Source organism: Pongo abelii, chromosome 1 (assembly GCF_028885655.2).
Source record: "Pongo abelii isolate AG06213 chromosome 1, NHGRI_mPonAbe1-v2.0_pri, whole genome shotgun sequence".
NCBI lineage: Eukaryota > Metazoa > Chordata > Mammalia > Primates > Hominidae > Pongo > Pongo abelii.
In genome coordinates this window covers 99,537,587-99,785,633 of record NC_071985.2, presented here as the reverse complement: position 1 = coordinate 99,785,633, position 248,047 = coordinate 99,537,587, and the positions used below count along the sequence as shown (strand labels likewise).

Genomic DNA, 248,047 nt, shown 5'->3' with positions numbered 1-248,047 from the left:
CTGGCCAGTGAAGAGTTTTTAATAGGGAATCAATAAGATGATGGCTGTGCAGATTTGTTTTCTTTTTTCTTTTTTCTTTATTTTTTTCTGAGACGGAGTCTTGCTCCATCGCTCAGGCTGGCGTGCAGTGGTGCGATCTTGGCTCACTGCAACCTCTACCTCCCGGGTTCAAGCAGTTATCCTGCCTCAGCCTCCTGAGTAGCTGGGATTACAGGCGCGCACCACCACGCCCGGCTAATTTTTGTTTCCTGATAATAGGAAGCATTGAGCTATTAGAGGTAGGCACTGTCCAAAATGCTTTATATGTATTTACTGATTTAATCCTCACAACAATGATGAGGTAGGTTCTACTACTATTTCCATTTTGCAATTAAGGAAACAGAAACAAAGAGGGTAAGAAGGGACATCCAGCAGGTAAGTAATGTGGGAGGCAAACTAAAGGAGTCTGACACTGGAAACCTGTTCCACCCATCCCCCTATTTTAGCACTACAACTTTAGCACTACAAAGTACTTCCTTTTCATGTATCGCTCACAAAATGTTTAATACAAATTTAATTAAAATTTTAACAAAAATCCCATTATGCTATTGAACATCTTTGCATTCTTAGAAGTTGTATATGTACTGCGCAGATTACATTGATCCACTTATTTAGTTCACTGCAAAGGTATTTTAACATAATTTACATATTATTGTTTACGTCTGTTAAAATTTCATTTTTCTTTCATTTTGTTGTTATATTTATAATTCACCAAAAAGAAAAAAATCATCCACCCAAAAGAAATACATTGGCTGGGCTGGGCGGGGTGGCTGTAATCCCAGCACTTTGGGAGGCGGAGGCGGGCAGATCACGAAGTCAGGTGTTCGAGACCAGCCTGGCCAACATGGTGAAACCCCATGTTTACTAAAAATACAAAAATTAGCCGGACATGGTGCCGCGTGCCTGTAATCCCAGCTAGTCCGGTGGCTGAGGCAGGAGAATTGCTTGAACCTGGGAGGCAGAGGTTGCAGCGAACCGAGGTGCCCCTGCACTCCAGCCTGGGCGACAGAGCGAGACTCCATCTCAAAAAAAAAAAACAAAAAAAAACGCTGTAACTTCTTTACCAAGTAAAATGGATTTTTCCAGAATAAATGCAAAATGTTTTCCTGTATGATGTGGATAAATTTTGTGGTTAAAAGTGATCAAGTTACATTTCTATAGAAAAAAATTGGTAGAAATCATTTTGTTATAGAGATGCTTACACAACTAGCTACAAAGTTAATAACATATTCTGTTTGGAGAAAGTGCAACAAAGCTGGCCGGGTGCAGTGGCTCATGCCTGTAATTCCAGCACTTTGGGAGGTCAAGGCAGGAGGATCATCTGAGATCAGAAGTGCAAGACCAGCCCGGCCAATATGGTGAAACCCCGTCTCTACTAAAAATACAAAAATGAGCTGGGCGTGTTGGCACACGCCTGTAGTCCCAGCTACTCAGGAGGCTGAGGCAGGAGAGTCGCTTGAACCTGGAAGGTGGAGGTTGCAGTGAGCTGGGATCGATTGGGCCACTGCACTCCAGCCTGGGTGACAGAGTGAGACTCCATCTCAAAAAAAAAAAAAAAAAAAAGAAAGAAAAAAAGTGTTAACAAAGCTATTGGCAAAATTCTTTGTGAAATATCACATGGAGTCATGATACACAACATGAAATGGCAATGTCTGCCCTGTACCTGCTACCAGATGTTTGTTTTAAGAGTAGAAACCACTGATATACACAATATGAATCCGCTTACAGTATATAGGCAATACATAAGGAGAAATGCCCAGAAACTTCCTGTTTGGTTTATCATTAAAAATTCAAGATACAAAAGAAAACATTTTTCATTTAGATAAGAATTATTTTGTTAGGTATGAGTCACTCTGAAAAAGATATCCTGGGATCAATACTGATGGAGTTACAGGCCAGGCATGGTGGCTCACGGCTGTAATCCCAGCACTTTGGGAGGCCAAGACAGGCGGATCACTTGGGCCCAGGAGTTTGAGACCAGCCTGGTCAATGTGGCGAAACCCCATCTCTACTAAAAATACAAAAATTAGTCCGGCATGTTGACACATGCCTGTAATCCCAGCTACTCAGGAGGCTGAAGCACGAGAATCACTTGAACCCGGGAGGTTGCAGTGAGCCAAGATCATGCCACTGCACTCCAGCCTTGGCGACAGAGCAAGACTCTGTCGCAAAAAAAAAAAAAAAAAAAAAAAAAAAAAAACAAAAACACTGATGGAGTTATAACTTTGGATGCAGAAAGAACACTGTTCCTACAAAAAAGATGTCAGTCCACTTTCCTTTTTATTTCGTTTTTTTTTGGACAGAATCTCTGTTACCCAGGCTGAGTGCAGTGGCATGAGGGCTCACTGCAACCTCTGCCTCCCAAGTTCAAGCTATTCTCCTGCCTCTGCCTCCTCAGTAGCTGGAATTACAGGCACCCACCACCACTGCCCGGCTAATTTTTTTGTGCTTTTATTAGAGACGAGGTTTCACCATGTTGCCCAGGCTGGTCTCCAACTTCTGAGCTCAGACAATCCACCCACCTCGGTCTTCCAAAGTGCTGGGATTACAGGCATGAGCCACCATGCCCAGCCCACTTTCCATTTTATTCAGAAAACAGTTTATAGCCAAAATATATTTCTCCCAGCCAGGCTCAATGGTGCATGCCTGTAGTCCTAGCTAATCTAGAGGCTGAGGAGGGACGATCACTTGAGCCCAGGAGTTTGAGGCCAACCTAGGAAATATAGCAAGGCCTCATTTCTAAAAAATAAAATTTCTCCTGATTTTGATTCGACGTTGAACAAATTAGCACAAACCATAAATGTAGTAAAATATCATCCAGTGAGCACAATCTTTGAGAAGAAACAGATAAATTGGTGCTTTCTCCACAGTTAAGTATGGAGGCCAGTAACGGGGGGAAATGCTGTCAGTTTTTAATAAGGATTGAAGTAAAAATCTCTTCTTTATGATATAGATAATAATAACATAAACCATTTTTATTATTTTAAGTAGGATTTAAGTAGGTTGCTCAAATGGTTCATCTGAGCAATATTTTCATTAACATGAACATATTACTTTAACTTCTAAATGTCATGGTTTGGAGTTTTGTTTTTGTTTTAGAGATAGAGTCTCACTCTTTCACCCAGGCTAGAGTGCAGTGGCACCATCGTTGCTCACTGGAACCTCGAACTCCTGGCCTTACGCCATTCTCCCACCTCAGCCTCCCAAAGCACAGGGATTATAGCCATGAGCCACCACACTCAGCCTGTTTTTGCCTTTTAGTTCATGCCTTTTATTAACCCATCTTGTCTTCTGGTTTGTTGAAACAATAAGTCAGACAAGATTTGCCACAATAATGTCTTTCAAAGTGGCTGGCCATAAAAACTCCAGCACCACACTCACCTGAAGGGCACTCACAACAAAGGCTACTAGTTTTGCCATTCTTGTCCACCTTGTAATATTTTAGGACAGTTAGCTTAACCTTCTTTCTCTTATGCGTATTCTTCTTGGGAGTGGTGTAATACTTCTTCCTTGGCACCACCACAAAGTCTCAGCACAATAAGAAGAGTGGACTCCTTTTGAATGCTGTCATCAAAGTACATCCATCTTCCAATTGCTTACCAGCAAAGATCACTCTGCTGATGAGTAGGAATTCCTTTCTTATCCTGCCAGGGCTTTACATTTTGTATTGTATTAGAGAGTTCAACCAATGAACCCCAACAAATAAGAGAGTGATGTCTTCCCCATTACAAAAATCTGCATCTTGGTAGCAGTTCTGCTGCAGATGGTGGATCACAAAGCAAACATTTTAAATGTTAAGAACAAAGTATCAGGATTTTGTAAGAAAAGCAGACTATGATGCAAATGCCTTGACTGCCAAGAGTATTTTATTTCCCAACACATGATAATTTTCTTTCTTCATCAGAGGAAAAAAATGAATGACACATTATTGAACATATTCTAAACCACATCCAAATGTTGCAACCAAATGGGGGTAAATGCTTCCCAGAGCTGAATGCAGCCAATGCAACTGAATACAACTCCTGCTCTCTCTCAAGTTGAAGCATTTGACTTTGGAGGTTAATCTTTGCTTGTCTGCTTAGAATCTGACAAACCACTGAATGCTTTCACTAGAAATTCTCCAACAGATCCTTGTAAGCTCCAACTATTCAGAATTATCTGGTAGCCATCAAACACTTCTTGCCATATCTGACAAACTCACTGTAAATACAGATTTTCTAATTTTAGTAGAAATAAAAATTAACAGATCAGATCAGGATGCCAGTTAGCAAATTTTAAAAAATTAAGAAATCAGTTGACTGTGAAGCCTGACCTACATGTTTTTATACACATTTTCAGCTTACCAATATTTAACCATTACTAATACTATTACTTTTTTTTATATTAATTTGTAAATTAATAGAAAATTACAGTTTTTTTCTGTTAACTCTTACGGTAAACTGGTTTTTTAATTATTTAGAATGGTAGTTTTAAAATTGTTTTTTGTTTTTGTTTGTTTGTTTTTAAGACCAGTCAAGTGAAGGAACAAAGAAATCTGTAACTGATTAGGATCAATTAGTTGTAAACACCAAGGCACTCAGACCAGCCTCCAAAGTTTTATTAAGTGTCTCTGGGTATGGTTGCCAGATTTAGCAAATAAAAATAAAGGTAAGCCAGCTTGATCTGAATGCTGGATAAACAACAAATAATTTTTTTTTTTTGAAATGGAGTTTTGCTTTTTTTGCCCAGACTGGAGTGCAATGGCATGATCTTGGCTCACTGCAATCTCCGCCTCCCTGGTTCAAGCGATTCTCCTGCCTCAGGCACCCGAGTAGCTGGGATTACAGGCACCCGCCACCACGCCCAACTAATTATTGTATTTTTAGTAGAGACGGGGTTTCACAGAGGCTGGTCTCGAACTCCTGACCTCAGGTGATCCACCTACCTCGGCCTCCCAAAGTGCTGGGATTACAAGTGTGAGCCACGACGCCCAGCCTATGAGCACATCTAAGGAATGGAAACCAGATTGCAAGTGGGTGGGAAGTGAGTAGAAACTAAGTAGACACAGTTAGCACAGATTACTTTTTCGAGAAACATGACAAAGAAGAGAAAAATAATCAAATGGTAGCTGCGGTAGAGGTTAGGCTGGGGTGGAAATAGTAAAATATTTCTATAGACTGAGCTTGTGGAAAGGAGCAAACTAAAAATGCAAGAAACATCCAGGCGTGGTGGCTCACGCCTATAATCCCAGCACTTTGGGAGGCCAAGGTGGGTGAATCACCTGAGGTCAGGAGTTCGAGACTAGCCTGGCCAACATGGCGAAACCTCGTCTCTACTAAAAATACAAAAACTAGCTAGGCGTGGTGTTACACGCCTGTAATCCCGCCTACTCGGGAAGCTGAGGCATGAGAATCACTTGAGCCTGGGAGCTGGAAGTTGCAGTGAGCCCAGATTGCGCAAGTGCACTCCAGCCTGAGTGACAGAGCAAGACTGTCTCAAAAAATAAAAAAATAAAAAAATGTAAGAAATATATATGCCTGAGAAAACAAGACTGGTACTAGGGGAGAGAAGGAGACAGGGTTAGGGCAGCATGTGAAAGTGTTCTCAGAAAACCAAGATACCCTTTTTCTAAAAATGTGTAGACATTTTGAAGTGGAGGAAAGGGAACTCGTGTGTGATGACTTTGAGTCTCAAAGAAAAGTAACAGGTGAAACTTCTGCTGGGAATAAGAGGTAGAAATGAGGTTGGGTGTAGCTGCACAGCTATAAGCAATTGGTTGGGAAGTCAACTAGGTATGAACAAAACGACTGTGAATAATCTGCCACAGGAGTAGAAAAAGGAAATAAAAAAAGATCACCAAATGCTCTGGGGACCTAGACAAAGTTAGAAAGCATAAATTTTCATGAAACTATGGAGCATTGTAATTTCTGTCAATACTCAGAAACCTGAGGAAAGAAAGTGAACAGTTTACCCACAATTGGAGAGATGATGAACTAATCAGTATCTTGAAGATGGAAGATTCTAGAATTGCAGAAGACCCTAGTTTAAAAATCTCTGAAAGGGGATGAGACTGGTCTGGGAAACAAATGAAGCCAGAAGTTATTGGACTGAGAAGAGAGGTTTAATTCTGGAAGTTGATGTTGATAGCAAATTCAAAAGTGAGAGAGTTGGAGTCACAGAGGATAGGCACTGGGAACCACATATATCACAAAAAGTTATTAATAAGTAAAAAATGTGTAAAAATGTATCTGTGTGTACTTATGTTTGTAGATAGATATACATCTTCAAATCAATAAGTAAAAGATTAATAGCTCAGTCAAAAGGGAAAAGGATAGGTAAGGTGAAGATAGGTTTGTATATATCTGCAAAATATGTAAATCAATAGAGATTCAAATACTATAGTAATTAAAGAAATGCAATTTTTAAAAAACTGAGATATTGGGCCAGGTGCAGTGGCTCACACCTGTAATCTCAGCACTTTGGGAGGCCGAGGCAGGCAGATCATGAGGTCAGGAGTTCGAGAAAAGCCTGACCAACATGGTGAAACCTCGTCTCTACTAAAAATACAAAAATTAGCCGGGCATGGTGGCATGCGCCTGTAATCCCAGCTACTCAGGAGGCTGAGGCAGGAGAATCACTTGAACCCCGGAGGCGGAGGTTGCAGTGAGCCGAGATCACACCACTGCACTCCAGCCTGGGCGACAGAGCAAGACTCTGTCTCAAAAAATCAAAACCAAAACAAACCAAAACCAAAACAAAACAAAAAAGATATTGTAGGGTTTTTTTGTTTTTGTTTTTCTTGAGATGGAGTCTCAATTTCTTGTTCTGTTGCCCAGGCTGGAGTGCAGTGGCTTGATCTCAGCTCACCGCAACCTCACCCTCCCAGGTTCAAGCAATTCTCCTGCCTCAGCCACCCAAGTAGCTGGTATTACAGGCGCACGCCACCATGTCCGGCTAATTTTTTGTATTTTTAGTAGAGACAGGGTTTCACCATGTTGGTCAGGTTGGTCTCGAACTCCTGACCTCAAGTAATCCACCCGCCTCGGCCTCCCAAAGTGCTAGGATTACAGGCGTTAGCCACTGTTCCCGGCCTAAAAACTGAGATATTGTTTTTAGCCAATTAGCTCAACAAATATTTCAGAGACTCTGAGTAACTTACATTGGTGAAGCTATGAAAAAAAAGAAAAGGCACTTTCATGCCTATTTGATTGGAGTGTAAGTTACTATAACCTTTTAGTGTGTAATTTGATAATATCTATTAAAATTCCAAATGTGCATATCCTACAACCTAGCATTTACATTTTTAATATTTGGAGGAATTTATTCCACAAAAACATTTCCACAAGTGCCCAGGGAAGTATATATACAAGGCTGTCACTCCAGCCTGGGTGACAGAGTGAGACTCTATCTCAAAAAAAAAAAATATATATATATATATATATGTGTATACACAGACACACACACAAGGATATTTATTGCAATGTTGCTATAATAAGAAATTTGAAACAATACAAAAGCCCACCAATAGAGAAAATGGACTACTTGAGTACTCAGCAGCCATTAAAAAGAATAAAGCAGATTTTTTTTTGTTTTTGAGATGGAGTCTGGCTCTGTCGCCCAGGCTGGAGTGCAGTGGCACGATCTCGGCTCACTGCAACCTCTGCCTCCCGAGTAGCTGGGACCACAGGCGCACACCACCATACTCGGCCAACTTTTGTATTTTTAGTAGAGACGGGGTTTTGCCATGTTGGCCAGGCTGGTCTCTAACTCCCGACCTCAAGTGATCCACCTGCCTCAGCCTCCGAAAGTGCTGGGATTACTGGCGTGAGCCACCATGCCTGGCCCGGTTTTGACTTTTTGTGTGTGTGTGTGTGTGAGACGGAGTCTGGCTCTGTCGCCCAGGCGGGAGTGCAGTGGCGCGATCTCGGCTCACTGCAAGCTCCGCCTCCCGGGTTCACGCCGTTTTGCTGCCTCAGCCTCCCGAGTAGCTGGGACTACAGGCGCCTGCCACCACGCCCAGCTAATTTTTTGTATTTTTAGTAGAGACGGGTTCTCACTGTGTTAGTCAGGATGGTCTCGATCTCCTGACCTCGTGATCCGCCTGCTGTGGCCTCCCAAAGTGCTGGGATTACAAGCGTGAGCCACCGCGCCCGGCCTGACTTTTTAAATCAAATGTGTCAAGTAAATTCTTCTGAGGAAAGAGGGAAAACATTTTAAAGCATCACTAATCCTGTTGACAGGTAGTTCCCAAACTTAAGCATACATCACAATCACCTAGAGAAGCTGGTTAAAACACAAATGCCACAGGAAGTGGTGGTGCATGCCTGTAGTCCCGGCTACTGGGGAGGCTGAGGCAGGAGGATCACTTGAGCCCAGGAGTTTGAGGCTGTAGTGCACTGTGATTCACCTATGAATAGTCACTGCACTCCAGCCTGGGCAACATAGACCCCATCTCTTAAATACACACACACACACACACACACACACACACAGGCCAACACCCCCAAAATTTCTTATTCATTAGGACCAAGATAAGGGTCCAAGAATTTGCATTTCTAGCAAGTCCCTGGGAGATGCTGCTAATTCAGAGACCTGTTGCATAGACTAAAAAGTTGGCTACCAATCCATCCTCTACCACTCATGTGATCCTACTTAGTTTTTACCTGAGGCGGGGCATAGTGGCTCACGCCTGTAATCCCAGCACTTTGGGAGGCCGAGAGGCACGGAACACAAGGTCAGGAGTTTGAGACCAGCCTGGCCAATATGGTGAAACCCCATCTCTACAAAAATTAGCTGGGCATGGTGGCATGCACCTGTAGTCCCAGCTACTTGGGAGGCTGAGGCACAAGATCTCTTGAACCCGGGAGGCAGAGGTTGCAGTGAGCCAAGATTGCACCACTGCACTCCAGCCTGGGCAACAGAGCGAGACACCGTCTCAAAAAAAAAAAAAGAAAAGAAAGAAATTTTTACCTGAGCTTTTAATGGTGGCTGTCCTAGCCCTGGCAGAGTTGTGGAAATATTCCTCCACTGATCTAGGCTCCAATTTAATCTAGTGGGATCATTTTCTCAGTATGGGAGTGTCTGAAACTTGATTCTGTTTCAATTGAACTATTCATGAAGCTTCTGAGTTCAGCGTGGGAGTGGGGAAGGGAGAGAGCTACCAACCACTCTCCTTTTGTGGGAAGAGGTTGATAAAAACAGAGGCTGCCAAGAGATGTACTTGAGTAGGAGGAGACTGCCCTGGCAACAGGTGAATGTAGCCTTGGATATCCGCTCTCAGAAGGTAAGTAACTACCCACATTGCCTTCCTGGTGGAGTTTTCACTGGGAGAAATTCCAAGAATTCTTCTGAGTTTAATAGCACCTTGCTATGAACTTGGGAAATCATGGGGAAATGACTGAAGGAAGTAAAGAGCATTATTATTATTATTATTATTATTATTATTATTATTATTATTAGAGGCAGGATCTTGCTATGTTGCCCAGACTGAACTCATACTCCTGGTCTCAAGCAACCTGTCTGTCTCAGCCCACAACCTTTTTCGTTAAAGCTTTTTATGAAAAGTTAAACTTTCATCTGAGAAGGGATGTCTTGAGCATAGTCTCTTTTTGAGAAAAGTTGGAGGGACCTCTGATTAGTCCTATTAGCCAAAAAGTGTCTTTGATTTTAAAGATTATAGTAAAAAAAAGCTGCATTATTGTGTTTCTTCACCATCATCTCTCTCTTTGCACTAAACTTATGGCCAGGAGAGAAAAACTGGGTCTTTTTAGTATTTTGGTCTTCTTCAAGAATGGCAGGGCATTGCAGGTGGGAAGAATGAAGTGATCTGGAAAAGGAACAAAGAGAAAGAAAAAGGTAATGGATCTTTCTGGAACTGAAAGTGGAATTGATGTTGCCAAGGATTCGTAAATGCCATTATTCTGATTCTTACTTTAGTAGGTCCAAATTTGACATAAACCAATAGCTTCACACCACACCTCCTTTCTCCTACTGTAATCCCAGGAAGTGCTGCTACTCATCTCAAACAAAACAAAAACCTTAAAAGCCACTTAAAAAAAAAATTCTAGGACAGGTATTCTCTTTGGAAAACAGATTTTAGCTCTACCATTTTTGAAAGTGTATTTCTCAGGAAAAGCTATTTTGCCTAAGAAGTAAATTTGTTGTGACTTTTCCACCCATTTTGAAAACATTTTACCAAATTTTTTTTTGGTAAAAAAAATTTTTTTTTTTTTTTTCCCAGCGCCTAGGCTGGAGTGCAGTGGCGCGATCTTGGCTCAATACAACCTCTGCCTCCCAGGTTCAAGCAATTCTCCTGCCTCAGCCTCCCGAGTAGCTGGGACTACAGGCGTGCACCACCATGCCTGGCTAATTTTTTGTACTTTTTAGTAGAGACAGGGTTTCACCATGTTGGCCAGGCTGGTCTCAAACTCCTGACCGAAGGTGATCTCCCCCTACCTCGGCCTCTCAAAGTGTTGGGATTACAGGGGTGAGCGACTGCAACTGGCCCTAATTTTGTATTTTAAATCTTTTATTCTTTCCTTAAAGAGAGACCCCCATGTTGTATAAACTTTGGGCCATACAAAATCTGAATCACTGCATATGAAAATGAGTAAAAAATATGCATGGCATACTTAGAAACAAAACAGCATTTTTCTTTCTAATAAGAATGTATTTTATTATTTATTTATTTATTTATTGAGACAGGGGCTTGCTTTGTCACCCAGGCTGGAGTGCAGTGGTGTGATCATGGCTCACTGCATCCTTGACCTTCTGGGCTCAATCGATCCTCTCACATCAGCCTCCTGAGTAGCTGGGTGGGACTACAGGTGTGTGCCACCACGCCAGGCTAATTTGTTTTTGTTTTTGTGTAGAGATGGGGTCTTGCTATGTTGCCCAGACTGGTCTCAAATTCCTGGGCTCAAGCAATCCACCCACCTCAGCCTCTCAAAGGGCTGGGATTATAGGAATGAGTCACCGTGCCTAGCCAATCTCACTCTACTTCTGAATTCCAGTCCCACATTTTAGCCTCCTGAGCATATCGTATCAGTGCATTTAAATTCAGCCTACCCCAGACTGATTTCATCCTAGTACCTTAAAATATCTGCCACTCCTCTAAGCTCAGTGGCTCACGCCTGTAATCCCAGCACTCTGGGAGGCCGAGGCAGGCAGATCATGAGGTCAGGAGATCGAGACCATCCTGGCTAACTCGATGAGACCCCGTCTCTACTAAAAAATACAAAAACTTAGCCAGGCGTGGCAGCAGGCACCTGTAGTCCCAGCTACTCAGGAGGCTGAGGCAGGAGAATGGTGTGAATCCAGGAGACAGAGCTTGCAGTGAGCCGAGATCACACCACTGCATTCCAGCCTGGGCGACACAGCGAGACTCTGTCTCAAAAAAAAAAAAAAAAATGCAACTCCTAAAATAAATAATTCTATGAATGGCATCATTTTTCTTTCAGCTTTCCAAATTCAAGCTCAAGAGTTTTCTTTATCACTTCCTTCTTCTTCCCACTACATGTCCATTTAATTTCTAGGTCGTCACAAATTCTCTTTCACAATCTCACATCCATTCTTTCCTTTCTGTTACTCACTGTGTTATCCTAGCCCTTGTTTCCCCTTGTTGAGACTGCTAAAACTCCTCTTGTTGTTTTCACCCTATAGTGTGTGTTAGCTCCAATACATTTTACGCACTCTTGCCAGTTATCTTCCTGAAGTATGGCTTTGATCATTTAGCTGCCTGAATTCAACAAGTATGAACTGTTGTACACGCTATGTGCCAGACACCAATAGAGATTCATATTAATTCATTCATGTAGGTGTATTAAATACATAAAATATGCCAGCCCTCCCCAGGCACTGAAGCCGTGCTATGAATGGGACAGACACCTAGAGCTTACATTCTAGTTAGAATCAATGGGATACACAGTAAGATATGGCCCCTGCTCCCAAAATGTTTATCTGCTCAAAACCTTCCATTGCCTCCCGATACCTGAAAGAACAAAATTCAAAGTCCTTGCCCTGACTTTCAAGGTTCAGTATGGTCCTATCTTAAGCAACAGAAGTATAGTATCTAGATGAATAATCTTGAGTTTGCATGCATCTTGTATTCTGTATCGGGCACCACATTTTAAAAGGAATATAGACACACTAGAAAATCTTCAGTAGAAAAAGGGTAGAGTGGTAGACCACATCCTCTGAGAAACCAATCAAACGTACTTAATAGCTATTTTTAAATTACTGAAACTCTTGTGTATGGAAAAGATAGGTGTTGCCTTATACAGTCCTAAGTTAAAAGTGAAGTTGTACTAAGAAGACAGATTTGGCTCAAGGTAAAAAATTACTGCCTTCCAGAACCTTCTGAAATAGACAGCCAGGAGATAGTCAGTGCCCAGCCCCTGTCACACAAGGAGCTCAATCAGGGGCTTTACAGGAATGATTAGAAGGTGGTACAAAATCACCTTTAAAGTTTCTTTCCAATGTGAGATTTTATTTATTTATTTATTTATTGAGATGGAATTTTGCTCTTGTTGCACAGGCTGGAGTGCAATGGCACATTCTTGGCTCACTGCAACCTCCGCCTCCCAGGTTCAAGCGATTATCCTGCCTCAGCCTCCCAAGTGGCTGACATTACAGGCATGTGCCACCACGCCTGGCTAATTTTGTATTTTTAGTAGAGACGGGGTTTCTCCATGTTGATTAGACTGGTCTTGAACTCCCAACCTCAGGTGATCCACCCGCCTCGGCACCCCAAAGTGCTGGGATTACAGACGAGAGCCACCGCGCCTGGCCCAATGTGAAATTTTATACCCTTCACTTTCATGCATTGTGAGTTCTGCCATATTAAATTAAGCATCATTTTCCAAAAAGCTTCAGTGCTTCCTGTCTCCATCACTATTCCTTTATTTGGAGCGCTCTTTTCTTGTTCCAAATAGAGCTCAGCCATCACCTCTACAAAGACTTCTACAACTAATACCACTCCCAGCTGAGTTTATTAATCGATGAAGGCTGTACTGTTCATACCCTACGCCCAAGAGAAGCAGCATGTTCCTTCTGACATTGGAGTTTCCACACTGACAAACATTTCCCACAGGAAATGGATGTTTGCCCTGTAGAAACTCATATTGATAGAAGAATATCAGGTTAATTGTTACCTCATGTATGCTACACATTCCTGCCTATCTGATATTTCTTTTCTTTCTTTTCTTTTTTTTCTTTTTTTGTGAGATGGAGTCTCGCTCTGTCGCCCAGGCTGGAGTGCAGTGGCAGATCTCAGCTCACTACAACCTCCGCCTCTCGGGTTCACACTATTCTCCTGCCTTAGCCTCCCGAGTAGCTAGGACTACAGGCACCCGCCACCATGCCCGGCTAATTTTTCATATTTTTAGTAGAGACAGGGTTTCACTGTGTTAGCCAGGATGGTCTCCATCTCCTGACCTCGTGATCTGCCCACCTTGGCCTCCCAAAGTGCTGGGATTACAGGCGTGAGCCACTGCGCCCGGCCTTATCTGATATTTCTAACACAAACATCTAATGATGTAATTTTCATGTTTACAAAGCTTTCCAATGGCTCCCCACTGATTACAAAGCTGAGTCCTGAGTGTTTAATATGCAACACAAGGTCCCTTGTGAGTTGCCTTTGCTACCAATCCTATCTGTTCAGTAAAATATATCTCAAAGGCTTACTGAACAATTGCTGTTTCTCAAACATACTATATTGTCCTCCCTTAAACCTTCATATCTTTACTTGGAATATCTTCTTTCCTTCTCCCCTTTCCCACTTTTAGCTGCCAGATAAACTCATTCTTAGCCCTCAATTCAATTCATGTGCTGGCCTCTTCAGTAAAACCTCCCTTGATTCTTCCCTTTGGGCTTCTTTCCCACTTTACCCAGCAAATTGCTTTGGAATTATTTGCTTTCAGGAAGTACATATTTTTTTATTTTTCTCTTTAACTTTATAAGATTCAGACAGTTTACTTAGTATAAAATTATACTAGAAATTTGTGATAAGGAGAATAAATGAAAGGAAATCAAAGAAAGATGAAGTCTCTTGAAATGCACTAATTGAGAGAAGGTGGAAAATTAATAAAATATTCAGGCTGAAGAAGTCTAGTGAGATCTGCAAGTGCCAGGGTAAAACAAGATGTCCTTTTTGAGGAATATAATGATGAATAATGAGAAAATATGTGCCTGAAGTCATAAAGATATGTCATATTTTCTTCTAAAGGTTTTTAAGTTTTCCTTTTACATATAACTAAACGCAATTTTTAAAATAAATATCCTATTTTCCAGTATCTTATTGAATAGTTCATGCTTTTCCTGTGACCAACAATACCCACTGTGTTATAATTCAAGTTTCTGTAAATGTGTGATTTGCCTCTGGGCTCTCTAGGGGTATCTATGCCCGCCTACCTACCCCGTTGTCATAAACCCTATAGCTTTATAATAAACCTTGATTGCTGATAAGGAATATCTCTCTACCCTATTCTTTTTCTTCAGAATGTCTTCTTCTTCTTTTTCTTTTTTTTTTTTTTTTTAATTGAGACAGGGTCTTGCTTTATCATCCAGCCTGGATTGCAGTGGTATGAAATGAACTCGGCTCACTGCAGCCTGAACCTCCCTGGCTTAAGAGATCCTCCCACCGCAGCCTCCCAAGTAGCTGGGACTACAGGTGCCCACCACCAGGCCCAGCTAATTTTTGTAGTTTTTGTAGAGATGGGGTTTTACCATGTTGCTCAGGCTGGTCTTGAACTCCTGACCTCAGGAGATCTGTCAGCCTCAACCTCCCAAAGTGCTAGGACTACAGGTGTGAGCCACCATGCCTGGCTTCTATCTTCTCTATCCTTGAGCCTTTGAGTTCCTACATATGTTTAAGAAAATTGATTTGTCAGTTCTGTCAAAAAATCCTGATGGGATTTTGGTGGAGTTGCATTGTATCCATAGATCAATTTGGGGAGAACTAACTACTATGCTGAATCCACAAACATAGTATATCCCTTCATTTACTTAAGCGTTCTTTAATGACTATCAGTAAAGTTTGGTAATTGTTTCCAAACTGGTCTTATTCAACTTTTATTAAACTTATTTTTAAATATCTTACGTATTTTAAATGCCATTGTAAATGATGCTTTTTTAAAAATTACATTTTCTTGTGTGTTGCTGGTATTTAGAAATATAATTGACTTATGTGTCTTATCCAGCCACCTTGCTAAGCTCTAATTGTCTCATATTTTTCTTTAGACTCATCTGCGGGCAATGACGTCTGTGAATAGTAAACTTTTGTTTTCTTCTTTTTCAATCCTTTTTTTTTCATCTTATCTTACTGCACTGGCTAGGACTTCCAGAATTATGTTACATAAAAGTTAATATAGTGAACATTTTTGTCTGGTTCCTGATTTTAAAAGGAAAATCTTTCAACTGTTGCCCATTAGGTAGTAGGGTTGCTATAGTTTTTTTTGTTGTTGTTTGGACAGGCTGTCACTCTGTCACCCAGGCGGGAAGACAGTGATGCTATCATGGTTCACTACAGCCTTGACCTCCGGGCTTCAAGTGATCATCCCACTTCAGCCTCCTGAGTAGCTGGAAGTACAGACATGCACCATCTTGCCTGGCTAATTTTTAAATTTTTTTAGAGAGACAGGTCTCACTATGTTGCCCCAGCTGGACTCAAACTCCTAGCCTCAAGCAATCCTGCTGCCTCAGCCTCCCAAAATGCTGGGATTACAGGTATGAGCCACCATACCCAGCCTATACATTTTTTATGGATACCTCCACTTATGCCTAGTGTTCCATTATTGGAACCCTAAGCATGTGGGAGTTATTTATGTCCTACTGCTCAAGGTCATCACCAAGGTCTGATTGCAAAAATTCAAAAAATTGCACCCTCGGGCATAAATGGGTTAAAGGAGCTCCTTTCTATCCCTATTTTGCTAAGAATATTAACATAGGTGTTTTATATTAGTATCATTTTTTTTCTTTTTTTTAACCAGAGATGGGGGTCTCACTATGTTGCTCAGGCTGGTCTCGAACTCCTGGACTCAGGCAATCCTCCTGTCTTGGCTAGTATTAAGTTTTATCAAATGCTTTTTCTGTAATCATTGAGGAAATTTTTTCATTTAATCTATATATTAAGTGTCACTTACAGGTTTTCTCATGTAAACTACCCCTGCATTTCTGGGAAAAACTCAGCTTGGTATTTGTGTCAATCAGGATTTATTTGCAGGGAACAGAAACTTTCTAGTTATTTAAAACAGAAGTAGGATTCTTAGTTACACATGACCGAAAAGCCCAACTCAAATGGGATTAAAGACTACAATGGAAAAATATGAATTTGCTGATTATAGGGCACAAGATTTTATAGATGTTCAATAAATCAAGCTTGTTAATTGTATTATACAAATATTCTATATCTTCACTGATTTTTGCCTCGTCAACCTATTAATACTTGAGAAGAATGTGTGTTCTATCCACCATAATGGTGGTTTATATCTATTTCTCTCTAGAGTTCTATTGCTTTCTTATTTATCTTAAGACTGTTTTATTAGATGCATATAATGTATTTATTTATTTATTTTATTTAGCGGGTACAAGTGCAGATTTCTCACATGCATATATCAATGTGGTAAAGTCTGGACTTTCAGTGTACCCATGTAGGTACATATAATTTAGAACTGTTATATCTTCCTACTGAATTGAACCCTTGATCGTTATTTATTAATCCTCTCTATCCTTAATAATGCTTTTTGTGGCCGGGCACAGTGGTTCACGCCTGTAATCCCAGCATTTTGGGAGGCTGAGGCGGGTGGATCACCTGAGGTCAGGAGTTTGAGACCAGCCAGGCCAACATGGTGAAACCCCACCTCTACTAAAAATAAAAAATTAGCCGGATGCGGTGGCACGTGCCTGTAGTCTTAGCTACTCAGGAGGCTGATGCAGGAGAATCACTTGAACCAGGAGGAAGAGGTTGTAGTGAGCCGAGATCGCGCCACTGCACCCCAGCCTGGGTGACACAGTGAGACTCCATCCCCCCAAAAAAAACATATATATAAATATATATGTACACACACACACACACACACATATATATAATGCTTTTTGTATTTAGTTCTATTTTGTCAGATATTAATATAGCTCCTCAATTTTATTTTGGCTAGTCTTTACCAAATATGCCTTTTTCTATCCCTTTTATTTTCAACCTTTCCATGTCTTTAAATTTTAGGTGAATTTTTAAAAAATAGACTATAGCTAGATTGGGGCCAAGACCAAAGAATGGATGTTTGTTATTTTTTGTCTGCCCAATATCCAACTACCCTTCCTGTTTGGGGAAATCTTTTTTCTTTTTTTTTCTTTCTTTTCTCTTTTTTTTCTTTTGTGTGATGAAGTCTCTTTCTGTTGCCCAGACTGGAGTGCAGAGACGTGATCTCAGCTCACTGCAACCTCCACCTCTCAGGTTCAAGTGCTTTTCCTACCTCAGCATCCCAAGTATCTGGGATTATAGGTGCGCACCACTACGCCCAGCTAATTTTTGTATTTTTAGTAGAGATGGGCTTTCACTATGTTGACTAGGCTGGTCTTAAACTCCTGACCTCAAGTGATCCACCTGCCTCGACCTCCCAAAGTATTGGGATTACAGGCGTGAGCCACTGCACCTGGCCATGAAGAAATCTTTCTTTACGTGAATCTGTCAGAAACAATTCCCACTGCGGAGGCCTAGAGAAATCAAATATTCCCTCTTCCACCCTCTGGCAGCCAAGGTGTTAGTGCATGACTCAGCCTTGACCAGTCAGATGCTCTAGCCAGAGACTAGAATATTGAGTGACACAAAGATGACACAATTTATAATTCAGCCATGCCAGAGGCAGCAGTATCCAATGACAGTAGCAGCAGTGCTCGGCAACAGCAGTGTCCGGTGGTGGCAATGTCTAATGCCAGCATTGCCCTAACCACACTTTTCCTGTGCTCTCCCTGGATATGGTTCCTGATGGCTGGCTTCTCTTGATTTCTGTCTGTTTATAAGACTAGTTCTCTTTCTGAGAGCTATCTGACCTCTTTATAATAAATATATTTTCTGTTTAACGGAGAATCCATTCCTGTTGCTTGCAAACAAGAATCCTCAACTGATACAAAAGTGTTCTTTTTTCCTCTGAAAAGGAGCAGCAGAGATGATAGGTAGGGGGAATATGTGAGGTTTGAATTTGCTGGAGCCATTCTTGATACCGTAAAGGAAGCCAAACTGGGGATTAAATCAACATAGAAGAAAGGCAGGGTTAAGAAAAGCCATAGACACATAAAGGCAGAACCCTGATACTTTGAATCACTGGATTCAGCCATAGCTAAAGGTAGTCTCACTCTGGACTTTTTGGCCATATGAGTCAATAAATTCCATTTTATTTTCAAGTCTCATGTGAGTGGGCTTTTCTGTCACTTGCAATCAAAAGCATCCTACCTGATACCTTTCTGTTCTGCCTGTGAAAAGGAATCCCTCACTTAATTCTGCAAATAGGCTTTCAGCCGCTATTCTACTTCTCTTCTTTCTTTCCTAGTTGAACTTCTCATAAATGATTTAAAATCTTAGTGTCTTTATTTCCTCACTGCCCTTTGCTGCTTTATCCACTAAAATCTGGATTCCTTCTTTACTACTCTAACACTATTTCCTTTTAGATCACCAGTAGTCTCCTCCTGTCTTAATTCAGTGCCAACACCATATCTCAAAGTCATTCATTCATTCAACAAAGTTTGACATACCCACTTTAGAAATATATAGGGCTACATTCATTCATTGAACAAATATTTATTGAACATCTAATATAGCCCAGACTTTTAGGATAAACAAATTCTGTATGATCCCTACTCTCATAAAGGATTACAATTTTATCAGCCAGTACAGACTAAAGTAATATAATAAATTATAGTGAATATTACTGAAAGATCTCCCTAGAAAATTAATATTTAAGCAAAGCCTAGAAGTTGAATATAGAGGGAAGAGAATAACACAAACAGAAGGTTAAAGGAAAAGGCTTGAAGGCAAAGGGGAAGAGAGGGGCATGCAAAATTCATGGAACTGTGAGAAGCCCACCATTGCCAAGTCAGAAAGTACAAGGGACAGAGAGGTAAGAAATAAGGTTAGAATAAATTGTCAAGAGCCTTGGAGCCCCATTAAGACAGTGGGAAGCTGAAAATGGATTTTGATCAGATGACTGATCAATTTGCATTTATTAAAGATCACTTTGTGGTTTGGAGGGGAATAAGAGTGTTTTCAGGAAATCAGAGTGTATTTACAGGAGTCTGGCATTTGATGGCCTGGAGTACAGAGGTGGCTGGAAAGAAACAGAGAAGAAAATTTGTGTGAGAAATATTTTGGAAATAGGCCCAAAAGAATTTTTTTTTTTTTTTTTTTGGAACAGGGTCTCACTGTCGCCCAGGCTGGAGTGCAGTGGCACAATATTGGCTCACTGCAATCTCTACTTCCCAGGCTCAAGTGATTCTCCAGCCTCAGCCTCCCAAGTAGCTGGGTCTTTAGGCATAAGCTATCACACTGGCTAACTTTTGTATGGTTTGTAGAAATGGGGTTTCTCCATGTTGCCTAGGCTGGTCTTGAACTCCTAAGCTCAAGCTATCCACCTGCCTCAGCCTCCCAAGTGCTGGGATTACAGGCATGAGCCACCACAGGCCAGCCTCCAAAAGGATATTAATAGATACAAGGAATGAGAAATAGCTGCAATTTTGAATGCAAAAATGCATATGACCTTGTTCTGAAAGAGCACTGTAGAAAGGACAAGATACGTAAACAACGTGATATATCTGTAAATAATATATATATACACCCAAAGGGTGGTACAAATATTTACCAATATTTCCATACTTTTTAGCCATTGGGAGGAACTCTGGACCACTTTTCTCTCATCCTAGGTCTTAGGACAACTTCCTTGCAATTCTCTGGCAAGGTACAACTCTGTACCATAATGACCACAACTCATGATATTGTTTCACAGAGCAGTTTAGCTCTGCATCATCCCAATTAACTCTTTACCAAACAAGATTTTAGCTTTGCTTGTGTGTAACCAAAACGCCCATTAAACCACTTTTCAAAACAAATCTATTGGCTTTTTTCTATTTAAGAGATGTGGTCTTGCTTTGTTGCCCAGGCTAGTCTCAAACTCCTAGGCTCAAGCAATCCTCCCAAGAAACTAGCACTATAGATGTAGGGGTTTTTTTTTTGTCTTTCTAGAATGATGTTCATTCAGGGCACTTTACCTCATGATGTGCTTTTTATAGGTTTCTCAGAAATTCCCCCATTGTGGTTATTTATCTGCAGATACCTCAGAGTCAATCTCCTTCTTCCGATTGGTCTTTACAATGCTGAGTCTAATATGTTTACCTCTAGCCACATTCTGTTAAAGTAACTTCATCCTAAGTTGAATTCCACCTAAGAGGAAGCCCTCTTTGGTGGAATCTTCTTTTATATGACCTCAGACTGGACCCTATCTGTGGAGTCCATATCTGGCCCTCAAGATTTAAAAAATCTCCCTTACTGGCCGGGCGTGGTGGCTCACGCTTGTAATCCCAGCACGTTGGGAGGTCAAGGTGGGCAGATCACGAGGTCAAGAGATCGAGACCATCCTGGCCAAGATGGCAAAACCCCGTCCCTACTAAAAATACAAAAATTAGCTGGGTGTGGTGGTGCCCACGTGTAGTCCCAGCTACTCAGGAGACTGAGGCAGAAGAATTGCTCAAACCCGGGAGGCAGAGGTTGCAGTGAGCCGAGATTGTGCCACTGCACTTCAGCCTGGCCACAGAGCAAGACTCTGTCTCAAAAAAAAAAAAAAAAAAGAAAAAGGAAGAAAGGCAGGGCGGGGGGGCCCGGGCATGGTGGCTCACGCCTGTAATCCCAACACTTTGGGAAGCCCAGGTGGGCAGATCACGAGGTCAGGAGACCAAGACCATCCTGGCTAACACAGTGAAACCCTGTCTCTACTAAAAATACAAAAAAAAAAAAAAAAAAAAAATTAGCTGGGCATGGTGGCAGGCGCCTGTTGTCCCAGCTACTTGGGGGGCTGAGGCAGGAGAATGGCATGAACCCGGGAGGCGGAGCTTGCAGTGAGCTGAGATCACACCACTGCACTCCAGCCTGGGCGACAGAGCAAGACTTCATCTCAAAAAAAAAAATAATAAATAAATAAATAATTAATAAACTCCAAAAAGTCCAAGCATGGTGGCTCACGCCTGTAATCCCAGTGCCTTGGAGGGCTGGGTGAGAGGATCACTTGAGGCCAGAACTTCAGCCTGGGTAACATAGCAAGACCCCCATCTCTACAAATTTTTTTTAAAAATTTTAGCCAGGCATATTGGCATGTGCCTATAGTCCTAGCTACTTGGGAAGCTGAAGCAAGAGGATCACTTGTGCCCAGGAGTTCAAGGCTGCAATGAGGCATAATTGCACCACTACACTCCAGCCTGGGTAACACAGTGAGACTCTATCTCTATTTTTAAAAATTTAAAAATTTAAAAATTCCAAATAGATCAGGGATCTAAATGGAAAAGAATGAAACCATACAAATAGTAAAAAAAGAACATGGGTGCATTCTATAGACTGAATGTGGAGAAAATTTTTCTAATAATGACTCAAAATTCAGAGGTAATAAAAAAAAATTTCATTATGTTAAATAAAATTGTTTTTGCATGGCAAAAATATGCACCACAAACAAAAACAAAACATGGCCTGATGCAGTGGCTCATGCCTGTAATCCCAACGCTTTGGGAGGCCAAGGTGGGCAGATTACTTGAGGTCAGGAGTTTGAGAACAGCCTGACCAACATGGTAAAACCTGTCTCTACGAAAAATACAAAACACCAGCCAGGTGTGATGGTGAGACGTGAAGCTATCTGGACTTCCTGGGTGGAGTGGGGACTTGGAGAACTTCTCTGTCTAGCTAAAGGATTGTAAACACACCAATCAGCGCTCTCTGTCTAGCTAAAGATCTGTAAACGCACCAATCAGCACTCTGTAAAAACGGACCAATCAGCACTGTGTAAAATGGATCAATCAGTGCTCTGTAAAATGGACCAATCAGCAGGATATGGGCAGGGCCAAATAAGGGAATAAAAGCTGGCCACCCGAGCCAGCAGCGGCAACCTGCTGGGGTCCCCTTCCACACTCTGGAGGCTCCGTTCTTTTGCTCTTCTCAATAAATCTTGCTGCTGCTCAGTCTTTGGGTCTGCACTACCTTTATGAGCTGTAACACTCACCGTGAAGGTCTGCAGCTTCACTCCTGAAGTCACTGAGACCACGAACCCATGGATAGGAAGGAACAACTCCGGACTGCCACCTTTAAGAGCTGTAACACTCACTGCGAAGGTCTGCGGCTTCACTCTTGACGTCAAGCAAGACCACCAACCCACTGGAAGGAAGAAACTCCAGACACATCTGAACATTGGAAGGAACAAACTCTGGACACACCATCTTTAAGAACTGTTACACTCACCGTGAGGGTCTGCAGCTTCAGTCTTGAAGTCAGTGAGACCAAGAACTCACTGGAAGGAACCAATTCCAGACACAATGGTAGGCATCTGTAATCCCAGCTACTTGGGAAGCTGAGGCTGGAGAATCACTTGAACCCAGGAGGTGGAGGTTACAGTGAGCTGAGATGGCTCCACTGCATTCCAGCCTGGGCCACAGAGCAAGACTTTCTCAAAAAAAAAAACAAAAAACAAAAAACCCTGACGAATAGTGAGAAAATATTTGCAATATATATTATATATGAAGGGGTAATATCCCTAGTGTATAAACAATATTTAAAAATCGTGGAGAGAAGCAGACCACACATTCAATAGAAAGAGACAAAATACATGAACAGACCATTTACATAAAATATATAACTGTTAAGAAAACAATTCCAGGTTGGGCATGGTGGCTCACGCCTGTAATCCAAAGTGGGAGGATCACTTAAGTCCAGGAGTTTGAGACCAGCTTGGGCAAAATGGTGAGATCTTGTCTCCAGATAAAAATAAATTAGCTGGACATGGTGGCATGCACCTGTAGTCTCAGCTCTTTGGGAGGCTGAGGCAGGAGGATCCCTTGAGCCCAGGAGGTTGAGGCTGCAGTGAGCCATGATCATGCCACTGCACTCCAGCCTGGGTGACAGAGTGAGACCCTGTCTCAGAAAAACACAAAAAGAATGAAAACAATCCCACTTAAGATAACAAAAGAATAAAATGGGAATACATTTAACAAAAGCAATGCAAAATGTATTCTTTGAAAGCTACAAAACATTGTTGAAAGAAATTGAGAAGACCTAAGCAAATAGAAAGATACCCCATGTTCACGGATCAGAAGACTTAATATTGTTAAGATGCAATACTCTCCAAATTGCTCTACAGATTTAAGACACACAATCTGTATCAGAATCCCATCTGATTTGTTTGTAAAAACTGACAAGCCAATTCTGAAATTCATACAGAAACTCAGGGACCCTGAATAACCAAACACTCTTGAAAATGAAGAAAGGTGGGGTGCTCACATGTTGTGATTTCAAAACACTACAAAGCTACAGAAATCAAGGCAGTATGATATTGGTGTAAGGTTAGATATACAGATAAACAGAATAGAATTGAAAGTCTAGAAATGTTATCTATGACCAAGCAATTTTCAATCAGGGTGTCAGGAACATTCAATGGGGCTGGGAGCAGTGACTCACACCTGTAATCCCCAGCACTTTGGGAGGCCGAGGTGGGCAGATCATGAGGTCAGGAGATCAAGACCATCCTGGCTAACACAGTGAAACCGTGTCTCTACTTAAAATACAAAAAAAAATTAGCTGGGCATGGTGGCGGGCACCTGTAGTTCCAGCTACTTGGGAGGCTGAGGCAGGAGAATGGCGTGAACCTGGGAGGTGGAGCTTGCAGTGAGCCAAGATTGCGCCACCACACTCCAGCCTGGGCGACAGAGTGAGATTCCATCAAAAAAAAAAAAAAATTCAATGGGGAAATAATAGTCTTTTTAATAAATAATGCTAGAGGTTGAGCACGGTGGCTCACTCCTGTAATCCCAGCACTTTGGGAGGCTGAGGTGGGCAGATTACCTGAGATCGGGAGTTCAAGATTAGCCTGGCCAACATGGTGAAACCCCGTCTCTACTAAAAATACAAAAATTTGGCTGGGTGCGGTGGCTCACGCCTGTAATCCCAGCACTTTGGGAGGCAGAGGCGGGCGGATCACAAGGTCAGGATATTGAGACCATCCTGGATAACACAGTGAAACCCTGTCTCTACTAAAAATATTTTTAAAAAACATTAGCCAGGCGTGGTGGTGGGTGCCTGTAGTCCCAGCTACTCGGGAGGCTGAGGCAGGAGAACGGCATGAACCTGGGAGGCGGAGCTTGCAGTGAGCTGAGATGGGGCCACTGCACTCAAACCTGGGCAACAGAGAGAGACTCTGCCTCAAAAAAGAAAAAAAAATTTGCTGGGCATGGTGGCACACGCCTGTAATCCCAGCTACTCGGGAGGCTAAGGCAGGAGAATTGCTTGAGCCCAGGAGACAGAGGTTGCAGTAAGCCAAGATCGTGCCACTGCATTCCAGCCTGGCCGATGGAAATGAATGAGATTCATCACCTGTAGGAGGTAAGTAGGAAAAGGGTGGAAAGGATGAGATGTGGGTGAAATGGAATGGAAAGAATGGTTGGGGAGGGGTGATACTTCTTTGAATGTAATTTTTGTATAGTTCTGGTAACTATGTTAATATATCACATACTCAAAAAAATAAAATAAATGCAATAATAGTAGGGGCAAAAACTCTAAAAATGGAATATAAACAAGACAAAATGACAAAAAAGCAGACCACTCTGTCCCATAAACTGCAGGGAACATATATCAAGCTTGAAGGGAAAGCAGTCAGCTTTGGTATTTTCCCTCTGTACACCTTTCTCCTACAGAGTACAGAGGGAAAATACCAACATTCCAGCAACTTTCCGCAAGAAAACCTATTGCCTCTTTACTCTCAACCCTTTTTATCCCCTCAAGGTGAATACTGAACTAAATATTTCAAAAATTGTCTAGCTACTTGCTCTGCAATGCCTGGTTATCAGATTCCTCTTTGGAACACAGGGCTCCTGGTATCTATTGTTTTATTTTGGCCTAAATTTATAGCACAGCTGTAATTGAAACAGAAATATTCTCCTTTTAATAACCTGATGCGTCTATTCTGCCAGTCTCTATGTTTTGTTTTGAAAATCTGATCATTCTGTAACAACAACATATTTTATTAAAAATCACCCTTCTGTTAAGTGATGGGGCTTTTTCTTTTCTTTTTATTGTGGTGTGGGGGTTGCGTATATAATTTTATAAGTACTTTTGTGCATGATCTGTCCCCCCTCTTCCCACCCCTGCAGTCCTCTTAAGAGAGGCCAACAGCCTTTCCCTGCCTTGGATTCTGAAGTGTTCCTGTTTGTCTTAACCTAACCCTGGCCAGACGTTCTCCTTGATTATTAACTTTTTTTTAATTAAAAGATACCAGTATGAGATGAAAAAATAAAATAAAATAAAAATAAAAATAAAAATCACCCTTCTGGCCAGAAGTGGTGGCTCACGCCTGTAATCCCAGCACTTTGGGAGGCTGAGGCAGGTGGATCACGAGGTCAGGAGTTCAAGACCAGCCTGGCCAACATAGTGACACCTCGTCTCTACTAAAAATACAAAAAATTTGCTGGGATGGTGGTGGGCGCCTGTAATCCCAGCTACTCGGGAGGCTGAGGCAGGAGAATTGCTTGAACCTGGGAGGCAGAGGTTGCAGTGAGCAGAGATTGTGCCATTGCACTCCAGCCTGAGCGACAGTGTGAAACTCCATCTCAAAAAAAAAAAAAAAAAAATTGCCTTTATGGAGAGAGTGGGATGTCCAGCTTCAGAGTGGTAACCTACGTTGCACCAGTGATGAAAAAGAGAATTAAATATGGGTGATGTTGAGAAAGGCAAGAAGATTTTTGTTCAGAAGTGTGCCCAGTGTCACACCGTGGAAAAGGGAGGCAAGCACAAGACTGGGCCTAATCTCCATGGTCTCTTCAGGCAGAAGACAGGTCAGGCTGTTGGATTCTCTTACACAGATGCCAATAAGAACAAAGGCATCATCTGGGGAGAGGATACACTGATGGAGTATTTGGAAAATCCCAAGAAGTACATCCCTGGAACAAAAATGATCTTTGCCGGCATTAAAAAGAAGGCAGAAAAGGCCGACTTGACAGCTTATTTCAAAAAAGGTACTAATGAGTAATAATTGGCCACTGCCTTATTTATTACAAAACAAATGTCTCATGAATTTTTTATGTGTACCATACTTTAATAGAGCTTATACACCAGAATTCAGATCATGAATGACTGACAGAATATTTTGTCAGACAGTCCTGATTTAAAACTAAGACTGGCTTGTGGTTAAATGAATATGTTCAGTTTTTGAATTTTAATAGTAATTCCAATTCAGTAAATGCTATCGCTGTTTACCCCTTCTAAAGATATGATTAGACTTTGTTAGTAATGTTAAACTTTTCACAAAGATGGTGAGTACCATCTTCAAACTTACTGGAGATTGGTTTTATATTTAGATTTATATAACTGGTTATGTGAATATATTTAAATACTGGAGAAATTCCTTCACTGTCTCAGAACCAAGCAAGATTCACCTGTGTTTTGTGTCCATAAAGGCAAGGGTTGAAGATAAATAAGGTAGTAATGTCTACTTTATATTTTTGGCCTTAACTATGCCAATCTAATTTAATTCCCTGTATTTAAAATGGTTCCTTTTACTTATTGAAAGGCATTTTAGTGTGCTTTGTGTGTAATATCAAAGATCATTTAACATTTCTCACATTTTATAGATGATCTATAAGGTCACATGCTTTTAAAATAGTAGCAAGTTAAACTTCACTCTTGAATGTTTGTCAAACTAAGTTATAATTTAGGATTGTCTTTAAACAGCCATTCAGAAACATAAAACTGTAGAACTGCTATGTATTTTTGATTGGGAATGATGCTTTTGCCAACTTAAAAGGATTAAAGTAGAGGAGATATACAGAAATTTTAAAATTATGTGTGATCATAAGACTTAAGATAATTAGAAAGAAAACCACACACACACACACACACACACACACACACACACACACACACATCACCCTTCATAAGGAACTTGCAAAATCTGCCCATTCTTTTTTTTTTTTTTTAGGCTGAGTCTCATTCTGTTACCCAGGCTGGAGTGCAATGGTGCAATTTTGGCTCACTGCAACTTCTACCTCCTGGATTCAAGTCATTCTTCTGCATCAGCCTCCCAAGTAGCTGGGACTACAGGCACACGCCACCCTGCCCAGCTAGTTTTTGTATTTTTAGTAGAGACGGGGTTTCCCCATGTTGGCCAGGCTGGTCTCGAACTCCTGACCTCAGGTGATCCCCCCAACCTCGGTCTCCCAAAGTGCTGGGATTATAGGCGTGAGCCATGGCACTCGGCCTTATCTGCCCATTCCATCTGCACATCTGGGAGGAGTCCAGGGGGTGGCATAAAAACCCAGTGTAAAAGACATGAGTGCAACTTACCCTGTTGCCCCAGAATTGTGGTCAAGTCTTATTGAAGGCACAATACTACTTATAATCTAAAGAAAGCTGCAACAATTGGAGCCAGAACCTCTTCCAAATCTCATGAGAAGATGGTGTAGTCAATCGTATCTCCACCAACTCCCACCCCTTGTCCCACCACAGTATATATAAAGAATGAGGCCAGGTGCAGTGGCTCACGCCTATAATTCCAGCACTTTGGGAGGCCGAGACGGGCAGATCACGAGGTCAGGAGATCAAGACCATCCTGGCTAACACAGTGAAACTCCGTCTTTACTAAAAATACAAAAAATTAGCTTGGTGTGGTGGCAGGCACCTGTAGTCCCAGCTGCTCGGGAGGCTGAGGCAGGATAATGGCGTGAACCCAGGAGGCGGAGCTTGCAGTGAGCTGAGATTGCACCACTGCACTCCAACCTGGGCGACAGAACGAGACTCCATCTCAAAAAAAAAAAAAAAAAAGATGAACTGGGGCCGGGTGTAGTGGCTCATGCCTGTAATCCCAGCACTTTGGGAAGCTGAGGTGGGCAGAGGGTTGCTTGAGCCCAGGAGTTTGAAACCAGCCTGGGCATCATAGTAAGGCCTCGTCTCTACAAAAAATTTAAAAATTAGCCAAGCATGGTGGTGGGCACCTGTAGTCACAGCTATCCAGGAGGCTGAGGCAGGAGGATCACTTGAGCCCAGGAGGTTGAGGCTGCATTGAGCTATGACCATGCCACTGCACTCCAGCCTGGGTGACAGAGTGAGACCCTGTCTCAAAAACAACAACAACAACAAAAAGAATGAACTGGGAGGGCAACTGGGAATTCTCATTATTGGCATTATGGTATGTATAAAATTTGTGATGAGAAGCAAAGATAAAAGTACTTCCCCTTTCTCCCAAAGCCAAAGATGAGGGCATGCCAAGAGAGACATTGGTACAGTTGGTGACACCAGCAAGGAGAGACTAACAACATTTAATTCCCTAGATGGATGCTTTAAACTGTAGAGCCTGCCAACCCACTCTGTTCAGGTTGGAGTAAAGCATGATGTGAGTTTTTAACCTGTGCAAACATAAAAAATCATGTCAATTTCTTGGCTAGAGAGTTCTGAAAGTGGAAGGCCCACTGGAATAATCTTTGCTGGCAGGGTTTATAGGTACCTTGGTGGAGTATGCCTAGGAAGAAAATGTGGCCAATCCCCCCAACCCATCACAGTCTGGCAACTCCCCTTGAAGGACTTCAGGTGTCTCCGAAGGAGCAGTGGGAGATGCCAGGAGACCACTGTACCAAGCCATGGGATATCCAACCTGAGTTTAGGTTGGGAGAATAGAGGATAAGCAGCACCATTTGAAGGGGTCTTCAATGACAGAAAAGTCCAGAATGAAGATAAATGCTACTCAGAAAACTATAAACATTCTTCACTCTGAAACCACCAGATCTAGTAGGACCAGGTCACCTACTCACAGTTGGCTACAGCTGATTCATTAAATAGAGAAACACTTCACATTTTCCCCTTCCTTTCTTCCTGATCCAGTACAATGCAGAAGAAGAAGAAGCCTGAAAAGGGAGAAGAGCTATAGAACTCTGAATCATCTATAAGTTTAGGAATTTAAAACTGAACTAAGGTTTTACAAAAACCAGCTGTATTAAGACATAATTCACATATAATTCAACCATTTCAAATGTACAATTGAATGGTTTTTAGCACATTCACAGAAATGTTTAACCATTACCACAATTGTAGAACATTTTTATCACCTCCAAAAGAAAACCTGTATCATTTAACTTTCACCCCTCATCCCCCACCTCCAGCTCTAAGCAACCACTAATCTGTCTCTATAGATTTCTCTATTCTAGTCTTACATGTGAATGGAATTATATAATATGCTGGGGGCGTTTGTGACTTGTTTCTTTCACTCAGCTTAATGCTTTAAGGTTCATCCAAGTAGTATGTACTTCCTTTTTACGGCCAATAATAGTCTATTGTGTAGACATACCACACTTTGCTTATCCATTTATAAGTTGATGGACGTTTGGGTTGTTTCTACTTTTTGGCTATGATGAATAATGCTGCTACAAACATTCTTGTATAAGTTTTTGTGTGGTCACATGTTTTCATTTCTCCTGGGGACAGCCATAGGAGTGGAATTGCTGGGTCATATGGTGGCTTTTTTTGTTTTTTGTTTTTTGTTTTTTTTTTTGAGACGGAGTCTTGCACTCTTGCCCAGGCTGGAGTGCAGTGGTGTAATCTTGGCTCACCGCAAGCTCCACCTCCCGGGTTCACACCATTCTCCTGCCTCAGCCTCCCGAGTAGCTGGGACTACAGGCACCTGCCACCATGCCCGGCTAATTTTTTGTATTTTTAGTAGAGATGGGGTTTCACCGTGTTAGCCAGGATGGTCTTGATCTCCTGACCTTGTGATCCACCCGCCTTGGCCTCCCAAAGTGCTGGGATTACAGGCGTGAGCCACCGCGCCCGGCCGGCTTTTTTTTTTTAGACAGTGTCTCACTCTGTCACTCAGGCTGGAGTGTAGTGGCGTGATCAAAGCTCACTGCAGCCTCCCAGGCTCAGGTGATCCTCCCCACTCTGCCCCCCAAGTAGCTGGGATTACAGGTGTGCGCCATCACATCCAGCTAATTTTTGTATTTTCTGTAGAGAGGAAGGTTTGCCATGTTGCCCAGGCTGGTCTTGAACTCCTGGGCTGAAGTGATCCTCCACCCACCTTGGCTGCCCAAGGTTCTGGGATTATAGGCGTGAGCCACCATACCTGGTCGGTAACTCTTATGTTTAATAATTTTAGGAACTTCCAGACTATTTTCCAAAGTAACTTCGCCACTTTACATTCCCACCAACAGTCAATGAGGGTTTCAATTACTTTATACCCTTGTCAACACTTAATCTGACTTGATTCTAGTCATCCTAGTGGGTGTGAAGTGGTATCTCAAAGTTTTGATTTCCATTTCCCTGGTGACTAATTATGTTGACCATTTAAAAAATGTGTTTATTGGCCATTTGCATATCTTCCTTATGCAGAAAAAGAAATTTCTATTCAGATCCTTTGCCTAATTTTTAATTGAGTTGTTTGTCTTTTCATTGTTTCGTTGTAACTTTGGTTACCAGGTCTCTCTCTGTCACCCAGGCTGGAGTACAGTGGTGTGATCATAGCTCACTATAACCCTGAACTCCTGGGCTCAAAGGATCCTTCTGCCTCAGCCTCTCCAGTAGCTAGGACCACACACACATGCCACACACCTAGCTAATTAAAAAAGAAAAAATTAAGAAACAAGGTATCTCGTTACTACCCAGGCTGGTCTCAAACTCCTGACCTCAAGTGATCCTCCCACCTCATCCTCCCAAAGTGCTGGTCAGGCATAAGCCACTGTGCCCAGCCCATTTTCTTGATAATAATCTTCTTAAAGTACAAAAGTTGGCTGGGCACAGTGGGTCACGCCTGTAATCCCAGCACTTTGGGAGGCCGAGGTGGGCAGATCACCTGAGGTCAGGAGTTCGAGACCAGCCTGGCCAACATGGTGAAACCCGATTCTACTAAAAATACAAAAATTAGCTGGGCATGGCGGGGGTGCCTGTAATCCCAGCTACTTGGGAGGCTGAGGCAGGAGAATCGCTTGAACCTGGGAGGCGGAGGTTGCAGTGAGCCGAGATCACACCATTGCATTCCAGCCTGGGCAACAGAGCAAGACTCCTTCCCAAAAAAAAAAAAAAAAAAAAAAAAAGTACAAAAGTGTTGACCAGGCACAGTAGCTCATGTCTACAATCCTAACACTTTGGGAGGCTAAGGACGGCAGATCTCTTGAGTCCAGGAGTTTGAGACCAGCCTGGGCAACATGGTGAAACTCCATCTCTACCAAAACAAACAAACAAAAAACAATTAGCCAGGCATGACGACGTGCACCTGTAGTCCCAGCTACTTGGAAGGTTGAGATGGGAGGATCAATTTAGCTTGGGAGGTCGAGGCTGCAGTGACCCCAGACGGCACCATAGCACTCCAGCCTGGGTGACAAAGTGAGACCCTGTCTCAAAGAAAAAAGTTTTAAATTTTGATGAAGTCCAGTTTCTCTCTTTTTTGTTGCTCGTGATTTTGCTGTCATATCTAAGAATCCTTATATTTAGGTATTTGATCCATTTTAATTTTATCTTTGTATGTGGTGTGAAATTGTTACCAAAACACCAGGAGTTCGGTCTAGGTCCTGCTGCTCACCACACAGAAAGATGAGCAATACCTGCCACTGAGATGACAGGTATTGCCAGAGAAGAAGGCTTTACTCAGGTGCTGCAGCAGAGGAGACCGGAACTCAGTCACAAATCCATCTCCCTGACCAACTAAAATTAGAGGTTTATATAGCAAGGAAGAAATGTAACAATGTGTAGGAAAACAGGAACGCAGGAGGCCAAGAAAGCACTTGTGACCAATGAGGGGTCTTGCACTTCATTGTCAGGATGGGATGATCTGGTTGAGTTTCAGTTCCTTGATACTTTTTTTGAGAGGCCTGGTGGTCCTTTCCTGAAGAAGGAACTCAACATAAAACAAATGTAAGTTTTAAGCTTTAAGACCAGAAGGTCAATTTCTTTTTCTTTTTTCTGTTTTTTTCTTTCTTTCTTTCTTTTTTTTTTTTGAGATGGGGTCTCCATCTGTCGCCCAGGCTGGAGTGCAGTGGCGTGATCTCAGCTCACTGCAACCTCTGCCTCCCAGGTTCAAGAAATTTTCCTGCCTCAGCCTCCTGAGTAGCTGGGATTACAGGTGTGTGCTACCACACCCAGCTAATTTTTATATTTTTAGTAGACATGGGGTTTCGCCATGTTGGCCAGGCTGGTCTCAAACTCCTGACCTCAGGTGATCCGCCCTCCTCGGCCTCCCAAAATGCTGGTATTATAGGCGTGAGCCACCATGCCCAGCAAGAAGGGTCAATTTCTGTTGAAGCAAAAAAAACTATGGGACTATTGGGTCCATTTCAAAATAAGGGTCTAACTTAATTCTTTTGCATGTGGCTATCCAGTTGTCCCAGCACCATTTGTTTTCTTTCCTCACTGAATGTTCTTGGTACCCTAGTTAAAAATTACTTGGTCATAGATACATGGGTTTATTTCTGGACTCTCAATTTTTTTTTCTTTTTGAGACGGAGTCTCGCTCTGTCGCCCACGCTGGAGTGCAGTGGCATGATCTCGGCGCACTGCAAGCTCCGCCACCTGGGTTCACACCATTCTCCTGCCTCAGCCTCCAGAGTAGCTGGTACTACAGGTGCCCACCACCACGCCCGGCTAATTTTTTGTATTTTAGTACAGACGGGGTTTTACCGTGTTAGCCAGGATGGTCTCTATCTCCTGAACTCGTAATCCGCCTGCCTCGGCCTCCCAAAGTGCTGGGCTTACAGGCGTGAGCCATCGTGCCTGGCCATAATTTTTGTATTTTTTTTTTTTTAGTAGAGACAGGGTTTCATTATGTTGGCCAGGCTGGTGTTGAACTCCTGACCTAAAGTGATCCGCCTGCCTCGGCCTCCCAAAGCGCTGGGATTACAGGTGTGAGCCACCGTGCCTGGCCCTGGACTCTCAATTCTATTCCATTGATTTGTATGTCTATCTTTGTACCAGTACCATAGTTTTGATTACTGTAGCTTTGTAGCGAGTTTTTGAAATTGGGAAGTATGAGTCCTCTTACTTTGTTTTTCTTTTTCAGAATTTTCTTGGTGGAGTAAGGTTTTGGGTTTGTTTTTTTTTTCCTATTTTCCTTATGTAATTTTTTTTTTTTTTTTTTTTTTTGAGGTGGGGTCTCGTTCTATTGCGCAGGCTGGAGTGCAATGACTCGGTCTCGGCTTACTGCAACCTCCGCTTCCTGAGTTCAAGCAATTCTGCCTCAACCTCCCGAGTAGCTGGGATTACAGGTGCCCGCCACTACACCAGGCTAATTTTTGTATTTTTAGTAGAGACGGGGTTTCACCATGTTTTCCAGGCTGTTCTCGAACTCCTGACCTCTAGTGATCTACCTGCCTTGTCTTCACAAAGTGCTGGGATTACAGGTGTGAGCCACCGTGTCCGGCCTGTAAGTTTTAATAATTGAAATTGATCACTTCTGGGATATACCTGATTTTTCATGAAGATATGAGAATGACAGCACAATTAAATGTAGTGATCAGAAAAAATAAAACAATTTCATATTCATAGCCAGTGAGTTATACAACAACTAGGTACAATAAGTACTCTTGGAATTTGAAGTAATCTTAGAGGAGGATTTTGACTTAACACAGAATTCAGATGTTTAAGACAGTTTTACCTGGATCTTAGGGGACAAGGCAGGCCCACCTGATTTCTAGGTTATATACATTTGCTCACGTTCTGCCTTGGAGTAATTCTTCGGATATTTTATACTTGTGTGTATGGTGTATCTTGTCAGTCATCTATATTAATTGTATCAGTTTTGTAACTGCTTCTTAAGTAAATCTTGCTGATATTTTTTCAACCCTTGGTCCCTTTTTGGTTTTTCACAGTGTTATTAAGAAAACACATACACAAACAAACCAATAAGCCTGTTTTATCCTCCTTTGTCTAGGAATATGACAAATCTGAAGCTATACCTGAGGAAGTAGCTGGAGCTGGACAACAGTAACAAGGTGCAAGTCCCCATGGAAGATTCAAGCCTGTCCAGCAGTGTTGATGTGGACAAAGGCTTTGCCATTGCCTTTGTTGTTCTTCTGTTTCTGTTCCTAATAGTGATGATTTTTCGGTGTGCCAAGCTGGTGAAGAATCCCTACAAGGCCAGCTCCACAACCACAGAACCATCTCTGAGCTGAAGTATAATAAAACCTGGTAGACTCCCCCAAGCAAGAGATTTGAAATCTGTTATACACACTTTATATTATTTCACCTCCCTGTTTCTCAGCCTTCTCACTCTTGCATTCCACAACGAGATGAAACACAAGCCAGTTTGTATTGTTCCTGTTCAGGGAAATGGCTACTAAAGTGAGATAAGGTTGAATTTATTGGCTAGAATAAAGCCATGGATTTTAATTCTTCAGTGCCTAAGGTCCTTAGGATGGGACAGTGGGCCATAATTTTATGATGTAATGTAACATAATGTCATCATGCTTGGTAAGGTCCACCTGAAACTAGAAGGTCACCTAGACGTGGCAGACTTGAATGATCCCTTTAGTTATGCAAATGTAGGCTCAGCAGAAACCAAATGTCCTATAAGAAGAGTATAACCAGATTGTTTTAGTGTGTGAAGTTTTATAAAATCTGCTGTTCTTAAGTGGGCAGAACTCTCTGGTAGAAGGGGACTAATTTGCTGTGGGTGAATTCCTTAATCTCTCTCATCCTAAATTTCCTCATCTATAAAATAATATGTAGAGGTTTGAATGAGGGCCCCAGAAAAGATATATCCGTGTCCTAACCCCTGGAATGTGACCTTATTTGGAAAAATGGTCTTTGCAAATATAATTAAGAATCTTAAGATAAATTCATCCTGAATTATCTAGGTGAGTCTTAAATCCAATGACTCCCCTAGAGATTCTGGTACCAGTATGGTCTTACTAACACCTTGATTTTGGACTTCTGGCCTTCAGAACTGTGAGAAAATAAATTTCTGTTGTTTTAAGGCATGCGGTGTGGTAACTTGTTATGGCAGTCATAGGAAATTAATACATAATATATGATGATGCAGATGATGGTCATGATTCTGATTATCATCCCAGCGATCTTTTTTTCTTTTTGAGACGGAGTTTTACTCTGTCGCCCAGGCTGGAGGGCAGTGGTGTGATTCCAGCTCACTGCAACCTCTGCCTCCTAGGTTCAAGCAATTCTCCTGCCTCAGCCTCCAGAGTAGCTGGAATTACAGGCACCCGCCACCGTGCCTGGCAAATTTTTGTATTTTTAGTAGAGACAGGGTTTCACCATGTTGGCCAAGCTGGTGTCAAACTCCTGACCTCAAGTGATCCACCCACCTTAGCCTCCCAAGGTGCTGGGATTATAGGCGTGAGCCACTGCGCCCAGCCCCCAGGAATCTTTTAAGAGCAAAGGGAAGAAAATCATAGTCCTTACTCTCCAAAGTCTGAAGTTAGGGGACTTTGATAGAGTGGTGTGGTGTATGAGCCAACTGGCAGGGAAGCTTTTAAGAGAATTCACTAGAAAGAAAGGGAGCACCTAAATTGCTGAACAAGACTCAATGTGGGTTTGGCTGAAGAGGATTGGTTTTAGTATAGCAGTTGATGGTGAATCAAAGCCCTCACATCCAGCCACGATGGCCTAATATTCTAGTCAACAGTAACCTAGCATATGAGTATGAACTGAGAGCCATAACCTTGGAATCTAACTGGGAGGGTATCACTCGGGCTTATGCAGTGACTTGGACCAGCAAGCAGCCACTTCAGTGGAGACATGTATCCATGGGACCAAGCTGGACTGGGTTTTAACAGCAATACCACATAGTATAGAGACACAACTCTAGCCATGCACTGTTAGCACAGACCTGATCATTGGTCTCTGTTTCTGACTCCTAGATGTGGCACTGCCCCTTCCTTAGCTTGAGTAAGCCTCCAGGGAAAAAGGAGGCAGGGGAATCAAAGCGGAAGATACTAGACTTTGCCTGCACCAGAACAAGGTACTGTATTGCATTGGTTAAGCTGGCAGGGAGGTAAAGGGAGGATGTGGGGAGGGGGACAAGAGAGATATATGATTTGATTTGATGAAAAGAAACTCAGGGCAAGGTGCAGATCAGGTGAAAGCAGATTAGGATTGACGTCAGCTATGTCGGTGTTGTGTGGAAAAGTAAAATAAAAATAAAGGCTGGGTGCAGTGGCTCACACCTGTAATCCCAGCACTTTGGGAGGCCGAGTTGGGTGGATCACCTGAGGTCACGAGTTCAAGACCAGCCTGGCCCAACATGGTGAAACCCCGTCTCTACTAAAAATAAAAAAATTAGCTGGGCATGGTGGCACGTGGCTGTAATCCCAGCTACTTGGGAGGCTGAGGCAGGAGAATCGCTTGAATGCGGGGGCGGAGGTTGCAGTGATCCAAGATCATGACACTGCACTCTAGCCTGGGCAACAGAGCAAGACTCCATCTCAAGTAAATAAATAAATAAATAAATAAATAAATAAATAAATAAATAAAGGGTTGATGTCAGCACTTGAGGACTGCAGTGTGTTCCCTCCAGGAACTCAGAGATTAACCTCTCCACCACTTCTTAACATAAACTGCATGACTAACACATGATTAATGAGAGCATCAATATGCAGTCACCAGAGAATCACAGGTTTGACAACTATCTGACTTTCTCCAGTAACCTATCTAAGAAAAGATGCATCAGTTGGAAGAAGTGGATCATCTGTGGCAGCAGAAAAAGATGAACAATCTAAAGCAAATCCACATGGAGCCAGTACAAATACTGTTCAAGAGAAAGGGGAGGCTGGGTGTGGTGGTCCACGCCTGTAATCTCAGGAGTTTGGGAGGCTGAGGTGGGAGGATCACTTGAGCTCAGGAATTTGAGACCAGCCTGGGCAATATAGTGAGATCTCATCTCTACTAAAAAATAAAAAATTAACTGGGCATGGTGACACGTGCCTGTAATCCTAGCTGCTTGGGAGACTGAGGTGGGAGGATTGCTTAGGGCTGGAAGATGGAGGTTGCAGTGAGCTGTGCTCATGCAACTGCGTTCCATCCAGCCTGGGTGGCCAGATAGTCCTTGGTACGGAGATTTAGGGAGTTGCAGCCCATGGACCTGCAGTTTGTTTTGTCTTATTGATCACATGATCTCTGTTAACCTGATGTTCTTAATCACCCCTTCCACCCACCTCAAACTGACAATTTACAGGTCCAATTGGTCTGCAGAGAAGTTACATTGGGCCAGGACCCTCCCACTACTAATGTGGGTGTGTCTGGTGGGGGTTGGGGTTCTACATTTGTGTTTTGAATCAACATTTTAAAAATTATTATTATAAAGGTAATACATGTATATTGTAAAACAATTTTTTCAAACATTACCTAAGGATAAAAAGGCAAAAAGTAGGTCTGGGCATGGTGGTTCACGCCCGTAATCCCAGCATTTTGGGAGGTTGAGGCGGGTGGATCACAAGGTCAGGAGATCAAGACCATACTGGCTAATATGACGAAACCTCATCTCTACTAAAAATACAAAAATTAGCCGGGTGTGGTGGCACGCACCTATAGTCCCACCTACTTGGGAGGCTGAGGCAGGAGAATCGCTTGAACCTGGAAAGTGGAGGTTGCAGTGAGCTGAGAGATCACGCCAGGGCATTCCAGCCTGGCGACAGAGCCAGACTGTCTCAAAAAAAAAAAAAGTCCGGCCACGGTGGCTCATGCCTGTAATCCCAGCACTTTGGGAGGCTGAGGCGGGCAGATCATGAGGTCAGGAGATTGAGACCATCCTGGCTAACATGGTGAAACCCCATCTCTACTAAAAATACAAAAAAATTAGCTGGGCGTGGTGGCGGGTGCCTGTAGTCCCAGCTACTCGGGAGGGTGAGGCAGGAGAATGGCATGAACCCAGAGGTGGAGCTTGCAGTGAGCCGAGATCACCCCACTGGTGAGAGTGAGGCTCCATCTCAAAAAAAAAAAAAAAAGGCAAAAAGTTATTCGATTACTGCCTTGTTTCCCATTCCTTCTTTCCAAAGGTAATCGCTATAAAGCCCATTTGTGCATATATATATACATATATACATATATATTTCCAAATATTTTCCTTTCCTTTTTATTTTTAATCTAACCTTTTTGAATAGGCTATCCATTTTCATGTTTCAAATTTCTTTTTTTTTGTTTCTTTTTTTTTTTTGAGTTGGAGTCTTGCTCTGTCGCCCAAGCTGGAGTATAATGGCGCAACCTCGGCTCACTGCAACCACTCCCTCCCAGGTTCAAGTGATTCTCCTGCCTCAGCCTCCTAGCAGCTGGGATTACAGGCACCTGCCACCATGCCTGGCTCATTTTTTGTATTTTTAGTAGAAATGGGGTTTTACCATGTTGGCCACGCTGGTCTGGAACTCCTGTCCTCAGGTGATCCACCTGCCTCGGCCTCCCAAAGTGCTGGGTCAAATTTCAAAAGGTACAAAATGGTGTGCTGTGAAAATTCTTACTCCTCTTCAACCTTCTGTTCTCTCTTCACAAACAACCAAAGTTAATGATTTCTTTTTTTTTTTTTTTTGAGACGGAGTCTCACTCTGTCACCCAGGCTGGAGTGCAGTGGTGCAATCTCAGCTCACTGCAACCTCAGCCTCCAAGGTTCAAGCAATTTTCCTGTCTCAGTCTCCTGAGTAGCTGGGACTACAAGCACCCACCACCACGCCCAGCTAATTTTTGTATTTTTAGTAGAGATGGGGTTTCACCATGTTGGCCAGGCTAGTCTCGAACTCCTGACCTCAAATAACCCACCCACCTCAGCCTCTCAAAGTTCTGGGACTACAGGTGTGAACTACTGCCCCTGGCCCAACGTTAAAAATTTCTTGTGTATCCTTCCAGGGATATTTTATGTATATGTGAGAAAAAAACATATATTATTACCATTAGTTACACAAATGATGCTGCACTATGTACCATGTTCTGCACCAATTTTTATTTAATATTGTATCTTGAAGATCATTCCACATCAATACACACACAGCCTCCTTAGCTGCTTTTTTTTTTTGAGACTGAGTCTCGCTCTGTCGCCCAGGCTGGTGTGCAGTGGCGCGATCTCAGCTCACTGCAAGCTCTGCCTCTCGGATTCAAGCAATTCTCCTGCCTCAGCCTCCCGAGTAGCTTGTACTATAGACACCCGCCACCACACCCAGCTAATTTTTTTGTATTTTTAGTAGAGACGGAGTTTCACCGTGTTAGCCAGGATGGTCTCGATCTCCTGACCTTGTGATCTGCCCTCTTTGGCCTCCTGAAGTGCTGGGATTACAGGCGTGAGCCCGGCCTAGCTTTTTTTTTTTAAACACAGTTAAAGAGTATTCTATTGTTTGAGTGTGCCATAATTTAACCAATGCCTGCCAATAGAAATGTACATTATTTTCAAATCTTTTGCTATTTCAAATAATTATGCTGAAGAAAATAATTTAGCACTTAAATCATTTCAAAAGTATGCAAATTCAAAAGTATGTAAAAGCCAGGCACAGTGGCTCCACTGCACTCCACTCGCACCACTGCACTCCAGCCTGGGCAAGAGAGTGAGACTCCCTCTCAAAACAAACAAACAAACAAAGTATGTCACTTAAAGTCCTAGAAGTTGGATTGTTGATTTAAAGAATATCGCAGGGCTGGCCGAGTGCCATGGCTCACACCTGTAAAATATATATATTGCAGGGCTGAGCAGCGGTGGCTCACGCCTGTAATCCCAGCGCTTTGGGAAGCCAAGGTGGGCGGATCCCCGAAGTTAGGAGTTTGAGACCAGCATGGCCAACATGGTGAAACCCCATCTCTACTAAAAATACAAAAATTAGCCAGGCGTGATGGCAGGCGCCTGTAATCCCAGCTACTCGGGAGTCTGAGGCAGGAGAATCACTTGAACCTGGGAGGTGGAGTTTGCAGTGAGCCAAGATCGTGCCACTGCGACAGAGCAAGACTCCATCTCAAAAAATACTAATAATATTGCAGGCTTGGCATGGTGGCTCACGGCTGTAATCCCAGCACTTTATGAGGCTGAGGAGGGAGAATCACTTGAGGCTAAGAGTTTGAGATCAGCCTGGGCAATATAGCAAGACCCTAAGACCCCAGGACCCCATCTCTAGTGGCATGTGCCTTTCAGGAGGCTTAGGCAGGAGGATCCCTTGAGCCCAGGAATTCAAGGTTATAATGAGCTAGGATTATGCCACTACACTGTAGCCTGGGAGCCTGGGTGACAGAGCAAGACACTGTCTCTAAAAAAACAGAAAGAGTATTGCTGAATTTACAAAATTTTTGAATGAGTTGCCAACATTTAAAACACACTTTCATACAAAATATAGATTTTTAAGTTCACTTGAAAAATGGGAATATCTAATAATACTGTATCACACATGACAAAAATTAGCTGAAGCTAAGTAACAACTGCTCCCTGTAGGTGAGATATGCACTACCCAAGTGGCCACAGTCCTCACCTGCCCCACTTAGCTCCTTTACATTACTTTCCTGGTGTCTGCAACCTTTGAGCTTTTAATCCCTGAAAAGTTCCTTAGTTTTGATTCTGAGATCACTCAACAACCTTCAGATTATGATCTAATTTCCTTTGAGTCTGTGTGCAAAGAAAGGATTGGCCGGGCGTGGTGGCTCACGCCTGTAATCCCAGCACTTTGGGAGGCCGAGGCAGGCGGATCACGAGGTCAGGAGATCGAGACCATCCTGGCTAACACGGTGAAACCCCGTCTCTACTAAAAATACAAAAAATTAGCTGGGCATGGTGGCGGGCGCCTGTAGTCCTAGCTACTCGGGAGGCTGAGGCAGGAGAATGGCGTGAACCTGGGAGGCGGAGCTTGCAGTGAGCCAAGATAGCGCCACTGCACTCCAGCCTGGGCAACAGAGCAAGACTCCATCTCAAAAAAAAAAAAAAAAAAAAGAAAGGATCATTTGGCATTCCAAGGTATTGACCCCTATGCTGATTTCTCAGTCAAGTATTAAGAACTGTGTGGTTGTGAGCCAGGTGGGGTAGCTCACATCTGTAATCCCAGCACTTTTGGAGGCTGAGGCGGGCAGATCACTTGAGGTCGGGAGTTCAAGACCAGCCTGGCCAACATGGTGACACCCCGTCTCTTCTAAAAATATAAAAAAGTTAGCCAGGTGTGGTGGTGCATGCCTGTAATCCCAGCTACTAGGAAGGCTGACACAGGAGCAGGAGAATCGCTGGAACCCAGGAGGCAGAGGTTACAGTGAGCTAAGATCATGCCACTGCACACCAGCCTGGGCAACAGAGCAAGTTTATTATTTTATAGTAATAATGGCAACAAATTGTGCATTACAATAATTTGTAAATTTCAATAATATAAGTCACTTATGCAGGGTCTAATCACTTCTGACTAGAGTTACTCTTCAGAGCTGGGTGTGGTGGAATGCACCTACAGTCCTAGCTACTTGGGAGGCTGAGGCAGGAGGATCTCTTGAGCCCAGGAGTTTCAGACCAGCCTGGGCAACATAGCCAGACCTTGTCTCAAAAAGAAAAAAAAAAAAATTCTGATTCAGTGTATCTTGAGTGGGACCAGAAATTTAAAATTTCTAACAAGCTCCCTGATTGCACACTGAGTAGCAAGACCTTAGAAGACACCTCCTGAGTTCCCTCTGCTGATATCTACAGGACCGACCACTTCAGCCTTCTCAGGGCAATGAAGAAATCAGACTAGAATAGAAATCAGACTAGAATATGATGAGCCAAAATAGCATTATTTCTCATCAACGTTCCCCATTCCTCATTCTCCACCCCACCTGCTCCTAATAATGGAAAGTTGAAAGAATGTAACTAGTAGAAATATAATTCAATCAGAGCAAAGATAAAGGGAATTTTTTTATTCATTCTATATCAAGCACCACCAGATGTGCAGGGGCAATATATCAGGCGCTAGGGAAAACAAAAATGATTAAGACAGGATCTTAGCCTTGAGCTGTTCACAAACTAGTAAAGGAGACAGGCATACAGTGATAACTCACAAGTGGCATGAACTACAATAATGGAAGTACAGAGGCAGAAGTTAATTCTTTAGAGGATGAGCGACGGTCTAGGACACTGATTGTTAAATTCTGGTCTCAGGATCGGTAGCATGGGCATCAATCACCTGGGAAAATGTTAGACATGCAGATTCTCAGACTGCATCCAGACCCGCTCCAGCACTGGGTGTGGGGCAGCAATCTGGTTTAACAAGCTGGCCGGGCACTGTGGCTCAGGCCTATAATCCCAGCACTTTGGGAGGCCGAGTCAGGCGGATCGTGAGGTCAGGAGTTTGAGACCAGCCTGGCCAATATGGTGAAAGTCCATCTCTACTAAAAATACAAAAAGTAGCTGGGCATGGTGGTGCGTGCCTGTAGTCCCAGCTACCCAGGAGGCTGAGGCAGAAGAACAGCTTGAACCTGGGAGGCGGAGATTACAGTGAGCCGAGATGGTGCCACTGCACTCAGCCTGGATGACAGAGCAAGACTCCACTCAAAAAACAAAAAAGAAAGAAAACAAAAAACAAAACAAAACCAGCCCTCCAGGTGATTCTGATACATGCTAATGCTTTTCAACTCCCAGTCTAGGAAAACTACTCAGAGAAGACATTATTTAAACTTTAGACAATTAAAATTAATATTTTACTAGACAGAAAAAGGGAGGGGAAATTATAGGAGGTGGACCATGATAAATAAAGATGTGGAGATACAAAAGTGAAATATATAAATTTGTTAGGGAAACAGCACATAATCAGAAGTGTGAAGAGAGGGGTGGGAAATATGGCCAAAGAGGTAAATTGGGGCCAAATTATGAAGAGCCTCAAATTTTATACTGTGGAGATAAACTTTATTTTGTAGACATAAAGAAAGAAGTTTTAAAGCAGGGTATATGACATGATCAGAACTGTATTTTAGAGCTACATATAGGAAGGATCTACAATAAGGCCTACCAATCAGGAGGTTACTTTATCCTGGCAAGTAACCTGGCAAGTAAGAGCTAAGGCCGGGCGCCATGGCTCACACCTGTAATCCCAGCACTTTGGGCGGCTGAGGTGGGCGGATCACCTGAGGTCAAGAGTTCGAGACCAGCCTGACCAACCTGGAAAACCCCATCTCTACTAAAAATACAAAATTAGCCGGGCGTGGTGGCGCATGCCTGTAATCCTAGCTACTCCGGAGGCTGAGGCAGAATTGCTTGAACCCGGGAGGCGGAGGTTGCGGTGAGCCGAGATCGCGCCATTGCACTTCCAGCCTGGGCAACAAGAACACAAAAACTCCGTCTCAAAAAAAAAAAGAAAGAAAGGAAGAAAGAAAGAGAAAGGCCAGGCGTGGTGATTTACGCCTGTAATCCCAGCACTTTGGGAGGCCGAGGCAGGCGGATCACGAGGTCAGGAGATCGAGACCATCCTGGCTAACACGGTGAAACCCCATCTCTGCTAAAAATACAAAAAAATTACCCAGGCGTGGTGGTCGGCGCCTGTAGTCCCAGCTACTTGGGAGGCTGAGGTAGGAGAATGGAGTGAAACCAGGAGGTGGAGCTTGCAGTGAGCCGAGATCATGCCACTGCACTCCAGCCTGGGCGACAGAGCGAGACTCCATCTCAAAAAAAAAAAAAAAGAAAGGAAAAGAAATAAGAGCTAAACAAAGCCAATAAAATAGGAAAAGAGGCCGGTGCAGTGGCTCACCGCTATAAAACCAGCACTTTGGGAGTCCAGGGCAGGTTGATCACCTGAGGTGGTGGTGGGTGGATCACCTGAGGTCAGGAATTCGAGACCAGCCTGGCCAACATGATGAAACCCCGTCTCTACTAAAAATATAAAAATTAGCTGGGCGTGGTGGTGGGCACCTATAGTCCCAGCTACTTGGGAGGCTATTGCAGGAGAATCACTTGAACCTGGGAGGCTGAGGTTGCAGTGAGCCGAGATGGCACCACTGCACTCCAGCACTCCAGTCTGGAATGACAAAGTGAGACTTCATCTCAAAAAAAAAAAAAAAAGAATAGGAAAAGAAAGAAGAGGAAACAAGCTACACTGAATAATGGTTCAAGACCACCAAGTGTATGGCCAAACTGCCTGGGTCTGTCACTTTTTAGCTGTGTGGCTTTGGGAAATTTATTTCTGTGCCTCTGTTTTCTCATCTATAAAAAAGGGACAATAATATTAGTTCTTACCCCATAGGATAATTATGAAGTTTAAATGAATTAATAACTGGCAAGTGCTTAGAACAGTTCCTGGTATGTAGCAAGTATTCAATAAATATTGTGTGTGTGTGTGTGTGTGTGTGTGTGTTTAGGGAGTAGTATGTCTAAAATTTCTAGCTCAGGTTAGGTGATACCATAATGAAATGAGTTTAGAACATGATGAATTTCAATTATCTGGAGGAACCCTTCACTTCTCCACACCTCAATTTCTGCTGTCTTAATTGGAAATAGGCACTTAGGGTGGTCCCAGGAAACTGTTGAGCAGGTGAAATGAACACAGGTGAAAATGTGGTCAACAAGAGAGAATTTCAAGGACTTGGCAGTTCTGGCGCTTGGGCTCTGTTTCCAGCCTCACACACAAGGTTCTGGTTTGTACTTTTTAAATGAAATGTAGATTCAATAACTAGTACAGTTAGTGTAAAGACAAATGAACAAATTAAAGCAATGATAAGACACTGTGGTAGTCAATAAAGCTGGTTCATCAGACACACCAGGTTCTCCCTCCTCCCAGAGGTAAGATAACTGCTCTTCCTGGTCCCCTGGTGGTTGTGTAGGATTTTGGGATTCATTCAGGCCAATGAGTTGTAAAAATCAGTGTCTTGAGTCATTTTGTTAATGTGAGTCCCTCTAGCATTCTTTCCCTCTGGTATTACTACTCATCAGTGTGGGTTTCCCAGTAGCTATCATTAGCAAAGCCCCACCATACCTTCCAGAGATGATTATGTAGTGTGAGCAAGAAACACACCTTTTTTTAATTTTGTTTTAAGCTACTCAGATTTTGGAGTTGTTTCCACAACATAACCTAGTCTATCCTGATACCGATACTATTTTAATACATATCAAGTTCTTAAAAATTAAGTAGTTAACACCCAGTACTAATAGGGGTGTGGGGAAACACTTTCAGATTTGCTAGTGAGAGTAATAATTGTTACAACCTTTTAGAAAGGTAATTTGACCGCAGATTCTACTAAAATGGAAAAAAAGGGGCTGGATGCAGTGGCTCACACCAGTAATCCCAGCACTTTGGGAGGCCGAAGCGGGCGGATCACCTGAGGTCTAGTGTTTGAGACCAGCCTGTCCAACATGGAGAAACCCCGTCTCTACTAAAAATACAAATTTAGCCTGGCGTGGTGGTGCATGCCTGTAATCCCAGCCTCTCGGGAGGCTGAGGCAGGAGAATCGCTTGAACCCCAGAGGCGTAGGTTGTGGTGAGCCGAGATCCTGCCATTGCACTCCAGCCTGGGCAACAAGAATGAAACTCCGTCTCAAAACAAAAAACAAAAAACAAAAAAGGCCGGGCGCGGTGGCTCACGCCTGTAATCCCAGCACTTTGGGAGGCCGAGGCGGGCGGATCACCTGAGTTCAGGAGATCGAGACCATCTCGGCTAACACGGTGAAACCCCGTCTCTACTAAAAATACAAAAAATTAGCCAGGCGTGGTGGCGGGCGCCTGTAGTCCCAGCTACTCGGGAGGCTGAGGCAGGAGAATGGCCGGGTGCAGTGGCTCACTGCTATAAAACCAGCACTTTGGGAGTCCACGGCAGGTTGATCACCTGAGGTGGTGGGTGGATCACCTGAGGTCAGGAGTTCGAGACCAGCCTGGCCAACATGATGAAACCCCGTCTCTACTAAAAATATAAAAATTAGCTGGGCATGGTGGTGGGCACCTATAGTCCCAGCTAGTCGGGAGGCTGTTGCAGGAGAACCCAGAGGTGTAGGCTGTGGTGAGCCGAGATCCTGCCACTGCACTCCAGCCTGGGCAACAAGAATGAAACTCCGTCTCAAAAAAAAAAAAAAAAAAAGGCCGGGCGCGGTGGTGGCTCACGCCTGTAATCCCAGCACTTTGGGAGGCCGAGGAGGCGGACCCCGGGAGGCGGAGCTTGTCTGAGCCGAGATCGCGCCACTGCAGTCCAGCCTGGGCGACAGAGCGAGACTCTGTCTCAAAAAAAGAAAAGAAAAAAGAAAAAAAAGGCCTGGCGAGTTGGCTCACGCCTGTAATCCCAACACTTCGGGAGGCCAAGGAGAGCAGACCACGAGGTCAGGAAATTGAGACCATCCTGGCTAACACAGTGCAACCCCGTCTCTACTAAAAATACAAAAAATTAGCCAGGCGTGGTGGCACGCACTGTAGTCCCAACTACTCAGGAAGCTGAGGCAGGAAAATAGCTTGAACCCGGGAGGTGGAGGTTGCAGTGAGCCGAGATCGTGCCACTGCAGTCCAGCCTGGGCGACAGAGCAAGACTCTGTCTCAGAAAAAAAGAAAAGAAAAAGAAAGAAAGGGCCGGGCGCAGTGCCTCACGCCTGTAAGTAATCCTAGCACTTTGGGAGGCGAGGCGGGTGGATCACTTGAGGTCAGGAGTTTGAGACCAGCCTGGCCAACATGGCGAAACCCCGTCTCTACTAAAAATACAAAAACTAGCCGGGTGTGGTGGCAGGGGCCTGTAATCCCAGCTACTTGGGAGGCTGAGGCAGGAGAACTGCTTGAACCCGAGAGGTGGGGGTTGCAGTGAGCCGAGATCGCACCATTGCACTCCAGCTTGGGTGACAAGAGCGAAACTCAGTCTCAAAAACAAAAAAAAACAAAAAAAAACAAAAAAAAAAGGAAGGCTCGGCGCAGTGGCTCACACCTGTAATCCCAGCACTTTGGGAGGCCGAGGTGTGACGAGGCCAGCCTGGCTAACACGGTGAAACCCCGTCTCTACTAAAAATACAAAAAATTAGGCGAGCATGGTGGCACGCGACTGTAGTCCCAGCTACTCGGGAGGCTGAGCCAGGACAATCGCTTGAACCCGGGAGGTGGAGGTTGCAGTGAGCCAAGATCGCGCCATTGCACTCCAGCCTGGGCGATAGAACGAGACGCCATCTCAAAAAAAAAAAAGTAAAAAAGCACATATTATTTTACTCAAATTCTATTTTGGGAAATCTTTTCTTTTTGTTTTTTGTTTTGTTTTTGAGACGGAGTCTCGCTCGGTCACTTAAGCTGGAGTGCAGTGGCGCGATCTCCTCTCACTGAAGCCTCTGCCACCGGGGCTCAAGCGATCCTCCCCCCGCTTCAGCTGCGGAGTTGCTGGGAACACAGGCGCGAACTACCACGCCTGGCTTTTTTTTTTTTTATCTTGTATTTTTAGTCGAGATGGCGTTTCGCCGTGTTGCCCAGGCTGGTCTGGAACTCCTGGGCTCTAGCAATCCTCCCGCCTCGGACACAAAGCGCCCGGCCTGGGGAATCTTTTCTACAGAAATAAAAGTACTACTTCAAAAGATTGTTTATTTTTATTGTTGGGCTATTTGTCGGGGCTGAGAACGGAAAACAATCTAAACAATCTAAACTATTCAGGTGTCAAAAATACAAGTTATTGGTTTTGTTTTTTTGTTTGTTTGTTTGAGACGGAGTCTCGCTCTGTCGCCCAGGCTGCAGTGCAGTGGCGCGATCTCCGCTCACCGCAAGCTCCGCCTCCTGGGTTCAAGCCATTCTCCTGCCTCAGCCTCCCGAGTAGCTGGGACTACAGGCGCCCGCCACCACGCCTGGCTAAAATTTTTAGTAGAGACGGGGTTTCACTGTGTTAGCCAGGATGATCTCCATCTCCTGACCTCGTGATCCGCCCGCCTCTGCCTCCCAAAGTGCCGGGATTACAGGCGTGAGCCACCTCGCCCGGCCAAAAATACAAGTTTTACCTTTTTTATTGGCTTCAGGTAATGTCTACATGTTAAATGAAAACAACAAAAATCCAAATACAGAAACTTGTACATACAAGACTGGAAAATTAAGCTGTATTACCTGAAAGGAGCAGAGTGGTGATGGGGCAAGAGAGAATATTATCACGTTTTTCTTATTACATCTTGATAGCCTTTACAATTTGTATCACTTATGTAACAAAACAAACTCAAGTAAAACTGAGAGAATAAAGCTCTGAACCTATGAGTGTTTCCCTAAGTCTTTACACAATGAATATAGTAATGTGGCCACTAGTCGAGGCGGGTAGGAGAGGCGGAGACTCGGTAACATACTGGCCACGCCCACTCTGCCCTGCCCGTCGCTTCTCACGTGTGCCCCTGGAAGGCTCTGCCTTAACGCATGCGTAGTTACCTTAGTTTTCGTCGCCTCTGAGGGGCGCCCCGCGGCTTTGGATTTGACCCCGTCAGGCTACCGTCGCGGTGACCGGAACGGCACTAAAGGTTTGCTTCCGGGCGTTCCTTTTGCTTCCCCTTCCCTCCTTCATGCTTCCTCCCCTCCCCCTCCTCCCTTATCCCTTCGCTTTCGCTCTTTTCAGTCGAGGCCGACCCCTGAGTTGTGAGTCTGGGGTCTGGTTGGTGAAAAAGAGCCCTTAAAGCTGAAAGACGGGAGGTGCGGGGAATACTGTTGAGTTATTTGGTGACCAAAGGCTTATCTGGGATGTTTTGTTTGTGGGAGGGGGTCGGGCGAGGGTGGGAAGGAAGTCTTCCCCAGAGGCGAACGGGGGCGGAGCTGAACTGGGTTTGCGAATGGGTAGGACGCACCCCTAGAATGGGTAGCACGGGGTGGGCTGGTGTGTGGGGCAAAGGAAAATGGAGGCGCTGAAAATCAGATTTGCTTTAACCATTTGATTAAAAAAGCAGTTCACACGAATGTGTGAAGTATTTGGATTGTGGATATTAGGTACCCACGTTTTATTCCCAGGTTGCTTTACTTCTCTGTACTTTGGGGGAAACCTTTTTGCTGCAAGCTTTTGTGTGCTTGAATATCATAGACTTTTTAAAAAGTAAAATTCCACATGGAAGCAAAGTAATGTAAGGGGAACAAGTAATGAAAGAGAAAACACTGAATTAGTGAGTTACAAATCAACTCCATCCCCAGACAGGGGTTTTGTTCAAATTAGGCATAGCATACAAAGATTTATCACATTAGTTAAGGAACACATACAGACCACAAAAATATCTTCTTCTAGATTGGTTCTCTTCAATATCCCAAAGCATTATTTTTAAAGTTTGGATTGTTTTGAGACAGGGTCTCACTTTGTCACCCAACTGGAATGCATGGCGCGAACATAGCTCACTACAGCAGCTACTCCTGGGCTCAAGCGATCCTCCCACCTCAGCCTCCTGAGTAGCTGGAACTAAAGGCATGCACCACCACACCTGGCTAATTTTTGTATTTTTTTGTAAAGACAAGTCTTGCCATGTTGCCCAGGCTGGTCTTGAACTCCTGCCCTCAAGTGACCCTCCTGCCTCGGCCTCTAAAAGTGCTGAGATTACAGGTGTAAAGCCACTGTGCAAACATTATTTTCAGTAGCTCTCTACTGCTTAATGAATGTTCTCCATGCCCTCTCAAACTTTTAAATCTTTTTCAGGCGTGTTAGTGTACAGCAGAAGATAAGAACTCTTAAAAATCTCAGCATCAGATTCTGGAGAATGGCGAGGGAGAACATGGAATATTTGAATAGAATAACAGGCAGAGTAGGAATTAGTTTTATTAGGGAACTGAAATTCTCTATTGATTGTAGTTAAAAGGACTCCAATTTAATTTGTTTTCTGTTCCATGCAGAGGACAAAAGCATGTCTTCCCTTCCTGGGTGCATTGGTTTGGATGCAGCAACAGCTACAGTGGAGTCTGAAGAGATTGCAGAGCTGCAACAGGCAGTGGTTGAGGAACTGGGTATCTCTATGGAGGAACTTCGGCATTTCATTGATGAGGAACTGGAGAAGATGGATTGTGTACAGCAACGCAAGAAGCAGCTAGCAGAGTTAGAGACATGGGTAATACAGAAAGAATCTGAGGTGGCTCAAGTTGACCAACTCTTTGATGATGCATCAAGGTGAGAACTCCATGGAAAATAGAAGGAAATCTCTCCACTGGGAGATATTTTTAGAGAATAATTGTTCATGACATTGAACCAAGCATTTTATTTTATGTTTTGAGACGGAGTCTCGCTCTGTCACCCAGGCTGGAGTGCAGTGGAGTGATCCTGGCTCACTGCAACCTCCGCCTCTTGGGTTCAAGTGATTCTCCCACCTCAGCATCCCGAGTAGCTGGGATTACAGGCATCCGCCACCACACCCAGCTAATTTTTTATATTTTTAGTAGAGACAGGGTTTCACCATGATGGCCAGGCTGTGTACCACGAATTTTATACTTTATGAAGTACAGATGTTTAGAACCTTACTCTTCCTCAAAGTTTATGGTCAAAAATCTGACCTTACAGTCAGCCGTAAATATAATTTTCATATGTCAGCAGCTAATACATGATCAGCAGTAAGGGAGTCCAAGTCTTAAGTCCTTTCCCCTTCTTTCTCCTGTGCTCTATCTTAGAACAATTGCTTCATTTCCCTAGTAAGATCATCCAGGGAGTGAGGATTGTAAATAATTTCTGTCTTATGTAACTCTGAAGCATTAGTAAGTTCCCATACCCCTAAAAGATTTGTTTCTGGTGCTCTAGTTGTCACTTAGAATACATTTTTTTAAATTTATTATACTTTAAGTTCTAGGGTACATGTGCACAACGTGCAGGTTTATTACATATGTATACGTGTGCCATGTTGGTGTCACTTACATTAGCTATATCTCCTAATGCTATCCCTCCCCCTTCCCTCCACCCCACGACAGGCCCCAGTATGTGACGTTCCCCATCCTGTGTCCAGGTGTTCTCATTGTTCAATTCCCACCTATGAGTGAGAACATGTGGTGTTTGGTTTTCTGTCCTTGCGATAGTTTGCTCAGAATGATGGTTTCCAGCTTCATCCATGTCCCTACAAAGGACATGAACTCATCCTTTTTTATGGCTGCATAGTATTCCATGGTGTATATGTGCCACATTTTCTTAATCCAGTCTATCATTGATGGACATTTGGGTTGGTTCCAAGTCTTTGCTATTGTGGATAGTGCCACAATAAACATACGTGTGCATGTGTCTTTATAGCAGCATGATTTATAATCCTTTGGGTATATACCCAGTAATGGGATCGCTGGGTCAAATGGTATTTCTAGTTCTAGATCCTTGAGGAATCGCCACACTGTCTTCCACAATGGTTGAACTAGTTTACGGTCCCACCAACAGTGTAAAAGTGTTCCTATTTCTCTACATCCTCTCCAGCACCTGTTGTTTCCTGACTTTTTAATGATCACCATTCTAACTGGTGTGAGATGGTATCTCATTGTGGTTTTGATTTGCATTTCTCTGATGGCCACTGATAATGAGCATTTTTTCATGTTTTTTAATTTATTTTATTTTATTTATTTATTTTTTAGACAGAGACTTGCTCTGTCTCACCCAGGCTGGAGTACAGTGGCGTGATCTCAGCTCACTGCAGCCTCTGCCTCCCAAGTTCAAGCAGCTCTTCTGTCTCAGCCTCCGGAGTAGCTGGGACTACAGGCGTGTGCCACCACACCCGGCTAATTTTTGTATTTTCAGTAGAGATGGGGTTTTACCATGTTGGCCAGGCTGGGGAGGTCAAATTCCAGACCTCAAGTGATCCACCTGCCTCAGCCTCCCAAATTGCTAGGATTGCAGGTGTGAGCCACCACTCCCAGCCAGGATACTTTTCAGATAACAGCAAGGTAAATAATGAGGTAAGGTTGAAAGTACTGTACTTTGGGCTTACTTTGGATTTTTGAGGAACTAGTCTGGAAACTAAACCACTATTTAAAACATTTTTCTATAGAAAAAGCATTCTAAATTCTAAACAGAGATACTTTGGAATGTGGCCCATTTAAATTGAGGACTGTCTATATACTTAAATATATATACATTGTAATGGATTCTATATCTCTTAATTCTTCTGTTGGCTTTGACCTTTTCTGCATGTGTTCCAATATTAGGGCAGTGACTAATTGTGAGTCTTTGGTGAAGGACTTCTACTCCAAGCTGGGACTACAATACCGGGACAGTAGCTCTGAGGACGAATCTTCCCGGCCTACAGAAATAATTGAGATTCCTGATGAAGATGATGATGTCCTCAGTATTGATTCAGGTAAGGGATGAGCTTTGGATAGGAGAGTCTCAGGACTGAAGTTGAAACACTGGAAGATGAGCAAATAGAAGATAATAGAAGAGAGGAGAAACCATTGTCACTAACTCCATATTTCAAACTGCCTGAGTTGGCTATTAAAGAAAAAAATGCAACATTGTTAGTATCATAGATGTTCCCTATGTGCTACACCCTGATTGCATTACTTTGCTTTCCTCATTCTGTGTAACCCATATTTTGGGGTATTCCATCAAAGAGTGGAATTGCCAGGACTTATAGTAAGTGTATGTTCTGTTGTTAGGATATAAAAAATACAGTTGGTTTTTGTGTATTGATCTTGTAGCCCGCAACCTCATTAAACTCACATAGTTCTAGAAGCTTTTTGTTGTTTCCTTAGGATTTTCTTTTTTTTTTTTTTTTTTTTCCGAGACGGAGTCTCGCTCTGTCGCCCAGGCTGGAGTGCAGTGGCGCAATCTCAGCTCACTGCAACCTCCGCCTCCCGGGTTCAAGCAATTCTCTGCCTCGACCTCCCAACTAGCTGGGATTACAGGCAACCCCCCTGCCTCACCACCACACCCAGCTAATTTTTGTATTTTTAGTAGAGACAGGGTTTCATCTTCTTGGCCAGGCTGGTCTTGAACTCCTGACCTTGTGATCCACCTGCCTTGGCCTCCCAAAGTGCTGGGATTACAGGCATGAGCCGCTGGCACCCAGCCAATTCCTTAGGCTTTTCTAAAACTAATTCATGCAAATAAAGTCTGTTTTACTTCTTCCTTTCTACCCTGGATATCTTTTTCTTTTCTTACTGTACTCACTAAAACCTTCAGTACAGTGTTGAATAAGTTTTAAGAGCAGGCCAGGCACAGTGGCTCATACCTGTAATCCCAGCACTTTGGGAGGCCGAGGCGGGTGGATCATGAGGTCAGGAGATCCAGACCATCCTGGCTAACACAATGAAACCCCGTCTCTACTAAAAATACAAAAAATTAGCTGGGCGTGGTGGCAGGCACCTGTAGTCCCAGCTACTTAAGAGGCTGAGGCAGGAGAATGGCATGAACCTGGGAGGTGGAGCTTGCACTGAGCAGAAACCGCACTACTGCACTCCAGCCTGGGCGACACAGCGAGACGCCGTCTCACCAAAAAAAAAAAAAACAGACATCCTTTTCTTCTTCCTGATGTTGATATGAAAGCATTTGGTGTTTAACCATTAATTATGTTAGCAGTAGGTTTTCTGTAAGTGTCATTTATTAAATTAAAGGAATCCCCTTCTAATCCTAGTTTGAGAGATTTTATCATAGCCTAATTGGATTTTGGATTTTGTCAGCTTTTTCTGTATCATTCTCCTATGTTCCTTTTGTCTTTTAGCATATTAAGAATGTATTACAGTAGTTGTTTTTTTAGATGTTAAACCAACCTTGCATTCCTGGAGTAAACCAGCTTTGGTCTTGATGTATAATTCTTTTTATGTGTTGCTGGATTGGATTTACTGATTTAAAAAAAAAAGATCTTGGCCAGATGCTGTGACTCATGCCTGAAATCCCAGCACCTTGGGAGGCCGAGTTGGGCAGATTGCTTGAGCCCAGGAGTTCAAGACTAGCCTGGGCAACATGGTGAAACCCCTTCTCTAATTAAAAAAAAAAAAAAAAAAGAAAAAAATTTTTTACATGTATTTCATGAGGGCTGTTGGTTTATAGTTCTCTTGTGGTATCCTTGTTTGGCTTTGGTAGCAGGGTAACATAGGCCTTATAAATGAGTTGAGAAGTGTTCCCTCCTCTGAGTTTTGTATGGAATGATATTTCTTCCTAAAAAGCTTGATAAATTCAGTGCTGAGGCCATTTTGGCTTGGACTTTTCTTTGTGTATTTTTAAAATCTTTTATTTTGGAATAATTTTAGATTTATAGAAAAATTGAAAAAATAATAAGAGTTCCTATATGTCCCTCATCTAGTACATATGTCAAAACTAAGAAGCAAACACTGGTATATTACTTTTATATAAACTTCAGGCTTTATTCAGCTTCTGGACTTTTTCTGTTCTATGATCTAATCCAGGATATCACATTAAATATATTTCCAGTGTGATGTTTATTTTCTTCCTTTTACTTACTGGATTTGATTTGTTCTTTTTCTAGCCTTTCAAAGTGGAAGCTTACATGATTGATTTTAGACCTTTCTTCCTTTCTAATATAAGCTCTAAAGCTATTTATTTCCCCGTAAGCATTGCTTTGCTGCATCTCATAAATTTTTTTCCATACAGTGTCACTCTCAGGATATCATACATTTTTTTATGTTGTGTTTTCAGCTTCATTAAACTTGGCATCATTTTTAATTTTCCTCGTGGTGGTTTGATTTCTAAATATTTGGAGGTTTTTTTATTTCTTTCTGTTGTTAATTTTTAATTAATTTTATTGTGTTCAGAGAATATACTTTGTATAATTTTAGTCTTTTTGAATGAATGAATGAATGAATGAATTGATTGATTGACAAGGTCTCACTCTGTTCCCCAGGCTGCAGTGTGATGGCATGATCATAGTTCACTGCAGCCTCAACCTCCTGGGCTCAAGTGATCCTCCCATGTCAGCCCCCTGAGTAGCTGGAACTGAAAGTGCATGCCACCACGCCCAGCTAACTTTTTTTCTGTAGTAGAGATAAGGTCTCACTAGTTGCCCAGGCTGGTCTCGAACTCCTGAGCTCAGGCAATCCTCCTACCTTGGCCTCCCAAGGTGCTGGGATTATAGGCCTTAGCTACCATGCCTGGCCTGTTTTGTCTTTTTTTTTTTTTTTTTTTTTTTTGAGACAGTCTTGCTCCATTGCCCTGGCTGAAGTGCAGTGGCATGATTTCACTGCAACTTCTGCTCACTGCAACCTTTGCCTCCTGGGTTCAAGCGATTCTCCTGTCTCAGCTTCCCGAGTAGCTGGGACCACAGGCACGCGCCATCACGTCCAGCTAATTTTTGTACTTTTAGTAGAGACAGGGTTTCTCTATGTTGGCCAGTCTTGTCTCAAACTTCTGACCTTAGGTGATCTGTCCACCTAAGCCTCCCAAAGTGCTGGAATTACAGGTGCAAGTCACTGTGCCTAGCCCTGTTTCTTCTTTATTGCCTTCTTTAAGTCAAACAAACATTTCAGAAAACCACTGTCATTCTTCTGATTTTTCTTTTTCTTTTTCTTTTTTTTTTTTTTGAGATGGAGTTTTCGCTCTTCTTGTCTAGGCTGGAGTGCAATGGCAGGATCTCTGCTCACTGCAACCTCCGCCTCCCAGGTTCAAGCGATTCTCCTGCCTCAGCCTCCCAAGTAGCTGGGATTACAGGCATGCACCACCATGCCTGGCTAATTTTGTATTTTTAGTAGACACAGGGTTTCTCCATGTTGGTCAGATTGGTCTCAAGCTCCCAACCTCAGGTGATCCACCTGCTTCGGCTTCCCAAAGTGCTGAGATTACAGGAGTGAGCCACCGCACCCGGCCCCTGATTTTTCTTTTTTTTAGCTTTCATAAAAGGGGTTGCATCTGTACCTAATCATAATCTATTACAAATTAATACTGACTTATTTCTGGTAAAAATACAGCCACTTTGGCTGGGCGCAGTGGCTGACGCCTGTAATCCTGGCACTTTGGGAAGCCGAGATGGGCGGATCACGAGGTCAGGAGATCGAGACCATCCTGGCTAACACGGTGAAACCCCGTCTCTACTAAAAATACAAAAAAATTAGCCGGGCGTAGTGGCGGGTGCCTGTAGTCCCAGCTACTTGGGAGGCTGAGGCAGGAGAATGGCGTGAACCTGGGAGGCGGAGCTTGCAGTGAGCCAAGGTCGCACCACTGCACTCCAGCCTGGGCAACAGAGCAAGACTCCATCTCAAAAAAAAAAAAAAAAAAAAAAAAAAAAAATATATATATATATATATATATATATATATATATATATATATATATATACAGGCACTTTGCACCAGCGTACTTCTACTTTCACTCTCTTCCTATGTGATACTGTTGTCAAATATATTATAGCTACACATTTAAAGCCAATAATTTAGTGTTATAATTACTGCTTTAAGCAGTCTCATGTTTAAAGAAGGTAAGGGAAGAAAAGAAAAATGTGTATTTACCCAGATGTTTATCACTTCTGTTGCTCTTCATTCCTTCCTGTGGATCTGAGTTATCATCCAGTGTCATGTTTTTCCAGCCAGACGGTTTCCTTTAATATTTCTTGCAGTACAGTTCTGCTGACAGTGGATTCTCTCAATCTTCGTTTACCTGGGATATAGAATTTTTTTTTTTTTTTTTGAGATGGAGCTTTACTCTTGTTGCCGAGGCTGAGTGCAGTGGTGAGATCTCAGCTCACTGCATCCTCCGCCTTCCAGGTTCAAGCAATTCTCCTGCCTCAGCCTCCCAAGTAGTTGGAACTACAGGCGTGCACCACCACGCCCAGCTAATTTTGTATTTTTAGTAGAGACAGGGTTTCATCATGTGGTTCAGGCTGGTCTCAAACTCCTGGCCTCAGGTGATCCACACGTCTTGGCCTCCCAAAGTACTGGGATTACAGGTGTGAGCCACTGTGCCCGGCCTTACCTGGAATATAGAATTCTTGATTGACGGAGTTTTCTTTCAGTACTTCAAATACGCCATCCCTGTGCTCTCTGGCCTCTATTATTTTTGATGGAAAATCAGATGAAATTATTTTTGTACCATGTATATGAGTCAGTTTTGTCTTGCTGCTTTTAAGGTTTTCTTTTTGTCTTCTGATGTTAGTTTGACTGGGATGTATCCAAGTTCTTTCTTAATCCTACTTGAGGTTCATTTAACTTCTTGGGTATGTAGATTCAAGTTTTTCACCAAATTTGGAAGTATTTCATCTATTATTTCTTCATATTTTTTTTTTCTGTTCCCTTTTGTCTCTCCCTGCTTTCTGGGATTTCCATTACATATGTGGTGGAATGCCTGACATTCATCGTTTCACAAGTCTCTGAAGCTTTGTTCATTTTTCTTCAATTTCCTCTCTGTGCTTTGGATTGGATAATTTCTCATATATGGGTATCTATATATTCTAGTTCATTGACTCCTGTTGTGAATCTGCCACTTAGCCCCTCTAGTGTGTATTTCATTTCAGTTTTTGCATTTTCAACTCTGAAATTTCTATTTGGTTCCTTATTTCATAGTTTCAGTTTCTCTTGAGATTCTCTTATTGATTAAGTATTAGTATATTTTCATTTAACCTTTTAACTTAATTTCCTATCGTTCTTTGAGCATATTTGTAAATCCAGTATCTGGGATCACTCAGAGTCAGTTTTATTGACAGGGTTTTTTGTCTTGAGTGTAGGTCACACTTTCATGTTTCTTTGCATGTCTCTTATCTTTTTGTTGAATATTGACTATTTTAGATAATCTAGCAACTCTGAGTTTTAATTTATTTTCCTGAGAGTTCCATATCCTAGTTATTCTTTTCTTTTCTTTTCTTTTTTTTTTTAAAGACGGAGCCTCCCTCTGTCGCCCAGGCTGGAGCGCAGTGGCGCAATCTCGGCTCACTGCAAGCTCCACTTCCCGGGTTCACACCATTCTCCTGCCTCAGCCCCCCGAGTAGGTGGAACTACAGGTGCCCGCCACCACGCCCGGCTAATTTTTTTCTATTTTTTAGTAGAGACGGGGTTTCACCGTGTTAGCCAGGATGGTCTGGATCTCCTGACCTGCCTGTCTCGGCCTCCCAACGTGCTGGGATTATAGGCGTGAGCCACCCTGCCTGGCCCTCTGTTCAGTTTTTTTATTTTAACTTCTAATTTTTTAGCTTGGCTTCTAAGTATTGATTTTTTTATTTCTATTTTTTGGAATAGTTTAGCTAGTGAGGTGAATGCATTCAGAGTTACATTTAGTTCTGACGTCTCCCTTGGCTTTGACTTCAACATTGTGTTGATGCATGATGATTAGCTTATTTGCTTTTTGCAGCATGGTATTCCATTGTATGACTATGCCACAGTCTATCAGTTTTCCTGATTGTGGACATTGATTTACATTTTTTGAGATTACAGATAACACTACTGCAAATATTCTTGTACATGTCTCTTGATGCAATGTGCAGGAGTCTTTTTAGTGTATATACTGTAAGAGAGTCACTAGTTCTTAGGATATAGAAACCTCAACTTTTTTTGATATATTTTTTTAGACAGTATCTCACTCTGTAACCCAGGCTGGAGCACAGTAATGCTATCATAGCTCACTGCGACTTCAGCCTCCCAAGTAGCTGAGACTACAGGCATGTGCCACCATGCCTGCCTGATTTTTAAAAAAAAATTTGTAGGTTGCTCACAGTGGCTCACACCTATAATCTCAGCACTTTGGGAGGCCGAGGCGGATGGATCGCCTGAGATCAGGAGTTTGAGACCAGCCTGGCCAGTATGGCGAAATCCCATCTGTACTAAAAATACAAAAATTAGCTGGGTTATGGTGGTGGGTGCCTGTAATCCCAGCTACTGGGGAGGCAGTGGCACGAGAATTGCTTGAACCCGGGAGGTGGAGGTTGCCATGAGCTAAGATTGGGCCACTGCACTCCAGTGCAGTGTATATATATGTGTGTGTGTATATATACACATATATATATATGTATACGTGTGTATATATATACGTGTGTGTATATATATGTATATGTGTATATATATAGTATTACCACCCGAGGGATTATTATGCAGTCACTAAAAAAAAAAAGAAAAAAAAAAAAAGACAAACATAGGTGAACGTTGAGGACATTATGCTAAGTGAAATAAGCCAGTCACAAAAAGACAAATGATTTCACTTAGATGAGATATCTAGCATTCAATGGTGGCCGCCAGGGGCTGGAGGGAGGGGAAAATGGGGAGTGTTTAATAGGTACAGAGTTTCAGTTTTGCAAGATGAAAAGAGTTCTGGAAATGGATGGTGGTTATGGTTGCACAACAATATAAATATACTTAATAACACTGAATTGTACACTTAAAAATGATTAGAGTCAGGTGTTGGCTTTTGCTTACGGTCCTGGCTACTCAGGAGGTTGAGGCAGGTGGATCATTTAAACCCAGGAGTTCAAGACCAGCCTGGGCAACATAACGAGAACCTGTCTCTTTAAAAAGACAATAACAAATGTTGACAAGGATATGGAGCAATTGAAAACCTCATAAATTGCTTATGGAAATATAAAATGCTGTAGCCACTTTGGAAAATAGTCTTTTGGTTCCTCCAAAGGTTAAACATAGAATTACCATAACCCACCCACTCTTGGCCATATACCCAAGAGAAATGAGAACATTTGTTGATGTAAAAACTGATAAATGAATGTTCATATCAGCATTATTCATAATAGGCAAAAGTAGAAACAGCCCAAATGTTCATCAACTGATGAATGGATAAACCAAATGTGGTATACACATACACCCATGTATTGACTGCTATAAAATATTATTCAGCCATAAAAAGGAATGAAGGGGCCAGGCATGGTGGCTCATGCCTGTAATCCTAGCACTTTGGGAGGCCGAGGTGGGTGGATCACGAAGTCAGGAGTTGGAGACCAGCCTGGCCAATATGGCCGTCTCTACTAAAAATACAAAATTTAGCTGGGCATGGTGGCGCGCACCTATAATCCCAGCTACTCATAAGACTGAGCCAGAAGAATCACTTGAACCCAGGAGGTGGAGGTTGCAGTGAGCTGAGATCACACTACTGCACTCCAGCCTGGCGACAGAGCAAGATTCCATCTCAAAAAAAAAAAAAAAAAGGAATGAAGTACTGATACATGGTACAACATAGATGAACCTTGTTTGAGGAACTGCATATTACATGATTCTCTTTATATGGGATGTTCAGAATAGGCAAATCCATAGAGACAGAAAGTAAATTTGTGATTGCCAAAGTTGGGGGAGGGAGGAATGAGAAATGACTGCTACAAGTATGAGGAAATTTTTGGAGTGATGAAATTTTTCATTACTCCAGAATTCGATAGTGATGATAGTTTAATTACCAAAAACCACTGAATTACACTTATTTTTTCTTGTTTTTTGAGACAGAGTCTCGCTCTGTAGCCCAGGCTGGAGTGCAGTGGCACAATCTCAGCTCACTGCAACCTCCGCCTCCCGGGTCCCGGTTCAAGTGATTCTCCTGCCTCAGCCTCCCGAGTAGCTGGGATAACAGGCACACGCCACCATGCCTAGCTAATTTTTGTATTTTTAGTAGAGATGGGGTTTCACCATGTTGGCCAGGCTGGTCTGGAACTCCTGGCCTCAGGTGATCTGCCCACCTCGGCCTCCCAAAGTGCTGAGCCACCACCATCGGCCTACACGTTTTATTTTTATCCTACTCTTTTTTTTTTTTTTTTTTTTTTTGAGACGGGGTCTTACTCTGTCACCTGTAGTCCCAGCTGCTTTGGAGGTTGAGGCAGGTGAATCGCTTGAACCCGAGAGGCAGAGGTTGCGGTGAGCCTAGATCACGCCACTGCACTCCACTGGTTTTACACTGCACCAGGCTGGAGTGCAATGGTGCAGTCTTGGCTCACTGCAACCTCCGCCTCCTTGGTTCAAGCAATTTTCTTGCCTCAGCTTCTCATGAAGCCATGTAGCTGGGATTACAGGTGCCTGCTACCACGCCTGGCTAATTTTTGTGTTTTTAATAGAGAAGGGGTTTGGTTTCACCATGTTGGCCAGGCTGGTCTGGAACTCCTAACATTAGGTGATCCGCCCACCTCGGCCTCCCAAAGCGCTAGGAGTACAGGTATGAGCCACTGCACCCAGCATTTTTTTTTTTTTTCCGGTAAAGACAGGGTTTTGCTGTGTTGCTCAGGCTTGAACTATACATTTTTATTTTTTATTATTATTGTTTTTTGAGCTAGAGTCTCGTTCTGTCAACCAGGCTGGAGTGCGGTGGCACAGTCTCAGCTCATTGCAGCCTCTGCCTCCCGGATTCCAGCAATTCTGCCTCAGCTTCCGGAGTAGCTGGGATTACAGGCATGCGCCACCATGCCCGTCTAATTTTTGTATTTTTAGTAGAAATGGGGTTTCACCATGTTGACCACACCAGGCTGATCTCAAACTCCTGACCTCAGGTGATCCGCCCACCTTAGCCTTCCAAAGTGCTGGGATTACAGGCATGAGCCACCGCACCCAGCCTAATTTTTTTTTAAGAGACAGGCTCTTGTTATGTTGCCCAGGTTAGTCTTAAACTGGCCTCAGTCGGTCCTCCCACCTAAGCCTTCCAAGTAGCAGGGATTACAGGTGTGAGCCACCACACCTGGCCATTTACTTTGTGTCTTTCCAGACCCTTTTGAGTACTTTATATTTGTGTGTATACCTATATCAAGATTATTTACAGTTATTATCGATAATGCTCCCATAATAATGCTTTTGAGTAAGTTCTTAATTTCCCAGAAGTTCCTCTGTGTAAGTCTCTTACACTCATTAGAGTTCTTCTCGTCCATAGGTGATGCTGGGAGCAGAACTCCAAAAGACCAGAAGGTAAGTTAGGATGGTAAGGGAAGGGTGAGAGATAAGAATATGAAAATAGGAGAATTTTTTTGGCCTAATCATTTAATCAGTTTAGCTGTCAGTATCTAATCATTCACCCTGTGATCAGCCCTTTGCGTTGCAGTCCTCTGATTGATGTTGTAAGAATTCAAAAAGAGGTTAGCAAGAAATGCTTTCACTAGAAAGGAGTGTTGTATGAAAGTAGAATTTAGCAGTGTTTGCTAGGTAAATTAATCAAGAAAAGCTTCCTAACATTGAAATGTTGATTTTTGAACTAGGTTTCTAAGCAAGGGCAGCTTTGGGCTGGGCACATTGGTTCACGACTGTAATCCCAGCACTTTGGGAGCTCCAGGTGGGTGGATCACCTGAGGTCAGGAGTTCGAGACCAGCCTGGCCAAAATGGCAAAACCCCGTCTCTACTAAAAAAAATACAAAAATTAGCTGGGCATGGTGGTGCATGCCTGTAATCCCAGCTACTTGGGAGGCTGAGACAGGAGAATCAGTGGAACCCAGGAGGCAGAGGTTGCAATGTGCTGAGATTGCACCGCCGCACTCTAGCCTGGGGGACAGAGCAAGACTGTTTCAGGGAAAAAAAAAAAAAAAAAAAAGGCTAGGCGTGGTGGCTCACGCCTGTAATCCCAGCACTTTGGGAGGCTGAGGCAGGTGGATCACCTTAGGTCGGCAGTTCGAGAGCAGCCTAACCATGGCAAAACCCCGTCTCTACTAAAAATACAAAATTAGGCTGGGCACGGTGGCTCACGCGTGCAATCCCAGGACTTCGGGAAGCTGAGGCGGGTGGAACACGAGGTCAGGAGTTCGAGACCAGCCTGGCCAACATAGTGAAACCCTGTCTCTACTAAAAATATAAAAATTAGCTGGGCATGGTGGCACGTGCCTGTAGTCCCAGCTGCTTTGGAGGTTGAGGCAGGTGAATCGCTTGAACCCGAGAGGCAGAGGTTGCAGTGAGCCTAGATCACGCCACTGCACTCCAGGCTGGGCAACAGAGCCAGACTCCATCTCAAAAAAAAAAAAAAAAAAATTTAGCCGGGCATGGTGGCACATGCTTGTAATTGCGGCTACTCGGGAGGCTGAGGCAGGAGAATCACTTGAACCCGGGAAGTGGAGGTTATGGTGAGCCGAGATCATGCCATTGCACTCCAGCCTGGGCAACAATAGCTAAACTCCATATCAAAAAAAAAAAAAAAATAAGGGCAGCTTTACCGGATAAAGTAACCATAAGCTTCCAAACATAACTCACTCCATTTTGTTTTGTGAAATATGAGTTGTTTCTTATTCTGAAGTTATTTGTAACCCATGCTACTGTTTCAAAACTTGTTTTCCTCATCCCCTTTTCTACAGCTCCGTGAAGCTATGGCTGCCTTAAGAAAGTCAGCTCAAGATGTTCAGAAGTTCATGGATGCTGTCAACAAGAAGAGCAGTTCCCAGGATCTGCATAAAGGTTAGGGTCAAGAAATACCTGGGTACAGATGGGAGGTGAATTCTTACAGAGATTTCGTCTTAAGTCTCATGTCTGCTAATTGTTTGTGACATGCCATACTCATTATCCTTAGTAGTTATGAAATCCCAATTACATTGATGGTGATTTTTCTAGTCTGTGATGGTTTTATCTCAATACCTCTTTAGCTTCCTACCTTTAGTCTGTTTCCATCCTCATGACTACTTCCAGGTGGAGATTAGGGAGAAGAGAATCACTCAGACTTGTTACAAAAAGGTTTGAGGCCAGGTGTGGTGGCTCACATCTGTAATTCCAGCAGCTTTGGGAGGCTGAGGCAGGAGGATCACTTGAGGCCCAGCATTAAAGACCAGCCTTGGCAACATAGTGAAACCCCATCTCTACAAAAAAAAATGTTTAAAAATTCACCAGATGGGCCAGGCACAGTGGCTCACCCCTGTAATCCCACCACTTCGGGAGGCCGAGGTGGGCGGATCACAAGGTCAGGAGTTCGACACCAGCTGGAACGTGGTGAAACTCTGTCTCTATTAAAAATACAAAAATTAGCCAGGCATGGTGGCTCACGCCTGTAATCTCAGCTACTCAGGAGCCTGAGGCAGGAGAATCGCTTGAACCCGGAAGGTGAAGGCTGCAGTGAGCCGAGATCATGCCGCTGCACTCCAGCCTGGGCAACAGAACGAGACTCCATCTCAAAAAAAAAAAAAAAAAAACTGGCCGGGCACAGTGGCTCATGCCTATAATCCCAGCACTTTGGAGACCGAGGCAGGCAGATCATGAGGTCAAAAGATAGAGACCATCCTGGCTAACATGGTGAAACCCCGTCTCTACTAAAAATATAAAAATTAGCTGGGTGTAGTGCTGCACGCCTTGCGCACCTGTAGTCCCAGCTACTCGGGAGGCTGAGGCAGGAGAATTGCTGGAACCCAGGGAGGCGGAGGTTCCAGTGAGCCAAGATCGCACCACTGCACTCTAGCCTGGTGACAGAGTGAGACTCCATCTCAAAAAAAAAAAAAAAAAAATTACCCCACTTTCCCTAATTACCATACTACCCTCTTTACCTTCCCGTTCTCTACCGAATCTATGTCATAACTCTTTAGAATAACTTTGCTTCTTTTATAGGAACCTTGAGTCAGATGTCTGGAGAACTAAGCAAAGATGGTGACCTGATAGTCAGCATGCGAATTCTGGGCAAGAAGAGAACTAAGACTTGGCATAAAGGCACCCTTATTGCCATCCAGACAGTTGGTATGTGCAAACTTGGAGGAACCACTCCTGAAAGGCAACCTGCACCCTCCACTGCTGATTGTTTCTTTTCCCCATAACCTTCCCATTTGTCTCTCACGTAGCAGCCTGGATTTATACAGAAACTGGAAGTTTTAAAAAAGATTTATCTTTCCCTTTTACTCAGGGCCAGGGAAGAAATACAAGGTGAAATTTGACAACAAAGGAAAGAGTCTACTGTCGGGGAACCATATTGCCTATGATTACCACCCTCCTGCTGACAAGCTGTATGTGGGCAGTCGGGTGGTCGCCAAATACAAAGATGGGAATCAGGTCTGGCTCTATGCTGGCATTGTAGCTGAGACACCAAACGTCAAAAACAAGCTCAGGTACCTGGACAGAGGACTGTAAAGGGGTAGAGGCTGGGAGCACAGCACCTGCCCTGTTCGTGCCATAGACCAGATACCACAATTAGCTTTTGTCTTCTTAGTCCCTAGTGGACTGAAACCCTTACTCTTTCTTTACCACAGGAGTCATGTGGATGATTGTTTCTTCCTCTTTCTCTCCTGTTTTTTTTCCTTTTCTTTCTTCAAAGAGAAAACTAGGAAGAGAATAATGAGGATTGATTAATGGTCAGGGGACCATTAATCAATGGTCACACAGAAGAAAGAAATGGAGACTAAATGGTTATTAGCAGCATAGGAATCTGATAGAGGAAAAAGAATATATGTTTTTTGGCTGGGCCCAGTGTCTCATGCCTGTAATCTTGGCACTTTGGGAGGCCAAGGCAAGTGGATAACTTGAGGTCAGGAGTTCGAGACCAGCTTGGCCAACTGGTGAAACCCTGTCTCTACTAAAAATACAAAAATTAGCTGGGTGTGGTGGCACATGCCTGTAATCCCAGCTACTTGGGAGGCTGAGGCGGGAGAATTGCTTGAACCTGGGAGACAGTGGTTGCCATGAGCTGAGATTGCACCACTGCACCTCAGCCTGGGTGACAGAAGGAGACTCCGTCTCAAAAATATTTATATGTGTATGTGTTTTTTTTTAAAGTAGGGAGGTATTGGTTAAATTAAGGGAGAACTCCTAACTCTCAAGTTGAGAAGAAAGAAAAACAGGAAGAAAGTAGTGGACTGGACTGTCTTGCCTGGAGTGCATCGTGTTGTGATCCAGAGAAGTAGAAGCTATGATAAAATAATTTCTGTGGATCATGTTAAATATCATAACCCCCAGATCTTTCTACTGTCACTCTTCTTTTATAGGTTTCTCATTTTCTTTGATGATGGCTATGCTTCCTATGTCACACAGTCGGAACTGTATCCCATTTGCCGGCCACGTGAGTGTTTCTTCCTTATTCCTTAGCTCAGTTTTCTCCTCCTCTACCTTATATTTCTTCTTAGGACATCCAGTTGAAAAGCCCTAGTGTTTCTTGTGTTTCCGTCTCAAAGAGCATAAGTTTGGTTGATGTCTTTTGCTCCCAAAGGTCAGTTTGCTCCCAAAAGAGATACAGTTTTATTGTTCATCTCTAGGACTGGGTCTTTGTAGACAAAGAGTGAGACACTAGAAGATCATGAATGGCCTTGAGTAGACTGCTCACGTTATAGATGTGCTTCAATTTCATTTCTAAGTGAGTTAGGTTGGAAAAGGTGTTACTTCTTTCCTAGTGTCATACTGCACCTAACATTTGTATAAATGTGTAGTCTGCATAATGCTTTCCACAGAAGCTGTGTTAGATGGAACATGATAGTGTCCTCTATATTTGTTACCCTGGCTTGGGAGCAGACTTCTATGGAAACAATCATTTTTAACTGCAAAAGAATCAACTAACACTTCTGTTTACACATAACATGACAGTAAACACATTCTGAGTCTCTTAAAAACCTGATAGAGAATGAGAAGGAAGGACTAATTTTTTTCATTTCATGATGCCACCTGATCTTTTTAAATTTACCACTAGACTGATCAACAAGTGAGCAAGAATTTCCACTTGAATTTTCCAGAGGAGAAACATCCGTTTGTATAAAATAAGTGAATCACCTATATTGTACATTTCTTATTTAGTATTTACTTGATTTGTAAGTATGTGCAGTTTGTACATTAGGTTTATTACTTAGGTGGTCTTAGCTTTGCTTCCCTTGAGGTTCTGATTTTACTTTTTCTCTCCTTTTCAACTTAAAAAGTATCAAATGTCTCCTGGCCAAGCCTTTTCCTGTCAAGACATGCCCTACCTGCCCTCTCAGTTCTACTTCTTCCTTGAAACAGTGAAAAAGACTTGGGAGGACATAGAAGACATCTCCTGCCGTGACTTCATAGAGGAGTATGTCACTGCCTACCCCAACCGCCCCATGGTACTGCTCAAGAGTGGCCAGCTTATCAAGACTGAGTGGGAAGGCACGTGGTGGAAGTCCCGAGTTGAGGAGGTGGATGGCAGCCTAGTCAGGATCCTCTTCCTGGTACTGTTCTTTCCTAGAATTTTGGAGGCAGAGGTTGGTGGGGGGGAACTTAAGAAGCAGTAATGAGGATGGTTTTATAGCTATTCCATAGCCTTCCTCTTTCTTATCCTTGTATGTGTTCTCACTGTTTTTGGTCAAATTTTACTTTGCCCTTTTTGTTGTTCCTCTGCAGGTCATTGTTGAAAATAAATTATCTGAATTATGATACTAATCTGCATGGTTTTGATTTATTTATTTTTTTTCTTTAGGAGTATTCACATTGTGTGTAGGTACAGAAAGGGCAGCCAATTCCATTTTTCCAGGGTTAAGGTTTTAGTAGGATAGTGGGACGAAGAAGAGGGATCAAGGAGTCCTGATTATCTTTCAAGGCTCAGTTTAACTCTTAGACATTTTGTACTTATCCTTTTCTCCCTTCTCTCTCCCTTCTTAGAATCATATTTCTTATTTTTAAAAGTTTTGTAAAAGCATTTTTTAATACTGCTGCTTGCAGAACAAGGCTACCTGATAGGCAGTGTGCCCAGAGTAGCCAGAAGAAATTAGAAATTATATTTCTTCTTGGTGTTACCTCAGCCCGTTACTTCTAAGGCCTTATGATCCTTATCATGCTTTTTGTTTGGTGTTTTGTTTTTTTTTTTTTCAGACGGAGTTTCATTCTTGTTGCCCAGGCTGGAGTGCAATGGCACAATCTCGGCTCACTGCATCTTCCGCCTCCTGGGTTCAAGTGATTCTCCTGCCTCAGCCTCTCGAGTAGCTGGGATTGGCTAATTTTTTGTATTTTTAGTAGAGACAGGTTTTCACCATGTTGGCAGGCTGGTCCCAAACTCCTGACCTCAAGTGATCCACCTGCCTTGTCCTCCCAAAGTGCCGGGATTACAGGCATGAGCCACCACGCCTGGCCTGTTTTGTTTTGTTTTGTTTTTTGAGACAGTCTTACTCTGCCACCCAGGCTGGAGTGCAGTGGTGCAATCACGGCTCACTGCAGCCTCAACCTCCAGGGTTCAAGTGGTCCCCCCACATCAGCCTCCCAAGTAGCTGTGACTACAAGTGCATGCCACCACACCTGGCTGATTTTTGTATTTTTAGTAGAGACAGGTTTCGCCATGTTGCCCAGGCTGGTCTCGAACTCCTGAGCTCAAGCAGTCTGTCTGCCTCATCCTCTCAACATACCAGGATTATAGGTGTGAGCTATTGTGCCCAGCTGTCATACCTCTTATACTCAGTATAGATATCTGTTGCTCCTGTAATTCCTTAAACAAGGAGTATATATTTTTCATTGTTGTGTTCCTGATACCCATCATGGAGCCTGGCACATACTTTATTAAGTAGATAAGGAATTTTTTTTTTTTTTTTGGGATAGAGTTTCGCTCTTGTCGCCCAGGCTGGAGTACAATGGCACAATCTCGGCTCACCACAACCTCTGCCTCCCTGGTTCAAGCAATTCTCCTGCCTCAGCCTCCTGAGTAGCTGGGATTACAGGCATGCGCCACTACACCCGGCTAATTTTGTATTTTTAGTAGACACGGGGTTTCTCCATGTTGGTCAGGCTGGTCTTGAACTCCCGACCTCAGGTGATCCACCTGCCTCAGCCTCCCAAAGTGCTGGGATTACAAGCTACAGGCGTGAGCCACTGTGCTTAGCTTAGATAAGGAATTTAAGGCTCATCAGGGAGGTTTCCCAGAGGTGACACATGGTATATATCCTCTACACAGGACAGGATAGATTCTAGCCTTTAAGCTATTTCCCTTCATTCTTTTCTCTCAATTCCCCAGGATGACAAAAGATGTGAGTGGATCTATCGAGGCTCTACACGGCTGGAGCCCATGTTCAGCATGAAAACATCCTCAGCCTCTGCACTGGAGAAGAAGCAAGGACAGCTCAGGACACGTCCAAATATGGGTATGTCCTGAAAGATACCTGGAGGAAGGAAGAAACAGGCCAGCCAGCAAAGGAGATTATATACAATGGCTATCCTTTGATTAGCACGGTTACACTGTATACTCATTGGAAACAGGATATGTGCCCTGAGTTGTTTCCAATCACGGAGATCAATTTGTGCTGCTGCTTCCACATGCTGTGGCTCTAATTTGTTCTAAACAACCACATAAAAATCTGAAACAGTTGGCTTTAGGTTAGGGTGATAGTAGTTACCCTCTGTTATCCACATGAGAATTGTCAGTTTTGTGTGTTATCTATGGTTAGTTTTCTTTTTCTTTTCTTTTTTTTTTTTTTTTTAAATAGATCCAGGGGCTTGATATGTTACCCAGGCTCGTCTTGAACTCCTGGGCTCAAACTGTCTACCTGCCTCGGCTGCCCAAAGTGCTAGGATTACAAGCATGAGCTACCACATCCAGCGTATAGTCAGTTTTCTTTAAAACCCAGACCTGGCCAGGCACAGTGGCTCACACCTATAATCCCAACACTTTAGGAGGCTGAGACAGGTAGGTGGTTTGCTTGAGCTCAGGAATTCAAGACCAGCCTGGGCAACATGGTGAAACCCTGTTTCTACAAAAAACACAAAAATTAGCTGGGTACAGTGGCATTAAGCTGTAGTCCCAAGCTTCCCAAGAAGTTGAGGTGGGAGGATCAGTTGAAGCCAGGAGGTCGAGGTTGCAGTGAGCTAGATCGTGCCACTGCTCTCCAGCCTGGGTGACAGAATGAGACCCTGTCTCATAAACAAACAAAAAACAGATTTGGTTTTCTTTTTTAATATTACTGTCATACTTTCTGGTTGATTTTTCCTGCCAAAATTAATTTCTTAAAGAATACATTTCTGAAAATATTTCCCCAAAGTATAACATAATTAGGTAAATCGTCTGAGATAGGAAGATAGGAAGATATAATATAAAGTCTTATCTAAGGCCCAGCATGATGGCTCATGTCTGTAGTCTCAGCACTTTGGGAGGCTGAGGTGGGAGTATCACTTGAGGCCAGGAGTTGGAGATCAGTCTGGGCAACATAGAAAGACTCTATCTCTTAAAAAAAAAAAAAAAAAAAAAGCTGAGTGTGGTGGTGTGCACCTGTAGCCTCAGCTGCTCTGGAGGCTGAGGCAGGAGGATTGCTTGAAGCCCAGGATTTCAAGGTTACAATGAGCTAAGGTCACACCGCTGCACTTCAGCCTGAGTAACAAAGTGGAACACTATCTATAAAAAGAAAAAAAAAGAGGCTACTCTGCCGACAGAGTAGCAATTTTTTTTTTTTTTTTTTTTTTTTTTTTGAGATGGAGTCTGGTTCTTTTGCCCAGGCTGGAGTGCAGTGGCACCATCTCAGCTCACTGCAACCTCCGCCTCCCGGGTTCCAGCAGTTCTCCTGCCTCAGCCTCCTGAGTAACTGGGGTTACAGGCGCCTGCTACCACGCCAGGCTAATTTTTGTATTGTTAGTAGAGACGGGATTTCTCCATGTTGGCCAGGCTGGTCTTGAACTCCTGACCTCAGGTGATCTGCCCACCTCAGCCTCCCAAAGTGCTGGGATTAAAGGCATGAGCCACCGCGCCTGGCCGTTATTCTTTTATTCCTTTACTTTCTTAATAAACTTGCTTTCACTTTAATAAAAGAAAAAGTATTATCTAAGTCAAAAAACAATGTATGCCAGCATCCATGCCAGTCAATAATGGGCACTGAGAGTCTAAGCACTTACTCAAAATGTGTCCATTGCTGCTTTTTTTTTTTTTTGAGATGAAGTCTTGTTCTGTTGCCCAGGCTGGAGTACAGTGATGTGATCTCGGCTCACTGCAACCTCTACCTCCTGGTTTCAAGTGATTGTCCTGCTCCTTCCGAGCAGCTGGAATTACAGATGTGCACCACCATGCCCATCTAATTTTTGTATTTTTAGTAGAGACGGGGTTTCACCATGTTAGCCAGGCTGGTCTCAAACTCATGACCTCAAGCAACCTGCCCACTTCAGCCTCCCAAACTGCTGGGATTACAGGCAAGAGCCACCGCACCCAGCCATTGCTGCCTTTTTATATTGTATAAGTTAAGGATCAGATGTGTGACTGAATACAAGCATCATAGCTGTCATCTTCTCAGTGCTCAATTTCCTTTTTCCTATAGGTGCTGTGAGGAGCAAAGGCCCTGTTGTCCAATACACACAGGATCTGACCGGTACTGGAACCCAGTTCAAGCCAGTGGAACCCCCACAGCCTACAGCTCCACCTGCCCCACCTTTCCTACCTGCTCCACCTCTGTCCCCCCAAGCAGGTGACAGTGAGTGAGTGTTATTCTTTCTTTTTTCTTCGGTTTCTTTCATATTATATTTTCCACATCCCTTACTATATGCCCTCTTCTCTAATCTTCTAGAAGCTTGGAAAGCCAGCTTGCCCAGTCACGGAAGCAGGTAGCCAAAAAGAGCACGTCCTTTCGACCAGGATCTGTGGGCTCTGGTCATTCCTCCCCTACATCTCCTGCACTCAGTGAAAATGTCTCTGGTGGGAAACCTGGGATCAACCAGACATATAGGTGAGAAAATCTGAGGCTCTCTGTAGGCAGGATAGCAATGAGTGGTCACTGTGTAGGGGAAAGTTCCTTGGCTCTGAAGGGCTTAGTTTAAGGTTCCGATGGTGAGGAGTTTGGACTTGAAAAGGAAGCTTTACCCATAGAAGTTTCTAAGAAATAGAAAGTAAGAATAAGAATAATTGAATTGGAAGCTGGGTGCTTGGAAATATGGTATAATCAGAAAGCCATTTGTTAAAACTTCTTGTTGAACGTGGTGCCATCATTGCTAAAACAGAAAGGAAACACCACAGCCTCTTTCTTTGAATCCTGGGAGTTAGTAAAGACATTTCTGGAACACACAGCAGACAAAAAAACATTGGTAGAAGACTGGACTCTGCTTCCATAATTCACAGGCAAATACATTTTAGGAAAAGGTATACTGTTGAATTAGAGATGTTAGGCCGGGCGTGGTGGCTCACGCCTGTAATCCCAGCACTTTGGGAGGCCGAGGCGGGTAGATCACCTGAGGTCGGGAGTTCGAGACCAGCCTGGCCAACATGGAGAAACCCTGTCTCTACTAAAAAATACAGAATTAGCCAGGTGTGGTGGCGCATGCCTGTAATCCCAGCTCCTCAGCAGGCCGAGGCAGGAGAATCGCTTGAACCCAGGAGGCGGAGGTTGTGGTGAGCCGAGATCGTGCCATTGTACTCCAGCCTGGGCAAAAAGAGCGAAACTGTCTCAAAAAAAAAAAGAGAGAAATAGAGATGTTATCAGTCAGTGAAGAGTAACCAGGGAGTTTCATTGTCCAGGTTTGGTAGGGCAAGGGAAGATCTTTCTTGAATCATCTTTAGTTTCAGGAGCACAGCTGTTTGAAAAGATGAGAGAAATGGCTTAGCTACCTGGAGGGTTAATTATACAACAGAGGTCCTGTTGCCTTCTGATCTGATTGCTTGCATCTCATTTGCAGATCACCTTTAGGCTCCACAGCCTCTGCCCCAGCACCCTCAGCACTCCCAGCCCCTCCAGCACCCCCAGCCTTCCATGGCATGCTGGAGCGGGCCCCAGCAGAGCCCTCCTACCGTGCTCCCATGGAGAAGCTTTTCTACTTACCTCATGTCTGCAGCTATACCTGTCTGTCTCGAGTCAGACCTATGAGGAATGAGCAGTACCGGGGCAAGAACCCTCTGCTGGTCCCATTACTATATGACTTCCGGCGGATGACAGCCCGGCGTCGAGTTAACCGCAAGATGGGCTTTCATGTTATCTATAAGACACCTTGTGGTCTCTGCCTTCGGACAATGCAGGAAATAGAACGCTACCTTTTCGAGACTGGTTGTGACTTCCTCTTCCTGGAGATGTTCTGTTTGGATCCATATGTTCTTGTGGACCGAAAGTTTCAGCCCTATAAGCCTTTTTACTATATTTTGGACATCACTTATGGGAAGGAAGATGTTCCCCTATCCTGTGTCAATGAGATTGACACAACCCCTCCACCCCAGGTGGCCTACAGCAAGGAACGTATCCCGGGCAAGGGTGTTTTCATTAACACAGGCCCTGAATTTCTGGTTGGCTGTGACTGCAAGGATGGGTGTCGGGACAAGTGAGTTGGTGGGGGGAATTACTGCCCCTGCTTCCAACTTTGTTATGGTGTCCTTTTCACCTCTTCCTTTGCCTTGTATCTGTACTGCTTTCCCCATCTTCCTTTACCTCCTCCCTCACCTGGAACTCCTGCTATAAGGCCTCCATGAAAGCTATGAGGTAGGGAGGCTGGAGTCTGACATGGCCACACTGAGCAACCTTGGGTACATGTGTATTGTGTTATTTTTGTTCTCTGATCCCCCCGCTCCTTTCCTTTATTTCCCTCTGTCATATAGGTCCAAGTGTGCCTGCCATCAACTAACTATCCAGGCTACAGCCTGTACCCCAGGAGGCCAAATCAACCCTAACTCTGGCTACCAGTACAAGAGACTAGAAGAGTGTCTACCCACAGGGTAAGTGGTCAAGGAATGGCACGATACCTCAGAGAGACTGAGGAGCATGTTCTTGTTTTTCTGTGCTTATAGAAATCATCAGAAATCTAAAAATTGGAACCAAAAATAGAATACCAGATGAGGCATTTTATTAATTAGATCTTATTTCGTGACTTCCAAAACACATTTTTTTCTTGGACTTTCCTTGAAATGAAGACCTAGAATGATTGAATAGTATCTAGCAATTTTCTGTTGCAAAAAAAGATTATCTTAATTTCATAGCTAAATGAATGTCTTAACAGATTGTGATTTACACTTGTAAGTGAAATGTGTTCAGAGAGGAGAAGTAGGCAGGGACCTAGGGCTTTGTAAACCAGAATGAAAGAAGTTAGAATCAGGCTGGCGCAGTGGCTCACACCTGTAATCCCAGCACTTCCGGAGGCCGAGGTGGGTGGATCCCCTGAGGTCAGGAGTTTGAGACCAGCCTGGCCAACATGGTGAAACCCTGTCTCTACTAAAAATACAAAAATTAGCCGGGGGTGGTGGCAGGTGCCTGCAGTCCCAGCTACTCGGGAGGCTGAGGCAGGAGAATCGCTTGAACCCAGGAGGCAGAGGTTGCAGTGAGCCAAGATCGTGCCACTGCACTTCAGCCTGGGTGACAAGAGCGAGATTCTGCCTTAAAAAAAAAAGTTAGAATCAAATTCATGGTGCTCTTAGGGGATTTTAAGCAGCCAAGTGATGTGACCTGCCTTTTTCAGATTACTCTGGCTTCTTTGTAGATCATAGGTCTTAGGATGGCAAAAGTAGATTTTGGAAGACCAATTAGGAGATCGTTACAGAAGTATAGCAGAGAGAGACATGGTTGCAGCTATGACTTGCAATAGAATGGAGGTGATAGTAGAGGTAAGAAGGATAGATTTGGGATGCATTCATAGGTAGAGCTACAGAATTGGATAGATTGTGGAGTGGGGGGAAAGAGTAGAATCAAGGACAATTCCTAAATTTTTGGCTTGAGCATCTAAGTGGTTGTTGGTGCTTTTTACTGAGATGGAAGACCAAAGGAGTAGTAGGTTTGAGTGAAATTCAGTTTTTGTTTTGGCCATGTTAAGTTTGAAATGCCGCCAGGCACGGTGGCTCACGCCTGTAATCCCAGCACTTTGTGAGGCTGAGGCAGGCAGATCACATGAGATCAGGAGTTCGAGACCAGCCTGACCAACATGGGAGAAACCGTGTCTCTACTAAGAATACAAAAAAAAAACTTAGCCGGGCATGGTGGCGCATGCCTGTAACCTCAGCTACTCGGGAGGCTGAGGCAGGAGAATCGCTTGAATCTGGAAGGCGGAGGTTGTGGTGAGCCAAGATCGCGCCATTACACTCCAGCCTGGGCAACAAGAGTGAAACTCAGTCTCAAAACAAAACAACACAAAACAAAACAAAAAGTTTGAAATGCCTGTCAGGCAATCCAAGTAGAAATGTCAAGAAAGACACTGGGATTTCTGGAGAGAGTGGGATATAAAAATTTAGGAATCATCAGCACAGGAATATTTAAAGCCTGAATGAGTTCATCTAGAGACAATGTTGATAATAGAGAAGGCGGCTCAGGAGTAAGCCCTGGATGCCCCAACATTTAAAGGTTGAGCAGAGGAGGTGGAACCAGCATGAGGTTGAGGACAGCTACTGAGGAGGGTGAGGCCGAAAGATTACTTGAGGCCTGGAGTTTGAGACCAGGCTGGGCAACATAGTAAGACCCTGTGTCTAAAAAAAAATTGTTGGGGCTGGGCGTGGTGGCTTACGCCTGTAATCCCAGCACTTTGTGAGGCTGAGGCGGGCAGATCGCTTGAGGTCAGGAGTTCAAGACCAGCCTGGCCAATATGGTGAAACCCCATCTCTACTAAAAATACAAAAGCTAGCCAGGGATGGTGGTGAGCACCTGTAATCCCAGCTACTTGGGAGGCTGAGACAGGAGAATCACTTGGACCCAGGAGGCAGAGGTTGCAGTGAGCCAAGACCACACCATTGCACTCTAGCCTGGGCAAGAAGAGCAAAATTCCATCTCAAAAAAAAAAAAAATTGTTGGCCAGGCGCAGTGGCTCATGCCTGTAATCCCAACACTTTGGGAGGCCAAGGTGGGTGGATCACCTGAGGTCAGGAGTTCAAGACCAGCCTGGCCAACATGGTGAAACTCCATCTGTACTAAAAATACAAAAATTAGCCGGGCTTGATTGTGCACGCCTGTAATCTCAGCTATTTGGGAGGCTGAGGCAAGAGAATCACTTGAACCTGGGAGGCAGAGGCAGAGGTTACAGTAAGCCGAGATTGCACCACTGCACTCCAGCCTGGACAACACAACAAGACTCTGTCTCAAAAAAAATAAATAATTTAAAAACTTTAAAAAAATTTTTTTTTTTTTTTTTTTTTTTTGAGATGTAGTCTTGCTCTGTCGCCCAGGCTGGAGTGCAGTGGCGTGATCTCAGCTCACTGCAAGCTCCGCCTCCTGGGTTCACGCCATTCTCCTGCCTCAGCCTCCCGAGAAGCTGGGACTACAGGCGCCCACCACCACGCTTGACTACTTTTTTGTATTTTTAGTAGAGAGAGGGTTTCACCGTGTTAGCCAGGATGGTCTCTGTCTCCTGACCTCATGATCCGTCTGCCTCAGCCTCCCAAAGTGCTGGGATTACAGGCGTGAGCCACCGTGCCCGGCCTAAATTACTTTTTAAAAATTAGCCGGGCATGGTAGGTGCATGCCTGTAGTCCCAGCTACTTGAGAGGCAGAGGCAGAAAGATCACTTGAGCCCAGTAGTTCAAGGCTGCAGTGAGCTATGATCACGCCACTACACTCTAGCCTGGGGTGACAGAGCATGACTCTTATCTCTAAAACAAGAGGAGGACAACAAAAGAGTGGGGTATAGCATGGTAAACTGGTATATATAAACATGTGAACTAATAAACTTAGTGATCAAGATACATAATTAACAGAACAAGGAGGAGAAAAGCATCAGTGAAATAATTCAGAAAGTGACCCATAATTGAAGGATCTTTGTTTCTGAATTGAAAGGGCCAGTTAGGTCCCAACATAATGAAGGATAAAGGTAGGTTCCCATTAAGAGACATTATCATAAAATGTCAGAACACTGAGGGAAAAAAAAATCCTAAAAGCTTCTAGAGAAGAGAAATAGAACATGTTAAAAAATAGACTTGAAATGACTTCAGCCTTCCCTGAAAGTAACACTAGAAGCTAGATAGCAATTGAAGAATCTGTTCAGAATTCTAAGGGAAAATTATTTACAACCTGGAATTTTAAACTCGGGCAAACTATCAATTTGGTGTTACGGTAGGCTAAAGACTTTTTTTAGACATACAGTACCTCAGAGTTTTTCATCATTCCCCTTCTCAGAAAGTTTCTGGAAATATTTGCAAAAATGAGAGGGAAAGGCAGGAAAGTGGAAGACAGGTGACAGTGCAGTGAAAGAGGCTTCCAGGCTGACAGCTGTGTACTAGGCATAGAGAAGAGCCACTGCAAGGGCAGGTCAGATGCTGTAGGAGCGACTTCTTCAGGAAAATTGGTTTAACAGAAAACCTGAGGTGCCTGAATACATTCAGAGGAGATCGAGACTACTGGGGAGATCATAGGATGAATTTGTACTGATAACATTGAAAAACTAAACAAAGGAATAGACAGTTGTTTAGTTGCATTGTTGTATCGTGTATGTTTTAATTATTAACAAAATTTTGAACCTAACAATAGCGTTTAGATTTGATAATGCTGGGTGGTACATGAGTGTTGATGATATCTTTTTTACACGTTTGAAATGTTTCATAAAAATATTTTCAAATAATCACAAATAATATATCACTCCCCTGCTTAACTCTATAATATAGTCCCTCTGCTGTTTGGATTTTATTCTGACTCTTAACCTTAGGTTATATATCTGGCCCTTTCCTATCTCCCTCCAAAGTCATTCCAACCACACTGATATTTTTCAGTTCCTGGATCCAGTTCAACCAGTGTTTTCCAGCCTGCCTCTGGAGACTTGCACATGCTGTGCCTTCTTCTTGGCATCCTTCCACTTTTCTTTGTGTGGCTATCTTCTTTAACCTTGAGCTTTCAGCTGTAAAGTCACCTCCTCAGAGAGACCTTCCCTGACCACTTTAAAATTAGGTCCTTTTACTCCCTTAATTCTCTCATTGAGCACCATGTTTGTGTTCTTTATAGCATTTATGACAACTTTTGTTGACTTGTTTTTCTTCTTTTCCATTATAATATAAGCTCCTTCATGAGGGCAAGGATCTTATCTGTCTCTTTGTCTTGCTAACCATTGTATCACCAGTTTACCCAATGCCTGGCACATAGTAATCACTTAGGCCAGGTGCAGTGGCTGATGCCTGTAATCCCAGCACTTTGGGAGGCCAAGGTGGGCAGATCACTTGAGGTCAGGAGTTCGAGACCAGCCTAGCCAACATGGTGAAACCCTGTCTCTACTAATAAAGTATAAAAATTAGCCAGGCATGGTGGCGCATGCCTGTAGTGCCAGCTACTCAGGAGGCTGAGATGGGAGAATTGGTTGAACCCGGGAGGCAGAGGTTGCAGTGAGCCGAGATTGTACCATTGCATTCCAGCCTGGGCGACAGAACGAGACTTCGTCTCAAAAAAAAAAAAAAAAAAAAAAAAGGCCAGGCGCGGTGGCTCACGCCTGTAATCCCAGCATTTTGGGAGGCCGAGGCAGGTGGATTACGAGGTCAGGAATTCGAGATCAGCCTGGCCAAGATGTTGAAACCCCGTCTCTACTAAAAATACAAAAATTAGCCACGTGCGGTGGCAGGCGCCTGTAATCCCAGCTACTCCAGAGGCTGAGGCAGGAGAATCACTTGAACCCGCAAGGTGGAGGTTGCAGTGAGCCAAGATCCCACCACTGCACTCCGGCCTAGGTGACAGAGTGAGACTCTGCCTCAAAAAAAAAAAAAAAGTAACCACTTAAATTTTGTGGAATGAATGAATGATACTCAGTATAGCTACTGTAAAGGTTTCATGTGGTAATGATGACACCTGAGTTCAAATTCCAGCCCTGACCCTACTGAGCTGATCTTTTTTGATCAGCTGTAAACAGAGGATATTAACATAAACACCCCCATGTCCCCAGTGGGGTTTTAAGGGACCTAACAAAGTTGTTTCTTGATCTGGTGCAGGTTACATGGTATGCTGAGTGCTGAGTTTGTAAAATTCATTGATCTGTAGACTTATGTGTACTTTCCTCTGTGTATATTATGTTTCAATAATCTTTTATTTCCCCCTACCCACTAGACCACCAGGGAAATAATCTCTTTTTTTTTTTTGCTATGGAGTCTTGCTCCCAAAGTGCTGGGATTACTGACATGGGAAATAATCTTTTTTAAAGTTAGAAAAAAAAGCTAGACATGATGGCTCACACCTGTAATCCCAGCACTTTGGGAGGCTGTGGTGGGAGGATGGCTTGAGTTCAGTAGTTCCAGACTTGCCTGGGCAATGTGATGAGACCTTGTCTCTACAAAAAAAGTTTTAAAAATTAGCTGGGCATGGTGGCATGCAGCTGTGGTCCCAGCTACTTAGGAGACCGAGGCAGGAGGATCACTTGAGCCCAGGAGGTCAAGGCTGCAGTGAGCTGTGTTTGTGCCGCTGCACTATAGTCTGGGTGACAGAGCAAGACCATGACTCAAAAAAAATGGGAGGCTGAAGCAGGTGGATTAAGTAAAATTCTAACACTGGGCAAAGCAAATAGAGCAAAAACATTGTTACCTGAAACAATTAGTTTTCTTAGTATAACTGTGTTATCTTCCTTTAATGTTGGTATGTGCTAGATCCCTCTGATTACCTTTAATCGTTGTTTAAAAATAATTAAAATTTTTTTCTTTTTCAGAGATGGGGTGGACTTGCTTTGTCATTCAGGCTGGAGCGCAGTGGTATGATCATAGCTCACTGCAACCTCGAACTCGTGGGCTCAAGTGATCTTCTCACCTCAGCCTCCTAAGTAGCTGGGATTACAGGCATGAGCCACTGCGCCTGGCCCAAATTCTTAAATTAGATAGAATATGAGCTCCCCTGGGCCGGGCATGGTGGCTCACACCTGTAATCCCAGCACTTTGGTTCGCCAAGGCAGGCGGATCACATGAGGTCGGGAATTCGAGACCAGCCTGATCAACATGGAGAAACTCCATCTCTACTAAAAATACAAAATTAGCAAGGCATGGTGGCGCGTGCCTGTAATCTCAGCTACTTGGGAGACTGAGGCAGGAGAATCACTTGAACGTGGGAGGTGGAGGTTGTGAGCTGAGATTGCGCCATCGCACTCCAGCCTGGGCAACGAGAGCGAAACTCTGTCTCAAAAAAAAAAAAAAAAAAAAAAAATTAGCTCCCTGAGGGTAGAAATTATGACCTTCTTTCTTTTTTTTTTTGTTTTTGAGACAGAGTCTCACCCTGTCGCCCAGATTGGAGTGCAGTGGCGCGATTTCAGCTCACTGCAACCTCCGCCTCCTAGGTTCAAGGAATTCTCCTACCTCAGCCTCCCAAGTAGCTGGGACTACAGACGCATGCCACCACACCTGGCTAATTTTTTAATTTTTATTAGAGACGGGGTTTTACTGTGTTAGCCAGGATGGTCTCAATCTCCTGACCTCGTGATCTACCCACCTTGGCCTCCCAAAGTGCTGGGATTACAGGCATGAGCCACCGCGCCCAGCACGACCTTTTTCATTGTTACGTTTCCAGTGTTTAGTAGAGCTCTTGGTGTTTAATAAATGTTTACTGAATGAAAGAATGAAAATCAACTTTACCATGAACATTAGTCACAGTTCCTCCTATCTCTTTATTCCCTTTCGTATCTGTTATGTTGGCCTCTGTTTTTCTCACATTTATTTATTTTTATTATTATGATTATTTTTTTTTTTTGCTGCTGTTAGTAAGAAACCTCACCAGGAATTTCTCACGTCTTTATTTTGTGCATCTACTTCTACAAATTGACCATCCATATAGTGCTTATTTTAATGGCTCTGTAACCTGTATTCCCATTATAGTTTGCTTAGCTTTTCTCCAGGGGTTAGGCACTCTAGCATTCACTTTTATGAGCTGTCTTGCTATAGACATTTTTATAAATCTTTCTCCACCCTCTAAATTTTTTCTTTGGGCTATATTTCCAAATGAATCAAAGAGCATACATAGTTCAATAGATGCACTCACTTAGATCATTACCTAATTTTTAATCTTTATCCACAACACATTATAAATGATGATAGCTTAAGAATTATAATAGTTTTATGGATTTTTTGTGCTGTAGTGATCATACCGTGATTGATTTTATTCTAACCTCCTCCCAGGGTATATGAATGTAACAAACGCTGCAAATGTGACCCAAACATGTGCACAAACCGGTTGGTGCAACATGGACTACAAGTTCGGCTACAGCTATTCAAGACACAGAACAAGGGCTGGGGTATCCGCTGCTTGGATGACATTGCCAAAGGCTCTTTTGTCTGTATTTATGCAGGTTGGTGATAAAATATAAGGGTTGTTTCCTGAGATTGGGACATGGTAGGGAATTGAACCAGAGACAAATTGAACATAAGAAGAAAGTGCTTGACATGTGAACTGGAGTAAGAGGAGGCCAGGGACTTCTACAAAGAACGTGATGAGTGATGTACTGTCTAGCTAGACCAGAGAGGGACACAAGTGTTTCACAAATAAGAGAATGAAAAGGGACGAAATTTTGGACATGGTGATATTTCAGAGAACAGACATGAGAGTCCAGTGTATCATTTTCTCCCACGTCACTACACCCAGAGATCTTTTAGCATAGCCCAGTACTCTGTTTCAATAAAGTAGAAGAAATGGAAAGACAGAAAGGGCAAGATTTAAAATGACAGTAAGTTCTCCATACTTTCATAGTTAAGATACAAAGGGAGGTATTATCAAAGAGAAACATTGGGCCGGGCGTGGAGGCTCATACCTGTAATCCCAAAACTTTGGGAGGCCGAAGTGGGTGGATCACCTGAGGTCAGGAGTTGGAGACCAGCCTGGCCAACATGGTTGAAACCCCGTCTCTACTAAAAATACAAAAATTAGCCAGGTGTGGTGGTGGACGCCTGTAATCCCAGCTACTTGGGAGGCTGAGGCAGGAGAATCGCTTGAACCCTTGAGGCAGAGGTTGCAGTGAGCCGAGATCATGCCACTGCACTCCAGCCTGGGTGACAAAAGTGAAACTCTGTCTCAAAAACAAAAAAAAAAACAGAAATGAGAGACCAGAATGGAGGCTTTTTGACTACATGCTGGTAGAGCAGGTATTGATGGAATAGCCCTTATTCTTTCTAATAGGTCCCCGTGGCTGGGTGCGGTGGCTAACACCTGTAATCCCAACACTGTGAGAGGCTGAGGTGGGCAGATCACCTGAGGTCAGGAGTTCGAGACCAACCTGGCCAACATGGTGAAACCCCGTCTCTACCAAAAGTACAAAAAAAATTAGCCAGGCATGGTGGCGTGCACCTGTAGTCCCATCTACTCAGGAGGCTAAGGCAGGAGAATCACTTGAACCCGGGAGGCAGAGGTTGCAGTGAGCCGAGATCGCGCCACTGCACTCCAGCCTGGGTGACACAGCAAGACTCCATCTGAAAAAAAAAAAAAAAAAAAAAAAACCTAATAGGTCCCCATAACCCTAGAAGGCCTTTAATTCTCTTCATTCTCAGGCAAAATCCTGACAGATGACTTTGCAGACAAGGAGGGTCTGGAAATGGGTGATGAGTACTTTGCAAATCTGGACCATATCGAGAGCGTGGAGAACTTCAAAGAAGGATATGAGAGTGATGCCCCCTGTTCCTCTGACAGCAGTGGTGTAGACTTGAAGGACCAGGAAGATGGCAACAGCGGTACAGAGGACCCTGAAGAGTCCAATGATGATAGCTCAGATGATAACTTCTGTAAAGATGAGGACTTCAGCACCAGTTCAGTGTGGCGGAGCTATGCTACCCGGAGGCAGACCCGGGGCCAGAAAGAGAACGGACTCTCTGAGACAACTTCCAAGGACTCCCATCCCCCAGATCTTGGACCCCCACATATTCCTGTTCCTCCCTCAATCCCTGTAGGTGGCTGCAATCCACCTTCCTCCGAAGAGACACCCAAGAACAAGGTGGCCTCATGGTTGAGCTGCAATAGTGTCAGTGAAGGTGGTTTTGCTGACTCTGATAGCCATTCATCCTTCAAGACTAATGAAGGTGGGGAGGGCCGGGCTGGGGGAAGCCGAATGGAGGCTGAGAAGGCCTCCACCTCAGGACTAGGCATCAAGGATGAGGGAGACATCAAACAGGCCAAGAAAGAGGTAAGCAGTGGCAGAACACTCTGAGAGCTATGGCTTTTAACTTTGGTGCAGTAACAATGCAGTCTCACCATGAGTCTTTGCGTGTAGATTATTCTACTTGATGGATATTTCTGTGGCCACCTCGTTATCTCTCCCCCTAACTAGCACATTCCTAGCATTTGTTTAAAGAACCAAATTATTGGCCGGGCACAGTGGCTCACGCCTGTAATCCCAGCACTTTGGGAGGCCGAGGCAGGTGGATAACTTGAAGTTCAGGAGTTGGAGACCATCCTGGCCAACATGGTGAAACCCCGTCTCTACTAAAAAATACAAAAATTAGCCGGGCGTGGTGGCGCATGCCTGTATTTCCAGCTACTTGGGAGGCTGAGGCAGGAGAATCGCTTGAACCTGGAGGGTGGAGGTGCAGTGAGCCGAGATCGCACCACTGCACTCCAGCCTGGGCGACAGAACGAGACTCGGTCTCAAAAAAAAAAAAAAAATTATTTTAAAATCCACTTGCCTGGTGGTAGAGGGTGGACAAGTATCTCATTAATTCCAAAATGAAAGATTTATAAGTGATTTTTTTAATGTTAAATGCTGTTTCAAGTTATTCACATTGTTTCCTTCTACTAAAGTAGAGAAACAAGAATTGATTTTAAGTGTCTCTTTGATGATGTTGATGCTTTCCACATTACAGATGGTGAAACTGTCACTGGTTGACGTAATCCTGCTCATGGTGTTTTCCGTGAGCATTAAGCCCCATCACTGAGAAGGCTTAAAGGCTCCAGCCAGGGAGTGTAGTGAGGGTTTCTGTCAAGTTGCAGAGTGGTTTACCCACCCCACTTTAGAATGTGTACCTGTCACTGGCTGATGTTATCTGTGGAGGTCATTTGAAGTCTGATTATTGGACTTGTTACCTTAGGCTGTGAAAGCATTTAACCCTTCACTTGTTCTTTTCCAGGACCCTGACGACCGAAACAAGATGTCAGTGTAAGTGCCTTTTGTTTTTTTTTGTTTTGAGACAGAGTCTTGCTTTGTCACCCAGGCTGGAGTGCAGTGGCGTAATCTCAGCTCATTGCAACCTCCCCCTCCCAGGCTCAAGAGATTCTCCCACCTCAGCCTCGCTAGTAGCTGGGACTACAGGTGTGCACCACCATGCCTGGCTAGTTTTTCTATTTTTTGTAGACTCAGGGTTTCACCATGTTTCTCAGACTGGTCTTGAACTCCTGGGCTCAAGTGATGCTCCTAAAGGGGATCCTCAGCCTCCCAAAGTGCTGGGATTACAGCCATGAGCTACCATGTCCAGCCCAGTGCCTGTCTTCTTGACCTGTCTCCAAATCTGCCTTCTCAAACCTAGGCTAGAAGCCTAAGAAACAGCCAGTAACCTGTTGGCCTCATTCCTTCCCCTCCCATTAGAGTTACTGAAAGCTCTCGAAATTACGGTTACAATCCTTCTCCTGTGAAGCCTGAAGGACTTCGCCGCCCACCTAGTAAGACTAGTATGCATCAAAGCCGAAGACTCATGGCTTCTGCTCAGTCTAACCCTGATGTAAGTCACCTCAAGCTTATTCAGAGTCTAATAAAGGAAAATGGGCCATTGTCACCTCATCAAGTCCTTCACTATAATTACTGTTAGGTCTTCTCCTACTTCTTTAGCCTTGACTTCCTGCCTTATTTTCTTTCATCCAGCATCTAATCTTCCTCTTGCCACCGCCCCTTCCTGCTAAACCATGGGTAACAGCAAGGACTTAAAGGAGCCCTTCCCATTTACTTCTCTTACTTCTTACCCTCCTGCTTCCCCAGGATGTCCTGACACTGTCCAGCAGCACAGAAAGTGAGGGGGAAAGTGGGACCAGCCGAAAGCCCACTGCTGGTCAGACTTCGGCTACAGCGGTTGACAGTGATGATATCCAGACCATCTCCTCTGGCTCTGAAGGGGATGACTTTGAGGACAAGAAGAACATGACTGGTAGCCTGGAAAAATTTTGGGAATGGTGGGAAGAAATAGTAAGAAACTTGGGATAGAGCATTTTTTAAGGAAGCTAAAGAAGTAGCGGGTAAAAATTCAGATGCTAAGAATTGGAGCATCTCTGGGAGGGCTTTCTGACTCCGAGCTAAACTATTGTTTGACATATCCTCTCTCATTTCCAGTTTGCTACTCTTTCCCCTCAGCTCCTTTGTCTAGCAGATCTAATTATGCTTGAAAAAAAACCTGCTACTTAGGATCTTTGAGTTCCAGCTTATTGGTCTTTCTCAGCTGCAATGTTGGGAGAGAAATAGGGGTAGAATGTCCATTCATGAGTTGGGATGGGTCCTGACCCCATTCTCCCTCCTGTCCAGGTCCAATGAAGCGTCAAGTGGCAGTAAAATCAACCCGAGGCTTTGCTCTTAAATCAACCCATGGGATTGCAATTAAATCAACCAACATGGCTTCTGTGGACAAGGGGGAGAGCGCACCTGTTCGTAAGAACACACGCCAATTCTACGATGGCGAGGAATCTTGCTACATCATCGATGCCAAGCTTGAAGGCAACCTGGGCCGCTACCTCAATGTGAGACCCCTCTCCCTACCTCTAGATGCTGGATTATCCCATGGTCCTCAGATTTCTTTTAACATACTCTCTAAGCCCACCTTTTCTTGTTATAAACTCTTGATCTCAAAGGATCTTAAAGAGGTAGCTTTCTTTCAAAGCATCTGTTACAATGGGGAGGGTCAGATGGCATCATTTTTCTTCCAACTCTCACTCTTCCTGCAAAGCCAGGTTCAGTTTCCCTGGTTCTTATTTGATCCTGTCCTTAAACCTACAGCACAGTTGCAGCCCCAACCTGTTTGTCCAGAATGTCTTCGTGGATACCCATGATCTTCGCTTCCCCTGGGTGGCCTTCTTTGCCAGCAAGTAAGGAGTCAGGAAAGGGGATGACTGGGGAGGGGCAAGGACCACTGAAGTTCTAAGGGCCCCTCCTCCATTCATGATCCAACTCCACCTACATATTCAGTAACCCCAAGTGCCTAGGTTATCTGCTGTCTTTGCCACACACCATCCTTTTCTTCCTCTTCAGAAGAATCCGGGCTGGGACAGAACTTACTTGGGACTACAACTACGAGGTGGGCAGTGTGGAAGGCAAGGAGCTGCTCTGTTGCTGTGGGGCCATTGAATGCAGAGGACGTCTTCTTTAGAGGACAGCCTTCTTCCCAACCCTTCTTGAACTGTCGTTTCCTCAGGAACTGGGTCTTCCTGATTGTTGAACCCTGACCCGAAGTCTCTGGGCTAGCTACTCCCCCCAGCTCCTAGTAGATAGAAATGGGGGTTCTGGACCAGATGATCTCTTCCAATGTGGTGCTAGCAGGCAGGATCCCTTCTCCACCTCCAAAGGCCCTAAAGGGTGGGGAGAGATCACCACTCTAACCTAGGCCTGACATCCCTCCCATCCCATATTTGTCCAAGTGTTCCTGCTTCTAACAGACTTTGTTCTTAGAATGGAGCCTGTGTATCTACTATCTCCAGTTTGTATTATTTCTTGAAAGTCTTTTAACAATATGATAAAACTAAGATTGTGAATTTGTTTCTGTCTCTCAGCCCGATACTCCCAATTCTGGATCTTTCAGTGAGGTATTATCCCCATCCTCCCCTGTGGGCTGCTGTCACTAATCTTCTACCTTGTCTACCTTTGCTTCTTGCATGTGAATTTTTTTAGGTGGAGTCTCGCTCTGTCACCCAGGCTGGAGTGCAATGGCGCAATCTCGACTTACTGCAGCCTCCGCCTCCCGGGTTCAAGTGATTCTCCTGCCTCAGCCTCCTAAGTAGCTGGGATTACAGGCACCCACCACCACGCCCAGCTAAATGTTTGTATTTTTAGTAGAGATGGGGTTTCGCCATGTTGGCCAGGCTGGTCTCAAACTCCTGACCTCTGGTGATCCACCCTCCTTGGCCCCGCAAAGTGCTGAAATTACATGCATGTGAAATTTAAAAAAGAAAATATTACATAACTGCAAGGAAGGCATAAGAAAGACTTTCTTCGTTTATTTAGTTGATCCCCCTCCTCAATTCCTAATAGTCTGACACTTATTGCCATGTTTTATTTAATATTTTTTATTTAATCTTTTAATTTAAAAAAAAAACCCATCAACAGTACATTTTGGTCTAAAATGGTCCCTCTGCTGAAATGCTAGGTGCTAGCCGTAATTCTGGCTTTAAAACCAAAACCCCAAATATTTAATAAATAAAAATTAGAATTAGTTGCCATTCTACTCCAAACCAGCTAGCCTAGCTGAAGAGAAGAGGGAAGGGGAAGAGGCCAGAGAAAGGAGGAGGCAGTCAGATCTTAGACCTGTGGCTACAGGGACAGCTGAAAGAAGTAGCACTAAGAAAGATCATCCGAGCAGTCCCCAGTACAGCCCCCGCTTTTTGGCAGAGGTAGGGTAAGGGTTATGTGCACCCTCCTACCCTCAATTCGTGTCATAGAGGGAAAAAGTTAAAAGCTCAGCTTTGGTTTCTGGCCCAAGTTAGGGAGCTTAGAAAGGTGAGCCTTGGTCCAGCTTTGGCAGAATGAGGCCCACAGATGGGACAATAAGGCACAACCCTGGCTCTGGAGGTCAGGGGGTCAAAGGCAAACAGCTAGGGCCAAATTCTCAGAATAAGGAATGTGAATTGTAACCCCTACCCACAGAGAGCTGAGGGAGGGCCTCAAAAGCAGTAGAAGGGATGACTTGGCGGATAGGGAGGAAAATACGACCATCCCCCTCTAACAGAATATAACCAACGTCCCCCTACCTGGGGACAGGCTGGTCAGAATTTGGTTTAAAGGCAACTGGGTGACAAGCAAGGAGGGAGGATGCAGAGAATTCTCCTCTCGCTTTCTCCTTTTTCCCCAGAGCTTAAAGTGACCCTATAGCGCGGAGAGGGGGGTAGTTCCTTGGCTTTATGCATTAATCTGGGAGGCAGCTGGAATAATGGTTCAGTCATTCTTACGATGGTTGTTATTGAGGATGGGGTGGCCATTGGCTAGGGGCCGGCTCTTTGCTCCTCCCCCAGCTGCAGCCTCCTCCCCCTCTGAGCTCTCTGTTTCTTCCCGGTCACTGCGTTCATCTTCTACCAGCTGTGGAAAAGGGACAAGAAGGGTTATTACATGAGATCCTCAAACCCCTAAGTACTGCTTCTCTCTGAGGGCTTGTTCCTGTTATACCCAGGGCTCCACACTAGTTTTTTAGAGAGTTGCTGGCAAGATGGGAATTCAGGAAGTTGTAGAGAGTAGTAAGGCCTACACAATGGGGACAGGGCTTCACCTTTCCAGTTATGAACTTGTGGGCCATGCGCAAAATGAGGTAGGCCCAGAAGATATGCAACAGCTGTAGAACTCCCATCATGGAATTGAAGAAGTAATAGCCAAAGAAGGCAGGATAGAGCTCCAGTGGGTACACCAGGGTGCAATGCAGGATCCTGAGGATTCAAGGAGAGAGAGAACGTGGACAAGAGCAGGTAAGACACTGGGGAGATACAGGAGGGGAAGAAAGGCAAGGCTCCTGATTTCTTCAGAACAGGAGTGTAGCCTGGCTGCCTACTCACCAGAAGGGCAGGATGACCAGTCGGGTGATGATGAAAACAATGGCGAAGATGATGAAGATGTTGTTGCAGGTGTTCTTCCATCCCGCATAGTTAAACATCTTGGCTGACTGCATAGAGAGCCCCCATCCATCATCATGGGCTGCTGACTCCCTCGAGTACATTCATATGTACACCCCAGTTAGGAGCACTGACTGTGCCCTCCCCCTTGGTCCCAGGAATGTCACCCTCCAAATTCCCACCCCGCACCTCCCTCCCAAAGAAAACCAAAGGGACAGAAGAACCTGCACTGGGGTCTCTAGGTTTGAGGAAGCCTGACCTCCAGCAGGTAATCAGAAGAGTCATGCAGAGCCATGATTAGAGTCCCAGCTCGGATGTAATTGGCAAACCAGGAAAAGCTGATGAGGATGATGGTGGCCACATGGTGGATGATCTGTTCCTTGAAATCCTGCAGAGATGATGCAGGCCCCAGGGCCTTTTTTTATTCCCCAGCTCTCACTATGCCTTCTTCCCCCTTGCCTTTAGTTCCCCATATACCAACAGCTCCATTCAGAGTACCCAGAAGTCAAAAGAGAGGGTGTTCATCCCAGGGCCTCATTTTGGCTCTGAGGCTTAATTGCACAACCCCTTCACCCACCTTTCGCTTGACATCAGAGGCAATGCTGAAGAGCAGGGACCAGTAGAAGGAAAGTTCAATCATGTAGTACCAATACTGGGAAGGGACAGTGCTCTGGGAGAGGAGAGAGAGGTAAGAGCAACCAGCCCCAAGGGTGTCCCCACTCCACAAACCCCCTAGCCCCTGAGGTTCTTCATTCCATCACTCTAATCCCTCTGCCATGGATTCCACAAACCGTCTCTTCACTAGGGTGTATCTTAGTCCACCCCCACATGAGGAAGCAGGACTCATACCTGTATGGGATATCCCTCCCAAACTTTCTTCATGTCATAGAACCAGGGTTTCTGCAGAGAGATGGTGAGAAGTTAAAAGAGGAGGAACCCAAATTCCATGGCCTCACCTGACCTTGCCAGAGAACCTACTCCCACCTCCCAGTAATCCCTACTCACATCCACAATGACGGCCATGCCGGCAATGAAGGCAATCAGGTAAAATGTGAATCTCCAGCTGGCAGATGAAGCAGAAATGGCTAGGTCAGAGGATAGCACAGTCCCCCAGCAGCCCCCGAATACCTGTAGATACCCTCACAAGATACCAATAATAACTGAATTCACCTCCTCACATCTCCCTGTGTACAGCCACCACCTATCCCTCCCAGCAAGACACATCAGGATATTCCTTGTCACCCAGCTTCTCCTGCCCCAGCCTCCCCCACCTGGCTTCTCGGAACTTCTTGAGGAGACTGGGCCGGTCCTGGTTGCGGCGGCGGCGGAACCAACGCTCTACCTGGCGGCCAGAGAGCCCGCTCTGCCGGGACAAAAGCTCTACCTCCGCCTGGGCACAGTGAAGAAGCCCATTGTTATGTTTACCTTCAGAACTCAACAGCACCCCCAGCCTCTCCCAGTAACAATCTCAGTCAGCACCACTGCTTCCCCATCTCTTCACCTGCCAGAGCTAACATTCAAACCCTGTCCCCCCACCACCAAACTCAGTGATTCCCAGAGCCAGAGCAGCATGTGGCTCATACCTGCTTGGGCTGCTTGCCACTGGTCAGGTAGAAATGTTCCAAGGTGGCATTGGGAGGTGCCCGCAGCCGAGTTTTCTCCTTTATGTTCAAGAGGGCAGCCAGTGGTGTAGCCACGTACCTGGGGAAGGGATATGAGTAAGGTATCCAGCTTGCTGGGAAGGGAAAGGGCTACAAGCTAAGGCAAGTTTACCCTGGCCTCAGTTTCCCCAGCTTCCTGGCAACCCCCTTTTCTCTAGCCTCCAGGGCTGCCCACAGCTGACAAAGCTGCCTGTGTGTTCACTAGTGGCCAGGCGGGTGGCGGGTGGAGGGTGAGAACAAATAACCATTGATGGAAAGGGCCTGGGGGTGCTGAGCCTTCAGGAAGACAATGGTGCCTTCAGGGGAGGGGGTGCACAGTGGACAGGAACCTGAGTAGCCAGAACATCAGGGTCTAGGGCTAATTAAACAGCAGGGAACAAACTTGAAGTCCAAGAAACTGCAACTGGCAACAGGGGAAGGCATGAGGGTAGGTTGGCATGCTTACAGCTCAAAGAAGTATCGAACGATGAGGAAGAGCAAGGCCAGGGGCAGCGTGATATAGAGATCTGAGGCTTTGGCATAGACACGTCCATCTCGGTCTTCTAGATCGGCCCAGGTCAAGTTCACAGGGAGCCACAGACGTTCCCACCAGAAGTAATCATACAAGGTCTGGAGCATCCTGAGTGAGGGGCAAAAGGGAAGGCATCAAGAGGGAGTAGCTATGGAGGAAGAGATAGATGAATAAAAGTTTTCAGGATGTATCAAAAGGAGAAGGGGGCAGAGAGTCGAACTCTAGATCCCTATCCTGGCTATGTAGCCTTGGGCAAATCAGTTTCCTCATTTGTAATACGGTGGCTTTCCAGTTTTAACATTTACTGTTAGGCCGGCCGTGGTGGCTCATGCCTGTGGTCCCTGAACTTTGGGAGGCTGAGGCTGGCAGATCACGAGGTCAGGAGTTCAAGACCAGCCCGGCCAACATGGCGAAACCTCATCTCTACTAAAAATACAAAAAACTAGCTGGGTGTGGTGGCAGGCGCCTATAGTCCCAGCTACTCGGGAGGCTGAGGCAGGAGAATCGCTTGAACTCAGGAGGCAGAGGTTGCAGTGAGCCGAAATCGCGCCATTGGACTCCAGCCTAGGTGACAGAGCGAGACTCTGGCTCAAAAAAAAAAAAAGCATTTATTGTCTACAGCGACCTGCAGACGTGATTCCCTGGAATTAAGAAACTTGGGGTCCTTACAACCTCTGATTTCGGGGGGTAGGGGAAGAACCTTGGGGGTCTTGTCATTTTGCTATCTTAACCTGGAAGACAGGCAGGACCTGGCCCTAGAAGCTGTAGCCAACAATCTGAGTAAAGTCCCTCCCTTATCCCCCCACACTATGGCCACTTCCTCGAGCCTCCAAGCCAACTCAGCTGAAAGCTTCCGGGGGGTGCCCCAAAACATTGCAGGGCTGAGGCAAACCCTTCTTCCCCTTCCCTACAACCTACAACCCATCTAAGTAGCAGGTCCCTAAAGAAAAATTAAGAGACAGGGTAGGCTGGGCAGTGGCTCACGCCTGTAATCCCAGCACTTTGAGAGACCAAGGCAGGCTGATCACTTGAGCTCAGGAGTTTGAGACCAGCCTGGGCAACACAGTGAAACCCCATCTCTACAAAAAATACAAAAATTAGCTGGGTGTGGTGGCACACGCCTGTAATCCCAACTACTCAGGAGGCTGAGGTGGGAGGATCACTTGAGCCTGGGAGGCGATGGTTGCAGTGAGCCGTGCTCTTGCCACTGCACTCCGGCCTGGGTAACAGAGTGAGACTCCGTCTCAAAAAAAAAAGCCAAGGTAAAGCAAAATTATGTCCCCAAATGATGCTGAGCTCCACAATCACTGGACATCGAACTACTGCACACAAATTTGACACTCCATGCCAAGCCATCTAGTTCCTACACATAAGGCAGAAGGACCCTATGTATAACTCTTCAGAAAGAAAAGTGAAGGTAGGGCTGCAAAGAGTCAGGGATTGTGGGGCAGGGAACCAAGAGAGCGGACCAATACATCTGATGGAATTAAGAGCTATTCTTTTATTTTCTTTTGAGAGAGGGTCTTCCTCTGTCACCCAAGCTGGAGTGCAGTGGTACAATCACAGCTCACTGCAACCTCCACCTCCCAGGTTCAAGCCATCCTCCCCTCCTGCCTCAGCCTCCCGAGTGGCTGGGGCTATGAGTAGCATGCACTACCGAGTAGCATGCACCACATCTGGCTAATTTTTGAAAAAAAAATTTTTTTTTTTTTGGTAGAAACAAGGTTTTGCCATGTTGCCCAAACTGGTCTTGAACTCCTGGGCTCAAGCAACCTGCCGGCCTTGGCTCCCAAAGTGCTGGGATTACAGGCATGAGCCACCGTGCCTGGTCAGAGCTATTTCGTATAAATGCTCATCCAGAAAACAGAATCCCAGTCTGCAAGGGAACACTCATACCCTCTCAGTCTAGGAAAGAGCCGCTATGTAAACCTCCTCCCCCAACTGAAAGAGGAACAACATGGTGGGAGTGACCACTTGGATACCCAGAGGAGGGAGGGAACGGTCTGTGTGTGGCTCATGAGGGAAGAGCAGCTGCTTGGAGCTGAGAGGAACGGCAAGATGGTCCAGGAGAGCCAGGGATGCTGAGTGCAGCACAACACCTGGCAATCCTAGGACTCAGCAAGAAGCCGCAGCAGGATGACCATGACAGTCTTTTCCAGGCTCCCCACCCCTTGTTCTCCTCCTGGGAAGGAGATGAGGCGGTGGGATTTAGGCTGGCCCAGAAAGTGAAAGCAGAGACAGGAAGAAAAGAGTGGTGAGGTTGTTATCCACAGTGACCTGGAGACTAGTTGGTGCCACTGACTGAAGACAGAGCCTGAGACCACAGCTGGGCTGGGCTGGTCCTGCTGCTGCTCTGACAGCTCCTGCTCCACCCCCACCCACCACTGAAGCCCTTGCGAAATCCCTCAGCCTGTCACGGGTCAGTATTCCAGCTCAAGGACTTTACCCCCTTGTCCCCACTCCTGGTCACTGCTCTCTCGGATGAAATCAGAGGTCAGCACTGCCAGTAAAGGAGCTTCAGCTCCACCTTCTCCCCTCCTCCTCCCCCAAATCACACACACACATTCCAGACACTGCCCCTGCCCCCTCCACCTCAGCCAGAATAAATATTTAATTAAACAGATGGAAGCCTTCTGAACTGAACAAAATTAAATGTAATTATCCATAGTGGAACTTTCCCCACACAAACACACACTTTTTTCCTAGAGAAAAGTTGTAGAAAATTGAATAAAGAAGGGACAAGGGTAGAAAATGCAGAGAAGGGACAATGCGGAACACCTTGATGTGTGCACACGGCCCCCTCTTCCCACTTTTTTGCTCAGCCTGTTTGGAAGCAAGAAATCAGCCTGACCCAGTCACCTGACTGATGTCTCTTGGAGCCCAACTTCTCCAGGAAAATGTATAGCCAAAGGTACCATGTTGCCCCAGCAGTCCTAGACTTCAGATCCCATCCCCAGCCAGGTCTGTGAAAACTGGCAGGGATGTTTCTCTAGTCAGGCGGCAGGCTGGAGTCGCAGAGGGAGGGTGGAGCCCCTTCTGGACTCCTGGGGCCCAGGAATGTCTCATGTCTGCAAAGCAGGGGGTGGGGGGCCGGGGTGGGGGGCAAGCAAAGTAGGCACTAGAGCATGGTCAAGGACAGACACCTGGGCAGTGCAACTTCATTATCCCCAAGATGAGATAGCGCCTGTCCTCTTCCACTTCAAGCAGGGAGAGTGGAAGACTTGGGAAATGCAGATTAATGGGGGCTTTTACACCAAGGTTGCAGGCTTCCCATGACCACAGCCCTCCCTGGTGGTCCTGCACCTCCATTAGCAGAGAGGCACTACCCCCATCTCCCCAGCAGGGAGGCCCCAGATTCAGCAGGGTCAGGACCTCTGACTCAACATGAGGGAAGGGGAGGACAGCTGAGGCCTGGCCGGCCTCACTTACACATCCCCACAGAACCAAAGAGTTGGGTCCCTGTGGCAGTACTGCGGAGGCCTCTTAGCACCAGCACACAGATCCAAGCAAGACCCCATAAACAAGAGGCTGGAGCAAGAAAAGGTGAAGTGTACACACGGTAAGGAGACAACCCTGTTTTTCCAGGCCCCCTGGGCCTTCAGGGCAGTTACTTGACTTCTTGTGGAGAAAATCACATCTACAAACACTTTTGTACCCAGACTTCACTCCCCCATACACATGAAGAGACACAGTATCTGTCTACACTCTCTCTCACACACACCTGCCTTGGAGGCACAGATGCCACTTTCTGAGGCACAGTCTGGAGAGGGGCCAGAAGAGCAGGGATTTAACTGGCATTGGATTAGCAGGAACCTGAGCAGGACTCTGTCCAGCCCCAATCTTTGCCCCAACTGACTGACACCCCCACAAGACCCCTCCAGGTGGATGAAAGGAGCAGAGGGTCCCCATGGGAGTTTGTAGATCCAAAGGGCTGAGAGGGCAGAAGTTTGGGCCTGAGAGGAAGGAATTCTCTCAGACTCCAGGTGGTCAGTCTGACTGGCTCTCATAGTTTGCAGGAATAACTGAGGAAAATAGAAAGGAGTTGTTGACAAGGGAGGAGTGACAAAGGTCCCACGGGCTCCCTGCTTCCACTGAAGAAGTCCTGAATAGTCTTCCTTGTTGAAAACTTTCAGGCAACAGAAGCAGGTCATGAACCAGAAGTCTACAAGCCATGGATGGAGCCAAGGAGAGGTGTGTTATCCCTCCAGGCTGCAGGATAGGCCTCAAAATAAGCCAGACTGTAAAAAAGAGGTGGGTGAGAGGCAGTCAGAACAGTAGTCCTCAGCCTCATCTGGCCTACAGCTTGTCTGGAAAGTCCCACCAAAGGCCTCCACAGACCCAAACACTGCATGAGACTATGGCCCCAGGAGCAGGGAGAGGCCGGTGGGTTTGAGAGACAGCTGGGGCGGTGTTGAAGGACACAGTGAGGGATCAGCCAGCCTGTGGCCAGTGACAGGGGAAAAAGGAGGCCCTTCCTCCCAGGGGAAAATCTGGCCAGAGGCCCCAGTGAGGGGAGCGGGGGACCAGGGGAGAAAAGGATCTCTCTCTGGAACAGAGACTGTGCAGATCACGGTATGGTCAGGGCCAGGTCCTCAGGGACAGGGCTGCAGGCAAGTCCTTACCCTGAGGAGCCCCTTTACATGTGCAGCCACTCACACCCAGGTGCGGTCACCCCGACTCCAGTATGCGGCAGCAACCGCCACCCACCCCTGCCCCAGCACAGATACGGGGGTAACTGCCTGCTGGAGGCCTGCTCAGACTCAGTTCTCCAGGAATAGGGGCTCACTGCATTCGCCACGATCCTCAGAACCCCCTGAACCTGGGCCTGGCAACTCAGGTGACAGAAACCAGGTTTTGATGCCAGGAGCTAGGCTTAGGGAGAAAGAGACTCCAACTGCAGGCTAAAGATGAGTGCTCTACACCTGCAGTCAACCCACTTGCCACGGGCCTCTAGTGATTAACAAGCTACGGCCCAGAAAGCCAGTTCCACCAGGAGCTCCCTTGCCAGCCATCCACACCTCATAACGGTATGCCTCAGCCCTACCGGGCCGGGGCAGGCGCTCCGGGCCGCTCCTTCCTGTTTCCCGTTAAGCACATGGAAGCTCTGACCTCGCCTGCGAGGTGGGCACAGTGGGCCGGTAGGAAGAAAACGGGGCAGGGCCCTCCCCTCTCCTCTCACCCGAGCCACAGGACGCGTCCCGGCTAGGACAACCCCGCGGGCCGCTGCCAGGGTGGAGGCTCTCGCGCCAATGGTCACCAAGCTCCTCCATTCCCCAACAAAGGGGCGCCCGCGGCTCGGCCCAGTCGCCCGCAGCCCCCGCGTCCCCCCCTTCCGCCCTACCTGTTGCCCGGGAGAGCTTCCCCGGCTTAGGGCGGCGCTGCCGCGGTTACCGCGGCGCCAGGCCCGCCGGCCCCGGCCGCTCCCTTGAGGCGCTGCGCCCGCCTTCCCCGGCCGCCGCCATGAGCGCCCGCAGCGCCCCCACCCCACCCAGCCCCCGGCCCCGGCCCCGGCCCCGCGGCCTTCCCAGCCCGGCCCCTCCGCGGCCCCGCCACAAAGCGGCCCCCGGGGCTCCCAACTTTTCCGCAGCCCCTTCCCACCCCCGCGCGGGGCGCTCGGGCGCCGGGCGGGGGCCCCGACTCACTCGGCGGCAGCGCTGGCGGGGCCGGGGCCGCTGCTCCGTGTGCTCCGTCTGCTCGGGTGGCTGCTCCGAGGCCCCGAGGCCTGGCTCCCTGCGCCTCTCCTACCTCTTCCGCCCGCCCGCCGGCCCGCGCCCGCCCTCGCCCAACCTCCTCTGCCCGCCGCCGCCGCCGCCGCCGCCGCCACCCGCCGAGCCCAGTCGAGCTGAGCCCGAGCCCAGCCGGGAAAGAAAGGCCGCGAGCAGCCCAAGGGCCGGGAGGCTGGGCGTGGACGGGAGGGGAGGGCGGGGCGGGCCTGTGCGCTGCGGCTGCCCCTTCGCCCCGTCGCGGGAGCCCGGACCCCAGCCCTCCGCTCCCGGCCCCGCAGCCGCGTCCACGCCCGTCACCTTGCGCTAGAGAAGCCCCCGACGTGGGGAGGCGGGTGCGGGCTCCTCCCGCCACTTCGGTCTCTTTTTGGGGTGGGAGGTCTCCCACTGGGACCGACACAGACGCACTGGATGCCGCGGGGTCCCGAGCTCCGAGCGGCGGTGTCCCTGCCCCCTCACTCCTACCCACCCCCACCCACCCGCAACTGCTGTGCGGCCCCCGGTCCCCGCCAGGGTGGGCACGTTCCCACTTCCAGCCCCACGGGGCGCCGGCGGAGGAGGGCGCAGCCCGGGGTCATGCCCAACTGCCTCGCGCCGAAGCTGAAAACCTCTCCAGGGCAGACCGAAGCAGCCGACCCTCGAGACCCAGTCGGAGCCTGCGATCACTGGGGCGACCCTCGCCTACCCCGCCGTAAAAGCCGCGGCCTTTCCACCTAGGTGCTACGGAACCTACCCCCGTGGCAAGGAAGAGCAAACCCGAACTTGCTCACATCCGGCGGCCCTGTCTCAAAGAGCCACCCCAACTTTTGTTTTGTAAAATGTATTTGAGTTTTCAAATGACATCACGTTTATCCGTATTCGATTTCGTGTTAAAAAGTGTTTTCCGGCCGAGCGCGGTGGCTCACGCCTGTAATCCCAGCACTTTGGGAGGCCGAGGCGGGCAGATCACCTGAGGTCAGGCGTTCGAGACCACCCTGGCCAACATGGTGAAACCCTGTCTCTACTAAAAATATAAGAATTAGCCGGGCGCGGTGGCTCGCGCTTCTAATCCCAGCTACTCGGGAGGCTGAGCCACGAGAATCGCTTGAACCCTGGAGGTGGAGTTTGCAGTGAGCCGAGATCTTCCCACTGCACTCCAGCCTGGGCGACAGATTGAGACTCCGTCTCAGGGAAAAAAAATAAAAAGTGTTCTCCCCTTGGCCTGGCGCGGTGGCTTATGCCTGTAATCTCAGCACTTTGGGAGGCCGAGGTGGGCAGATCACTTGAGGTCAGAGTTCAAGACCAGCCTGGTCAACATAGCGAGACCACCATCTCCTTTATAAATTAAAAAAAAAAAAAAAGTTTTCCCCTTGAGTCGTGTGGTAAAATTACTGTTTCGGAAGTAATTACTGTTGGAAGATGCAACATGGTTTTCCTAGAAAGCTGGTCTTAACTCCTAACGTGAATGAGTGGTGACTAAGATGTATTTGAGGGCTCCTATACAGGGAGAGCTGCAGCTTACCCCATGGAGAGGTACTTTTGTCAAATTTCTCACCTAGGTGAAGTGTTGCCTTTTTTATGCTGTCGCAATCAGAGCCTCTGACAGTAGCTTGTTTCCCCGTTTATCTGGTCAAGTCCTCGTAGGAAGGAGTGCAACCCCCACTAATCCAGTTGGAGGGCCCATTCCTCATCTCAGGCCCTTTCTGGAGGGTAAGGAGGTAGAGGCTGTCCGACCCAACTGTTTGTTCTGCCTCTCTTTTCAGGGAGACCCGCAGCCCTGGCACACCAGGGGGAAGATGAGAATGGTGGCCCCTAACCAGCTCCCAGGGCTTCCCCAGGCTTTTCTAAGCCCCAGGCCTGCCTGATCTCCCAGTTTCCAGCAACCCCTCCAGCTGTGTTTTCTCCTCCCTCCCTTATTAGCATATCTTCCATTGTCTCTTTCCTTTCCTTTTTTTTTTTCCTTTGGAGAGGAGATCTCACTCTGTCACTGCAGCCTCGACCTTCCAGGCTTAAGCTATCTTCCACCTCAGCCTCCCAAGTAGCAAGGACCACAGGCGGCGCCACCACACCCAGCTAATTTTTGTATTTTTGGTAGAGACACGAGATTTCACCATGTCGCTCACGCTGGTCCTGAACTCCTGAGCTCAAACCATCCACCCACCTTGGACTTTCAAAGTGCTGGGATTACAAGCGTGAGCCACCTTGCATCCCAATTGTCTCTTTCTACCCCCTTGGAACTCTCCTCCTTCAGCCTTCTAATTCCAAAGTTCCCTCTTCCTTTCTTCAGTGCTCTCCCCAGAGTCCTTATCTGCTACACACCTACACACCTTTTTTCCAGCATAGTTCCAGGGCTCTTTGGGCCGCAGCTCACCTTCGGGTCTCTGTCTAATACTCTCCACACCTCCGTCCTATTCATCTTCCTTCTTTTAGTTCTGAATCCCTTTCTTGTGGTTTTCTTAAGTGCCAGGCTTTCCTGTAGTCCCCACCAGACTTTTTAAATGCTTCCTCGGGAGAACTGAAGACTGGTTAACTTTTTTTTTTCTTTTTTTTAAGATAGCAGTGGGGAGGGGAAGTTCTGGGGCAGAAGTTGGATAAACAGGGCCTGAGAAATAAAGATAAGAGGGTATATATTCCTCCCCCAGGAGACAAAAGAGAAGGTGGATGGAGAAGGGGAAACTGGGCCTCAGCTAGCATTGGGATGGTGCGACCAGCTCTGTCAACACACTTGGGGAGCACACACACCACTTGCCTTGGCTGGACTGGAGACTGTGATCACCACCCTTCCAACCCATCCCCCCAACACGCAGGCTGGCATGGCCACGCCCACAGTGCCCCAAGTGCTGCCTGCCTTGCAGTGACTCACTTCCTCTGTATGGGCTGCTGAGGTGTCCCAAGGAGAGGACAGGCCATCTCCAGGCCTTCAGCCCTGAGTTTAGATATCTGGGCAGGCTTTGTGGATGGGCAAGCATACATGGAGCCCAAATGTGGAAGGTAGGTTTTTTCAGGTCAGGTGGTTTTTTCAGTGTTAACACTGAAGCCTATTTGGGTAAGAAGCAGAGCCTAGCTAGTACCTGATAGAGATTCAGGGGCCAGGAGTTTCGGGGAGGAAACATTTCCTAAAAGAAAGGTAAAATAGCCAAGAGGAGTTTCTATGTATTCCGAAATCAGGCAATGGAAAGTATTTGCAGAAAAGCAATGTAGGGACCAGGCGTGGTGGCTCATGCCTGTAATCCCAACATTTTGGGAGGCCGAGGTGGGTGGATCACCTGTGGTCAGGAGTTCAAGACCAGCCTGCCCAACATGGTGAAACCTCATCTCTACTAAAAATACAAAATTTAGCTAGGCATGGTGGCACATGCCTGTAGCCCCAGCTACTTTAGAGGCTGAGGCAGGAGAATTGCTTGAACCTAGGAGGGTGAGGTTGCAGTGAGCCGAGATCATGCCACTGCCCTCCAGCCTGGTAGCAGAGTGAGACTCCATCTCAAAAATAAATAAAAGACTGGGTGTAGTGGCTCATGCCTATAATTCCAGCACTTTGGGAGGCCGAGGTGGGCGAATCACCTGAGGTCAAGAGTTTGGGACCAGCCTGGCCAACATGGTGAAACCCCGTCTCTACTAAAAATACAAAAATTAACTGGGTGTGGTGGTGGGTGCCTGTAATCCCAGCTACTTGGGAGGCTGAGGAAGGAGAATCACTTGAACCTGGGAGGCGGAGGTTACAGTGAGCTGAGATCACACCACTGCACTCCAGGCTGGGTGACAGAGTAAGACTCGGTCTCAATAAATAAATAAATAAATAAAAGCAATGTGGGACTTGGAGGCTGAAGAGGTGGACATGCATGAACAGTGGAGGCGGTGTACGTGGCTGCCTTTCCCCTGTATTCCACTGAGAGGGAGCCCAAATCTGCCTCGCCTGCATTGAGGGATGAAGAAAACACTGAGAGGCAGCTGAGAAACATGGATGCTAGTTCCAACTCCATGGCCTTGGGAAGTCACTCAGACTCCTTGAGTCAGTAATGAAAAGGTAGTAGATTAGAGGCTGGGCGCAGTGGCTCACGCCTGTAATCCCAACACTTTCGGAGGCCGAGGCGGGCGGATCACAAGGTCAGGAGTTCAAGACCAGCCTGGCCAACATGGTGAAACCCCATCTCTACTAAAAATACAAAAATTAGCTGGGCATGGCGGTGCATGCCTGTAATCCCAGCTACTCAGGAGGCTGAGGCAGGAGAATCACTTGAACCAGGGAGTCGGAGGTTGCAATGAGCCGAGATCGCGCCATTGCACTCTAACCTGGGCGACAGAGTGAGACTCCGTCTCAAAAAAAGAAAAGAAAAGGTGGTAGATTAGATCCTCTCTAAGATTTCCTCCAACTCTGCAATTCTAAAATGTACAACATGGGGAAGGAAGGTGATCAGTACATTTGTAAACAACTGCAATCCGGCCCTGAAGTTGAACAAAACAAAACCTAGGGAGAGGAATGAGTTGGTAGCAGGTTTCAATGCAGCGACTGTGGACGCATCACACACACACTCCTCACAGGCAAGGACTTCGCTTCTGCCGTGTGACTGAGCCTCTGTTGGTCTTCTCCAAATTCTGAGTTCAGCCTGGCAGGCCGGCCAGGAGTCCCTTGGAGAGATTTGGTGTGAGGAAACAGGAGGCCTCACGCTTCCTTCAGTTCCCCCTAAATCTGCTGGGCAGGTAGCCAGAAGAAACTTTGAAGGGTACAGAAAGCCGAGGGCCAGGGGGACCCCGGCTGCGGAGCTGCAGTGCCGTGTTTACCCAGCCTAACTGCGGTCACCCAGTCTCCTGCATGTGTCTGAGGTCAGCCTCAGCGGGACCCCTGAGTAGGTATCTACCTGAGGCTCTTCCCCTGATGCTACCTGCATACCAATTCCACCCAGGAACCTGGCGTCCTCAGGAGGCTGCACTTCCCAAGTGGGCTGAGCAGCCCGTTGATACGTGGGGCTGGAGCCAGAGACCTCAAGGGGCCACTAGGGGGCTCGAGACTCTCAGTGGCTGCTGGCGTCCTCTTGTGGCCATTTTGGGGATTGGCAAGAAAAGTTTCAGAAGCGAGCCAAGATCGGAATTCTTAAGGAGGTAAGTAATAACAACAGTAACAGTTACCATATAACAATACTTATTGTTATATATTAGATAACATTGTGACATTTCTACTTAACGGCGCTGTGCCCAGAACTCTTCTAAGTGCTTTATATGCACTGTATTTATTTAATTCTTACAACAACCTATAACATAAACACTATTACGTGTCTGTTGATGATGAGGAAACTGAGCACAGAATAGTTGCCCAAGGTCACACAGAAGACGAGAATCCTGACTCTGAGAAGTCTGGCTCCAGAAGCTTTGCTTTTAGCCACCGTGCTGAGACTGAGTTCCATTTTGGGGTTGTCAGGTGAAATACAGGAAACACTGTTAAACTATAATTTCAGATAAACAAAAAATAATAATTACAGGCGGTGGCTCACGCCTGTAATCCCAACACTTTGGGAGTCCAAGGCAGGCGGATCACGAGGTCAGGAGTTCGAGACCAGCCTGGCCAACATGGTGAAACCCTATCTCTACTAAAAATACAAAAAATTAGCTAGGCATGATGGCAGGCGCCTATAATCCCAGCTACTTGGGAGGCGGAGGCAGGAGAATCGCTTGAACCAGGGAGGCGGAGCTTGCAGTGAGCCAAATTAATGCCACTGCACTCCAGCCTGGGCAACAGAGTGAGAATCCGCCTCAAAAAAACAAAATGTTAGTATATTTAATGAAATATTTGGGTCATACTTGTACCAACAGATGATTCCTCATTTACATGAAATTCTAATGTCCTGTATATTCATTTATTTAATCTAATACCCCTACTTTACAGGGCACTTTTCTCTGCCACATGCAATTACACAGATCACTTTTTTTTTTTTTTGAGATGGAGTCTCACTGTGTCACCCAGGCTGGAGTGCAGTGGCGCCATCTCAGCTCACTGCAACGTCTGCCTCCCAGGTTCAAGCGATTCTCCTGCCTCAGCCTCCCGAGTAGCTGGGATTACAGGCGTGCGCCACCACACCTGGCTAATTTTTTGTATTTTTAGTAGAGACGGGGTTTCACTGTGTTAGCCAAGGCTGGTCTCGATCTCCTGCCTCGTGATCCACCCGCCTTGGCCTCACAAAGTGCTGGGATTACAGGCGTGAGCCACCGTGCCTGGCCACATTACCTTATTTATTTATTTATTTATTTATTTATTTATTCATTTATGTTTATTAGTTCAATAGTTTTTGGGGTCAAGGTGGTGTTTGGTTACATGGATAAGTTCTTTAGTGGACACATTACTTCATTTAATCATCCCAGGAAACCTGTCCTCGGAGGCCCCAGCATGTCCCACAGCCTCCGTCTCTCTCAATCCTCCCGTTTAGAGAGCTGAAAGGACTAGCAAAGCTTACAGAACATAGGTGGCAGAGCCGGGTATTGAACCCTCATTCTCCAGTTCTGACACAGGTGCATGTTTTCCACTTTAACAGGAGAGAAAAGTGAGGAGCAGTGATTACCGCCACAGAAATATCCTTTCATGGCGTGTCCTCCGGCATGGTCTACTTAGTGTGGTGGGGCCACTGCAGGTCCCTCCTCCAGGGATGTAGGAATCCCAGTGAAGGCCTTCCTGAGTTGGGAGAGAGGCAGAGGAGTGAGTGGAGGCAGGGCTCTCACTTCTGTGCCCCGCGCCTACCCAGGCTCTCCAGGCAGGCAGGAAAGAGGCTGTGTTTAGACCTGAGGGAGCCAGCTGTGAGGCTGGAGCAGCTGCTGCATGGCGGGGCAGGGGCTCCGCAGGGCTGTTCATCTGCTGCTCTGTGCAGAGACAGCCTCAAGTCCAGCTGCTGGGGTTGCATCACCTGCAGCTAAAACAGCCACAGGGCCCAGGCTGCCAACAGGCAACAGAAGCAATCTAAGAAACCAGGCGAGGGAGCCTCCCCCATCTCCCTGTTGCCTTTTGGGAGCATAGAGCTTCCCTCTGAAGGTAACACCCTTTGCATTTTTCTCTCTTGACTCTGTTCATCAGCTTCCACTCCCAAATACTTGTGCCCTTCCTTCTCCACAGATATAAACAATCCCTGGGCACTCTCCACCTAGGCCAGCTGGCTCTAGTAAGGCAGCAGTCAAGGGAGTTTCTGGGCTGGGACCCCCTCTGGGGTGCAGGCTGGGGTGCCCTGCTGGTATGTGCCCCAACAGGTTTTTCCCTATCAGCCTTGAAATCAGCCTGCAGGCTGTCTGACCTGCCCCCCAGGGAGCTGGAGCCAGAGTCAGAGCCAGGTCAGAAGCTGGACTTTGAGACTAGGCCTCTGTGGTCCCACCTGGACCCACAGGGAAGGCAGTGCATAAAAGCCTCCTGTGTTTGAGGCTGAGCCGCTGAGAGGCTGAGTGGAGTTCAATCACATGGATTGAGGCCCAGTTCCTGGGAGAAGAGATGCTGGGCAGGAAGGTGTCTGCATGTGGGACTCTGTACAGCCCGGTCCTCTCCCACGTCTGGGAGGGGCCAGAGTCAGACAACTGCTGGGTTGGTCCCTAAGAGAGGTCATCTGACTGGCTGTTCAGCCTAGGCTGCACACACCCCCGCTTTCCTCTACCAGGCCACGCTGGAGCCGGTGCTCACACAGGCAAGCTACCAGGCCACAACAACGACACCCACCTCACCTCTGGCACCTCTGAGTAAGTACTGGGCCCACGGCCCCATGCCAGGAGGCCTTGTTGATTGCTTGGGGGAGGGAGAAATGAGTTTTCCTTTTCCAACATGAGAGTGCCTCCTTTCTGTCCAGGCATCCATGTACTTGCAAGAACTCTTGCTCATATCAGCTAAGAGATTGCACCTGCTGACCTAGAGATTCTGGCCTGTGGCTCCTAGGGTGAAAGGCAGCCGAGCAGGTAGGCAGCTGTATAGGCAGGAATTGAGGGTTGCTTGTCAGCTGGGGCTGCAGGTGGGGGAAGATGCTATTTCGAGTTGTCTCCCACTCTGCGTGGTTAATCCTGCCACCTCACCTCAGCTCCCCTGCACTGCCCCAGGAGATCCCAGCCAGGCCCGGGAAGGAGGGCCATAGACCTCAGAAGGGAGGCATCTACCGTGGACCAAGGCCTGAGGAGCCTCAGGGCTGACCCTGGCACCAGGGAGGGTTGGCGCCTGGTCCAGGAGCATCCTGCATCAATCCCCACTTCCTAAAGGAGCGGAAAGAGGTGGGGAAGGTGGGGAAGGTGGGGGCTCCCCTCTTACCTCACCATTTCAGCTCCATTTCTGGCTCCAAGCCTAAGCAAGTTGATCTTTTTTTCTGCAGCAAGGAAAGGAACAGGCGACTGGAACCCAGGCTCCAGGGTCTTGGGGGGGTCATAAGGAGTCCCTGAAGGGCCAGGAAATTCAGCTCTGTGGGCTCCTGTTTCCTTCCCCAGGGCAGCCAGTAGCACCATGTCTGTGACTGGCGGGAAGATGGCACCGTCCCTCACCCAGGAGATCCTCAGCCACCTGGGCCTGGCCAGCAAGGTAGGGGCTGTTGGGATTTTAGAGATCACTTTTAGTATCTCAGCTCGGGCTGTGAGAGGACAGGAGGCAGGAAAGTGGAGGACAGTTCCTGAGGTTATGCTGAGGAGGGGTAGGCAGCCTGGCCATGGCCCTTGCCGACCACCCTGTGCTCCCGCAGACTGCAGCGTGGGGGACCCTGGGCACCCTCAGGACCTTCCTGAACTTCAGCGTGGACAAGGATGTGCAGAGGCTACTGAGGGCCATTACTGGCCAAGGTGAGCCCCTTTCCCCAGGCACTTGAGACTGCCTTTTAGAGCCAATCTGTAGACCAAGGAGGAGCCAGGAAGAAGGAACTAGTGATCCTGGAGAAATGTTTGTGGAACGCCTTCATTCTTGTATGTCAGGCACCACAGTAGGTGTGTCAAACCCGTTCTCACAACACCCCTGTGAGGCAAGGCTTATTATTTCCATTTTCCAGAGGAGGAAACTGGGGCTCAGGGAGATTAACAGGCTTGCCCAAGGTCACTCAGCTCATGACAGAGGTGGTATTCTCATCTAGGTCAGCGGATCCCCCCAAGTCATATTTTTTTTTAACCACCACACCAGGCCACCTTTGCCTTGGTCTGGGTCAGATTTGCATGCTGTTTTGACATTTTATTTGCAACTTCTTTTGAGATAAAATGGAAGTGGGGGTGATATAGCCCCTGCTCCTTTCCTTCCTAGCCCTCTCCTGGAGCGCCTTCCCTCCTCCAAGGAGTAGGAGCATCCCACTATGTAAAGACCCTGCTCATAGCACAGCCCTCATCTCGGTTCAGGCGTGGACCGCAGTGCCATTGTGGACGTGCTGACCAACCGGAGCAGAGAGCAAAGGCAGCTCATCTCACGAAACTTCCAGGAGCGCACCCAACAGGTGAGGCCATGCTGACCTCCCACAGCAGTGGACTGGGGTGAGAAACCCCCTGGAGGACTCGAGAGACAGCAACAGCCACTGAGGCCAGCTCCTGCTTCCTGGCTAAACAGGGCCTGAGATGAAAACCAGCCAAATCTTCCCAAACCTCCCCCCACTTCTGGGGCCCTTCCCCTCACCCCCATCCCTCTGCTGTGGGGACCATTTATACCATTTATTGTAGGACCTGATGAAGTCTCTACAGGCAGCACTTTCTGGCAACCTGGAGAGGATCGTGATGGCTCTGCTGCAGCCCGCAGCCCAGTTTGACGCCCAGGAATTGAGGACAGCTCTGAAGGTAGCAGGAGGGGAGACTTGCTGGGGTGTCTGGGGAAGGGAGAAGGCTGTCAGCCTTGCTTTTGCAAGACGAGAGTCCCCCTCTTGTCGTCCCATATTGTTCCTTAGAAGGAGAAGCAGCCAGCATCTGCCCCTCTGTCTGCCATCCTAATGACACGGCCAGTCTGAGAGTAGACTCCCAATTTCTTGTAGGCCTCAGATTCTGCTGTGGATGTGGCCATTGAAATTCTTGCCACTCGAACCCCACCCCAGCTGCAGGAGTGCCTGGCAGTCTACAAACACAGTAAGAATATAGAGGGAGGGGTCCCAGGTGCTGGAGAAGGGGCTGTAGGACTGTCCGCTCCTCTCCTGTACTCCCCATAGGTGAGCTATCTGGCAACCTGGCTGCCTAAGTTCTATTCCCTTGGGGTCTTTCCTCTTGCCCCCACCAGTGCCTCAGTCTCTCAGGGGAGAGAGCCAGATGTGATCATTAAGAAAAGAGAAGCAGGCCAGGCACGGTGACTCATGCCTGTCATCCCAACACTTTGGGAGGCTGAGGTGGGCGTGTCGCTTGAGCCCAGGAGTTCAAGACCAGTCACAGGCAACACAGGAAAACCCCATCTGTGCTAAAAATTCAAAAAACCAGCTGGTCATGGTGGTGTGTGCCTGTGGTCTCAGCTCCTCAGGAGTTTGAGGTGGGAGGATCACCCCAGCTTGGGAAGTTGAGGCTGCAGTGAGCTGAGATCGTGCCACTGCCACTGCACACCAGCCTGGGTGACAGGAGTGAGAGCATGTCTCTCTCTCTCTCTCTCTCTCACACACACACACACACACACACACACACAAATAGAGAGAAGCAATGATTAACCATCTTAATCTGGAGCTCCAAGGCAGATTCCAAAGTGACAGTCCCAAAGGTACTCATGTCACCTTCCCAGCCCCTTGCCATCCCTGCCATCACACCACATTCCAAGCTGAACCCAGCTGTGCTGCAGCCTGAGGGAAAGGTGGGAATCTGCCCTCTGAGTCATGGGTGTCGCCTTTTATGCCCCTGATGGCTGGCCTTGCTTGGCTACAAGTGTCTCACCCACTAATTTGTGGCTTTTTCCCATCCTCATCTTACCACCCCTTCCCCTCACCCCCACCTCTTTTTCTTGCTTTCCCCAATTTTCCTTTGATGTCTAATCTTGGCCTATGTTCTTCTTTTGAGACAAGGTCTTGCCCTGTAGCCTAGGCTGTGCAGTGATGTGATCATGGCTCACTGCAGCCTTGACCCTCCTGGACTCAATCAATCCTCCCACCTCAGCCTCCTAAGTAGCTGGGACTACAGGTGTGCCACCACCATGCCCAGCTAAATTTTGTATTTTTTGTAGAGATGGGGTTTCGCTGTGTTGTCCAGGCTGGTCTGGAACTTCTGGGCTCAAGCCATCTCCTGCCTCAGCCTCTGAAAGTGCTGCGATTACAGGCATGAGCAACTGCCCTGGCCGTGGCCTATGTTCTTAATCCCTCTCCTACCTTCCTTCCTTCTTGCATCTGTTTCTCTTGTCTCTTTCCTTTTCTCCCTTTCCTGCTCTTTTCCTTCCTCATATCCCACCTCTCATATCATTTTTCCTTACCTCCAATGAGGGTGCTAGGTCCTAGCCATCTTGTGTTATAATACGGGTTTCCCTAGCTCTTCTTCATTGCCTGGCCCCAACTCTAATAATGGTTGTCTCCTGCCCAGCAGGTTGGTGCTTGGTGATGAAGCCACTGAACACCTCACAACTTAGAGATGTTTTTAGAGTGGCCGTGATGGTACTTGTGCCTTACATCCTGGGAACTAGCAGCCATCAAGCTACTCCAAGCAGGGGCTAGCAGGGCTGGCAGGGCATAGCGGGTCAGGCATTTGGCAGGTCCTGGGGATATCTACACTAGGAAAACTCAGGAGCATTCAGAGAGCTCCTCACCCCACCCCAGATTTCCAGGTGGAGGCTGTGGATGACATCACGTCTGAGACCAGTGGCATCTTGCAGGACCTGCTCTTGGCCCTGGCCAAGGTGAGGAGGACTGACCTGCGAGGAAGGGAGTCACGTTCACTAGGCAAGGAGACATGCTGGAGCAGGGAGCATTGCTGTCCTGTAATGGACAAGAGAGGGCTTTAGGGGAGACCAGGCTTCACTTGTTGGTCTGGAGATAAAAAGGTACCCTTCAAAGAGCCCTCTAAGAACAGTTTCTCCTCCTAGGGGGGCCGTGACAGCTACTCTGGAATCATTGACTATAATCTGACAGAACAAGATGTCCAGGTGAGCAGGGGGTTTAGGAGTGTGCACAGCCACCATGCCCGTAAGATGCCTTCCTCCACCATATCTTAGAGCCGGTGACCTACATGCCCATTTGTCCCGCAAACCCGTCCCTGCCTTGGAGAGGGAGTTCTCAGTTATGTGGTAGGGGCAGGGGTGTCAGGTAGCATCATAGCTGAAGCCTTTTCACTCATCTAGCCTCTGACTCCTGAGCTCATCAACTCCTCTCATATTCTCCTCTCATGAGTGTTTGGGGGCAGAAAGCCTCCTCAGACCTTTTGGGGATTATTTAATCCTCGGGTACCAGGATTTTTCCAAATCAGTGAATAGAGCTGTGAGGCTATAAGGGCAGAGCCCTCTCTTAGCCCTATTTCTTTCTTAAAAAATAAAAAACATAAAATAAAAAACATAAATAAAAACAACTAGTAGGCCAGGCATGGTGGCTTATACCTGTAATCCCAGCACTTTGGGAGGCTGAAACAGGAGGATCACTTGAGCCCAGGAGTCCAAGACCCGCCTAGGCAACATAGTGAGACTCTGTCTCCACAAAATATTTTTAAAAATTAGCTGCACCTGTAGTTCCAGCTAGCTAGGAGGCTGAGATGGGAGGATCGCTTGAGCCTGGGAAGTTGAGGCTGAGGTAAGCCCTGGTCATACCACTGCACTCCAGCCTGGGTGACAGAGACCCCATCTCTCTCTCTCTCTCTCACACACACACACACACACACACATGCACACACACAAACCTAGTTTACGGGTTAAAATAAACTTTCTGGCTGGTTGTGGTGGCTCACACCTATAATCCCAACAATTTGGGAGGCCAAGGCAGGTGGATCACTTGAGGTCAGGAGTTCGAAACCAGCCTAGCCAACATGGTGAAACCCCGTCTCTACTAAAAATACAAAAATTAGGGCATGATGGTGAGTGCCTGTAATCCCAGCTACTCAGGAGGCTGAGCCTGGAGAATCGCTTGAACCTGGGAGGCAGAGGTTGCGGTGAGCTGGGATCACCCCATGCACTCCAGCCTGGGTGACAGAATGAGAGTCCTTCTCAAAAAAAAAAAAAAATCCTTTTCCACCCTCAATCCCATTTCCATCATGATGATGATAGATTCTGGAACGTCATACCCATGGCTCCCTAGGCCCCAACCAATGATCCTGATTCACTCCTCCCTGACTCATTCCTCCCTCCTAGGCCCTGCAGCGGGCAGAAGGACCTAGCAGAGAGGAAACATGGGTCCCAGTCTTCACCCAGCGAAATCCTGAACACCTCATCCGAGGTACACACAAGCCTTCTTGTCCCCCTAGCTTGCTCTAATGATGAGTTTGGGCTGAGGAAGATGGGGGGAGGGCCCATCCTTTCCAGAGATAATTAATCCCCCATCCATCTTTTTAACTGCCTCCTACACACACAAGTGTTTGATCAGTACCAGCGGAGCACTGGGCAAGAGCTGGAGGAGGCTGTCCAGAACCGTTTCCATGGAGATACCCAGGTGGCTCTGCTCGGCCTAGGTAGGGGCCTGCTCAGGATTTGTGAAGTAAGTCTCTCTTGGGATGGGAGATTGTGGCCCTAGTTGTGAACCTCCATCCTTCCATCTTTGTTTCCAGCTTCGGTGATCAAGAACACACCACTGTACTTTGCTGACAAACTTCATCAAGCCCTCCAGGTGAGAGGGGCACTCCTTTCCCTCCCCAGAACAGAAACTGGGGAGGAGAGAGGAAGTCTCAGCTTGCTGCTAATGTAACCATCCTATATACACCGTCTAAACCTCAAGCCGCTCTCCCCAGGGCTTACACACCAGGGTTTACACAGGGGTGGAGGAATGAGCTGTGGTGAGAACTAACTTAGTTGGCTCCCAGGGGCCCTGAAACTAACATTTTGGCCTTGTTAATGTCTAGGTGGCCAAATAGAGATATGAATCTGCTCTGTAAGACAGTGCCTTGTGCAGGCTTAGTTGTTGCCAGAGTGATGGTGATAACACTAGCAAGAATAATGACAAGGGCTGGCATTTTGCAGGTGCTGATTGTGTGCCACAGCCTATCCTGAGCAGGACACACATATTTTGATTAATCCTCACAACCATATCCATCCGTATCTTATAGATGAAAAAACTGAAGCCCAGAAAAGTTAAGTACCTTGCTTGAGGTCACGTAGCTAGTAAGTTATACAGTCTCCCTACACAACACTTCACGATGTAAGATATTGACCATCCTGTGTCCACTCCTTGTCAGCTATACCATAAGTGCTCTTAGCACCCAAGGCCCTCTTTCTCCACACTGGTCAGATTTTGTTCCACATTATCCATACTTTTTTTTTTTTTTTTTTTTTGAGATGGAGTTTGGCTCTTGTTGCCCAGGCTGGAGGCTGGAGTGCAGTGGCACAGTCTCGGCTCATGGCAACCTCCGCCTCCTGGATTCAAGTGATTCTCCTGCCTCAGCCTCCTAAATAGCTGGGATTACAGGTGCCCGCCACCACATTATCCTAAGTTTTTGTATTTTTAGCAGATGTGGTTTCACCATGTTGGTCAGGCTGGTCTCAAACTCCTGACCTCAGGTCATCAACCCATCTCGGCCTCCCGAAGTGCTAGGATTACAGGCGTGAGCCACTGTGCCCAGCCCATATTATCCATACTTAAACTGCTGACTGTGGCTTGAGTGGTTCCACCAATAGAATCCAATCATTCTGTTGATTGAATTAGGTCTCCTATTAGAACTGTCCCCCAAAATCTATAAATAAAAAGTTCAGGAAGGGCACAGTGGCTCACGCCTATAATCCCAGCACTTTGGGAGGCCAAGGTGGATGGATCACTTGAGGTCAGGAGTTCGAGACCAGCCTGGCCAACGTGGTGAAACCCTGTCTCTACTAAAAATACAAAAATTAGCCAGGCGTGGTGGCAGGCACCTGTAATCCCAGCTACTTGGGAGTCTGAGGCAGGAGAATTGCTTGAACCTGGGAGGCGGAGGTTGTAGTGAACTGAGATCTTGCCACTGCACTCCAGCCTGGGTGACACAGTCAGACTAAAAAAGTAGTTATCATTTTGGCAGATGGAATAGCTTTCTGTAGACTGGTTGAGAAGCCATCATGCCATGTTGATGATTGCTCAAAAGTTAGTAAATATAAGCAATTGTTCTGTCATCTAGAGATTTCTATCTTGACAGTAGATTATTATACTTGCCCAATAAAGCCTGTATTATTATAATGAGTCAACACTAAGATTCATTTGAAGAGTTGTACTTATCTGTCCAAATTCCTGTCATAAATACAAACTATCCCAGCAGTAGATGATTTTGTAGTGTATTTGGATTACAAGACCCACACTCTTGAGTGTAGATGAAAGATTTACCTTAGAAGTAGTAGTCAGGGGCCAAGCATGGTGGCTCACGCCTGTAATCCTAGCACTTTGGGAGGCTAAGGTGGGAGGATCGCTTGAGGTCAGCAGTTCAAGACCAACTTAGGCGACACAGCAAGACCTCGTCTCTACAAAAATAAGAAGAAAATTAGCCAGGCATGGTGGCACCTTCCTCTAGTCCCAACTACTCAGGAGGATGTGGTAGGAGGATGTGATGGGAGGATTGCTTGAGCCCATGAATTGGAAGTTACAGTGAGCTGTGATTATTCCACTGCACTTCAGCCTGGGTAACAGAGCAAGACTCTGTCTCAAAAAAAAAAAAAAAAAAAAAGAAGTGGTAGTCAGAAAATAACATAGGCCCATTTTTCTGAAATTTTTTTTTTTTTTTTTTTTTGAGATAGAGTCTGGCTCTGTTGCCTAGGCTGGAGTGCAGTGGCATGATCTTAGCTCACTGCAACCTTCACCTTCTGGGTTCAAGTGATTCTCTGGCCTCTGTGTCCTAAGTAGCTGGGATTGCAGGCATGGGCCCCCACATCTGGCTAATTCTGAATTGTTTTTAAAAAGGAAAAACTCAGGCTGGGCGTTATGGCGCATGCCTGTAATCCCAGGACTTTGGTAGGCCGAGGCGGGTGGATTATTTGAGGCCAGGAGTTCAAGACCAGCCTGGCCAACATGGTGAAACCCCATCTCTACTAAAAATACAAAAATTAGCCAGGGGGTAGTGGTGAGCGCCTGTAATCTCAGCTACTTGGGAGGCTGAAGCAGGAGAATCTCTTGAGCCTGGGAGGCAGAGGTTGCGGTAAGCCGAGATGACGCCAATGCACTCCAGTCTGGGCGACAAAGTGAGACCTGCCTCAAAAAAAATAAATAAACGGCCAGGCACGGTGGCTCACGCCTGTAATCCCAGCACTTTGGGAGGCCGAGGCGGGTGGATCACGAGGTCAGGAGATCGAGACCATCCTGGCTAACAAGGTGAAACCCTGTCTCTACTGAAAATAGAGAAATTAGCAGGGCATGGTGGCGGGCGCCTGTAGTCCCAGCTACTCTGGATGCTAAGGCAGGAGAATGGCTTGAACCCAGGAAGTGGAGCTTGGAGTGAGCCAAGATCGCGCCACTGCACTCCAGCCTGGGCAACAGAGTGACGCTCCATCTCTAAAAAAAAACATAATAATAATAAATAAATAAACAAACAAATAAAAAAGGAAAAAATCATGATACATCGGTATTATTCTTTTTATTTTTATTTTTATTTTTTTAGATCGAGTCTCGCTGTGTCACCCAGGCTGGAGTGCAGTGGCGCGATCTCGGCTCACTGCAACCTCCGCCTCCCGAGTTCAAGAGATTCTTCTGCCTCAGCCTCCCGAGTAGCTGGGATTACAGGCGCTCACCACCATGCCTGGCTAATTTTTGTGTTTTTAGTAGAGACAGAGTTTCACCATGTTGGTCAGGCTGGTCCTTAACTCCTAACCTCGTGATCCACGCGCCTCAGCCTCCCAAAGTGCTGGGATTACAGGCCTGAGCCAAGGCGCCCGGCCTTTTTTTTTTTTTTCCTTTGAGATGGAGCCTCACTGTGTCGCTAGGCTGGAGTGCAGTGGCACGATCTCGGCTCACTGCAACCTCCACCTCCCGGGTTCAAGCAATTCTCCTGCCTCACCCTCCCGAGTAGCTGGAACTATAGTTGCCCGCCACCACATCCGGCTAATTTTTTTGTTTTTAGTAGAAACAGGGTTTCACCATGTTGGCCAGGCTGGTGGCAAACTTTTTTTTTTCTTTTTTAAGATGGAGGCTTGCTCTGTCACCCAGGCTGGAGTGCAATGGCGCGATCTTGGCTCACTGCAACCTCTGCCTCCTGGGTTCCAGCAATTCTCCTGCCTCAGCCTCCTGAGTAGCTGAGATTACAGGCGCCCGCCACCATGCCCGGCTAATTTTTGTATTTTTAGTAGAGACAGGGTTTCACCATGTTGACCAGGCTGGTCTGGAACTCCTGGCCTCAGGTGATCCACCAGCCTCAGTCTTCCAAAGTGCTGAGATTACAGGCGTGAGCCACCGTGTCCAGCCTGTATTATTCTTTTATGAGAGATATGTAGATATATGAAAACATAGATTGTGAAGAATATTTATTCAGAAAAACAACCTTCAGAAAATCAGCAATGGCTGATTCAAGACAAATTTCGACCAATCTGTAGTAAAAATTAATGTTCCTGGTGAAGATCCTAGGGCTATATGCAATGCCAGGTATATGATTAAGTATTATAATTAGGCCAGGCATGGTGGCTCATGCCTGTAATCCCAGCACTTTGGGAGGCCAAGGCAGGTGAATCACCCGAGGTCAGGAGTTCGAGACCAGCCTGACCAACATGGTGAAACCCCGTCTCTACTAAATATACAAAAATTAGCTAGGTGTGGTGGTGTGCACCTGTATTTCCAGCTACTTGGGAGGCTGAGACAGGAGAATTGCTTGAACCTGGGAGGCAGAGGTTACAGTGACCTGAAATCACACCACTGTACCCCAGCCTGGGTAACAGAGTGAGACTCCATCTAAAAAAATATATATATATATATATAATATATGTATGTGTATTTAAGGCTAGGTGCGGTGGCTCACACCTGTAATCCCAGCACTTTCGGAGGCTGAAGCGAGCAGATCACTTGAGGTCAGGAGTTTGAGACCAGCCTGGCCAACATGGTAAAACCTCATCTGTACTAAAAATAAAAAAATTAGCTGGGCGTTTGGCACGCGCTGTAGTCCCAGCTGCTTGGGAGGCTGAGGCAGGAGACTTGCTTGAACCCGGGAGGGGGAGGTTGCAGTGAGCTGAATTCATGCCACTGCATTCCACTCTGGGCAACAGAGCGAGAAAAAAGAATACTTGTACAACAATGAGAGTATTCAGTTAATGAGTGACTCTTGCTCAATTCTGTAACTTTAGAGTAACAAGCATTGGAAGAAGAGAAGAATGGATACTGGGGAGCAATTGGCAATCTTTATGACAATACAAAACTAATGATGCATAAAAGTTAAAATGAAGTGGACATTAGGTCCACTGACAATTAGGTAATGAGTCTAAATGAATTGGAGCATCCTGTTTTACTTCATTTTCTTTTGTTTTGTCAAAGGAGTTTATGATCTGTTGGGATGCCCTAAGTATGTGTTGTAGGCAGTTCTGGGAAGAGTCTTGTGAGTAAAGTGACTCAGGAAACTCTGAAAATGAGGATATTAGGAATGGATGACAACACTGGTGCACAGAAAAAAAAAACACAGGAATTTTACAATTAAAAGTTTTTATTTAGAAATCTCTCATAACAACACATTACTTAGTATAATCAATTATAATTCAGGATTTTGATGACTTGTACCTATGTTATTTCTTTTCTTTTCTTTCTTTCTTTCTTTTTTTTTTTTTTGAGATGGAGTCTCGCTCTGTCCCAGGCTGGAGTGCAGTGGTGTGATCGTGATCTCAGCTTACTGCAACCTCCGCCTCCCAGGTTCAAGCAATTCTCCTACCTCACCCTCCTGAGTATCTGGGATTATAGGCGCCCACCACCACACCTGGCTAATTTTTGTAGTTTTAATAGAGACGGGGTTTCAGCATGTTGGCCAGGCTGGTCTTGAACTCCTGACCATAAATGATCTGCTTGCCTTGGCCTCTCAAAATTCTGGGATTACAGGCATGAGCCACCACACCTGGCCTGTTATTTCTTTTTTCTTTCTTTCTTTTTTTTTGAGACGGAGTTTTGCTCTTCTTGCCCAGGCTGGAGTGCAGTGGCGCAATCTTGGCTCACTGCAACCTCCGCCTCCTGGGTTCAAGCAATTCTCCTGCCTCAGCCTCCCAAGTAGCTGGGATTACAGGCACCCACCACCATGCCCGGCTTATTTTTGTATTTTTAGTAGAGACAGGGTTTCACCATTTTGGTCAGGCTGGTCTCGAACTCCTAACCTCAGATGATCCATGCGCCTCGTCCTCCCAAAGTGCTGGGATTACAGGCATGAGCCACTGTGCCTGGCCTGTTATTTCTAAACTGAACCTTTCATTACGTTCTTTAGCCAAAAAACAGGCCTGTTGCATGTACAGGAGGAAGATAGCAATGTTGCAGCCTAAGGGTCCAACCAGAGAAATTAATATGCAGAGATGGGGCTGTGAGATGGCCCTATTGGGTTGGAATCAGAACCAGAAGTCACACAACCTTGATCCCTATCAGAGCCCCATCAGTTCAGTTTAGGGATAGGGCAGGTATATCCTCCTTGGATATTCACTAACTTGAAAGTTAAAAGCAGTTTTCCTGGTTTTCATGCTGGCAGTCTTTATATGCACCAAATCTTTTCTAGCCTTCCTGGTGTACCTATCTTTGGAGCTGCTCACCACCAGATTCTGGAGGTACACAGCTCTAGGCTAACGGTAGGGGCAGGAAAGACATGTGGAAGGAAATAAATACTCAAGCTGCCCCCACAGAGACTGATCTTTCCTGCTGTGTCATCTTACATGAGGATGGACAAAGATAACTTTCTTCCTGAGATAATGTACAATGTACACTCTTATCCCTTGACTCCCACCTTGCCTCCCCTTCCTACAATAACCCTCCATGCCATTCAACCCCTACTCTCAGTGAGACTCTCACTAACTACCCCCCATCTCTTTCTTCCCCTACTAGGAAACTGAGCCCAATTACCAAGTCCTGATTCGCATCCTTATCTCTCGATGTGAGACCGACCTTCTGAGTATCAGAGCTGAGTTCAAGAAGAAATTTGGGAAGTCCCTCTACTCTTCTCTCCAGGTGAAACTTGGCTACTTCTTAGCCTGGAGCCTCAGGCCTTCACTCGTCACCTCCACCCTCACTCCCTGCACACAGCTGAGCATATTCTTGCCCCATAGAAAACCCAGTAGTTAGCCAGGCGCAGGGGCTCACGCCTGTAATCCCAGCACTTTGCGAGGCTGAGGCGGGCAGATCACGTGGTCAGGAGTTCGAGACCAGCCTAACCAACATGGTGAAACCCCGTCTCTACTAAAAATACAAAAATTAGCCAGGCATGGTGGCGCGCACCTGTAATCCCAGCTACTCAGGAGGCTGAGGCAGGAGAGTCGCTTGAACCCAGAAGGCAGAGGTTGCAGTGAGCCAAGATCGAGCCACTGCACTCCAGCCTGGGCGACAGGGCGAGACTCTGTCTTAAAAAAAAAAAAAAAAGAAAAGAAAACCCAGGAGTCTTTGGTTAATGTAGTGCAGGACTCTGAGCTCCCGGGAGGACCCTTCCCTTCCAGATGAACTGTGATGGACCAGCCCAAAGGAGAGGAGAGAGTATTTGGGCCATAGTGGTGGTGGATCTTTCTAACACTGAATTCCCTTGTCTGCAGGATGCTGTGAAAGGGGATTGCCAGTCAGCCCTCCTGGCCTTGTGCAGGGCTGAAGACATGTGAGACTTCCCTGCCCCACCCCACATGACATCCGAGGATCTGAGATTTCCGTGTTTGGCTGAACCTGGGAGACCAGCTGGGCCTCCAAGTAGGATAACCCCTCACTGAGCACCACATTCTCTAGCTTCTTGTTGAGGCTGAAACTATTTCTTTAAAATCCCTTAATTTTCCCATCTCAAAATTATATCTGTACCTGGGTCATCCAGCTCCTTCTTGGGTGTGGGGAAATGAGTTTTCTTTGATAGTTTCTGCCTCACTCATCCCTCCTGTACCCTGGCCAGAACATCTCACTGATACTTGAATTCGTTTGGCAAACTTCACTGTTGTTTGTGTTCCCTGATTGAAGGTTGGGTGGAGCAGGACATGGACCGGGAAGAGGCATTGGAGTTGGAGGTGCCTTTGATGTGCACTTGGCTATTCAGCAGGAATCCTGTTTTGCCTTAGTGCTACAGTAATCAACACCCAGGTCTCCCTCTCCAGGTCTCCCCTCACCCTCATTCTCCAGGAAACTTCGGCAAAATAATTGAGAAACAGGCATTAGAACAAGGTGAGAAATAGTCAGAGGGAGCAAAGGACCATCTGTATGAACTGGGAAGCAAGCGGAGGGCCAAGCTACCCTCCCCAGCCTGGGAATTCTTGGGTTAGTGGAGAGCACAACCCTCAAATTCATGTGTCCAAGCAGAGATTTGAAAACCCACCTCCCAGGAGAGCACTATTTCCCATAGAAAGCAAAAACAAAAACAGAAACAAAAACAAAAAGTCAGGCTTTGGTTCCCCCTGCAGGCTATATTAGAAATGACAGGTAGCTGGGCACAGTGGCTCACGCCTGTAATTCCAGCACTTCGGGAGGCCAAGGCAGGCGGATTACCTGAGGTCAGGAATTCAAGACTAGCCTGACCAAAGTGGCGAAACCCTGTCTCTACTAAAAATACAAAAATTAGCCAGGCGCAGTGGCGCATGCCTGTAGTCCCAGCTACTCAGGGGGCTGAGGCAGGAGAATCGCTTGAATCCGGGAGGCGGAGGTTGCAGTGAGCTCAGATTGCACCACTGCACTCCAGCCTGGGCAACAGAGCGAGACTCCATCTCAAAAAAAAAAAAAAAAAAAAGAAATGACAGGTAACCACCTTCCTGCCTCTGACCCACCTCCCGATTTTTGCATTCTTCAATTGGGTCAAATACTTAACCCTATTGCTTCAGGGTAAGGCAAACAACAGATCTCAGGAAAGAAGGTTTGTTTTTTTTTTAAGACAGTTTTGCTCTTGTCGCCCAGGCTGGAGTGCAGTGGTGCGATCTTGGCTCACTGCAACTTTCACCTCCCGGGTTCAAGTGATTCTCCTGCCTCAGCCTCCCGAGTAGCTGGGATTACAGGCGCCCGCCATGACGCCCGGCTAATTTCTTGTATTTTTAGTAGAGATGGGGTTTCACCTTTTTGGGCAGGCTGGTCTCGAACTCCTAACCTCAGGTGATCTGCCCACCTTGGCCTCTCAAATTGTTGAGATTACAGGCGTGAGCCACCGTGCCCGGCCAGAAGTTTTATTTTCAAACCCCAGGAAGGCATTACAAATAACAGAGACAGAAACCCAAATTAAGCTCTGAAACAACTGGAGACAGGCCTGCCTAGGTGATCAGGAGCATCCAGGCAGCAGGGATGGGAAGCAGAAGAGATGCATTCTGGATAGGGACCTCACCCCAGAGCCTCAGTCTGTATATATGTGTGACTATTCAGGGACCGGGAGTTGAGAACCAGAAACCCATCAATCGTAGTGTTGCCCTGGGTGGGAGGCAGAGAAGGCAGCAGCACGTGAGGTCAAGGACATTACCAAGTCTGACCTTGGCATTTGTCGCCTGCTCTGATCCCCAACAGTCCATAAATAAGTTATCCAGCACATCTCAGGGGTGGAGGCGGGGGAGCAAGCCAACTAGCCATAGCCTCTGGAAGAAGGGGCAGGCCAGCCTGGCACTGGGGCAGAGCTACAGCAGAATGCAGTCTGACTCGTGCTTCGGCCTCTGCCGACGCTCCCCGGCTGGGCGTCCAGATGTGGCTCCTCTCCCCTGTATCGGATTTAACAATCGGTCACTGAACTTCCTTGGAAGAGCACGAGAAGAGATTCTAGAAGAAGGGGTGTCAGGATTGGGACAGGGAGTAGGGAGAGGAAGACAGGAAGGGGCTCCAGGGGAGAGGGACAGGCAGGGGAAGGGCCCTGAGAGAAGAAACCTTGAAGAGACCAGTGCAGGAATAACAGGTGTTCTGAACCCGGCAAAGCATAAGGTGAAAACCAGGAGTGTGGGCGCCCGGGGAAGCAGCCAACCTGCGGTGACAGGGCCCGTGTCCGCATCCACACTGGCTGCGCTGCCTGCTGCTGTTGATACTCCTCTTGCTGAAGCTGCTGGGCCAGCTCCAAGTCGGTAAGCCCCAGCGTGCCTCGTGGCTGCTGCTGCTGCAGGGACAGAGCAATCAAGTAGTCCTGGGGAGAACAAGAGTTGTACAGTGGGCTGAGGCCCAGAGCCATGGCTATTCAGGCAAGGTTTCCAAATCAGTTTTTCCGCATCCCTCAAATTCTCTAGCTCTTTCTCCCTACAGAGCAGCACACACAGCCAAATGCATTATCTGTGGTGCCAGAGAATACACACCAAGTGAGGAGATGGTCTGAGGTAACCCAGAGAGAGAGGCATGGGTTCACATGGCCTCTAGCAGTTAAAATGTATGTAGCAAAACGCTCTCTGAGGCACATGTGCTCTCTGCACTTTTCCTAAGTGCCCTACACACCTGGTCTACCTGCAGCTGCTTTTCTGGGGAGCCACTCCCACCTTCTGCTCCAGGCCCCTTGCCCAGGGAATGACTCAGGTGAAAGTCGGAGTCACAAAAGCAGCTGTCTCCATCCACATTGTGCAGGCTCTCCCATACGATTTGCTCCTCCTGTAGAAAGCCCTGGTCAGTGACCAGTAGGTATAAGTGACTCTACAAAGAAAAGAACAGAGCTCATTGTGGGGACAGGTGATACGGAGGCAGTTCACTGCCAGAAATCTCGGTATGAACATGTGGACTTTTTTTTTCTTGGAGATGGAGTCTCGCTCTGTCGCCCAGGCTGGAGTGCAGTGGTGCAGTCTCTGCTCACTGCAAGCTCCGCCTCCCGGGTTCACGCCATTCTCCTGCCTCAGCCTCCCAAGTAGCTGGGACTACAGACACCCGCTACCATGCCCAGCTAATGTTTGGTATTTTTTTAGTAGAGACGGGGTTTCACCGTGTTAGCCAGGATGGCCTCGATCTCCTGACCTCATGATCTGCCCGCCTCGGCCTCCCAAAGTGCTGGGATTACAGGCGTGAGCCACCGCACCGGGACCCTGAGCATGCAGACCTTTTACAAATATGTGTGGCCTTGGGGGGAAGAAAGGGATGTCTGAGTGTACATCCAGTTGGGTGTGAGCACGGTGGTCATTCTGGCCAAGCGTGGCATGGAGTCGTTGGGGCTGAGATGCCACACAAGACCCTGCTCCCCCCATTTCCCATTGTTCTCTGGGCTTGCCTGATGGCTCTTAGGATAAATCCTTTGAGAACCAGAGACCCCTCCCTCTGCTGCTCAAATCCTAGAGAGCTTTGGCAGTTTCTAACTTTTGAAGACCAGCATTGTTCCAAAATTCCACTGCCCCCTCCTAGGGGAGGATCATACTTTCCTGTCCCATCGACGGCAGGCTTATCCCTTATGGCTTACTCTGGCCAGAAGATGTGAGCAGAAATGACATGTGTCATTTCCAAACAGAAGCTCTAAGTATGAGTGCCCAGTGCCCCTCTCACTCTCTTCCCACATATATTCCAGATAAAGGATCTTTTGTCAGCTAGGTCCCAGAGTGAAGATGGTGTGGGACAAAACCATAGCCAGTCCACAGTGGACACGCACCAGGAGCGGGAAATGAACCTTTGTTGTGGTAAACCACAGGGATTTGAGGGGTCACTTGCTACCACGGCTTAATCTAGCTGATCCCAGCTGGACCCACGAGAAAAAGACACCAGGAAATGACAGCACCGCAGCCCGCCACCCCCAAACCCGCATTACCTTATGCTTAGTCATGGTGCTAAAGTGGTTGTTTCGGAAAAAGACGCTAAGTTCACCCTCCTTAGCAGCTGCTGTCAGCTCACACAGTCCGTGGTAGGTCAGCTGGGCCGCGGTGGTCTCCAGGAACTGCTCTGCAACCAGGCCTGCCAGAAGCGGACGAGTCGGGGGAAACTTGGCTTAAATTCAAGGTCCACAACAGGAAGGACCATCCAGAGAGCCCCTGTCAAAAGCCCCGGGGGGTCAGTCCCACCTTCTGATGTCCCTTTCTTGAAACCTAGTTGTATTCATTCACTTAACAAATACTTATAATAGAGCAGCCTTGTGCCAGGCACTGGGGATACCTCAATGAACTAAACAGAAATTCCCCAAGCTCCTTCTTGTGAAGCTTATATCTAGTGGGATGTGGTAGGAGACGACACCCAATAAAAAATAAGCCTAAGTAGCCGTCATTCCCTCCACATACTATCCATGAGAAGGGCAGGAATGTCACCTTTTGTCACGAGGTTGGTGTCACTGGAGTGTTTGCAGGTGATGATCCTCTCCACCAGCTGGTTGTAACTCAGTTTCCCAACTGCACGCACAGCCTCAGGACTCTGCTTGGGTAGTGGGATGTGGGATACCAAAAAAACTGGGATTTTTTTTTTTTTTTTTAAGGAAGGAAACGAACAAAGCTCACAAGGACTACAACCCTATGATGAATGGTTCCTAAACACTTTTTTTGTTTTTTTTGGTCTCTCAAAAAAAAAAAAATTTGAGGAACCATTCATCATAGGGTTGCTATGTTGCCCCGACTGGCCTCGAACTCCTCCCAAGTAGCTGGGAATACAGGCATGTGCCACCAAACCCATCTGCTTCCTGAATTTTTGATGTCTAAATAACTGACCTATTTGCATGTAATTTGCTTGTATTTGCATGTTACCCCCAAAATAGATTAAAATTCAAGGAATTCTGTACTGGGTCCAGTCTCTAAACACTATTTCCCTCCCAAGCCAATCTAACCCCTAACTCCCTAACCTCTACCCCACAAAAATTTGCCTCTCTCATGTCAGCTTGAGCTGGATAAGGTTCCAGTGGGCCCTCCCACCCTCACCTGTGGATCAACAAGCCAGCCATGGTACAGAGGTATGCCTAGCAGGTCAAAGACACTGCACTCGGGTGTATACTCAAAATCAGAGACGCCTGTGAATCGCACATTGACATCCAGACCTGTGGCCAGTTTAGGCAGCACCGTCATTGCATCATCCACATTCTGGGGGTAGAAAAAAAATGATGGAGATTCTAGCCTTCTCTCCCACCACTCCACTCCCACCTCCAGAAATTAAAAATTAACCTTGTTGCTCTTCTTCCCTGATTCTCTTACAAGCCACTCCATTTCTCCCTTGCCTCAACCCTTCTCTATCTTATATAAATGAACATTGTTTTTCTTTGAGAGTGTAAGTCTAATTCTTTCATCCAGGCTGGAGTGCAGTGGTGTGATCCTAGCTCACTGCAGCCTCAAACTCTTGGTTTCAAGTGACCCTCCCACCTCAGCCTCCTGCGTAGCTGGGACTACAGGCACGCACCGCCATACCTGGCTAATTCTTGAAAAAAATTTTTTTTTGTAGAGACAGGGGTATTATTATGTTGCCCAGGCTGGCCTCGAACTCCTGGCCTCAAGTGATCCTCCCGCTTTGGCCTCTCAAAGTGCTGGGATTACAGGTGTGAGCACCCGGCCAATGAACATATTTTCTAGGACAAAGATAAACTCTCCTCTGACTCCTGCAGAATGAAATCATGGTTCAAGGAAACCTCTGAAGAAGCAACAAAAGCTTATCTTAGTATTACAAGATGTCCCCTTACAAACCTGCAAACCCCTATGCCTGCAGACCTTTTGCCTCACCTGCTGAAAATTAAGCTGAAGTCCCTCTGACTTCTCCTGGGGCTTGATGGACAGGAGGCAGTTTCCTATAAGACAGGGCCCCTTATCAGCTTACCCCACCAATCATCCCAAAAGCTAAGTTTCCTCTTCTCCTGGAGAATGGGGGTAATGTCACAGAACACAGATTTTCAGAGCTGGAAAATACTTAGATTCTAATCTGGACTCTTCATTTCTCAGAGGAGGCGACAGCCTCGTAAAGGTGAAGGGCCCACGCAGGGTCAGATACAAAAGCTAAGGGCAGAATTGGTGTTACAACCCAGGACTCCCGACACCTTTGCTTTTCATTCTCCAGCCTTGCAGAGAAGCCCCATAGACCCTTACCCTCCCTGCCATATCAGAACCCCCAAATGGAGATCCCTGAATAGTCTGGATTTCTGGCTGAGTGGATAGCTCTGGAACCCCTTGGGTAATTCCTCTTCAAGGCCCAGTCACTCACCAAGATGGGCCATGAGCTCATCCGATGTGATCACTTCCTTCTGCGGGGGGAGCTTCACCTGGAGGCAGAAGGGGTGATCACGTGTATGCTTTCCTCCAAAGAGCACTGAAGGAATACCCATGGAAAGGCAAGGGGGAGCTCCAGTAGTAGGGTGGGGTAGGAAAAAAGGCTTGCAACTGGCACAAGGGAATGAATGTGAAATCTTGCAAGGCATGTGCATTTGCTAGGGAGTAGGAGATACATGGGTGGGACAGATCTTCCTCTTTTTTTTTCTTTTTTTCTTTGTTTTTAGGAAGATCTTATCTCATTTGCTCAAGCTGGAGAAATAGGGAGAATAATCTGAAAAGTTTTGACTGGTTTGAGGACATCAGGATGATCAAGGAAGTAAGTCAGGGAAGAGTACTCCCTGATATTTTTTGCACCCCTAACTGCATGTTCTCTTACCTTCCACTGAAGAAAGAGGATGTTCATGATGGCAAGGAGAGGGCAAGGGCCATTAGTGCTCTGGGTGATGATGGGTGTCCGTTCTCCTTTCCAAGGGATCCACTTGACACAGTAGAAATCTGGCTCAGGCTGTCGGGTCCTGGGGGACTGAGGAAGCTCCTGGGGCATGGAGCATGCCTTTATTGTCTCTACTTCAGGCAGTGTCCCAAGGGTTGGCCCCGGTGGAGCTGAGCCAGCTTCAGGCAGAGGGGACTCAAGGTTGTCCCCACACTGGCTAGGCAGCAAAGCTTGGTCTGCTGGCTCCCGTTCTCCAGCCTCCCCATCAGCATCTCTTGCATCTGTGTCCTGAGGGTGCTCATATGGGCCTGCCAGAACTTCATGGTTTTTAGGGATGTCTGCTTCTACAGTCCCGGCCTTACCAGGGGCTGGATCCTCAGGCTGATGGTGTTCCATGGTCAAAAGGGACTCAGCTGAGGGGCACTGAAGGTGTTTACTAACCTCAGGGACTTGCCTAAGCCAGGGTTGGGATGCAAAAGAGTGACCTGTCCAATAAGAAGGAAATCGGTGGGCTGGAAAACAAACTAACCCAGAAAAGTCTTGGAAAAGGAATGTTGTGTAGAAGGCTGGCTAGTGTTTGTGCAGTCACCCCTGGCTATGAGCAGTATATGTGTAAACAGAAGGGCCCCGTGCTGAGCTCTTTCCACCTCTAACTTGCTGTGACCAGATGAGACCAAGAGGTCGTGGGGCTTCCAGACTTGGGAGGGAAGACTGGTGGGATTGAAGACATGGGTGGAGTCAGCTTCCCTGAAACAGATCATGACAGGGAATGGAGAAAAGACAGAGAGAAAGGGAGAGCACAAAGGAGAAAGAAGGATAAGAGGTGGAGAAAGAAATGTTAAATCTACGCTAATGGTTATTAATATGATGATCTTTAGCTTACTGTAATGACATCACATCAGTAACCCCCTCATAGCCAGGACAGGGATAATTCCTCTGCCCTACCCCACACCCTGCCCCTTCACACACCATACTAAGAATACACAGTGCTTGTATGTGGTTGTATGTTTAGGGATACCTTCTCTCTGCCTCACCCAAGGATAAAAAGATTAAGTCAAATAGTACTTGGGGTGAAGAATGGAGGAGGCACAGAGAGTCAGTTTCATGCCCCTAAAGGTGAAATGCTGGTGAGGAAGGGGAAGTCTTCCACCTCAGAGGGCTCTACTGAACCTTACACAATCCCAAACCACAGTATAAAGGCCTTGGGAGGGGTTTCCTGTAAGCTGGGAGGGGAAATGTAGGTGGTGGAGACTGGAATCAGAGACTGGTTTTGATAAATAACTTCAGATTAGGGGCACAAAAAGCACTCCCCACAAGTTCTTCCAGTAAGCTTCTCTTTAAAAAAAAATTAATAAAGATATCAAAATTTTTTTAATTAAATTGAGACAGGGTCTTGCTTTGTTGCCTAGGCTGGTCTCAACTCCTGGGGGCCCAAGCAATCCGCCCTCCTCAGCCTGCCAAAGGACTGGGATTATAGGCATGAGCCACGGTGCCTGGACCCAGTAAGCATCTCTTGACAGCTAGAGTTGACAGCTAGAGCAGCTTTTCCTCAGTTCATTTTTCTTTTCCCAGAAGCTGCCTAAACCCAGAGATACTCTCTTGCCTGCTATTTCTAGGAAATATGAAAATGCTGATTATTAATTTACATAACAATACTCCCTCTACATTCACCTACCTAAACTTCTGTGTCTATTCCCATCCAAGTGGTTTTATTTATTTATTTTTATTTTTTTGAGACGGAGTTTTGCTCTTATTGCCTAGGCTGGAGTGCAGTGGTGCAACCTCGGCTCACTGGAACCTCTGCCTCCTGAGTTGAAGTGATTCTCCTGCCTCAGCCTCCCGAGTAGCTGGGATTACAGGCATGCACCACCATGCCCGGCTAATTTTGTATTTTTTAGTAGAGATGGAGTTTCTCCATGTTGGTCAGGCTGGTCTTGAACTTCCGACCTCAGGTGATCCTCCCACCTTGGCCTCCCAAAGTGCTGGGATTACAGGCGTGAGCCACCGCGCCCAGTCCTCTCCAGGTCATTTTAGATGTGAACACCGGACCTGTTTAACCTGTTCTCTATCAGCACTGGAGGCACATTGAGGCAAGCACAGATAGACATTTAACTAATACTGTGGGTATAAATAATAAAAAACTACAAATCCTGCCCTTTGGAAAACATCTCCCTTCAATCTCCTTGCTCCCCTCCCACTCTTTATCAGGGAGAGAAACAGGGAGAAATTAAACTAGTTAGGGGCCAGTCACGGTGGCTCACGCCTGTAATCCCAGCACTTTGGGAGGCTGAGGCAGGCAAATTACTTGAGGTCAGGAGATCGAGACCATCCTCGCCAACATGGCGAAACCCTGTCTGTATTCAAAGTACAAAAATTAGCCAGGTGTGTTGGCACGTGCCTGTAGTCGCAGCTGCTCGGGAGGCTGAGGTGGGAGAATTGCTTGAACCTGGGAGGCAGAGGCTGCAGTGAGCTGAGATGGTGACACTGCACTACAGCCTGGGCGACAGAGCAAAACTCCATCTCAAAAATAAAATAAAACAAAATAAAATAAAATAAATTAAACTAGTTAGAAATCTTGTCTTTTCTCCACCCTCCTCCCAGCCTGAGACTGCTTCCTTCTTGTAAACCTACAGGAATTTGGGGCTAGGGGAAGGCCTGGGAGATGAGGTTGAGGAACATTAAGGTTACTGAATCAAAATAAGCCTAGTCACTCAAATTGATTATCCTCTTGATTCACATGTTTATGCTAGCTGCATATCATTTACATGTTGTTAATTTAGAATCAGAATAGCAAAAATTGCCTGCAGGCCTTACACTTTTTTTTCTCTCTCTTTCCCTCTCTCCTTTTCTTCCCCCCTTAAATGACACTTAGGGTGAACCTCAAAGCAGATGCCAGAGCCTGGAAAAGTGAAAAAGCTTGAAGAAAAGCAGGCCTTGGCCGGGCACAGTGGCTCACACCTGTATCCCGGCACTTTGAGAGGCCGAGGCGGGTGGATCACCTGAGGTCAGGAGCTCAAGATCAGCCTGGCTAACATGGTGAAACCCCATCTCTACTAAAAATACAAAAATTAGCCAGGCGTGGTGGCGGGCACCTGTAATCCCAGCTACTCAGGAGGCTGAGGCAGGAGAATTGCTTGAACCCCGGAGGTGGAGGTTGCAGTAAGCCAAGACTGTGCCACTGCACTCCAGCCTGGGTGACAAGAGTGAGACTCTGTCTCCGAAAAAAAAAGAAAAAAAAAAGAAAAGCGGGCATCATTTTTTATATTTTCTCTCCAGTGCCAGAAATGATCAATGATGAAGTGGGGGTTGGGCAGCTGTCTGGCTGGAGAGGTGAGCCAAAGCAACCCAGGAGTGGACACCCGAGGGAGTGGGGTCTCAGAGGAACTGGGCAGAGCTAAATGGGCTAAGTCTTAAGAGGCAGGGGTAGGAAATGTAATGAAGGGTTTCTACTCTACAAGGTCCAATCCTACTGGGGAGGGTATGGAGTATTTCAGAGTAGGAAAGAATGAGGGAGAGGATAGTCGGACAAATCAAAGTTTCATTCTTTTCCTCCTCTTTCTCAGCTCGTCAAGTCCTACACTTTCTCTCCAGCTGGAATTATGGTGGTGGGTGAGTGAGTTAAAATAACCCTGGCTCCCCCCTAATCAATGGCAGTAGAGAGCCGAAAGTTGGAAGAAGCATGTAAAACAGGTATGTAGCTTCGAGAAGACACTCCTCCCCTTCGTAGGAACAGTTCCCTTACTGTCTCACACCAATCTCCTTCTTAGTCTGACCTATGTCTTTGTGCAATCAATAGTTTAGATTTTCATCTCAGAATATGTCAACCATGGCCACAGTGCCCTGTCTACTTGCTCACAAGGAGAGGGGGAAGGTTTCGTGCTTTCATTAAAAGGAGGAGGACCAAGCAGCATCCCCTTTACATATCTCTCCTGACTTAGCTCCTCTAAGCAATCCAGACTTGTAGAACAAAGGTGGAAGGACAGCAGGTGTCAGCTCCCCAAAGCTGGAGAGGAAACAGAGAAGGATGGGGGAAGAGGTGAAGAAGATGATTAAAATAAAGTTTTTACCTTAAAGAAGTGGGTGCTGTTCCAAGATTGACAAGGAGGGTTCAGCCGTGGCAATGCGATGGGGGAGATAGGTGCAATGAGGGGGGCTGCTAGTGCCAGCTGCCTTCCAGCTGTCAACGCCTGAGCTTATACAGGTTTACACAGCTTTATGAGCGACAGTCCAGGCTGGGTTGTGGCCACTTCCGGACTCACGCCCAGTACTGGGAGCACTGGAGGAGGGTGAAGGCAGGCAAGGGCACAGCCCAGGTGCTCCAGGTCGCTCAGAGGGTCTTCAGGATTCCTAAGTCGCCGAGTCTATGGCATGTGCTCCAGGCCCTGACTACAAGCTGGTTTTCAAAGGAAGTTTGTGGTTTTTCTTTTCTTCTCTCTCTCTCTTTTCTGTTCTCATCGGGACGAAGAAAAATTAGGCAAGGACAAGCTCCCTGGAGGAGGAGGGGTCTGCCCAGCGCTGGTGGATTTCCATCAGGGCTTTCTGACCCGGTCAGCAGCTTTGTGATCAGCAAAGAGGGAGCGAGAAACAGGAGAGAAAAACAACAGACCCTTTCTCTTCCCTCTGCCTGCCTCTGGAAGGGACGGAGCGCTTGTGCCTCTCTGGTGAGAATAGGGAAGAGCAAGTGCCCTTGCTAAGTAGGGAGGAGCAGGGCTGGACAGAAGCAGCTTGTTGGATCTGGGCTCTCTCTCTGGGTTTGGCAGTCCTTTGCTCTGGATCCACAGAAGCAGGACCAAAGAGCACAATATTTGCATATATTACTCAATTAATGTTAAAAACAAACAAACAAACCCAGCTCTTTTCCCTCTGGAGCCCTCCAGAGAGCTCCTTTCCAAGTCCTTGCTGTATCATTTTTAAGTCTAGAAATGAAACTGGTTGGGTTGTGCACCTGGTAGAGTGCAGAGGGTGTGGTAGAAGCCCCAGGCTCTGGGCACGATGGCTGACGCCTGTAATCCCAGCACTTTGGGAAGCCGAGGCGGGCGGATCACGAGGTCAAGAGATCAAGACCAACCTGGCCAACATAGTGAAACCCCATCTCTACTAAAAATACAAAAATTAGCAGGGCGTGGTGGCAGGTGCCTGTAGTCCCAGCTACTTGGGAGGCTGAGACAGGAGAATCGCTTGAACCCGGGAGGCGGAGGTTGCAGTGAGCCAAGATCCTGCCACTGCACTCCAGCCTGAAGACGGAGGAAGATTCCGTCTCAAAAAGAAGAAGAAGAAGAAGAAAAGAACTGGCAGAGCAGGCAGGAGACCCAACACCCCTGTGCTCTGGATCTTGGTTCCACCGCAGGCCTCTCATCAGTCACCTCCTCTCGATTTACAGCTGGGGAAGCAGGAAAAGCTGGTGTGAGGCTGACGATAGGAAATAAAGGGATAGATAAATAAATGAGGGAATTTTTGATGATGAGTGTCCATTTATTTGCAGTACCTGCGCTACCCTGCGGCTGGAAAGTGGCAGTTAACAGAGGTTGGAACCTAACTCTACATTCTGAAGGGTTCCCTAAACTCTATGTACAGGGCCGCCACAGGATGAAACTTCAAGCAACTCTAAAGGCTGAAAGAGCAGTTGCAACAATTAGGGTGGCAGAGAGCAAAAAGCCAAGGTTACAACCGTCCGAGAAAGGAAGGAGAAGATATTTGTGGAGGCTGTAGAAAAAAACAGGCTACAGAGTTGCAAAGGGAGAAGCAGCAGGAGTTGGCAGGAGACTGTAGGTGTTAACAAGAGGGGTCAAAGATTATTCTAATGTTCTCCTAACATGAACCACCACAAAATTGGTGGCGATTGAGTCAGTTTGGTAAAGGGCAGAATTTCGAGAAAGAAGATGATCTGTTTTGCCAAGTGTCGTTTAAAATGTCAACCAGATGCTCGGTGTGATATATGGAAAGATGTTATATTTGGCCTGATCTGAAGGGGAAAGTTCAGATGCCACAGTAATGGGTTACTGTGACACATACACATTTGTTTACCAAACGACTGATCTCTCAGAAAACTATCCTTCCCTCGGTTGCTAGGGACATTGCGGAGTTGCGGGACTACGTTTCCCACGTCGCTCCACGCCACGCCCCCTTAGCCTCTCCGGAAAGACGTCCCAGGAGCCTCTGGGCGTAGGGCCCCGCCTCCGCCACTGGGGGCGGGACGACGCCGGGCTCGGGGGCGGGACGACGCCGGGCTCCGGAGCGCCCGCTTACGCAGTTCCTCCCGGGGTCGGAGGCCGATTCGCCGTGTGGCGGGTTCGAGTCCCGCCTCCTGACTCTGGCCTCTATCTCCTGAGTCCCGGGCGGGGTGCATTCGCCGGGGAAACCTCTCTTCGACCAGGGGCACCTCTACTCGACCAGGGGCGACGGCGTACTTTGGGCTTCATCATGGAGGACTACCTGCAGGGTTGTCGAGCTGCTCTGCAGGTAACGGATCCCTGTCTGTGACTGTAAGGAATGGAGCACGGGGTCCAGGAAGGACGAAGACGTAGGATCTGGGGGAGCCTCGACGGTCCGTGTGGAGGGAACACTGAGTTGTGGGGTGGGGGGTTGGGGCCTGATCAGTTTTGGGGCATGAGGAGCGAGGAGCGAGAAGCCAGCTTAGGAGCGTGAGAATGCTGCTTGCTCAGTCTCCCGGTTTTTGGCTCCCCGCCTTTGGGGTCCGCCCGAGAGCAGGGAGAAGTCTTGGGTCTGAATCCTGCATTTGAGCCTCTGCTTGCTGTCATCTTGGTCAGTTCCGTCAAAAGAACCAGGACTGTGCAGCCGCCAGCCTAGCCCCGCGAGGTGTGTTTGTTCTTTTCTTCTCCCCGCCCCTCTTTGAGTTCTCCGCTCCCAAGGCTTCGCTTGGCCCATTGGCCTCCAGGTGAACCTCGGGGGTGTGGAGGGAACCGGTGCTCACGGCTTTATTTCCTCTGAATGGCGGTTTCTGTCTGGCGGGCTGAACTCATTTCTAGGTTAGAAGTAGTCACAGTATTTTACTTTAAGTCAGTGTTTTTAAGCCAAACATACAAAATCCGTGAGGCATATTTGTTGACCCACAACCAGCATTCCTTTGCCTCCAGGTTTCTCCTTTGGTCTTAACGCACACAAATGACATAAAAATTCTCCACTTGGAAGGGATAAGCACAAAGTGTGTTTGGAATCAAAACCATAAATATGACTACTGAATGCTTTGTGGCTTATTTTTGGTGCTCTCTGAGTCAGTTGGACTCACCCAGCCATGCTGAGCCGTCATGAGGCATTAGGCTGTTATCCCCAGTTAGCAGCAAAAAGCTAACCAGAGACAGGCTCCAGGAGGTCACCCGGCCCCTCTACTTTGAGTTATACTGCCCAGAAGAAACCTAGATAGATGGCTTGCTGAGCTTTCCTTTTTAGATATCTTAAACTCTACAAATTCCCCTGAGGGACAGATTCTGGTCTTTAACAAATCCTGAAAGTCACTTAATTCCTGCTGCAGACTCAGCTGCTGGACTAAATGAATTGTCTTCATATTGAATTGGGGAGAAGGTCCATTTTAACACCAATTACATAGACATTTTCCTTGTGAAAAACAAATTTGGAGAGTTATTTCAATGCATAAGGCCATTTGGAACCAATCCCTTTTTGTTATCTCTGATTCCACCACAGGGCGCTTATTGGAGGACTAATATAGAGTTTTTGGGGCACCATTCTAAGTGCTAAACAGTTGGATTTTCCCCTCCAGTAACCCAAATGACTGGTCTCTTCCACCATTTGGTAAAGTGCCCTTGGACCTGAAACCTCACCAAATAGTATTTCTTTGCATGCATCCACTCTCCAGCATATATCCTCCAGAGCCTCCCCCCACCCCCAGGTTAGTAGTATATTCTCTATTTTTATTTTGTATTTGTTTATTTATTTTGAGCCAGGGTCTCACTCTGTTGCCCTGGCTGGAGTGCAATGGTGTGATCACCTCCCCGGCTCAAGTGCTCCTCCCACCTCAGCCTCCCGAAAAAGCTGCGACTATAGGCAGTGCCACCATGCAGGGCTAATTTTTTGTATTTTTGTAGAGACAGGGTCTCGCCATGCTGCCCAATCTGGTTTCGAACTCCTGGACTCAAACAATCCCCCTGGCTTGGCTTCCCAAAGTGCTGGAATTACAGGTGTGATCCATTGTACCCAGCCCGAATAGTATATTCTCTACAGCAATATGAAGCTGGAAAAATACTTGATTTTTCCAATATTGCTGGCATCTTGACCTTTCTCTCCCTGCATTCATCCCCCAAGGAGCAAGATCTAGATCTTCCTTTCAAACTTGTGAACTTGCGAAAGGTGAGATTGTGTCTTCGAGCTTTCATCATCACATAGCCTCTCCAGGGTCTGGAGAAATGAGAAAATTAGACTCTAGGAAGGTTAACAGGGGAACTGATGGCAAGACATACTGGTAGATGCCAACAATTTAAATTGCTTTAATTTTTTTTTTTTTTTTTTTTTTTTTTGAGATGGACTCACTCTGTCGCCCAGGCTGGAGTACAGTGGTGCCATCTTGACTCACTGCAACCTTCACTTCCTGAATTCAAGCGATTCTTCTGCCTCAGCCTCCTGAGTAGCTGGGATTACAAGCGTGCGCCACTATGCCTGGCTAAGTTTTGTATTTTTAGTAGAGATAGGGTTTCACCATGTTGGCCAGGCTGGTCTTGAACTCCTGACCTCAAGTGATATGCCTGCCTTGGTCTCCCAAAGTGCTGGGATTATAGGCATGAGCCACCACACCCAGCCTAGATTGCTTTACATTATAGAAGTAGTAAATGTGTATTTCATGAACAAATTTAAATACCAAAGGGATATGAAATGAAAAAGATAAAGATCATTTTTCTTTTCTCCTCTCCATCCAATTCTCCAGAGGACACCGTTAAGTTTCTTGTGTAAAGAGAGAGAGATGATTTAGACAGATACACTCTTAAGTTTGAATGTTTCTGTTAAACTACAGTTTAATTATAACTTTCAGAAAATCATGAATGCTCCTCTTTGCACAGGATAAAGACAGCTGGTAATCCAGCTAAGTCTCCCGTTGCTACCATATTTTTAGTATTTGATACCACAGAAATTTTCTATAGCCTCTGCCACAGAGACAATAGGATGTTCCATTAAAAAAAAAATCTTATTTAACCAAATGTCCTATTTATGGTGACTCATCTTTCACTTCTAGGGGGGAGAAATCTTTGCTTCAGGGTAGGGCTGCATTGCAGTTTAGGTGTTCATCCAGGAGCCCTTGGATAATGTAGTGTGTGCAGTTCTCAGGCATGAGGCAGGAATCAGGAGCTGGCTCTCCTTAGAAATTTGCAGTCCTGGCATCAGTATTGTTCCTATTTTCTCTGCTGAGAGGGTTTGTCTCTCTCTGGCTTTCTGTCTCATTTATTTTTCTCCCCCATTAACTATTCTGAAGAGTAGTTATCGTACCATATTCAGCTTCAGAAGGGAAGTGGTTTACTTTGCCAGGCCTAGAATCCCCTCCCTGCCCCCGCCTCTTGAGGCCACAAAGAATATATCAGGATAAGATAGTCATTTCAACTAGTGGGTGTTTATTCATTTATTTATTTTAATTTAATTTTTTTTTTTTTTGAGACGAAGTCTCACTCTGTCACCAGGCTGGAGTACACTTGCATGATCTCGGCTCACTGCAACCTCCGCCTACCAGGTTCAAGTGATTTTCCTGCCTCAGCCTCCCGAGTAGCTGGGACTACAGGCATGTGCCACCATGCCCAGCTAATTTTTGTATTTTTAGTAGAAACAGGGTTTCACCATGTTGGCCAGGACAGTCTCAATCTCTTGACCTCGTGGTTGGCCCGCCTCGGCCTCCCAAAGTGCTGGGATTACAGGCGTGAGCCACCACGCCTGGCCAACTAGTGGGTCTTTAAAAAAAAGAAAAAAGAAAAAAAGTTTGTATTTATTTACTTGTGGCCCTCAGATTGTATTTTTTCCATTGGCAGCTTAGATTTCCTCATGCTGCTAAGTATAGCTGTATTTTCCCTGAACTCTTTCTCTGATAGTCAGAAAACTGAGGCTGTTTGGCTTGTGCTTTCAGCTGGTGGAGGATGGGCTTGGAATTAAGGGTTACCCATGTTTTTCTTAAATAAAGAAGAGAATGATGTCTTATAAGTTGGGCAGCCCCACACCCAGTTTGCCCAGGGTAGTCTTGGTTTTCCCCTGTATAATCATTAATAGCACCCCTTTTCATTCTCGTAAGTGTCCCAGTTTGAACAATAAAGTATATAATCACCCACCACATAAGCCATGTTAAGGATCAGGGATACATGACCATGAAAAGACAGGGAGCTCTTTAAGATAGAAGTTAAGGTCTGTCTCAGAGCCACAAGTGCTAGAAGCTGGAGGTTTAGAGGAAGAGGATTTCTCTGGGCTGGGTGTTCAGGAAGGCTTCACAGAGAAAGACATTAGGTAGACTTGAACAATGGGGAGAAGTAAAGAAAGAAGATGGGAAGGATCACATCTTTACTATTTACAGCGTAGGCACTTATGGTACTATCTCATTTAATCCTCCTAACAACATCATGAAATTGGTTACGATATTATTCTCATTTTTTTTGTTTGTTTTTTTGAGATAGAGTCTCGCACTGTCACCCAGGCTGGAGTGCAATGGTGCGATCTCGGCTCACTGCAACCTCTGCCTCCCAGGTTCAAGCAATTCTCCCTGCCTCAGCCTCTGGAGTAGCTGAGATTACAGGCACCTCCCACCACGCCCGGCTAATTTTTGTGTTTTTTAGTTTCACCATGCTTGCCAGGCTGGTCTCGAACCCCTGAACTGAGGTGATCCGCCCACCTTGGCCTCCCAAAGTGTTGGGATTATAGGTGTGAGCCACCGCACTCGGCCTATTCTCATTTTTATATGAGGAAAATGAGGCTTAGAGGGTCCAAAGTCCTGCAACAAGTAAGAAGCAGAGCTGGGATTCAACCCCAAAGTCTGTGATCTTTTCAAGTAGTAGTTCTGCATTCAAACAGAGAACAAATAGTGCAAAGGGCAGAGCTGGGAATGTGCACATCATGGTTTGCGGGTGGTGAATAGTCCAGTCAGGCTGGGGTGACAGTGGGTGTTGACAGAAGAGAGGAATGCTGCCGCCTCCCTTGGTCACTCCAGTTCTAAGATTTGCTACAAGTCCCAAAGTATTCCTTTTGTATTCATTCCTTTTGGTTGCTGTCTAGGTTTGGCTGAGTGCAAGGGGTTCATTGTTCACCTTCCTCTGTAGATGGTTTCTCCTGATTTCAGAACCATACTGTTGTATTTGGTCCCTACTTTGTGCTTTTCTGCTTAGCATTCTCTTCATGGTGAGGATCTAACTAAACCTGATTCAGCCGCTGCTTGCAGTGAAGCAACACTGATGTAAATGAGCGTGGAAAGGTTCTCTAGCATCTCTTTGGACCCCACAGTAGGTCTCTCCTGCTTGCTCTGCCTTTTCTCCACTGCTCTTACGTTTTTCCTCCAGTCAGGGCCATATGCCTCATGTTTATATAGTTTCCTCTCTAGAGAACACTCGCTCCCCGTAACTGCTTCAGTGAGCAAGTTATTTCTGCAGCCTCTTATCTCAAGTGCTTTGCTGTCACTTTGGTCCACAGCCATCTGGACAGTTCTTGGTCTCCAGGAATCAGAGGTCTCTGGTATCAGGAGGAGGAATTACAAGCCAGAGGAGTTACTATAGGACTGGGGTATTGGGTAGAATTCTTATTGCTTTGGAAAAAAGTAAAGAATCCCCCTACCCCAGTGCTGTTCAGTATGAATGGGCGTTTGCTTCCACACTCTTTTTTTTTTTTTTTTTGAGACAGAGTCTCGCTCTGTCACCCAGGCTGGAGTGCAGTGGCACGATCCTGGCTCACTGCAACCTCCGCCTCCCGGGTGCGAGAGATTCTCCTGCCTCAGCCTCCCGAGTAGCTGGGACTACAGGCACCCGTTACCAAGCCTGGCTAATTTTTTGTATTTTTAGTAGAGACGGGGTTTCACCAGGTTAGCCAGGATGGTCTCGATCTCCTGACCTTGTAATCCGCCCGCCTCGGCCTCCCAAAGTGCTGGGATTACAGGCATGAGCCACCGCGCCCGGCCTGCTTCCAAACTCTTGAAGTAGACTTGGAGAAATAGGCATGGGGAGGACCTCAGGGCAAACTTCCTTAGGGGCCCTTTGGGCAGAACTTGGACAGATAACCTCTGTCTTCTGTATTTCTCTCCAGGGATGGGAGTAGGAGATGGTGAAGAGGGTGGTTTAAAAACAAAAACCTATCTCGTAACTGGATGGGGCAATTGATACCACCAGAAGTCTTCTAAAATTGCCCTTTTTGAGCTGTGGCTTTCCAGTGGGGGAAGAGAGGAGTGATAGCCTGTATAGGGAAGATGATTCTAGGTTTCCCTAGATTCCCTTTTTCTCTTTAAGTTACATTAGTTGATAACTATTCCTTGCTATGTGTTACTCCTCTGAACCTTCCCACTTTGCTAAACTCTTGTGTCTAGCAAGTCTTCCCTGATTGAAGAAGTCAGAGTATATGGATTTTCACCTTCTTGTAACCCAGTAGTTCTCAACTGGGGGCAGTTTTGCCCCCCAGGGAACATTCAGCAAGTTTGGAGACATTTTTGTTTGTCATGACTTAGGGTGCTACTGGCATCCATGCGGGTAGAGGCTAGGGATCCTGCCAAATATCCTATAATGCACAGGACAGCCTCCACAAAAAAAGAATTATCTGGCTGGGCATGGTGGCTCATGCCTGTAATCCAAGCATTTTGGGAGGCCGAGGCGGCTGTATCGCTTGAGCTCAGGAGTTTGAGACCAGCATGGGCAACATGGTAAAACCCCATCTCTACAAAAAATGCAAAAATTTGGCTGGGCGCGGGGCTCACGCCTGTAATCCCAACACTTGGGGAAGCTGAGGCGGGCAGATCACCTGAGGTCAGGAGTTCGAGACCAGCCTGACCAACATGGAGAAACCCCGTCTCTACTAAAAATACAAAATTAGCTGGGTGTGGTGGCCCATTTCTATAATCCCAGCTACTCGTGAGGCTGAGGCATGAGAATCTGGTCAAAACTCCGTCTCAAAAAAAAAAAAAAAAAGAAACGTAAGCATTCTTTTGCCTATTATGAAAATGGGAAGAAAATAATCAACCAGGGTTGATATGCCCAAGAGCATGCCTTGAATATATCAGCTACCCCAAATCCCCTTTTTTGACTATTTGAGTGCCCAAAGAAGATAAGAAATCAGAAGTTTATTTACTGCTCTGTAAGTTCAAGGAGATAGGAGGAAAGAACACTTTTCTACAAACTGGATATATGTAGAATGCTATAAGCTTAGCTGAAACACTTATGCCATCTATGGAATGAGGACCCATTAGATTATTTGACCTACCCCCTCTGTGAAGATCAATGAGAGGAAGTGTGTGAAGCCCTACATGAGTATAAGGTAGATGGAGAGGCCAGGCACAGTGGCTCACACCTGTTATCCCAGCACTTTGGGAGGCCGAGGCGGGTGGATCTCGAGCCCAGGAGTTTGAGACCAGCCTGTGCAACATGGCAAAATCCCGTCTCTACAAAAAATACAAAAAATTAGCTAGGCATGGTGGCACTTTCCTGTAGTTCCAGCTACTCAGGAGGATTGATTGAATCTAGCAGGAGGTTGAGGCTGCAGGGAGTTGTGATCACACTACTGCATTCCAGCCTGGGTGACAGAGAGAGACCTGTCTCAAAAATATATATATATTATTAAAAAAAAAAAAAAAGATAAGTGGAAAGGAATAGAGATACTTTTGTTAGTTTCCCATTTTCCTTTCTCTCCAGGAGTCCCGACCTCTACATGTTGTGCTGGGAAATGAAGCCTGTGATTTGGACTCCATGGTGTCTGCTCTTGCCCTGGCTTTTTACCTAGCAAAGGTGGGTAAAAAAAGGTAGTACCTAGGATCTGAGTCCCTCAGAATGAAAAGATCTGGATTCAAGACCCAGCTCTACCACTTACCAGCATTTAGCATTAGGTAAATTAAATCCCTTAACTTTACTGAGTCTCATGCCAGCATCTATAAAAACTAAAACAATATTTTGCAGTGTTGCTGTGAGGAAAAAAGTGAGCAAATATATTTCAAGGGATTTGTAAACCATAAAGCAATATTCAAACAGTTTATTACTGAGTTCCTTATAGGTATCAGTGATCTAGTGTGTATTCCTCTGCCCAGGTTAGTTCTTGAGGACTAAAAATTCCTTCTCTGCAGCATTGCATCTAGAAATAGGTATTTACCATGAGTTACCTTGTTGACTTTCATGTTATTGCTAAGAAGGAGGGAGGGCAAAAGTCATCCTTTCATTTTTATAGACTGGGTACTTGTGGCTTTGAGAAAGGTGGTAACTTACCTAAATATGTCTCCTTTGGTCCCAATAGTCTTGTTACTTTTTCCTGTCATTATAAAACCTTGTGATACCTGCTTTTCACTTTCCTATCTAGACAACTGAGGCCGAGGAAGTCTTTGTGCCAGTTTTAAATATAAAACGTTCTGAACTACCTCTGCGAGGTGACATTGTCTTCTTTCTTCAGAAGGTTCATATTCCAGAGAGTATCTTGATTTTTCGGGATGAGATTGACCTCCATGCATTACACCAGGCTGGCCAACTCACCCTCATCCTTGTCGACCATCATATCTTATCCAAGTAAGCACAAGGAAATTAAATTGCTACCTATCATGTACCATGCTGGGCTCTGATGAGTGAGATATAAAGAGAGGAAGAAAGAGTTTTTGCTGGCTGGGCATGGTGGCTCACGCCTGTAATCCCAGCACTTTGGGGGGCCGAGGCGGGTGGATCACCTGAGGTCAGGATTTTGAGACCAGCCTGGCCAACATGGCAAAACCCCGTCTCTACTAAAAATATAAAAATTAGCTGGGCATGGTGGCAAGCACCTGTAATCCCAGCTACTTGGGAGGCTGAGGCGGGAGAATCACTTGAACCTGGAAGGTGGTGGTTGCAGTGAGCTAAGATCGTGCCACCGCACTCCAGCCTGAGTGACAGAGCGAGACTCCGTCTCAAAAAAGAAAGAGTTTCTGCTTTCAGGGATCTCATAGGCTAATCATAATTGATAGGTCATATTAGATATAGAAAAACAACACAAAATATTGTCAGTTCTGCAGTTATATGTATGTCTGTGGCATATAGACATACCCTGTAATAAAAAGAAATAGAACGTGTTGAGTTCAAACTAAAGGGTAACTCAAAAATCATTTAAATCTGCCTTTGGTATCATTATTTAAGATTTTGTGTGCTGGGTGCGATGGCTCACGCCTGTAATCTCAGCACTTTGGGAGGCCAAGGCAGCCAGATCCATTAAGCTCCAGGAGTTCAAGACCCACCTGAGCAACATGGCAAAACCATGTCTTTACAAAAAAATTCAAAAAATTAGGCATGGTGGTGCATGCCTATGGTCTCAGCTACTCGGGAGGTTGAGGTGGGAGGATCACTTGAGCCCAGGAGGTCGACTCTGCAGTGAGCCAAGATCACACCACTCCACTCCAGCCTGGGAGACAGAAGGAGACCCTGTCTCAAAAAAAAAAAAAAGATTCTGAAACAGATTTATTGTAATAGAAACCTTTGAAAAATGTTTGCAATTCTCTTTTTATTTTTTAACTTATTATTTATTTTTGCACTTATTAAATTTTTTTTAGAGAACAGGGTCTTGCTATATTGCCCAGGCGGATCTCAAATTCCTAGGCTCATGCTATCTTCCTGCCTCTGCCTCCCTAAGTGCTGGATTATAGGTGTGAGCCACCACACCTGGCCTGTAACTCTATTTTTAATTTTAATTTTAATTAATTTTTTTTTTTGAGATGGAGTCTCACTCTGTCACCCAGGCTGCAGTGCAGTAGTGTGATCTCGGCTCACTGCAACAACCTCTGCCTCCTGGGTTCAAGCAATACTTCCTGCCTCAGTCTCCTGAGTAGCTGGGATTACAGGTGTGCGCCACCATGCCCAGCTAATTTTTATATTTTTTACTGGAGACAGGGTTTTGCGCTGTTGGCCAGGCTGGCCTGGAACTCCTAACCTCAGATGACTCGCCTGCTTTGGCCTCCCAAAGTGGTGGGATTACAGGCGTGAGCCACAACACCTGGCCTATTTTTAATTTTTAAAAGGTGGCCTGGTGTGGTGGCTCACGCCTGTAATCCCAGCACTTAGGGAGACCTGTCTGACCAATATAGCGAGACCCTGTTCTCTAAAAAAATAATAATAAATACAAAAATCTATAAACATAGTGTGACCTTGTCTCTACTAAAAATAAAAAAATTTGCCAGGTGTGGTTGTGCATGCCTGTAGTCCCAGCTACTTAGTAGGCTGAGTTGGTAGGATCACTTGAGCCTAGGAATCGAGGCTTCAGTAAGCCATGATCACATCACTGTACTCCAGCCTGAGTGACAGGGCAAGAACTTGTCTCTAAAAAAAATTTTTTTAAGTTATCAAAAGGGCCAGGTGTGGTGGCTCACACCTGTAAACCCAGCACTTTGGGAGGGTGAAGTAGGAGGGTTGCTTGAGCCCAGGAGTTCAAGACTAACTTGGGCAAGATGGTGAGATCCCATCTCTACAAAAAAAATAAATAAATAAAAATAAAAAGCACACAAAAAGTTAGCAAAAGTTTTTCTACATGAACACTTATGATTTTAGAATAATGTATTATGTTAGAATATATAAATATCTCAGGCCAGGCGCGGTGGCTCACGCCTGTAATCCCAGCACTTTGGGAGGCTGAGGCGGGCGGATCACGAGGTCAGGAGATGGAGACCATCCTGGCTAACACGGTGAAACCCCGTCTCTACTAAAAAATACAAAAATTAGCCGGGCATGGTGGCGGGCGCCCATAGTCCCAGCTGCTCGGGAGGCTGAGGTAGGAGAATGGCATGAACCCGGGAGGCGGAGCTTTCAGTGAGCCGAGATCATGCCACTGCACTCCAGCCTGGGCGACAGAGCGAGACTCCGTCTTAAAAAAAAAAAAATAGCTGGGCATGGTGGCTCGCGCCTGTAGTCCCAGCTACCTGGGAGGCTGAGGCAGGAGAATTGCTTGAACCTGGGAGGCGGAGGTTGCAGTGAGCCAAGATCGCGCCACTGCACTCCAGTCTGAGCGACAGAGTGATGCTCTGTCTCAAAAAAAAAAAAAAAAAAATTAGCCAGGCCAGGCATGGTGGCTCACGCCTGTAATCCCAGTACTTTGGTAGGCTGAGGCGGGCAGAATCACCTGAGGTCAGGAGTTTGAGACCAGCCTGACCAACATGGAGAAACCCCGTCTCTACTAAAAATACAAAATTAGCCGGGCGTGGTGGCGCATGCCTGTAATCCCAGCTACTCAGGAGGCTGAGGCAGGAGAATTGCTTGAACATGGGAGCCAGAGGTTGCAGTGACCTGAGATCATGCCATCACACTCCAGCCTGTGCAACAAGAGCGAAACTCTGTCTCAAAAAAAATTTTTTAAAAATCTATAAATATCTCAATAATGTCTGCTTAACAAATGTACACATTTTTAATAATTCCATCCCTAATTTACTACTGGAAAAAACTACCAAAAAAGCAACACGATTATGTGACTTTTCTAAGTCTGTTTGGCTCCTGCTAATATTTTTTTCTTGAGCACATTGTGGTTATAGCAGGATACTGACAGAAGGCAGCCTGAGAGAGCATTATCCATCTATGGATTCATTCAGTAATAAACTTTCCTTTTTTTTCTTTTTTTTTTTTGAGACAGAGTTTTGCTCTTGTTGCCTAGGCTGGAGTGCAATAGTGCAATCTAGGCTCACTGCAACCTCCGCCTCCCGGGTTCAAGCAATTCTCCTGCCTCAGCCTCCAAGTAGCTGGGATTACAGGCATGTGCCACCACGCCGGGATATTTTTTTTTTTTTTTTTGTATTTTTAGTAGAGATGGGGCTTCACCATGTTGGTCAGGCTGGTCTTCAATTCCTGACCTCAGGTGATCCGCCCACCTCGGACTCCCAAAGTGCTGGGATTACAGGTATGAGCCACGGTGCCGCCACCTTTTTTTTTTTTAAGAGATGGTGTCTCTCTCGCTCTGTCTCCTAGGCTGGAGTACAGCGGCATCATCATAACCTTGAGCTCCTGGTTTCAAGGAATCCTCCCACCTCAGCCTCCTGTGTAAAAGCATCATTCCTGGCTAATTTTTTTTTTTTTTGAAACTGAGTTTTGCTCTTGTTGCCCAGGCTGGAGTGCAATGGTGCCATCTTGGCTCCCCAGATTCAAGTGATTCTCCTGCCTCAACCTCCCAAGTAGCTGGGATTACAAGCATGCACCACCACGCCCAGCTAATTTTTTATATTTTTAGTAGAGACGGGGTTTCACCATGTTGGCAAGGCTGGTCTCAAACTCCTGGCCTCAAGTGATCCACCCGCCTCAGCCTCCCAAAGTGCTGGGATTACAGGCGTGAGCCACCACGCCCAGCCTGGCTAATTTTTTTTTTTTTTTTAAGAGACGTAGTCTCGCACTGTCGCCCAGGCTGGAGTGCACTGGCGTGATCTCGGCTCACTGCAAGCTCCACCTCCCGGGTTCATGCCATTCTCCTGCCTCAGCCTCCCAAGTAGCTGGGACTACAGGTGTGCCCACCACCACACCTGGATAATTTTTGTATTTTTAGTAGAGACAGGGTTTCACCGTGTTAGCCAGGATGGTCTCGATCTCCTGACCTCGTGATCCGCCCGCTTTGGCCTCCCAAAGTGCTGGGATTACAGGTGTGAGCCACCGCGCCCAGTCTTTATTTTTTATTTTAAATATATATATATATATATATATTTTTTTATGGAACAATTCACAAACGTGCTTGTCATCCTTGCTCAGCAGCCATGCTAATCTTCTCTGTGTCGTTCCAATTTTAGCGCATGTGCTGCTGAAGTGAGCACTGATCTCAGTCTTGAAAGAGGACTAGGTGTTTGCTTGGTGAATTGGGAGGGAGGAGGGAAGGTGGTTAGGAAAGGCATTCCAGGCAGAGGGAGTAATTAATAGAATCAAATGCAGGCAGGCGTGAAATAGCATGGTGAGCTAGGGGAAATGGAATTTGTTTTGCACAGCTGGAGCATAAAATTTGAGGGAGAAGTAGGACATGGAAAAAGATGAGACAGAAGGGGCAGGCAGGAGGCAGATTATGGAGGCCTCATAGGCCCTTCTAAGGCGATTGGATTTTATTTTAGGCAGTGGGGAACTATTTTAAATTATATTCTGGGTCCTAAAAGAATCAGATTTTCTTTTTTCAAATGATCATTCAGGCCACTTTGTGAAGGACAGCCCAGGAGGTCTCTTGGTTGGAAGCAGGTGATTGGTTAAGAGACTACTGGAATAGTCCAGACGAGAGATATTGAGGGCCTAGAATGGGGCAGTAACAGAGAGTTAGAAACTAGGGCATGGATAGGAATTAAGATAGAATTCACAGGACCTGGTGACCCACATGGAATCTAAGTATTGAGTGGGTTATAAAAATAGGAGAGATTTGCCAGGGGCGGTGGCTCATGCCTGTAATCCCAGCACTTTGGGAGGCCAAGGTGGGTGGATCACAAGGTCAGGAGTTCGAGACCAGCCTGGCCAATATGGTGAAACCCCGTTTCTACTAAAAATACAAAAATTAGCTGGGCCTGGTGGTGGGCGCCTGTACTCGCAGCTACTTGGGAGGCTGAGGCAGGAGAATTGCTTGAACCTGGGAGGCGGAGGTTGCAGTGAGCCGAGATCGCGCCACTGCACTCCAGCCTGGGCGACAGAGCGAGATTCCATCTTAGAAAAAAAAGGAGAAATTTAAATGTTGGGTATCAAGGGTGTCAGGGGTGTAGGGTTGGAAAGGCAACGCTAAAGGACAGCAAATGTGGGGGTAAGATATTTGCAGCAGATGCTTCACAGAATTTGCTGATACAGTATTTAAAGATGACTCCAATTACAACATTAAAGAAAAGAATTGCTGGGCGCAGTGGCTCACGCCTGTAATCCCAGCTCTTTGGGAGGCCAAGGCGGGCAGATCACGAGGTCAGGAGTTCGAGACCAGCCTGACCAACATGGTGAAACCCCGTCTCTACTAAAAATACAAAAAAAAAATTAGCTGGGTTTGGTGGCATGTGCCTTGTAATCCCGGTTACCCAGGAGGCTGAGGCAGGAGAATCACTTGAACCCGGGAGGTGGAGGTTGCAGGAGCCCAGATTGTGCCATTGCACTCCAACCTGGGCAACAGAGTGAGACTCCGTCTCAAAAAAAAAAAAAAAAAAAAAAAGAATTGAGAGGAGTTAGGCAGAGGTAAAAGTAACCAAAGGTCAGTTTTAAATGCTTGCCTGGCAGATCACCTGAGGTCAGGAGTTCGAGACCAGCCTGGCCAACATGGCGAAACCTTATCTCTACTAAAAATACAAAAAAATTAGCTGGGCGTGTTGGCAGGTGCCTGTAATCCCAGCTACTCAGGAGGCTGAGGCAGGAGAATCGCTTGAACCCGAGATGCGGAGGTTGCAGTGAGCCAAGAACGCATCATTGCACTCTAGCCTGGGCGACAAGAGTGAAACTCCGTCTCAAAAAAAAAAAAAGACATCTGCATTTTCCTTGATGTGTGGGGTAGAGGTTGGCTAGAAGCAGCTGGAGTGTCCCTACCTATCTTTCTTTCTCTTTTCCCATATCCTCCCCTCCACAGAAGTGACACAGCCCTAGAGGAGGCAGTAGCAGAGGTGCTAGACCATCGACCCATCGAGCCGAAACACTGCCCTCCCTGCCATGTTTCAGTTGAGCTGGTGGGGTCCTGTGCTACCCTGGTGACCGAGAGAATCCTGCAGGGGGCACCAGAGATCTTGGACAGGCAAACTGCAGCCCTTCTGCATGGTAAGGGTGGCTTTTGGATTGGGACCTTGATTGGGACCTCAGTAGTTCTATTCCTATCCCTGAGAAGGGAGAGTGGAAAAGTCTAGACGCTTCCAGCCTAACCATGTGCTCTCAGAGCCATTCAGCTCATACCAAAAGATAGGATTCTTTCGGGGGACAACTAAGCATCTGTTTAAAGGCCTGTGGGATACTTGTTGGAGAAAGTAAAAAGGAAGTGCAGGGCAATAGACCAAGAAGCTTCCTATTGGCATCATTTTATGATGGAAGGAGGATTAGCCAAAGAAGCAGGAAACAGATTCCAATACCAATTCCTCCAGGAAATAGAGAGGTGACCTTGAGCAAATCTCTTAACCTTTCTTGTTCTAATTCTTCCACTTGTAAAAAAAAAAAGAGAGAGAGAGTGAGTTGGACTAGACTGTCTTTTCCAACTTAGAAGATTCTTTGATGGGATTTGGCCTACTGAAGAGGTATATCTCTGCCTGACTAGGCTGTAAAATCTCCAAGGGTTGAGATGCTCAGGCTTTCTTTCTACCTTTTCCCCATTTCCCTTCCTACATTTTAGTTTGGATTTGGGAGGTCTGAGGACACAGTCCATCCCAGTTTCTCATTTTGCTTTCAGAGATTTTGCTATACAAATCTCCTTGTGTGTGTCCATTTGGTGTGAAGGTTATATATGTTCTGGTGGTCGTGTGTGGAGGGTCACAGGATTCAAGTTCCACCATCTCCCTTCTCCACAGGAACCATCATCCTGGACTGTGTCAACATGGACCTTAAAATTGGAAAGGCAACCCCAAAGGACAGCAAATATGTGGAGAAACTAGAGGCCCTTTTCCCAGACCTACCCAAGAGAAATGATATATTTGATTCCCTACAAAAGGCAAAGTTTGATGTATCAGGTATGAAATGTTAGCTGACTTTTCTACCTCCCAGATAAGAAAACAGAAAGGCAAGCCTTGTTCATTATATTATTTTTATTTTTTTTGAGACAGAGTCTTGCTCTGTCACCCAGGCTAGAGTGCAGTGGCACAATCTTGGCACACTGCAACCTCGACCTCCTGGGTTCAAGCGATTCTCCTGCCTCAGCCTCCCGAGTAGCTGGGATTACAGGCGCCCACCACCATGCCCAGCTAATTTTTGTATTTTTAGTAGAGATCGGGTTTCACCATGTTGACCAGGCTGATCTTGAACTCTCAAGCTCAGGTGATCTGCCCGCCTGGGCCTCCCAAAGTGCTGGGATTACAGGCATGAGCCACCACGCCTGGCCAATTATTTAAATTTTATACCAGAAAGAAATGAAGTATCATATTAGCCCAAGCATGAAATAATCATTTACTGGATTGTTCTATCCTGGCTCTTGGTTAGGATGAGGAGGAATGTATTAAGAGCCTCAGAAGGGCCGGACGCAGTGGCTCACGCCTGTAATCCCAACACTTTGGGAGGCTGAGGTAGGCGGATCACCTGAGGTCAGGAGTTCAAGACCAGCCTGGCTAACATGGTGAAACTCCGTTTCTACTAAAAATAGGAAAATTAGCCGAGCATGGTGGTGTATGCCTGTAATCCCATCTACTCAGGAGGCTGAGGCAGGAAAATCCCTTGAACCGGGGAAGCGGAGGTTGCAGTGAGCTGAGATTGCGCCATTGTACTCCAGCTTGGGCAACAACAGCAAAACTCCGTCTCAAAAAAAAACAAAAAGAGCCTGATAGGTTCTAGTCTATTCAGAGAATACAGGACATATATATAAAATATGCTGAGAGTATACTAAATTATCAGAGTGAAATCTATAGAATTGGTTAGGGAGGCAAAAGAAATATTTTGTGAGTATACAAAAGATGAAGAAAACCAAAAAAAACTGTATTCTTGTACTCAGCTACCACCTGTTGACATACAAAGGAAGAAAGAAAGAAAGAACTCACATGTAAACAGTATAGGAAGAGGGAAAGATAAAAAGCAAAAGCCTCTGTTCTGGGTTTCGCCCTTCTCTCCAAAGTTCCTTGCTCTAAAGGTACCTATTGTCACCAGTTATTTAAGATGGCTTTTGATTATGTGATTACATTTTCTTTCTTTTTTTTTTTTTTTTTTTTGAGACGGAGTCCAGGTTCAAGTGATTCTCCTGCTTCAGCCTCCTGAGTAGCTGGGATTACAAGCGCCCGCCACCACACCCAGCTAATTCTTTGTATTTTTAGTAGAGACAGAGTTTCATCATGTTGGCCAGGCTGGTCCCGAACTCCCAACCTCAGGTGATCCGCCCACCTCAGCCTCCCAAAGTGCTGGGATTACAGGCCTGAGTCACCGCACCTGGCTATGATTACATTTTCAATTATCTCCCCCATTCATTGCCCCAAAGAGAGGCTGTTTTTCCTTCCTTGACCCGTCTGGCTGTCCGTGCCTTCTTGGTCTTGGGACCCTGGCCTCCCCTGTTTGACCCCTAGTCTCTCATCTGCTTTCTAGGACTGACCACTGAGCAGATGCTGAGAAAGGACCAGAAGACTATCTATAGACAAGGCGTCAAGGTGGCCATTAGTGCAATATATATGGATTTGGAGGTAAGAGTAAGTTGTGGCTGTGGGTGGGGAGAGAAAGCCTTTAGCTATGCATGTTATGCATGTGGCCTTGCACCTCATTCCTGGCTCACCTCCAAAATGTATCTTGTGTCTATCTTTGTCTCCACCTCCACTGTGACCACCAGAGTCCAGCATCTCTCACTGCACCGCTGTGTTAGCCTCAGTACTGGTTTCTCTGCCTCTGCTTTTGCAGCCCTACAAACCATTCTCCCCGCAGCAGCTAGAGTGGTCTTTTTTAATTTTTTTTTTTTTTTTTTTTTTTGAGGGAGTCATGCTTTGTTGCCAGGCTGGAGTACAGTGGTACCATCATGGCTCACTGCAGCCTCAACCTTCCAGGCTCAAGCAATCCTCCCACCTTAGCCTCCCGAGTAGCTGGGTCCACAGGTGCACACCACCACACCTAACTAGTGTGTGTGTGTGTGTGTGTGCGCGCGCGCGCATATGTATGTGTAGATGGGGTCTCACTATGTTGCCCAGGCTGGTCTCAAACTCCTGGCCTCAAGCAGTTCTCCCCTTGGCCTCCGAAGTTCTGGGATTACAGGCGTGAGCCACTGTGCCCGGCCTCATTGTATTTTTAATAAAATCTAAAGGATAAGCTTACTGTGGTTTACAGGGCCGTGCTTGATCTGGCCCTTGTCTTTTTCTCTGGCCTCATCTCATTCCAGCTCCACTCCTGTTCTACAGTACTGCAGCCACACTGGTTTCTTTTCTGTTCCTCGGAACCATTAAGCTCATTCCCACCTGAGCTTTTTTCTTTGTAAAGCTGGCTCCTTCTTAACATTCAGGTACTCAGCTCAGATGTCTCTTGTTTGGGGAGGTTTTTCCTGACCACCGTAACTGAAGTACTATCTCCTATGCTCAAAAAACCTCTAGCAGTTATGTATGTTTGTTTGTTTGTTTGTTTGTTTTGAGCCTGAGTCTTATTCTGTTGCCCAGGCTGGAGTGGAGTAGCATGATCTCAGCTCACTGCAACCTCTGCCTCCCGGGTTCAAGTAATTCTCCTGCCTCAGCCTCCCTAGTAGCTGGGATTACTGGTGCGTGCCAGCATGCCCAGCTAATTTTTTGTTTTGTTTTGTTTCGTTTTTGTTTTTTGAGACGGAGTTTCGCTCTCATCCCCCAGGCTGGAGTGCAATGGTGCAATCTCAGCTCGCTGCAACTTCTGCCTCCTTGGTTCAAGTGATTCTCCTGCCTCAGCCTCCTGAGTAGCTGGGATTACAAGCATATGCTCCCATGCCTGGCTAATTTTTGTATTTTTACCAGAGACAGGGTTTCACCATGTTGGCTAGGCTGGTCTCGAACTCCTGACCTCAAGTGATCACCCGCCTCGGCCTCCCAAAGTGCTAGGATTATAGGTGTGAGCGACCGTGCTCGGCCCAAGGATGTTTTATTGATGATGATGAGAAAGTGAAAGTCCTTCATCCCTCTCCATTTCTTCCCTTTCAGGCCTTTCTGCAGAGGTCTAACCTCGTTGCAGATCTCCATGCTTTCTGCCAGGCTCACAGCTATGATGTCCTGGTTGCCATGACTATCTTTTTCAACACTCACAATGAGCCAGTGCGGCAGTTGGCTATTTTCTGTCCCCATGTGGCACTCCGAACAACGGTGAGTCTGTGTCCCTTCTCCAACCTAAGAGCCCTACAGAGTCTGCCTGTATGTACCTCTGTGCTCTACAGCTGTCCTATAAGGACCTGTCTTAGGTTCTTATATTAGTGTACTTACACGAGGTCCCTTGACCTGTTTCTGGACCTGTTTCCTTCCCTTTCTGCTTTTTCCCATTCTCTCTCTATATGAATATCCTTTTTTTTAATTCTTTTTTTTTTTAATGAACATCCTTAATCATAGCATTGTTGAGAAAGGGGGAATTCCAAAGAGAACTAGAGATTCAATTCCTACTTTGAAAGAACGAAATCTAGTTAGAAGGAAATGTTATAAATCTGGAGTTAAAATTCCCTTCTTGAGCAAGGGACAGTGGCACGTGCCTGTAGTCCCAGCAACTCGGGAGGCTGATGCAGAAGGATTGCTTGAGCTGGAAAGTATTTTTTTTTTTTTTTTTTTTTTTGAGACAGAGTCTTGTGCTGTTGCCCAGGCTGGGGTGCAGTGGCACAATCTCAGCTCACTGCAAGCTCTGCCTCCCGGGTTAACACCATTCTCCTGCCTCAGCCTCCTGAGTAGCTGGGACTGCAGGCGCCCACCGCCACACCTGGCTAATTTTTTGTATTTTTAGTAGAGACGGGGTTTCACCATGTTAGCCAGGATAGTCTCGATCTCCTGACCTCGTGATCCGCCCGCCTCGGCCTCCCAAAGTGCTGGGATTACAGGCGTGAGCCACCACGCCCAGCCCAGCTGGAAAGTTTGAGTCCAGCCTGGGCAAAGATAGCAAGACCTCATCTCTGTTGGGGGAAAAAAAAAAACAACAACTCTATTGTTGGTTTAATCATTAATTCCTCACCCCTGGAATTACGCTGTTGCCTTGAAAATTAGAAATACGAGAGACCTTTTCTGCTACTTACTATGCAGGGATTAATTATTCTGTATAGTGCAAACTCTGTAAAGAAGTGATCTAGATCCAGATTTGGCTATCTTTCCTGCTTCCTCCCCTTTCTGTTCCTCTGCTGGTTACTGATTAGCCTAGGGAAGAATTTAAAAGTGGGCTTAAGGCTGGGCGTAGTGGCTCATGCCTGTAATCCCAGCACTTTGGGAGGCTGAGGAGGGCAGATCACGAGAGCAAGAGATCAAGACCATCCTGGCCAACATGGTGAAACCCCATCTCTTTTAAAAATACAGAAATTAGCTGGGCGTGGTGGTGCGTGCCTTTAGTTCCAGCTACTCAGGAGACTGAGGCAGGAGAATCTCTTGAACCCCGGGAGGCAGAGGTTGCAGTGAGCCGAGATTGCGCCACTGTACTCCATCCTGCCAACAGAGCAAGACTCCGTCTCCAAAAAAAAAATGGTGGGCTTAAGGCAGTTCAGGGATTCTGAGGGTTGCCTAGGCTCTGTGAGGACTGCTAAAGACAGAATACAGCCAGATAATCCTTTGCTTTCATAGAAGGTATGTCTGTCCTTTCCCACCCTCCTTTGCCTTTGCCTTCTCCCCAGGAAGCAAATCTGATTTCATTCAGTGTAAGGTAGTTTGTCATTATGAAAAGAACTGCAGTTTTGTCTGTTTGTTTTTTAAGACGGAGTCTCACTCTGTCGCCCAGGCTTGAGTACAGTGGTGTGATCTTGGCTCACTGCAACCACCACCTCCCAGGTTCAGGCAGTTCTCCCACCTCAGCCTGTAGCTGGGACTACAGGCGCCTGCCACCATGCCCGACTAATTTTTGTATTTTTAGTAGAGACGGGGTTTCACCATGTTAGCCAGGCAGGTCTCGAACTCCTGACCTCAAGTGATCCACCCGCCTTGGCCTTCCAAAGTGCTGGAATTACAAGCCTGAGCCACTGCACCTGGCCAAGAACTGCAGTTTTTAAAGTCAGGTAGATGTGCTTTTCTGTTCTAGGTTTGCCTCTTACTCACTCTTTGAGCTAAGGCAAGTCAGTTGACTTCTACATCTGGAAATGGCATAATAGTACCTACTGCTAATTCTGCTATGATCATTAAACGTAATATCATGTGTAAAGCACACTTCTGGAGCAGAGTAAGCACTTTGTAAATAGTGGCTCTTACTAATCCTGTCATTAAGAAAAGGGTGCTTTGGCCATTAGAAGTACCTCTTCCACGTTCCTGAATCTTCTCCCCTCTGTGCTGCTCTTTTAAAGCTGTGTGGATTTCTAATGACTCTACCATTGTCTAGGCTGCCCCTATGCTTGGAAACAGGAGTCCTTCTCTCTCTCTCTCTTTTTTTTTTTTTGAGATGTCTCGCTCTGTTGCCCAGGCTGGAGTGGTGCAATGGCACGATCTCAGCTCACTGCAACCTCTGCCTCCCGGGTTCAAGCAATCCTCCCAGCCTCCCAAGTAGCTGCGGCTACAGGCACACCACCATGGCTAGCTAATTTTTTTTGTATTTTTTGTAGGGACAGGGTCTCGCTATGTTGCCCAGGCTGGTCTTGAACTCCTGGACTCAAGTGATCCACCAGCCTTAGCTTCCCAGAGTTCTGGAATTGCAGGTGTGGGCCACTATGCCCAGCCAGGAGTCCTTTTCTCACAGTCTACTTTACCATCTCCTCTCTTTCTCCTATGTTAGGGGTAGTATAATATATTGATTTAGAACACTGGCTTTGGTGACAGCTCTGGGCTCAGTGTCAGTTTTGCTTCATGCAAATTATGACCTTAGGCAAGTTACCTGATCATCTAAGCCTCAGTTTCCCTGCATGTAAGTGAGGATAATAGTGATACCAGTCTTACTTTGTTCAATTCATTCTTTCTTCCTCCATCCCTCTTCTGGCCTCTAGATAAATTCTAATCCCATCCTAGTTCAAGTTCTTGAGCACATTTATACCCTTGGAAACAACACTAGATTAGAAGCTGGGGTTCCTGGGTTCTGGTTTAACTGCCATCATCTGCATGATTTTACAACCATCTTACTTAGCTTTAGTTACTTTAATAATAAAATGAAATATACAATCTAAACTGTTTCCTCTGTTTTTAAAATACTGTGTATGGCTGGGTATGGTAGCTCATGCCTGTAATCCCAGCACTTTGGGAGGCTGAGCTGGGCAGATCACCTGAGCTTAGGAGTTTGAGACCAGCCTGGCCAATATGGCGAAACCCCGTCTCTACTAAAAATACAAAAATTAGCTGGGCATGATGGCAGGTGCCTGTAATCCCAGCTACTCAGGAGGCTGAAGCAAGAGAATTGCTTGAACCTGGGAGGCGAAGGTTGCAGTGAGCTAAGATCATGCCACTGTACTCCAGCCTGGGTAACAGAGCAAGAATCCATCTCAAAAAAAAAAAAAAATTAAAGTAAAATAAAATAAATAAAACACTGTGTATGAATCCCAGCACTTTGGGAGGCTGAAGCAGGAGGATTGCTTGAGACCAGGATTTGGAGACCAGCCTGGGCAACATAGCAAGACCCCATCCCTATTCTATTAAATAAAAAATACAAAATACTAAAATAAAATACTGTGGGCCAGGCGCGGTGGCTCACGCCTGTAATCCTAGCACTTTGGGAAGCCGAGGCGAGAGCGGATCACGTGAGGGCAGGAGTTCGAGACCAGCCTGGCTAACATGGTGTAACCCCGTCTCCACTAAAAATACAAACATTAGCCAGGCTTGGTGACACATGCCTGTAGTCCCAGCTACATGGGAGGCTGAGGCAGGAGATTCACTTGAACCGGGGAGGCAGAGGTTGTAGTGAACCGAGATTGCACCACTGCACTCCAGCCTGGGCGACAGAGCAAGACTCCGCCTCAAAAAAAAAAAAAATGCTGTGTATATTAGTGTTCCTTCTGTTGCAAACAATAAAACTGAACTCTGGATAACTTACTTTTTTTTGGTCTTGCTTTAGTGCCCAGGCTGGAGTGCAATGGTGAGATCTCGGCTCACTGCAACCTCCGCCTCCCAGGTTCAAATGATTCTCCTATCTCAGCCTCCCAAGTAGCTGGGATTACAGGTGTGCACCACCACGTCTGGCTAATTTTTGTATTTTTAGTAGAGACGGGGTTTCAGCATGTTGGCAAGGCTGTTCTCGAATTCCTGACCTCAGGTGATCCACCCACCTTGGCCTCCCAAAGTGCTGGGATTACAGGCGTGAGGAGCCACTGTGCCCGGCCTCAAGGATAACTTACTTTTTTTTTTTTTTTGAGACGGAGTTTCGCTCTTGTTGCCCAGGCTGGAGTGCAGTGGTACCATCTTGGCTCACTGCGACCTGTCTCCTGGGTTCAAGTGATTCTCCTGCCTCAGCCTCCCAAGTAGCTGGGATTACAGGCATGCGCCATCACGCCTGGCTAATTTTGTATTTTTAGTAGAGATGGAGTTTCTCCATGATGGTCAGGCTGGTCTCAAACTCCCGACCTCAGGTGATCCACCCGCTTCAGCCTCCCAAAGTGCTGGGATTACAGGCGAGAGCCACCGCGCCTGGCCGACTTACTTTTTTTTTTTTTTTGAGATGGAGTCTCGCTCTGTCGCCCAGGCTGGAGTGCAGTGGCGCGATCTCCGCTCACTGCAAGCTCCACCTCCCGGGTTCACACCATTCTCCTGCCTCAGCCTCCCGAGTAGCTAGGACTACAGGTGCCCGCTACCACGCCCGGCTAATTTTTTGTATTTTTAGTAGAGACGGGGTTTCACTCTGTTAGCCAGGATGCTCTCGATCTTCTGACCGCATGATCCGCCCGCCTCGGCCTCCCAAAGTTCTGGGATTGCAGGCGTGAGCCACCGCGCCCAGCCTGGCCGACTTACTTTTTAAAAGCTTCCTCTTCTATAGAGGAAGCCTCTCACTTAGAAGCCCAACACTTTGCTACAGCAAGTTGTGTATCATTTCCCTGTTATTGTCTCCTCTTTAGATCTGTGGAGTCCTGGAACACTCCCACTCTCCACCCCTGAAGCTTACCCCTGCCTCAAGCACCCACCCTAACCTCCATGCCTATCTTCAAGGCAACACCCAGGTCTCTCGAAAGAAACTTCTGCCCCTGCTCCAGGAAGCCCTGTCAGCATATTTTGACTCCATGAAGATCCCTTCAGGACAGCCTGAGACAGCAGATGTGTCCAGGGAGCAGGTGGACAAGGAATTGGACAGGGCAAGTAACTCCCTGATTTCTGGACTGAGTCAAGATGAGGAGGACCCTCCGCTGCCCCCCACGCCCATGAACAGCTTGGTGGATGAGTGCCCTCTAGATCAGGGGCTGCCTAAACTCTCCGCTGAGGCCGTCTTTGAGAAGTGCAGTCAGATCTCACTGTCACAGTCTACCACAGCCTCCCTGTCCAAGAAGTGACTGTTGAGAGGCGAGGAGGTAGTGGGTGAGGCTACCTGACTCACTTCAAATGCATGTTTTGAGATGTTTGGAGATTCAGCAATTCTGTCTTCATTGCTCCAGGATCTGGTATACTGTTCTCATAAAACTGAGAGGAGAAAAAAAGTGTAAGAAAGCAGCTGCTTTAAGAATGGCTTTCCACCTTTTCCCCCTAATCTCTACCAATCAGACACATTTTATTATTTAAATCTGTACCTCTCTCTATTTTATTTGCCAGGGGCATGATGTGACATATCTGCAGTCCCAGCACAGTGGGACAAAAAGAATTTAGACCCCAAAAGTGTCCTCGGCATAGATCTTGAACAGAACCAGTATCTGTCATGGAACTGAACATTCATTGATGGTCTCCATGTATTCATTTATTCACTTGTTCATTCAAGTATTTATTGAATACCTGCCTCAAGCTAGAGAGAAAAGAGAGTGCGCTTTGGAAATTTATTCCAGTTTTCAGCCTACAGCAGATTTCCAGCTCAGTGACTTTTCTTTCTGCCACCATTTAAGTGATGGTGTTTGATTCAGAGATGGCTGAATTTCTATTCTTAGCTTATTGTGACTGTTTCAGATCTAGTTTGGGAACAGATTAGAGGCCATTGTCTTCTGTCCTGATCAGGTGGCCTGGCTGTTTCTTTGGATGCCTCTGTCCCAGAGCCACCCAGAACCCTGACTCTTGGGAATCAAGAAAACACCCAGAAAGGCCTTAATGACCTCATAGGCACTCTTCCAAAAAGACAGCAGAACTGGAATGAGAGGCCTGGGTCTGTCTCCTGCCTTAGCAGGCCTATCAATTTCTTGTCAATCTCTTTTTCTCCTTGCTCATATTAAAGGGAAGCATGGAGTTCTAATGCTCCCATAAACTATGTATTTTGGCAAGACACTTCACTACTCCAGGTCTCACTTTCCCCATCTGTAAAACAGGGTTTGGACTAGGTGTTCCCTGGTATTCTGTGATCTGCCTCTTGCTGCCATTCTTTCTCTCCTCTGCTTCTCTGTATTTTTCTTCTGTTATCCCTGGGGGTGCTCAGGTTCACTTGATTGTCTGTATTTCTGTGTGGTTGTAGCAAGGACTCAGCCTCATGTAGCATGAATAGGGGTGTGGTTCATGGCGTGTTGACCCAGCAGAGCACTCCCTCCCACTGACTTGTTCTGCATGTGTAGAGTCTCCCCATTTTTTTTTAACCCAACCCTTTTCCCTTTTTCCTATCCCACAGCTCTGTTCCATGTAAGTTGCCAACAGTTTCACTGAACAGTGGGGTATGTGATGGTTTTGGCATGACATCTTCAGTATGAGGGGGACAGGCTGACTTCACTTTGAGGGTGTGATGTCTGTAGCTATGTGGAAGGTAAAAATAGTGGTGTGATCATGAACCAAAGGAATTTATGTTTTGTAACTTGGGTACTTTATTTTGCATTTTGTTACAGTATTAAATAATTTTTTCCTGTTTGGGGGTCTTACTGTCTTTTTTTACAAGTGTATTCAGGCCTTTCTTTGTGATAGTTGTTTCAGTCTCCTCAAAATTCATCTCCCTTCTTCCTACTATACTTAATGTCTTCTTTCTGTTGACTCTTTTTGGGAATAAGGAGCAACAGGCTTCTGTCTCCCCTCATCCTCAGCCTCCCGTTCAACTTGTTTATTCTCCCAGAAACCTCCTTATAACATGCTTCCATTTCCCCAGTTTTCCTTATGCTTGAAAAGTAGACCCAAGATAACAGTACTAGAAACACACACAATGGTTTCTTTTTCTTTTTTTTTTTTTTGAGATGGAGTTTTGCTCTTGTTGCCCTGGCTGGAGTGTAATGGCGCAATCTCAGCTCACTGCAACCTCTGCCTCCCAGGTTCCAGCGATTCTTCTGCCTCAGCCTCCCAAGTAGCTGGGATTATAGGCATGTGCCACCACGCCCGGATAATTTTTTTTTTTTTTTTTGTATTTTTAGTAGAGACGGGGTTTCTCCACGTTGGTCAGGCTGGTCTCAAACTCCTGACCTCAGGTGATCCGCCCACCTTGGCCTCCCAAAGTGTTGGGATTACAGGCATGAGCCACCATGCCTGGCCAGAAACACAACGGTTTCTACTGGTTTTTTTTGCTTGTTTGTGTAAAGAGCAACTTTGAGAGGGATATATGGAGTCTGGAAAGGAGAACAAATTGTCTTCCTAGACTCACCCAAGATTGGCCCCCACTAGAAAATGCACTCTCCTCCCCAAAACCCGCCCCCTCACAGGAGGCAGGGTTTTCTTTTGGGCAAACCTGCTCCTGGGGAGAGGAGTGGCAAAACCTGTTTTGAAGATGAGGTTACCTCCCTTCCACACCTCCCTCCTTGGAGGCAAGAGCTACAACAGCTGAGACAGAAAAGAGGTAAGGAAGTGTTGGGGGCTGGGACAACCAGCTCCCCAACAACTCCTAGGTGTTTAAAGAAGGAGGCAGGAAGACTTGTGAAGATGGGAACTATACAAGAGGCAGGAAAAAAGACAGATGTTGGGTAAGTAAGATCTTGGCTCACTTGATTGGTAACAGTGAATAAACAGTCCTGAGAGACTTCCCCACCACCCACCTCTTACCGGCTCAAATCCCAGGTTCCTCAAGGAGACAAGACTGTAAGAGAATTTGCAGAGAAGGGATGAGGGTGGTTTTAGGTAGGAAATGTCAGTATGGTATGGAACTGGGGAACGGGATTCCAGGATAATTCCCTGGTTTAAAAATAAAGGAAGTTTCTGTAATATGTTGTACCTGATAAATCTGCCTGTGTTCGTTTATTTTCTAACCCTCACCCTCCAGAATGGCCATCAGGAAAGCTGAACCAGAACCGAGTTTAGGTCCAGGTTCTCGTTCCGGCAAATCTTTCTCCTTACCTTCTTCCTCCACCCCTCCACCTATGCCATGTTTTCCCTTAGCCACTCCCCAGCTCGGTGGAGGAAAGGCAGGCCTGACTAGGTGTCGTCCTCCCGACTTTGCTCAGTGATAGCTGGGTGGGTCTAGCTGGGTTCCAGCCACTTGTAATGTGGGACATCTCTCACCCCAACTTTGTAGGTGGAGCAACTGCTACAGAGGTAAATATGATTAACTTTACATTCCTTCTTTCGTCTGCTCCCAAACTTAACAGCAGGTAATCTGCTTCTAGCAAGTAGTGAAGGTAAGAGAAACATCTGTATAGGAGGCAAGAGATCTGAGTCCTTTTGAAGGCCTACCCTCTGCTCTGTATCTCAATTACTGTTCTTCATTTCAATTATTCTTACCTTCTATTCAGTTCCCTTAATCTTTTCTTCTTGGGGGCTGTCTTAGGGTCAGGGAGATTGCAGAAGCACCAGAACTAGGAGCAGCCCTGAGACATGGGGAATTGGAGCTGAAGGAGGAATGGCAGGATGAAGAATTCCCTAGGTGAGGACGTGTGAGGGTGGCTGGGAGAAGGGAGGGATGGTCACGAATGGACAGAGGGGATGGCGCGGCGGCTCATGGCTGTAATCCCAGCACTTTGGGTGGCCGAGGCAGGTGGATCACCTGAGGTCAGGAGTTTGAGACCAGCCTGACCAACATGGTGAAATCTCGTCTCTACTAAAAATACAAAATTAGCCAGGCATGGTGGCACATGCCTATAATCCCAGCTACTCGGGAGGCTGAGGCAGGAGAATCACTTGAGCCTGGGAGGCAGAGGTTGTAGTGAGCTGAGATTGTGCCATTACACCCGAGCCTGGGGAACAAGAGTGAAACTCTGTCTCGAAAAAAAAAAAAAAGCAAATGGACGCGGGAATGGTGAATTAGGACTTGAAGGAAAAAAATGGGAAAAAGAAAACGGAGGCCGGGCATGGTGGCTGATGCCTGTAATCCCAGCACTTTGGGAGGCCAAGACAGGTGGATCACTTGAGCTCAGAAGTTCAAGACTACTCTGGGCAACATGGCATAACCCCATCTCTACAAAAATACAAAATTTAGCCAAGTGTGGTGGTGCACACCTGTAGTCCCAGCTACTCGGGAGGCTGAGGTAGGAGGATCGCTTGAGCCCAGGAGGTAGAGGCTGCAGTGAGCTGTGATTGTGCCACTGCATTCCAGCCTGGGCAACAGAGTGAGACCCTGTCTCAAAAAAACAATAATAAAAAAAAAGAAAGCATAGGTGATAAAATCATGGTGGGGAGAGAGAACCTATATATTGAGTCCTGGCTTGATGCCTTTGGTGTATATCTCTGCTGCCTTTTAATCTCTTCCCCTCTAGATTGCTTCCTGAGGAGGTTGGCCCTTCTGAAGATCCTGAAGACCCTAAAGGAGATTCACAGGCAGGTAGGTCAAGTAGAAACCAGGCCTCAAGTTCTTGATTCTAGTCCAGTAAAGGGCTATGCCACCTCTATCCTTTTACAGTTCCATTCCCCCTTTCCCAAATCTCCCCTGCGTCAGTCCTTCTTCAGCGTTCATCCCATATTATCACTTTCACATACAGGAATTCTAGCCCTCTCGGCACTCCAACACACACACCCATCTTGGTTCTCTTTTTCCCCCTTTCTCCAACTGCAGGTACCCCTAGCACTTTAGCCCTGTGTGGCCAGCGCCCCATGCGCAAGCGTCTTTCTGCCCCAGAGTTGCGGCTGAGTCTGACTAAGGGGCCTGGAAATGATGGAGCTTCACCCACCCAGTCTGCACCTTCCTCTCCTGATGGCAGTTCTGACCTGGAGGTAGACGAATTGGAGACACCTTCAGACTCGGAGCAGCTGGACAGTGGACATGAATTTGAATGGGAAGGTGGGAAACAAACCAGAGGACTCAGCTGGTAGAAGTAGAGGCTAGAGCTAAAGGATCAGGATGGACTTAATGGGACTGCAGTCAGAACTAATAAGGTGGGACCAAGGGCCACGACCAGCAAAATTAGTTTCCTCAAATGGAACTTGGGCTTATAGGTCCAATGTGAGAGTAGTCAGTAGAGGGGGAGGGGAGCCCATTGTTTATTAAGGAAAATGTAATTGAATGCCTGTTATATACTATCATGTATAGGACTGGGGTTATAAAGATGAATAAGAGAGGGCCTACAGGGAATTCTCTGCTTAGTAGGAAATAAACATATATAAAAATAATTGCAGTTAAAGGTTATGATCTATATATGTGTAGGTTACAGTGTAGACAGGGAGAAGGAAAAGGTCAGTTCTGCCTGAGAGATGTTAGGAAAGGTTTCATGAAGGAGATGATTCTGAGCTAAGTGTTGAAAGCTGAAGCTGACATTTATCAGGTAGTTGGAAAGAGGGCATTCTAAGGAGAAGCAGCAGAAGCAACTCAAGTAATAGCATGGCATGTTGGGGAATTCAAAGTATGAGCATGACTATTTTAATATGAAGGGCCGGGAGGTGAAGAGAGTGACAAAAGATAGTGCTGCTGGGTTAAGTAGACAAAGGTCACATCATGGAGGCCCTTGCTGCCATGCTAAGGAGTTTAGATTTTATCTTGTAGACAATAGGGAGTCATGATAAGTTTTTTTGTTTTTTGTTTTTGATACAGAGTCTTGCCTGTTGCCCAGGCTAGAGTAGAGTGGTGTGAGATAGGCTCACTGCAACCTCTGCTTCCTGGGTTCAAGTGATTCTTGTTCCTCAGCCTCTTGAGTAGCTGGGATTACAGATTTGCGCTACCATGTGTGGCTGATTTTTATATTTTTAGTAGAAATGGGGTTTCACCATGTTGGCCAGGCTGATCTTGAGCTCCTGGCCTCAAGTGATCCGCCTGCCTTGGCCTCCCAATGTGCTGGGATTACAGGTGTGAGCCACCATGCCTGGCCCAGTAAGGTTTTAATCAAAGGAGTAACATGATCAAATTTAATGACTCTGAAAAGATTGGAAACAACCTAAAGATCCAGCAGTAAGGTATTACGTTTGTTATGGTGCATCCATCCAATGGAATACTAAATACTAGGCAACATTTTGTTTTTGAGACAGTCTTGTTCTGTTGCCCATTCTGGAATGCAATGGCACAATCTTGGCTCACTGCAGCCTCAACCTCCTAGGCTCAAGCAATCCTCCTGCCTCAGCCTCCCAAGTATCTGGGACTATAGGCCCACGCCACCAAACCTGGCTAATTTTTATATATTTTTGTAGAGACAGGGTCTTGCTATGTTGCCCAGGCTGGTCTTGAACTCCTGGCCTCAAGCAATCCTCCTGCCTGAGTCTCCCAAAGTGTTGGGATTACAGGCATGAGCCACTGCACTAGGCTATGCAACTATTTTTAAAATGAAGCAGTTCTTAGGCCGGGAGCGGTGGCTCACGCCTGTAATCCCAGCACTTTGGGAGGCTGAGGCAGGTGGATCACCTGATGTCAGGAGTTCAAGACCAGCCTGAGCAACATGGAGAAAGCCCGTCTCTACTAAAAATACAAAATTAGCTGGGCATGGTGGCACACACCTGTAATCCTAGCTACTTGGGAGGCTGAGGCAGGAGAATCGCTTGAACCGGTGAGGTGGAGGTTGCGGTGAGCCGAGATCGCACCATTGCACTCCAGCCTGGGCGACAAGAGCAAAACTCTGTCTCAAAAAAAAAAAAAAAAAAAAAAAAAAAGAAGCAGCTGTTTCTATTGCTATGGAAAGATCATGCAGAATGGTGGGTATAATATATTATCACTTGAATAAAAAGCTAAAGAGGCTGGGTGCAGTGGCTCATGCCTGTAATCCCAACACTTTGGGAGGCTGAGGAGGGCAGATCATCTGAGCCCAGGAGTTGGGACCAGCCTGGGCAACAAAGTGAAACCCTACTTCTACAAAAAAAAAATTTTTTTTAATTGGCCAGGCTTTGTGGCACAGACCTGTAGTCTCAGCTACTCAGGAGGCTGAGGTGGGAGGATCACCTGAGCCTGGGAAGTAGAGGTTGTAGTGAGCCAAGATCATGCCACTCCATTCCAGCCTGGAAGACAGAGTGAGACCCTGTCTCAAAAAAAAAAGGTAGAGAAGAAAGGAAAGCTTGCTCTTGCAGTGGTATAGAGAGTCTATTGGAAAAAAACAGACTAGAGGCAGGGAAAGCAGTAAGGAGGCTAGTACCAAGGCCAGGCGAGAAATACTAAGAACCCAAACCAGGATAGCAGTAGTGGAAAGGATGATGAAAGAATATCACAGAGATAGATGGAAGACAATCTGGAGTCCATTTGATTTCAGGACTGATAGAGAAGAAAGAGTTTCACATGACATGCAGTTTTCTCACTAGCCAGGCATGCTGATGTATACCCATAGCCCTAGCTACTTGGGAAGCTGGGGTGGGAGTATCACTTGAGCCCAGGAGGTCAAAGCTGCAGTGAGCAAAGGTCGAGCCACTGTACTCCAGCTTGGGTAGCAGAGTGAGTCCCTGTCTCTAAAAGAAAACAACAACAACAACAACAACAATAATAATAATAATATAGTTTTCTCATTCAGGCAGCTAGATGGATTCAGTCATTCATCAATACAGGAAATATGGCTGGGCACAGTGGCTCATGCCTGTAATCCTAGCACTTTGGGAGGCCGAGGCAGGTGGATCACCTGAGGTCAGGAGTTCGAGACAAGCCTGGCCAACATGGCAAAACCTCGTCTCTACTAAAAATACAAAAAATTCGCCAGGCATGGTGGCGTGCACCTGTAGCACCAGCTACTCGGGAGGCTGAGGCAGGAGAATCACTTGAACCTGGGAGGCGGAGGTTGCAGTGAGCCAAGATTGTACCACTGCGCTCCAGCCTGGGCAACAGAGCAAGACTCCATCTCAGAAAAAAAAAAAAAAAAAGGACATAGGAAATATGAGGGAGAATAAGAAGAATAATTTATTTATTACTAATATTATTTTTTTTTGAGACAGAGTCTCACTCTTGTTGCCCAGGCTGTATTATTATTATTTTTTTTTAGAGACAAAGTCTGTCACCCAGGCTAGAGTGCAGTGGTATGATCATAGTTCACTGCAGCCTTGAACTCCTGGGCACGAGTGATCTTCCCACCTTGGCCTCCCAAAGCAGAAGAGAATGATTTTGAGTTCCACTTTGTTGTTGTTGCTATTGTTTTGTAATTTGTAATTTTATTATTTTTTAAATTTTTTGTAAAGATGAGGTCTCACTTTGTTGCCCAGGCTGGTCTCAAACTCCTGGCTTCAAGCTATCTTCCTGCCTTGGCCTCCCAAAGTGCTGGCATTACAGGCACGAGCTACTGAGCACAGCCTTGAGTTCCCTTTTGAATCTGGTGATTTGTTGATGACAAGGAGACACAAAGTGAAGATGTACACTCTAGGCATTTAGGGATACGGCTAGAGTCAAAACAGAAGCCTGGGTTAGAGGCTAGGTGCAGTAGCTCATGCCTGTAATCCCTGCTTTGAACTCAGGAGTTCAAGACCAGCCTAGGCAACATGGCAAAACCCTGTTTCTACAAAAAATACAAAAATTAGCTGGGTATGGTGGTGCATGCCTGTAGTCCCAGCTACACGGGAGCCTGAAGCTAGAGAATCGCTTGAGCCCAGGAAGTGGAGGTTGCAGTGAGCTGAGATCCCACCACTGCACTCCAGCCTGGGTGACAGAATGAAACTCTGTCTCAAAAAAAAGGAAAAAAAAAAGAATCAAGGAAAAAATTGAGGAATGCCAGATTAGAGTAACAAACTAGGAATCTGAGGAAGTTACAAAAAACTGAAGGTAGGAAATCTGCCTTGTTGATCCTTCCCCATCCCTCTCTTTTAGATGAACTACCCCGGGCAGAGGGTCTGGGCACCAGTGAGGCAGCTGAAAGGCTGGGCCAAGGTTGTATGTGGGATGTGGCTGGAGAAGATGGACATCACTGGAGGGTGTTCCGAATGGGACCACGGGAGCAGCGCGTAGACATGACTGTCATTGAGCCCTATAAGAAAGTCCTGTCTCATGGAGGTAATGGCTAGCATAATGCAGGGGTAAGAGCTATGGCTTCTTAATAAAATGCCTAAGCTGGAGACTCAGTCATTGGATCCAAAATCTATCCTGGAACTTCCAGAGACCCTCAGAGTCCCTCAACTTAAACAGATATACTATCTGTCAATACATTTTTGTTGACCAAATGAATTTTCCCCTTACACTCTCCAGGTTACCACGGTGATGGCCTCAATGCTGTCATCCTTTTTGCTTCCTGTTATCTACCCAGAAGCAGCATCCCCAACTACACCTATGTCATGGAACACTTGTTTAGGTGAGGTGGAAGGCCTGAAGGGCTACAGGGCAGTGTTAGGGAGGGAAAAGTAAAAAAGAACTCCTTCAAAGATCAGTAGCTGATGGGAGAGTCTACAGTAATGTTCCTCTCACTCCCTGAAGCCCCCAACACATACCTTCCCTGCAATTCATCCCCCCAGGTATATGGTGGGAACTCTGGAGCTGCTAGTAGCTGAAAATTACCTGCTTGTTCATTTGAGTGGAGGCACAAGCAGGGCCCAAGTTCCACCTCTAAGCTGGATACGCCAGTGTTACCGTACCCTGGATCGGCGGTGAGACCTGGGATGAGAGGGCTACAACTCTCTATCTAATCTTTTTTTCCCCATCTTTCTATTATTTCTTCTTCCATTTAGTCCTTTCCTATTTTCTTTGTCCTTTTACGTTCCTTTCCCAGCTCTTTTGTCTTCTGTCTTCTCTTGGAGTCAAGGAAATCTAGCTTCAAATCCTGCCATTACCACATTACCATTTACTAGCTGTATGGCTTTGGACAAGTCACTTAACCTCTCTGGGCTTCAGCTTCAGTTTTTCTGTTTTTTTTTTTTTTTTTTTTTTTGAGACAGGATCTGGCTGTGTCATCCAGACTGGAGTGCAGTGGCACGATCTCGGCTCACTGCCACCTCTGCCTGCCAGGCTCAAGTGATCCTCCCACCTCAGCCTCCCAAGTAGCTGGGACTATAGGCATGGGCCACCATGCCCAGCTAACTTTTGTATTTTTTGTAGAAATGGAGTTTCACCATTTTGCCCAGGCTAGTCTCAAACTCCTGAGCTCAAATGATCTGCCCGCCTCCACCTCCCAAAATGCTGAGATTATAGGCATGAGCCACTGCACCCGGCCCCTTCAGCTTCTTTATCTGTAAAATGGCAATAGTTATACTTTTGCCACTGGGTATTTGTGAAAATCGAGTAAATTAGTGTGGCATATTGCCTGGCACACAGAAAGCACTCTTCTCTCAGTCTTGCCATTTATTTCCCTTTCCACACGTCCATTATCTTCTTCTCTGCCTTCATCACTGACCTATGTGTCTTCTCTGTCACCAGGCTGCAGTACAGTGGTGCGATCTTGGCTCACTGCAACCTCTGCCTCCCTGGCTCAAGCCATCCTCCCACCTTAGCCTTCCAAGTAGCTAGGAGTACAGGCATGCGCCACCACCATGCCTAGCTAATTTTTGTATTTTTTTTTTTGTTAGAGACAGGATTTTGCCATGTTTCTCAGGCCAGTCTTGAACTCCTGAGCTCAGGTGATCTGCCTGCCTCGGCCTCCCAAAGTGCTAGGATTACAGGCGTGAGCCACCGTGCCTGGCCCTGTGTCTTCTTTTCCTTCTCAGGTTTTTTTTTTCCCCTTTTGGTTCCCCCATCTCCCTTTGCTCACTTTTCTCTTCTTGCCCCCTTTCCTTTTTTCGTCCTTGCTGGTCTTCTTCCACCTAGAGTTTTATAAGTAATCTTGGTCATGGAGCGATGTAGAAGCATGCAAAAGGAACTTACGCGAGGGTAGGGCACAAGATGGAAATGGAGCAAAAAAAGACCAGGTGGCCGGGCGCGGTGGCTCATGTCTGTAATCCCAGCACTTTGGAAGGCCGAGGTGGGCAGATCACAAGGTCAGGAGTTCAAGACCAGCCTGGCCAACATGGTGACAAGTCATTATCTCTACTAAAAAAATACAAAAATTAGCTGGGCATGGTGGCATGCGCCTATAATCCCAGCTACTCAGGAGGCTGAGGCAGGAGCATCACTTGAACCCGGGAGGTGGAGGGTTGCAGTGAGCTGAGATCGAGCCACTGAACTCCAGCCTGGTGACAGAGTGAGATTCCGTCTCAAAAAAAAAAAAAAAAAAAGCCGGGCGCAGTGGTTCACGCCTGTAATCCCAGCACTTTGGGAGGCCGAGGTGGGCGGATCACGAGGTCAGGAGATTGAGACCACGGTGAAACCCCATCTCTACTAAAAATACAAAAAATTAGCCGGGCACGGTGGTGGGCGCCTGTAGTCCCAGCTACTCAGGAGGCTGAGGCAGGAGAATGGCGTGAACCCGGGAAGCGGAGCTTGCAGTGAGCTGAGATCGTGCCACTACACTCCAGCCCGGGCGACAGAGTGAGACGACTCCTCAAAAAAAAAAAAAATCTGAGAGTTTTTTTAAAAATGAGGATCATGGAGGGCTAAATAAGATGGGTGGAGCTGAGATTACAGCTGACGGAATGGGGATTAGACCCAAGTACCAGATAAATCGAGAAACTAGAGAAGTGAATGAAGGAAGTTACAGTACAGAAAACAGTTCCACTTGACCTTCACACATAAAGGTGGAAGAAGAAATAGGATGATCTCATGTTGTTTTTCAGGCTACGGAAAAACCTGCGAGCCCTAGTGGTTGTCCATGCTACATGGTATGTGAAAGCATTTCTGGCACTGCTTCGGCCCTTCATCAGGTACTAGTTCTAGGAACAAGGACTCCCTTCTCCTTCCCCCCATTTTCAAAATCAAGATTAAGATCTTTCTCCACCTTGATTCTTTCTAGCCTTAACCACTCTACTTCTACATTTTTCTTTGCAAGGATTTTTGGCAACCCTTCTCCCAATACAAAACACAGTTGGTTTATTCTCTCTTTTCAGTTCCAAATTCACACGAAAAATCCGTTTTCTGGACAGCCTGGGGGAGCTGGCCCAACTCATATCCCTGGATCAAGTCCACATCCCTGAAGCTGTCAGACAGTGAGTTTCACACTTAAGAATAAAGCTTTGGGGTGGGATGTGTAAAGCCAATCTCTACTTTTTTAATGCCTTGGGGGACGCACAAAAGAACGAAAAGTTAGAAGCCCTGCTTTCGGGTGCTTTAATGTATATGGGGAAACTGCACACACCCAGAGAAGAAATGAAGGACACTACTGCATCCAACAAGAATAAATGAAAAAAAAACCTATACATATAAGTGCAGAGGCAATAAGGAATAAAGGAATAATCACAGTGCAGAGGAGATTCAGACTGGCCCTAGAAATTAGGAAGAGATGTGTTGACAGTGAACAGATGATATCCAGTGGGGGAGAGGGTGTTAGGGAGCAAAAGTGCTAAATAATAACCCAATCATCTAGCTCTTCCAATTCACCTGGCTTGTCTCCCCAAACCAGAAAGTAAAACCCAAGTCCTGCCCCTGAACCACTTCTCTCCTCCCCCTCTCCCTCTCCTAGGCTGGACCGGGATCTCCATGGCTCAGGAGGGACCTAGCACAGGACTGGATAAAGGGCCTTAGAACCAGTTAGTGATCTGCCTACACCCGAATCCCTGAAACATCGGAACTGTTTTGTAAATCATCTTATCCCCAACCTCAGTACCACCGGATCTTCACTTCTCAGTGGGATTTTGTCCTTTGCATGACCCTGCCTTCAGCAGGGCTTTGAGGCTGGGAAGCTGATCTGCTGGGTGACTTTCATTCCAGTTGTTGGGATGGAAGGCTGAATGTACGGTCATTTTGTATGGGATATGCAGAGCTCTGGGTTTTTTTGTTTTTTGTTTTTTGAGACGGAGTCTTGCTCTGTCGCCAGGCTGGAGTGCAAAGGTGCGATCTCGGCTCACTGCAACCTCCGCCTCCCGGTTCAAGCCATTCTTCTGCCTCAGCCTCAGCGAGCAGCTGAGACTACAGGCTCACGCCACCACGCCCAGCTAATTTTTTTGTATTTTTAGTAGAGACGGGGTTTCACCATGTTGGCCAGGATGGTCTCGATATCTTGACCTCGTGATCTGCCCGCCTCGGCCTCCCAAAGTGCCGAGATTACAGGTGTGAGCCACCGCGCCCGGCCAGAGCTCTGGGTTTTAATCCTACTTTAGCTGTAGAACCTTGGGCAAATAACTTCATCTTTTTGGGTCCTAATTTTCCTCCTCTCTAACTGGAGGGACTGTGATCTTTCCACCTTGGATGGAAGAGGCTTACCTGACAGCCAGCCTGCCTGCTGGGAGCCAGGAGAGTCAGCTCATTAAATCTTGAAGAACCACTGTATGCCCTTTTTCCTTCTAAGTCATGTCTGCTGCCTGTGAGCCTGGGAAGGAGTGCTTTCAAAACCTGTATTTTTGCCCTCTTTAGTAAATTTGGAACTGTAGAGGCTAATAAACTGCGAAGAGACATTTAAGCTCTGCTCCAAAGAAGTGAACGACTCCTTCACCACCCCTTGCATCCCAAACCTTCGGTTCTGGCAGAGTTCTTGCCGCAGAGGTTCCTTAGGAGCACCCCGCGCGGCGCGCGCCCGCGCGCGCGCCTGCGCATCGAACTCCACCCCCTTCCCCGCGGGCCTCGGTTCAAACGACCCGGTGGGTCTACAGCGGAAGGGAGGGAGCGAAGGTAGGAGGCAGGGCCTGCCTCACTGGCCTCCCTCCCAAACCCAAGAGCCCAGGCCCATGGTCCCCGCCGCCGGCGCGCTGCTGTGGGTCCTGCTGCTGAGTCTGGGTCCCCGGGCGGCGGGAGCCCAAGGCCTGACCCAGACTCCGACCGAAATGCAGCGGGTCAGTTTACGCTTCGGGGGCCCTATGACCCGCAGCTACCGGAGCACCGCCCGGAGTGGTCTTCCCCGGAAGACAAGGATAATCCTAGAGGACGAGAATGATGCCATGGCCGACGCCGACCGCCTGGCTGGACCAGCGGCTGCCGAGCTCTTGGCCGCCACGGTGTCCACCAGCTTTAGCCGGTCGTCCGCGATTAACGAGGAGGATGGGTCTTCGGAAGAGGGGATTGTGATTAATGCCGGAAAGGATAACACCAGCAGAGAGTTTCCCAGTGCGACTCCCAATACAGCGGGGAGTTCTAGCACGAGGTTTATAGCCAATAGTCAGGAGCCTGAAATCAGGCTGACTTCAAGCCTGCCGCGCTCCCCCGGGAGGTCTACTGAGGACCTGCCAGGCTCGGAGGCCACCCTGAGCCAGTGGTCCACACCTGGGTCTACCCCGAGCCGGTGGCCGTCACCCTCACCCACAGCCATGCCACCTCCTGAGGATCTGCGGTTGGTGCTGATGCCCTGGGGCCCGTGGCACTGCCACTGCAAGTCGGGCACCATGAGCCGGAGCCGGGCTGGGAAGCTGCACGGCCTTTCCGGGCGCCTTCGAGTTGGGGCGCTGAGCCAGCTCCGCACGGAGCACAAGCCTTGCACCTATCAACAATGTCCCTGCAACCGACTTCGGGAAGAGTGCCCCCTGGACACAAGTCTCTGTACTGACACGAACTGTGCCTCTCAGAGCACCACCAGTACCAGGACCACCACTACCCCCTTCCCCACCATCCACCTCAGAAGCAGTCCCAGCCTGCCACCCACCAGCCCCTGCCCAGCCCTGGCTTTTTGGAAACAGGTCAGGATTGGCCTGGAGGATATTTGGAATAGCCTCTCTTCAGTGTTCACAGAGATGCAACCAGTAAGTGTTTGGTGATGAGCCAGGGTCTTTGTTGACAAATCTGAAAAGTCCTGGTATCTAAAACCCAGTTGCTAAGCCAGCCAGTGTTGCTTACATGAACTGTTACTGACTTACCTGGTTATTGATTCATAACATGCATTGGTTATTCACATTGTTAGCCATTGATTCCACCTATTATTTATTGAGCAACTACTGGTCGGTCATTAGGTAAAATGTCTTACTGCTCATTAGGTGATTATTGACCAAATAGTTAATAGTTAAGATTAGAAATACTTTTTTTTTCAAGACAGAGTTTCACTCTTACTGCTGAGGCTGGAGTGCAATGGAGTGATCTTGGCTCACTGCGACCTCTGCCTCCCAGGTTCAAGCAATTCTCCTGCCTCAGCCTCTTGAGTAGCTGGGATTATAGGCACCCACCACCACGCCCGGCTAATTTTTTTTTAGAAGAGACAGCATTTTACTATGTTGGCCAGGCTGGTCTAGAACTCCTGACCTCAAGTGATCCACCCGCCTCGGCCTCCCAAAATGCTGGGATTATAGGCATGAGCCACCATGCCTGGCCCTGGAAATTCTTTCTTTTTTTTTTTACAGACAAGATCTCGCTATCTTGCCCAGGCTGGTCTTGAACTCCTGGGCTCAAGCAATTCTCCTGCCTCAGCCTTCCAAAGTGCTGGGATTACAGGCATGAGCTACTGTGCCCCTGGCCATAAGACTTTTTCTTCGAGACAGGGTCTCGCTCTCATCACTCAGGCTGGAGTGTGGTGGCGCAGTCACAACTCACTGCACCCTCCATCTTCTGGGCTCAAGCAATCCTCCCACCTTAGCCTGCTGAGTAGCTGGGACTACAGACGTGCACCACCATGCCTGGCTAACAAGATCTCGCTATGTTGCCCAGGCTGGTCTCCAACTCCTGAGCTCAAGGGATCTGCCCACCTTGGCCTTCCAGAATTCTGGGATTACAGACATGCGCCACTGTGCCTGGCCCATAAAGTCTTTTTGATGCACAGATAATTAACAGATATGAAGGATCTTAATCAGTTAATAGTTTTGACCTAATACAGCTTAACAGCAACAACTGCCAAAATTTGAGGTCTCAGTATGTGCACTTTACCTGAATCGATCCTCACACCCTATGAGGTATTATTATCCCTGCTTTACAGATGAAGAAACTGTGGTTTACAAAGCTAGTAAGTGGCAGAGCCACGAGATTAAAACCAGGTTTGACACCAGTGCCCTTCACCACTACCATTTGGGAGAACTGTTCTTCCAGGACAAGGAAGGATAGTCCTCTGCTTTACCCAGAATTAGCAAAGGTTCTGATTGACTTGATAAGGTAGTCTCAATTGATACGGATGATAGGACTTTGAGGAGGGAAAGGTGATAAAGCATATACTTGGTCATTTTGCTTGTTTCTGTTTTTCTCCTTGTGTGTCCAATACCATTACTGCATACAAAAATAAGTAAGGGGTGGGCAGTAGGGTTGAGGGAATATGGGTTTGTGAGAGGGGGAGATGAAGCAAGGAAGGGAAAAGAATATAGATGTGGTTGTAATTTCCCTTTTTCTCTATTTTTTTTCCTTACGCAGATAGACAGAAACCAGAGGTAATGGCCACTTCGTCCACATAAGGAGATGTCAGTATCTCAACCTCTCTTGCCCTTTCAATCCTAGCACCCACTAGATATTTTTAGTACAGAAAAACAAAACTGGAAAACACATTGTTTGGTCTTGTGTTTCTTTACAGAGGTACCTGAGGGAGGAGAGACATAAATCTCTTCATCCCTAAGACTGAACTGTGTAACTAGCAGCCTCTGGCTTGTTTCCTACTCCCTGTTCCTCAGGATAAAATGTTGATATTGCTCATTTTCCTCATTTCCAACATTGTTTTAAAACAAGTACTTCTTTTACAGGCTTGAAAAATCTCAAATAAATGCTAAGAAAAGGGAGTAGGAAGAACAAGGAGTTGAGCCCTTGAAAGATGACAGTGGTCTTCTTGCCTTCATAATGCTTGGCCCTCTCTCCTCAAAAGGGCAATGTTGGTACAAAATTCCATCTCAGCCACTTTCGAGGAGTTATCTTCATTAGCTATATCCATCCTTCACACACCTGCAATAATTACTGTGCAACTATTTTGCTTAATTTTTTTATTTGAAAAAATGTATTTAAAAGTCCAACAACTTTTTAATATAAATTATGACTCTCAAACCCCTTCCCATCACTTTATTAGTGATGGTAGCGTACGTATTAGAGAAGGTAGCTAAAGGCAAGAGAGCACCAAAGGAAAAAGACTGTGTCCAAAGAACAGGTATTAGAATGAGGCCGAAGATCATGGTGACCAGAGATTTCCAGGAGTCTCTAACCTTTCTACCCTATCCTGTTAACCCTTTAGATCTCTAGTATAACACTCAGGCTACTGAGGTATTTTAGGGCAACAAGCTGGGTTACTTTCAGAGCAACCAGCTTGACTGGAACTGAGAGTAAATTGGGAATGTATGACCAATCTTAGACCCTGAAAAATGGCAGAAAATACATGGAAATTTGAAAAAACAAAAAAAGAATAGAACCTCAGTCACTGTTCTGTAGGGATAAGCAAACTGAATGGGTGGTGGAATTGGCAGAATGGATACCAGTTCCTACATTCCTGACCCCACTACCATAAAACAGGATGTTTCCTGTTGCAAAGCTAATGAGACCCCACCCTTCTTGTCTCAGAGCAGGCAGGAGCTCATCTGTCTTGTTCTGCCTTCCTAATTACCCTGGAAGGGCCAGAACGAAGAACACCTGAGAATACTGAAAGTGCCTAAAGACCCCTGCTCCTGCGTTGTTTTCCCATCTAAAGCAGACTCTTCAGCCAGGGGGGCAGTGGGACCTGGTCTTCAGACAAAACTCCCTGAGTCTAATGTGTGTCTAGGACTAGGGCACAGAAATAGAGCTTAAAATTTGGGGAGGATAACGAGTGTATCTACTGCTTCTCTCTCCCCTTTCCCCAATCCTACCATACCCTGTTCATATCTCTACACTGCAGGAACCACTTCTCCAGAGGGCGAGAATGGAGGAGCATGGGACCTGTCCATCATAGCAACATGCGAGCACAAGCAAAACACTGAATAAAGAATTGTTTGGAGATTATGTGCAGCCCTACTGAGCCTCATTTATATGGGCTCCTAGTTGATCCATGGCTCAGGCTTAAGATGAGTAACGTGATGAGGGTAGCGTGCCAAGCAGAAATCACTTCAGAGAAAAATATCTTGACTTTAGAGTTGTGGTTCTCAAATGGAGGCGATTTTGCCCCCCAGGAGAAATTTGGCAATATATAGAGGCATTTTTGGTTGTCATAACTATGGTGGGCCGGGGATGCTGCTAAATATCCTGTAATGCACAAAACAGGAAACAGGTTTTCCTTACAAAGAACACTTCAGCCCAAAATGTCAAAGGCATCTCGGTTGTGAAACCTTGTTCTAGATAGAGCCTCTCCCTGCTCCCGTGCTGTGAGGATCTTAAGACTCCTAAGCTCACAGATGATTGTTTTCAACCTATTTATCTCACCATCCTCAATGATCAGAAGTCCACCTTGAGATGGACTTACTCCTAGTTCTGCCGCATTCTGGGTTTCTCTTCAGCTCCCTCTTCCTCCTCTCACCTGGGCCAGCAGGGAGGTTGGCAGAGGGCAGGAAAGATGCCCCAAGACTTAAATGGAATGTCATCAGGTGAAGAGCTACCTCTTACCTTAACTCTTATTCAGTGGGAAACAAGGTTCCTAATAGGGACAGAGTTAAGGGCGGAGGCAACAGCAGGATGAGGATAATTAAGAGAACCTGAATTAAATTTTTAATTTTTAAAAAAGGAAAGTTGCTGGGAAGCTGGTAAACAGAAACAGAGGATTAGAGGCCTAACTAGAGAGACACTGGTATTAGCCGAGAGATACTGAGGGGCTGTGAGCCTAAGGTTTGAAATCTAAAGATAAAGAGTAGAAAAGGGAGTAGGCACCCCCACCAGCCCCTGCTTGACATCTGCTTTAGTTCATTCCAGGAGGAAGGAGGAGAAGGGCAGGGAGGTAGGAAGCTTCTCAGCAAAGCCAGCTTCAGTGTTGATAATCTCGCCCACCTACCCCATTTAAGGAGTTCCAGGTTAAGAGTTTAAAAACAGGTGGCACCCAGACCATCATTCAGGAGAAAGGAACTCATTCCAGGTTCCTAGAGAACTCCTATCTCAGATCTGAGGGTTTCCAGGGCTTCAGCTGAGCTCCTCTGGCTAACCAGTAGTCACTTGATCAGTCCTGCTGCCTTGACCCCATCTCCAGGAGGGGCTGTAGCCAGAGGGAGTAGAGGGAGTCCAGCCCCCAAGCCTTGTGAGGCACTGTTAGGCAGATAGGGAAAAAGGGGTCCTTAGATCACTGGTTCAAGGAGGGATCTGGTAGGGGCAGCATTTCTTCTTGGCTGGAAACAATGGGGGTTTCAAGATGGTAGAACCTAAAATTAAAAAAAAGTTTTTCTTAAAGAAGATTAGCCTCAAAGAAAACCAAGGCTTTAGGAAGAAGGCACTACCTAGTGCAGACTTTAAGCTATTTCCACAGTGTGTTCTTTACTTCTGTCTGCACAACACCCTCTCAGTCTTTCTATATCCTACATTCTTTTTTTTTTTTGAGACGGAATCTCGCTCTGTTGCCCAGGCTGGAGTGCAGTGGTGCAATCTGGGCTCACTGCAACCTCCGCCTCCCGAGTTCAAGTGATTCTCCTGCCTCAGCCGCCAGAGTAACTGGGATTACAGGCGTGTGCCATCATGCCTGGCTAATTTTTGTACTTTTAGTAGAGACAGGGTTTCACCATGTTGGCCAGGCTGGTCTCAAACTCCTGACCTCAAGTCATCTGCTGACCTTCGCCTCCCAAAGTGCTGGGATTATAGGCGTTAGCCACCATGCCCGGCCTAGATCCTACATTCTTGAATCTTCCCTTCTAATTCCTCCCTATCTCTCATTCTTTTTTATATTTTGAGATAGAGTCTCGCTCTATCACACAGGCTGGAGTGCAGTGGCGCGATCTCAGCTCACTGTAACCTCCGCCTCCCGGGTTCAAGCGATTCTCATGCCTCAGCCTCCCAGGTAGATGGGACTACAGGAGCATGCCACTGTGCCCGGCTAATTTTTGTATTTTTTGGTAGAGACAGGGTTTTGCCTCATTGGCCAGGCTGGTCTTTAACTCCTGGCCTCAAGTGATCCACCCATCTTGGCCTCCCAAAGTGCTGGGATTACAGGCATGAGCCACTATGCCTGGCCACACCTCCCTTTCTTGCATAAGATCAGGGTTCTGAGTCAGGGTATCAGGTTGTGCTGTTATGGGGGCTGAGGTGTTGGATGGGTTTCTCTAATCACTCACCATTCCATTATTGGAGCTATAAGCCCCTAGAATTGCTCCATGGCCTATCTCGGTTTCCCTTGGATCTCATCTGCTCCTGAACTGCACCTGTCTGTGAGAAAACAGATGTGAGGCAAGTCTTCATATCCTACAGTAAGAACTCTACTTTGTGCCCTCCAGGGAAGAGGTTGACTCCATCTCCTTGACAATAGCAGCCATCTACTAACTGCCATTCCTCCTAGGGGAGTCTCAATGCCTCTTTTCACACTGGCCTTCATGAGGATGAGGTAAAATGGGTCTTTTACTAATAATATTCCCTCACAATGGATTCTCCCCTATATGAGTTTCAGGATCTGGGAAAAGACTATCTCTAGACCCATTTCCCTTATTTTGGGAACAGAAGTGCATCTTAGACATTATTTAGGACGAAGGTGCTCAGCTTTTTTCCTGTCCCAACACTCCTAAATATATGATTTACTGTGGCACTGAGATAGCAGTTCTTAATTAGGAGAAGGGAGGGTTATAAGTTTTTGGAAAAAGCCCTCCAACTATTAAGATATATATACCTCCTACCCCAATGAAGAACAATCTGCTAAGTTGTAAAGATGAGAGAACCTAGGCCCAGACACCTAAAATGCCAGGTCTCAGGTTTCCATAACTGGTGACCAGGACTAGAATCCCAGGTTTTTACTTCCCCATTGAGTATTTTCGTATGTCCCTAGCTTGAACTTTCAAAAAGAGGGAACGGTTATAGACCTCACCCCCATATCGACCTCTCCCCATTTCCTTGTTACCATGGCAAGTCCATCTCCGGCCCCCATCTCCCCTGAGCCAATGTGAGTCAGGTGGACAAAATTCATTGGTTCCCCAATCATGGTCCGGTCAATCCGTCTTCTCTTCTTCTTCTGCTTGGAGAAGATAAGGAGTCATGTCTTAAGGCCCCTCCTCCAGTCAGCACGGAGGAAGGGAAAAGAGTCTTCAAAACCACTGAAAAGCTAAGGGCCCTGGTGGGAAGAGGGGATGTGGCATTTTAACAGGGAAATCACTAGGGCATGAAAGGCAAAGCTGGAACAACAAAAGCACACGGAAGACATGAACCAGAGTAGTGAGGGCGGTGGCCTGCAGGGTGAACACTGGATAAAGAAAGGACATGTCAAAGTCACCTCTGACTGATGACGAAATAATGGGGAAAACTGACAGGTATGCAGCTCCACCTACAAACCCCACCCAGCTCAGAATGGACAGTAACAGGAGGTAATAGCTAGGACTATTCACTTCTTCCATCACCCAGTCCCCTTTATTCTACATATACAGCTGCCTGACCATAGAAGCTCCTGACACAGAGGGAGGCAAGAAGTGTGCTTTTTAGATGGCAGATCCTAGATGGTGTGGCTACCTCACAGCACACAGTAACTGACTGCTCTTTGGGTTAGGATGGGGGTGGGGAGACTCACCGGCTGGGGTTTCTCTACCACACAGCAGCCCAGTTTGTGCCAAAATTCACTCATGTTCCCTGATGGTTCCAGCTTCACTCCTCTGTCTGAGGCCCCAAAGGGCTCTTTCCCTGGTGTTTGGACAACCCACTCCTCACTCTCCCCGGATACAACACCACCCTGGGTGTACTCAGCTGGATGGGTCCAGAGAAAGTGGAATCCCTGGAACCTTTAACTGAGCAGTGAAGGTCAGTGTCTCAGAGCCTGAGAGATGAACAGGACCAGAGAGAGAGGTGGGCAGGCAGGCACAAGGTTATGTCTTCCTCAGACTCAGAACCCTGGATTAGAAGAAAGTAAAAAGAAAGATCAATGAGATATCTCCCCCTCCCCCAATCCTTGAGAAACCTCCTGATGAGCCTATATCTTCCCAGTCCTCCCTGAGTGGCCCTAGACCTGTACACCAACACTCATTCCCAAACACTATGAACCTCAGTTTGACTCTAAGAAAAAGGAACAGAACCAAAAGGACACCAAGGGGTTAAGGAGCAGTGGCTGGTGGTACCAAGGGAGAGGAAGGGGGCTAGAGTTAAGAGTTAAGAGGATGGGCGAGGACCAAAGGATAGTGGCAGAAATTAGCAAAGTTTGGGGTGATACAAGCTCCAGCTCCCTTCTCTCTTGAGTTTAGGGCAGAAGGGGAGGGGCATTTAAGTGACTCTGAAGAGGAAATAGTGGTTTTTTGTTCTCACAAACAAGGTCTCCACCCTGTCCCTTCCTTTTTTCTTACCTTGCCCTGAACGCCTAGAGTTTCTTTAAGAACAGGAGAGCCCTGGACAACTGAGGTCCTAGGAGACTAACTGGCAGGTTGGCCCTCAGGAAAGACTTTCTACAATGAGGAATTTCTTCCCTCTCTGTTTACTGCCCTATTCCTCCTGATTTCCCTCCAGTGAAATCCAATCCCTCCCAGAAGCCAGTTAGCAGTTCCTTTATTACCTGACCTTGAGATCCTTCCTGAAGGCTGTATACATTCTGTTTATCTGTGTCCTGTATCACTGCACTCCTGTGTGTACACCTCTGTTTGCACATGCGTGGCATGGCCATATCTCCACGTGTGTCCAGTACAGATCATCTGTGTACAGGTTGTGGGTACATGTGCCAGGTATCTTCTGTCCCATTAGGAATATTTTCCCCACCGTCCACATGTCCTATCTGCCACTCTGCTCTGCCTCACACTCTATAGGGCCCAGGCTCCCCTCCAGCTGTGACCTGTTCTCCCCTCCCTCCTCACCAATTCTATCCTCAAGCTTCATCAGCGAATCAGACACAAGGAACTTTCCAATAGTACTAGTGTCCAAGGAAGAACTTCCTCCCTTCTCACTACTGCCAGCCAGGGTAGGACACATCTGGGTTTCTTCTTAGACTCACTTGCATTTCCCCAATCCCATAGTACAGACAACCTAAAGATTCCAAAAAGGGCAGTTTCATAACTAAGACACTTTAACATAAACAGGAATCTCCCTTTCTTGCAGGCCGGGAACCCTGATGCTTTGGCATCCTAGACTGATTTAAAAACAAGAGATAGGCCAGGCGTGGTGGCTCACGCCTGTAATCCCAGCACTTTGGGAGGCCAAGGCGGGCGGATCACCTGAGGTCAGGAGTTCCAGACCAGCCTGGCCAACATGGTGAAACCCCATCTCTGCTAAAAATACAAAAGATTAGCTGGGCATGGTGGTGGACGCCTGTAATCCCAGCTACTTGGGAGGCTGAGGCAGGAGAATCGCTTGAACCGGAGGTTGCAGTGAGCCGAGATCGCCATTGCACTCCAGCCTGGGCAAAAAGAGTGAAACTCCGCCTCAAAAAAACAAAAAAAAACCGAGATAGCAGGGTGTGGTAGCATGTGCCTGTCATCCCAGCTACTGGGGAGGCTGAGGCAGGAGGATCACTTGAGCCCAAGAGTTGGAGGCTACAGTGAGTGATGTTTGCACCACTGCACTCCAGCCTGGGTGACAGGACAAGACACACACACACACACACGGAGAGGTTTTTTATTTTTTTTTTAACAGCCTTGAGATGAGATCACACAAACACTCAAATGTAGCTTCTAGGGGAGGGGAGAACCCAGGAGGCTGGGCTTTCTCTTACTTCCCTTCTCACCACTGGAAGGGAGGAGTAACCAGGAGGAGCGGAAGCTAAAACACGCTGTCCAGAGAGGGGAGCTGTGGTCAGTGGGACGTCAGTGAGTCAGTGATAGGGTTTGTCCTGACGGTGGTGGTGGCAGGTGGTAAGGGTTGAGGAAAAATGAAAAATGAGAGGAAACCCCCAACACCAGCAGGCAGGCTGTACTGTGACTGGACTCTCCCTCAACATCCCCCACCCTGCTCAAAGCTGAGGGACAGAGGTGGATAGTGCTGGGAGAGAAGAGGAGAAGAGAGGGGGAGGAGAAGGAGAGAGGGAAAGGGGCAGTGGAGAGAACAAGGCCATTTCTGTTTCTTTTCCAGGGACCTGACCAGAGCTGGGTGGAGGGAAAGCGTGTGTGTGGGACTTGGCATGAAATGACCAATGATGACGAGAAGTGACCAGGAAATTCCATTCCCTAGGACATTAGGGTCTCTGAAACTTGAGGGTGGGGTCAGAGTGTGAAGAAGTCAGGTCAGGGTGAATGTGATGGTAGCGCAGGGCAGTGGGGGATGGGAACAAAGCCAGAAAAGGAAGTAAGAGCCACTGGCGGCCACTCTTCTTTAAAGCAGCCAGAAGAGAGTGGGTTGAGGAAAAATGAAGTCCTGAGCTGGTCAGCCCAGGCGAAAGAGCCACCCGAATCCAACCCCACAGTGAATAGGGAAGGGGCTGAGAAAACAAAAGGAGGGATGAGGATTAGACCTCATAAGGCCACGTCCTGAGAGCCAAGTGATGCTCAGAACTCGGCCTCTCTGAGTTCCAAATGGCAAGAGTGAAATATGGAACCGGGAAAGCCACCCCCCACCCCCACCAAGATCACACTAGGACTTGAGGGTCTCAGAGCTGTTGGGAGGTGAGCAGAAGGGATGGGAAAGAGGTGCCAGGGAGGAAGGATGTACAGGCTAGTTCTCTGGTCCTGTTCGGGCCCCAAACCGGTTCTCCCGGTCCCACTGCCTCTGGCCCTAAGGCCTCCAACCCGCGGCCTGACAAGCCCTCACATGAAGCAGCTGGAGAGAAAGAAAGAATCGAGAGAATGGCATGGGCAATTCTGACTAGAAGCCCGGGGCAGCAGCTGGTCCCTGAGACCCCGAGACATGGAGGGCTGCTGAGGGACTCTGGAGAAGCGGAGTGGACTCCATATTTCAGCCAAGTGACAGGCCCAACACCAACCTTCCCCTTCCCCAGGAAAGGTCTTCTGGGGGCTTAAGAGGAAAGAGGGCTAGGCCCTAAGCCTCCCCTCCCCAAATATATTCAATCACACAGATTCCATATCTGTCTCCCCCCACTACCCAACTCTACCTAGAAGTTCTCTGCTCTTCCCAACCCTTAACCGGATTGTGACCTCTCTGGGAATCTTTCGGACCCTCTCCCTCCCACCTCCCCCAACATTCCAGTTCCTTCTTTTCCTTCTACTCTTCAGCGGCCTCAGCCTGCGCACCCCAGGAGCGTGGATGAGGACGGCCACCCCGGGCGCGCACCCCTTTCCCACCACCCCAGCATCTCTGCAGCCCAGGACACCCGCCTCCCCCACACCCCGCATCCGGTGTGTCTCCGCCTGGCGCTGCCGGCGCGGCAGGCGGGCCAGAGGACCAACTGCACGGCCTCACCTGCTCTTCTCCACCATCCAGACGTTCAGCTACAGCTGGTGGGGGTAAGGGACCCTGCTCCGTGGCCGCCAATGTGGGCTTCCTGGGCCAGCTCTGCGGCGAGGCGGGGGAGCCGAGGACGAGCCGGCAGAGGTGGGGCCGGCTGAGGGCGGAAGCGGCGGCGACGCGATTACGAAACCCGTCCGGCTCGGAGCCGAGCGCACAGCTCCCCTCTGGACTGCGGAGGCACTGCACTGTGCGGGACGTGGGAGGGTGCCTCTGCAGCCTCTCAAGGCCGCCGCCCCTGCGGGGAGAACCGGAGAATGCGGACACCTAGATGAGGGCCTGGCACCCCAGCTGGGGCCCCCGGAATCTCACGTTCCCTTTGCTCGCCAGGCATTTCGGGGCAAAACGAAGCGGAGCCCCCCAAACCCCCAGACCTAACCAAGTTCAGAGATTCGCAGAAGCACGCCCCCCCACCCCAAATTTCTTGTGCTCTACCCAAAATGGAATAGGACTAGGTTTATTTATCCATTGTGAGGGTAGAGAGGCGAGTCGGGAGGAGCAGGGATTGGGAGAAGGGGTGGAAAAATATTCTGATTCTTAAAAATAACCTTGTAACCTCAAGTCCTTAAATTGTGGAAGAAAGGAACACTCCTCCTTTCCATTGTAGTCTAGAGTTAAGATTTCAAATCCATAAATTAGAGGACCTAAAATTAGAGGGCAATTAACTGCTCATTCATTGAGCCCCCAGTCAGCACGGGGGTGCTGGAAGAGATCGGGAATAATAGCGCAGACCAATGAGCCTAGGGAGATGCTTTCATCATCTCTCCTTCCCTCAAGTGTTCTGGAACCTATCATTTGAATTAGCCGAGTCAGGCAGGAGGGGGCGGGGAATCCTTCCGCCCTTCTTAGGAGGGGCTGCATTGCAGGGGGAGAGTGAACTGACAGACTCAGTCACTGAAGAGGGAAAAGGAGTGAGAAGACAAAGCCGTCAAAGCCCCAACAGCTTTGTATTTCTCCAGCCCGGCGCAGACCCCGGAGCCCCCGAGGTACTCCCTCCATCTTTGGAACACGCCAGTAATTGATTAATAACAGGTAAACCAAACTGAGGGAGGGGGGCAGGGGGCTGCGAAGATAGAAGAGCTGCCGCTTATGGTTAGATTGAAAGACCCCACATAAGGTGGAGGACAGCTGAAGAGGAGAGAAGGGGGCGCTATGAACAATGGGTAGTTATTTCTTCACAGCATCCATGCCTTGTTACCTTGTACAGACTATTAATTTCTAACAATTTACTTGTAGTTATTTCTCAGCACCTACCTCCTTATTTCAAGTATCCTTTTCTGTAATTTATTGTCCTGTGTATTTAATATCTTCAGTCTACTTATCTTCCTTTTCAAACCATAATTTGTTTTACCAGCTGTTTGATTAATTTTTAGTCCTACTGTATCTCTCTGTCCTCTACTTCCCTATACTTGCAATTTTTTTCTGTAGTGTTCTATGTTTCTCTGTAGGAGGGAGTTTGGGAGGGGGTTATATGGGATAATGTTGGGTGTAATCCTGACCTTTATTTGGATAATCTCTTTCATTCCACCTCGAATCTTTGCTCCAAAGAAAGAGGCAGCCTAGGGTAGGAAAGGTGGGGGCCTCTGTGTTGGAGAACTGCCTGATTCCATAGTGAAATCAGTATAGCCCACAGGAGCTAGGTATGGGGACAGATTCTGGAAAAGAATGATTTGCAGCTCAGTGGAATTGGTGGGGGAATGCTAATAGGAAAATCCAAGCTCTGACTGAGGCACGCATTATGAGATGTCAGAGAGCTTCTGCTCCCCTCTACCACCACCACCACCTTGTCCTTCCCCCTTCCCCATGGTGGCAGCATGACACAGCAAGGCCCTGTTGAGTAGGCCTTGGATGCCCACAAAGGGTCTGGACAAAGGATATTTGGGCGTGTCTGTATGGCTCTGAGAGACTGTATTTTTCTAATCTATACATTTGCTAATCATGTATCTCTAAGAACAGAGTGATAATTAGATATTGCCTTTGCCTAAAATACCTGGATAATTTAAAGTGAAGGATAGTGGGAAGCATTTATTGAACATATATTATGGTACAAGGCACTGTCGAAACCCTTTAAGTAAATGATACCATTTAAGATAATGATAGATGTAAAGATAGATGAAGTAGGGGTGGAGAGCATTTGTGGGGGGGAAGGGGAAGCTAGCCAAAAAGGGATCTTTTGCAAAATTTGGAGTATTTGATAATTAAATCCATACTATATTAAATAAAAAATGTCATTACTATTTACATTAGTGAATAGCACTTTAACTTCAATTTTCTGTGTAGTATTACTTTATGTTCTTGACTTGATTTTGATGCCACTTATGCTTGCATGCATGTCTTTCTTGAATGTATTTGGTACCCTGTGTACGTGTCTCTGGGTCAATGACATAGAGATTTTAGGCCTTCTGAGTTAATATTTCATAAAATTTGCTTTAGCTTTTTAAATTGCAAGATAGCTCTACCAAACACTCAGGGACGGTTTGAGCAGTTTTTTATACATACTCTGGTTGTAAGAAAAGGAGTCAGTTTGTCAAAGTGCTTTTTTTTTTCCTCAGATTCTAGCTTGCTCTCTACTGCCCTTTGCTTTTCCCCATTCAGATCACAATTTCAGAAACAATCACCTAACCCACGGAATATCTATTCTTCAGCAACTAAGAATTCTTTTAAGTTTTGGGAATACTGGTAGAGGGTTATATAAAGCTGTTGACAACTATCCATGTACAACACAAAAAGGGATCAGACTGGGAATTATGAGACCTGGATTCTATACAAACTGGCTGGAAGTCTTCCCAAGTCATTAATTTCTAAGATGTCTTCTAGTTTTAAAATTCTATGATTTTTCCCCCCATGATTCTATTTTTTTTTTTTTTTTTTAGATGGAGTCTCACTCTGTTGCCCAGGCTGGAGTGCAGTGGTGCAATCTTGGCTCACTGCAACCTCTGCCTCCCCAGTTCAAGCGATTCTCCTGCCTCAGCCTCCTGAGTAGCTGCGATTATAGGCGCCTGCCACCACGCCTGGCTAATTTTTGTATTTTTAGTAGAGACGGGGTTTCACTATCTTGGCCAGGCTGGTGTCGAATTCCTGACCTTGTGATCCACCTGCCTCGGCCTCCCAAAGTGCTGAGATTACAGGCGTGTGCCACCGCGCCCGACCCCATGATTCTATTTTTTAAAGAGCCTATAATGTGCCCTGCATTATACTAAGCTCATTCTGGAGAAGACTTGTCAGGGAGGAGAGAGAAAAGAACCCAGCTAGCTGGGAAAATAACTGGTAACAATAAGAATCCCTATAGCCATAAGTCCGTAACAGTACTGACTCCTAGGGTATGCTTCTTAGAATCTCTATAGTCCCAGATTTAAGCAGTGGGTGGTTGGTTAATGGATACAACCATTTTTTGTAGCTCTCTTTCTGCACACGTCTCTGCAAAGTACTATGGAGATTATCAGAGTTGAATATCATAGGATGATGATCTCACCTTTCCAACATGCTCCCCTACCCTGCTCCAATCCCGGCATCACCCTCCTTCTAAGCAGCTTCTCTGCTGAGTAATGCTCAGTTCCCAGGGTTTATTTTGGAACTTAAACTCAGAAGAAAAAGAACAACTCAGAATTCACTTTCAACATTAAAAACATCCTAGCCTACCCACTCACCATTCCTGAAGCCCCCACACTCTCACATATCACTGTGTTCTAGATTAACACTTTCTTTTTCTGCCTTAGTACAGTCCTTTCACATTATACTGGAGCATTTTGGAACCTATTTAAGGCCATTATTTAGGAATCTCTGGCCTGGTGAGACCCAATAGGGTGTGTTCGAGAAAGGCCTTTTGAAACTTGGGGTTCTGTTTTTGGAGGTGGTAGAATGTTCTTTCTGCTCCTTTGGGAACATTTCAACGAATTCTTCTTTTTTTAATTTTATTTATTTATTATTATTATTATTATTGAGACGGAGTCTCACTCTTTCGCCCAGGCTGGAGTGCAGTTGTGCTATCTCAGCTCACTGCAAGCTCCGCCTCCCGGGTTCACGCCATTCTCCTGCCTCAGCCTCCCAAGTAGCTGGGACTACAGGCGCCCACCACCGCACCCGGCTTAATTTTTGTATTTTTAGTAGAGACGAGGTTTCACCGTGTTAGCCAGGATGGTCTCGATCTCCTGACCTTGTGATCCACCCGCCTCGGCCTCCCAAAGTGCTGGGATTACAGGTGTGAGCCACCACGCCTGACCACAACTAATGCTTCTTGACCCTTGGCTAGTAAGTAGCAGGGTGGAGGCTGTAGGCAGCTGTAATAGTCCTATAATATCAGGCAGGGCTTGGGTAGAATGGGTAGAGAAAGTGATAGATCCATTAATGCATGGAAGAGTATCTGATTCTGTTAAGAGACCTTCTGCCAATCTGAACTTTACTTTAAATCCAAATGGATTTCCAATCCATTTGCTCTCATCATCATCAGTATACTCGAGCACTGGGATCAGAGGAAAGATACCCCATTACAGCATAGGAAAGTTATTTATTTATTTATCTATTTATTTATTATTACTTTTTTTGAGATGGAGTTTCGCTCTCGTTGCCCAGGCTGGAGTGCAATGGCGAGATCTCGGCTCACTGCAACCTCCATCTCCCAGGTTCAAGCAATTTTCCTGCCTCAGCCTCCCAAATAACTGGGATTACAGGCATGCGCCACCTCACCTGGCTAATTTTGTATTTTTAATAGAGACAGGATTTCACCATGTTGGTTGGGCTGGTCTTGAACTCCTCACCTCGTGATCTGCCTGCCTTGGCCTCCCAAAGTGCTGGGATTATAGGCGTGAGCCACTGCGCCTGGCCAGGAAAGTTCTTTTAGCACCTGGGTTTTGTTCTGAAGGAAAGGTAGGCTAGAGAGAAATGGATTGTTAAGGCTTACTTGTGGGCTAATATATGGGAATGGCAAGGTATTAATTAAATAGTGAGGGAAAGTTAATCAGCAGCCTTGAATGGCTTTGTGTACAAAGCCCAGCACTTGTGTACAGAGAAAGTAGATTGGTTTTTACCCTTGGGGAAACCCCTAGGTATAGGGACAGATTCTGGAAAAGAATGATTATTTGCAGCTCAGTGGAATTGGTGAGGGAATGCTAATAGGAAAATCCAACCTCTGACTGAGGCACGCATCGTGAGATGCCAGAGAGCTTCTGCTCCCCTCTACCACCACCTTGTCCTTCCCCCTTCCCCATGGTGGCAGCATGACACAGCAAGGCCCTGTTGAGTAGGCCTTGGATGCCCACAAAGGGTCTGGACAAAGGATGTTTGGGCGTGTCTGTGTGGCTCTGAGAGAGTGTATCTTTCTAATCTACATATTTACTAATCATGTATCTCTAAGAACGGAGTGATAATTAGATATTGCCTTTGCCTAAAATACCTGGATAATTTAAAATGAAGGATAGTGGGAAGCATTTATTGAACATATATTGTGGTACAAGGCACTGTCGAAACCCTTTAAGTAAATGATACCGTTTAAGATGATAATAGATATAAAGATAGATGAAGTAGGGGTGGAGAACATTTGTGGAGAGGAAGGGGAAGCTAGCCAAAAAAGGGATCTTTTGCAAAATTTGGAGTATTTGATAATTAAATCATATTATATCAAAAATTTCATTACTATTTACATTAGTGAATAGCACTTTAACTTCAATTTTCTGTGTAGTCTTATTTTATGTTCTTGACTTGATTTTAATGCCACATATGCTTGTATGCATGTCTTTCTTGAATGTATTTGGTACCGTGTGTACATGTCTCTGGGTCAATGATATAGAAGTTTTAGGCCTTTTGAGTTAATATTTCATAAAATTTGCTTTAGCTTTTTAAATTGCAAGATAGCTCTGCCAAACACTCAGGGACTATTTGAGCAGTTTTTTATTCATACTCTGGTTGTAAGAAAAGGAATCAATTTGTCAAAGAGCTTTTTTTTTTCTCAGATTCTAGCTTGCTCTCTACTGCCCTTTGCTTTTGCCCATTCAGAAGGCAATAAGTCCATCCCTATACAGAAAATACATTAACAGTGATCTGTAATCCCAAACTGATGGAGTTAGGTAAAACTCTACAGGGTGTTGGGGGAGATGCTGGAGGAAATAGAGTAGATGAAGCTGAGTAAGTTTAAGGAAGTCATCTGGAAGAGGTGAGTTTATAGTAGGATTTAGAAGGCTAGGAAAATAGAAAGCAGAAAAGTCATGGAAGGCCTTTTCACACATACCATGAGCTATTAAACCAAAGTCACGAGGAAGTCAAGTGTTTTTAAGTATAATAGGAGTTTGGGCTAGGGGAACGGGGGTTCCTCTATAGACTTGGAGTTTTTTGTTTGTTTTGTCTTTTTGTTTTTTGAGTCAGGGTCTAACTCTATTCCCCAGGCTGGAGTGCAGTGGCATAGTCTCAGCCCACTGGAACCTCTGCTTCCTAGGCTCAAGTGATTCTCCCACTCAGCCTCCCAAGTAGCTGGGACTACAGGCGTGCACCTCCAGGCACAGCTAATTTTTTGTATTTTTTGTAGACGGAGTTTTGCCATGTTGCCCAGGCAGGTCTGGAACTCCTAGTCTCAAGCCATCTGCCTGCCTCAGCCTCCCAAAGTGCTGGGAATACAGGTGTGAGCCACTGAGCTCTTGAATGGAGTCCTGAAATGTGGAAAGTCTTTTTTTTTAGACAGAATCTTGCTCTGTTGCCCAGGTTGGAAGGCTCACTGCAACCTCACCCTGCTGGATTCCAGCAATTCTCGTGCCTCAGCCTCCCTAGTAGCTGGGACCACAGGCACGAACCACCATGCCTGGCTAATTTTTTGTATTTTTAGTAGAGGCAGGGTTTCCCCATGTTGGACAGGCTGGTCTCAAACTCCTGGCCTCAAGTGATCCGCCCACTCTGCCTCCCAAAGTTCTGAGATCACAGGCATGAGCCACCGCACCTGGCTGAAACGTGGAAAGTATTTTAAGGTGGAGAATGGAGAGAGTTAAGCAAGACAGGAAAGAGCATAACTGTAACAGAGGCTATACCACTGCTGGGAAGAATGGGCTAGATTTTGGAAGGCCTTGAAAATCAGACCCAAGATCAATTTGATGCAATAGATGGTAAATAAGTCATTCCAAAATGGGAAGAAGTTTAGAAAATAGTAGAAATTCGGTCGGGCGCGGTGGTTCACACCTGTAATCCCAGCACTTTGGGAGGCCGAAGCAGGCAGATCACGAGGTCAGGACATCAAGACCATCCTGGCTAACATGGTGAAACCCCGTCTCTACTAAAAAATACAAAAAATTAGCCGGGCATGGTGGCGGGCATCTGTAGTCCCAGATACTTGGGAGGCTGAGGCAGGAGAATGGCGTGAGCCCAGGAGGTGGAGCTTGCAGTGAGCCAAGATCGTGCCACTGCACTCCAGCCTGGGCGACAGAGCAAGACTCTGTCTCATTGAGAGAAAAAAAAAAAAGTAGAAATTCATAATAAAGGGTTTCTGAAGCTTGTCCAAGGGAACTTGGATTATCTCCAGAGGCAATTGGGGATGGTGAGTTTTTTTTTTTTTTTCTCCCCAAATTCCTTTTTACTGGTGGGCTTGGAGGATATACAATTTTCTTTCTTTAATAGAAAAAAAAAATTCCTTTTTACTGGTATGTGGAGTATCTAAGCAAGGAAAGGCCATGGGCCACAAAGAAGTTGCTGTAGCATGAAGACTGACAAGTGGTTTCTTTCTAGGAAGCTATGAGGGACCCTGTGAGTAGCCAGTACAGTTCCTTTCTTTTCTGGAGGATGCCCATCCCAGAACTGGATCTGTCGGAGCTGGAAGGCCTGGGTCTGTCGGATACAGCCACCTACAAGATCAAAGACAGCAGCGTTGGCAAAATGATCGGGCAAGCAACTGCAGCAGACCAGGAGAAAAACCCTGAAGGTGATGGCCTCCTTGAGTACAGCACCTTCAACTTCTGGAGAGCTCCCATTGCCAGCATCCACTCCTTCGAACTGGACTTGCTCTAAGGCCAAGACTTCTCTCTCCCATCACCTTGCCCTCACTGTCTTCCCTCTCAAGCCCCTTCCTTTCCACTCCTTTCCCATTTTAATCTTGTCTCTCTCTACTGTGTTGGTGGTGCTGATGAATCTGCCAGAGTTGAGTTCTATGTATTTATTTATTTATCTATCTGTCTACTCCATTTCTCTCAAAAGCCCTCAAGTCACAAAGTAAATGGTTCAAGCAATGGAGTACTGGGTCACAGGGATTCCTCCTTTCCCCCCCAAATATTAACTCCAGAAACTAGGCCTGACTGGGGACACCTGAGAGTAGTATAGTAGTGCAAAATGGAAGACTGATTTTTGACTCTATTTTAATCAGCTTCAGAGATTCCTTAAACCTTCCTAATTTCCTGCTCCAGGGCAGTAAACACAAGTATTTCTTCAAGGGGTGATGAAAACCTCGGAAGTTTTAATGTGAGGTTATCTGCTATGAAACAGTATTTCTAAAAGGCTAAAGTGATAAGTCTCTTGCTTTTTTTTGATCCTGCTCTTTCTTATATTCTTTTTTTTCCTTAGAGAAATCAAGAGGGTAGTTAGAGGTATAAAACAGGAGGAAATATTATGGAAAATGAAAATAGGGAAAATAATTGAATAATTTTAGAAGTAGCTAATTTCTGTTCTCAAAAGAATGTCCCTTCTTCAAACCTACTCACTTTACAACTTTGCTCCTAACTGTAGGTTGAAAACTCTAGCTAAAGAAAGTTATCAAATCTTAACATGCATTCCTACTATTATGATAGTTCTTAAGGTTTCAATTCAATCTTCTGAAAGGCGTAAGTCCTATTTTAGCCTTACCTCCTGCATTTGCAATATCTAATTCTGGTCAGTGGGCACAGTTCTTCAGCTACATTGAGACCCTGAAATGAACAATTACATTCTGACTCTACATCTTGTCCCCAATCCTTCCAACAATATTGATGCTGATTTGTGCTGCCATTTACTCGTTTATTTAATAAAGACATTCAATCCCAGGACTGGAGTCTAGTTTTCTCTCTTCACAAGGGAAGCCATAGAAATCTGAGAAATTAGCCTTGCTTTCACACTTAGCTTATACATCTTTTTCTTTTTTCTTTTTATTTTTTTGAGATAGGGTCCTGCTCTGTCACCCAGGATGGAGTGCAGTGGCGGGGATCACTGCTCACTGCAACCTCCACCCACCAGGGTCAAGGGATCCTCCCACCTCAGGCTCCCAGGTAGCTGGGATTACAGGCGCCTGCCACCACGCCTGGCTAATTTTTGTATTTTTCATAGAGACGGGGTTTCACCATGTTGGCCAGGCTGGTCTCTAACTCCTGACCTCAGGTGATCTGCCCGCCTTAGCCTCCCAAAGTGCTGAGACTACAGGCATGAGCCACTGAGCCCGGCCTCATTTTATCTTTCTATAATAATATTCAACTTAGAGGAAGAATGATTTGAATAGCATTTAGACATTAAATGGTGAACTTCGCATTGAACATAATGAAAGGGCAAAATCAACTTAAAATTAGAAAAGTAGTTAGGAAGACAGCTACAACCACTCTTCTGCTTGCCCACTGACTACCAACATTATATTTCAGGTAATAATTCTCCTAGGTGCCTAAGATAAACGAATTCACTCAAATATGTTATCTGCTTAACTTCTGGTTTTTGTGTGCTTACTATAGGAAAGCGCTGAGCCAAACAGAATATAAACGGGAATGAGACAAGACTCCAACCCTCAAAAGAGAAACTGTAAATACCAAAATGGATAGGATAGAATTGGGCAGTGTACCATAAATAAGGATGACACTATACCCTAAATAAGGATGATCTAGAGAAGTCCCCAGGAGGGACAAAAAAAGACAAATCCTCCCTCTAGGCCATGAAAAGCCCACATCTAAAGACGGTCCCAGTCTAACGAAGAATGGGGCCAGGAAGGATAAGTAGTGCGTCCTTTTCTGTTTTTACTGAGTTTTGAAGGGTCCCTTCAGAATCCTTCAGTCATGGCAATTGGTGGGTGGAGACAGGGATCAACTGTTTGGTAAATAAAGTGACTAAATGGATTTGCAAACTCATGCTCCATCCTCTTGCAGGCCTCCAAAAAGAAATGACTCAGGCCGGGCGCGGTGGCTCACGCCTGTAATCCCAGCACTTCGGGAGGCCGAGGCCGGCGAATCACTTGAGGTCAGGAGTTCGAGACCAGCCTGGTCAACATGGTAAAATAAAACCCCGTCTCTACTAAAAATACAAAAATTAGCCCAGCGTGGTGGCGGACGCCTGTAATCCCAGCTGCAGGGGAGGCTGAGGCAGGACAATCACTTGAACCGGGGAGGCAGAGGTTGCAGCGAACCGAGATCGCGCCACTGCACTCCAGCCGTGCAGTGGCGCTTCGTCCGTCGCGAGACTCCGTCTCAAAAAAAAAAAAAAAAGGCCGCGCGCGGTGGCTCACGCCTGTAATCCCAGCACTATGGGAGGCCGAGGCGGGTGGATCACGATGTCAGAAGATCGAGACCATCCTGGCTAACACGGTGAAATCCCGTCTCCACTAAAAATACAAAAAATTCTCTGGGCGTGGTAGCGGGTGCCTGTAGTCCCAGCTGCTCTGGAGGCTGAGGCAGGAGAATGGCGTGAGCCCGGGAGGCGGAGCACGCAGCGAGCCGAGATCGAGCCACTGCACTCCAGCCTGGGCGACAGACCGAGACTCCGTCTCAAAAAAAAAAAAAAAAAAAAGAAAGAAAGAAAGAAAAGAAATGACTCAGTTATTTGTTTCACTGTTCTCACTGACAGCTTGGCTCTGGGGTCCTTACATTCGGGCTGTAACGGGAAAAATGTGTCCATCAGGCACCAGAACCCAATGCACAAAGCCAGGAACGTCCCAAACAGCTGCAGCCGAGGTTGGGATAAGGAAACGAGGCTTTCCTGTCAAACTAAACCTGGCCGCCCCGGACCCTGCAGAAGCAGCCAAGAGTTAAGACGCAATCGGCACGACTGACGCACGATACGAGTCTCCCTCAGCGGTTCGCCAGGTTTTTGGCGCCAACACCAGACCCAGGATCCGTCCCCTGCTGGAACTATTCAGACGCGCAAGATACGTAACCAGCAGTCCTCCGCCCCGTTAAATAGTCCTGCCTAGGACGCCTCGGTGAAGCACTTTTCCACCTCAGAAGTGCCTCAGCAGATAGGCGATGAGCCTCGGAGGTGCATCATCTTTCTGTTAGAATGGGAGTATGGGTTTTCTGATCATCTTCCCTTCACAGATTCCTCCGCCAGAAATCTTACTCGCGGCGTCTTCATTTCCGGGTCCGCCATTTTGTCGCCTCTGTTTCTCCACGAGGGGGGGTTAAAGGCCCCCAAAACATGCACACATGAAAAGGGCAAAAAGTAACTGTCCTTGACAGGGAGTCTTAACTAGAGAAGGAAACGGGACTAAACTGGCGGGCTCCGTGGAAGCGCGGCCGGCAGCGTCCCGGACGAGGAGGTGAGGGGGAAAGAAGAGATGTGTGGACTCCGGGGGGCGTCAGGGCTGGAAAAGAAAGTGCCGTGAGAAATCACACCGCTTCCCAGCCCAGCCTCAGATTTCTGGGTGCAGACCGCGCGGCTCCTCGTCACTGAAGCGGGGGCAGCTGGGCGCGGGGGACGGAGAGGAAGGGGATGCTGTCGGGAGGAAGGGGAGGGGACTGGAAGGAGGTGAAGAAGGGGGTGGGTGGAAGACCTCGGGCTGGGGAGCTGGACCAAGGGAAGCCCAGGCCGCGAAGGTGACCACTAGGGGGCGGCGCGGAGCCGGGGCCGCGGCCGGGGCCGGGGCCGAGGCTGAGTTTGGCCCCCTGCCCCAAATCGGTTCCCATCTTTCAGACAGACTTTGATGTGAGGAACTGTAGGGTTTATTATAGAGAGGGAAACGGCGACTCTCATTCTCTGACCCTAATAATGACCTGAAAGATTACTAGTGAACTCGGTAATCTGCACGAGAGCAGTACGGGCCCCGCCTCTGCTGTTTTGCTTTTTTTTTTTTTTTTTTTTTCCAAAACTGAGTCGTGCTCTGTCACCAAGGCTGGAGTGCAGTGGTGCAGTTTCGGCTCACTGCAACCTCCAGCTCACTGCAATCTCCGCTTCCCGGGTTCAAGCGATTGAACCTCAGCCTCCCGAGTAGCTGGGATTACAGGCGTGCGCCACCATGCATGGCTAATTTTTGTATATTTTTAATAGAGACGGGGTTTCACCATGTTAGCCAGGCTGGTCTCGAACTCCTGACCTTAGGGGATCCGCCCGCCTTGGCCTTCCAAAGTGCTGGGATTACAGGCGTGAGCCACGGCTCCCGACCTCGCCTCTGCTTGTTTCACAGTTGTTTGTACAGCTGGCCGCGCCCAGTGGGGACTTGAGCAATACTAAAAGAACCATAGATTCTTCCATTGCAATTCTCCTTTCCGTTGGCTGTCTCCTGTTTTCACATGCTTCCTTGAGCCAGAGGTCAATCCATTTCTCTCCCTTTTCCCAAAAGGGTTTTCTCTCTAGGGGGTCCCCCCCAACCCAACGTCTTTGGAAAAGGACAGTCTATGGCTTACTACCAACGATGTAACACAATTTTGGCCATCCAGGACCATATTTTCATCTAATCACTTGGTCCACCCACTCCAGTAGAGATGTTCTTAGGCATGTATTTTCACACGTGCTTTGATGACAATAAAGAGAAAACTGCCCCATCCAGATTCTTAAACAAAAGTAATTACTCTAATTATCTTGGATAATAGAGTACTTTGTTGTCGAGAGCTCAAGCACTTCATGAATTATTAAAACGCACACTTATTGAAAGGTTTTGGCCCGGCGCAGTGGTTCACGCCTGTAATCCCAGCATTTTGGGAAGCTGAGGTGGGAGGATACCTTGAGCCCTGGAGTTCTAGACCAGCCTGGGCGAAATAGGGAGACCCCTGTCTGTACAGAGAAAAAAAAAATTTATTTTTAATCAGCTGGGCGTGGTAGTGCCCACAGGTGGTCCCAGCTACTCGGGAAACTGAGGTGGGAGGATCGCTTGAGGTCGAGGCTGCAGTGAGCCGTGATTACGCCACTGCACTCCAGCCTGGACCACAGAGTGAGACCCTGTCGCTTTAAAAAAACAAACAGGCCGGTCGTGGTGGCTCTGGCCTGTAATCCCAGCACTTTGGGAGGCCGAGGCGGGTGGATCACCTGAGGTCAGGAGTTCGACACCAGCCTGGCTAACATGGTGAAACCCCATTTCTACTAAAAATACAAAAAATTAGCCGGGCGTGGTGGCACACACCTATAATCCCAGCTACCCAGGAGGCTGAGGCAGGAGAATGGCTTGAACCCAGCAGGCAGAGGTTGCAGTGAGACAAGATCGCGCTATTGTGCTCCAGCTTGGGCAACAAGAGCAAAACTCCATCACAAACAAACAAACAAACAAACATACTTTATCCAGTCCACTATTGATATATATTTAGGTTCTTTTCAATCTTTTTCTTTTTATTTTTAGTTTTACTTTTAGAGACAGGGTCTTGCTTAGTACTTTATTCCATCCCCTATTGACATATATTTAGGTTCTTTTCCATCTTTTTTTATTTTTTTATTTTTAGAGACAGCGTCTTGCTCAGTCACCCAGGCTGGAGTGCAGTGATCATAGCTCATCGCATCCTTGAACTCCTGGGCTCAAGCGATCCTCCCGCCTTAGCCTCCTGAATAGCTAGGACCACAGGTGTGGGCCACCACACCCTGCTAATTTTTTTATTTTTGTATTTTTGTAGAGACAGAGTCCGTCTGTGTTGTCCCGGCTGGGATCAAATTCCTGGCTTCAACTGATCCTCCTGCTTTGGCTTTCCAAAGCACTGGGATTTATTTTATTCATCTCCAAAATCCTAGAAGGCAAGTGAGACAGATTTTTTTTCCTCAGTTTATGTATAGGGAAAGTGGAGGTACAGCCAGCAAGGGAGAGTATTGTTAGTTGTTGGTAGTCAAGGAGTCAGAAGTGCCTAGACTGTTTTCTGATGTATCAGGCTTCATCTCTTGTCTGGTTGATGGGCCGCCAGGCAGGTATTGACCACCTGCCAGAACCAGCATGGACAAGATACTGGGAGAATGGCACATAGTTCCCCTCAAAATGCTGTGTTTTTTGTTTGTTTTTTGTTGTTTTGTTTTGTTTTATTTTAAGTGAAAGCAAGCTGATTGAGAAAGTAAAGGAAGGCCGGGCGCGGTGGCTCATCCCCATAATCCCAGCACTTTGAGAGGCTGAGGCGGGCAGATCACAAGGTCAGGAGGTCAAGACCAGCCTGGCCAACATGGTGAAACCCCGTCTCTAATAAAAATACAAAAATTAGCTGGGCATGGTGGCGTGCATCTGTAGTCCCAGCTACTTGGGAGGCTGAGGCAGGAGAATCACTTGTACCCAGGAGGCGGAGTTTGCAGTGAGCCACGATCGCGCAACTGTACTCCAGCCTGGTGACAGAGCGAGTCTCTGGCTAAAAAAGAAAGTAAAGAAATAAAGAATGGCTGCTCCATGGGCAGTATTTTTATGGTTATTTCTTTTTTTTTTTTTTGAGACGGAGTCTTGCTCTTTCGCCCAGGCTGGACTGCAGTGGCGCTATCTCGGTTCACTGCAAGCTCCGCCTCCCCGTTCATGCCATTCTCCTGCCTCAGCCTCCTGAGTAGCTGGGATTATAGTCGCCAGCCACCGCACCTGGCTAATTTTTTGTATTTTTAGTAGAGACAGGGTTTCACCGTGTTAGTCAAGATGGTCTCGATCTCCTGACCTCGTGATCCTCCCGCCTCGACCTCCCAAAGTGCTAGGATTACAGGTGTGAGCCACCGTGCCCGGCATTTCTTGATTATATGCTAAACATGCTTCCTCTTTTTTTTTTTTTTTTTTTTTTTTTTTCAGACAGAGTGTCGCTCTGTCGCTGGAGTGCAGGCTGGAGTGCAGTGGCGTGATCATGGCTTACTGCAAGCTCCGCTTCCTGGGTTCACGCCATTCTCCTGCCTCAGCCTCCCTAATAGCTGGGACTGCAGGCCCCCGCCACCACGCCCAGCTAATTTTTTTTTTTTTTTTTTGTATTTTTAGTAGAGACAGGGTTTCACCACGTTAGCCACGATGGTCTCGATCTCCTGACCTCATGAGCCGCCCTCCTCAGCCTCCCAAAGTGCTGGGATTACAGGCGTGAGCCACTGCACCCAGCTGCCTCCTCTTTTTAGACCATATAGGGTAACTTCCTGACATTGCCATGGCATTTGTAAACTGCCGTGGCATGGCACTGGTGGGAGTGTAGCAGAGAGGACAACCAGAGGTCACTCTTGTCCTCTTGTTGCCATCTTGCTTTTGGTGGGTTTTAGCCAGCTTCTTTACTATGGCCTGTTTTATCAGCAAAGTCTTTATGATCTGTATCTCGTGCTGACCTCCTATCTCATCCTGTGACTAAGAATGCCTTAACTGGCTGGGCACGGTGGCTCACACCACTTTGGGAGGCCGAGGTGGGTGGATCACTTGAGGTCAGGAGTTCAAGACCAGCCTGGCCAACATGGTGAAACCCTGTCTCTACTAAAAATACAAAAATTAGCCAGGCAGTAGTGGCACACACCTGTAATTCCAGCTACTCGGGAGGGTGAGGCAGGAGAATTTCTTGAGCATTAGAGGCAGAGGTTGTGGTGAGCTGAGATCGTGCCACTGCACTCCAGTCTGGGCGACAGAGTGAGACAGTCTCAAAAAACAAAATAAGGGCTGGGCACAGTGGCTTATGCCTGTAATCCCAGCTCTTTGGGAGGCTGAGGTGGGCAGAGGTCAGGAAATCAAGACCATCCTGGCTAACACCATGAAACTCTGTCTCTACTAAAAATACAAAAAATTGGCCGGGCATGGTGGCTCATGCCTGTAATCCCAGCACTTTGGGAGGCCCAGGAGGGCGGATCACAAGGTCAGGAGATCAAGACCATCCTGGCCAACACAGTGAAACCCCATCTCTACTAAAAATACAAAAAAACCCCATCTCTACTAAAAATACAAAAAATTAGCCAGGCATGGTGGTGGGTGCCTGTAGTCCCAGCTACTCAGGAGGCTGAGGCAGGAGAATGGCATGAACCCAGGAGGCGGAGCTTGCAGTGAACCAAGATTGTGCCACTGCACTCCAGCCTGGGCGACAGAGCGAGACTTCATCTCAAAAAAAAAAAAATTAGCCGGGTGGGAGACTGGGACAGGAGAATCGCTACAACCTGGGAGGCGGAAGTTGCAGTGAGCTGAGATTGCACCACTGGACCCCAGCCTGGGCAACAGAGCGAGACTTCATCTCAAAAAAACCCCCCAAAAAAACCCCCCAAAAAACACGAAACAAAACAAAAAAAGAATGCTTAATGGGAATGCAGCCCAGTAGGTCTCAGCCTTATTTCACTCAACTCCTATTCAAGATGGAGTTGCTCTGGTTCAAACACCTCTGACATTTCTCCCCTCCCTTTTATTAGAGAACCCTTAATCCTAGGGGTTACAAAGGAATAAAGATCCATCTTCTGTAACTTTTTCAGGCTGAATAGGGGCGATGATATTCCTGCCTGACTCTTAGGGTCTCTTGTATTCAGGGTTCAGAGAGGAGCTCAGTCAGAAAGCATCAGTATGGTGAGAGCTATTCATAACTCCAACAAAAGGTGGTATCTGGAAGATTAAAAGGTGTTCAGTTTAAGAAAACATTCAGTAAGCTTATCCTGCATTCCTACACAAAGCGTACAACAGCAATATACTCCACAACAGTAAAGCAAAATAAGCAAAACTATCCCAAGTAAACTAAACAAGAAGGTTTTCCATGAACTGGGCAACTGTTGGAACCAAGCTGATTTGGGGTTACTAGCTGATTCCAGTATGTGCCCAGAATTAGAATATTGATCCAGATTTTTACATTACGCATCCCTTTTGTTTCTTCTGAGCAGCAGCCAGAGATCACTGGTTGGTTCACAGGAATAAGCAGGGTTAGTCTAAGTTGCAGAAAAAAAACTTAAAAACAACTGATGAGACTAGAATTTTTATTTTTTTTATTTTTTGAGACAGAGTCTTATTCAGTCACCTAGGCTGGAGTGCAGTGGCACAATCTTGGTTCACTGCAAGCTCTGCCTCCTGGGTTCAAGCAATTCTCCTGCGTCAGCCTCTGGAGTAGCTGGGATTACAGGCATATGCCACCACGTCCGGCTGATTTTTGTATTTTTAGTAGAAACGGGGTTTCACCATGTTGGCCAGGCTGGTCTCGAACACCTGACCTCAGGTGATCCACCTGCCTCAGCCTCCCAAAGTGCTGGGATTACAGGTGTGAGCCACTGTGCCTTGCCAGTCTCCCATTTTTACTAAAGGCAAATCATGGTAAAATAGATTGGCTTTATTATACTTGGTCTGATTTTTTTTTTTTTTTTTTTTTGAGATGGAGTGTCGCTCTGTCGCCCAGGCTGGAGTTTAGTGGTGCAATCTCGGCTCACTGCAAGCTCCGCCTCCTGGGTTCACGCCATTCTCCTGCCTCAGCCTCCCGAGTAGCTGGGACTACAGGTGCCTGCCACCACACCCGGCTAATTTTTTGTATTTTTAGTAGAGACGGGGTTTCACCGTGTTAGCCAGGATGGTCTCGATCTCCTGACCTCATGATCTGCCCTCCTGGGCCTCCCAAAGTGCTGGGATTACACTTGTTCTGATTATTTGTATAAAGTGCAGCAAGAATAATGATTTTTCACATAGGCGTTTTAAATTGACTTTGAAAGAACTCTGTTCCGTAAAAGACTTACGAAGCCAATTAAAGCCCCTTGGGAAAACTGGCCTCATACCTTGTCTAAAGTCCCTGTACAGGGTTCCTGATCTGTGGTAAGTAAAGAATGTCACTTTCTGACAGGCCCAGGAGCCCCAAATTATCCTGGGACCTCAGGAAGGGAGGAATTTATCCAACTCATAGGTTTGTTTTTGGTTTTTTTTGTTTTTTTTTTTTGAGATGGAGTCTCACTCTGTCGCCAGGCTGGAGTGCAGTGGCGCAATCTCGGCTCACTGCAGCCTCCACCTCCCGTGTTCAAGTGATTCTCCTGCCTCAGCCTCCCGAGTAGCTGGGACTACAGGCACGCAGCACCACGCCCAGCTAATTTTTGTATTTTTAGTAGACGCAGGGTTTCACCATGTTGGCCAGAATGGTCTTGTTCTCTTGACCTTGTGATCCGCCCGCCTCGGCCACCCAAAGTGTTGGGAGTAGAGGCGTGAGCTGCCACGCCCGGCCACTCATAGGTATTTGAGGGTATAAACCCATGGCTGGGCTCAGCTTTAAAAAAAAAGAGAGGAGAGGCCAGGCACAGTGGGTCACGCCTGTAATCCCAGCACTTTGGAAGACCGAGGCAGGTGGATCACAAGGTCAGGAGTTCAAGACCAGCCTGACCAACATGGTGAAACCCTGTCTCTACTAAAAATACAAAAATTAGCCGGGCATGGTGGCGTGTGCCACCTAATCCTAGCTACTCAGAAAGCTGAGACAGGAGAATCGCTTGAACCTGGGAGGCTGAGGGTGCAGTGAGCCAAGATCACGCCACTGCACTCCAGCCTGGGCAACAGAGCAAGACTCCCTCTCAAAAAATAATAATTTTCTTTAGAACAATAAAAATAAAGGCTGGGCACGGTGGCTCACGCCTGTAATCCCAGCACTTTGGGAGGCTGAGGCAGGTGGATGCCCTGAAGTCAGGAGTTCAAGCCCAGCCTGGCCAACATGGTGAATGAAACCCTGTCTCTACTAAAAATGCAGAATTATCCAGGTATGGTGGCACGCGCCTGCAGTCTGAGCTACTCAGGAGGCTGAGACAGGAGAATTGCTTGAACCTGAGAGGTGGAGGCTGCAGTGAGCTGAAATCACACCACTGCACTCCAGCCTGGGTGAGAGAGAGTGAGACTTCAACTCAAAAAAAAAAAATAAGAAGAAGAATAAGAATAAAAATTCATTTCACGCCGGGCGCGGTGGTTCACGCCTGTAATCCCAGCACTTTGGGAGGCCGAGGCAGGCAGATCACGAGGTCAGGAGATCGAGACCATCCTGGCTAACACGGTGAAACCCCGCTTCTAGTAAAAATCCAAAAAATTAGCTGGGTGTGGTGGCGGGTGCCTGTAGTCCCAGCCACTTGGGAGGCTGAGGCAGGAGAATGGCGTGAATCCAGGAGATGGAGCTTGCAGTGAGCTGAGATCGCGCCACTGCGCTCTAGCCTGGGCCACAGAGCAAGACTCCGTCTCAAAAAAAAAAAAAGAAAAGAAAAAAAATTCCTTTTACTTTTTCTTTTTTTGTTTTTGTTTGTTTGAGACAGTCTCGCTCTGTTACCCAGGCTGGAGGGCAGTGGCACAATCTTGGCTTACTGCAACCTCTGCCTCCCAGGTTCAAGTGATTCTCCTGCCTCAGCCTCCTTAGCAGCTGGGATTACAGGCGTGCACCACCACACCCGGCTAATTTTTGTATTTTTAGTACAGGCGGGATAGTAAAATTTTGTATTTTAGTAGAGGTGGGATTTCACCATGTTGGCCAAGCTGGTCTCCAACTCCTGACCTTAAGTGATCCACCTGCCTCTACCTCCCAAAGTGCTGAAATTACAGTCGTGAGCCACTGTGCCTGGCTACATTTTACTTTTTCTTAAGATGGATGTTTCAGGTTAACTCAAAAGAGTAACTGAGGATAGGAGGAGAAAAGAGCCTTGAAGAATGCATTTCTATATCTTTCTTATATTAGAAGATAAATATAGCACCCTATTTACATTCTAATCCCAAAGTTTAATTATTATCACTATATAGTAAGAAATAGGGCTTTAAAATCATGGCTTGTTGAAAGAATGGGATGACGGATTTGGGTTGGTTGTCATTTAGTAGTATTGATATGTGACAGAAAGATGATTAAAGAGTGATCGGCCAGGTGCAGTGGCTCATGCCTGTAATCCCAGCACTTTGGGAGGCTGAGGCTGGAGGGTTACTTGAGGTCAGGGGTTCAAGACCAGCCTGGCCTAACCTGGTGAAACACTGCCTCTACTAAAAATACATAAATTAGCCAGGCGTGGTAGTAGGTGCCTGTAATCCCAGCTACTCAGGAGAATCGCTTGAATCCAGCAGGCAGAGGTTGCAGTGAGCCATGATTATGCCACTGCACTCCAGCCTGGGAAACAGAGTGAGACCCTGTCTCAGTAAATAATAAATATATAAATACGATAAATGTAGATATGAAAGCAGACTACAGTATAAAACACTGCTCAGAAACATTTTGCAACCGGGCGCAGTGGTTCACGTCTGTATCCCAACACTTTGGGAGGCCGAGGCAGCGAATCACCTGAGGTCAGGAGTTCGAGGGGCTGACCAACATGGTGAAACCCTGTCTGTACTAACAATACAAAATTAGCTGGACATGGTGACACATGCCTGTAATACCAGCTACTCGGGAGGCTGAGGCAGGAGAATCGCTTCAACCTAGGAGGCGGAGATTGCAGTGAGCTGAGATTGCACCATTGCACTCTAGCCTGCGTAACGAGCAAAACTCTGTCACACACACACACAAAATAATAATAATAATAACAATAATAATAATAATAATAATAATAAAACATTGCCGGGCACAGTGGCTCATGCCTGTAATCCCAGCACTTTGAGAGGCTGAGGCCGGTGGATCGCAAGGTCAGGAGTTCGAGACCAGCCTGCCCAAGGTGGTGAAACCCCATCTCTACTAAAAACACAAAAATTAGCCAGGCGTGGTGGCACACGCCTGTATTCCTAGCTACTTGGGAGGGTGAGGTAGGAGAATCGCTTGAACTTTGGAGGCAGAGGTTGTGGTGAGCCGAGATCGTGCCATTGCACTCCAACCTGGGCAACAAGAGCAAAACTCCATCTCAAAAAATAAAAAAAAACAAAACAATAATTATCTGGGCATGGTGGTGGGCAGGCCAAGGTGGGCAGATCACCTGAGGTCAGGAGTTCGAGACCAGCCTGACAAACATGGAGAAACCCTGTCTCTACTAAAAATACAGTATTAGCTGGGCATGGTGGCACATGCCTGTAATCCCAGCTACTCAGGAGGCTGAGGCAGGAGAATCGCTTCAACCCAGGAGGCAGAGGTTGCTGTAAACTGAGATCATTCCACTGCACTCCAGCCTGGGCAACAAGAGCAAAACTCTGTCTCTAAATAAATAAATAAATAAAATAAAAAGGGTTTAGGCCAGGCACAGTGGCTCACGCCTGTAATCCCATCACTTTGGGAGGCCGAGACAAGCAGATCACTTGAGGTCAGGAGTTCCAGACGAGCCTGGCTAAGATGGTGAAACCCCATCTCTACTAAAAATACAAGTATTAGCTGGGCGTGGTGGCGTGGCACCTCTAATCCCAGCTACTCGGGAGGCTGAAACACAAGAATCACTTGAACCCAGGAGGTGGAGGTTGGAGGTTGCAGTGAGCCAAGATCATGCCACTGCACTCCAGCCTGGGCAATAGAGGAAGACTATGTCTCACAAAAAAAAAAAAAAAAGTTTTTTTTTGAGACGGAGTCTCACTCTGTCCCCCAGGCTGGAGGGCAGTGGCGCAATCTTGGCTCACTGCAAGCTCCGCCTCCCGGGTTCACACCATTCTCTTGCCTCAGCCTCCCGAGTAGCTGGGACTACACGGGCCCACCACCACACCCAGCTACTTTTTTTGTATTTTTAGTAGAGACGGGGTTTCACCGTGTTAGCCAGGATGGTCTCGATCTCCTGACCTTGTGATCCGCCCATCTTGGCCTCCCAAAGTGCTGGGATTACAGGTGTGAGCCACCGCACCCGGCCAAGAAAGGTTTGCTATAATTTTTATCTACCATTTTCTTGTGTGGTATAAACTGACACTTGGATTAGATTATAAAAATTCACACTATGGGCTGGGCATGGTGACTCATGCCTATAATCCCAGTACTTTGGGACACCAAGGCAGGAGGATCCTTTGAGCCCAGGAATTCAAGGTTGCAGTGAGCTATGATCACTCCACTGTACTCCAGACTGGGTGCCAGAGCGAGACCCCATCTCTAAAAAAAGAGAAAAAGAAAAAAAAAGAGTTCATTAATTAACTTGGTAATAAATCTATTACATGTTAACATAAAACTTTTTTTTTTTTGAGGTGGAGCCTCGCCCTGTCGCCCAGGCTAGAGTGCAGTGGCGCAATCTCAGCTCACTGCAACCTTCACCTCCTGGATTCAAGCAATTTCCCTGCCTCAGCCTCTCGAGTAGCTGGGATTACAGGGGCATGCCACCATGCCTGACAAATTTTTTTGTATTTTTAGTAGAGATGGAGTTTCACCATGTTGGCCAGAATGGTCTTGAACTCCTGATCTCAGGCAATCCACCCGTCTTGGCCTCCCAAAGTGCTGGGATTACAGGTGTGAGCCACCACACCCGGCCAACATAAAACATTTTTATAAAAAATATATCTTCAGGCCTGGTGTGGTGGCTCATGCCTGTAATCCCAGCACTTTGGGAGGCTGAGGCCAGTGGATCACTTGAGTTCAGGAGTTTGAGACCAGCCTGGACAACATGGTGAAACCCTGTCTCTACTAAACATAGAAAAATTAGCCAGGCATGGTGGTGCACATCTGTAATCCCAGCTACTTGGGAGGCGGAGGCACAAGAATCACTTAAACACTGGAGGCGGAGGTTGCAGTGAACCAAGATTGTGTCACTGCCCTCCAACCTGGGCAACAGAGCAGCGAGATCCTGTCTCAAAAAAACCCAAAAAACAAACAAACAAACTGTATATATATATCTTCAAAGTTAAAAAATGGTGAGAAGAAGAGAATTGTTTTATATTTTTTTTCAACTCTCTTTAACTTCTGGCTTAATAGAAGACAGCTGCATTCTCTTTTTTTTTTTTTTTTTTTTTTTTTTTTAAGATGATGTCTCGCTCTGTCACCCATGCTGGAGTGCAGTGGCGCGACCTTGGCTCACTGCAACCTCCACCTCCCGAGTTCAAGCAATTCTTCCGCCTCAGCCTCCCGAGTAGCTGGGACTACAGACGTGCACCACCATGCCCAGCTAATTTTTTTGTATTTTTTGTAAAGACAGAGTTTCACTACGTTGGCCAGGCTGCTCTCGAACTCCTGACCTTAGGTGATCTGCCTGCCTCAGTCTCCCAAAGTGCTGGGTTTACAGGCGTGAGCCTCCGCACCCAGTTGACAGCTGCATTCTTATATCTACTTCATTCTGTCTGTTACAATATGTACTTGTCGAAGGAAAGAGTATTATAGTAACTTTTTCCGGTAACAGTGAATATTCTTCGATACTGCACAAAAACTTGACAAGTGGTAATTTCTTTTTTTTTTTTTGAGACGGAGTCTCACCCTGTTGCCCAGACTGGAGTGCAGTGGCGCGATCTCGGCTCACCACAACCTCTACCTCCTGGGTTCACGCGATTCTCCTGCCTCAGCCTCCTGAGTAACTGGGACTACAGGCACGTGCCACCATGCCCAGCTAATTTTTGTATTTTTAGTAGAGACAGGGTTTCACCATGTTGGCCATGCTGGTCTCAAACTCCTGACCTCATCTCAAACTCCTGACCTCAGATGATCCACCCGCTTTGGCCTCCCAAAGTGCTGGGATTACATGTGTGAGCCACAGCGTCTGGCCGACAAGTGGTAATTTCTTTTCTTTTTTTTTTTTTTTTTTTTGAGATGGAGTCTCGCTCTGTCGCCCAGGCTGGAGTGTGGTAGCGCGATCTTGGCTCACTGCAGGCTCCGCCTCCTGGGTTCACATGATTCTCTTGCCTCAGCCTCCTGAGTAGCTGGGACTACAGCTGCCCGCCACCACGCCTAGCTATTTTGTGTGTGTGTGTGTGTTTTTAGTAGAGACGCGGTTTCACTGTTAACCAGGATGGTCTCGATCTCCTGACCTCATGATCCGCCCACCTCGGCCTCCCAAAGTGCTGGGATTACAGGCATGAGCCACTGCGCCAGGCCAACAAATGGTAACTTCTTAAAAGTTAGTTTACGAAGGCAGGAGGATTGCTTGAGGCCAGGAGTTTGAGACTAGCCTGGGCAATATAACAAAACTGCACCTCTACAAAAACTAAAAAATTAGTCAGGCATGGTTGTGTGCACCTGTAGTCCTAGCTACTCAAGAGGCTGAGGACGGAGGATTGCTTGAGCCCGGGAGTTCAAGGCTGCGGTGAGCTATGATCATACCACTGCACTCTAGCCTGGGCAACAGAAAAAGACCCTGTCTCAAAAAAAAAAAAAAGAAAAAGTTAGTTGCAATGAGGAATTTGAAAACACATCAGTGAATTTTTCTATTCTGTAACCTTAAAACCCATTGATCTTTCACTTTGAATTGTTTTACTTGTGCATGATTTCATTACATTAAACATTGGTCATTTGGAAAGTATTGGTTCACCAAATTGTATAGGTCATCTAAATATTGATGCATTTTATTATACAATATCAAAAAATCACATTCATTAATATTACCACTTATTTAATCAGAAAAGTCTTTAATGTAAGTTACCAAGTTGATGGCGGTGGTTATAGATTTTCCAAAATTCTAATTTTTGCTTGAAAGCTCAAATTGTAATTGATAATTGGCAATAAATACTGTCAGTTGGCTGGGCGTGGTGGCTCACGCCTGTAATCCCAGCACTTTGGGAGGCTGAGGCGGGCAGATCACCTGAGGTCAGGAGTTCGAGAACAGCCTGGCCAACATGGCGAAAACCCATCTCTCCTAAAAGTACAGAAAAATTAGCTGGACATGGTGGCACATGCCTGTAATCCGAGCTACTCGGAAGGCTGAGGCAGAGAATTGCTTGAACCCAGGCAGCGGAGGTTGACAGTAAGCCTATATCTCGCCAGTGCACTCCAGCCTGGGTGACAGGGCGAGACTCCGTCTCTATAGAAAAAAAAAAAAATATATATATATATATACACACTGTCGATTGTTCTCCTTGAAGTGGCAGCTCACTTTGTTCATTTTTTATTTTATTCATTTATTTATTATTATTATTTTTTGAGATGGAGTCTTGCTGTGTCACCCACGCTGGAGTGCACTGGTGTGATCTTGGCTCACTGCAGCCTCCACCTCCCAGATTCAAGCAGTTCTCTGCCTCAGCCTCCCGAGTAGCTGTCGTTAACAGGTGCCCGCCACCACGCCCAGCTAATTTTTATATTTTTAGTAGAGATGGGGTTTCATCATCTTGGCCATGCTGGTCTTGAACTCCTGACCTCGTGATCCAGCCCCCTCGGCCTCCCAAAGTGTTGCGATTACAGGCATGAGCCACCGTGCCCAGGCTTTTATTTTTATTATATATATATAAAATATATATATTTTAATGTGGAAATGGGGACTTACTGTGTTGCCCAGGGTAGTCTTTACTCCTGGGCTCAAACTGTCCTCCCACTTCTGCCTCCCTAAATGCTGCAATTGCAGGCGTGAGCCACTGTGCCCAGCGGGTTTTTTTTTTTTTTTTTTTTTGAGACGGAGTTTCACTCTTGTTCCTCAGGCCGGAGTGCAATGGCGGGATCTCGGCTCACCGCAACCTCCCTCCCGGTTCAAGCAATTCTCCTGCCTCAGCCTTCCTGAGTAGCTGGGATTACAGGCATGCGCCACCACGCCCGGCTAATTTTTTTTGTATTTTTAGTAGAGATGGGATTTCTCCATGTTGGTCAGGCTGGTCTCGAACTCCTGACGTCAGATGATCAGCCCGCCTTGACCTCCCGAAGTGCTGGGATTATAGGCATGAGCCACCGCGCCCGGCCCTAGCTGTTTTTTTTTTTTTTTTTTTTTTTTTGAGATGGAGTCTCGCTCTGTTGCCCAGGCTGGAGTGCAGTGGCATGATCTTGGCTCACTGCAAGCTCCGCCTCCCGGGTTCACGCCATTCTCCTGCCTCAGCCTCCCGAGTAGCTGGGACTACAGGTACCCACCACCATGCCCAGCTAATTTTTTGTATCTTTAGTAGAGACGGGATTTCACCAGGTTAGGCAGGATGGTCTCGATCTTCTGACATTGTGATCTGCCCACCTCTGCCTCCCAAAGTGTTGGGATTACATGTGTGAGCCACCGCGCCCAGCCAGCTGTTCATTTTTAAAAAACATACCTGCCATATACCTGAGCCCTTGGTCTATTCATCATTCCTTCATATAAAAGTGATGTTGCAGACTCTGTCTCTACAAAAAATTAAAAAAAAAAAAAATTAGCTGGGCATGGTACCACTTGCCTGTAGTCTCAGCTACTTGGAAGGCTGAGATGGAATCGCTTGAGCCTAAGTGGTCAAGTCTGCAGTGAGCTGTGATCACGGCACTGCACTTCAGCCTGGGTGACAGCAAGAACCCGTCTCAAAAATAATAAAATAAAATGGCCAGGCACGGTGGCTCACGCCTGTAATCCCAGCACTGTGGGAGGCCGAGGCGGGCAGATCATCTGAGGTCAGGAGTTCGAGACCAGCCTGACCAGCATGGCAAAACCCCTCTCTACTAAAAATACAAAAATTAGCCGGGCATGGTGGTGGGTGCCTGTAATTCCAGATACTTGGGAGGCTGAGGCAGGAGAATCACTCGTACCTGGGAAGCAGAGGTTGCAGTGAGCCGAAATCATGCCATTGCACTCCAGCCTGGGTGACGAGAGCAAAACTCTGTCTCAAAAATAAAATAATAAAATGATGTTCCATGATAAAAGCAGTTATTTATTTTATTTTCTTTTGAGACGGAGTCTCACTCTGTCGCCCAGGCTGGAGTGCAGTGGCACAATCTCGGCTCACCGCAAGCTCCGCCTCCAGGGTTCACACCATTCTCCTGCCTCAGCCTCCTGAGTAGCTGGGACTACAGGCGTCTGCCACCATGCCCGGCTAATATATATATATATATATATATATATATAGTATTTTTAGTAGAGATGGAGTTTCACCGTGTTAGCCAGGATGGTCTTGATCTCCTGACCTCGTGATCCGCTCGCCTGGGCCTCCCAAAGTACTGGGATTATAGGCGTGAGCCACCGTGCCTGGACAAAACAGTTATTTTAGCTTGCAACTTAATCATGTAGTGCTTTTTCTCAAGAAAACCATCATGTTTCAGTAAGCAGCAGAAGTATTTTATGTCGGCTAGGCACAGTGGCTCACGCCTGTAATTCCAACACTTTGAGATTCTATTGCTATGGACAGATCATGCAGAATGGTGGGTACAATATAATTGTCATTTGGGCAAAAAGGTGGAGAAGAGGCTGGGTGTGGTGGCTTACGCCTGTAATCCCAACACTGGGGAGGCCAAAGTGGGTTGATTGCTTGAGCACAGGAGTTTGAGACCAGCCTGAACAATATTGTGAATCCCCATCTCTACAAAAAATACAAAAATTAGCTGGGCATGGTGGTGCGTGCTTGTAGTGCCAGCTACTTGGGAAGCTGAGATGGGAGGATCCCATGAGCCCAGGAGGTCAGGACTGCAGTGAGCTGTGATTGTGCCCACTGCACTCCAGCCTGAGTGATAGAGTGAAACCCTGTCTCAAAAAAAAAAAAAAAAAAAGTGCTTTATGTATACTTCCCATTTTGTTACACATAAATTATAAACATATATTCAGTTGTTGAGGTTTAATAAAATTAATAATTTTTACTGTGTCATCCAGGACACTCCTAAGTAGAACTGGCAATTTTCCCTTGAGATTACATGGCAGTGAAGAATACAATAACCAATAGCACAGTTTGATTCACGCTAAGGCACCAGCAGTTATACCCACTGTTAGATTTGCACTGTTAGTGCTAATGTAAACATGGAAAAAGAAAAAAGGCAAATAATGTTTTTGTATTATAACAAAAATAGTTTTGACCTCATAGTTCCCTAAAAAGGCATCAGGGACCACCAGGGGTCCATAAACCATATTTTTTGAGCTACTGGCCTAACCAGATCAGTGTTTAATCAGTAAAGGCTTGTTCTTAATTTTTTTTTTTTTTTTTTTTGAGTCAAGATCTGGCTCTATCGCCCAGGCTAGAGTGCAGTGGTGCAATCTCAGCTCACCGCAACCTCCACCTCATGAGCTCAAGTTATCCTCCCACTTTAGCCTCCTGAGTAGCTGAGACTATAGGCACGCACCACCATGCCCAGCTAATTTTTGTATTTTTTTGTATATGTATTTTTTATTTTTTCAAGATAGTGTCTCGCTCCGTTGCCCAGACTGGAGTGCAGTGGTGTGATCTCAGCTCATTGCAACATCCACCTCCCAGGTTCAAGCAATTGTCCTGCCTCAGGCTCCCAAGTAGCTGGGACTACAGGCATGTGCCACCACGCCCGGCTAATTTTTGTATTTTTAGTAGAGACAAGGTTTCACTATGTCGGCCAGGCTGGTCTCAAACTCCTGACCTCAGGTGATCTGCCTGCCTCGGCCTCCCAAAGTGCTGGGATTACAGGCGTGAGCCACCGCGCCCAGCCAATTTTTGTATTTTTTGTGAGACAGGGTTTCGCCATTTTGCCTAGGCTGGTCTCAAACTTGTGAGCTCAAGTAATCCTCCTAACTTGACCTCCCGAAGTGCTGGGATTACAGTCCCAAGCCGCTGTACTCCTCTTTGTCTCCTTAAATTTTAAGCATGATTATATCGTTACACCATAGTCAGAAGATAAAAACTAGATTAAGATGCAGTTTGGGCCGGGTGCGGTGGCTCATGCCTGTAATCCCAACACTCTGAGAGGCTGAGGTGGGTGGATCACTTGAGGTCAGGAGTTCGAGACCAGCCTGGCCAACATGGTGAAACCCCGTCTCTACTAAAGATACAAAAATTAGCCAGGCATGGTGGCAGGTGCCTGTAATCCCAGCTACTCAGGAGGCTGAGGCAGGAGAATTGCTTGAACCCGGGAGGTGGAGGTTGCACTGAGTCAAGATCACACCACTGCACTCCAGCCTGAGCAATACAGCGAGACTCAATCTCAAAAAAAAAAAAAAAAAAAAAAAAAACAGAGAGATACAGTTTGATTTGGAAACCTTGATGTGTCCTGTTTCATTGTGCTATCCAAAGACCTACAAACCTCCAGAGAGAGCAGTTAGTTGCTAATAAGGGCTCTCCTAATTTCCGTCAAGCAGTAGTTTCACAGATCGGCATCTACCTTGCTCCCTTCCTGGAAATCAAAGTACATACTTTATTATATTGTGTTCCTTAAAATAATATTGTACCCCTCTTCATTTCAGGGGAATGAAATGGTGTTTTACCGATTCCTTAAACTAGAAAGGTCGTAGTGTGTTGCAGATATTTCCAGAGTATTTTTCTGGGGATTGAAAGTGATAGAACTATGTATTAGGGCTTGAAACATTCCCAAATATTTTATTGTTTGTGTTAGACGAGGTAGAAAGGAAGTGACCTACCAGACAGTCAACTTGAGATGTATCTTATATACATTCAAATATAAGAAGTCTTCTAAAAAATGTATTGGCAGCTTTCCTTATGTTCGAGTTATAGCTACCTGAAAACTTTTGTTCCTATGCATAAAGATGTCTTTGGTGGACTTGGGAAAGAGGTTGCTAGAAGCAGCAAGAAAAGGCCAAGATGATGAAGTGAGAACGCTGATGGCAAACGGCGCCCCATTCACCACAGACTGGGTAAGCTTAGAGGAGAGATCTCTTAATTATTTCCAATGTATGCTTTTACCAACATTTTTCTTAAAGGCTAACAGACTATTGGTTTTTCTTCACTCCCTTTCTACCTCATATCCCTTACAAGAGTTTTATTTTCTTTGTCTCATCTGAATATGTGGTTTTCTTTTTCTTTTAGTTTTCCAAATTGAGAGTCTCCTGTGGATATATAGGTGATAATTGTAAGGTATTATATACTTGTGATTTTCTGTAATGTTTTTTAGAGTATTTTCTAAAGGTTTAACTGTCTCTGGAGTGTACTTGGGTTATAGGCTTCTGTAATTACCTGGAAATTAAACAAAATCAATATAATAAGAATGCATTCCTAGACTAATAAACTCCTTGTTTCCTTTTCTCTAATATGCCCTGGTTAATGAGAAATTGTCTAGGCTGAGCGTGGTGGCTCACACCTGTAATCGCAGCACTTTGGGAGTCCAAGGCGGGCGGATCACCTGAGGTCAGGAGTTCGAGACCAGCCTGCTAACATGGTGAAACCCCGTTTCTACTAAAAATACAAAAAATTAGCCAGGCATGGTGGCGCACGCCTGTAATCCCAGCTACTTGAGAGGCTGAGGCAGGAGAATCGCGTGAACTCGGGAGGTGGAGGTTGCAGTGAGCTGAGATTGCGCCATTGCACTCCAGCTTGGAAACTCCGTTTCCAAAAAAAAAAAGAAGTCGTCTAGCTGTTTTGTTTCCTTTACCACTATTAAAAAAACATTAAAGAGGAAGGTGTAATTTAGCCTCAACCATCTTGGAGACCAAAGAGTTTCAGAAGAAACAGGTCCAAGTTATAATGTGGGCTTTCTTGGCAGTCACAGATTTTGTACACATTGCCTAATTTTAACAATTTCAATGAATGAATGACCTCTCTTCTGGACTGATTAATTGGGAGGCCAACAGATTCTTAGCATTTCACAAAAAGAAAGAAAAGGAAACCCATGAAATTAGCATTTCTATAAATAGACCTGGAAAGAACAATGTGAATTATGAATTAAATTCAGTCAGGCAGAGAGGCTGAATATATGAAAAAGCAAAGAATAAACTAAACAGGTTTAAAATAAAGAGCATAACAAAAAGAAAGGAATAGGTCTCTGGCCAAAGTGGATGCTGATGGATAACTCTTACAAGATTTACGCTGGGATGACAGACTTACTTATTGCTGTTGATACATCATTGCTAAATTTTTATTGCCTCTTCATCTCATCATTCATCTTGCCCTGCTTTACTGTGGCAAAAAACTTTTCTTCCAGTCAGTCAAATTTGTACCTCAAATTCCACATGTAACTTTCTAGTCTCTACCCTTTTTCTTTTTTAAAGTTTTATTTATTTATTTATTTATTTATTTATTTATTTATTATGAGATAAGGTCTCTCTGTGTTGCCCAGGCTGGTCTTGATCTCTTGGGCTCAAGCAGTCCTCCTGCCTTGACCTCCCAAAGTGCTGGGATTGCAGGCATGAGCCACCACATCCACCCTGATCCTTTTTTTGTTTGTTTTAACCTTCTAGAGGCTGCGTAAAGTCACGTCCTTTAGGGAATCTTACCTGATGAATCCACCTGACATAAAGCCATTATACTTAGTACTTAGTCAATTGGTGGTATATTTATTTGTCCGTTAGCATGTTAATTTTTTTTTTTTTTTTTTGAGATGGCATTTCACTCTGTCACCCAGGCTGGAGTGCAGTGGCAAAATCTCAGCTCACTGCAACCTCCGCCTCCCAGGTTCAAAGCAATTCTCCCTGCCTCAGCCTCCTGAGTAGCTGGGATTACAGGTGCCCACCACCACACCTGGCTAACTTTTTGGTATTTTTTAGTAGAGACGGGGTTTCACCATGTTGGCCAGAAGGGTCTTGAACTCCTGACCTCAGGTGATCTGCCCACCCTGGCCTCCCAAAGTGCTAGGATTACAGGTGTGAGCCAGTGCACCTGACCCCTGGCCTTTAATTTGTAAATTTAAGCATTTTTTCAGTTTTATCTGCCCAATCAGATTCTCTCTTGAAGGACAAGAACCATAGCTTGTTCATTTGTATCTCTCCAGTAATGATCTAGGACTCTGCACACAGTGGATATTCAATGAGCATTATTTTTCCACAGCTTGGAACATCACCCCTCCACCTTGCAGCTCAATATGGTCATTATTCCACAGCAGAAGTACTCCTTCGAGCAGGTGTTAGCAGGGATGCCCGGACTAAAGTAGACAGGACCCCCTTGCACATGGCTGCAGCCGATGGACATGCGCACATCGTGGAACTGCTTGTTCGGGTAAAGCAAGAATAGTGGCAAGGTTATGTTGTAAAAAAGGCATCCACTTTTCTGTTTTCTTACTTAAATGGGTACTAGGAAATGACTTGGGAAGGATTAAGTTTAGGACAGTTATAGCATTAAGTTGCATCTCCAGGAGTCTTCATGGCAGGCCGGGTGCCTGTAATCCCAGCACTTTGGGAGGCCGAGACGGGTAGATCACAAGGTCAGGAATTCGAGACCAGCCAGACCAACATGGTGAAACCCCATCGCTACTGAAAAAAAGCAAAAAAAATTAGAAGGACGTGGTGGTGCGTGACTGTAATCGCAGCTACTCAGGAAGCTGAGGCAGGAGAATCTCTTGAACCCGGGAGGCGGAGGTTGTGGTGAGCCGAGATCGCGCCACTGCACTCCAGGCTGGACGACAGAGCAAGAATCCATCTCAAAAAAAAAAAAAAACCTTCATGGCTATGGCTATAAGGCCTCAGTCTGTTTTCTTATTTATTTATTTATTTTTTTGTTTGATATTTGAGAAGGAGTTGTTCTTGTGGCCCAGGCTGAAGTGCAGTGGTGCAATCTCTGCTCACCACAACCTCTGCCTCCTGGGTTGAAGTGATTCTCCTGCCTCAGCCTCCCGAGTAGCTGGAATTACAGGTGCCCACCACTACGCCCAGCCAATTTTTGTATTTTTAGTAGAGACGGGGTTTCACCATGTTGCCCAGGCTGATCTCAAACTCCTGACCTCAGGTGATCCACCTGCCTTGGCCTCCTAAAGTGCTTGGATTACAGGCGTGAGTCACCTCACCTAACTGTTTTCTAATTTATTAAAACAATTTTTTTTTTTTGAGATGAACTCTCGGCCGGGCACGGTGGCTCACTCCTGTAATCCCAGCACTTTAGGAGGCCGAGGCAGGTGGATCACCTGAGGTCAGGAGTTCAAGACCAGCCTGGCCAACATGGTGAAATCCTGTCTCTACTAAAAATACAAAAATTAGCCAGGTGTGGTGGCAGGCGCCTGTAATCCTAGCTACTCAGGAGGCTGAGGCAAGAGAATTGCTTGAACCCGGGAGGCAGAGGCTGCAGTGAGCCAAGATCATGCCATCGCACTCCAGCCTGGGGGACAAGAGTGAGACTTCGTCTCAAAAAAAAAAAAAAAAAAAAAAAGCCGGGTGCGGTGGCTCACACCTGTAATCCCAGCACTTTGGGAGGCCGAGGTGGGTGGATCACGAGGTCAGAAGATCAAGACCATCCTGGCTAACATGGTGAAACCCTGTCTGTACTAAAAAAATATATATATATACGTATATATATATATACACACGTATATATATATATACGTGCGTGTATATATACACACGTGTATATAGATACGTGCGTGTATATATACACACGTGTATATAGATACGTGCGTGTATATATATACACGTGTATATATATACGTGTATATATATACACGTATGTGTATATATATATATACAAAAATTAGCTGGGCGTGGTAGCAGGCACCTGTAGTACCAGCTACTCAGGAGGCTGAGGCAGGAGAATGGCATGAACCCGGGAGGTGGAGGTTGCAGTGAGCTGAGATGGCGCCACTGCACTCCAGCCTGGGCAACAGAGCGAGACTCCGTCTCCAAAAAAAAAAAAAAAGATGAAGTCTCGCACTGTCGCCCAGGCTGGAGTGCAGTGGCGCAATCTTGGCTCATTGTAACCTCCGCCTCCTGGGTTCAAGCGATTCTCCTATCTCAGCCTCCCAAGTAGCTGGGATTACAGGTGCCCGCCACCATGCTCAGCTAATTTTTTTTTGTATTTTTAGTAGAGATGGGGTTTCACTGTGTTGGCCAGGCTGGTCTCAAACTCTTGACCTTGTGATCTGCCTGCCTCGGACTCCCAAAGTGGTGGAATTATAGGTGTGGGCTACCACGCCCGGCCCTAAAACAATTTTTTAAATTTGAGACACAGTCTCACTCTTTTGTCCTGGCTGGAGAGCAGTGGCATGATCATAGCTCACTGCAGTTTTCAACACCTGGGTTCAAGGAATCCTACTGCCTCAGCCTCCAAAGTAGCTAGGAGGACTACAGGCATGCAGCACCATGCCCAGCTAATTTATTTTTGTTTTTATTTTTTGTAGAGAATAGGGTCTCATTGTATTGCCCAGCCCAGGCTGGCCTTGCACTCCTGGCCTCAAGCAATTCTCCTGCCTCAGCTTCCCAACACTGGGATTACAGGTGTGGGGTTACTGTGCCTAGCCAGTTTTCTAATTTTTTTTTTTTGAGACGGAGTCTTGCTCTGTCGCCAGGCTGGAGTGCAGTGGCGCAATACCGGCTCACTGCAACCTCTGCCTCCCAGGTTCAAGCAATTCTCCTGCCTCAGTCTCCAGAGTAGCTGGGACTACAGGCGTGCTCCACCACACCCAGCTAATTTTTGTATTTTTAGTAGAGATGGGGTTTAACCATGTTGGCCAGGATGGTCTCCATCCCTTGACCTCGTGATCCAACCGCCTCAGCCTCCCAAAGTGCTGGGATTACAGGTGTGAGCCACTGCACCCAGCCATTTTTTAAAAATCATATTTAAAAAAAAAATACAGATGAGATCTCACTACGTTGACCAGGCTGGTCTCAGACTCCTGGCCTCAAGTGATCCTTCCATCCTCAGCCTTCCAAAGTTCTGGGATTACAGGCATGAGCCATTGCTCCCAGCCTAGTTTTCCAATTTATTATTATTATTATTAATGGTTTTTGTTTTTGTTTTTTTGTGGGTTTTTTTTGGAGATGATGGTCTCACTCTGTCACCCAGGCTAGAGTGTGGTGGTGCAGCCTCCACTTCCCAGGCTCAAGAGATTCTCCCACCTCAGCCTCCCCTTTAGCTGGGACTACAGGCACATACTACCATGCCTGGCTAATGTTTTGAATTTTTTGTAGAGGCATGTTTTTTCACCATGTTCCCCAGGTTCATCTTGAACTCCTGAGCTCAAGCTTTTCTAATTTTTTAAAGGCTAAACAGACTTACTGATTTTTCTTCTTTCCGTTTCTGAAGGTATTCTCTGCACTTATGCCTATTTATTCAGGCACTTGGCTTTCTGTTAATAAATGCAACAAAAATCTGTTCTTTCCCTCTTTGTCTTCCAACTGTTTAATTTCCCAATGATGTCCTTAGAGGACCCACTCGTTGAAAGCATTATGTCTGTCAGCATTTAGGAGAATTTGAGAAATGTTTTTCCCTTTGATATTCCTTAAATGTGATCTAGATTTGAGTAAGTAATGTCTATGGAAATCCTCTGTACTTGATGATGGGATGTTGCACCTGTGCTACTATAACCGCTGTTTGTTGAAAAAAATTCTTTTCTGTGACAGAATGGTGCAGATGTGAATGCCAAGGACATGCTGAAGATGACAGCTTTGCATTGGGCCACAGAGCGCCACCATCGAGATGTTGTAGAGTTACTTATCAAATATGGAGCTGATGTCCATGCTTTCAGCAAATTTGATAAATCAGCCTTTGACATAGCTCTGGAGAAAAACAATGCTGAGATTTTGGTCATCCTCCAGGTGTGGTTCTTTTTATACTCTCCAGAGTGTACGTTAATTGAAGTTAAGGATTTTTTTGTAGGAGTTGAATCAAAACTGAATTTTCGCTATTTTATTAAAATAGCACTTCTAATATGTCTCAATCTTGTGACTCAGTGTCATTAGTATCTTTAAAATACATATATGTATAGAATATATATATTTGTGTGTATATATGTAGACACACATATATATTTTATATATTTTTAATATATATTTTTAATATATATATTATATAAAGCCCTTAATTAATCATGGTGATTAAAGAACCATGTTGTGGCTAGTACCAAAAACATTTATTTGGCTTTAGAATGTCTTTTTCTCCATGAAGATTTCCCTTTCTAATTAAACTTAACTTGGGACAATATTAAAAGTTACTTGATGTTTTCTGAATATTCACCAACTGATGTGAGACAGTATACAGATGCTCCTTGACTTATGATAGTGTTACTTTGGATCCGTTTATGATGAGTTTATGCAGGTGTAACCCCATCATAAGTCAGATCACTTTCACACCATGGCAAAGTTGAAAAATTGTAAGTTGAACCTTTGTAAATTGGGGACTATCTATGAAGCTCTAAAGCATACGAGTAATAAGGAAGCCACTTCAGAATTTAAAATTAACTGTGACGATTTCATCCTTTTTTTTTTTTTTTTTCTTTTTTTGAGGCAGAGTCTCACTCTGTTGCCCAGGCTGGAATGCAGTGGCATGATCTCAGCTCACTGCAGCCTCCATTTCCTGGGTTTAAGGGATTCTTCCACCTTAGCCTCCCGAGCAGCTGGGACAATAGCCACACACTACCGTGCCCAGCTTATTTTTGTATTTTTAGTAGAGACAGGGTTTCGCCATGTTGCCCAGGCTGGTCTCGAACTCCTAACCTCAGGTGATCCACCTGCCTTGGCCTCCCAAAGTGCTGGGATTACAAGCGTCAGCCACGGTGCCCAGCTGTGTCCCATTAATTTCTGTTTCCCACCCCCTGCCCCGAGATAGAGTCTCACTCTTGTCGCCCAGGCTGGAGTGCAATGGCACGATCTCGGCTCACTGCTTGGATTCAAGTGATTCTTCCTCCTCAGCCTCCCGAGTAGCTGGGATTACAGGCACCTGCCATCATGCCCAGCTAATTTTTGTATTTTTGTAGAGACGGGGTTTCACCATTTTGGCCAGGCTGGTCTTGAACCCCTGACCTCAGGTGATCCGCCTGCCTCAGCCTCCCAAAGTGCTGGGATTACAGGCGTGAGCCACTGTGCCTGGCCTGCCCATTAATTTCTTAAGCCAGCACTGTACATCAGGGAACAATAGAACAGGGGATATAAAAATTAACAGGACATGGGCCAGGCGTGGTGGCTCACGCCTGTAATCCCAACACTTTGGGAGGCCAAGGCAGGTGGATCACCTGAGGTCAGGAGTTCGAGACCAGCCCGGCCAATATGGTGAAATCCCGTCTCTACTAAAAATGCAAAAAAAATTAGCTGGGCATGGTGGTGTGTGCCTGTAATCCCAGCTACTTGGGAGGCTGAAGCAGGAGAATCACTTGAACCTGGGAGGCAGAGGTTGCAGTGAGCCAAGATTGCGCCACTGCACTCGAGCCTGGGTGACACAGCAGGATTCCATCTCAAAAAAAAAAAAAAAATTAATAGGACATGAAGTGTTCAAAGCATGATAAAAGTAAAGAAAGGCAAGAAAAATTACAATATTGCATGATAAATAGATATCCAGTAAGTGCCATGGGAACACAAAGGAGGGAATAGTAGAATGTGAACTGAATATTGAAGTAGGCAGAGAAGTGAGAAAACTATATTCTAGGCTAGAAAAAGAGCAAATCAAAGACACAGAGGTGTGAAAGAACGTGGAATGTTCAAGAAAAAGTAGTTGAGTGATGGGAGAATGGGCCAAGGAAGTAAAGTTTGGGAGTGGCAGATGCGAAGCTTGAAAGTTAGGCTGGATTCTGAATGTAGGGATGCTTTACAGCATGTGAAGGAGTTTGAACTGTTATGTGGGCGATGCATTTGGATAGAAGTTTTTAAATGGAGGACTGATATGACTAAATTTGGTTTAAAAAGAGGATTGTTTGGAATGTGGCACACAGATGAGAGAGAGACACTTAATGCTAAATAACTATGTGGTGACTTTCATTAGGCCAGGCAAGGGCCAATGAGAACTTGAACCAAGGAAGTGCTACTATTTCGCCATGTAGCAGTACTACTCTTCCCTCCTCTGTGCTCCCATAGCACTTACTAGATGTCTGTTTATCATGTAATATTGTAATATTTTATTTCCTATCTAATTTTATCGTGCTGTGAACACATCATGTCCTAGTGGAGGATAAAGGAAAAGGGCAAATTCAAGAAGGAATTTAGGCCAGGCACGGTAGCTCACGCCTGTAATCCCAGCATTTTGGGAGGCTGAGGCGGGTGAATCCCCTGAGGTCAGGAGTTCAAGACCAGCCTGGCCAACATGGTGAAACCTCATCTTTACTAAAAATACAGAAATTAGCTGGCTTGGTGGTGGGTGCCTGTAATCCCAGCTACTTGGGAGACAGAGGCAGGAGAATCGGTTGAACTTGGGAGGTGGAAGTTGTAGTGAGCTGAGCTGAGATCGTGCCACTGTACTCCAGCCTGGGAGACAGAGTGAGACTCTCAAAAAAAAAAAAAAAAAAAAAGGAATTTCACAATATCCAAAGAATGGATAACCTGTTTCATTTGAAGCTCTTAGTCAAGGGGATAATTATATATGAAAAACAGTCATTTCTGGCTGGGCGTGGTGGCTCATGCCTGTAATCCTAACGCTTTGGGAGGCCGAGGAGGGTGGATTGCCTGAGCTCAGGAGTTCAAGGCCAGCCTGGGCAACTCGATGAAACCCTGTCTCTACTAAAATACAAAAGAAATTAGCCGGGCATGACAGCATGTGCCTATAGTCCCAGCTACTTGGGAGGCTGAGGCAGGAACCCTGGAGGCGGAGGTTGCAGTGAGCCGAGATCGCACCACTGCACTCCAGCCTGGGCGACAGAGCAGGACTCCATCTCAAAAAAAAAAAAAAAAAAGAGAGAGAGAGAGAGACAGAAAAAGCAAGCAAGCAAGCCATTTCTGCTGCATTTTCAGTATTTTTTTTTAATTGACAGGTGGTCTATAGACTGGTTAGCCCCTTGAACTTTCAATTCTTTGTTTAGAGCCCTTTCATAACTGGACTTTTTAAAGTAGTGATTATGTTTGTAGAAAATTGCTTCTGAAAGTAATAAAGATAAGCTACTTTTCACCAAAATTGAACAGATATCCCTGGAAGCAAAAGTACAGCATATAAAGCGAGACTTTAAAATCTGGCACTTATTTATTTGCTTGTTATATATTCTCTTAGGAATTTTTGCAATGGCAGAATGGAACAAGTAGTTGGACAAAACTCTAGAGAATATTGTTCTCTATAGATACTCTGCAGGGATCTCTTGCTAGCACACTGACTTGTAGATAATTGATCACAAAATGTTAGTGCTGGAAATTACTTTTTAGACTATTCAGGTCAACTCCCTCATTTTTCTTTTTTCTTTTTTTGAGATGGAGTCTCACTCCGTCGCCCAGGCTGGAGTATAATGACGCTATCTTGGCTCACTGCAATCTTGGCCTCCTGGGTTCAAGCAATTCTCCTGCCTCAGCCTCCCGAGTAGCTGGGATTACAAGCACCCGCCACCACGCCCAGGTGATATTTTTGTATTTAGTAGAGACAGGGTTTCACCATGTTGGCCAGGCTGGTCTCGAACTCCTGACCTCAAGTGGTCCACCCACCTCAGCCTCTCAAAGTGGTGGGATTACAGGCATGAGCCACCATGCCTGGCCTGACTCCCTCATTTTTCAAATGAAAATAACAAGATTCATAGAGGTTAAGTGAATTGTCTAGAAGTTTTTGCAAATAATACACCTTTGCTTTCCTGAAGTAGGAACAAGCTTTGGAAAGCAACCTAACAACTCTGTTGGCCTGGTCTGAAAAAAAATGGTGGTCTTAATGAGAACTCTGATCTCCCTGGGACATTGTGTATGGGAAATAGTTATGATTGATAGAGCATTGGGGTGGGAGTGGAATATGCTGTTCAGTAACTGTGTAACTAAAGCTAATAAGTGTTCTTGGGCTGGGCACGGTGGCTCAAGCCTGTAATCCTACCACTTTAGGAGGCCAAGGCGGGTGATTTGCCTGAGCCCAGAAGTTCTAGACCAACTTGGGCAACATGGCAAAACCCTGTCTCTACTAAAAATACAAAAAATTAGCTGGGCGTGGTGGCGCGTGCCTGTAATCCCAGCTGCTCGGGAGGCTGAGGCATGAGAATTGCCTGAACCCAGGAGTGGAGGTTGCAGTGAGCCGAGATTGCGCCACTGCACTCCAGCCTGGGTGACAGAGTGACACTGTCTCAAAAAAAAAAAAAAAAAGAAAGAAAAGAAAAGCTAATAAGTGTTCTGATTGAAATATCCTGCCTTGTTTGATAGGAAGCAATGCAGAATCAGGTGAATGTTAATCCAGAGAGAGCCAACCCTGTGACTGACCCTGTGACTATGGCTGCTCCGTTCATCTTCACATCGGGAGAGGTTGTTAACCTCTCAAGCCTTATTTCTTCAACCAGCACCAAAACAACCTCAGGTAATGTTCTGATAACATGAAATTTATTTTAGACTCAAAAATGAACAGAACCCTAGATTTTCCAGGAGATGAATGGATACCCTTTCTAATACTCCTTAATTAAAATATTGCTAAAGCAGAAGATTTGTAATAGATTTTAAAGCTGAAGTACTTATTCTTTCTGGGGAAGGGAAGATCATACATAGGGATTACAAAGGAATATTTATTGTGTTAAAAGTAAAATATTCTGGCTTGGGCACAGTGGCTCATATCTGTAATCCCAATGCTTTGGGAGGCCAAGGTGGGAAGATTGCTTGAGGCCACCCTGGACTGGGCAACATAGCAAGACCCCATCCTCTACTAAAAATAGGTGGGCGTGGTGATGCATACCTGCAGTCTCAGCTACTCAGGAGGCTGACATGGGAGGATCTCGTGAGCTCAGGAGTTGGACTTACTGTGAGTTATAATTGTGCCATTGTACTCCAGCCTGGATGACAGAGCAAGACCCTGTCTCTAAAAAAAAAAAAAAAAAGGAAAATATTGTACAGATTAATCTATTGAAGGGTTATGCCTAGACCAAAAATGAAAATATGAAGGTGCCTCAACATGATACTGATAAGGGAAATAAACATTAATAGTTTAAAGCAGTAACAAAGCAGAATAAACATAAGTGGCTTTTGGAGTACTGATATAAAACAGGTAAATGTGATTATCTGAATAAAGTATAAGAGTCTGGATTTGTTCTTGAGTGCATATATAAAAATAAAACAGCAGAGAAAACTACTTGGTGTTGATCTTTTGAAACCTGTATGTTTTTGACTTGGCGCGGTGCCTCACGCCTGTAGTCCTAGCACTTTGGGAGGCCGAAGTGGGTGGATCACCTGAAGTGGGAAGTTTAAGACCAGCCTGGTCAACGTGGTGGAACCCCATCTCTACTAAATATACAAAAATTAGCCAGGTGTGGTGGCGGGTGCCTGTAATCCCAGCTACTTGTGAGACTGAGGCAGGAGAATCGCTTGAACCTGGGAGGCGGAGGAGGTTGCAGTGAGCAGAGATCGCGCCATTGCTCTCCAGCCTGGGCAACAAGAGTGAAACTTCATCTCAAAAAAAAAAAAAAAAAAAAGAAACCTGCATGTTTTCAACAAAACCTTCTATCTAAATAAGAATGAATGAGTTTGTTTTTCAGCATCTCCTTTATTTTTTATTTTTTTCTCCGAGGCAGAGTCTTGCTCTGTTTCCTAGGCTGGAGTGCAGTGGCGCAATCTTGGCTCACTGCAACCTTTGCCTCCCGGGTTCAAGCGATTCTCCTGCCTCAGCCTCCTGAGTAGCTGGGACTACAGGTGCATGCCACCACGCCCGGCTAATTTTTGTATTTTTACTAGAGACGGGGTTTCACCGTGTTAGCCTGGACGGTCTTGATCTCCTGACCTCGTGATCTACCCGCCTTGGCCTCCCAAAGTGCTGGGATTACAGGTGTGAGCCACCACACCCGGCCTTTTAGTTAGCATCTCCTTTTACAAATATTTGTTTTACAATGAAATAACTTGTGTCCTCATTTAAATAAATTTTCCAATTGACTATTGGTTTCTTTTTCTGTTTCTTTTATTTGAAATAACAGTATTCTTAGTTAAGTTTGTATAATGTCAAAGGAAAGATCTTGACTAAGCTATTGATATTGAGAGGTAGTGTGGTAAAAGAGAAGAAGCAATGTATGTGATACACACAGAATTTTGGAATCAGAATTGTGCTCAAATAATTATTGGTTGACTAGCTGCTTGACCCTAGGAAAACTTCATACTTTTCTATGCCTTGTTTACTTATCTGCAAAATTGGGATATAATAATACCTACTTTATGAGGTTGTTGTGAGAGTTTGAGAATTTGTATTTCAAGTTCCATTTTATAGTAGGGCTTCAATAATAGCTATTAAATGAAAACGTAATATCTTAGCGAAGTTTGACCCCAACATGCCCACCAGGGGGCAATAGTGATCTTCATTTTATAAGCTATCAACAGTTATTTAAAATAATTTTGCATTCAGCGGGATGATACAAAAACTTTACATTAAATTTATATATACATTTAATCAGAACACTCACAATCTTTTGGATTCATATTGGTTCAGTCACAATGATTAAAACAACCTTTTTTTTTTTTTTGAGACGGAGTCTTGCTCTGTCGCCCAGGCTGGAGTGCAGTGGCCCAATCTCGGCTCACTGCAACCTCCGCCTCCTGGGTTCAAGCGATTCTCCTGCCTCAGCCTCCCGAGTAGCTGGGATTACAGGCGCCTGCCACCACGCCTGGCTAATTTTTGTATTTTAGTAGAGACAGGGTTTCACCGTGTTGGCCAGGCTGGTCTCGAACTCCTGACCTTGTGATCCACCCGCCGCGGCCTCCTAAAATGCTGGAATTACAGGCGCCTGCCACCACACCCAGCTAATTTTTTTGTAGTTTTTAGTAGAGATGGGGTTTCACCATGTTGCCCAGGCTGGTCTCAAACTCCTGGGCTCAAGCAATTCACCTGCCTTAGCCTCCCAAAGTATTGGGATTACCAGTGTGAGCCACTGTGCCTGGCCCTTTTTTTTTATTTTTTTTTTTGAGACAGAGTTTTGCTCTGTCGCTCAGGCTGGAGTGCAGTGGCATAATCTCGGCTCACTGCAAACTCTGCCTCCAAGGTTCAAGCGATTCTCGTGCCTCAACCTAAGTAGCTGAGATACTGGTGCCTGCCACCACGCCCAGCTAATTTTTGTATTTTTAGAAGAGATGGGGTTTCACCATGTTGGCCAGGCTGGTTTCAAACTCCTGACCTCAGATGATCTGCCCACCTCAGCCTCCCAAAATGCTGGGATTACAGGCATGAGCCACCGCGCCTGGCCCTGACTTCTTGAAAGAAGAAAAACTGGAAAGAATATTTAAGCATAGGTAGTGGGAAAACTTAAAAATTAAGAGTAGGCTGGGTGTGGTGGCTCACGCCTATTATCTCAGCACTTTGGGAGGCTGAGGCGGGTGGATAGCTTGAACTCATGAGTTCGAGAGCAGCCTGGGCAGCATGGTGAAACCTGGTCTGTACAAAAAATACAAAAAAAAAAAAAAATTAGCCAGGCATGGTGATGCACGCCTGTAGTCCCAGCTACTTGGGAGGCTGAGGTGGGAGGACAGCTTGGGCCTGGGAGGCAGAGGCTAGAGTAAGCCAAGATTGTATCACTGCACTGCAGCCTGGGCCATAATGCCAGACTTCGTCTTGAAAAAAAAAATTAAGAATACATTTAAAAATAAAATATATTGCTTAGTGTGCTGGCTCACGCCTGTAATCCCAGCACTTTGGGAGGCCGAGGTGGGCAGATCACTTGAGGTCAGGAGTTCAAGACCAGCCTGGCTAACATGGTGAAACCCCGTCTTACTAAAAATACAAAAATTAGCTGGGCATGGTGGTGCGCGCCTGTAGTCCCAGTTACTTGGGAGGCTGAGGCAGGAGAATGGCATGAACCTGGGAGGCAGAAGTTGCAGTGAGCTGAGATCGCGCCACTGCACTCCAGTCTGGGCAACAAGAGCAAAACTCTGTCTCAAAAAAAAAAAAAAAAAAAGAATACAGGAATAGCCAATAGAGGGTGCAGCCACTACTTCTACTTCTATACTAACAAAGCTTAATGTTACGCCAGCTGACAAGAAATGTTTATAGGGTCCAGCCCCAGCATCACCAGGCAAGACAAAGAAGGGTAGATTTGGAACTGAGAGGCAATAAATTTGTAACTGGCATAATAGGTATCTCTGAAATTATAGTGAAAGAAATAGAGAAATATAATTCATTTTATAAAAGTAAGATTTATACAAAACTGTTGAGTAATACTTTTTTTCCCCAACAAGGAAATATCTACAGTTAGAGTAATACTTTTGGTTCATAAAGTTAGGCATGTCTGTTGCCAGATCTAGTGCGCTTCTCTCTTACAACTTAGCTATGAGAATAGCACACAGATGCAAGAGAAGAAGGTTATGACCAAAGTCTTTTTAAAAGTACATCTTGGCCGGACACAGTGGCTTATGCCTGTAATCCCAGCACTTTGGGAGGCCAAAGCAGGCAGATCACCTGAAGTCAGGAGTTCAAGACCAGCCTGGGCAACATGGCGAGACCTCGTCTGTACTAAAAGTATAAAAATTAGCTGGGTGTGGTGGTGCACACCTGTAATCCCAGCTACTCAGGAGGCTGAGATAAGAGAAGCGCTTGAATCCGGGAGGTGGAGGTTGCAATGAGCTGAGACCGTGCCACTGCACTCCAGCCTGGGAGACAGAGCAAGACTCCATCTCAGAAAGTAAATAAATAAAAAATAAAAGTACATCTTGACATAACTAAAGTATTTTTAGCATTTAATGTTTTTAGCGTTAATCTATTGTACTACCCTTTGACATTCAATATATGAAAGTTTTTATTTATTTATTTATTTATTGAGATGGAGTCTTGCTCTGTCGCCCAAGCTGAAGTGCAGTGGTGCGATCTCGGCTCACTGCAGTCTCCACCTCCCAGGTTCAAGCGATTCTCTTGCCTCAGCCTCCTGAGTAACTGGGATTATAGGTGCCCACCACCAAGCCCAGTTAATTTTTGTATTTTTAGTAGAGACAGGGTTCCACCTTGTTGGCCAGGCTGGTCTCGAACTCCTGAGCTCAGGTGATCCACCCGCCTCGGCCTCCCAAAGGAGGATTACAGGCATGAGCCACAGCATCCGGCCGTAAAACTTTAGGTTTTTAACTATTCTTGTACTAGAGGTGAATCCTATTGTTCACATCTATCTAGCTGATGAAAAAAGGTAGTATGATTGGGTAAAGCTCAGAAGGGGACTATTCCCTTATCACTGCTGAGCTTGGGGTGAGGTATGCATTTTACACTTACTGCCTGCTGCCAAGGAGAGCTCTGCCCAGCCAGCTTAAGGAGTGGGTAGCACTCTTGGTCTGTTAGCTACTAATGCTCAGCACTGGCAGTGCCAAGAGAATGATTAAATGAGGGGAATGTAGTGGCCCTGTACAAAGTATACTTTTTTTTTTTTTTTTGAGAAGGAGTCTCGCTCTGTTGCCCAGGCTGGAATGCAATGGTGTGATCTCAGCTCACTGCAAGCTCCGCCTCCCGGGTTCACGCCATTCTTCTGCCTGAGCCTCCCAAGTGGCTGGGACTACAGGTGCCCACCAGCACACCCAGCTAATTTTTTGTATTTTTAGTAGAGACGGGATTTCACCATGTTAGCCAGGATGGTGTCGAACTCCTGACCTCATGATCCACCCGCCTCGGCCTCCCAAAGTGCTGGGATTACAGGCAGGAACGGCGCCCAGCCCTCCAAGTATACTAATTTAATCCACTTTAAAGGAAAAACTTTTTAAACCTTAAAAGAATTTTAACACTGATATAATTGGCTTCTATCAGTTTGAGTTAGAGAACAAGATTGAGGACATTAGAGTGAAAAGCTGAGGTTTTGATTTAATAAGCTGTTTTTAATTTGCCTCAATTTTTTCTCTACATTGGACCTCATTTGTCTTTCTTACTGAAATAGGTGACCCCCATGCCTCAACAGTACAGTTTTCAAATTCTACCACCTCAGTGCTGGCTACTACCCTTGCAGCTCTTGCTGAGGCGTCAGTCCCCCTCCCCAACTCACACAGAGCCACAGGTAGGCAAGGGATATGCTGCTGGGGGAATCACCACTTTTTCTTTTGTTTTTAAGTCTCCAGCAGATTTAATTTGCATGAAATATTATTAAAGAATTGCATTTAATTAGAGGCAGCTAAGGAAAAGGGATGTAGCATCATTGAACATCAGAAAGAAAAATTGCTAGGCGGTATAATCAGACAGCTGAATAATATCAGAGAGTGACTGAATTATTCCTTTGTGTGTTTACAGTTTGAAGTTTGTTTTCCCTGACTCTAGTTACTTCAGATTGAAATGTCTATTCTCATATTAGCAGATTTTTTTGGAGATACTCTATGTTATGTTTTGACTGATGCTATCATAGAATGATTCAAAATAGCAGCCCAGATATCTTATATTAAAGTATCAAAATACATGGGACTGGTACCTTTTTTGTTGTCATATCCTTTGTACTTCATGGCTTGCTTTTATTTTCACTGGAGATGTTATTTTGGCATTTCCAAAGGAGTTGGGCAAATATAGGCTATGTATTGCCTTTCTGATATTTAAAACAAAAAAGTTTTCAAGTCATTTAGCCAGAGCTAGTGGTCTGTGGGGGGAAGACTTAAGGCTTCATATAGGCAGGGGCATATAGTCATAGGTAGGGCTCAGTAGACATTTAGAAATCTGTCTGGAACCCTCTGGCCATCTGTTCCATCATATATGAAAGCAGAATGTTCTGATTTCTTTCTGCCATGACATTTGGGTGGTAAGAACATTCTTCCAATTCCAATCCTATTTTTCTGAATGGGTGTAATCATAAAGATCTCTACTCAGATGTATAAGAGGGAACAACATAGCAAAGGGAAAAGCAGTGTATTAAACTTGTCCTTGCTATTCTTTTGGTTTGCTCTTTGATCTTGGATAAATCACTTCTCCAGGTTCTAGTTTTCTCATCTTTGGCATGATGGTTGGATTAGGTTATCTATCCAGGACCTTTCAGCTTTAATATTTAACTGTTCTTTGTTTCTAAGAGGTGTGAATCCTTTATTTCCATTGAACTACCTAGATGTGTTTCATATGGATGATTGATACCCACCCCACTTATTACTGCAAAGTTCTATCTGTGTCTTTCTTTCTTTCTCTTTCTTTCTTTCCTTCTTTCTTTCCTTTCTTTCTTTCTCCTTCCCTCCCTCCCTCCCTCCCTCCCTCCTTCCTTCCCTCCCTCCCTCCCTCTCTCTCTCTTTTTCTTTTCTTTCTTTTTCTTTCTTTCTTCTTTTCTTTTTCTTTCTTGAGACAGTCTCACTCTGTCACCCAGGCTGGGGTGCGGTGGCATGATCTCAGCTTACTGCAATCTCTACCTCCAGGGTTCAAGCACAATTCTCCTGCCTCAGCCTCCCAAGTAGCTGGGATTACAGGCGCCCACCACCATGCCCAGCTAATTTTTGTATTTTTGGTAGAGATGGGGTTTTGCCATGTTGGCCAGGCTGGTCTCAAACTACTGACCTCGGTGATCCGCCCACCTCGGCCTTCCAAAGTGCTGGGATTACAGGTGTGAGCCACCGCGCCCGGCCCTGTGACACTTTAGATAGAGAAATTCCATAGTGGTAGGAATTATTTCCTCTAATAGTGGTTAGTTTATTGGGATACTGACTAATCAAACTGAAAATCTCGATTCAACATAATACACATAACACTCATAGAATGGTACCTGGCACATAAGTGTTGGCTATTTTTTATATATATATGTGTGTGTATATATCAGATGTGTATCAAATATACATTTGATGTATATTTGATATACAAATGTATATACATTTGATATACATTTAATATAAACATATATATATATGTTTGGGGTTTCTTTTGATACAGACAGGATCTTATTCTGTTATTCTGTCACCCAGGCTGGAGTGCAGTGGCACAATCAGAGCTCACTGCAGCTTGAACTTCTGGGCTCAAGTGATCCTCCCACATCAGCCTCCTGAGTAGCTAGGACTAAAGGTGCATGCCGCCACGCTCAGTTAATTTTTCAAATTTGGGGGGATGGTCTCACTGCTCAGGCTGGTCTTCAACTCCCAGCCTCAAGCAATCCTCCTGCCGTGGCCTCCCAAAATGCTGGGATTATGGGCATGAGCCACCATACCCAGCCAGCTATTATTCTTGATTTATCAGATGAAAAAAGCCACCTAACATTTTTGTCTATCAAACTTCAATATTTTGACTACTTCACATATTATTCTGTTAATTAACTATTAAATATCCCTGTTTTCTTATAGAAGTGATCTATTCTAATTTATGGTTATTTTAGACTTTTTTTTTTTTTTTGAGATGGAATCTCGCTCTTGTCACCCAGGCTGGAGTGCAATGGTGCGATCTTGGCTCACTGCAACCTCCACCTCCCGGGTTCAAGCAATTCTCCTGCCTCAGCCTTCCAAGTAGCTGGGATTACAGGCGCCCACCAACACGCCCAGCTAATTTTTGTATTTTTAGTAGAGATGGGGTTTCACCATGTTTGCCAGGCTGGTCTCAAACCCCTGACCTCAGGTGATCTGCCCACCTCAGCCTCCTAAAGTGCTGGGATTACAGGCATGAGCCACCGTGCCCAGCCATTTTAGACTTTCAAGATACTTCCTGAAAAAAAAAGGGTTCCAATATCAAATATGTTGGGGAAACAGCATATCTGGTTTTTTGTTTGTTTTTTGAGATGGAGTCTCACTCTGTCGCTCAGGCTGGAGTGCAGTGGCTCCATCTCGACTCACTGCAACCTCCGCCTCCCAGGCTCAAGCGATTCTTGTGCCTCAGCCTCCAAAGTAGCTGGAACTACAGGCACGTGCCACCATGCCTGACTAATTTTTGTACTTTTAGTAGAGACAGGGTTTTGCCATGTTGGCCAGGCTGGTCTCTAACTCCTGGCCTCAAGTGATTCGCCCATCTTGGCCTCCCAAAGTGCTGAGATTACAGGCGTGAGCCACCGTGCCCAGCTGAAACAGAGTATCTTATACCCTGTTGGAGAATCACACCCTGTTGGAAAATCACAATGTTTATTAGCCTATTGAAGTCTCTGATACGCCTACAAAACAAAAAAGTTTAAGCATATTTAAACCAGAATTTTGAAAACGTATTTATACATAGAACCCATCTTTAGTGAAAGTTATTAATACCTCAGTGAACACATTTTATAAAATACTGTTCTAATGCATTCTCTATTTTCTTTTCTCCTCTGACTTAGCATTGTTCACAAAACCTTTTGCGAACTGTTGAATCTCAGTTTTTTTTTCAAATGTTCCTCTCCCTGAATGTTGTCAGGTTCAAGGAAGTTGAAATTGCTATACTCCTATTTTTTTAAAAAGCTGAAATTTTAAATTTGCTTTTGTCATCTCTAGCCAATTCAGAGGAAATTATAGAAGGAAATTCCGTTGACTCATCAATCCAGCAAGTAATGGGGAGTGGAGGCCAGAGGGTCATCACCATAGTGACTGATGGAGTCCCTCTGGGTAATATCCAAACTTCAATCCCTACTGGAGGCATTGGCCAGCCATTGATTGTAACTATGCAAGATGGACAGCAAGGTGAGTTATCTCTTGTAGACAATTGTTTATTAAAAGGTATTTTAGATACTCCATACTCACCTAAAAATGAGGCATTAATACTAATAGTGGAAGTGGGAGATTGCCAGATGCAAGTTGGGGCAAAGAAGCTCTGAAAAAGAAAAAGAAACAGAACCAGATCGGCAAAAGCTAATTGCCTAATATGTATAAAATCTGTAGTAAAAACCAGTTGATCTGGTGGAAAAAATAACAAATAATATGAACCAATAGTTCACAGAAAAAAATGTACTGATGGCTCTTTCTTTTTTTTTTTTTCTTTTCTTCAGAAGGGAGTCTCGCTCTCTCACCCAGGCTGGAGTGCAGTGGCGCGATCTCGGCTCACTGCAGGCTCCGCCTCCCGGGTTCACGCGATTCTCCTGCCTCAGCCTCCCGAGTAGCTGGGATTACAGGCGCCCGCCACCATGCCTGGCTAATTTTTTGTATTTTTAATAGAGACGGGGTTTCACCGTGTTAGCCAGGATGGTCTCAATCTCCTGACCTCGTGATCCGCCTGACTCAGCCTCCCAAAGTGCTGGGATTACAGGTGTGAGCCACCGTGCCCGGCCCTGATGGCTCTTAAAAATATGAAAATAGCTGGGTGAGGTAGCTCACGGCTGTAATCCCAGCACTTTGGGAGGCTGAGGCAGGAGGATCACTTGAGAGCAGGAGTTCAAGACCAGCCTGGCCAAAATAGCAAAACCCCGTCTCTACTAAAAATACAAAAATTAGCCGGGCATGGTGGCGCACGCCTGTAGTCCCAGTTACTCAGGAGGCTTGAAGTGGGAGGATCACTTGAGCCCAGGAGGTTGAGGCTGTAGTGAGCCGTGATTGTGCCACTGCACACCAGCCTGGATGACAGAGTAAGACTCTGTCTTAAAAAAAAAGGAAAGGAAGAAAAAGAAAATATATTCGACCTACTTCATTCATAACAAGAGAAGTGCAAATAAATACTGTACTGACATACCATTATAACACTATGTTGTTAAAGGTATAGGAAAACAAGCACTCTTATAAATCACTTGTGAGAGTGCACATTAATGGATCCTCTAAAAAGGATATTGGTAATATCTGTAGATATTAAAGACGTACATGAAGATGTACCTTTGGGTTTTTTTGTTTGCTTTTTTGTTTGAGATGAAGTTCCTCTTTATTGCCCAGGCTGGAGCGCAATGGCAGGATCTTGGCTCACTGCAACCTCCACCTCCCTGGTTCAAGTAATTCTTGTGCCTCAGCCTCCTGAGTAGCTGGGACTATAGGCGCACACCAACACGCCCAGTTAATTTTTGTGTATTTTTAGTAGAGACAGGGTTTTACCATGTTAGCCAGGCTGGTCTTGAACTCCAGACCTCAAGTGATCCTCCCGCCTAGAGTGCTGGGATTATAGGTATGAGCCATCACACCCAGTGATGGTGTGTACCTTTTGGTTAAACAGTTCTTTTTTCTTTTTTTTGTGTGTAACTGGGTCTTGTTCTGTCACCCAGGCTTGTGTGCGGTGGTGCAATCATGGGTCACTGCAGCCTCAACCTCCTGGGCTCAAGCTATCCTCCAGCCTCAGCCACCTGAGTAGCTGGGGCTACAGTTCCATGCCACCATGCCCAGCTATATTCAGACTGAGGCTATACATTAGTATACTGAGGCATAACATTAGTTGCTTCCAGGGAGGGCAACTGGGTACTAAGGATGAGTGGGAGGCTTTTCAATGTATATGCTTTTATAGTCTTGATGTTTTTAATCATTTAATGTATCAGTTATTCAAAAAAGACATAATTAAAATTTTTTGAAAAGAGGAAGCCCATCATTACAACTCCATGCCTTAAAAATACTGGAGGTTGGCCAGGCACAATGGCTTACATATGTAATCCTGTAATCCTAGCACTTTGGGAGACCAAGGCAGGAGGATTGCTTGAGGCCAAGAGTTCCAAATCAGCTGGGGCAACATAGCAAGACCCCCTCATCTCTACACAATTTTTTTAAAAAATAGCCTGGTTGATGGCACGTGCTTATAGTCCCAACTACTCAGGAGGTTTTGGCAGGAGGATCACTTAAGCCCAGGAGCTCAAGGTTGCAGTATGCTACCATAATCATGCCACTGCACTCCAGCCTGGGCAACAGAGCAAAACATTGTCTCTAAAAAATAAAAATGTATATTGGATGTTGAAACGAAGGGTACTGGTATAATTTCCTTTCTTAATGTCACTAAAATTTTGACTTGGCTTAAATGATTGTAGGGATTTATATATATATATACACAAAAATATATATATACAAAATATATATATACACAAAAATATATATATACAATATATATATACACAAAAATATATATATATATACAAAATATACATATATATATATATTTTTTTGAGACAGAATCTCGCTGTGTCACTCCAGGCTGGAGTGCAGTGGCACAGTCTCGGCTCACTGCAACCTCCACCTCCTGGGTTCAAGCTATTCTCCTGCCTCAGCCTCCTGAGTAGCTGGGATTACGGGCGTGTGCCACCACGCCCGGCTAGTTTTTTTGTATTTTTAGTAGAGACGGGGTTTCACTATGTTGGTCAGCCTGGTCTCGAACTCCTGACCTTGTGATCCACCCTCCTCAGCCTCCCAAAGTGCTGGAATTACAAGCGTGAGCCACCACACCTGGCCTATAGTTTTCTTTTCTTTCTTTTTTTTTTTTTTTTTTGAGATAGGATCTCCCTTTGTTGCCCAGGCTATAATGCAGTGGCATGATTATGGCTCACTGCAGCCTCGACTTCCCAAGCAACCCTCTCACCTCAGCCTCCCAAGTAGCTGGGACTACAGGCATGCACCACCACACCTGGCTAATTTTTTTTTTTTTTTTTTAGACAGGGGCTTAGTCTGTCACCCAGGCTGGAGTGCAGTGGCATGATCTCGGCACACTGCAATCTCCGCCTTCCGGGTTCAAGTGATTCTCCTGCCTCAGCCACCGGAGTAGCTGGGATTACAGTCATGTGCCACCATGCCCAGCTAATTTTTTTTTTTTTTTTTTTTTTTGTAGAGACAGGGTTTCGCCATGTTGGCCAGGCTGGTCACAAGCTGAACTCAAGTGATCTGCCTGCCTTGGCCTCCCAAAGTGCTGGGATTACAGGTGTGAGTCACCACCCCTGGCCTTTTTTTATTTTTTGTACAGACTGGGTCTTACTATGTTGCCCATGTTGGGATTTATAATTTTTTAATTATTTCAACTGATGGATCAGGAAGTATGGGAAGATAAGAATTAAACTTATTATAATCCAAATTTTGGTATCATAAATTCTAATTTATGCATTGCTGATATTTTTGTGAACATAGTTATCATTTTAAGTTTTTAGGGCTCATTGGGTAGGTGAGAGACTGTGCTTATAATGGAAATAAATAAATGAAAACTGAGTTGTTTTGGAGAAAAAGAATAGAATTGAGGTTTTACCTAAATAAACTATACTACTTTTTTATTTTTATTTTTAAAATTTATTTATTTATTTATTTAGAGGTGCAATCTCAGCTCCCTGCAACCTCAACCTCCTAGGCTCAAGCAGTCCTCCCACCTCAAGTCCCAAGTAGCTAGGACCACAGGTGCGAGCCACTACACCCAGCTAATTTTTTACTTTTCGTAGAGACAAGGTCTTCCTATGTTACCCAGCCTGGCCTCAAACTCCTGGGCTCAAGCAATCCTTCTACCTTGGCTTCCTAAAGTTCTAGGATTACAGGCATGAGCCAGTGGGCTCAGCCTACCCTACTTTTTACAAATATGTTTAAGGCCCAAAGAAGGAAAACAGATTTCGTGAGTTATCTGCAGAAAAATTTAAATCCCAGACTAAACTTCCATTTCTACTCAACATATATCTAAGCTGGTTTCCACTGACATCAGTTGATGAGTTTATAAAGAAATACAAACCAATTTTTAAATCTGCCAAACCCAATGATTAGGTAAATCTTCTGTTTTTTTGTTTTTGTTTTTAAATTTTTGTCCGGACATGGTAGCTCACACCTGCAATCCCAGCATTTTGGGAGGCTGAGGCGGGAGGAGCGCTTGAGGTCAGGATTTCAAGACCAGCTTGCCAACATGGTGAAACCCCGTGTCTACTAAAAAAATACAAACATTAGCCGGATGTGGTGGCCCCAGCCTGGAGTGCAGTGGTACGATCATGACTTACCGCAGTCTTGATATTCAGGGCCCAAGTGATCCTCCTGCTACAGCTCCTGAAATTTTTTTTTTTCTTTTTTTTTTTTTTGAGACGGAGTCTTGCTCTGTCACCCAGGCTAGAGTGCAGTGGCGCAATCTCGGCTCACTGCAACCTCCACCTCCTGGGTTCAAGCAATTCTCCTGCCTCAGCCTCCTGAGTGAGTAGCTGGGATTACAGGCGCCCGCCACCACCCCCCGCTAATTTCTTTTTTTCTTTTTTTTGAGACAGAGTCTCGCTCTGTCACCCAGGTTGGAGTGCAGTGGCGTGATTTCGGCTCACTGCAAGCTCCACCTCCTGGGTTCACGCCATTCTCCTGCCTCAGCCTCCCAAGTAGCTGGGACTACAGGCGCCTGCCACCGCGCTCGGCTAATTTTTTTTGTATTTTTAATAGAGACGGGGTTTCACCGTGGTCTTGATCTCCTGACCGCGTGATCCGCCCACCTCGGTCTCCCAAAGTGCTGGGATTACAGGTGTGAGCCACCGCACCCGGCCTAATTTTTGTATTTTTAGTAGAGACAGGATTTCACCGTGGTCTTGAACTCCTGACCTTGGTACCCACCCGCCTCAGCCTCCCAAAGTGCTGGGATTACAGGCATAAGCCACCGTGCCCAGCCTTTAATTTTCATATATGAAGAACTAACATGGTTTTTAATTGGGTGCATGCCTTGGATAATCCATTCAAGAGAGATCACTTAGTCCAATTTAATGAAACCTATATCCTGTGGCTGGGTGCGGTGGCTCACACCTGTAATCCCAGCACTTTGGGAGGCCGAGGCGGGCAGATCACGAGGTCAGGAGATGGAGACCATCCTGGCTAACATGGTGAAACCCCGTCTCTACTAAAAATACAAAAAATTAGCCGGGTGTGGTGGCGGGCACCTGTAGTCCCAGCTACTCGGGAGGCTGAGGCAGGAGAATGGCATGAACCTGGGAGGCAGAGGTTGCAGTGAGCCGAAATCACGCCACTGCACTCCAGCCTGGGCGACAGAGCGAGACTCCGTCTCAAAAAAAAAAAAAAGAAACCTATATCCTTTGTGTACTGATGGAAAGGCTGGCAGTATATATTGAGGCCATATTTCCGGATCAGACTGTGCTGATGTTTTGTTGTTGTTGTTGTTGTTGTTTTTGTTTTTGTTTTTTGAGATGGAGTCTCACTCTGTCACCCAGGCTGGAGTGCAATGGTGTGCTCTCAGCTCATTGCAACCTCTGCCTCCCGGGTTCAAGCGATTCTCCTGCCTCAGCCTACTGAGTAGCTAGAATTACAGGCATTCCCCACCACGCCTGGCTAATTTTTTGTATTTTTTGTAGAGACGGGGTTTCACCATGTTGGTCAGGCTGGTCTTGAACTCCTGACCTCATGATCTGCCCGCCTCTGCCTCCCAAAGCACTGGCATTATAGGTGTGAGCCACCGCACCCAGCTGACTATGCTGGTTTGAGCAGACATGACAAGAGCAAGAACCCTGGCCAAATTTTTGTGGGTGACTCCAGTAGAGCTGCTGGTAACCCATCTTGCTCTCAAGAGTGCAACGAGGTAAAAGGAAGGAGCTCCCGAATTTTTTTTTCTTCTTTTTTTTTGAGACAGAGTCTCGCTCTATCGCCAGGCTAGAGTGCAGTGGCATGGTCTTGGCTCACTGCAATCTCTGTCTCCCAGGTTCAAGCGATTCCCCTGCCTCAGCCTCCTGAGTAGCTGGGACTACAGGTGTGCACCACCATGCCTGGCTAATTTTTTTTATTTTAGTAGACACAGGGTTTCACCATGTTGGCCAGGATGGTCTCGATCTCTTGACCTTGTGATCTGCCCACCTCAGCCTCCCAAAGTGTTGGGATTATAGGCGTGAGCTACTGCGCCTAGCCCCCCAGTCTTTTTTTTTTAAGAAATGAGGTCTTGCTAAGCTTCCCAGGCTGGTCTCAGATTCCTAGACTCAAACCTTCCTCCTACTTTGGCCTCCCAAAATGCTGTGATTGGCCGGGCACGGTGGCTCACGCCTGTAATCCCAGCACTTTGGGAGGCCGAGGTGGGCAGATTACGAGGTCAGGAGATCGAGACCATCCTGGCTAACACGGTGAAACCCCGTCTCTACTAAAAATACAAAAAAATTAGCCAGACCTGGTGGCGTGCGTCTGTAGTCCCTGCTACTCCGGAGGCTGAGTCAGGAGAATGGGGTGAACCCGGGAGGCAGAGCTTGCAGTGAGCAGAGATCACACCACTGCACTCCAACCTGGGTGACAGAGCAAGACTCCAACTCCAACTCCAAAAAAAAAAATGCTGTGATTACAGGCATGAGCTACTGTGTCTGGCCAAATCTTCTGTTTTAAAATAATCATAATATATCCTAAAACCTAAATACGGTTTTTAACTTTTTATTTTTAGATTATTAAAGATTCAGTACAGTTCTAAGAAATAATACAGAGAAATCTATTGCTGGGATTACAGGCACATGCCACCATGCCCGCCTAATTTTTTGCATTTTTGGTAGAGACGGGGTTTTGCCATGTTGGCCAAGCTGGTCTCGAACTCCTGACCTCAGGTGATCCACCCACCTTGGCCTCCCAAAGTGCTGGGATTACAGGCATGAGCCACCGTGCCCATCCTCTACTTTGTCATTTCAAGAATGTTATATAAGTGGAATCATACAGTATACATGATTTTGAGATTGGCTTTTTTCCTTTCAGCATAATTCCCTTGATGCCCATCCAAGTTGTTGTTTGAATCAATATTTCATTCCTTCTTATTGCTGAGTATTATTCCATGATATGGATGTACCACAGTTTGTTTAACCATTTACCCAATGAAGGACATTTAAATTGCTTCCAGTTTCAGCTATCTAAAAATAAAACTGGCTGGGCACAGTGGCTCATGCCTATAACCCCAGAACTTTGGGAGGACTATGCCGGCAGATAGCTTAAGCCCAGGAGTTTGAAATCAGCCTGGACAACATGACGAAACCCATCTCTAAAAAAAAATACAAAAAAAAAAAAAAAATTAGCCAGGTGTGCTGGTGTGTGCCTGTAGTCCCAGCTACTTGGGAGGGTCACTGGAGGCCAGGAGGTTGAGGCTGCAGTGAGACATAATTCTGCCACTGCACACCAACCTGGGTAACAGAGTGAGACTCTGTCTCATAAAAAATAAATAAATAAATAAAGCATTATGAACACCATAATTGTTTACAGGTTCTTATGGGAAATTAAAAAATGGGAAATAGGGCTCACGCACTTTGGGAGGCCAAGGTGGATGGATCACAAGGTCAAGAGATCGAGACCATCCTGGCCAATATGGTGAAACCACATCTCTACTAAAAATACAAAAATTATCTGGGTGTGGTGGCACGTGCCTATAGTCCCAGATACTCGGGAGGCTGAGGCAGGAGAATCTCTTGAACCCGGGAGGCGGAGGTTGCAGTGAGCCGAGATTGTGCCACTGTACTCCACCTGGAGACAGAGCGAGACTCTGTCTCAAAATAAAAAGAAAAGAAAACAAATGGGAAATAGGCCAGGCATGGTGGCTCAAGCCTATAATCCCAGCACTTTGGGAGGCAAAGGTGGGTGAATCACCTGAGATCAGGAGTTTGAGACCAGCCTGCCCAACATGGCAAAACCCCTTCTCTACTAAAAGTACAAAAATTAGTCAGGTGTGGTGGCAGGCACCTGTAATCCCAGCTACTTGGGAGGCTGAGGTAGGAGAATCCCTTGTACCTGGGAGGTGGAGGTTGCAGTGAGCCAACATCATGCCACCGCGCTCCAATCCGGCCTGGGCGGAGCCAGACTCCGTCTCAAGAAAAAAAGAAGTAGGAAATAAATTTTGTATTCTCTGGGATAAACGCCCGAGAGTATACAATTGCTGGGTCATAAAGTAAGTGTGTGTTTTGTTTTTTAAGAAACTGCCAAACTTGGGCGGATCACTTGAGGTCGGGAGTTTGAGACCAGCATGACCAACACGGAGAAACCCCATCTCTACTAAAAATACAAAATTAGCCAGGTGTGGTGGCACATGCCTGTAATCCCAGCTACTCGGGAGGCTGAGGCAGGAGAATCGCTTGAACTGGGGGCAGAGGTTGCGGTGAGCCGAGATCGTGCCATTGCACTCCAGCCTGAATAATAAGAATGAAACTCCGTCTCAAAAAAAAAGAAAGGAAGGAAGGAAGGAAAGAAAGGAAGAAACTGGCAAACTATTTTCTTTTTTTTTTTTCAAATGGAGTCTCACTCTGCTACGCAAGCTGGAGTGCAGTGGCACTATCTTAGCTAACTGCAACCTCCGCATACCAGGTTCAAGCGATTCTCCTGCCTCAGCCTCCCGAGTAGCTGGGATTACAGGCAGGTGCCACCACACCTGGTTGATTTTTGTATTTTTTGTAGAGATGGGGTTTCACCATGTTGGCCAGGCTGGTCTCAAACTCCTGAGCTCAGGCAATCCGCCTGCCTCGGCCCCCCAAAAGTGCTGGAATTACAGGGCATGAGCCACTGCACCCAGCCTGCCAAACTATTTTCTAGAGTGGCTGTACCTTTTTACATTCCCACCAGCAATTTATGAATAATTCAGTATGTCTACATCCTCTCCAGCATTTGGTATCATCACTTTTTAAAAAACTTTTAGCCTGGCCCTGTGGCTCACACCTGTAATCCCAGTACTTTGGGAGGCCGAGGCGGGTGGAATATCTGAGGTCAGGAGTTTGAGACCAGTCTGGTTAACATGGAGAAACCCCGTCTCTATTAAAAATACAAAAATTAACTGTGTGTGATGGCATGCGCCTGTAGTCCCAGCTACTCAGGAGGCTGAGGCAGGAGAATTGCTTGAACCCAGGAGGTGGGGGTTGCAGTGAGCTGAGATTGTGCCACTGCACTCCAGCCTGGGTTACAGAGTGAGACTTCTCGGAAAAAAAAAAAAAAAAAAAAAAAAAGGCTGGGCGTGGTAGCTCATGCCTGTAATCCCAGCACTTTGGGAGGCCAAGGCAGATGGATCACATGAGTTCGGGAGTTTGAGACCAGACTGACCAACATGGAGAAACCCCGTCTCTACTAAAAATACAAAATTAGCCGGGTGTGGTGGGGCATGCCTGTAATCCCAGCTATTTGGGAGGCTGAGGCAGGAGATCACTTGAACCCGGGAAGCGGAGGTTGCAGTTAGCCGAGATCACACCATTGCACTCCAGCCTGGGCAACGAGAGCAAAACTCCGTCTCAAAAAAAAAAAAAAAAACAACTTTTAGCCATTCTGACAGATGTGTAGTGTGTTGACTCTTCTCTCACTTACCTATGAGAAGAGAATTAATTTAGGTACAGATAATGGCTATTGGCTTTTATTAGAGGTCTCAAAAATATATAAAGACTTCAGGCCTTCTTTTAACAGATTATTTCTGCAGTTTTTTGTTTGTTTGTTTGTTTGTTTGTTTGTTTGTTTTAAGACCGGGTCTTACTCTGTCACCCAGGCTGGAGTGCAGTCGCGAGTTCTTGGCTCACTACAGCCTCAACTTCCCAGGCTCAGGTGATCCTCCCACTTCAGCCTCCCAAGTAGCTGGAATTACAGGCATGCTCCACCATGCCTGGCTAATTTTTTGTATTTTTTTGCGGAGACGGTGTTTGCCATGTTGCCCAAGCTGGTCTTGAACTCCTGGGCTCAAGTGATCCTCCCACCTTAGCCTCCCACATGCTAGAATTATAGGTGTGAGCCACCTTGCCCTGCCATTTCTGGGTGAATTGATAAGCTAATTGGCCATAGGTGACCTAGAGTCAGACACCTTCATATAAGAGCCTCAGACTTGGGACTTACTTGCATGGCTTCCAAGCCTGCAAATCTATACCCTTCCTTTTTGAGCCATTCTTAGTGCTCTATTAATCCTTTTTGTTTCTCCCTGAAGGGGGCCATGCCTTACCTGTTGATTCTAAAATTCCAAGAGATATTAAAAATAATATATCAAATAATATACTTTCTCTTTCTTTGCTTTTTTGTTGAGATGGGGTCTTGCTGTGTTGTCTAGGCTAGTCTTGAACTCCTGGACTCAAGAAGTCCTCCAGTCAGCTGCCTGAGTAGCTAGGACCACAAGCACACACCACTGTACCCAACCTAGAATATATTTTGGTTTATTTTCAAATTAAAAGCAAGCAAAACCTCTTTGTTTTATTATGCATTCATCACCTCCAATTGGTGTCCTTTGACTTGTAGTTCTAACTGTATCTGCTGGTCAAGTTGCAGAGGAGACTGTAATTAAAGAGGAAGAAGAGAAGTTGCCACTAACAAAGAAACCAAGGATAAGAGAGAAGACAAACAGTGTGGAGGAAAGCAAGGTAATGTTTTTAGGAGCGATGAAAAGAATTTAAAGCCATAATTATTAAGGCCTGAACCCTTCTTCATCTTTTCTTTTTTCTTTTTGAGACAGAGTCTTGGTCTGTTGCCCAGGCTGGAGTACAGTGGCATGATCTCAGCTCACTGCAACCTCCGCCTCCCGGGCTCAAGTGATTCTCATGCCTCAGCCTCCTGAGTAGCTGGGATTACAGGCACCTGCCACCATGCCTGGCTAATTTTTGTATTTTTAGTAGAGACGGGGTTTCACCATGTTGGCCAAGTTGGTCTCGAACTCCTGACCTCAGATAATCTGCCCGCCTCTGCCTCCCAAAGTGCTTGGATTATAGGTGTGAGGCACCTGTCTTTTTGTCTACTGTCTGGATAATTTATGATCAGGAATTTACCTGGTGGTTACATGGCTTACTTTTACAGGAAGGCAATGAAAGAGAGCTACTACAGCAACAACTCCAGGAGGCCAATCGAAGAGCCCAGGAATACCGACACCAGCTCCTAAAGAAAGAGCAGGAAGCAGAACAGTACCGTCTTAAGCTGGAGGCCATAGCCCGACAGCAGCCCAATGGAGTTCATTTCACCATGGTTGAAGAGGTGGCTGAGGTAGATGCTGTAGTAGTCACAGAGGGGGAGTTGGAAGAGAGAGAGACAAAAGTGACTGGGTCAGCAGGGACCACAGAGCCTCACACTAGAGTTTCTATGGAAACTGTTTCATCTTAATATGCAAGGGCCACAATTTGCACTGTGTTCATATTAATCCTCTTTTAAAAAAGAAAATATACAGAAGACAAACATTGTATAAAAACTAAGAGTGTCTTTAAGAAGAAAACTATAAGCAGGGTACAATGCTTGGGCTCAGGAAGTTTCTCTGTGCAACTGGAAAATTCAAAGCCATATTTAGGGAACATTTTTTCTGAGGGGCCAAAAGAATAAGGACCAAATTTCTTAGCTCATATCATTGCTTTAAACATAGAAGTAAAAGAATACTGCATGTTGTGGGTTGATTTTTTTTTTTAAATAACTTTCTCACAAAAGATTTTAAGATAACATTTCTAACATATATGCACCAATATATATGCCTTTAATAATTATACCATCAAGTGACCTGAAAATGCCCCTTAGATTTATGATGCGTATCTGTTGGAAAAACTAATTGGGAGGGAGGTTAGACAAGCTTTGGGGAAGAGAAAAGGAATATAGTCCATTTCCAAAGGAGCAGGAACTCCCAACCTTAAGTTAATTTCACTGAAGAGAATTTTCCTTTTTTTTTTTTTTTTTTTTTTTTTTGAGACACGGTCTGACTCTGTCACCCAGGATAGAGTACAGTGGTGCAATCTTGGCTCACTGCAACCTCCACCTCCAGGGCGCAGCCTCCTGAGTAGCTGGGAGGACAGGCATATGCCACCACATCACTGAAAAGAAATTTTTGATTGTCTGACAGATACGTATCCATTATGTGTCTATAGCTCAGATGCTTGTGTAAGAAACTGAAATAAGCTGGGTGTGGTGGCTCACACCTGTAATCCCAACACTTTGGGACTTTGAAATGGGAGAATTGCTTGAGTCCAGGAGTTTGAGATGAGCCTGGGCAACATAGAAACCTGTGTCTACAAAAAATTTAAAAATTAGCCAAGTATGGTGACAGGCACCTATGGTCCCAGCTACTCAGGAGGCTGAGGTAGGAGGATCGCTTGCACCTTGGAGGTCAAAACTGCAGTGAGCCGTGGTTGCACCACAGCTCTCCAGGCTTGAGTGACAGAGCAAGACTGTATCTCAAAGGAAAAAGGAAACTAGGCCAGGCGCGGTGGCTCACGCCTGTAATCCCAACACTTTGGGAGGCCGAGGCGGGTGGATCACGAGGTCAGGAGATCAAAAACATCCTGGCTAACACGGTGAAACTCCATCTCTACTAAAAATACAAAAAATTGGCCAGGCCCAGTGGCTCACGCCTGTAATCCCAGCATTTTGGGAGGCAGAGGTGGGCGGATCACACAAGGTTAAGAGATTGAGATCATCCTGGCCAACATGGTGACACCCCATCTCTACTAAAAATACAAAAATTACCCAGGCGTAGTGGCACATGCCTGTAGTCCCAGCTACTTGGGAGGCTGAGGCAGGAGAATTGCTTGAACCTGGGAGGCGGAGGTTGCAGTGAGCCAAGATCGCGCCACTGCACTGCAGCCTGGCGACACAGCGAGACTCCATCTCAAAAAAACAAAACAAACAAACAAACAAAAATACAAAAAATTAGCCGGGCGTGGTGGCACCTGCCTGTAATCCCAGCTACTTGGGAGGCTGAGGCAGGAGAATTGCTTGAACCCGGGAGGCGGAGGTTTCAGTGAGCTGAGATCGCACCATTACACTCCAGCCTGGGCAACAGAGCCAGACTCAGTCTCAAAAAAAAAAAGGAAACTGAAATAGAGTTTTTAAAAACTGAACTGGAAAGCCGAGGCGAGCGGATCACCTGAGGTTGGGAGTTCCAGACCAGCCTGACCAACATGGAGAAACCCTGTCTCTACTAAAAATACAAAATTAGGGCCAGGCCCGGCGGCTCACGCCTGTAATCCCAGCACTTTGGGAGGCCGAGGCGGGTGGATCACGAGGTCAGGAGTTCAAGACCAGCCTGGCCGAGATGGTGAAACCCTACTAAAAATACAAAAATTCACCTGGCGAGGTGGCAGGCACCTGTAATTCCAGCTACTCGGGAGGCTGAGGCAGTAGAATCGCTTGAACCCGGGTGACAGAGGTTGCAGTGATCCAAGATCATGCAACTGCACTCCAGCCTGGGCGGTAGAGTGAGACTCTGTCTCAAACAAACAAAACAAAACAAAACAAAATTAGCTGGGTGTGGTGGCACATGCCTGTAATCCCAGCTACTCGGGAGGCTGAGGCAGGAGAATCACTTGAACCCGGGAGGCAGCAGTTGCAGTGAGCCGAGATGGCGCCATTGCACTCCAACCTGGGCAACAAGAGTGAAACTCAATTAAAAAAAAAAAACTAGAAAGGAAAGAAAACTTGTTTATGTGGGGGGAGGAGTATATATAAAACCAAAATCCAGGCTGTGTTTCCACAGTGCTGGGAAGTGGCCAGAAAAAGGCTTATGGGGGCTATGAAACTCTGGTCTTGAGATATCAACTTTGCTCTGACTGGATTTTATAAAATTACAGTGAGGAGGGTAGTTTCTTGTCAGAACAACTTGTTTCCAAACATTTATGTAATGTCAAGCTCAGTCTCTTTTTTTTTTTGAGACGAGTTTCACTCTTGTTGCCCAGGCTGGAGTGCAATGGCGTGATCTCAACTCACCGCAACCTCCACCTCCCGGTTTCAAGCTATTCTCCTGCCTCAGCCTCCTGAGTAGCTAGGATTACAGGCATGCGCCACCACGCCCGGCTAATTTTGTATTTTTAGTAGAGACAGGGTTTCTCTATGTTGGTCAGGCTGGTCTGGAACTCCCGGCCTCAGATGATCCGCCCACCTCGGCCTCCCAAAATGCTGAGATTACAGGCATGAGCCACCCTGCACACAGCCTAGACTCTAATTTTATAAAACTTTGTTGAATTTTCTAAGTGTCATTTAGGACATATTATGCTTTTCTGTGGAGCTTGTATCTTATTCTCTTATGTGCGACAAAAAGGGGGTCGGAGGTAAATGCTGATGATGTTGTTTAGTTTTATTTCCTTTTGATCTGGCATGAGTAAATTGCTCTGTTTCCTTAAGCTTGGGTCTGTTACAGAGCTTTGTGCCTTATAGGGTGCTCAGTGTGTGTTGACAAAGGGAATAAGAACTATCCGTTCCATAAAGAACCAAAGATTCTGGCTACTTTGTCTTCTTCCTTTTTCTCCCACTATGCCTACACTTCCTCTGCCCAGACACTTTTGGAAAGTGTTTAACTGCTGGGTTTTCTTTTACTTTTTCTTTTTTTTTTTTTTTTTTTTTTGAGACGGAGTTTCGCTCTTGTTGCCCAGGCTGGAGTGCAATGGCGTGATCTCGGCTCACCGCAACCTCTACCTCCTGGGCTCAAGCAATTCTCCTGCCTCAGCCTCCCGAGTAGCTGGGACTACAGGCATGCACCACAATGCCCAGCTAATTTTGTATTTTTAGTAGAGATGGGTTTCTCCATGTTGGTCGGGCTGGTCTTGAACTCCTGACCTCAGGTGATCAGCCTGTCTCGACCTCCCAAAGTGCTGGGATTATAGGCGTGAGCCACTGCGCCTGGCCACCTGCTGGGTTTTCTTTGTATGTCAGCATGGAGTTTTTCCCAAAGAAAGGGAATATGGATGGAGAGAGAGAGGTTATGAACAGGTTATGTTACAGAGGTTATATTGCCTTTGAAACTGGGCCCTCATCATTCTAGACTTGCTTGCTTTGTTATAAATTAGAAGAAACCAGAGGGAGATGTGCCAAGTAAACATTCGAATGACTGTTTAGAATATGGTTTTCTTAATTAGCAGTCATGGGGAAAACATGCATTTTTAATTTGGAAAAAAACCTGACAGTTAACATGGTTCTGTTTACCTTGATTAGTGAAGTAATTTGCTGCAGTGTTACAGAGGAGCAGAATCATTTGGGTCTCAAAATAGACTGAAAACTTAACTCCCCAAACCAAATTTAACAAACAGAATTGGTTATTAGAGATTTATAGGCAAAAATATCAGTTTGGAAATTAACCTTGCCTACTGGCCACCTTAGCTAGGTTTTCTCCACGGATCTGTTTTCTCCACAGATCTGAGTCCTTAACACTTCCCAGATGATTGGAGAATATTCTGGGCTGTTGGGGATGACAGGGAAATGTGAGGGGGAGTAGCCTAGGTAAGGGTGATGATGAAATTGTTCTATCTGCTGTCAAATAATCTTTTCCTGTTTACAATGTTTTTATTTTTTCTGAGTCCCTTTGGGAACCAGGTGCTAACAAGAAGCTGTTATGTGTGGGATTTCGGAGCCTTACTTTAACGATAGAGGAACCAAATATCATTTTAGATGTCTTTTATTTATGTTCTCGGTGCATACGTTGACTTTAATCCCTCTTCCCCCACACCTCGCCCATTAAGGGGGAGGAGGTTAACTCTGCAGATGATATTCAGGCCCAACCAGCTCACTCTCTGGGGTAGCTACTGACTAAAGGCAGAGAATGTCCATCTAACATGCCCTTCTGACTATACAGTCACCACCTTTTTGGGGGAATTCTTTAGCAGATCTTATTGTTCTTTCTGCAGAAGCTGTCATTCCTACCTCCCCAACCCCCAAAATCTCTAATACAGGTCAAGTCATTTTTTATGATGGTTCTCTGAGATAGGGCAGTTTGTTAGAGGAGAGGCTAGGGTAGAGAGGGAGAGAATGGAGGTATCTGAAAATAAGTAAGAAAAAGGCATTCATTTTTATTTACTCAGAACAGTCCTCTTGGCATCCCAGATAAGGGAAATAGGATTTGATCTCCAATTGTATTGCCATGGAGAGAATGGCAGGTGAGGATGCTTTGAAGTAGTTAGAAATTAAATATTGAATACATTAATGGCAATACCATTTCATGACTTTGTATATCTTTCTGGATTAGTCATGGAAGTTGGGGAAATATTGCTTAGATCTTCTGGGTTAGAGGATTCCAACTGGCTTATTGGCAAGGTTAGATTATTAAGAATCAAATAGCAGACAAAAAATGGCTGGGCACGGTGGCTCACGCCTGTAATCCCAGCACTTTGGGAGGCTGAGGTGGGTAGATCACTTGAGGTCAGGAGTTCAAGACCAGCCTGGCCGACATGGCAAAACCCTGTCTCTATCAAAATACAAAAATTAGTTGGGCATGATGGCACACGCCTGTAGTCCCAGCTACTCTGGAGGCTGAAACAGCAGAATTGCTTGAACCCAAAAGGTGGAGTTTACAGTGAGCTGAGATTGTGCCACTGCACTCCAGCCTGGGCAATAGAGCGAGACTCTGTCTTAAAAAAAAAAAAAGAAAAAGAAAAAGAAAAAACAGACAAATGGATCAGAATTGGTGCTTGAGCAAGAGAAACTTCGAGCTTAGGATGGTTGTCTACTTTAAAATAAAGCTGCTGGCTGGGCACAGTGGCTCACACCTGTGATCTCAGCACTTTGGGAGGCCAAGGCAGGTGGATCATGAGGTCAGGAGATCGAGATCATCCTGGCTAACACGGTGAAACCCCGGCCCTACTAAAAATACAAAAAATTAGCCAGGCGTGGTGGTGGGTGCCTGTAGGCCCAGCTACTCGGGAGGCTGAGGCAGGAGAATGATGTGAACCCAGGAGGCAGAGCTTGCAGTGAGCTGAGATCGCCCCACTGCAACAGATCACCTGGGCAACAGAGCGAGACTCGGTCTCAAAAAAATAAAATAAAATAAATAAAATAAAGCTGCAGGCCAGGCACAGTGGCTCACACCTGTAATCCCAGCACTTTCGGAGGCCGAGGCTGGAGGATCACTTGAGGCCAGGCCAACATGGCAAAACTCAGTCTCTACTAAAAATACAAAAATTAGCCGGGGGTGGTGGCGCATCATCATACTGGTGAGAAACAAAAAAACAAAAGAGGCCGGGCGCGGTGGCTCACAAAAAAAAAAAAAAAAAAAAAAAAAAAAAGGAAAAAAAAGAAATATCAGTTTGAGAAATGATTATTTTTTTCTTTTTTCTTTTTTTTCTTTTTTTTTGAGACAGAGTCTCTGTCGCCCAGGCTGGAGCGCAGTGGCATGATCTTGGCTCATTGCAACCTCCGTCTCCTGGGTTCAAGCGATTCTTCTGCCTCAGCCTCCCAAGTAGCTGGGATTACAGGCACGCGCTAATTTTTGTATTTTTAGTAGAGACAGGATTTCACCATATTGGCCAGGCTGGTCTCGAACTCCTGACCTCGTGATCCACCCTCCTTGGCCTCCCAAAGTGCTGGGATTACAGGTGTGAGCCACCGTGCGCAGCCTCTTTTGTTTTGTTTTTTTTTTTTCTCACCAGTATGATGACCATTTTAAGAAAGCTTGTGTGGCTCTCTCCTATCATTACAGACCTTCAGAGCTGGAAAATTTGAGGCATTTACTGAACTCTTCCTGAAAGTTTAATACGGAGTGGGAATCAGTTTTTGTCCTAATTTATTAGAGAAGGCTTCCTCTTCTCTACTTGTGCAAACCATCTCTGGATAGCTAGAAAAGGAGCTTCAGAATGGACTATATGTCATGACCACCTGTATGCACTCTAGGCTCTTATCTGTCTCTATTTTATGTGGTGACTATTTCCCCCTTCTGAGTAGTACTATTATTTCCTATGCCAATTTTTTTTAAGTCTCTGATGCTGCCCTTTTTAAATTTTTATTTTATTTTTTAGCCTCTTTAGTATTAGGGGGTGAGGTGACATTCCTAGACTCTACAGTAGCAGTTTGGCATGTTAGTGACAGGAAACTGTGATTCCCTATCTCCCCCTCCTCCTACCTTTTCTGCTTTTGTGATTCCATTGTTCCTATCTCGAGGCTTTCCCAGGCATTCGAATTTAGTTAGTAGGTCATTTCTAATCTCTGGGCCTTGTCTTTTCTCTCTCCATTCCCCTCCTTCCCTGCCACATATTTTTTGTTTATTCTGAGGTGGTTTGTTTCTGAAAGTTAATCTAGGTCACCTTCTGTATCCTGTGCTTTCTAGTTGGCTTTAGACATCTTGTTCTAGCAACAATGATGGTAGCAGCTCTCTCCCTGGCCTTGCCCCATGTGCTCTCCTTCTGTCAAGGCCATTTGTGTGTGTACTGCGACAAGTGTGTGTGTGGGGGGATGCGCCCAGACTATTCTCACAATGTCCTCAGTTTTTCAGGTTGTCTGACAGCTTTATATACAGCATATTTTTAGAAAAACTTAAATATACTTCTTTATTTAGAATACGGTTTTATTCTGATGAGCAAGTTTGTGTGTATATGTGTGTATGAGCATTTGTATGTATATATACTTATACAGATCTATATTATGTATACAGTTTTTGTACTATCATTTAAAATAAAAAATGTTTCTCAATAAAATGTCAAAGCCGACTATTTCAGGGTGTCATTGAATTTGTTTTCATCTCCTGGGCAAAATTTGTATCTATTCTCTAGTCACAGGTGAACCACAGAGCTCATTTTCCCTGTCCAACTGAGCTAACTGAAGGGAGAGGGGTATAGATCTACTAACCCATGCATGCCCACTGCCTTTTCCTTATCCACCTCTCTCAGCCTGGTATTCTTGACAGGCAGAGCAAGTTGAGGTAAGAAATGAAATGAGAATGAGGAGAGCTTTTGACCAGCTTGTTAAATGCACATTTTCCTTCTTTCTCTCATTCCCCACTCCCCTCCCTAAAAGCAAACAACCAAGGGAGGAGAAAAGTAGCTGAAGAAAATGATTATGTGCCTTGTGTGGGAGTAAAGTCAATGCTGAGATGTATGGGGAAAAACATCAGACTCAGGAGTGCTTGGAAAGAGTAGATTTACTTTGCCAGCTTCTCAGCTATTCTTGGTTAATAGGGTTCTTGCTGCTTAGTCCAAAATCAGCACACATTTATGTTTAAAAATAGGAGGATCAGTCTGATAGTAGCACAATCCCCACTGATAGCCAGGGGTGAACAGACCAATTTGACTAGCAAGATGGGTGTCCTATCTAGTGTATACAGTTCTGAAAAGCTGTTTTGTTGGCAAGAAGGATACCTTTCTTTACAAAATTAGCTTAAGCCTGTCCAAAGCTAAGGACATATAAGCATCTGTGTTCAGTGACTGGAATCTCCAGCAAGTTCTCAAAGTCAATATTGAAGAAATTGGACACCTACCATGTACTAGGGTACATGTAGATAATTTCTTTTTGGTAAATACATATAGTCAGCAAATGCTGTGCACATATTCAACTAATAGAAAGTGATTCTGGCAGGTACTTCAGCAATATATATAGTCTTGGCTGTGCTGAAGGAAAAAAAAAAAGCAGGAACTTGTGGAGCCTTAAGAACCAAAGAACTAAAAATCTTGTTGAATTAAATCCTGGTGAGAGAAATCATCAAGATGGGAAAGTTGGAGGGAACTAGAGAGATAGGAACCTAGAGTTCTCTGATGGGTGATACTCTTTTTTTTTTGAGACAGAGTCTCACACTGTTGCCCAGGCTGGAGTGCAGTGGCACGATCTTGGCTCACTGCAGCCTCTGCCTCCCAGGTTCAAGTGATTCTCCTGCCTCAGCTTCCCTATTAGCTGGGATTAGAGC

At 46.0% G+C, this 248,047-nt stretch overlaps 12 protein-coding genes and 1 non-coding gene across 65 annotated transcripts; 9 read left to right on the top strand and 4 right to left on the bottom strand.

Moving 5' to 3' along the window:
* Nucleotides 1–9,123: 9,123 nt before the first annotated feature.
* On the top strand, nucleotides 9,124–35,190 carry CTXND2 (cortexin domain containing 2). The gene is made up of 2 exons (XM_054553205.1): nucleotides 9,124–9,301; nucleotides 34,143–35,190. The coding sequence occupies exon 2, from the start codon at nucleotides 34,216–34,218 to the stop codon at nucleotides 34,381–34,383; it is 168 nt and encodes a 55-aa protein (XP_054409180.1). The 5' UTR covers nucleotides 9,124–9,301; nucleotides 34,143–34,215; the 3' UTR covers nucleotides 34,384–35,190.
* On the top strand, nucleotides 25,953–26,270 carry LOC100462404 (cytochrome c-like). Its single transcript, XM_009244687.1, has one exon. It carries the CDS (start codon nucleotides 25,953–25,955, stop codon nucleotides 26,268–26,270), a length of 318 nt encoding a protein of 105 aa, XP_009242962.1.
* Nucleotides 35,191–48,412: 13,222 nt separating the features above from the next.
* On the top strand, nucleotides 48,413–86,211 carry SETDB1 (SET domain bifurcated histone lysine methyltransferase 1). Of its 10 annotated transcripts, none has more exons than XM_024246511.3 (22): nucleotides 48,413–48,563; nucleotides 49,909–50,179; nucleotides 52,180–52,331; nucleotides 61,754–61,788; nucleotides 63,157–63,256; nucleotides 64,391–64,516; nucleotides 64,680–64,881; nucleotides 65,755–65,828; nucleotides 66,755–66,945; nucleotides 68,715–68,841; nucleotides 70,996–71,152; nucleotides 71,242–71,400; nucleotides 72,344–72,976; nucleotides 73,251–73,367; nucleotides 80,691–80,860; nucleotides 82,053–82,681; nucleotides 83,622–83,650; nucleotides 84,077–84,209; nucleotides 84,464–84,629; nucleotides 85,001–85,212; nucleotides 85,469–85,557; nucleotides 85,721–86,211. In XM_024246511.3, exons 2-22 carry the CDS (start codon nucleotides 49,920–49,922, stop codon nucleotides 85,836–85,838), a joined length of 3,879 nt encoding a protein of 1,292 aa, XP_024102279.1. In that variant the 5' UTR covers nucleotides 48,413–48,563; nucleotides 49,909–49,919; the 3' UTR covers nucleotides 85,839–86,211. The 10 variants fall into 10 exon arrangements, with proteins under 10 accessions (XP_024102279.1, XP_054409173.1, XP_024102275.1 ...); XM_054553198.2 differs by having other exon boundaries at nucleotides 48,474–48,563; nucleotides 71,245–71,400; XM_024246507.2 differs by lacking the exon at nucleotides 48,413–48,563 and adding an exon at nucleotides 48,578–48,678.
* Nucleotides 86,212–86,662: 451 nt separating this feature from the next.
* CERS2 (ceramide synthase 2) lies at nucleotides 86,663–96,590 on the bottom strand. 4 transcript variants are annotated; one of them, XM_024242123.3, is made up of 11 exons: nucleotides 96,477–96,590; nucleotides 90,388–90,561; nucleotides 89,865–89,982; nucleotides 89,553–89,671; nucleotides 89,287–89,344; nucleotides 89,131–89,181; nucleotides 88,859–88,951; nucleotides 88,541–88,669; nucleotides 88,225–88,331; nucleotides 87,945–88,098; nucleotides 86,663–87,757 (listed from the first exon to the last, which is right to left on the bottom strand). In XM_024242123.3, the coding sequence occupies exons 2-11, from the start codon at nucleotides 90,558–90,560 to the stop codon at nucleotides 87,617–87,619; spliced, it is 1,143 nt and encodes a 380-aa protein (XP_024097891.1). In that variant the 5' UTR covers nucleotide 90,561; nucleotides 96,477–96,590; the 3' UTR covers nucleotides 86,663–87,616.
* A 2,444-nt stretch (nucleotides 96,591–99,034) lies between these two features.
* On the top strand, nucleotides 99,035–117,115 carry ANXA9 (annexin A9). 2 transcript variants are annotated; one of them, XM_054553157.2, is made up of 16 exons: nucleotides 99,035–99,146; nucleotides 101,057–101,252; nucleotides 103,778–103,856; nucleotides 103,964–104,069; nucleotides 104,586–104,676; nucleotides 104,834–104,930; nucleotides 105,471–105,565; nucleotides 105,786–105,899; nucleotides 106,091–106,181; nucleotides 107,834–107,913; nucleotides 108,100–108,159; nucleotides 109,351–109,435; nucleotides 109,572–109,667; nucleotides 109,764–109,822; nucleotides 116,153–116,275; nucleotides 116,851–117,115. In XM_054553157.2, the coding sequence occupies exons 5-16, from the start codon at nucleotides 104,602–104,604 to the stop codon at nucleotides 116,911–116,913; spliced, it is 1,038 nt and encodes a 345-aa protein (XP_054409132.1). In that variant the 5' UTR covers nucleotides 99,035–99,146; nucleotides 101,057–101,252; nucleotides 103,778–103,856; nucleotides 103,964–104,069; nucleotides 104,586–104,601; the 3' UTR covers nucleotides 116,914–117,115. The 2 variants fall into 2 exon arrangements, with proteins under 2 accessions (XP_054409132.1, XP_063573762.1); XM_063717692.1 differs by lacking the exons at nucleotides 99,035–99,146; nucleotides 101,057–101,252; nucleotides 103,964–104,069 and having other exon boundaries at nucleotides 103,757–103,856.
* Nucleotides 117,116–118,427: 1,312 nt separating this feature from the next.
* MINDY1 (MINDY lysine 48 deubiquitinase 1) lies at nucleotides 118,428–129,876 on the bottom strand. 11 transcript variants are annotated; one of them, XM_009244634.3, is made up of 10 exons: nucleotides 127,885–129,876; nucleotides 123,761–124,564; nucleotides 123,317–123,374; nucleotides 122,842–122,906; nucleotides 122,053–122,211; nucleotides 121,453–121,558; nucleotides 120,963–121,105; nucleotides 119,678–119,869; nucleotides 119,220–119,375; nucleotides 118,428–118,962 (listed from the first exon to the last, which is right to left on the bottom strand). In XM_009244634.3, the coding sequence occupies exons 2-10, from the start codon at nucleotides 124,211–124,213 to the stop codon at nucleotides 118,882–118,884; spliced, it is 1,413 nt and encodes a 470-aa protein (XP_009242909.1). In that variant the 5' UTR covers nucleotides 124,214–124,564; nucleotides 127,885–129,876; the 3' UTR covers nucleotides 118,428–118,881.
* Nucleotides 129,877–129,952: 76 nt separating this feature from the next.
* On the top strand, nucleotides 129,953–155,576 carry PRUNE1 (prune exopolyphosphatase 1). Of its 10 annotated transcripts, none has more exons than XM_009244655.3 (8): nucleotides 129,953–130,276; nucleotides 137,635–137,727; nucleotides 138,290–138,492; nucleotides 144,482–144,666; nucleotides 145,404–145,562; nucleotides 147,115–147,209; nucleotides 148,671–148,829; nucleotides 153,668–155,576. In XM_009244655.3, the coding sequence occupies exons 1-8, from the start codon at nucleotides 130,238–130,240 to the stop codon at nucleotides 154,094–154,096; spliced, it is 1,362 nt and encodes a 453-aa protein (XP_009242930.2). In that variant the 5' UTR covers nucleotides 129,953–130,237; the 3' UTR covers nucleotides 154,097–155,576. The 10 variants fall into 10 exon arrangements, with proteins under 10 accessions (XP_009242930.2, XP_009242933.2, XP_063573727.1 ...); XM_009244658.3 differs by having other exon boundaries at nucleotides 130,009–130,276; nucleotides 138,380–138,492; XM_009244664.4 differs by lacking the exon at nucleotides 129,953–130,276 and adding an exon at nucleotides 130,340–130,361.
* LOC112130996 (U6 spliceosomal RNA) lies at nucleotides 142,618–142,724 on the bottom strand. Its single transcript, XR_002913160.1, has one exon. It is a non-coding gene; the product is annotated as a U6 spliceosomal RNA (small nuclear RNA).
* Nucleotides 155,577–155,710: 134 nt separating the features above from the next.
* Nucleotides 155,711–166,582, top strand: BNIPL (BCL2 interacting protein like). 2 transcript variants are annotated; one of them, XM_002810255.4, is made up of 9 exons: nucleotides 155,711–157,506; nucleotides 158,336–158,400; nucleotides 158,632–158,856; nucleotides 162,772–162,954; nucleotides 163,147–163,249; nucleotides 163,410–163,541; nucleotides 165,600–165,686; nucleotides 165,870–165,968; nucleotides 166,442–166,582. In XM_002810255.4, the coding sequence occupies exons 3-9, from the start codon at nucleotides 158,670–158,672 to the stop codon at nucleotides 166,476–166,478; spliced, it is 828 nt and encodes a 275-aa protein (XP_002810301.2). In that variant the 5' UTR covers nucleotides 155,711–157,506; nucleotides 158,336–158,400; nucleotides 158,632–158,669; the 3' UTR covers nucleotides 166,479–166,582. The 2 variants fall into 2 exon arrangements, with proteins under 2 accessions (XP_002810301.2, XP_054409127.1); XM_054553152.1 differs by having other exon boundaries at nucleotides 155,711–158,400.
* Nucleotides 166,583–166,692: 110 nt separating this feature from the next.
* On the top strand, nucleotides 166,693–171,774 carry C1H1orf56 (chromosome 1 C1orf56 homolog). Of its 3 annotated transcripts, none has more exons than XM_054553150.1 (3): nucleotides 166,693–168,647; nucleotides 170,233–170,279; nucleotides 171,671–171,774. In XM_054553150.1, the coding sequence occupies exons 1-2, from the start codon at nucleotides 167,643–167,645 to the stop codon at nucleotides 170,251–170,253; spliced, it is 1,026 nt and encodes a 341-aa protein (XP_054409125.1). In that variant the 5' UTR covers nucleotides 166,693–167,642; the 3' UTR covers nucleotides 170,254–170,279; nucleotides 171,671–171,774. The 3 variants fall into 3 exon arrangements, with proteins under 3 accessions (XP_054409125.1, XP_002810298.1, XP_054409124.1); XM_054553149.1 differs by having other exon boundaries at nucleotides 167,476–168,647; nucleotides 170,233–170,249; XM_002810252.5 differs by having other exon boundaries at nucleotides 170,233–171,774.
* On the bottom strand, nucleotides 170,775–179,368 carry CDC42SE1 (CDC42 small effector 1). Of its 3 annotated transcripts, none has more exons than XM_054548774.2 (6): nucleotides 179,209–179,368; nucleotides 176,420–176,555; nucleotides 175,451–175,767; nucleotides 174,791–174,901; nucleotides 174,018–174,108; nucleotides 170,775–173,114 (listed from the first exon to the last, which is right to left on the bottom strand). In XM_054548774.2, the coding sequence occupies exons 3-5, from the start codon at nucleotides 175,502–175,504 to the stop codon at nucleotides 174,034–174,036; spliced, it is 240 nt and encodes a 79-aa protein (XP_054404749.1). In that variant the 5' UTR covers nucleotides 175,505–175,767; nucleotides 176,420–176,555; nucleotides 179,209–179,368; the 3' UTR covers nucleotides 170,775–173,114; nucleotides 174,018–174,033.
* Nucleotides 179,369–180,128: 760 nt separating this feature from the next.
* MLLT11 (MLLT11 transcription factor 7 cofactor) lies at nucleotides 180,129–188,234 on the top strand (the record flags this gene model as incomplete). The annotated part of the gene is given in 2 exon segments (NM_001133413.1): nucleotides 180,129–180,285; nucleotides 186,952–188,234. A coding segment is annotated over 1 exon segment (273 nt). The 3' UTR covers nucleotides 187,231–188,234.
* Nucleotides 188,235–188,431: 197 nt separating this feature from the next.
* Nucleotides 188,432–241,883, top strand: GABPB2 (GA binding protein transcription factor subunit beta 2). Of its 16 annotated transcripts, none has more exons than XM_054553112.2 (10): nucleotides 188,432–190,699; nucleotides 208,645–208,752; nucleotides 208,925–208,972; nucleotides 210,878–211,045; nucleotides 214,375–214,569; nucleotides 219,055–219,205; nucleotides 224,718–224,834; nucleotides 228,178–228,363; nucleotides 238,753–238,844; nucleotides 239,275–241,883. In XM_054553112.2, the coding sequence occupies exons 2-10, from the start codon at nucleotides 208,645–208,647 to the stop codon at nucleotides 239,572–239,574; spliced, it is 1,365 nt and encodes a 454-aa protein (XP_054409087.1). In that variant the 5' UTR covers nucleotides 188,432–190,699; the 3' UTR covers nucleotides 239,575–241,883. The 16 variants fall into 16 exon arrangements, with proteins under 16 accessions (XP_054409087.1, XP_054409082.1, XP_009242850.2 ...); XM_054553107.1 differs by having other exon boundaries at nucleotides 238,747–238,844; XM_009244575.4 differs by having other exon boundaries at nucleotides 238,723–238,844.
* Nucleotides 241,884–248,047: the final 6,164 nt, after the last annotated feature.

What these genes read in the sequence shown, in the direction of transcription:
- BNIPL (XM_002810255.4), top strand. Translation starts at nt 158,670, where the DNA reads ATGCGCAAGCGTCTTTCTGCCCCAGAGTTGCGGCTGAGTCTGACTAAG. An exon ending in GTCATGGAACACTTGTTTAG is followed by an intron (nt 163,250 to 163,409) that starts GTGAGGTGGAAG and finishes TCATCCCCCCAG; the next exon opens with GTATATGGTGGGAACTCTGG. An exon ending in CTGCTTCGGCCCTTCATCAG is followed by an intron (nt 165,687 to 165,869) that starts GTACTAGTTCTA and finishes CTCTCTTTTCAG; the next exon opens with TTCCAAATTCACACGAAAAA.
- SETDB1 (XM_024246485.3), top strand. Translation starts at nt 48,993, where the DNA reads ATGTGTGAAGTATTTGGATTGTGGATATTAG. An exon ending in GACCGAAACAAGATGTCAGT is followed by an intron (nt 83,651 to 84,076) that starts GTAAGTGCCTTT and finishes CCCTCCCATTAG; the next exon opens with AGTTACTGAAAGCTCTCGAA. An exon ending in GTGGCCTTCTTTGCCAGCAA is followed by an intron (nt 85,558 to 85,720) that starts GTAAGGAGTCAG and finishes CTTCCTCTTCAG; the next exon opens with AAGAATCCGGGCTGGGACAG.
- C1H1orf56 (XM_054553149.1), top strand. Translation starts at nt 167,643, where the DNA reads ATGGTCCCCGCCGCCGGCGCGCTGCTGTGGGTCCTGCTGCTGAGTCTG.
- PRUNE1 (XM_009244655.3), top strand. Translation starts at nt 130,238, where the DNA reads ATGGAGGACTACCTGCAGGGTTGTCGAGCTGCTCTGCAG. An exon ending in GTTGTCGAGCTGCTCTGCAG is followed by an intron (nt 130,277 to 137,634) that starts GTAACGGATCCC and finishes CTTTCTCTCCAG; the next exon opens with GAGTCCCGACCTCTACATGT. An exon ending in TGGCTTTTTACCTAGCAAAG is followed by an intron (nt 137,728 to 138,289) that starts GTGGGTAAAAAA and finishes TTTCCTATCTAG; the next exon opens with ACAACTGAGGCCGAGGAAGT.
- GABPB2 (XM_009244575.4), top strand. Translation starts at nt 208,645, where the DNA reads ATGTCTTTGGTGGACTTGGGAAAGAGGTTGCTAGAAGCAGCAAGAAAA. An exon ending in CAGCACCAAAACAACCTCAG is followed by an intron (nt 219,206 to 224,717) that starts GTAATGTTCTGA and finishes TTACTGAAATAG; the next exon opens with GTGACCCCCATGCCTCAACA. An exon ending in ACAGTGTGGAGGAAAGCAAG is followed by an intron (nt 238,845 to 239,274) that starts GTAATGTTTTTA and finishes TTACTTTTACAG; the next exon opens with GAAGGCAATGAAAGAGAGCT.
- CERS2 (XM_009244610.4), bottom strand. Translation starts at nt 93,371, where the DNA reads ATGGTACCTTTGGCTATACATTTTCCTGGAGAAGTTGGGCTCCAAGAG. An exon ending in GTTCGATACTTCTTTGAGCT is followed by an intron (nt 89,983 to 90,387) that starts GTAAGCATGCCA and finishes TCCCTTCCCCAG; the next exon opens with GTACGTGGCTACACCACTGG. An exon ending in GCATGGCCGTCATTGTGGAT is followed by an intron (nt 89,182 to 89,286) that starts GTGAGTAGGGAT and finishes ATCTCTCTGCAG; the next exon opens with AAACCCTGGTTCTATGACAT.
- CDC42SE1 (XM_054548774.2), bottom strand. Translation starts at nt 175,504, where the DNA reads ATGAGTGAATTTTGGCACAAACTGGGCTGCTGTGTGGTAGAGAAACCC. An exon ending in TGGTAGAGAAACCCCAGCCG is followed by an intron (nt 174,902 to 175,450) that starts GTGAGTCTCCCC and finishes TTCTCCAAGCAG; the next exon opens with AAGAAGAAGAGAAGACGGAT. An exon ending in CCGGAGATGGACTTGCCATG is followed by an intron (nt 174,109 to 174,790) that starts GTAACAAGGAAA and finishes GTTTTCTCACAG; the next exon opens with ACAGGTGCAGTTCAGGAGCA.
- MINDY1 (XM_009244623.3), bottom strand. Translation starts at nt 124,213, where the DNA reads ATGGAACACCATCAGCCTGAGGATCCAGCCCCTGGTAAGGCCGGGACT. An exon ending in TCCTCTTTCTTCAGTGGAAG is followed by an intron (nt 123,375 to 123,760) that starts GTAAGAGAACAT and finishes TTCTGCCTCCAG; the next exon opens with GTGAAGCTCCCCCCGCAGAA. An exon ending in TTCAGCTTAATTTTCAGCAG is followed by an intron (nt 122,212 to 122,841) that starts GTGAGGCAAAAG and finishes TTCTACCCCCAG; the next exon opens with AATGTGGATGATGCAATGAC.
- LOC100462404 (XM_009244687.1), top strand. Translation starts at nt 25,953, where the DNA reads ATGGGTGATGTTGAGAAAGGCAAGAAGATTTTTGTTCAGAAGTGTGCC.
- ANXA9 (XM_054553157.2), top strand. Translation starts at nt 104,602, where the DNA reads ATGTCTGTGACTGGCGGGAAGATGGCACCGTCCCTCACCCAGGAGATC. An exon ending in ACCTGGGCCTGGCCAGCAAG is followed by an intron (nt 104,677 to 104,833) that starts GTAGGGGCTGTT and finishes GTGCTCCCGCAG; the next exon opens with ACTGCAGCGTGGGGGACCCT. An exon ending in TGACAGAACAAGATGTCCAG is followed by an intron (nt 108,160 to 109,350) that starts GTGAGCAGGGGG and finishes CCTCCCTCCTAG; the next exon opens with GCCCTGCAGCGGGCAGAAGG.
- CTXND2 (XM_054553205.1), top strand. Translation starts at nt 34,216, where the DNA reads ATGGAAGATTCAAGCCTGTCCAGCAGTGTTGATGTGGACAAAGGCTTT.